General features: G+C 35.4%; 14 protein-coding genes across 15 annotated transcripts; 9 read left to right on the top strand and 5 right to left on the bottom strand.

Moving 5' to 3' along the window:
* Positions 1-13,573: 13,573 nt before the first annotated feature.
* LOC132557947 (uncharacterized) lies at positions 13,574-15,447 on the top strand. The gene is made up of 3 exons (XM_060222474.1): positions 13,574-13,731; positions 13,896-13,959; positions 14,839-15,447. The coding sequence occupies exons 1-3, from the start codon at positions 13,574-13,576 to the stop codon at positions 15,445-15,447; spliced, it is 831 nt and encodes a 276-aa protein (XP_060078457.1).
* Positions 15,448-53,682: 38,235 nt separating this feature from the next.
* On the top strand, positions 53,683-65,958 carry LOC132557945 (uncharacterized). The gene is made up of 6 exons (XM_060222473.1): positions 53,683-53,809; positions 55,575-55,793; positions 57,931-58,158; positions 59,537-59,858; positions 63,085-63,148; positions 65,120-65,958. Exons 1-6 carry the CDS (start codon positions 53,683-53,685, stop codon positions 65,948-65,950), a joined length of 1,791 nt encoding a protein of 596 aa, XP_060078456.1. The 3' UTR covers positions 65,951-65,958.
* Positions 65,959-70,868: 4,910 nt separating this feature from the next.
* Positions 70,869-75,083, bottom strand: LOC132557944 (transmembrane protein 272-like). The gene is made up of 5 exons (XM_060222472.1): positions 75,035-75,083; positions 74,402-74,512; positions 73,049-73,108; positions 71,865-72,071; positions 70,869-71,059 (listed from the first exon to the last, which is right to left on the bottom strand). Exons 1-5 carry the CDS (start codon positions 75,081-75,083, stop codon positions 70,869-70,871), a joined length of 618 nt encoding a protein of 205 aa, XP_060078455.1.
* A 16,786-nt stretch (positions 75,084-91,869) lies between these two features.
* Positions 91,870-96,418, bottom strand: LOC132557943 (transmembrane protein 272-like). The gene is made up of 5 exons (XM_060222471.1): positions 96,316-96,418; positions 95,438-95,548; positions 93,582-93,641; positions 92,880-93,098; positions 91,870-92,066 (listed from the first exon to the last, which is right to left on the bottom strand). Exons 1-5 carry the CDS (start codon positions 96,416-96,418, stop codon positions 91,870-91,872), a joined length of 690 nt encoding a protein of 229 aa, XP_060078454.1.
* A 21,361-nt stretch (positions 96,419-117,779) lies between these two features.
* Positions 117,780-148,386, top strand: LOC132557931 (uncharacterized). Of its 2 annotated transcripts, none has more exons than XM_060222461.1 (6): positions 117,780-118,166; positions 141,753-141,942; positions 142,698-142,927; positions 145,018-145,168; positions 145,383-145,592; positions 145,852-148,386. In XM_060222461.1, exons 2-6 carry the CDS (start codon positions 141,876-141,878, stop codon positions 145,947-145,949), a joined length of 756 nt encoding a protein of 251 aa, XP_060078444.1. In that variant the 5' UTR covers positions 117,780-118,166; positions 141,753-141,875; the 3' UTR covers positions 145,950-148,386. The 2 variants fall into 2 exon arrangements, with proteins under 2 accessions (XP_060078444.1, XP_060078443.1); XM_060222460.1 differs by lacking the exon at positions 117,780-118,166 and adding an exon at positions 131,865-132,198.
* A 3,530-nt stretch (positions 148,387-151,916) lies between these two features.
* On the bottom strand, positions 151,917-163,882 carry LOC132557963 (protein shisa-5-like). The gene is made up of 3 exons (XM_060222492.1): positions 163,712-163,882; positions 158,380-158,781; positions 151,917-157,285 (listed from the first exon to the last, which is right to left on the bottom strand). The coding sequence occupies exons 1-3, from the start codon at positions 163,791-163,793 to the stop codon at positions 157,137-157,139; spliced, it is 633 nt and encodes a 210-aa protein (XP_060078475.1). The 5' UTR covers positions 163,794-163,882; the 3' UTR covers positions 151,917-157,136.
* Positions 163,883-166,431: 2,549 nt separating this feature from the next.
* Positions 166,432-176,348, top strand: LOC132557978 (MTRF1L release factor glutamine methyltransferase-like). Its single transcript, XM_060222508.1, has 10 exons — positions 166,432-166,554; positions 167,408-167,642; positions 168,502-168,584; positions 169,990-170,083; positions 170,492-170,617; positions 171,971-172,088; positions 172,578-172,683; positions 173,753-173,848; positions 174,122-174,235; positions 175,285-176,348. The coding sequence occupies exons 2-10, from the start codon at positions 167,412-167,414 to the stop codon at positions 175,310-175,312; spliced, it is 996 nt and encodes a 331-aa protein (XP_060078491.1). The 5' UTR covers positions 166,432-166,554; positions 167,408-167,411; the 3' UTR covers positions 175,313-176,348.
* Positions 176,349-178,304: 1,956 nt separating this feature from the next.
* Positions 178,305-184,381, bottom strand: LOC132557964 (proteasome subunit alpha type-5). The gene is made up of 9 exons (XM_060222493.1): positions 184,345-184,381; positions 184,016-184,119; positions 182,944-183,070; positions 182,023-182,090; positions 181,137-181,244; positions 180,887-180,945; positions 180,551-180,653; positions 179,980-180,066; positions 178,305-178,843 (listed from the first exon to the last, which is right to left on the bottom strand). Exons 2-9 carry the CDS (start codon positions 184,109-184,111, stop codon positions 178,766-178,768), a joined length of 726 nt encoding a protein of 241 aa, XP_060078476.1. The 5' UTR covers positions 184,112-184,119; positions 184,345-184,381; the 3' UTR covers positions 178,305-178,765.
* Positions 184,382-189,870: 5,489 nt separating this feature from the next.
* On the top strand, positions 189,871-205,018 carry LOC132557961 (uncharacterized). Its single transcript, XM_060222490.1, has 16 exons — positions 189,871-189,943; positions 190,422-190,600; positions 192,407-192,554; positions 192,971-193,063; positions 193,500-193,530; positions 193,904-193,958; positions 194,078-194,977; positions 195,616-195,880; positions 196,531-196,715; positions 197,066-197,188; positions 197,546-197,605; positions 198,920-198,997; positions 199,245-199,344; positions 200,445-202,176; positions 202,441-202,496; positions 202,747-205,018. Exons 2-16 carry the CDS (start codon positions 190,481-190,483, stop codon positions 202,800-202,802), a joined length of 4,002 nt encoding a protein of 1,333 aa, XP_060078473.1. The 5' UTR covers positions 189,871-189,943; positions 190,422-190,480; the 3' UTR covers positions 202,803-205,018.
* Positions 205,019-210,892: 5,874 nt separating this feature from the next.
* LOC132557942 (ankyrin repeat and KH domain-containing protein mask-1-like) lies at positions 210,893-234,332 on the top strand. The gene is made up of 20 exons (XM_060222470.1): positions 210,893-210,964; positions 217,188-217,274; positions 217,628-217,852; positions 218,096-218,224; positions 218,548-218,637; positions 219,262-219,369; positions 220,636-220,755; positions 221,105-221,194; positions 223,211-223,261; positions 224,249-224,512; positions 226,143-226,211; positions 226,723-226,734; positions 227,912-227,926; positions 228,261-228,281; positions 229,780-229,878; positions 230,275-230,388; positions 230,543-230,560; positions 232,310-232,357; positions 233,795-233,893; positions 234,198-234,332. Exons 1-20 carry the CDS (start codon positions 210,893-210,895, stop codon positions 234,330-234,332), a joined length of 1,866 nt encoding a protein of 621 aa, XP_060078453.1.
* A 2,484-nt stretch (positions 234,333-236,816) lies between these two features.
* LOC132557941 (alpha-L-fucosidase-like) lies at positions 236,817-245,966 on the top strand. The gene is made up of 9 exons (XM_060222469.1): positions 236,817-237,169; positions 237,553-237,659; positions 238,003-238,139; positions 238,459-238,592; positions 239,879-239,976; positions 240,244-240,376; positions 240,696-240,866; positions 241,558-241,836; positions 245,777-245,966. Exons 1-9 carry the CDS (start codon positions 236,817-236,819, stop codon positions 245,964-245,966), a joined length of 1,602 nt encoding a protein of 533 aa, XP_060078452.1.
* Positions 245,967-246,541: 575 nt separating this feature from the next.
* On the bottom strand, positions 246,542-264,892 carry LOC132557972 (serine/threonine-protein kinase TBK1-like). The gene is made up of 18 exons (XM_060222502.1): positions 264,728-264,892; positions 262,074-262,202; positions 261,673-261,802; positions 261,030-261,120; positions 260,289-260,379; positions 259,591-259,748; positions 259,075-259,185; positions 258,236-258,421; positions 255,196-255,422; positions 254,370-254,520; positions 254,035-254,200; positions 252,454-252,569; positions 251,822-251,938; positions 251,429-251,527; positions 251,049-251,142; positions 250,818-250,897; positions 249,628-249,699; positions 246,542-248,620 (listed from the first exon to the last, which is right to left on the bottom strand). The coding sequence occupies exons 1-18, from the start codon at positions 264,839-264,841 to the stop codon at positions 248,548-248,550; spliced, it is 2,205 nt and encodes a 734-aa protein (XP_060078485.1). The 5' UTR covers positions 264,842-264,892; the 3' UTR covers positions 246,542-248,547.
* Positions 264,893-268,990: 4,098 nt separating this feature from the next.
* On the top strand, positions 268,991-272,901 carry LOC132557926 (transforming growth factor-beta-induced protein ig-h3-like). The gene is made up of 6 exons (XM_060222454.1): positions 268,991-269,147; positions 269,752-269,981; positions 270,492-270,678; positions 271,930-272,025; positions 272,188-272,298; positions 272,804-272,901. Exons 1-6 carry the CDS (start codon positions 268,991-268,993, stop codon positions 272,899-272,901), a joined length of 879 nt encoding a protein of 292 aa, XP_060078437.1.
* Positions 272,902-279,298: 6,397 nt separating this feature from the next.
* Positions 279,299-287,954, top strand: LOC132557969 (succinate-semialdehyde dehydrogenase, mitochondrial-like). The gene is made up of 12 exons (XM_060222498.1): positions 279,299-279,409; positions 280,457-280,655; positions 281,601-281,722; positions 282,165-282,248; positions 282,613-282,783; positions 282,986-283,102; positions 283,924-284,067; positions 284,232-284,375; positions 284,701-284,859; positions 285,331-285,494; positions 286,118-286,176; positions 286,861-287,954. The coding sequence occupies exons 1-12, from the start codon at positions 279,407-279,409 to the stop codon at positions 287,064-287,066; spliced, it is 1,572 nt and encodes a 523-aa protein (XP_060078481.1). The 5' UTR covers positions 279,299-279,406; the 3' UTR covers positions 287,067-287,954.
* Positions 287,955-288,358: the final 404 nt, after the last annotated feature.

The following is a 288,358-nucleotide window of genomic DNA, read 5'->3' as shown; positions in this document are numbered from 1 at the left end:
TTATAAAATTTGTTAAACATTCTTGTATAACAAACGAAGTCGTGAAAATGGCTTATTTTTCGGCAAAATTTAAGTCTGATACATTTAATGACATACAGAACATATCAGAACCATAGAGAAATTGTACTCTTATGTATATGTAGTTACTTCCGGTACCTTGTAGATACATTTGACACTCAGGTATATAACAGTAAATGTTTACCGTTTCAGATGTAAACGAGTGTGCAACATTGTCTCCATGCGACAGTAATAACGGTGGTTGTAACAATACACAGGGATCCTACACGTGTTACTGCATTAACCAGTACACACTGGGACCAGGAAACACGTGCTCAGGTAAGTAACAATACAAAAGGTTCATACATGCGCTACTGTATCAAGCAGTACACACTGGGACCAGGAAACACGTGCTCAGGTATATAACAATATAAAAGGTTCATACACGCGCTATTTTATCAAGCAGTACACACTGGGACCAGGAAACACGTGCACAGGTATGCTCCTCATGACCTTGAACAAATCAGCACTGATTGCATGAAATGTGTTATGGTTCTTAGAGTAAGAAAATAAGACACCATATTGGCTTTCCTTTGTTTAGATCGAGACGGAAGTTGGGGAGAATGGGGTTCTTGGACAAACTGTTCCGTAGATTGTGGAGCGGGAACACAAACACGCACTCGAAACTGCTCCGCTCCGACACGTGAAGGATTTGGAGCGGACTGCGCAGGTTCTGGAACTGAAACAATGACTTGTGACAATCCCTGCTACCGTGAGTTTATAAAACATGTAGTTCATTTTAGCATTTAACATTTGGTGCAACGCATCTTAAATTGTTCTAGCTTTAACTAACAAGAATCAGCGTTTTCATTCGAGAAAAAAAAATTAACGCCTCATTTCAAAGATCTCTTGATATTTGGATTTGAAAATATTACATGTGTAATGTATTTGCCATTTTTGGTAGCTGCATATATCTTATTTGAAATTCCGTTTTATTAACAGCTAATGATGTTGAACAAGCCAATGGTGTTGTGGTACTATTCAATGGCGTAACTGTGGCACAGGTAGGTTACATTTTATAGCACCAAAAACTTTATAAAGCTCTCGTTCTTCATCAGGCAAACCATTGTCATAAATCAAACTCACATTAACAAAACAAACGGTGGTAATTCATCATCTATCATAAATACACTGTATAACATATGGATCCGTTAACCCAAGATCATTTAGATGTGAGATTTAAAACACTATTACTACTAAGTATTTAATAAAATAATACATCGCCATGTTTTTTGCTTTCAGTTGAATGCCATTACGTCCTCATTCAAGAACACAATAGCGGATGCCCTGAATACATTTTGTAACCATAACGAGACAAATGTGCAGCTCTGCTGTAACACCACCAACAGCTACACGTTAGTATGCATATTATACGTCAGTTATTACTGTTAAACGTAACATTTACCGTTACGTTGACATGGTAACTTGTGCTTTTTATTGCAAAATATTAACCCCGCATTACATTTAGGATTATTAATAATGGTCATTTTCCATTTACTGTCCATTTGTCCATGTCTAAGAATCACTATATGTCTATTTCGTTTGGCAGACCGAATCCAAATAGTCCTTTGGCGTTCACCACGTGGTCCAACATAGCGTTCGGAGCCGGGTATCCTCGCACCAGTTCTTCGGGTTCAGGCGTAGATGTCCTAATTGTTGTCAAGTATCTGAGTAGCAGTGCTTTGTGTTCCGCTGCGTCTCCGACTCCGTCTAGAAGGAGACGGGCTGTGGGCGTGACCCTAACGGGACTAGAACAGGCTCTCACACAGGAACTGCTACAGTCAATCATTAACAACCCTACTCTGTAAGTGCATTGTGCATCACGTGATACGATTTGACCACAGATTGTTTTCGATTACGTTAAAGCATAAATCCTTGTAGAATATTTTCTGATAGGGATTACATGAGATTTTAGCTTCAGAATAAGTTGTCTGTTGAATCTAAATAATCACGTTGTCTACAACTTAATGGATACCTTTGACTTTAAATCCATTGCTATAAATAGATGTTCCTTATATTAACCAAAAACGTCACTTAAAGAACCAAAGATTACATTTACAAATGCCTTTATACTTTCGTTGTATTAATTTCAATCTCGTTATGATTAGGATTTTTTTAATGTTGAATGAAGCTAGCATGATGAAAGGGTTTAGCACCAGCCCCATTTACAGTTTCATAAGCGAACGATTACTTTATAGAGTTAAGATGTTAATTGCGGAATATGTCTTATCTGCATTGTGCAGTTGTGAGTTAAGTCTGAAATTCCACATTTTTTAAACGATATTTGGTAGCATCCTGATATAACTGTGATACATAATGTTGGAACAAGTAAATAGGATAAAAAATATCTGGATATTGTTTACAGACAACAGAATATAGCAACTGCTGTCGAGACGCAGGTAAACGCTGTCCTTGGCCAAGCTGTCAACGTCACAGTGGACAATGTGCAGTTAGTGACAACTACAACAACAACCACTACAACCACAACAGCAAGTGTAAGAGTGCATTTTAGCTATCCTTAAAATCATACTGTAACAGTATTTTTTTTCGATACATTTCCAAAATATTTTGCGTTGCCCCTTGTCTTGTCGCTACACTACTTGTTCTGCCTCTATAGCTCCAACCGTAAATATTTGTCTTCATAATCAAAACAAGTTCCGCTGTTGCGATAATTTTGCCCTTTCAACTTTGGTGATTGTTGTCATATTTTCCTTAAATCACCAATGGGGTTATGTTTAAATATTGCAATTGTGAAATATATGATACGAACGCATTTTTATTCACATCATTTCTTTTCCAATCTTTACTTCATTCTCGATGCAAATGTCCAAATAATGTCATTTAAGATATTAGTAGCATGTACCCAACATATCCTTTTCAAATACACGATTTGATATTTTCTTATTAGACGCCAATCAATAGCGGAAGAGGCACTAAAGCGTGGGTGATCATCGTTGCCACACTCGGAGCCATTCTCGGTGTTATCATAATAGTCATCATCATCGTCGTTCTTCTGAAGTTGTAAGTATATTTTTATATAATGATATCAAAGTTTACCAATGATATTCTGTTGTCCTGTTCGGTCAGCTGTGTGTGTATGCTTTAGTATTCAGATATGAAGCGAGGTGTCACTTGCACATGAGCCGATTTAACCATAGCTGTTAAATAGTACGATTTTGTTTTAATCTGAATTGTCGCTCTTGATCTATTTTCCAAAGATTTTCGATGCTGTGCCGTTAGCTTTCAAGTGTCACCTAAACATGTGTTTCAATTATGTTGCATAACACTACAGATGATAAACCGATGCTTCTTTTTGAAATAAGTGTCTGATGTGGTTTTTAATTTATAAGGGTTTCCGTGTGTTTTAGCAGCAAGAAGAACAAGGTGCAGCCCCATGACCAAGATCGAGTGGAATCCCAGCAAGAGCGACAGAGAAGGCTGTCACAGCAACAGTTGCAGCAGCAACAACAACAGCGAATGTCCCAGCGACAGCTCCATCAACATCAGTAGGAAAGCGTTGATGAGTGATAGATGATGTGATACCTGTACGTGCTATCTGTGATCAAACCTTTTATAAATGTATAGATTTGCATATGTCATATAGATACCGACTATATATTCTAAGGATTCAAAAGTCTTAGTGTTTAATGATTGTTTACCTACAAAGGTGAGGTGTGACAATATTTCTTACCTATTTTAAATCATTTATTATCTGATTATAAATGATAATTTTCACAATTGCTTTTAATGGGGAATAACCAAGGCGAGGTCAAATCGTCATGAATATGTATATTGCAGTCCAATGAGATAAAGAATTGAAATGACACAATTAAGAATATGGCTTTCGGAAAGAATATTTAGAGTGATGATAGACTTACAAATATTTATTGATAAATATTTTTTGATAAAACACCAATTTTATTTACGTAAATTCCTGCAGAATTCTACATTCTATTATGTCCTAACTGCACGTCTAGAAAAATCAAAAATGAATATTTGTCAAAACTGAAACAGAAAGAACCGTTACTGATGTTTTACCATTCTATACACCAGGATTATTCTATTATTTCATGAAACATATATTTTTGCGATATAAAACAGCAGTATAATATAATCGTTGACATTTTAGAGTATTTATTTATAGATGCATATTCCTCATAGTATTTATATTGTATATAACATTGTTAATCGTTCCTATTGTCCAGGATAATTTTCGTCCAAGTTCTATTTCAGAATGTATAATTATTTCGTAGTTGCAATCAGGCAGAAATATCTTCCGTCCATGGTTATTTGTTACTTTGCCTTACAACTGATATGTATTTTTTGCTGTAGGTGTTTGTACAATATCTGGATAAGCACCTATCGAAAACGACACATATGAATAATTCGTATGTCATCTATTCGGAGTGATCTCTGAATGTTCGAAAATAATCAATAATAGTTTGATATATTGGAAAGTTTGTTTTGTTATACGATTGCCTATATAAGGAAGGAGACAGATTTGGTATAGTTAGTTTAACCTTTAGAAATGTAACTTTGTGATAAATATTCATAGAAATTCTGTGTGAAGAATAAGATATGATTAATATAGATTGTAATGCTTAAAACTGTTGTTACATATGCCAGGCATACCCTGAACTACATACATCAATACTACTATTTGGTTACACGTCTTCATGCATTTTATGGCTGTTATTTGATAGCTTATCATGTTTAAGAATAATTCAAAATCAGATTTAGAAATCATTTTTAAAACTCAAAAAAACGGATATAAAAATACTTAATCGGAAATATTTACCAATAAAATTTTCTATGAGAATCACTATTGAATCACGAGAGCAAATAGTTTATATTATATCATAAATGTTGTGTATTGTAAATATCTTGTAAGGACATTATGGAATTATTTATGTGTTAAGTTTATTCAATTTGACAATTTGCATATTCACATGCAAGGAATGGAATTTTATTGTGTTTGCAGCTTATTAGAATGGCACCATAGGTATCGACTTGATTTCACATCACCTGAATACCTGAAACAACCCTCTGATAATATTTTATATTTTATGTGGATCCAAGAAAAAATACTTCTAAAACACATGAAATAGATAACTAATATTTTTATCTATTGATGTGAAATTTAAGTCGAGGATCACAAATTTGCTAGTATTGGTGCAATTGTTTATGTTATTGCTTTCTTCTAAATGCGTTTTATTGATTAGAGATACATAATGCCATATACACACATGCAATGTTATATATCTGATACACACTGAATATTTATAACAAAATACATTATGCTGTACAAAAGAACACATTACCTGTATACAGGGATATTTGTGACCTGTACATAGAAAGATATGACGTGTACGCAGAAACATATGACGTAACACAGAAACATATGACCCGTACATATACATATATGATCCGTTCACACACATATATGATCAGTACACACACATATGACGTGTAGACAGATACATACAACTCGCACACCATTTGATTCACAAAAAAGAAGATATGTTGACAAATGACTTGTAAACAAGAACCACGTGATTCGCTATAGAACAAAAAACGTCGTATACAAGAAAATGAACTATTAACATTACCATTTCGGTAAAATTCGACATACAGGATGATATAATTCTTCGTACACAAAACACATGTCCACTACCGAAGAATAGATACATGCACGCAAGTAACACAGGCAGTACATCTCAAGGTAGATAACTCGTACACTGTTTATAATGAGTTTTATACTTTGTTAGTATAGATATAGATACAAACGACTTTAGGTTTTTTTATACCACTGAAATTAATGTATAATTACCTGTAGCCCATACGTTTTTGGTTGTACAAGCCAAAATAAGTTAACCACTTATCACATTGTTTAAGGATGAAATATAATATTAAACATTTCTAATGTATCTCTATGTCAGAATATTGCCACTTTGTTATCATTGAGTTATTCCAACCACAAACAGTTTGTTTTCAACTTAGAGTACCTAATTCATATATCGAGTGTCTTTTAAAATGTTTAATATCTAATTATGAATATATAACTGTAAATAGTCCCATAAAACATTTATATCATATCTGTAAATACAAATGATATGTCAATGCACTAACTTCTATATCTTTAATGATTCAAAATGGACATTTTAAAAAAGCAAAGGGCGAATTTTGTTTATACAAAACAGCCAAAATATTGTCAAAACAACGTTTTATATTAAATTCAAGACTTAAAATTCAGATTTTCCCCATGATTTTTTTATATTAATTAGGAACAAATGACATTACTGTAGATAGTGTAGCGAGTCATGGGATAAATATTTAACGTGGTAGATATTTTATATAAGTGGTGTTCCTGTTATACCTATGTATTGTTATTTTAAAAATAGTCCCAAAACAGACTGTGATAGCTGATTATCAGAACTGGTTAGTTTGTTATTCATAAATCAACAATGTTTAAACATATATTAGTTATGTGAAGTGCGATATTTCACGCGTGATTGACCACAAGTCAATATTCACGCGTTTTTCTCACCCATTGTAAATTTGTTCTAGAATATTCGCCTTATAGTGCATCATGTTTATACCTGTGATTTTCAAATTTATTAAATTTGTTTCTTGTTAAAATGAAAATCAAAACCAGTTAGTGTAATAAATGCAATTTCCCACGAAAAAAAATCAAAAATCGATGAGAGAAAGTCGTCTTTCTTTTATTAAATACGGTAACTATGTACAAATCAAGAACTTGTTCATATTAGAATTGATAATAACCATACCTATTGACCCAGTGTTAACCTTTTTGTGATGAAATGTATTCCTGTTTATATAGCGTGGTGATTTTATACAAATAAATTCTAACGAATTATTAATCGTGTTTATTATATTCATGTTCATAAAATGTGTATCTTAGCAATATATGTAAATATCTTACCTTGAAATATTGAACATGCCTTTATCTCCTTGTTTTAGCATATATCGTCGAGCGTTGGTCAACTTTTTTCTACCAAAAAAATCACTAGCATTCTGGAATAAAAGTGTTTGTTCAAATGAATGCCATTGGCCTACCTTGAAGGTCACACGGGTCATATGTGTTAAAATGTTCAAAAGACTTCTTAATAAACAAAAGTCCCGAAATACTGACATTGGACTTTTAGCATGAAAACTGGGATGACGAGCTACCAGGTTTATTCAAGTTTACAAGAGCGATTTTTATAACCACTGGGTCATGGCATTTGTGTAGTTGGTTAGGGAAAGGGCTTTGAAGTTAGCAGAAATAGACAGAACAGGCGAGTGATTCATGGCCATTTTGCCTACCTCTTGTTTCATTATATTGGATCTTTATATCATATAGCTCATTGGATCTACATTTTGGGAAACTTAACAGTAAATATGTGTAGGTCAAAACTGAACAGGGGCAATCCTTGTGTTGGGTTATTTTCAATTGATGTGACGTAACGTCATTTTCTAAAGGGATTTCTTACTGACGCAGCCAATGATATATTACCTAAGGACATATGTGCAAAACATTTTACATGGACGAATCCAGTGAATAATGAGCGGATGGCGTAAAATGTAAATTCTTATGATATGCGACTTAAAAATAGATATTTGATGTCGTGGTTTGTGTAAAATTATAAAAATCTAGGAATGAAACGTTGATAAATCTCATCAGTTCGACTTTGTTTGAAAACCACATGCAGATCACAATAACGTTAGCTCTTTAGTTATTTTCTGATGGTGATCTATTTCAGAAAATTTTAGCATTGCAATGAAATAGTATGTATAATACAATTCATATATGTGCATTACTTCCGGATCCAGATTATACACTATATAGATATAATTCTGTATCTGTAGTGGTACGATATAAATACCCAGCATGGTCATGATATAACAAAAAGTACAATGTGATGTAGTATGATTAAAAGGTCAGGGACGCCTTTTGATTTGAAATGATGCATTGAAAATCTAACGCATCCGCCTGTAATCTGGTGGCTGGCTAAGTTAGTCTTACATAAAAATGCAGACAAAATCTCATTTGTTATACTTTAACTTATGATTGATTATATAATTAGGTATATGTAACATGTGGTAAACTTGACCCATCCTCGATACTCATTTTATGGCGAAATTGCAGGTTGCATGAGCGTGGGTAAAACAAAACGTTTGGCCCTTTGATATACATCAAACGAATCTCGAGGTCGCATAACGGTATGTTGTTCTAGCTTCGAAGTTGGGTGTCGCTCCCTTGTAACCTTCAATCTGTGATTGGTCAGGGTTTTTTCTCCTGAACCCACTCAACACACCAAATTACTTCGCTTGTTCCTTCAATTTTGCCATGGAATATTCCAGGGCTACTGAGATGGAAAGTGATCGTAACCCCTGGAGTATTGAGGATTAAGTTGATCATAAAAAGCATTACGTTATAAGATTTTATAAATAAGCCTGGTAAATATATAACAAAAAATTGTGTCTGGATCCTGGTTATAAGCAATCTGAATGCCAACTGCATTATTAGAAAAAAATCCTGAAGTGCCTTACATAATGCCTTTAGTCCAAATACAAAATCAGGTAGATACTTAAACATATACTGTCAAGTATCACACCTATGAAATACGTGTACATGATTACAACAGAACTGAAATAACTCGCCAGAATCACTATAAAGCTTAGTGGTGGTTTGAACATCCTGTAGTATCATTTTATCTGAAACATTGCACATCTTAGCTTATTATTATCATCATTACAAAACTTACAATAAATTCTAGAGAAAACAACTACCGTAAAATGTTCCATTAATAGTTGAAAAGCTTTCATTTGTTCTAATTATGAAAAATCATCATGGTAACTGACAATTACTGTTATTTCGTACATTTTTGCGGATTGAAGTTTACTTTAAGAGAATGCTGAATAATATTGATGACGTCGAGACTGATTATTCATATGTCTAATGTCATTCCGATAACATCTCGAAACATAAATGAAGTAACATTATGATTTGACCTGAATTGATGTATTTACTATAAACCTCACCCACACGAGTCATTCGCACTTTGCATGCACACTCATTTCATTTCATAGGATCATAAAAGTAATTTACCTGGTTTTACATTGTGACATTGCAAGACAAAAGCATGTCCTAACCAGATTTTGTAAATCATATAACTTAACAGAACTAAATCGTACCACAATATTTATAATTCGTATAGGTTTACAGTCATACCTATCTATAACGGCCACTTAAAGCAGAATGTATAAGGGACCTTTATAGAAAGGCATCCGCTATACAGAGGTTCAAGTACCACCAATGATATTACATTGTAACCAGAATAAATGGTGTTCATAGATAGATGGCCTTCACATACAGATAGTCGATATGACAAGTTTTAACGTTATATTAAACTAGACCAAACAAATTGTTACATTATATAACTAGACTATACAAAGAACTACATTATATAACTAAACCATACAAAGAACTACATTATATAACTAAACAAATCAGATTATTATGTAATATTGCTGTATGCCTTCTGTCATAAGACGAATCCCTTATACGTGACTTTTGTTACATTGTGATATCATCTGGACATTTCCACTTCAACCAATTAATATCAGAACACCAGTTAATATAAGAAAACCGGTTAATATCATGCGCTGCTAAAACTTGGTTCTGGAAAAACCGGGATCCTTTTATCTCAACGACGACCTGAAAAGATGGCGTCCGATAGTGTGTCTGTTTGTCCTGCACAGAAAAAGAAAATGCGATTTGTCTCCTTGGAGGAGAAAATGGGGAAGGAGATGAAGGGAAAAGGATTCGGTAAACACAATGCGCGTAACTGATTCGTCGGTAAAGATAGTTATAGAATATTTACGTGATGTATGATGTTGTGTTTAGTTACGAATTCAGATGCGTCATTATTTATCTTTCTTCATAATAAAATAAAACAGTTATGAACTTTTTACTTGGTAAATATGATGTGATATTAACCGGAAGAACATGAATATTGACCTCGGCGAATACTTGTTTTTCTTCTGGTCAATATCACTGCATATTAATTAACCAAGTAAAAAGTCTATAATTGCTTAGTATTACATTATATAACTGGACGGTACAACGTCTATTGTATATCCTGTCAGAGAGGAAAACTATCACTTTACATTTTCATTTCTAAGTTGATTCGTTCTGTAAAATACGGGCTCATGTACAAGGATACATTATCCAATCTTGATGTCCACTGACTGTGATATTTAGATTCTTTATAACAACATTTAGTCACAACGTCTAACGTTAGCTTGAATGGCCGTCACACTGAGATACGTGCGCTGATGGAAGCACGAGGAAGTACTTGCAGATCTCCTAACTATGCCACATAATCTAGATCGATGTATTGAAATCAGTAAAGAATTGTATCGTTATCTCGAAGTGTCGATTTATATGTATGGTGTATGTGAACTTATCCCCCAAACCCACACTTTACAATAATAGCCCTCCCATATCTTATACAACGTAGGACACCTTTATCTACCCGTCTACAGGTAAACACTTGAAGGACTTCTTTCATTTCCTTGTGATGTTGCCTGTCTGTGACCATATTTCATCTGTCGTATCCAATTACATTTACGATCGCCTGGACTCGATATCGGATAGCATTTAACCATCAAATTTTAGTCAGCGAAGGAAACATGGATGGGCACTGTCGGAGGTGAGTCGGCCGGGCAGACATCGACTTAAATAGCCAATTTTGTCTGTCGACGGGTCTTTTTTTCAAACTGGGATCTTCTTTAGTTATTGTTTGATAAAAACTAGGCTTGATAATGTCGAGCAAGGGTAGAGTTCGCGTAATGTATGTGTTTGGTGTCGCATATTTAGATATACACTTGCCTAGTGATAAGCGTTAGACGTCTCTGTGTGGCAAATCAAAATTAAACATTACTCGGAACGAACTTTAAGCATCTAAGTAAGGATTTTATAGCATAAAAAAAAAATAAATCCTACAAATAAGGCAGCTGATAAGACACAACAGAAAATCAAATGTTCTATACAACGAGGTATATTCCAACAAAATATTGAGGTAAAGGAAGGTTTGTGGTGTTACTTTGATACCTTGCCCAAAACTGAACTTTTTTTCTTTTAATTCAATCTACATTGTATATGTATTTAAATGTAAAAAAAAGCTGCAAAGAAGGGTCCATATTCAAATGAGGTTATATAGCTTAACAACACAACTTCACTTTTTGGTGTCCGAAAAGGACTTTTAATGATAAAATTCTGGATTTAACCAATGCAATTTAAGATCAATGTTGTGCTGATAAAACATGTTCAATAGGGATAATGTAACAGAGAGAAAGAGAGAGAGGGTGGATGGGAGAGGGAGAGAGAGAGAGAGAGTAAGGGGGAGAGAGAGAGAGAGAGAGAGGAGGGAGAGAGGAGGGGGGAGGGACAGAAAGAGAGACAGACAGACAAACACACAGAGAGTCAGACCGACCGACAGATAAATAAAACGAAAGCAAAATACGTGATTGAATTCACGAATTCACATCAGTATAAACTGTAATGGAGTAACTCGTTTGCTATAGTTGTGAGGACAGATCGTTTTGTGGTGTATAAGAGCTCTATACATCAAAAGATCAGTCATTTCCGGGAAACATAAAATATAATTCATCAGAAACCATTTCAATGACAATAAAGATTTTAACCTATTATTGGAATTCCCTAGAATCATAAAAACCACAACAGGGAAAGGTGCGGATGGAAATGGATTTTAGAAACTTCCGTAACTAACATGATTTACAATGTTAAATATTAAAAAATAAATAAGTATGCTTACTACATTCTACATAGGGACAAAATAAGGCAACTTGGATTAACAAAATCTACAAGGCTTAACTAATGTTATTGGGATTAAATGATAAATAAGACTATTGATGTTAGATATTAACTATGGAAAGTGATACTTTTTAAGATCAATTATCTTTATATTCCACGTCTCAATCCTGTAAAAGTGATATGGTAACTCTTTATCTCTACATTTGGTGTGTGTGTGGTTTTATCATGGCGAACAGTGGATATACACCTGTGATTTGATACTTTTATCTGGCGTAAAGGTTCTTTCGTATATCTAAACGTCAACACATCAAGATGTCATTATTGGCCACGTCTGGACACGAGACGCTATAATGTCCTACAACCACACTAACAGATTATAGCCCCATTTCACAACATCATTACTTGTATATTTTACCATTAAATGTTTCCCTGGTCAAAAAGAAATGGCCACTTACACAGGTAAGTCCGGGTCACGGCTATAACGGCCCATTAATTCCATTCACGCCGGAAATCGGAAATGTTTATTTGATAAATATCAGACGGGTGAGGTGGACATGTTGTGATAAAGTCATTCTATAGAAAATAGGTGTAGTGGTTGTTTAGTAAGGTACATCTAAAGGTAAAACTGACACAGACTTAGGAACATCTCGTTAGGATAGAAAAGTATCGAAACGCTTTGTGATAGGGTATTGCGGTACATATAGGTACAATTCATTTCACATAAGGTTTTAGTAAAAAAAAAAGTATAAGGCAACAGACAGAGGTGGACAGATTATAGTATCAGATAATCGATATCAAACATTGATATAAATGTTTTATGATTGGAAATCGGTAAACGAAATTGCTAAACCACACGTGATAATGAAATAGACACCTCACCTGTGAAATGTACAACAGGTGATATTAAAAGGCAGTTCGGCTTCATACCTATAAAATAACTATAGAAATTTCTCCATTTTTTCTATAGTTAGAAAGTCGACAAATTCGCTCTTTCCTTTAAAATAAATGTACCTGAACTTTCGTAAAATTGATTAAAGACGTTTCATTTTGATATTTTCCAAGAATTAGAAAATGATGATACCATATCTTGGTTCCCAGTCATCAGTCAGCATAAATTATTATTTGATTCCAATTTTGTGACAACTCTTATCCACCTTGAACTTCCGCCATCTTTAGATTTAAGATAAATATAAAGTCAAGTACAGAATAACTCTGTGGTTGAAATTTTTTATCAGTTTATTTCCGTCTATGATATCTGACATATAATTAACACAAATATCGCTACAATATTACAGCTATAGTATCGAGAATTATTAAATAGTTTTTTTTACAAATGATAAAGTATACATGTTTTATTTGTTTGTGAGGGAAGTTATGTTTTTATCTTATCTCAACTTTACACTGTCGTCTGTTGTTGAGTGGTAATACTGTCGGTGTACATATGGAACGAAGGCAATCAGTGTCTTTTATGGAACTTGATGCTGCAATCGTTTAGGCACTATCTGTCTTGTAGCCTGTGTAATATTCATCTGGATTTATATCTATTTTGGTTAGAACGCTATTTAACACCAAATGTAACGCACACAAATCTACCCAATTGTATTTGTTCTTTTTAGAAAGATGAGGTATCAGGATTAATTTTCGTCATCTTTTATTGAAATTGCGGGAAATATCATGACGTCGACACCTTTACCACAGAGCGCCACCTGTCGTGACGGCCAAAGGGACGGTTTGATTGCGGGTATTGTGGTATGTGTTGTCTTACTAATGATTGTGTGTGGAATCCTGATATTCGTTCTGGCCAAACAGAAGGGATGGATAAGTACGAGAAGGTAACAGTGGTCTTGTATAACTAATCTGACGTAATGGTGATACAATGTGTTATAACCGTGCAATATTTTCTGTTTTTAAATTGCATTTCAAATACTTGAATGAAAAAAATAATTGCGTATATAAAACATTTTTTTTTAAATATTTATTTTTATTCGTTTTTCAGATTTAATTTTAAAATTCCAAAGTTTAGAAGACCTAGACATGCCAATGAAAGAAGAAACTGTGAGGTAAGTAAGACCCGCAATGCTCTTCTCACAATAAGTAAATCGTTTGTATATGTGTGTATGTTTCGAGCCTGCACTTGTTTCCCATCAGATATTTCCCTGAAATGACTCGCTATTGCTAAAGATGCAGGGCTAGTTTCCAACATACTTCTCCTGTCTTTCCTATAGATCAAACCATCGATTAACCGGAATTACTGACTGACGAGTCGTGGTTGACACTTTCCATCTTATTAAATTCGATGTCTATCAGGGTGTGATAATTTGTCTCTCTCCTTCAAACGAGGTATAAACACGAGTGCTTCCGGGATCGTGCGTCTCTGTTAGATTTACCTATAATCGTTATTTCTTTCTATTGCTCCTGTGGTGGTAACTAGGTAAGAGAAATAAAGTTAATTCATGGCCTTAATGATTAGCCAATAGTCTATGCATCTATCCAGGGCGTTAGTCTTATACTACTCTTGCGTTAGTGTGAAAACTACGTTATTATTGCAAAACCTTTTTACTGCAATTTCATCCTCACCATTTTAGCACTTCAATTTTATGGCATCGTCTAAAATTAAAAAAAAACGAAATTAAATTACAATTCGGTAGGATTTTTTAAATTGCGTTTGGAAACAACATTTCTAAAATGGTTGAGGTTTTGTAATAAAATACTATAACACTAAAAATATAGGGATTGATAAATGTGCAGCAAATCCTTTATCGTTGGCCTAATGTGTGGAATTAATGAAAGCAGAAAACTTCAAGCAAGTGCGTCCATGCGTACAAATGGTGACACGTGACAAGCTTTTAGAAGTGATTTCAATGATAGTTATGAACTTAAATAGCAGCTTTTCCTAAGCTTAAATGAATCGTGACTTTAGCATCAATCCTATGTTTCAGTCATCAGCATATCAAGAAAGGTCGCCAACAACAGATCCGAAATCTAATCCAATCGGAAACATGTCATATGAGGTTTGTCCGTCAATAAAGAAAGACAGGGACACCGGAACCGGAAGTGGCAATAATGACAAAGACGATCAGACCGCGGAAAAGCGGATTTCGACAGTTAGTGGAAGGTCTTATCTAGAACTTATTGTCGGACCTGATGGTTCACAAGTATATGAAAATGTGGAAAACACACATGCAATGAGAAATAAAACTGACGATGATAACAAGATTCATGTTTCCAAGGCTCTAGATAATGATGTATATATAAATTTCGGAAGTGATTTCAGTGATGAAAATGGAGAAATCGTACATGAACCGGAAGTTGACGAGAGTGATCAAATTTATGGTAACGTTGAAAATACCAACGGAAATGTTAGTTATCCTAATAGCAATGAGCCAGGCCTTACTGATGATGACGGGCAAAATTATTTCGTACTAGAGCGAACCAATAGCATTGTGACTGAAAATTATTCATCAAACCAAGAAAATGCTCCTGAAATGTCGGATTATTACTTTGTGCTTGAACCACAGAATGAGACTGTGGAAAGCGGAAATTACTGAAAACGGAGATGTAAAGCGGTATAAAGGCAACGTAATTCTGTTGATCGCTCCACCCCAAGGAATATGACGTCACATCCGAGGTTATGCCTTCAGTCGTTACGTTGGAGATTGAAGCGAATAAATAGTCTCAGGAGAGTATAATATAACAAAGAAAGATATATAATTTTTTTTCACAGAGAAAAAAAATTAAAATTCAAACACGATTTATTCATTTATTACTGAATTTGTATTCTGCATTTCAAATGGTTTATTTTAATGTGTTTATACTTTTTTCTTATTAAAAACATGATTTCCATATTTCTAACGTTGAGTGTATTTACTGACTTCCTGATACTGCTATGATAAAGATGTCATGAATCCAGAGAGTTAGTACCAGTTCTGTTCCAATATACAGAGCTCTATAGTTTATAAAAATATATATCCGTTTACATGCCCTGTCGCTTAGCTATTTAGAGTTTAGATTCATGTCTCAATAAATGCAACTTCTTGTAGTATTTTTTCACATATGTTCACGTTATTAATTATACTGTGTTAGGCGGGGTAATGAAACAATTAAAGGGACGGAAAGCCACCCCATTAACGCTGTTGGGAAATTAGAAAATTGCACGTTAATTGTGTGGTACTTCCTACACAACTCGAACTGTATCCGTCTTAATCAAGTATAAAGAAAATGACAAGATTATTAATTTAACAAAATAATATAAAATTAAGTGAACACATACAGGTCAAACGCAGACTGTCTCGTTAAATCGTAAATGTAAGTAACAAGATGAACATACAAACACTTCTACCGTGCACTCGTAATTATGTTTCGTCTTTGCGCGTGGTGTGTGATAATCTTTATTTCTTAATGATGCATTTGACTGTATTTTCGTAACGCTGCAATAAAGTGTTTCAAGGTGGAGAAAATTTACGAGAAAATGTGTATTTCAAAGGGAAACAATAACTCAGGAACTCGTATCTTCGTTTATAACAAGTATATTTGTACAAGGGGGGTAACTCTTACGAACCTAATTGATTGGAAACATTTGGTAGCAATAAAATAGAAATGCCGTGATAACACAGGGTTTACGACGTACATAAAGCCTACACATATTTATAACTTCCGGGTTATATCCGCCACACTTCGGTACATTATGACTATAATTGATCATGAGTCATTGAAACCACTTGGAGCAGTGTTTATCGGCTAATTCGTAAACTTAATCAGACACCTGAAATCAGATGACTTCCCGGTCAAAAATCTCTATTTGTTATATTGTTGTTAGGTAGGCCCTTCTCTGGTTGTCTAACGTATGAGACCAATGAATAAGCATTAAAGAGCCAGTCCTTATAAAAAATAATATATTACGTCTGAGAAATCAAAAAGGCTAGTTTCACCTGACTAGCACAGGGACCTGGGAATTTTGTTAGGGTTTATATTGTGTGTAGATAAACGTGTGTTCAATTGCCTTGCTACTGTTGTTAGACGATTTTTGGGAGGAAAGATCAATACTCAGTAAAAATGACACCCTCCTTGTATGTACAGCGTAAAAGGTTGTCATTTTTACAGCCAGGTGAAGTGAAATATTTTAAGTTTCAGACAACGACCTGACAATTGGACATTCACGTGATCAGTGGAATAGCCTACTGAGAAACCTATACATAGAAATGGCTTTTTAAAAAGTGAGAACATGATGAACACTGACAGACAAGCATTTACGGAACAAAGTGTGTAAATAGACAAGAAAGAGTGGACTGGGTTTAGAATTAAGATTTCTGACCTCAAAAATATGTTTAATTGTATACAATGTGCAGGTAAAGAAATTAATTATAGGGATATCACTTAGTATAAGAGTATTCGTTAGGTAGGGCGGTATTCGAATAGGAAAAATGATATTCAAATACATGTATTCGCTTTCACAATTGTAATATATCGACGTTTGGAAGATCGCTAAAATTAATTTGTTCACTGTCGACGAATTGCCCAATTTTCATTCCGAATAGAATTTTGTCAGCTTAATCAACAAGGTATTAAAATAGGACCAAATGTGTTCCCTAGCTACCATATCAACAGGTAAGTACTTGAAAACTGGTATTTAATGAGATTTATTGTGTAATATTGACACACACTTATCATACATATATTAATTATCACATTATTACCAGTTATCCGAAATACTTCCTTATGAAACAAGATTGTACAGGTACGGTATAATGAATTGACTCGAATCGATCAAACCAATCATTGTTCAGCCGCTGTCCACCCTTCTGTCATTTTGGCCATATTCTAAAAGGCCATCTGTTGATAACGCTTTTATGATATGGAATTTAAATAATCGTGGGCCTTTGATCTAGCCGTTAGGTTATGACGACGCTTTGTGTTCTGTATAACGGTAAACTGTGAAGTATTAGTTTTATCATTCGTACTTATTGTGTCCGGTATATTTACAACATCCCTCCTGATATGTGCGTTTACTACTTTGTATCGAAAGAAACTGACAGCGGTCTGGTCCTTAGATATCTCGACCCGAGTGTAAGAGTTTGGCTACTCCACACGAGGATTACCGAACTCAGCACGAGGATTACCGAACTCAGCACGAGGATTACCGAGTGAGGGCCAGCCAAACTTTTTTCTCGGGGGTTGATACACCCCTGTCTGTCCGTGCACTTGATCCATGTTTGATTCATTTTATCACGTACTAAGTAACAAATTGTAAATTGCCGTGAAACCTTTTCATTGCACCATCATCAACATTCTATGAGATGTTCGTCAAAATGGATGACGTTACAATTTGCGGCATGGTTACGCTACATAAAATGATGACGCTACCCATTTTTGAGTAGCTTTATACCCACAGAAACCCTAATTATATCTGAGAAGTATCGGAAAGCTTTCTTGCTCTTTTCCAAGTATATCATCAAATATTGCTGTAACCATAAATCAAAAGACAGTGATTATCCTCTTGAAACCCCTTTTATTGCACATATCTTTTTTATTTTTAGCTAAGCTGTCGAGATTCGCCAGAGTAAATGTGACTTTGGCTTGCAAAATCTAATATTTTTCTGAATCATGAAAAATGTTCACACATATAGTTGACACAAGCCCATTAAAAATTAAAAAAAAAAACCAGTTAAAGAAAACGTCAAAATTGCAGATATCTATTTTTTAATAAAATATAAATGTATTATGAATCGATCTATGAAAGAGGCATGCTTCCTCATTATGTACCTTGGGGGACTTGTGTACAGTAAATCACGGGTTTTGTATCCATATGTGTGTTTTTCTTCAATCAGATCGAGAGAACGGCCTGTATTGACTAAACTTCGTGTATACAGCTTTATGTTTATGTCAATATTCCAGACAAATTACAGGAAAGTGTTCAATAAAGGCAATTTGGTATTGAAAACAAACATTTCAGACGCGTGTTATCAGCTCTGGGTGACATGGAGTCCACATGTTTGAACTTCCCTGTATTGACTGAAGGATTCACAGAAATCATTTCGATAGTCCTCGGTATTAGAGATGAAAATATTACTTCGTAAACAAAGAAATCAACAAACCCGCATAATGATTTAATTAAGTGACTTTGGTATCCTGATCTCTGTTCGAACAGGTCAGATAAATCGACAGATGTTAATATCGGATAAAAGGTGAGCGCACAGACAAAGACCATATTCGACCACAATAAATAATGTTAAGTCTTCAGGGTTTGCAGTAGGTAGTAAATCACTTCGTCGATTTCCATGATTTTATGTAAAGATAACGGTAAATAAGGACATGTGTTTGTGTTAACGTTCTTTATATTGAAGGAGAAAGTGTAGAACAGCTGACAACGGGTACGAGTAAATCTTTTCTGAAAAAGTTAGACTGATTGATATCCTAGCGTCACACTGGACGGCGCATGCGTTAATGAATTATAATGTCAATGAACATGTTGGTCGATAGCCTTCTATTTTTTTTTAACTGATTGAAACATTTCTATATCTTGTTGGCACTCTTACTAATCATACGTGTTACTGATACAAATAGATCAGCACATGCCATACAGTTTTAAGATATTAACCATTCTTTTTATCTATGGAGCTGAAAACACAGACTTTGATACCTCCAATAAATTTACAAATACCTTGTTAAAAAAGAACGAAAATATGTTATCGCTTAGACTGTATGCAATAGTAAAAAAAATCCCCAAATCCGTGATCATTTTTGGAAAAACAAGGAACATTCGGTGTGAAATCTTTGTTCTGAACAGCTGTATTCCGTTATCGACTCCCCTGTATATTTCTTGTCGGCGTTAAGATAGGCCAGTTTAGTGTTTATTGTTTATTAAAAGATTTGTTTTAAATCCTTTGGTCTCGACTAGCCCGCATTTTATCAAAACACAATGTCGATATTTTATGGGACAAAATGTTACTCTATGTACACAATAGGTAACTTAAAGTGGGTGTAGCAGTATAAACTTTTATAGATAATCTCAAGACTCCCGACCTGTCGAAGGGTTTTATAATTTTATGAGAGTTGCTTGGTTTTGCCTAGTTTTACAACCCCCTAGGTACACAGACAGGTCCTTCAGATCGATGACTTGTTACAAAAATCCCAGTAAGGACACGACCAAAACTTCACTACACTTGTCGATTTAACAATATGGTGGCCTATTGGGGTCAGATAAATAACAGTTGTCCCAATCTCTCTACCCCGATCCAGTTGACAACGTGACAGTTTGAAGAATAGCTGCACGTGCGAGAACACATGACAACACGAGAACATGACTGGGAAGTAAGATTAATCACTCTCTCTATCAAAACACGTATAAATTATCGGAAATGTGTGCATATCATTGTCATTAATACTTGTGTACAAATCCCTCAACTTCTTAACGCGGGAATGTGAGTCTAAAGTGGCGAGAGAGAGTGTGTATTCGACTGGGGGCGTGAAACTGGTATCATTCTGTTGTCATGGTCGTATTCTTAATGTTAACATATGTATAGATTTCAATTTTGTCCCAACTCAACAGGAACATGAGTTATTTTTACCACCTCCCCTCCTACCCACCCCTTACCCCCAAAATATGTACAATGTAAAAGACACCTTTGCGAATTTACCGTCATTTCTAAGACAGGGTTCTATACGGCGGACGGACGGACCACGCTAAAAAGGTGTGTGCCGTGCCGATAGAGTCCCAATATTCTGCACAGACAATATTCTAACCAGCTGTGGACATGGAATGCCAGACAGATACTGACCTACACCGACCAAGCAGTGGTCAGAGAGTGACCCTCTCCAAGGTCAGATTCCGACATACTTTCCAATTGTCCCTTTGATTATAACTGGGCTAAGTGTCAACATCATGCTTTGTTTGGTGGACACGTCGTCTGGTGAATATGTTTCTTTAACATGACAATGCACATGGTTTGTGTGGACTGACGTGACAACCCATGTAACATGGTCTAGTAATCAAATTTGTCTGTGACGTGAGTATACACAGACCTGCTCTATAATGGGTCCGTGCCATTTTCTTATAGACATTTAATCATATATCGCAGCAATGATAAAAACTGGCAGACGATCATGGTTGGTGCATGAATAAATCTATTGGTTTGCTTTCGATTCTATTTTCAATTACGTGCATGTTAGCGATAAAAGTCTTTGATAAACGCAATGCAGGGCTCATACAGATATATATATACCTTTATTACTTAAATGTTTTATGACTTTCGGTTATTAGATATCTGGTATACAACTATAGGTTTTGAATATTGTCTTCTGTTCAGAAAAAAAAAGAAATTTAATACAAGTTCGATTTTTTCGGTACGATAATTGGTAAAAGTCGGGACATTGAATAATTATGATGAAATTGATGGCATATTAAAAAGCTGCCACCAAGGTATATATGTAAAAATGATCTCAAAATACACAAACCATTAAAAACATTATTTCTGTGTATTCATGCATAATATTTTTTGTATCTAAGAATGACGTTTCACTTTTTAAATAGGAATGCTTTTTACCTCGACAGATTTATCAATGTCATGTTTGACGAGTAGTAAAACACAAGTTTACTCTTATGTACTAAAAAATATGATGCTTTATTATAGATACAGTTAAATGCCCAATTATTTCCTGTTTTTAAAACGTGGGTGGACTGTACTCACAAGAACTCACAACAAAGATGTACACCTGTCACATCTGATAAAATACACTATATCACCTGGTTCTTTATTTTACAAAATACCATTTAAGAGATCAGCCCAAGTTTATTTCCTGAAAAGAAATCTCGTGTTTCACGACTATTGGGTTGTATCTATCGATTTTACAGTATAATTAGACCTCTATCGTTATTCGACACATCGTGGATGAACACAAAGGTAAACAATTATAGATGGAAAAGCCTCCTTGAGCCTCTCCGTAATGATTAGAAGCAATTTCTATAAATGAAATATTTGGTAAAGCACATGATTTACTTTGATCCGGGAGTCATGTTACACATTAGCTATCCACCTCGAGCAGGCCTAGATAGCCTGGTACTTGTGAGCATATCATCCATGGATTCGAAGAGAGATAGAGAAAATTAAATGAAGTATAGTATAATTAAAGACTAATCTAATTTACTGTTGCTACAAAGAAATGGTGATTGATAAATTATGATGAGGGCCGCTGTTTCAGACAAGTCCAGATAACAACACATATATATGGCTTGGGCCTCTGTTCTACAAGCAACCTCTGTGCCTTTGTCTTGTGTGGAAAACTTGACAGCTTTCTCAAATATTCGAGGTTTAGAAATCAGATATATTTCCAATAAAGAAACGTTACATTTGACCAAACATTTATCAGACTACTAGTGTGTAAACCTAACGTGGATAACTGATGGGGCTTGTAGAATGTCAGACTTTTTTTAACACGTATTGCACTGTAAAGGTCAACCTTACAATTCACTAGGGTTATGTCTTAGTAGTAGACTGAAATAATCTTATTGTTTAGAGCAATTTATACAATTATTTCTTGGAACAAAATGTCAATTCGGAAGAACAAAATACACAATTGCCTTCATTCAATTATACATTTGTGAATAAATTTCCGACCTTTTCGCCTGCATGGAAAAACATGAACCGAATAGGTATAAAAACGTCTTGATTTCAAAATGTCGCCAATTGACGAAAGTTTTATTTCTCTACAGAATCATCGACTCAACACATATTGAGTATATTCTTGACCAAGCGTTGGTGAATCAGCATCATGTTAGAAAAAAATACTTCTGTTGATAAAATTTTAACCTGAATAAAAAGGAAAAACAAATTAGGAATTAGTCAGCACCGCCTGACATAAGTTAATACATTGAGAGTGTTGTTTATACTACGTACAGATGTGTTATGCCAAACTTTTCATCGTATACCACAAAAACCGCCCTAGAAACCCGTAAACATTGTCCGTCCCTAAACCGACTTTTCCTTTCTGGCAACTGATGGCTTATCGCGATAGGTAAACTCGGAGACATCGACACAGCCTCCATCGGCTTCTCCGACACGGTAATTCGTTATCGGTGTGTATAAACTAATAGACATTACATAGGAAACCTAATGCTAACGATAGCCGACAGGCCCTTTGGTGCTATCGGCTTATCTCGGCAGCCTAGACGGGTTATCTGCTCTTGTGCCTTGATATCTCTTGCGAAAACCCATTCCAGATGCGGAGTGATGATATGTAAATTTTTACATCCGGGGTTCTGTTCTTGTTTATCTCTTTATATATAGAGTGACGTCCCCTGTGATGGACATCGTTAACTATGTACCACGTGACGAACGTAGCTAATTATATTGACCTATCATACTTTGTCTAAAGACCCTATAGGAACTTTGGCTGCTTCTACTTTATAACTCAATAGCATCTTCCAAGCACTGACCTTTGGATCTTACATTCGGATCATATTTTTCTTTTCATTTTTTCAAATGGATATTGAAGTTATCTGCCCCTGTCGTAACGTATATATTTCAGGCTTGCACCTATGTTAGTCAGTTTGAAAAGTAGGTCGTAATTTAGTTTCTGTATCACTTCAAATTATGCGACTCATAAACAGTAACTTCTACATATCTTCTCTTGACCTTGCAGTATCCCATTAAACTTTGATTACTATGTGATTTATCTCCCCTTGTCAAGTTTAAAAGTTAGTCTGTGCGATCTTCCAGGTCATGCTGAGTTATCTGCACAGGTCGAAAAATTTATGAGGAAATGTATGATGTTACTCATTTAAAGTCTGAGTTTTCCTGGCCATATTGTAAATGTGCCTTTTTTTCAAAGGTAACATTGGAAAAGTTCAACATACTCCGTCATCAGTTCTCGTCAGCCGTGACACGCACTCCTCGATATAGCCAAAGTCAATCTCCTATAATATGAATATTCCTGCAAAAAACTACAAAGACTGGCTGTTAAAGCCGTCCTAAAGATACCGTGATACTGTATCCAATGTTTAGTATGGTTCTTCTCAACCCAGTCGGTTAGTGTCAAGGAGTCTTATATTTTACAGGAATTAAATAAAACCGTCTTTGTCGATTGCAGAAATAAAGCACATTTACCGTTGATATTAACGCAAGCTTATTTAGATTTCATCATATACACGGACGTATGAATAATCTGTTGTCATGATTGTATTATCCCCACGTAACAAAAATATCCATCAAATTGATCCAAAAACTTTAAAGCTTAAAATTTAATTTTTAGAAAAAAAAATTAAATGAAAATATTATCTTTTATCAGCGGGATGAATGTTTTGCATTGAAACATTTGAAAATTCAACTTTATTCGAAATCTTGCCGAAGGTTTACCGATATGAAACAATACGGACGTCGTCCCCTGAGTAATATCACGTGACCGCCTGAGATGGTAATCCTTGATTTTTTTTTCAAGTTGGAGAATATATAATTATTTATTTTTGTCTGATAAATGTTGTTCGTTTCTCTCGTCCTGTTGTATTTTGGATCCATTGAAAATTGATATGAAAACACAAGTAACCTCTTAATATATTCTTCTAACGTGCTACAATGAAGTAGAAACCCGATAAGCATGTCCTACAACGTGTTAAAACGATTGGATATTATAGATATGTAAAAATATAAAACACACGATAATGTTGTAACTGAAGTGCAACAGAACTCTTGACGTCGTTATAGTTCTCAATAAAGATGAACTCGCCTTTCAAGGATGTATATGATCCCGATTGTATTACACTAATAACATTGTTGCTTCGTCGGAGTATGTTTACATAAACGTCTTATGACAAAAATCTCCGACAGAATAATTTCGGTATGTCATAAATCCAATTGTCGATTGAGAGACATGCGAAGCACTTTCCTGCTAAGACGGAATGAGAATTTTAACAATATTTAGATTTACTTCACTTCTGCACACATGTAAACGATAATAGGAAAATGGCCCGTTCTTATCTACAACATACTTGGCAACCAGGCCTGTTACTTAACTTCTTGGCTAATCTACAAATGGAAACACTCTCCGGGGAAACGCAATTTTCTCGAATAAAAAGGAATTTACAAAGTACTGCCGTCTTTTATTGTCCTTTATTATATCAACACGAAAGCCGTTAAGAGTGCAAATAAAATTACGAAAATTATTTCAAAAGTTTTCAGAATTTTAATCGATTATACAGTAAATACGGAGACCTTTACATGCTTGCATTAGTTCAGTGTGATGGATGGTATATAGTTTTGATGCATGCACTAACTTCCAGGAAAAAAAACCAGGGACGAAGATCGTCAAAATTCCTACATACTTGTCAGCTGTCTGTATAGATATTTGCTGACCTCAGCGTTTTTTCAGAGAGAAGCTTTAATAATTTTGCGGCAATTTGTCTGGTATATACATATATATATATATATATATATATATATATATATATATATATACCATAGCTACACTTGTCGCTGTAACAGGAATTGTATGTCAACGATTTTAAGGAGTCGGCTTCCGTATATTACAGGCTTTCGTCTGAAGCTTTACTCTATCATGCAGGACTGGAAACTAAGACTATGATATAATTTGATATTTAAGTCTTTGTAGGGTCGCACCGGGACTAAACCAAGGTTGGGGTCTATAAATAAAACATTAAAAAGGTATTTATTGGATAAATTCTGCCTCCCTAGGTATGGTTGTATACGGATCAAGCGCTTGAGAAGATTACACCACCAACAAAACGTCAAACGCACTGCGGTCATGAAAAGAAAACATTGTTGGATTTACAAGCAACAAACTTCAGCTTCATACTTTTCTTATCCAGCATGCCACAATCCACATATCATAACCCAAGGTCTCTTTAAAAGTGTATGGCATTTCCTGGAATGACATCAATGACCTTCAAAATCTGTATATCGTCCATTTGAAGAAACTTGATAGCTCTAAATAACAGTATTACTATGGAAGAAATCGAGGATGGAAATGTGATTGCAGATTTTATCACATTTTGCCACGGTGAATGTGAAAGTAGGTCAAGGTTATTCATTTTTATAGTCTTGACTGGCCTTTATACCAGAATACTTCAGACCTTATGGTTTTCCAGAAGAAACCGATTGAACCATGAAGGTTAGTAAAGGTAGATTAACTGATAAAACTCCGTCCCAGATTATCAATGCAACTGATTTAATATCTTGACTTTGTGAAGCTTGTTTATTGAACAAAAATCGTTTAAATGAAGAAGTCGACACCAGACGGATGACCGGCCGGACCAACGATAGACGCTAGTCTATAACATAAACCCATTTGTCCTTTGAGCAGGTGGCCTGAATACTCCAACATAAAAAGAGGTTCATACAACTGTTTCGTCATTGCACGTAGATGGAAGTTGTGTTACCCGTATTTCGCTCAATACCTTGAAATTTGTACCTCTTGACCATGTCACTCAATGAACAGGCATACTGAACAAGCAAGGTCTCCATCCGAATATGATCTGACCTTTACAAACATGGAACAAAGACGCTATGATGTCAGAGGCAGTCTGAGTATCCACAGACCCTAACACCCACAAAACAAAGATACTATGATGTCAGAGGCAGTCTGAGTATCCACAGACCCTAACACCCACAAAACAAAGATACTATGATGTCAGAGACAGTCCGAGTATCCACCAACCCTAACACCCACAAAACAAAGATACTATAATGTCAGATGCCATCCGAGTGTCCACCAACCCTAACACACACAAAACAGGGATGCTGTGATGTTAGAGGCAGTCCGAGTATCCACCGATCCCAACACCCACAAAACAGAGATGCTATGATGTCAGATGCCATCCGAGTGTCCACCAACCCTAACACCCACAAAACAGAGATAATGTGACGTCAGAGGCAGTCTGAGTATCCACAGACCCTAACACCAACAAAACAAAGATACTATGATGTCAGAGACAGTCCGAGTATCCACCAACCCTAACACCCACAAAACAAAGATACTATGATGTCAGAGACAGTCCGAGAGTACACTGACCTTAACACCCACAAAGCAGAGATGATGTGACGTCAGAGGCAGTCTGTGTATCAACCTATCCTAACACCCACAAAACAGAGATGCTATAATGTCAGAGGCCATCCGAGTGTCCACCAACCCTAACACACACAAAACAGTGATGCTGTGATGTTAGAGGCAGTCCGAGAGTACACTGACCTTAACACCCACAAAACAGAGATGATGTGACCTCAGAGGCAGTCTGAGTATCCACAGACCCTAACACCCACAAAACAAAGATACTATGATGTCAGATGCCATCCGAGTGTCCACCAACCCTAACACACACAAAACAGGGATGCTGTGATGTCAGAGACAGTCTGAGTATTCACCAACCCTAACACCCACAAAACAAAGATACTATGATGTCAGAGGCAGTCCGAGAGTACACTGACCTTAACACCCACAAAACAGAGATGATGTGATGTCAGGGGCAGTCTGAGTATCCACTGACCATAATACCCACAAAACAGAGATGCTATAATGTCAGAGGCCATCCGAGTGTCCACCAACCCTAACACACACAAAACAGAGATGCTATAATGTCAGAGGCAGTCCGAGTATCCACCGATCCTAACACACACAAAACAGAGATGCTATGATGTCAGATGCCATCCGAGTGTCCACCAACCCTAACACACACAAAACAGTGATGCTGTGATGTTAGAGGCAGTCCGAGTATCCACCTATCCTAACACCCACAAAACAGAGATGCTATGATGTCAGATGCCATCCGAGTGTCCACCAACCCTAACACACACAAAACAGTGATGCTGTGATGTCAGAGACAGTCCGAGTATCCACCAACCCTAACACACACAAAACAAGGATGCTGTGATGTTAGAGGCAGTCCGAGTATCCACCAACCCTAACACCCACAAAACAGAGATGCTATAATGTCAGAGGCAGTCTGAGTATCCACTTATCCTAACACCCACAAAACAGAGATGCTATAATGTCAGAGGCAGTCTGAGTATCCACCAACCCTAACACCCACAAAACAGAGATGCTATAATGTCAGAGGCCATCCGAGTGTCCACCAACCCTAACACACACAAAACAGAGATGCTATAATGTCAGAGGCAGTCTGAGTATCCACTTATCCTAACACCCACAAAACAGAGATGCTATAATGTCAGAGGCCATCCGAGTGTCCACCAACCCTAACACACACAAAACAGAGATGCTATGATGTCAGATGCCATCCGAGTGTCCACCAACCCTAACACACACAAAACAAGGATGCTGTGATGTTAGAGGCAGTCCGAGTATCCACCAACCCTAACACCCACAAAACAGAGATGCTATAATGTCAGAGGCAGTCTGAGTATCCACTTATCCTAACACCCACAAAACAGAGATGCTATAATGTCAGAGGCCATCCGAGTGTCCACCAACCCTAACACACACAAAACAAGGATGCTGTGATGTTAGATGCAGTCTGAGTACCCACTTATCCTAACACCCACAAAACAGAGATGCTATGATGTCAGATGCCATCCGAGTATCCACCAACCCTAACACACACAAAACAGTGATGCTGTGATGTTAGAGGCAGTCCGAGTATCCACAAACCCTTACACCCACAAAACAAAGATACTATGTTGTCAGATGCCATCCGAGTGTCCACCAACCCTAACACACACAAAACAGAGATGCTATGACGTCAGAGGCAGCCTGAGTAGACACTAACCTGAACACCGATGGGACAAACACTGAACTCATATGTAAACTACATGTTGGTATGCACTCATTACGTACTGTATTCTGACCTTTAAAACCTCCATAAGGGAGAAACCTACCCCATCCCTTCAATTTATCATTACGCATGGTTCTGTTTCAAATTGAACAAAATGTTGACAAAATTTTATATGGAGCGAAGGGGAAAGATATACAACACTTTCATAATTGGACGAGTAAATACGTTCACGAATATTTAAGTTGCTAATATTAAATCTCCGCATCTAATCTGATAGGAAAGTGTCATACATGCTAAATTCCGGTATCTTCTGATCCCAGGACACACGCTTGTCATTTTAATACAAAAACTAATTAATGTAAAACAATAAAGATAAAAAATCAATATTAGCGTGCACGAACATTACACGACGAAATACAATAAACATTATCCTGTTACGTTGAATACATAAGAGTTGTCAATCAAACTCATCTGTTTTATTTGGTGAACGACGTAAAACAAAATGTACACAATCAAATCACTTTAACTCATTTACGACCAGTGGCATGTATGGAACTGGAGATATGTTATTTACTGTCCATTTCCGTGTCAATTACGCTGTCGCTCAGCCACTGGCTCTCAGCGGGTTTATTTTCATCTCACTCGTTTTAGCGTACTACAACGCTGACATTTGAAAGCTAAGGGCATTTTAACTGAAAAATGTCTGATATAGTTAGCGATAGCAAGGAAACTCTTAATTTCTATTTGACTCTTCCTTGAGATGAGGTCGCACATCAGCTAGTCTGAACTAGGGAGCAAACCGAAATCTGATACTTAAATAAAAAGCAAAGTTTAGAGAATATTAATCAGTTGATGACTATAAAATGGACACGTTTTGTGTTTCTTGCAATAGAACTCATCTAAAAGGTATGCTAATGTTACAATCAGGCACAGTGTTTAGATAAATAAGAATTTAATGGAAATAAAAAATAGGGTATTTGAAGAAAAAGTTGGGTTAAGTTAACTGATCCGGCTATACTTGATGAGCTGTGCAGACTGTAAATACGAAGGAGAGAGACCAATTACAGCGGAGCCTCGGCACGCACCATCTGTAGTACCGATATCAAATATTAATGTTTATATTTTGCATGCAACAAGCTGTTGTGTTTTACGGACAGAGGGGTGTTAAACGCTACAGAAACTGTTTTAACCGTTTTGTGTTAAGCCATTACTAAGGTGTGAGAATTCTTATCTGTTTTCTCACTTTTTAGCAAAAATACCCTGACACCTCTCTGATCGTATTGACAGATTTGTGTATGGTTAAAAAATAGCCTATGTATATATATATATATATCACATTATTCAGCAAACAAAGGAAGCTTGTTTACACAATAACAGCGGATTATTATTAACGAACGTGTGAAAATCCGTCAATTGTCTATGACTCAAACATTTCATATGTAGGATTAATGTTGGTATCCCGGGTGTAGCGGTGAGCGCGTTAAGGCTGACGGGTCGTTGTGTTCAGTGTTCCCGCTATCTGTAGTAGTGTTCGGCGGGTGTGACCGTGAACAGCATACCGACTTCTCTCAGTGTCGTGTCAGGCAGCGAAAGTACAACACCGGTGTTCAGGGCTCGTGTGTGAAAAAATTACCAACAATATTAACCTGGTATGTTTTGACTGAACTGAGACCTAATCGGCTTCGGTCTATATATATATACTGTGTATGGTTAAACGTCATTTATTCATAAAAGGACAGAGAGGTGATATTTACAACCCGTGTATATATACCTTACATACCCTTGGAGGACCTCGCTGTAGGACTTTAAATTATTTCTTAAAAACCTTCGCAGTGTGGAGTTAATCAGAGGAGTACATTCGCGTGTCAGTTAGCTCTCAGCTCCGGTTCGGGACAGATCGGAGGCTACACACACTGAGAATGTCTTCTATACCGTCCTGCCCTCGGGACACCAATGGTAAGTACCACTTTTCCCAGCCCCGGGCTGTTCTGTCTTCATTTACTCACTACTGTCACAGTATTTTGATACAATAACTACATAGAATTTATATTGTATACCGTTCATGTTTGTAATTTTCTCTGCGAAAACTTGAACTCTGTCTGCCTCAACTAGTATTCAAAGTCTTGTCATGTAAAATGTTATTTTTGTGTACACTGTCCGTCCTTGTTGAAATATATTATATGAGCAGGGAGAAATGTTTTCTTTATCCCCAGGGGTAGGGAAGTCAATGTATAGCCCCCAGGGTACGGACACGTTACGTGTTTTCTGTCCCTCATCCCCGAGCAGTCTGACATGCGTTGTACACACACACTTAACCAGATCAAGTGTCAAAGCTCTTTTCTCACATTCGCTCATTGTTAAATGTTGACTTTTCTTTGTACAATTGTCAGTGACAACCGAGAAATGACACAACCATTTCCCTACCCTTAAAATTGTACACAACACCACACCTGGGCGTGTGTTTACTCTGGTAACATTAGGGACTGTAATGTCTGTTAGAGGGTTACTTAGTCTCAATCATCAGACTTCTTTGTGTAAAGTGATCTCCTGAGAAACTCGATCAATGACTACGATGGGATAATATTTCTCCGCACAGACTCCCGGGAAATGTGATCAAGTACTAAAGAGATCCGTAAATGTGTTTTTTTTTCCTGCTCATGAGAATATATCTCACCTGTAATCGAAGCCGATGATTACAATTTTATGTAAATTAGGAATAACGATGATATACCGTGTAGAAGGTTCTAGCTCGATAAACTACAGTATATGGCCTGACAATCCATTACCTGTTAAATAATTTACCTTTTATTTCTACCTGTAGTGCTGTTTTACTATTCCGTTAACGAGAAAACTAAAAGGGTGTAGCGACAGATTCGCCAGACATCTTCCCATTTACTTCAGCTGTTTATCAAATACACGTACCAAGGTCTGACTCGCCCGTAACAGAGTTGGAGGCGATTTTCTTTATTTACTTTTCTTAATTAAAGTCGATACTACATGTCACACTGACAAACTTATGCAAAAATATACATTCCTACAGGCAAAATACCTTATCCGAAGATTTCTACATTTTTATTGTGTGAATGATTCACATGAATATCGTTTTGTGAGATATCATCATATACAATGTGTATATATGGAAGCTTGCTCCTATTTGCTTTGTCTTTGTTTCTGGTAGACTTCGACATTTGTCTAATTTTTTTTCTCATTAGCAACTTGTGTGCGTTTCAATTTGTCACGAAATCTCGTGGGCTTTCCTCTTCCCACTCTCTGTACAAAAACAACACTCTGTCTTTGATTGGCAACAACGGATTGATATATGTTACAAGACTTCAGGAGACGAAAGTCTTCCTATGTAAATTTTTATATATGTTCTACCGATGTCCATTTCTCTGATTTGAATAATGCCTTATTCCGATTTTTTTTTGTCTTTTGAATATCAGTATGATGAAACATTCTGACAGTATCAGCTTGCTATATTTGTCGCACAGACCTGTACACTACTATCTATACAGACACACTTTCATTTCAAATGCTATAATTGTCCACTTATAAATGGCAGTATGCGAGTAGTTTGAAGGTCATAACCCCTTATGATAAGGCCTTTGACGAGACTTAACACTTGAGAGATGCATTTCGTCATTTCTAACATATGTGGAATGGATTGAGTCTCGTGTAATGGGTTTTATGACCAAGGTTCACATAACGTCTGTAAACTGGGACGAAAATCTTTTAGCCCTGTCGTTGTATTATTGTTTTTAATTACTTACAATACGAATCCTGATGTGGCATAATATTTTAAAGCACATCTATGTAAATTAAACCTAGCTAGGATTTTGGACTCTTCGTTGAGTGCACGTCTGACAGTACGGTCGGGATGGTTAACCTGAGATACTGATGATAAAAATTTTAAATGACTCAGAAAAAAAAATGTTGATATGCAGTGTTTTCGAATTACTATCGTCCTATCAATATAAATGGATTGTCCTTATCGGGGAAAAATATATTCAACAATTTGTTCTAGGGTTTTACAATTTGTAATCCCTGCCCTTAAGGTTTGTGTAAGACAAAACGAAAGCAGACTACTGATATGAGGCAGAGGAGATCTCAAAGGCAATATCAGTACTGTTTGTGGGATATCCGATCCTGGAAACCCTCTCTGGGGACAGGCATGTAGCCAATTTACCACGCTGACTGTCACACGACTTGGTAGGGAGAAACCCTGACCTTATAACGAGGAGAGTGTAACTTGACTGACCCGATATCTCTGTGTTATTGTTACAGGGTACACATTAACCTGCTCTAATAACATGTCCGCTGTTTACTAATTGGATTAGCTTGCCTCCAGACACGTGGAACGTTTAAGGAGGGGGACCTCAGACAGAACAGGGCTTTCACGCGAGGGGCGAAAGGCTTATCCGAAGCTATGTTTACAGAAATCTTTCGCCTCACAAGTTGACACGACTGCTCAGTCGACATGTGTTTTCAGCGTTTTCAGATGTATTAGGGTTTTTGGAGATTTAAGATAAACCTTTGACAGATTTGTATCACAGTTTATACTGGCTTGGGTGCCCCTTAGTTAATACTGATATATGTTATGTTCTCGTTTTGGCATTTTCTTATCAGATCCGCCTTTTCTCAGCCTTTCTGTGTATGTAGCAAGTTGAAACCGGAGTGACAGTTTTTAACAGTACTGTGTGTAGGAACCTGTCCGTAATGGAGCCTAATACTGGCTAATGGTGCACTCTTGATTAACTCTGAATACATTTGTTATTGTCTCGTTATAGAAATACAAAACCGTACATTGTGTGGTTTCTAAACGCTACGATGATTTACAATAGTTTTTAAATATTTCAAACCCATTTTAAGAAACGTTTTTTCCAGTACATGACACATGTTAAAATAAACCCGAAGTTGCGGTAAAAATCGAGATAAAAAAAAAGAAATAGAGAAAACAACTTTTTTATTTTCAAAAAACCACTGAGGTATTGTAAAACTCATGTAAATGCAAAATAAATCAGTTTTGGGGAGTAATGAGACGCAAACTGAAATGGGATAGAACTTGAAGGAAAGGAATAGGTCTGGAGGGTATGGGGAGAGAAAGGGGACATTAAATTTGCTGGGTAACACCGTGGTGTGATGTCGACATGGTTACCACTGAGAGAGGAAATTTTCGAGTTCGGGGAGGAGGTGAAAAAAGGGGGAAAGTGGGGTGTGCTGGTGTGCAGTGAGGCTTGCGCAAGTCGCTAATTGGAATGTTGCTTTCTATAATTGTGATGATGCCAGGAATCTTTGACTGCTGGTTATGCCTTGTGAAAATGTTACGGAGCAAAGAATGCACGCTCGTTGTTTGTGTTAACTTGACGGTAGACTCCACATCCGCTCCTTTAGACATTTGTGTGGCGTGTTACGGTAAGGCTTTAGAAAGTATTTGTATGATAAGAACACAGAACACATAAAGCTAGTGAAACACCCCAGGATTGACACGAGATGGTCCCGGGACTCGCTACATTTATTGGACTGCAAATAAAACGAATTCCTGTCCATCCCACACATACATGTGATGAAGTAAACTCGATTTACTTCTGAAACTCCACTAATGACCAAATGGCGTTATTCTCGTGTGCCGTCGTGGGTCATAAATTATCTTGGAATAATATTTGACTGAGAGAAGACGGAATCTTGCTAATAATTGTTTTTAATCGACCTGCTACTAATATGTTTCCTTATCAATAATTCAAAAATGGTTCTTGTGCCATGTTACCAGCGTCTGGACTCGTGGAGATACGTTAGTTCTTCGATCGCCCATCTATGTATCTAGCGTGAATCACGAGTGATTGATCTGTTTGTACATACACACAGCTAAAACCATGTATCGGCAAATGGTAATATAACTGACATAGGATGCCCGCATTAGTTCTATCACAGCCCCTCCATACTCTATCAGTCCAGCTCTCCGCTGATAGATCACCTAGGACAGCGGATATCGGCAAATATCGTATTGAGGAATTGTGATGCTCATACTGCATCAGATAGGCGGGGTCGAGATTCCATACATATGAATAGCAATTGGTTATGTGACATGATATAAGAAAAAAGAATTAACGGATGAATATTGAAAACAACGACTAATGTCGAAAAATTGATCGTTTAGTTTTAAAAGCTATATGTCATATTTATGATCTAGAAAGCATTTAGAGAGACATTTGGCACGTGCTTTGTTCTTGAGCATTGGTATGCATCGACTGTTTCCAATGCTTGTGCCCACCTAGAGGGTGTAGAGTACCACAGTATGGTAGGATGCTTTTATGGACAAGTGACAGGGCATACTAATCCATCATGGACATTCTAAAGCCAGCGATCATCAAACAATACAGATTAAAGAATGAAAATATGGCAGATGACGACCAGGACTTGTCCTAAACCACTAGCTACACGAAAATGAAATAATAAAATATTGATAAACAAGTCAACATACACCTATATCCATTGACCTAGAACTCATTGTAATCCTCATACGAGGAACAAGAAGGTATCGATCGTTTATATAATTGATTACAAGTAGAGTTTGATTTTTAATTTGTACACTTGGTTATTTTTGCTTAAGAATTTCACGTGATAATGGCTTTCTCGTAAGAATTGATTCTCTGTATTTTTCTAGTAAATGTTACTTCACAAAAATGAGTTTTTCTCGATAAATTAGGAGAAAATACGGAAATACAATTATTTGTTGCTTTAAAACGTTAGATTGTCGCATTTTTAGGTGAAAAAACAAGGTAAGGTTGTACGTGTTTATCGGTATAACTTATAAACGGAAATTACTAAGGATTGGTCCCGTGATTATGACATATGAATAGCCCAGCTTAGTAGTGGCAATGTTTGGTGTATGTTACCAAGGAATCGTTAGATTTCTATACAGTCCATCGATCTTGCTGACTCGACGCTCAAATATATTGAATCCAAGAGCATTAATGCAATAGATAGCTCATCCGCGTCAAACCACATGGTCAGTTCCATGTTTGATATGAGTTTTTTTGTTTGATTGGGAATTGGAATAAAGTTGGATTCCATTCAAACGTGCTCAGAATTGGAGAAGTCGACTACAATCCTGTTTAAAAACCATCAAATAGGCTTCGTTTTACAAGTAAATACGCTGATTAAGAGTCCGGGCGCCAGGCATTAATCCATCGCGATTTTATCAAAATACAAGATACAGAAACCGCTGTAACAATAGTATATTATATTCCAGACAAATGTTCCGCCTTCGTGAACACGTGCATTGCATTTCCTTGCTTTTAATATGTTTAAACCGACATTGTGTATTGTTTATCTAGATTAGTTTACCAATGGAGCTATCTTTTGTGCGACTCCAGTATCGTCGTATGTAAACTATTGTAAAGGGACGGCATCCATTTTATAACTTGCTCTCTAGGGCAGCCATTAGAAAATGGGATGTGTGAGCATTGAAATATTTACTTTTTGAAATCCGTCCATTTACTCCTGGGGATTTCTGACTGATATGTATCTTCATCTCATTAGTGGGAACTGTTTCAGGTGCTTTTAGATAGATCCGTCATTCTAGAGGATCTATCTCGTTAGCAAGCTCTATTTCAAGTCTGAGCTCCTAGCGACAGAAGTTGGAACTGGTAGATTGTATCTCTATGTTTCATGAATTGGCTGCATTGATATACAGAGAGTACGTATACATCCTGATAGTATCACGACGCATTGCTATATATTGCCACGAGCGAACTTTAAACTCGCACGGGGCTAGGAGAATATAATGAGAATAATTCAATTTTATGCTGTAGATTTTCTCTGTAACATATTTATAATTCAGTGTAGCTCTTCGGCTTTTTTTGACTGTATCTCCCGAGGCAGGATATCCTCACGTGATCTCGATTTTTTATTGCATTAAATAAATTTATTCCTCTTGGGGCAGGATAGCAATAAATTGCATTGCAAACAAAGTTAGGTTATACAACAAGTTGAGATTTACTTACTGACAAAACCAGAAGTAAACATTTCGTATGCCCCGACGGTTGGCTCCACATGATGTCGTATTACGTTATATTGCGTCTTCGTGACACCTGGTTGGTGGGATCTGAAACGTGTGCGCGTGCGGATAGCATGTGTATGTTTTGTTGGCTGGTACATAACCCCGTATACACTACTCTGTTTACAGGTGTTTAAGTCTTTGTCAGTATGTAAAACCCCTGATCCGGTATTAAACTGTTCTAAATAGTCTTCAACAAGCCCTAATCTCTTTTGTAACACTATACCTTGAGAAGAAAACAAAATAAGCGTCATTTAAATCACCAATGTCCAGACCTATGTGTTGTTAGTGACCCAAACTTTAGGATAATCCGTATATCTATATTTCAACACGATGACAACGGGGGGTCATTATAATACTCAAACTTCCCGACAAGTGTCCTGCCCAATACAGCTTTTGCTTTGATATCTCTGCTCATTATTTGACACGTACTAGATCTGGCATCTTTATCCTGCCAATTATATATATAAACACACAAACGTTTAAACGATCAAGATTACAAACAGCTGTGGTCAATAGAGAATTAAGGATGTATTTGATCGTAGTGGCCAGGTCACCGACAGACGCAGACCATTTTAATGTCTTCCAATTTAGTTTGCTGCATCTGGAGCCGTAAAAACGCGACTAGAATATCTACGTTGTGCTTTTGGTAGCGTGTCGAAGTGGTGTTTCGTTGAAGCGGGATTGATTTCAAACGATCATTGCGTTAGAACGATGGCATTTCTTAACCCTGTTTGGTATTTTCGTAAATTTCATTTCCGAAATTAATTCATTTCTCGTTTATTTTGAAAGTGAGCGAGTGAAAGAGACAACTGCTTGTCTGGAAGTGGCCAATCAGCCTGACATTTTAGTTTTGAAGACATCACTTACAAATATTACCGTTTTCTTATCAGTCATGCAATTGCCGTTTTACAATGAATGTTTTCCTATTTTTAAATATGAACAATTCTAGCTGATAACTCACGCAATTTACCACTGTATTGCGTGTATTTTCCAACATTTTAATGCTGACATATTTGATGTATCAAATGAAACAAAACAAAAATGACAGTAGTTTAAGCAATGCCTGACTTTACAAAATCACATGTCCTTAAATAAACAGGAGTTCGTATGGTTCCTCAGAAATGATAAAAAGTTTCCTTGTAATGACATTGAATCCCTGTCGTAACGGTTACATGTTACTGGTTGTTTTCCGCCCATTTTCTACCTGGCTAGGTCCTCTAATGTTCACCCTGTCTATTCATCACTACCCGTGTGAAACCAAGCCACGCTACAATAGAGTTGCAATCCACTTTATTTTAGAAGCATTGTTAGCTAAAAGATAAAATAAAGTTGATTTTTGAGGCGAAATGGAAGTTTTATAATGAGGAAGTATGATTTAAATTTTTACATACATTGATATATCAATCTGTATCGGGTAATGATAAAACGCTGCCTTACAGAACATTTACGAATAAGCTTTGTAGATTAGGAAAAATATCATAATTGTAAATGTTTTATTTGATAAGTAAAAATGTATTGATAATAGAAACGGTATAATGATACTCAAGGAATTCTGTCAAGCTTTGTTCTGTAAAACTTCCCAGGTCACACAGACATCTCACCAACATAAGGGGGGAGGTGGTTGTTACTCTAACAAGGGTAGCGTTATCTCTGGGGATCACACCCGAATGTCGTTATCCCTGAGTATACATTATTTTGATATAACGAGTATGTCTAGGGAGGGCATCAATGGCTACCTAGCTGTAAACACGGACCAGATAAACCAGAGCTGTCGTTTGGAGATAGGGGGCGAGATAATTAGTCAACCCAGATTACAGAATCTTAAGAGGCTTTCATACCTGTCTGCACACCTATTGGGACCAGCTCATTTGTCCGCCTAGCCGTGACTAAGTACCTACCTCAATACAATCACTATTATTCAAGGGCCTTCATCTGTTCCTGTTTCTTTCAGGTCGCCTTGATGTTTTTTTCTCTCTCACACAAATCTGTTTTTTAGTCTTTTCTTTGGAGGCCGCCAAGGTACCACGTTAACGCCACTGGGTTTTAAACAGTTTCTATTTTTTTATTAAAGTGAAGCTACGCACGATTTGTTTAGACCGTAAAAACTTTGTCAGAAAAACGAGGTATATTTTATCACAGACGTTTTGTTAGGGCGAATACGTCAGTCTCAGATATCAATACTCAAGCATATGGAAATGTTTGGTGAATACCTGATTTTGAGCATGCAAGACAAATGTGACACGTCTATAGCATGTGAATGGAAGCGTTGCGATCTTCAAGTCCTTATCTGTCAAAATGTATCTAGTGCTCTAACCTGTATCGTACTAATTACGCTCATTAGCAATCATTAACATCAGGTGAACCCTTTATTCTATTGTGTTGGGTATTCAGATAGAGTTATCTGCACTTGAATGCCTTAGATGTGATAACGATGGCCCATTGAAGGAATCACGTGTGAACGATGTCCGCCATTGTTGTCAGTCTGGCGTCATGTGGAGTGATGAAACAAACTCGGGATATTTGACAGTAACCGGACTCGAGCTGACCGACTCATTACAAAACAACATCTGACTGTACCTGGGGACGATGGTCGGATTACATCCCCTAGTGTCGCGACCCCTGGCGGGACCAACTGGCTCGAGTGGTCTGACGACCTCGTCATCTGTTTCGACCCTTTGTGAATTGAATGCTCTCTTCAAAAACTATCGATGCATTTACCAGCTAATACCGGTTATAGACCAAATACTCACGCATAACATGGTCATATTGTCTGTAACAGAGAAAGATTTACGGGCGAGCTGCTTGGAAATCTCTTGAAATTATTTGATAGTACACAAGGGTCCAAATCCACAAATCATTATTATGACTAACAAGATATGACGACCACGAACCATAGCTACCACTTGTAGATTTCCATAATTGACACAATCCTGACAATAATCAGAAATTATTAAGTGTATCAAACCTTTGAATTCAAATTATTGATCTGCGCGTGGCAGTTTTTATTTATAATTCAGACAAGTGGCATCCGGTTGTGTCATATAGGAACCCTGTGTTGATGTCTGAAGAATCCCCACAGCGCACTACTTGTCACATCATATGACGGAATGATGTTTAAATATTGTGGTAGAGGGAGAAATTTCGCAAGGTTTAAAGCCATAAACAGAATCCGGTTATTTCTATTTCATTGTTTTCTTTTCGAATGTGTCAATAGATGGAGCCGAGCCTGAAATTAAATATAATTACGTTATTACGCAACAGAGCACCTGCTGCTTTGATCAAATTGACATTCTCAGCAGAAATTATATTTCTAAGTGAAATAATTTTCCGTTATTTTCAGATGAAAATTAAATTGGCATTGTTCAGTTATTAATGACGTCACATTATTGGCAAGACTACAATATCAAGCAACGCCATTCAGATTTGTTCTCAACACGGAGCAGTCAAGTTCACTTAAATTATATTTATAATTCATCTTAATTGACCATGTCAAAACTTGGCTAGCGGACCCCGGCCCTTATTCTATAGTTGATTTATTGACCGACGTCCATCTTCTTCCGATCTTAAACGATTAAGTACCCTGTCTACTTCTACAGGAAGCTGATAAGGACCACGCATCATGTTTATATTTTCGGTCCATGCAAACTGCCACAGGATCAGATCCAGTTTCAAAACTAGTGTGCCTTACCTTTGTAATAATGCTTGTGGTTATGAATTCGTTCAGCCTTTTGGCTGTAATGGCTAATGTCACATCGCATTTAACCGCCTCGTCATTTCTATTAATAAACACACAGAAAGGAGTCAAATCTACTTAGGATAGCATCTCATTTCGGGTACTGACTTTTAGGGCAAGAACCTCCGACAAAATCGGAAGTATGGCCGACACTTAATTCAACATCATAAAAGAGAGCCGATGTAACATAATACACAGAAGTTAAAATAACACTTTATTTCCAAATTGATCGTCATCCTGTAGCTAAGCGAATGCCAATCTCTTCATTTACTTGTCATGTTTGGTTTCTGTTAACAATTCAATTATTGGTACATGAATGAGACATACGATATATAAAGTAAATAAAAGTATTCTCAGCCACACTATTGTAACCGTGACGGTTTGTTGAACAGAAAGGTTAAGAAAACATCCATTTGAGTATCCGCGGTGAATTTCTTCGCTGACGTCATATTTTACGTATTGTGAACTATCTTTAATTATATTTTAATTCCAGTGTAAAACAATACGAAGCTGTGTTTTAATCAAAGAAGTCGCGTCTGTGATATCGTTTTTATTTTCCGGTATAATTAGGGAGCTGTATATAAGGCAAGCTTGTGTTTGATTTATAATGTAATCAGTGCGACATATCTTCGATTCTACCCAGTTATTGTAAGTCTGCAGCATCTATTGATTACACTGGCTCGTTAAACTCAATGTCTGCGAACAAACAATGTTAAAAAACATAAAAAGTAAATCTTAAATCAAACGAATTGACAGTAATCTGTTGTGGAGAGAGGAGACACTGCAGCAAATTAAGCTTTGTACAACGCTGCGGTCTCTCGTCACACCAAATCAAAGCCCGTTCATATATTTGTCCTGGCGACATCTGCAAGAGAAAGTGAGGGGTGAGAGGGGGGAGGGGAAGTAGATACCTCATCGCAAACCAAATTGTGTCAAGGGAGATAAATTCATGGGAAATCTGAAGTTGTCGTCCCTGATGACGTCACTCTTTGTTACTGATTCAGAACTCACTGTATCAGCTGTGGAATACAAATTAATACCTGGGCTATTATCGAAAAGATAATTCTGTTGAAGAAAATCGTTTCAAAATTGAGCGAATTCTATTGAACTCTTTCACAAAATATAAGCATGTACAGACTATTGAGGACTTGTAAAGAATAAGAAAAAAAAATCAAGCAGAGGTCGACGAATAGAAATGAGCATTGGTGATTTGTAGTTTAAAATTATCTTTGAAATCATAATAATAATAATAAGTCGCAGTCGATGTAAGATTTCAATGGTTTTACGAAGCGGCAGGCTATGAATCACGACGACACGTGTTATGATTCACGGAGACCAATAGTTGGCGAAGATCCAGATACGCATAATAAGTTCTTACATTTATCACGAAAAATCGAAGTGTTATTGCTGTCTTCACATAAATTTGTCTTTTAATTTGAAAGAAAGCAACAGGTGTATTTTAAAATGAAAGTTTAAGTCTTATTGCCTATCAGATAGTTAAGAAGATGATCGGATATATTCGTTTAAATCTTGATGAATTCTCGATAATCTATGTTTTGAGAAGATTTGGAGACTTAAATAAAATGGGTGGATTATCTCAATTAGCACATTTGCTTTTTTTAAAGCGTAAATCTCGAAATCAAATAGGTCCCGTATTAGTTTATATACTTTGATATCAAACTTAAACGGCGACACTTTGGCAAAATGTCCTGATATAAAACATTATAGAATGTAATCTAGAGGCCCCATCAGGTTAGTGGAGTGCGAAATGTGTCTTTACTAAGGATGGTTGGCGGCGATTCGTGAATTCTAATTATGAATATTCATGATTTCTTGGCAGGTGACACCAGCATCCTGCACGACACAAAAAATGCTATCCTGGCGTTGAATGCTTACTAGAGTTTATATTGATAGTACAGAGATAAACTACTTTGTCAGAATTACGACCAAAGTCTTAATGATACATATATCTAGTGATAATTTCTAAGTGGAACACTTATATACAGTACAGCTGGCAATGTTATGTCGTAAAGACTGAATTGTGTTGAACGTGACCATTAAAATCGTATAATTACATCTTCCATACATATATAGATATATAAAAAAAAAACATCGAAAAGAAATAGATTGGGGATTTCCAAAGTCTGGGAAGTATATCGGGTGACACTGATTTACAGATTACGTGTGCACTTAGCGGTCAATTATGCATGGTTCTTGTCACAACTCTCAACTCGTTGTACTTTTTGATTTCTCACGGACGCTTCAAATATCATCTAATGATTGCCGAGATGTGTGAACTCGTCAGCGAATGTGTGTGTAAATAATAATTACACATAGAAGTTTTAAATATGTTATCTGGTAAACTTCTATATTGTCGAGTTGGGGGAAAATTATTGAGATTGAATGTCCGATGTTAGATCTATTTTGTATATTGTCCGCCATGACGCCGTCACTGAGTGCAGTTTGTGTTCTGCTCTCTATTTCTCGTCACGTTTTGGGAGGGAGTAAATTGGGGGTGATATAGTGTAGAGTCTCAAAACTAAACCATAACACATATGTTTTGATTCTGAAAGTGACCGATTCCAGACAGAAACACACCAGATTGATGTTTTCATACATTTTGGCAAATTGAAAATTGTCGCTCACCACGCCTTGAAGCGTTTTGATGATAGTGTTAACAAACGCCCAGGTGAACAAGATCGAGTGATGTTTTATGCATGTGGAGGTTATTAGCTCGAGATTGATGTGATAACGATAAATTAGATTTACTTACAGTTACGTGAACTGCATTTCTAGAGGTAGAAACTGATTTATTTACTGGTGCGAACTCTTCCAGTCTTCCGAGAAAAAAAAAGATGCCTGCAACTTGAGCTCAAACATTTCGCAATTACCATTTTAACGAGCTCGGAAACGTTATCGGATTTTTGCATAGCCATTACGGGGATTCCTAACATGAGATTTTTGAAAGTGTTGCAATGATAACCGAGTAAATGAGAAAACTCTTTGTCATATCCATTTTGCCATCTATAATAAAATTACACTTGATAAAGTTATGAACCATGAAAGTGTATTACGACACGGTAAAAACCCTATAATGGTTATATGGACGTGTATGTTTAACATAACTCTTTCACAAAAATAATATATTTCGTAGCCATTCCGGAAAAATTTATGTCTGAGATGTGAAGAGTTCTTTTTTAAAGAGATGTTATTCAATCATAAATTAGCGATTAAAAAAAATAAAATCAATATGGTAGTCACGCAGTCGTAAATCAGACAACTACGAAGTGAAAGCAGTCAGTTTCAGAGAATAGATTTTATATTAACAAGAAAATTTGATCTGTATCCGTAAGAATATTTACCGTACATAATTACCGGTGGTCTGTGATTTATCCCAGCTCGTGAAGTACGCCCTGCCTTTACAAAACCAAAGTCTATCATAGACTGACAAAGCAAAATATCAATTAAGCATGTTGTATAAAAACTCGCTAGAGCCCGGATTTTTATTCTTTTACGACCGTACCATAATTATAGGGTTTGTAAAAGCTGACGACTGCTCTCCTAATTGCTTCCCTTTTTTTGGCTGATTGATTTTCAGTTTAATTAAGATCCAGCCACAACGATAGTTTTCTCAGAAAACCTTGGCGATAAAGCCTTACTGTGTAGGAACAGATCCATATATTATCTTTATGCGTAAGATATCTACGTAATTTTTTTCATTTTTCAAAAAACATTCTGGATTGAATATCAACAAATTATGATCAGAAAAAAGATAAGGAACTGTTATGCAATACCAGCAAGGTATACATAGTAACACTGTCGGCGAAGTAATGTTTTCAATTTTCATTAACTGTAAATGGTTACAATATAGTGAACCAAAGTCAGGAAAAAATCTTCCTTCGTTTGTTATGTTTTGAAAGCTCCAACTGGGATTTTCCATGAAATATTGAAGATTTTGTTCTAGAAGACTAATTTAAGAAAAAAAACTCTGGTATGACGTCAAAGGCAGACAAAGCCGATTCTCTCTACCATCCCGCATACGACCCTATTATATAAATATTAGATCGCTAGCGACCACTAAACATCTGCGATCTTATGAGGACTGAGAAACTTTAATGATGTGGCAGGCTTAGTTAGTCTGACGAAACCTTCAGAATGAGTATCAGTGACATCGTTACATATATATATCAAGACATATATTGATCGGTTTCCACAACCTTTAATTTCCTGTGTAAGCTCTCAAAATAGCCAAGGCCCTGTATCATGAAATGGCGTTAACACTATTTGGAAGACGACTTTCTTGCAATTAACGGCAACGTGTTGCATTGCTTTAATTGGTAAGCATTGTCCTGCCTAGATCAGCACCTGGTGATGTTACTCACAGAAACCAAGAAGCGAGCTCCTGGGATAATTGCGTCCTGCGTGACTCCAGTTTTCCATGGCAACAAAATGTAACGTCTAAAATGCTTCCCTGGTGCATTGTGTTAGTTATAGCTTCAAGCGATGTTAAGAATCACTAATCTACAGCGAAAAATATGGGGTTTCCTTTTATTACAGGTGAACTTTTCAAGTAATAGCCCACGAGAGAGGAGGATAATCTGAAATATTATTTTATACGTATCTTGTTCATCAGTTTTTTCATATTTTATTTGAAAGTGTTTCTAAAAATATAGCTAGTGTGACGTCGGAAGACGTCAAGAAAAAGCATTTCTTTGGCCATGTTTTATGGTTAATGAAGACAAAATACATATTTGAACGAATGTACTTTTATGGAAATATATTTACGAACACTTGATAATATGTTTTTTAGAATTCAATTTATCACGGTTTGGTGAAATGAATGCCGTTTTTACTTAGCTTTGTCGCAGTTTTGCCAGTTTATCACAGATAATTTATAGTTTCACAAACAAAAAAAATACAGTGCGTAACCATTAACAGTTAAATTGACAGACATGTTAGCTTCATAGTATTTTCATTGTTGAAACCATTAACGGGTGGTAATTGTGATTTAATGGGGATCTGGTTCGGATGTCACTGAACTTGTGCCAGTACCTTAAGGATATATTAATACCACTGTAGTGTGAAAGGTTTATCTTCCACTCGAACAGCTGATAGTATATCTAAACGACGGAACCACAGGTATGTGCTGATAAACTCTCCAAATCAAAGTCAATTTAAAACACAGTCAAGACTTTCCATTCTCTAACCACAATCAATTTCTCTGGAGGAGCTGTCACCGGATGTAATTATTCTATGAGATCTTATGTGAATCGTAAATAAGAGCTGGTCACGAACGGTATGTCGGTGTGGTGGGTACAATATTTTAGCTATTATTCTGCACTAGAGTGCACTCCCAAGGTTTACCGCGTGTCGACCCGTTCCAGTGCTTCGCAATAACTTATACGGAAGTATTTTATTTGTTTTTGGGCGATCGTGTCACTGCATTTACGATAGATGCAAATTTTAAGATTATCATAATGCGTCAAAACATGTTCAGGTTTTCCTTTCATCAAAATTCGTTGCTTTCCAAGTGTTTAAACCGACTCGATAAAATGTAATCTTCAAATTAATAAAACTGTTCTCCGTTTTAACATTAAGTTAAACGTATTGACAAAGTTCAAAGTGGGACTATTCAATTTTACATAATTCAATATTTACCTATCAAATTAACAGAAGAGATTCAAGTGTTTCGGAATGCTTGTACGGCAAGGTCTTCTTGAACTAGAGATGTGATGAGAGAAATCGTCTGTGTAGACTTCTGACCCCCACCTAACACCCTTCACTGTAGATGTGGAAAGATAGCTCAGGAATCAAAAGGATGTTCCCCTCCATTTGTGACGATAATGATGCTTGTTTTAACAGCGATGAACGTCTATTTCATTGCGGCCATGCCTGCCAACTTTCCCGCCTTGCTTTACACAAGTAATCTCCATTCCAATTATCATATACGCCTATAAACTGTTTTACATATTTACCCGAATAAACAAACAATTATGCTGGAAGTCTATTACAACTTTAGATATGTAAATGGAATACTGAATATCGTGAATTGTACTGACTTCCTCAAACAAGTAACTGTCCTGATAACCCGGTCTGAATCAAGTAACCCCGTAAAATAAACACGGGCTGATGACTACATAGCGTTATAGCGATTATTATCAGAACCGTATAAAAAATGAACAGGAAAACCCGTCTTTGTGTCACACGAATTCCACATATAATATCGTCGCTCCTAAGTATGATTGATTGCATATATACTTGTAATGTCACATTTCTTTTATTCGGTAAAGCTCGCGAGAATGATATCATCTTTTAATTTCCCAATAGGTTTCATAAAAAGTCCAATGTACACCGAGAACTCGTGAGGCGTATCCGATTTATCATTAGATTACAACCGTTGACGTATACTCGTTAGGAATTCGCCTACAGATCATCGAGTACCCGGGCCGTGAGAGATGGCCATCGACGCTGATACAAACATACTTGGCGAAAACCCTGCTGAGAAAATTAAAAGCTTTGCAAAGCAATTAGAATAAGCTATTTTATAAGACTTGTATAGATTAACGCTGAAGGTATGCAATTTCCATAAATCCAGGTGGTTGGGAAAAGGGTAGTATTATCCTTGGTAAGGAGAAGGTTGAGGAGGGGTTAGCGATGGGGATAGGGATGGGAATTCGGGTATCCGTTGTATTTATAGCCAACATCGTCAATACTTTGTTTTATGAGGTGACTGAAGTACGTATTAACTCTACATACATCTCAAATCGAGAAGTTCTGGTTGAGCACAAAAAGATATTTACCATAAAAATTATAGTTATTGGCCTGGTAATGTGACTTAAATGCCGGCATAGCAATAAAAACAAATATCTTGCAATATAAATGTTATAAAGTCAATGGACCATAACGGTTGATAGGTCACGCGGGACTCGCGTCACACAGTACTCGCGTTCAAACTTGACACATTGAATTGAGGTGTGACATTTTAGTGTTAATTAACAGGTATCGGAATGGGATGGATTGACACAATGATATGTTGAGGTGGAAGGGGGCCTATTGGCAAATTGTAGTAATACGGGTCACTTTATGATTGATTCGGTCGGGTACCAGAAGGGGGATGCTGATTAATTATTTATAGACGTTACTCGTTTCATTGCGAGATTTTCTGTTTGAACCAATACATGTAAGAATATAATGACAGTAAAAACTTATTAAGTGTACACTGCTCGTCCGAGCTAATTACATAGTACACACAACACAGATATCAATTATTTAGCTCAGTCAAGAAATCGATAACATAGTCAGTAAATCAATCAGTAATATTGGACTGTTCATACCAAGTCGTTTTGATGATAGAAGAGTTTACATGACGTACAGGTGTGACAGAAAATGCCAGACGGACAGACATACATACAGACAGACAGGACATGTGGTAGACTTACGATGTACAGTATGAAACAAAGAGACAATGGACGAAAACCTGACGAATAGATGAGAGAAACCAGGACAAAAAGAAAGTTATATAAGCAGAACGGGAGAAAATATGATAGTTACTAAGAACAAATATCAGCGGTAAACAAATATGAATGAATGTTGAATGAATGAATGAATGACTGTTGGAGTAACGGGACGGGGTTGGGGAAGGGGTATGCTGTTTTATTTCTTGAATATGAGGTACTATTTATAAGTATAGTATTGTGTTTCGACAACAGGAAGAAGTAGAAAAATCGAAATTCCAGTCTTTTCTTGGTTTTAGGGGGTACACGACGGGATATCAATACGCTGATTTAAAATAGAAACGAATAGATCGTGGCGCGGTCATATGAATATGGTAAGACACTGTGATGGGTCACAGAAGGCCAATCAAGTGGCTTTGTAGATTAGATTAGATATTGTACAGAACAGATAGACTCCTAGGGACATATTGCTGAGGATTTCAACCTACAAGCTGTGTACTTTACCCATCATAACTGTCATGTTTATACGGATCAGAAGTACAACGATTCCCACTTTGGAGCCAGGAACTTTATAAGCAAGGCACTTCAGAGCATTTTATTTTCATATAAAATTGGGGTAGTGTTCAAAAGAACAGAAAACAAATTCGAATTCTCCAAACTCGATCATAAAATTGCACACGTTCAAATTCACCTATATTTGACAATATCAGATGGTTTTCGTTTATTAGTTTGACCACCTGGACAGTGGTATTTATGAAATATTGACCGACCTACTGATCATATTTTCATTTCTGGGGTCGGTCCTGATTTATGCCCAATTAAAAAATATAGACGAAACAGTTTGTCTACAAGCAAAAAATATGAGAACACCGAAGTTCGAATGTGCCTCATTTATAGTGTAGAAATCGAACACATACTCGAATGTGCCTTAGTCTGACGACACAGAAGTCGGTATACGGAACACTTTATAAAATGTTAAGTATGTTTTGATCGAGAGTCTGGTGTGTTCTATACGGTATACATCGTCACGAAGGAACCACGTCATCAAGAAACAATGACTAGTTTGATTTAAATATAACCTGCTTTCTGACCCTGTGGTCAGTTTGGTCCCGGTGTTGTGTACCACAAAGTATGCTCACTTCCGAGGTCAAAATTTCCTGTCATACACGCTGATAATAACAAACAAAATATAACAATTTCTCATGTGGGTCTCAAGACATAACTTATTGAAGATGTAGTTTGTTATTTTAGTGTTTTGTAGAAGTAAAATACAACTTTTATAAACTCGTTATTGAAGAAAGAAAGAAAGAAAGAAAGAAAAAGAAAGAAAGAAAGGGACACTCTCTTACTACAAATTGGACGGGCGCGTTAGTTTGTCCACTGGAATTGTTGACAATCATGGTTAGATTTCTTGTAGCAAATATACCCCCAAATCTTTTATATTTAACCACTAATTATTCATTTGTATTCAGAAATAAGGTCTTCAGCCAGATCATTAAAACGACATGGCGACAGTTATTTCAGGTGATATTTGATTAGCCAAGACTGTCGATAGCTCAAGTGTTTTTATTCATTTACGACAAAGGTCACTTGGTACGATTACCACTCTGCCTCGTACAAGTGGGTAGAACATTTCTAAACAACTTTCACCTCGGAAAAGGAAATTAATCACATCATGAAATACAACACATAACAGCAGGTCCCACTATAATGAGGCGGGACCCCATGTATGGGGTGCGGGCGCCTCTCTTTGTCGGGTGTGAAAGCTGAAGCGAGGGTGGGGGTTAAGAGGAAATTATTCCCGGCTTAGTACTATTTGCACCCAATGGAACGATGCCACGACAACCCAATAATAATGGATGAAACAACAGGTTCCTTTTGTCTAAATTTCCAATCAATGTATAGGTGGGTATACTTAACAGAAATTCCGGATTTTTTAATCATACGTTTTCATTGATTAGAGGATTGTATTTGGCTCTACGTGATGGTCTTAATCCGGATTACATGTCCTATGTCCGATTCATATATTATACAATATAGACAATGACAAATATAGTACATAGTGGTCGTTTCTATACCAGAGACATCTTGTGACGGTAATAAACCCGGTAAATTATATGCCTTCGACCCGATCATTGGACATAAATCATGTCTTTACAAGTACAGAATCATTGATTTACATGCATCTTTTCACCTGTTCATAATGACGCTGTGAAAAATGGCTACCAACGAATGGAGTCACTTCCGATTAGTTCTGTATAGATCTGAATTAGTGTACCAACACTGAAGTTTCCATGGTAACAAGATAGGTGCCTGATTTTTTTCCAGCTGGATACCATTTTGTAACTCGTTAATGATGATACACAAGAAAATAAAGAATCTCCAGCGAATAGAAAGACCTTTCACGTATTTTGACAAGTCATTAATAATGTTATGGATATTTCACGTGATACAATTCTATGAAATAGGCCCTGCTTAAAATCAAGCTCAACGAGATCAATAACATGCACATTTAGTTGTCAAAGGAAATATTGTAAAAGGCTGCTTTAGGTGCATGAGCCAAATTGTGACCAGTCGTGTTCTGTTTGTGGTAAAGCCTCCTTGAGAAGAGTAATTCATCGGCTCGACCAGACTCGAAATTACAACTCAAGATATTTATTCTATCAGCACTTAATAAGAACACTTTGTTAATTACAATATGTCGCATAATCTGTACTGAACATAGCAGTGGTCCTTAGTGAAGCCTATAGCTGACGCCAAGAGAGTGTACAGTCATTACTGTTACGTCGATATCAGATAATGAAAGTCTTAACGTTGTCAAATGAGAGATGATATTGATCTACCATTAAGAAGAATACATCTTAACAAAACATCTATTTTTTTATTTCTATATATTATGATGTCGAATGTTTCCACGGGGAGGAGACCCTGTAAGCAGATCCCGGATTATGTATTGTTGTAATGGGTGTTTTAAAGATTACATTTATGTTACAGGAACATACAAGGTAGAAATCAACACCATATAATTACTAAAGGATTCTGATCACATTTAATGTTTACAAAAAAACATTACGGCACTGTATCATTTGTCGATGTGTAGCTTTAAAGTATACGTATACGCTAATAGTACACAATGTGATTACCCCCCTCCCCCTCCCGAAACTTTTAAAATGTACGCCTTACATAAGAGTGCATGTTACGACGTCTCTGTATACCCCTTTTCCACTAAAGTAAGCTAGCACTGTTTATAACAGTACATATGTATGTGATAAAGTCGAGTTATCTGCCCTTTAACATTCTACCTCTGCCCCGCCCCATTTAAATTAATGCCCGTCTACGGAATTGAATCAGACGAAACTATAAATACTGTGAACATGTAGAGTGATGACGCATGTTTGAGACACAAACCTGTTAAAAATGTCTCGGGACACAGTGATACAAGTCGGAGCCGAAGTTCCACAATATGTCAAGGAATACCCAACATACATCGACATTTTAACGACACAATTATCTAGTGTCTACGTCTGTTGCGCTCTGTACAGGTGTGAATAATTACATAAAGATACACATTTCTCAAAGCACAACAAAAATGTCTCGTCATTATAAAGATTTAATAGATACGTACCAAATTGAATAGGTATATGATATATACAGGAATGTATATATAAAGCTATATAGATATCTTGTGCCACGTGATTGTAGCGAGGTTCTTATTTCAGAAAAAAAATGTTGTTGAACACGTGTTTATGTAAAGTCTATATCATATGTTAGTTATAAAATAAAAATATAACAAAACCAAACGACTTTTTGTATACAAAGGTGTTACTTGGTAAACCCACGTGATAAAGTCTATGTTACATTTATTGAAAAAAATTTATTTATTTTTGATAATAAGGATCTGTTTTGCGTTCGATATTGCAGTCCTGATTCAAGCCATATTGTGCATTAGTTGACCTTTGTCTGACCCCGGGATACGCTCGTAACTAAAATGACTATAACGGAGCACGTGACTGATCGGACATCTAACTTTACAAATAGACATAATAAGAAACAAACGGCTTTTAGTACCATTGTAATGTTCTTCAGTTTTCTCGCCATTACAGCTAAATTGTCACCCATTACTTGTCTTTGTGAGTGAACATTTCTCCCTTACGTTAATCACCTGGGGATAATTCTATAGACTAGAACTCTCGGAAACTCCATAAATGTTGTATTTAGTCGATAGACTTTCGACCTCGCAAGGGTCACGGGGCCTATTGGTAAGGTATCTAGTACAGACAGGGACACATTCATGAATGGACATTGTAACGTTCCGTATCGGGCTTCACAATTACCAGTCGGCTTACTGAGCGATAATGAGGCTTAAAAGCTAAAACCATTTTGTTTGAACTAACTTAAACCCATCTTTGGTATTAATTTTCTATTCTTTCTCCCCTTTATCAGAATAACATCTCTGAACCCTCTGGTTTTTAATCTTCTATTATCTTACTCTTTATAGAAATAACATTTCTAAAACCATCAGTAATTAATTGTCTTGTGCGACATCCGCCATTGAAGAACTTAATGGTGATGACGCTGCGTTTTGCTGCTGCAACTGAGAATGGCTTTATAGTCATCACGCGCTTCCTTCCTTTGTATAATCAAACATCAGCTGTATCAATAGGAATGTTTGTTTTTTTTTGTCTCGATGTTTGACTTAGATAACGAGACATGTCATCTTTGACAAAACTAGCGGTAGTACTTGCAGTGTTTTAGAGCTGTATTTTCCTTCCAATATGGCGAATACATGATAAAGCTTTACATCGCGGGACATGCAAAATGACTCTCAGAAAATTTGAAACGTATTGACATCTTTCGTCTTTTTCTTTTCTTTTTCTTTTTTCTTTTTTTTAAGGGCTGGTAATAGCTGTGCTGAGAACTCCCTCGTAGGGACAACTATCAATAGTTGACGTGTTTTCCTATCAACACGATATAAACTATAGTTCCGTGGTCTTACCCGACCCCCGGGTATCTTTTTGCATTACTGACAAGATGGCTCCAATCAGTGTTTTTTTCCCTCTACGTTAAAATCCGTGTTTGGACCATAAATTCTCTTTAAAAGTTAGTTGTGTAAATGCGAGTGGGAGACTTATCGATTCCAGATGGGGTTCTGCCCCAGACCGGTGAAGACATATTTATACACGTTTCAAAACAGTCAGAAAACAGATACTAATGGAATTTAAAACCACGTCTGATTTCACGGAATTATTTCCTTTTAACTCCAAGGCGTTTGTTGACAGGTTTCTGGTTTCTTACGACTCCGTACAGTATTTTGTTTTTCTTTCCAAGCTAAATGCTGACGGGTTAATACAAGGAAATCCGCAAAATACCTTACTGTTTACTTAGTACAAATCTCGCCTGTTTTTTATTTTTCTATTGTCGGCTATGCATTCCGTTTGTGTTCGAGAATCATGACGTGACGTTTGTCGTTTGAAGCCAAACTTTGATTTTTCCACAGAAAAGATTTATGTTCCACAAACAACTTACTTCAAAATGTTTATTTGTAAACATGTGTGATTTGGAACGTCCGCCGTTTCATATCAGCAGTTTTTGTCAGAGACCTGAAACAGCTGTATGATGAAATAAAACCCCACACCAGACGGTATATCTTTTCTGTAGTAATACCAACATTAACATAGCGCTGAACCTTCAATGTCATACCGGAGAACTTGTCTGTGATGTTAGTTTCCATATATCAACTTTAATTGGAAGATTGGCGTGCACGTTCTAGCAAGTCTGTACCTACCCATGGATTAGATTCGCGCAATGCACGTGCGACGGATACGTATAACGCTGATCGATCGAGACGTAGTTCAGATGAAAGACCAAGATGTTGTACGTGGCGTACTTTCCTTTCTTTACAAGATTTCTTTTCTCGTTGGTAAAAAGATCGGTCAGTTTTGCTTTTGTTTTCATTGCAGGGTAGTTTTTCTTATCGGAAAATGTTTTAATCAAATGGTTTTATTTACACAAAAATATTATGTTTCACAGGACCGAATCATAGTTGCACTTGTATGATATACATATCTATAATTTTTATAAAGCAGTTTTGGAACTGTAAAGCTGACTTAACCTCGTCTTCAGTCTCCGTCTTGTAGACATGCGCGCTGTATCATGGTGTCATTAATGGCGGCCTTTCAGAAAAAACACAAGAATTTACATAAAGTCAAAAATATTAAAGACACATCTTATCATATACGAGTGAACAACCTTCAACCATATCCGATGTTGAATAAATACCAATGAAATGTTCATCTTCTGAATCTGAACATCATTACGGAATGTGTATTTATATCCAACACAGGTTCGAACATTTTTATCATATCTATTACAAGTAAAAACGACGAGGTGGTATTTATCTCAGCACGGAATAGCTTGTATGCAGTTAAGCATTAGAGGGTTCACATAATATCTCCTGCTCTATTTCCACGACAGGGATTCTATTTGTAAACTATATTAATGCTGTTATTTGTATCGTTAATCCCCAGCATTTTCTAGACTACGGATGAACCCTATCGGCAGTTGTCATTGACATGTTGAATGTTTCTTTTAGATCTTATGCATAATTTCACAGCTCATTTACCGCCCTGTTTGGAGCGGTTGTAATCGGATCTTATAAAACGGTGATACGATGAAGATCCCTTTTATTTCAAGGCTGTTTCCGATAAAAAAAACTGATGAAGTTTTTAGATAATGTAACATCGATTGAGTCGTTTGACATTGTAATCTAACACAGAGCCTTATCAATACTAATTAGTCTCCACCGGCATCCACTACAATTCATTCACAATGCATGGTATCGGCTCTCGGAAAATACAGCTATATTACTGAACTTCTGTCCGCGGCGTGCATTTAAAAAAAATGGAAAAATAAATTTTTTCTGGGATATAAAAATCCAGAAGACAACAATGAATCAAATTCAAGATTAGATTATTTGTGTTGTTTAAATTTGTCTTGTCATCAAGTTAGTTTTGTCGATTGCATCCAACACCTGGTCCTTTTTGGTAAAAATAAACCCATGGTTTACATTGTAATGTTTTGTTGGTAGCCATGTTCATACCTTTATTGAAGGTTATCGCGGGTTGTACCATTAGAACCAAGGCGATGTCGCAACACGTAGTATTTTTAGACTGATATTAGAGTTGGCCAGGAAGATCCGTGCTGGCTGCAGAAACAGGTTTCTACAGCAATGCTGTCACTCGATGTATTTAAAACTGAACAATCTACTGACTGCTTCCTGATTCACTTTACTTGGTCGGTTCAATCACGCGATTGCATCTATCGGCGGAAAGATATAAAGACATTACACGAATGGAATCAATAAATTGTGTAGATTCATCCTTGCGTGTTCTTGGAAGTAAGCACTTCTATTTTAATTCAGCGTTGAACAATATGTATGTATATATATGTGTTTGTGATGGACAGACGTTTCGTCCCTGTTGTATACATTACGTGTATAGAAGTTGTACTCAATCACCTAGTAACAGTCGTTATGCTAAATATGCAATAATTTGCAGTTCGCGTGTCCGGGTTTTTCACTCTCGCGTTTTCATCTTATACCACCCCAAAGGCGTATAGAAAACCACCTGGTTTATATTTACATTAAATATCAATTCAGCTGATTTCACGTTTCCCCCCCTTTTTTTTTACTTTTTCAGAACAACTCGTATGTGGCCAACATGCGAGCACGACGTGCACGTCTCTACACTACGGTCTGCATCAAGATTGTAAAATGGCGGACGGCTGGCTGACCTGCCTCGATGTGACGATGACCACTAACAACAAAAAAGTCTGCACGGAGAACTATGGCGTCCATAACAATTCCGTTTGGGTACAAGATGGCTGCAAGGCTAGCTTCGAAGCTTGTTACGTCAAAGGTATATTCTTAGTTTTGTTTGGATTTCCGGGATATCTCACGAAGACGGTGCCCACAGATAAGTGGACTACTAAGGACTATTTTAATATGTTATCTCAATAAAGAAGAACCCAATAAAATATTCTGACAAAATAAGAAAAGAAAAGAAGTTCGAGGTTCTAAGTCTTACAATAATGAACAGCGTCATGTATTGTCATTTTAAAGGGCATACATTTACACATATTATCAGGGGTGCTTTATTCTATACATATGATCAGGCAGTGTGACACCACAGGTCTCTTAATTTTAAACTAGAGGTTGACCCCAGCTCCCATATATAATGTACACTGGTGTGTATTTAAACTAGGTAAGTTAAACACTGCTGGATCATTTGATAATGATCTTGAGAAGAGCATTGCACTTGTATTTGAATCAAATCTTTGAAAAAAAAGTTCATATAATATGCAAGATAGCTTTTACGAGCTGTAAGATTGTACCTAGAATTAAACGCCTTTCAGCAATGAAGTCTGAAACAATTTCTGATAACCAGCGACTATCATAGCGCCATTTTATTCACCGGTTCGATCCCCTGGTAGAAATTATTCTCGTTTCAACTAACATGAAACTCAACATATAAAACGTTATCTTCAAATGGAAGACAAAGATCGCACATTAAATAAGTACCTGAGAGAATAGTAGCCATCTTAGATCTCCCGGATGGAGATGAATTCGTGGGGTGGGGCGGGATGTATAATAAAAATGATTCGTTTTTTTCGGTCGGCTTGATTAATTTAGAAATGTTGATAAATGTAGCCATTGCAGTACGGCAGAAGGCCATTAACTATAAGTCATTAGGCCTTAGAGGAACACAACCACTTGAAATATTAATCAACGTAGCTTTAGATGTAGCAAATTCAAAGTTGGGTTTTTATGTTTGCCTTTGATTGCATTTTTAAAAACATTCTGAAAAAACTAAAGTTAACTACCGGTAATCGAATGTTCTGAATTGAAGTGTATGAAAACGCTGATATATACGAGGCCGCGTGTTCGTAATAGAAGACCTAGTGAAACGCTGGAACACGAATTGCTGTTTTCTGATGATAGTGTTAACAGTGTAAAGTGCACTCACTCAAGTTGTATTGAATTATATTTTTATACATCTTGTGGTAAACAAAAAATCAGAAACTTTTAATGTCCATGGAGGCAGCATAAACATTTGTTTTATCTTTTAGATTCTGCCCGTATTTCAGAGCCATAATACCTGTGCAATGTGTAAAGCAATTCGCACCAGACTTCCTTAATTCTTCATCACAATAAAGAGCCAAGGGGACGAGTTTCACTTGTGGGACTTAACCAGATGTACTATAGCGTTAGTGACTTGTTGGTAGTGTTGTGCCATCATAAAAAACATCAATGTTTTATAGTGTATGAGTTATGTGTTAAATAATCACCATAGTAATTAGGCACTCTCTGTGTTGTGTTGGCAGTATGGAAGTCGGGTTTCCATGTACAGACAGTTCAATGGGAACGCCATGTGGATGAAGTTCACACGTATCAGAAAGTATTGGAGGGGAGGGGTCGTACTCAGACATATCGGTCGTTAGTCATTACTGAATGTTGTATCAGAGGAATAAAATGGATTCTTGATTCCAGAAAAAAACATACCAAACACGTTAGAATTTCCCTTTGCGTTACCCGGTTAGTCAGGAGATTGAATGCTATCCTCACTTTAAGCCTTTTCAGACTGCTATAATGATTAATATATACTTTTGACCTCGTCATCAATACCACAGGTTCAATCCATATAGAAGCAAAAGGAGGGGCGAAGATCCTTCTAAGACCTGTTAAATGCACCACAGTATCTGGCTTATCAGAGTGACAATGGCATTTTCTGATGTAATTATTGTTCATTGCCTTCTTTCTAAACACTACGATTTTACTAAATGACTCGTTTGCGATTCAATTCGTGTTCTCACGATTTAATTCGTGTTCTCACGATTCTATTCTTTTTTTTCACGTTTCTTATGGTTTGCTCATGATTCCATAACACTAAAGTTTGAACGAAATTTCTTAGCGACATTGAGACTTTTGTAGACATGCATCGTAGGTAATAAAGCATTCAAAATGTCTAATCGTTAATACATTCTGTTTTTATTCAGATGTTTCTGGTTCACAACTTCGACAGAGGACACTAGAGTGCCGGAACTTGGATGATACTTATAAAATGTGTGAGGTAGAGGGCGCTAGGCTAGTTAAGGATGTGGAATTGAAATATGAACTTCCTTCCCACGGACCATGTTCCAAAGGAATTAGTTACGGAATATTCAACAATTCAATGTGGATTCATTCAGGATGCAATGGAATATTCGATATTCAATATTACGAAGGTAAGATTGATATATGATACATAAATGAACTCTATATTCGTTGAAACAAGATTGATGTTTTTTGACAACGAGTTGGAAGTAAGGGGTTCTGGGTTCGAGAGCGAAGCCTCTTTAAACGTAAATTTTCATTCACAACCCGACGAATAATTGCGGTGTTTGTTACAGAAATGCCAGCCACGATACGTCAAAGATGCTTTCTTGAACCGGAGTCTAAATTACCCAAGCACTGTTTATGGATGATAAACCGTCTGTAATGAAATATGTAGTTGTATTACGTGTGAGAATACATAGGGAATGATCAACTTACCTAATCACAGCATTAAAGTACATTCTTGGTATCTGCTTTAGAGTCAAGGTCGCACGAGGTCTTTAAGCGATATTTAATGATCAATAATCACTGGTGGTACAGGACTGTTTTGATATTAGATACGGCGTCACGACTGTTCCTTCATTGTCGTAATTCTTCGCCCGTATATTGTGGTAATTATGGTCGTTCAACAGACATTATATACCACACATGCTTAATTGCATACAATTACAGTCCTCGGATGAGGTTCATACGGAATTATATAATCCTAGATTTGATGGTTTGGAGTTATATTTCGGGTCATTATCCTGAAGTTTTACATGGAGCCCGATGTCTGGCTTTTAATATGCACACCGCGATTATTCTGAATATTTCTAATTATAGAAATACTTTAATAAACATAAATGATGATTCACGTTTTAATCATAGCAAACACTTTGTCAAAAGTCATATAAACTTCGTCTAAGTTACAATCTAAATACTTAAAGTTTGTTTTTAATTTCTGTAAACAATGTTTATTTCTAGTGGATTACCAAACGAATTTAAATCTTACATATTATTTTTTTTTAGTTTTGTTTGTTTTTGTTTTGTTCTTTTTGGTGTTTTTTTTTTAATTTAATTAATAGTTGTAAAGTTGATTGATTCACCAATTTCAATAAACAGTTTCTTAGAAATATCTAAAACACAGATAAATATCAAATTACTTGCATTGGACTTCAAAAGTATCATCACATATTAGATCATATTAATCCCTATTGATTTCAGTGACAGCACGCGCAATGCTTACTTTCAATGACGTAACAACACATACATCTAGAATAAGCTGTATTATTTAAGATTTCGTAGATGTATTCAGATTGATTTTATTGATCTAGCTAAGAGTGACGTTTTATTGATTCTGTTGTAGCCCAATGATGTTAAACGTTTGTGGACTTTTTTTTCCATTGAAGTTGCTGCATTTTATGTGATTTCTATGACTTTACCCAGCATGCATCCTAATGTATTTCTTTGTTTTGGTTTGTATATATTGGTCTAGATTAAGTTTTAATACTTTAGCATTTGTCATTGCAGCAAAGTCTTCATCACCGGGTGGAACGTTTGCCCCGCCCCCTACACCCGTCCCGTCTACAACACCTCGTCCTACACCAGCTCCAACGCCGAAACATACCACGCCTTATGTGAAGTATCCGTTTGATCCGGAGACTCCACGACCCCCACATCGACCTACCACCACACCGCAACTTAGTAGCACAACCCAGGCGACAGGTGCCACGCCCTTCCAGGGCCGTGACAATCTGGTCCCCATCACAGTGGCTGTGTTTATGGGTGTTTTTGTTGCCCTATTGCTCGTCCTGTTTGCAGTGTTGTGGATTTGTCGGCGGAATACGGTTGTGTAAGTATATTTATAGATGTATCAGGGTTAAGGAGGTATGCTTAGATCCCTTTTTCATAAGGATCCAAATACTTCGTCATACAAAGTCACAGAGACCCAAACCACATACAGTGTCATGTCATACCACTCACCTCATTCAAAATCCAGTGTCGGACAAAGTCTCAAGTCACACAAGGTCTGGCGTCAAAGTCTCAAGTCATAAAAAGTCTGGCGTCAAACAAAGTCTAAAGTCACACAAAGTATGGGGTCAAACAAAGTCTCAAGTCACATAAAAGTCTGACGTCAAAGTCCAAAGTCACACAAAGTCTGGCGTCAAACAAAGTCCCAAGTCACACAAAGTATGGCGTCAAAGTACCATGTCAAACAAAGTTTCAAGTCACACCGTTTCAAGTCTCAAAGTATCTCTCCACACAAAGCCTCAAATCTTTCATGTCACATAAAGTCCCAAAATCACACCGACTTTCGAATTGCACATGGTCTCTACTCAAAGTTCCAAGTCACACACATTATTAAGCTGCAAACAGACAAATCACCGGGTAGAAATGTAAATTTCAAATAAAAGTTAAGAAATGGAAATTAACACAGTAGGACACCTTAGTCGTTTCATAAAAGAATATCTTCAAAATAATTTGAAATAGAAAACATGTCTGGAGCTGTCAGTCATGAATGAGAAAAATTTCCGCCAAGCTATGATGGTGGTCTTACATAATTGTGTTAGCTACACTGTAGGTCTTGTGGGTAGCACTAAGCTGAATCACTGTACGCTTTAGCCGTCATACGCACTTGAAATAATATATCTACCTGTGCTAGGTAAAAACCTACAAATATTTTACTGTATGATTTGAGGATTTAGACACACACGTACAAATGGATAAATTGTTGAAGTGTATTGCAGTCTACCTTTGTATATATCACAATTTTCTGATATGATAGTACACTTAGATACATGTATATAGGTATAAGTATAAAATATAAGGCTCGTGTTCTTTTTTTTTCTGTGATGGCAAAGTAAATCCATATGTGATATATGACAAGGAGAATAATCTTGAGTCTACATGCTAGAAATGACGAGTGACGTGTCAAATGTAACTTGTAGTCTACTGGAATACAATATACATGCTGGAAACAATGGCGACAAGAAAAAAATATTCCTCACTCGCTGGAGCCGATAAATGCCCTAGCTTGATCCTGCGATGTGGGAACACAATGAGAAATGAAAATGAAATTTGACTGGGGTTTCTAGACTACGCTGTAATTTTCTTCTCTCCTTACGGCATTAGTTTATATTTACGGGGGATTAAGGCTGTAATTCTTTTTATCAATTCAAATAGAAAACTGGAAACAGAAAAAAGTATATCCTTCTTGAATCCATTCGTGTTTTCTTCTGTGACACTTCCCTTGCAAGGTTGATTTATTTGAATGAAATCGTATACGTTCATGATTCATCTGAACGAACTCTGCTATGTACCATCAACTTTACGTAATTAGCATTTATGTATTTGAAGAAAATCAATATCGACTCGGATATTTTTGTTACGATAAAAGGCTTTGAAACATTAAATGTTTTGTATGTGTTGAATTGAGAGAAAGCCGACTTGTCCGATGTCGTTGATTGTTAACGTTGAAACTAACCATGCTTATTGGTGAAGTCTGAACGAAAGTCAGCAGCACATTACAGGTGCACGCCTCTCCCTAAATAGGAGTCGGGTTCTCCGATGATATGAACATAGCACAAACCTATCTAGTTACCAATATTTCATGAATTTACTGTGGTCTGAGGCCAACAGGGGAAATTAATTCAATCGCAAAGATATCCTAAAATGCTGGAGTTGATTTATTATTTTTAAATTGTAATTGAAAAAAGTTCGCTTTATTTGTTTTACTTACAATTTAAAACATTATTAAGTATTGGGAAATAATGCCTCACTGCGAATTTCTGGTCGATGTGTAACAGGAATAGAGTAGTAATTAAATACTTAGATAACAAGTAATACAACATACCGAAATGACGCCATGCAATATACTTTAATTAAAATGAAAATATTTTTAAAGGTTCGATCCATTCTCTGTGCTTCCCAGGATCAGGGGTTGTCCCATGTTGTCTTGGTTGTGTTCAAGAAACTTTAATGAAATTGCTATAGATAGCATGTGAGGGAAAGCCTACAGGCTTTGAAGTGAGGTAATAACGAGATACCAGGAAACCCTACCTCAAAAAATCTGGCTGTTACAAGGACTACAAATCCAGAAAACAAAAACCCCGTCGAATAGACCAAAAGCCAAGCAAAAGGCATGGAGGCTTGTTAGAGAAATTCATTCCAATGAAGTTGCAGAAAAAAATAAAAGAGAAGAGCAATCATCATTGAATGACATGTCATATAAACAGAACAACAACCAAAGGAAATAAAATTAAATCTCATTAACCTAGAACAGCAACCTTTCGGAACTAAAGATCAAATCCATACTAAACCAAGTCGAAATATGACTACAGGGGTTAAATACCACTCAACAGCTCATCAGAATATAATCTTAAATCCTGTTCTTGATAAAGATTCAACCAGTTCGTGTAGAAATGCATCAACTCAATACAGAATTACAACCCATCAAAACAACGTGTCAACATATCAAGTACAACTTCATCTCATTAAATAAACACAATATTTGCATGGAGTCTGACATTTAAAAAGTGGAAAAGGGGCTGAGTAAGCTTCTTCCACTTGTGTTTACAGTTTCACTTTTGCCGAATATTTAAAAAAAAAAAAAAAAACATACCCGAGGGCGAGTGAGGAACGAGGAGGTATCGATATTTTATCTCGTGTTATTTCGCTTTTAAGTTTTCCCTGTAGAATTCTATATAGATCTATAAAATATTTCATACGGTAATAACAATGTCATAACAAAAGTAATCAAACAATAATTGGATTCAGTCGCTGCCAAATTTATCCCCTGATTACAATAAATTTGCTGATTATATAGACTTTACCTTGGCTTGCTTAGTACTTTTATATATGTGTTTTGTGTAATTGGAATTCAACATCGACGTTATCAGGTTCCAAAATGTAATTAACGTTCTCGAGACGAAGTCAATATTGTTATGGGAATACCGGAAGTCAAGAATTCAAATGTTTTAACCTTTCGACTAATATTTCTAAAACAAAATTAAATTGATGGTTCCTTTCTACTCATTAAAACTATGGGTTTCTCTTTCATCAATCTTTTTTAATTACAGCAAGCGCCATCTTGGGGATCCAGGCACCAATGAGAAATCAACAAGGGAAAGTGACGAGCTCTCGGTAAGTGTTCTTTAGCCTCTCTTCATAAGTCAACAGCAGAGGAGCTTTCTGTACATAAAAGGTGGGCTGTGATCTATGGCAACATCTATTACGTTGGGATTTTAAATCGAATCATATCACAACTTCACTTAGTCGATAGGAAATATGATCGAAATATAAGTAAAAATATATTAAAATCAATGCAATTTTCTGATGACACAAGCTATAATAACATTCTGTAATGGGTGACAAAGTTTAAAATGAATCATTTCGGTGTTTTTATCAATAAAGAGTTTGATTATTGCATTTCTTTCGCAAGGAATAAATATTATTTATTTAATATTAAAGATATCGATTAAGCATTTGATAAAGAAAACAAAATACTTGATATAGAAAATAAAACATTTGATAAAGTCAAAATACTTGATAAAGAAAATAAAACATTTGATAAAGACAACAAAATATTCGATAAAGAAAATCAAACATTTGATAAAGACAACAAAATACTCGATAAAGAAAATAAAACATTTGATAAAGACAACAAAATACTCGATAAAGAAAATAAAACATTTGATAAAGACAACAAAATACATTAAAACATTTGATAAAGAAACAAAATACAAAATCAAACATTTGATAAAGACAACAAAATACTCGAAAATAAAACATTTGATAAAGACAACAAAATACATGATAAAGAAAATAAAACATTTGATAAAGATAAAAAGAAAATAAAACAACAAAATACTCGATAAAGAAAATAAAACATTTGATAAAGACAACAAAATACTCGATAAAGAAAATAAAACATTTGATAAAGACAACAAAATACTCGATAAAGAAAATAAAACATTTGATAAAGACAACAAAATACTCGATAAAGAAAATCAAACATTTGATAAAGACAACAAAATACTCGATAAAGAAAATAAAACATTTGATAAAGACAACAAAATACTTGATAAAGAAAAAAAATTGATAAAGAATAGAAAACAGTTGGTAAAGGAAACAAAATATTTTCAGATTCAATCCCTTTTATATTCTACCTTGATGAATGACAACCTCTGAATCAAAGCGGGAAATATGATACAATGTATATAAGGATTGTGTATAAATTTACACGAAAATACCTGCACATCCTAGCACGTGCATTTCATTGTTATCAACACCTTTTATATGTTCTTACCGCGTCTTCTGATTTCTGGTTTTTGCATCATGTTAGGAGTGCTTTTAAGAACATTTCGATTCCAAGCAGTACCGTTTGACCGGGAGTTGTATCGTGAAACCGGAAGTAAACAAAAACGATTTCTCACGAGATCTAAATTGAAACACAAGACTCTTTATTACTACAAATCTTCTTTATCTGTGAACTTCGACAAAGACGTTGTGCATGGATATCGACTTTACAAGACAAATAGTATTTCTTAACGCTTTTCGTTATAAAATAGATATTTTTATTTCATACTCCTTATACACATTATTGTAAATGAAGCAATAGTATATTTAAAGGCTGAATATATTTTCATCGATATTTCTACAAAAATGCGTTCAAGACCTTTATTGTAAACCAGTGGAAGTAAATATGATGTTAACTTTCGTGTCAAACAAGAGTATTTGTGACGTCAGATTCTAGAATTGCTGGAGTAAATAACTTTCCCTACAACATTGTTAGGATTAGTGATATGGTATAAACATGTTTTTTGATTCGATAAAAGTATCGGGTACACTATAGCTTGATAGCATTTTTTCTCAATAACATCATGAAATATGTAAATTTATAAAACATGATATCGTTTGTACTAGTGAAACGATGATTCATCACACTTTGGGTAGACTTGTGGAACAATAAATCATCAACTCACTGCAGGTGGTCTGTGCATGTGAAAATGTAATATTATATCATTTACATAAATTAACATGTAAAATTCAACGGTTAAATGTCCCGTTTTTTTAACTAGTAAATTACGGTCATGACTTATTTTTTTCATACAGAATGCGTACGAGGAGATCGCCCCTGTGCTGGAGTTATCCCGTTACGAGAAGTCAAGAGAAGACGATCCTTTCTTGGCGACTAAACCAAACAATTTAAATATGGAACACAATAACAATCCTCCACTACCACCCAACAACTATTTTATTCTGGAACCCCACACACCAGATCCTCCCACCCCTAGGGGATCAACAATCAGCTCGTCCAGTCATGGCTACTACAAGGTGGATCCGGGTGCTCCGCCCCTTATGGCTCCTTCTCTCACACTTCCGCCTCAGGCCGGAGCTACAACATACTACGGTGCCCCTCCTCTTCCAGACCCTAACGTGCAGCCATATGCACAGACAATGCTCCAGTTGGACCACATGTCCAAACCTTTTGTGAGGAATATACCATCAGCTCCAACTAGACCAGACGATACTAGCTCAATACAATTCTCTCCTGGTGAAACAAAATTTGTGAATTATAACACGAACCCGTCAACTTTCACACCCATTCCGCAATATCCGTCCCTCCATCGCCACAGTTCTAGGACAAGTGGCAGCACAGACAGTGGGTACGAGAAAATAGAGGATCATTGGTGTGATCCCAGACGGTCAAGTGGTGCGGCCACGCCGGATAGGGTTGGTCATTCGTCTACTCCGGACAGACTAAGCCACTCGTCTGCTTCAGACCGACATTGTCACTCTACAACGCCCGATAGACTTAGTCACTCCTCCACTCTGGAGCGCCATTGTCACTCATCAACACCAGATAGGCTTTTGTTAGGTGACTCGCGACACAAGCCAAACTCTGGTCCGTACACTAGTTTTGATAATCACACACACTGTTAAACTTTATTCATCACTGCCTTGTGTTATTTGATATCAAATGTGATCTGACGTGAAAATGTTATTAAATATTTTGATTATGATCTGGTTTATGTTTTTTGTTGCATCAGCGTTGCCTGTGCAGATCGAAATTGCAATATTCATTGTAATTAGACACTGAATGAGCTTATCTCGGTTTCAGTAGAGATATGTGCAAGCTGTCCTGTCTCACCTGGTTTATTGGATCATCCCATAGATTTTCATATCACAAAGTTTTCTGATACAGCACAAATACTGCTGTCATTAGTGTTAATGTGCTTATACAACTCAGTATGTCGGAGCAATATACAATTCTGACGGTACGAATACTGTGGAGAAACTAGTTAAGACACAAAAGTGATTAACACCTTTCACAACATATTTATAGTCTAAATTGCATCATACAGCTGTTTCTGTCTTGTTGAAAGTTAGAAGGCGACTGAGAATAATTCAAAAAGGGTCGCATTGAATGTCAGAAATCAGATGAGGAGGCAGACCAAGCTCAAATTCAATAAATTTCACGATTAAAAAAGCCACTTTCATGTGTATATTCTGAACCGTTTAATTGATGCGTGACTTGCAGGTTACGGCAAACTTCGAGGAGTGAAGTCCACCTGCACTGACTATACAAAAGACATATAAGATGGATGTAAATCCATAGAATAAATTATCTCCCTTTTTTCAGTCTGTACTTAGAGATATTGAGCAGCTAGGCTATCCAGTTTTTCATTTTTATTTGTTTCCATTTTTTCTATTTAAAATATTTCTTTAAAGCTGAAATATGTAATCCAGTCACCCAAACTATTAGAATACTGAAACCAGCGATGGCAAAACGATTTGTTTTTGTAATCAGAACCATCGTGTATTCATGTCCATTTCATGCAAAAATAATGAAATTGAATCCTGTGTAAATTTCAGTTTCACTTCTTCACATACTCATTACATCTTTCCTCTGGAGTTTGCCTTTGGTTTCATGATTAATCTGGTAAGAATTTAGACTAAGCCCCAGAAGATCAAGATTTAAAACGTATGATAATTGAATTGGGTAAGGATTGTAGAAAAAAACCTTGATTTATTTTCTCAAGAATTTCTTCCATTGCATTTCACAATCCGGCAGCCACCACAACAGCAGCACTTGCCGAGTAGTTTTACGAGGGTGACAAAACGACAGCGTTACGTTAAGTTTAGGAGCTCTGTGTTTTAACAGTGTAACGAGGAACAGCGCTAACGAGCAATAATGCTAAGTCCTAGTCACGGAACATTAACATATTTCTTAATTAGTTTTATGGGCTTGAAGAAGAAATTTTTAATCAACGTTTCAAATCCTAATAAGATACGTGGGCATAAATTCAACCTACATGACAGACATTTCGGATCGTTAAAGGCCATAACTGTCTTTATTTAGGTCTTACGGCGCTGGAATACGTTACTCCAAACTGCTCACAGAAACAAAATTAAAGCTAAAGGGCACGAGGTTATGGTAAATAAATGTGGAACCCACTTTGATACCAAATTTTCAGTGCCTTCAGTCACAGATGGTTTTATATCAGAAATAGATCGTTATGTCAACGTCTTTGCTGTTCTGGGGTTAGCTTTTAAAGTGATTCCACACCATCAACACACAGTGCCATAATACACAGTATCGTCGGTAAACAATGGTATTTTGTACCAAGACCTCGTTACAACATCGAAAATGCTTCACACATCGCTTAACATATCTTTCTGACTAAAACAATCTTAAAAGACAATTTATAGCAACGCAAACATGTATTGTTAAATGATAAAGTGCTTTGTCGCCTTGAAAATATACCGCTTATACTTAAAAGGTGAATGTGATAAGTGATTTTTCTGGTTTCTTATTTGAAAGTGGTTAGTTGTATGTTTCCGTGACATATATAGAAACTATCATCCGGTTTAAACTATTAATTTGTAACAAGTTTCATTTGTTAATAAATATTTTGAACGTTAATTGTATTCCCAAAAATGACAGTTTAACAATGATGTAACAAACTTCATCAAAGCAAAACATATTTTATAACGCTTATTAAAAAAAGGCTGACGAACTTAATATCAAGGACACGCCGTAGAGAAGTCGATAACACCGATCGTCACGTAAAACAAACCAACAGACATTAAAATTAAGCGATGATAATTTCTATAAACATCATTTCTGCTCTTCAAAAACCCCTTCTGGATGAAGACAATAAAAATGTTCTGTTTGGTCAAACATGAACTCATTGGGAGATATCCTACTTACTAATCAGAGTTCTTTAATTCGCCTGATATTTGCGAAGGATTTCGATGTAGGTGTTTTCTTTTTTTATATATTTTGTCTTCAATTTTAATTAAGAATAATGATTTTTATGCTCGTTTATATAATTAATTTTTATTTTAGTGATGGAATTTATTATGTTTATTTTATAGAAACGTAAACATGAAAACATTGAATATCGAATCATCTGTAAATACCATAGGTTGGAGAATCAGGGATATTGCTACCAGAAACGGAAAATTCACAGCAAGGAGGATATGTACGATGGACGTGGTCCTTTTATTTAAAGACAAAAAATTGAACGACTTTGTTAGGTCTTTGTGCCCTGTGCCCTGACGTTTTTACCACAGCATGTTTAAAAATTAAACTTCGTTTCAGATTTGCTTCAAATATGTGTTTTGATTGAATGTCCTTTTCCACTTCTTTGGAACAAACTATTGCAACATGAATAGTAGTGTTGGCTTACCTTGCTCTCTTTATTTGATAATAACATGTTGCTTTAAATCCTTCATTAGTGGTTTTTGTGTTAGTGGTGTGTGACCCGTATCCTAGAGTCGTTAACACAGTTTCCGAACATAAAAAAGACTAATTCAAAGTGTTTATATTCACCAGAGAGAAAACTACTGGATGCGGGTAAGTACTAACAAGGAGTTTTCACAATGACATCATTTATGGTATTTTCTGTCACGGTGATCCTGATATTTGGAAAAAAACTCGGCTTAGAATTTCGAAATGTCAACATCGTTGCATGGGGAAGCAAGGATGTTATTTAAAAATGGAAAATTCAAAATAGGGAATTAAAAAACATCACCAGCATCCAGTATTCCAGCAATTGAAAGGTCAAGGTAATGTGCTAATGTAGCAGTGTTAGTTGTCCTTGATTTCCAGTTTTGAAATGAGGGGCTAGGTTTGCTATTTAAAGCCAAGAAATTCACAAGTATATTTCAAAGTGAAAAAGAATAAGGTCTGTCTTGTTTTCCTATTTTGATGTCTTTCTCAATTAGCCCAGATGAAAACAAAATCAACTGGACTAGATGAAAGTCATTCCAGGTTCAATACAGAAACATTTTCTAACGTCAAGATATTTTTTCAGTCAATGAAATATTTTTCATGCAGTCACTTATCGATTGTGTATTAATGGTCTTAAGATATTCTTATCTAGACTCAAAATATGGCGAGTAAAACTAGGTTTAACTTAATCTCAGTAGAAACTTGTAAGCGATCATTCATTACCTCAGGGCTTAGAGATCCACACTGGAAGGTAGATAACTCTTGCGATCAGTATCAACAATCTACCAACGACTACAATGTGATATCAAAGTAATTAAATCAACAGTATTATTTCGGAAGTAGAACCTTGTGTAGATGTCATTGTGTTTAAAAAACTTACTTGGTTTGAAGAAATATTATTGTGTAAAGGTTTATATCTATCAAACAGTTTAGTTTTGAATGTTAAACAGCACGAGTCCTTTTTGGTATGAATGTCTTATTTTTTTTATGAATCATTTGTTTATTCTCTGTTGTATATAATTTTTGATGAGTCGTCAAATGTTCTTATTCAACGTTTAAGTTCCATAATGTAATGTAATTTTTGTTTTTGTAATCTAATTGATTGCTATTTGCAGATAATAATAGTCATGTAATTAGCTTCTAATTGTAGATAGTGTTGCTATCTAGTTGATGCTTCATTACAGATGATTGAGCAATCTGATAAATTAAAAAAGTAGAATTATTTGTCGTGTTATAGATTTCTAATAGCAGTAAGCTTTGTCATCTAATCAATTTCTATCTGTAGAAAAATTCAATATTTTAGTGCCCTTCTTATTTAAGCTTTTTACTTCTTTTCAAGTGAATGTTTTATTTGAATCGATTGAAATATCCGTTATGATCTCCAGTGGAGGTAACTTACAATAGCAGGTATACGTATACGTACTTTAGAGAGCAGTCACTCATTGTATCTGTTTAAATCTGCGTTCTGGTATGATAATTTTTCCAATGATTGATATCCCCCAGCACGGGATGCATATCTTTATATTTCATATGTATATTGCAGACAACACGCACTCAGGAAAAGATCGAAATAAGCAACTGATATTGAAGAGTCTGTCGTATCTTTGATTTCAAATTCTGGTGGGTCCTTCGGTGACAAAAATACCTTTATTGTATTTCAATATAGAAAGTAAGGACATTTGTATTGCTAAATGTGTGATTACATATACCTGAAACGGGGAACTGAACTCGACTTCATGTCTGTTGATTCCTTTCCCCATTATCGTATAACATCCTATGATTTTAACAAAACACATAGGTATCTTACAAAAAAAGACACATAGGTATCTTAAAAAAACATTGTTTAAAATATTTATTGGATTTCAGTTTAAAGGTGTAACGTTGACCGAGAAAAGAAATAGCGTGTTTGACATGAAATAACTCGTAATTAGTTAACAACAGTATTCATATTTTGGACAGGATTGAACGTAGAAGGTATATAATGACTCTTCACCTGATATCCAATTGTACCAGTCAAAATCCCAGTTCCGTTCTCTGGAAGGCATTAGCAGAGATATAGAGGCTAGAAAACAACAGCAGAACGAGGATCTTTACTTTCTACAGCCAATATCATCTGGAATGTTAGTTTTTGTTGGCGACACAGTTGATAACGATTAACCCGATACAGCTGAAGAGACAGACAATCCCGAATGAAATATAGATCAAGGTGATGGACCAGAAGGAGAAGTAGAAGAGTGTCGGATTGCAGTAGTTTCCGGCAGTGGACGGAGAAGACACCCATTCATCCTTCAGTCCGTATACCCAGACATTTCCTAGGAAAACAATAAATTTCACACGTCACAAAATGAAAATAAATTCCTTATTCTAAAACGAGAAGTTGACATATTGAAAAAAATATCAGATGCCTTCCTTTGATACCTGATTACATACAATTTTAACATTGCAAACAATGTCCCTATGTGTAATTTTGTGGAATAAAGGTTGGATTTAGAAAAGTCGGCCACAAGTTTAATGAAAATATTATTTAATTATGAACTGTATGCTAATATTGGATTATTATTAGTTTAGCTCCATAAAATCAACTCTAAAATATCTCTTGGTAAATATAAATATGTCATTCATAGATACAATAGATGAGAAATTTGGAAATTTGTATATTAATACTTGCTTATGTCATGGTATATCGGTTTCAGTTTCATTTCTGAATACATACACTTGTATACCACCTTGATGAAATGAAATATACAAAACCAGCAAGTTTTCTTTCAAACAAATTAAACTAGGAGATCAATAAATAAAGTAACTGGTCACTTAAAGAGGTATATTGTTGAATAGCTATTGGGTCCATTATAACTACAAGTAAACCTAGATTGATTAATAGACCCAGAACAGAATTTCTCGGTTCGAAATCAATGAAAATATTTGTAAATAATGATATTTCATTATAAATGAGTGACTGGGATTCGACACTATTGGCAAAATCAGTTTATGACAAAAATAGACTTGTTTGATAAGATTTTATAAGAGTTAAATATTAACAGAAATATTAAATCTGGTGCAGAAACCCCTATTCGAGAATTGGAAAATAGCACAGATTAGCAAAGGTCGATAACCCACCACAAATAAACCATGCCAGCAAGAACAGATTAAGGATGCCGTCAGCGGGATTAGTTGGATTCTCATCTGCTCTGTTAGATTGATCCTTTCTTGATTCAACATTCTGTCCTATCAGTTCAATTCCTTTCAGGGTGCCGAATACGCCTGCCACTATCAGGTAGATAGGAATGAGACGTTGGGCTGGACAGTCGTAAAAGTAGAGCGAACCTTTCAGGGAAAGTAATTAGAAGAGAGATAAATGAACAAAGTGTGATAAGAAAACCATAAAGTCGAATTTTTTTTAAATTTCAGTGGATTTCACCTGGGGTGGAAATGCGATTCGCCAAAAAAAAAACAAAAACAAAAAAAAGTGATTCAATGGTTTACTAGTCTTATCACACATGGACAGGAAGGAACGTAAACTACTACAGAGATACCTCTCGTTACCAGCTTGCCATTCATATTTAGATACCATCAAACTGCAGAACGAAAATGAATATAATTTCACTCTTAACGGTTGCCAGGTATTAAAATCTTTTTTTCAGAACAACACATTACTTCAGGTTTTAAGTAGTAAGTTTCATTTGGAGATAAGGCAAGTTGATTACTTGTAACGATGAGAAGTGTTTTGTTGTGGCTCATGTCATATAATATATTGGTAGGATGATGTTCTGCAAGAAATATGTATTAATTTTATTTCCGAGGAAAAAACAAAGGAAAATCTAGTGAAGGCTTTAAAATTTTCCCTAGTGCCATTTCCGCATCTCAAACTACAAAAATGTAAGTTGTTAAATTCACCATTCAAATAATTTGGAATAATGACAATGTCTTCTGGTTTTTTTCTTTAAAAGGGAAAATCAAACAAGATTATATGGTAATAGCAACCTAGCATTCTGGTAAGTGTGATCAGAAAAATGTAAAACAAAAATCACTACAAGGATGTTTTGGTAATTAGACATTTGACAGATGATTATTTTCAATTTTCAGAAATCAGGATTAACTTCACAGGGAGTACCAACCGAAGAAAAAACAATGAATGAGTAAAAATCAACGTATTGCTCGCTAAAGGATGAAAAACTATGAGTAGACAGGTGGCCATTTTCGTGTTATAATGATGAGGACCTAGGAAAGTTTACTTACTTCGTGGGAATGTAACCTGGTAAAGAGAATCATCAAAAAAATTCGATAGAAAAAAGGGCCCTCACCTATTGCTATCTTTGCTAGTGGGAAAGCCAACGAAATTACGATGCATATCAGGAATAAAACTGTAACAAGAAATCAGTCATGATACAGGAAGTCATACATGTATATCACTCATGATACAGGAAGTCATACATGTATATCACCCATGATACAGGAGGTCATACATGTATATCACCCATGATACAGGAGGTCATACGTGTATATCATTCATGATACAGGAAGTCATACATGTATATCACCCATGATACAGTAGGTCATACATGTATATCACCCATGGTAAAAGAAGTCATACATGTATATCACTCATGATACAGGAAGTCATACATGTATATCATCCATGGTACAGGAAGTCATACATGTATATCACTCATGATACAGGAAGTCATACATGTATATCATTCATGGTACTGGAAATCATACATGTTTATCATTCATGATACAGGAAGTCATACATGTAAATCACTCATGATACAGGAAGTCATACATGTATATCACCCATGATACAGGAGGTCATACATGTATATCACTCATGATACAGGAAGTCATACATGTATATCATTCATGGTACAGGAAGTCATACATGTTTATCACTCATGGTACAGGAAGTCATACATGTATATCACTCATGATACAGGAAGCCATACATGTATATCACCCATGATACAGGAGGTCATACATGTATATCACTCATGATACAGGGAAGTCATACATGTATATCACCCATGGTACAGGAAGTCATACATGTATATCACTCATGATACAGGAAGTCATGCATGTATATCATTCATGGTACAGGAAGTCATACATTTATATCATTCATGATACAGGAAGTCATACATGTATATCATTCATGGTACAGGAAGCCATACATGTATATCACCCATGGTAAAAGAAGTCATACATGTATATCACTCATGATACAGGAAGTCATACATGTATATCACCCATGATACAGGAGGTCATACATGTATATCATTCATGATACAGGAAGTCATGCATGTATATCACTCATGATACAGGAAGTCATACATGTATATCACCCATGATACAGGAGGTCATACATGTATATCACTCATGGTACAGGAAGTCATACATGTATATCACTCATGACATGTAGGTGTTATATTACGTCGGTTCGGTTAGTGTTAGTGAGCATATCAATATGACAGAATGCAAAGAGAGGTTTTTACAGTGTATTAGATTTCAAATTAATGAATTCATCTTAATTAACGAGGACCTAGTGGTCAATATCGGAGCATCAGTCCAGTCAACATTATCACCGGTTAATGCTTTCTCTGATTATTATCATTGTATCTATCAGAGTATAAACATATTACAAACAAGCGAATACATACGTGAGCCGCATATAATGCCAATAGACGTCTTGGCGAAGTCGACTTTTCCTTTCGAGCCCTCACTTGCAGCTTTTAGCTTTCCATATAAGGAATCATAAGTCGGCGGACTGGCTATAAAGGAGGAATAACATTACACCAATATCAGTACTATGGATGTTAATAAGGATATCCGTTTGGCAGACATTGTTGTTCAGTTTCCTATTGAGGATTTGTACTAAATGAAAGTGCTTTTTGTACGATATAACACATCTAGTACATTGTCTATACTTTAATAGTTCACGTTATGCGATAAGTGGATAGAGCAGAATCAATCAAAATATTGCATTATTGCGCCTTCCTGTATACATAGTCACATTTGTTCGAATTTAGCTTCGATAGTTCTCCTAGATTTCAACATTGCAAGCGCCGTTCAGAAGCTAAATGTTGCAGCTGAATTTATTATTCGGAATAAGATATTTTAATTGCAGTATGGTGCAGTTTTATTCATTGTTTTGCTAAGTATTAATATTAATTATTTTTGTGCATCTCTCTCTCTCTCTCTCTCTCTCTCTCTCTCTCTCTCTCTCTCTCTCTCTCTCTCTCTCTCTCTCTCTCACACACACACACACACACACACACACACACACACCTTACCATTTCTCTCCACATCCCTGCTTGAGATCGATGCGGGCGACTCATTCATCTTGACTTTCCTCTCGTTATTGTACGGCGACCGGAATGCTAGTGAAAAAAACAAAAGCTTACTCTTCCCGAACGCCTGGTCCTATTTTTCATTGTCCTTGTCTCCATATACATCTTCCCTCAGTTCATATTTTGTTTTATTGAATATAAGATTGGATTATGATTCTGTTAGGATGTTGAGGATTTCGTGTTATTTTTAGTATCATGATGGATAAGAAATACAAACCCTGTCAAAAGTGCGGATTAAAGAGTTAACGAAAAATCGCCTAAACCAACCTATCTAATGTATTAAGGTATTGTGTTGTTATAATTTTTATTGGTATCTAATTATGTTTTCCTGTCATCGATCTCATCTATCTTTATTGGGTTTTTTTCTTATGTTAACTTATGTAATTTGATAGTTGTGGTGATCTGGTTTTCTAAGTTTTGATCTTCACTAATGCGAAAACATGTTTCTTCAATTAATCTTTGATTTTCAATTGGGGGTACTTTTTGTTGTATTTTTATTGTTGTATTCTCTAATTTGATTGGCCAGAATATTGTTTCCCTTTTTTATAGTTGCCGTTTTGACTGGTTGGCATGATTTGTTTCCTCTGCCATCTTAATAAAAGGAAGTTGAATGGTCTGTGTAGACTTTATACATTATAAATATATGTTAATTTTATTTATCACACAGGAAATGGCGCAACCCTCCTAACAAACCGTTTTCATTCACAGAAAGAACATAAATATTTGATCACTCTAATGTCGCTGGAGAGTAATCATTCTATAATATCATATGCTATATTACTGTCGATATTGAAAAAGTACCAGAATATCAAAACTTACAAAACTTATCGAAACAGATTAATTTATTTTCGATGAAAGATAAAATCAATATCTTCAACATTCTAGGACAGAATCAATGAGATACTCTGTACTGGTCAATAGGCTATAAGACATTCAACAGTACATGATAATTTGATTAGATATGTTTTAAATGATCAAGTACCGAAACAAGATATGGTAAAATTAGCTCACTACGTTTCTTAATTTATAAAATAACAATTCTTTACTTCGGAGTGTTTAAAGAATCTAGTTTTGAAATTCCTTTTGGGGGAGAAACACTCCTGGCTACAAATTGAGATCTGAGTGAAACCAGCCTTTGTGAACTAAATTATGACCAAGTCAAATAACAATTGTAATTTTGAATGAGCTGCATAGTTCATTATTGGTAAATGAAGAATCAAAGTTTAAGTACAATTTGTAGGGCAAGTGGGATAAGTAATATATATATATATAGAACTTTCACTTTGATGAAGTAATACCACCGATTACTGGTCTTTATATAAAGCTTAATCCATATTCATCATGAAACATGTGGTTTATATGTTGGTACAATGTTAAGTCATCTAGTCGAAAACTATGTTCAGAATGAACACTGATTCATATCTAGATAAAGAAAATAGATTAATAATATCTTACAAAATGTGAATTTACGTCAAACGTAATATTTGATTAGAGTTATGCTGAATTATTCAAAATTCATATTTCGACAGGCTAAATCACAATTAAAATATGTCCAGTCAATTACTGAAAAAATTAATAACACCAGAACAGTAGACTAAAACAATATCAACAATGTATATATTTCTCTTATAAATTAATGCTATATACACAAAAAACTGGCACCAAAACACAGATTTAAGAAGGATAACTTACCGTATAGTCGTGATAAATGTCGCTTTTATACCGACAGTAAAGTTATTACGTTGTCCTATATACCTCACATGCGTTGCGGCATGTGTTAGAGAGAACACTTAAAGTAAAGTGACCACATTCTATATTAGGATACTTGAATTTCAGCTATCCTATTCAGTTGTTGCACTTTCATTTTACGCAACAAATTTTCAATAAATGCATTGTTAACATGAAAAAAGGATATTTTTTTTGCATTTTTAGACGTTTTTTGTACCTGTATGATACCAAAAATAATAATGAATTCTGAAACCTTCAGAATGAACGAAAACTTGAATGGTGATATAATTCTAATGAATAACAATTCTTCTCGATATTTTCATTTCAGAACACTATTACTTTTGAAATTTTATCATGATATGTGTTGATTCTATGTTTTTAATTCAGTTGCCTTGTGGACTGCTTTTCCATTAAAGAACCAGTACTCTTTATCAATATGAAAGAGACAGAATACTTACCCACTGACAAGGAGGGAGTATTAGTCAAGGCAGCTTCTATATGATCTATATGAATTTGGTTCCTTCCCTGGGCTCAAAGGGTGGAGGAGGCTGCAGGGTCAGAACAACTGCGCCGCGTCCCACGGCTTCGCAGAGGGAGAGTTTCAGGTAGAAACCAGTGAGTCTACCTCATCAAAGCATGCTTCATTGCAAATCTGGACTGCAGAACAAAGTGAATATTGAAGAATTTGTTATATATTTTCTTTTAGACCAAGCCCTATTCACTACGGGTTACCACTTACCAAAGATGCAGCTGACAAAATTTGGTCAAATTTTCTACATCCCAACAGAGCAAGGATTTTAAAGCGATTCTCTATTTTCCCTATTGAACCACTCCCCTCTACGCCAAGGAGTCAGACCACACGTACATATACTATTGAGTGGTCTTTACTAAGGATGCGTCGAACAAATCACCATAGAATCCTGTTATTCCTACATGATTTGATTCATAAAACGCTTATTATGCACTCTCATTTCCCGAGGTGCTAGTCCTTGCCCTTTTGATGGTCAGATCCACCGTTCATACGAATATGTATTCCATTTACTAACGGGTTTTAAAGACCAAATCTTTGACAAAATCGTGTCATATCTACAAAAGAAGGAGCACTTTAAAAACTGTGCAATATTTTTCCTTTTAGGTCTCACCACTGATGCCACCTGGGCAGGGGGCTAAGACACGCTTTTAATTCAAAACTGGTTTCTTTCCCAAAGAATGCTTGGAATAAAATTAGGGTGGAAACCACTTTATTGTTTATGACTAGCAGCGATTTCCTGAATGAAATTTCGGACGGATGACAGACGACGGATAGATGATTGACACTGCGTCATGACACCGATGCACTAACAACATATTCGGGAGGGATCTTCCCATCCGCCGATGTATGATTTTTAATGGTTCTGTTTAAGTAGGATCTTTCCCCTCCTTTCTTTTTATTTTCTCTGAATTAATTGATGTTTTGACATATTGATACTTTTTTAAGAAATGATGATATCACCTTTTTAGTTTTTTTTTTTTTTTTTTTGCACAACAAAATGATCACACATCATAATGAAAGTCAAGGGATGGACCCATTTTATAGGACATTGCCATTGCATTGTTTGGTAGTTAGTCAATATGAGATATACGGCGATAACAATTGATGAAAATCGAAAAATTCAAATGTATATCGTTTTACATGAAATAGAAATCTAATACACATTCTAACGTCGAGAGCAGTCGGAGTCCTGTAATTTCCTCTTATATAAAGTATTTCCTGATAAGTAGAAATCTTGCATCATACAAGTTTAAATAGAGCCTTTGTTCGTTAATATTAACTGAAAACACTCAAGACATCTTTATGAACGTTGCTGGAGGGAAGGGACCACTGATAATAACTAATTGAGTGTTCTTACAAGTGGCCTAAATGTTTTTGTTCACTCAGTTTCTAGGAAAACAATCATTAGGTTGTAATCGGTACAAAATTGCTGGATTTTAAACACTGAGGAAATAGTTTTCAATATCTGAAAGGACAAGAATAACTTCAAATTGCTGTAAACGTTTTCCTTTTATGAAAAAACCTGTTGTTCAAGTGTCTTAAAGGATATATGTGTTATTAAGCTGTGTTGTTTTTGTTGTTGTAACATTTGTCATAGAAGTCTTGTTTTTTTTAAATCAGATAACTAAGCTGATTTGTTTTTGTTCATACAAGGGTTGTAGGAAAGTTGGCCATGTTGATTTGGTTGTAGGATATGGAAATAATAAATGTCTAATGTAGAATAGTTTACCGTGTCTTTGATTTCCAATTCTGCGGTGTACATACGATAGACGTGGTCAATAAATTTCTTGTTATAGAAATACAATACGTCATCAATATATCTGAAAGTGTAATTAAACGAATATGCAAGGTCTTTATATACGGCCTGTTTTGATAAGTTTAACATTAAATTCAGCCTCGTATGAAATCAAAAAACAATTCAGATAACAGAGGAGCGCACTTGGTTCCCATTGGTACGCCAATAGTCTGTTGGAGGATCTTACCACCAAACTCGATATTGATGTTGTCAAACAGAAACTCGATCATTTTGATGATTTCGTCCTCCGTATATTTCTTCCATGATTTGGACTGTTTTTCACGACATACGCTTCCATTTGGTCCACAACAAAACCGCCGTTTTACTGCCTTGAGGAAGAAAGCTCTCATAACAAGAGAACGAAGGCGTTACTTAAGGTTAAGAATAGGACATCTTGGTGTACAGAGTGAAAAATAAAATGTTCTTATAACATAAACGTTATGTAGAGGAGGATGTTGAAGATTAGCCAAATGATCGTTGGAGCTCTTCATTATCCACATACTATTAATTCCACTTCATGAGAAATCAGCATCACAATAAGACTGTAACCCGGATTTGGTATTAATTAGAATGGTGGTTAGTAGTTTTGACAAAGACTTGGTTTAAACAGATTCTTCTGGGGTTTGGGGATCCAATATTAATAGAGGAGGTCCGTATCCTTAACAATAACAAGCAATCTAATTTTTTGTAATAACGAAGCATGGTTAGTCATAATTTCGTCTTATGACAGATTGCATAATGTAAAGTTGGGGTTTCCTTCATTATCAAACAAACCCCTGTTCTTTTTGTAAACAGGAAATGTAATAATGTTTGTAGACAATAATCAAGTTATTGGACGTCTTATCTTGAGGCACAATAACATACAGGTCATGTAAGTGCTAATTTAACAGAATAATCGATTAAAGCTGACCTGTGCTTTTTTCACTTTAGATTTCAAGCTGCACATTCTTTTACAAAATATGTAGAGTCGACATAACTTCAAGCTTGACGTGGAATAGTAAATTTTTCGCAATATTTGTTACGTAATTGATTATGTGATACACACTAAATGCTTTTCCTCATTTCATCACAAACTCTTCATTTTACTCAAAAACGGCTAGCTCCTGCCAATATCCGTTTCATATTGCTTCTGTAGTTTACCTATATTTTAACGATTCTAATGAAAGGAGTTCAAACTAAACCCATCCATTCTACTCCCCGAAGACCCAAATTTTTAATCTATAATCCTCAAATCTGGATTGGTATTGCATTTTGCATTCCGCTATAGTAAAGGGTGAGAAACGACAGCGTAACGTTCAGTTTACGAGCTCTGTGTTGGAACAGTGTAATGAGGACCAATGCTAAAGAGCAATAATGCTAGGTCCTGATCACGAAATAATGACGTATTTCGTAATTAGTTTAATGTGCTTGAAGAAGATTTTTTTATCTACGTTTCAATTTCTAATAAAATATTAGGACATAAAGTCAACCTACATGAATGACATTTCGGATTGTTAGAGTCTATAACGGTCTTTATTTGGGTATTAATTAAGTGAAATGCGTTGCCTCAAACTACTCACAGAAACAAAATTAAATTAAAAGAGCACGAGGTTTTGTTAAATAAATAATACAGTTTCTGTGCCTGAAATCACATATGGCTTTTATGTCAGAAACATATTGTTATATCAATGTCTTTGCCCTTCTAGGGTCAGCGCTATAAACAGGTTCACGTTCACAACAATTATATAAAGGTCCCCGTCTCCAATACATAGTTCCATGTTACAGCATCGTAGGCTAACAATGGCAGTTTGTATTACGTTCTGAAGATGAAATGAAATATGCGTCACATATTACAAAATTATTTGGCTTTATATTGTACAACTTCCTGTTAACAGTTGCAGACTGCTATATCTCCATGTAAGCCTCATTGTGATATTGGGGAACTGAAGTTGACTTTCTAGTACCATTCTAAGTATATTCTTTAAGGCACAAAACATAACATCCCACGCTGCCTCATATAACTGATAACGAGCGAATCATTCGTTTCACTACCACAATGCTTAGTATTAAGCGGGGAGTACTACATTTTTTATAGACTCTGAAACGTCTCCACAATGGAACATAAGTATATGTCTTCCTAACAAGGGCGAAGGTGCTGCTATAGACCAAACGTGACACAGTGTCAAAGGAGACATAACAAAGGAACAAAATAAATGTTACGGCAAAAGTGAAATTTTTTTTTACAATCGTGCAAAGGAGAAATAAGTACAAGTTCTTTACCCTGCCTGTTTGGCAGAGTGACAAGAAATTAATTCGCCTTAGTGTCAAACAACACATCAAAATATCAATACAATGATAAGATACATCTCATCGTCAATTCACAACAACAAAATATATGGAATACCTATCGAAACATGGATGTAATTTTGAAAGAGGTCATGTTTTCTTTTTTTTTTATTTCTGAGTAGAACCAACAACAGCTTGCAGCGGAGACAAATCAAACATTGGTAATTATGATACGTATGTTTCAACAGACCACATCCGTCAAAAGCGTCAATTTTCATTTAAATTGTACAACAAACCAACGGGAAACGCATTTCCATCCACTCTACTCTCTGGAAATCAACATTCAAAATGTGCAATCCTCAAATCTGGATTTATATTGCAGTTTCTGCTACAGTAACAGTGTGAGAAACGAAAGCGTTATGTTAAGTTTACGAGCTCTGTGTTGGAACAGTGTAATGAGGACCTGTGCTCAAGAGCAATAATGTTAGATCCTAGTCACGGAATAATAATGTGTTTCTTAATTAGTTTTCTGGGCTTGAAGAAGAAATTTTTGATCAACATTTCAAATTCCAATGAAATATTAGGACATAAATTCAACCTACATGAATGTTATTTGGATCGTTAGAGGCTATAATGGTCTTAGTTAAGTATTTAATAAGTGGAATAAGTGACTCTGAACTGGTCACGATCATGCAAAGGAGAACCAGGTGCAAGTTCCTCACCCTGCCTGTTTGGCAGAGTGTCAAAAAATTAGTTAACCTTTGTGTTAAACAATACATCAAAAATCAATTCAATGATAAGATACATCTCATCGTCAACTCACAAGAACAAACTACATGGAATACCTACCCAAACATCTACGTTTGAGTGCTCGTTTCTGTTTTTGTAATAAATATCACAGATGTAATTTTGAAAGAGCTAATCTACATTATCATTACTGAGCAATGCCAACAACAGATTGTAGTGGTGACAAATCAAACATAGGTAATTCTGATACGAATTCACAATAAATTATAATAAGTAAGATTTTTCCCTTGTCGTGAACTTTCCATTTCTTGATGAAATATCTCAACTTTTCAAGAACACGCAGTTTACATATCGAAGTGCACTCGATATTGTTCCTAACAAAATACACAGATTCCTTATGTTTGGAGAGTTACAGGATGACTATGAATAACTGCGTTGTTCTCAACATTTCATTCGTCTGGTATGGTATACCATGTGGAAAGTATCAGGTCACAGCCAGGTATACATTTCTTAATCTATCTGCTGTTTTTTTCCGTCGTGCTGACATGTGCATATCACTTGATAAGATTAAATATTAACAAATCCTTTTTGACTGATTTGCACTTGCTACAGACACATATTTGATCTACGTATCAGTCTGTAAGTGAGCGTTCTGTTGGTTATATTATATACTGGAGATATAAAGGTATGAAAAAAACACCAAAACGTAAAACGGTATCTTATCTCATTAGTTATGACATCAGCTTACTTACTGGCTTTATGATGTAGATGGACGGGTTTATAGAAAGAGTAATCGAACTTTTCACATATATAAGACCGTATTCGACCCAGTAATTACCTATAACTTCTATGAGCGTCCTCCCCTATTTGTCGGATGTCTACGTTCAGATTTACTCACTTAGTGTCAGCTTATTTAATCGTTTTGAAATGGAAGTGGAGGGTTTTATATAAAGAGTAATCAATCTGTTCACATAAATTGACTACCTGATTCGATCTAATAACCATCTATGTCCCTATAAGCGCCCCTGTCCCTTCCGGAGGCCAAAATTCAGATTTACACACCTTTTTCATTACACTCGATCACGGATCGTTTCTAGCAGGTCGATGAGAGTATGTAGACCAGAAAAACATTGTCTGAAATGGTTTTACCTGTCCGAATTGTCGTTTTAAAGGTGAAGGGAATCGACACAAAGTGATACCTGCAGCAGAGAACTGTATGCGGTACTATGGAATGAAAAAAATCGTCGACATATTAAACGGGATTTCGATAAACAGAAATTGTCGACATATTAAACGGAATTTCGATAAACAGAAATTGTCGACATATTAAACGGAATTTTAGTTCAAACTTAACACGATAAAACAAGCGTTAATAGATTGAAATATACATGTGGAACCTTGATAAAATCCGATTTACCAAACGCTTCCATCCGGCATTCTGTTATATTCGCATTGTTTATATTAATACAATGACAGATATTGTGTTTTTCGCTTGTGTGACTTATCTACTCCGTTACCTGTCTAAAAGGACACTTGAACCTTTGATTTCTCTTGAACATTCTAATTTTTCTTTAAGTAATATATCCTTCCTGGTAATCCTCGCATGTTACAAATGTGTACTGATAATGTTATTTATTAAGTCGGGCACGTTTTCACCCCGGAGATACTGATTATACAGAATATATATGTCTATCGCATGTCACATATATATTTATTAAGCATGCAATATATGATTCTAAAGAAGCGTAAGTTATTTTTAAACTGCGTTTAATGGAAGTATTTTTCTACTATTTTTCACTTATGATGTTTGATATTAGCCTTCTGGTTTTTTCACTTTGAAAATGTATATTTATCTACATGAATTGGGTATGAATCATATCTAGGACTATGTGACATGGTACGGGCCCCGTCGACGTTTTCATTACCGTAATAGACCAATGTCTGGATGTTGTAAGTACCAACAATAAAAATCCTGCCATTACGTCATTTCCTATATCTTTTGTTGTTGATATTTGTCATTTTCTGTCCTCTGGATACATAACCACATTCTATCTCCGACGTATGTTATGTTATATAGGCTTCTGCGAGAGTGAACTCACTTTAAGTGTTTTCGTACTACGATGTACATGTTGCTAAAAATTGGTCACGATTTCAAATTTTGATTTTACTTTTTATAGAGACATATTCAGTCTTGCAGGTGACGTCACGTTCTAAAAATCGCCCATCATATTTATGTTCGTCGAAAGAATCTAGCTTCATAGCATAGAAGGAAATAAAATATTTCAACATGAGATCATATTGGGGACCTGAAAAGGGCCACAGTCTTTATCAACCTGCATCTCTCGAAACCGTGTGCAATAATTAATGTTTATTGGTTAGCTGTCAAAATCGTGATATCGGGCACAAGCATTTGAATACCGAATCAATTTTGACATACATATTTAGAAATAGCACTGGTTGAAATATGGAAACGGAAAATCACTTCCCGAATAATTAAATTTCATTGAAATCTGTTTCTGTTGCTCGAGTTGTGAGTTGTAAGGTCGAGGTGAGAGGCTGATGTGACAGTGTCGGTTGATGCCTTAATATTTGAACACACGACATCATCATTTGTTAAGTTGTGTACTGAAGAACTTGACCAGGTCTTCGTAACTTGTTTTGATTTGATTTTCGTTAAGTCCAGATGGAAACAAATTTATTCCATTCTCAATACAAAAGACAAATGTAATAATCATTTGAAGTCCTGATATCTTTTCATTTTTGCTACCATTAAATGTCTGTAAAACTGGGTGTAACATTGTCCCCGACCATAGTAACTTGTGAGTGATCTTTCCTTACCTCAGGGCTTGGAGCTCCACACTTAAAGGTAGATAACTCTCCCAGTAACAACGGTATGAGAGCTACTATAAATAATATGCTTGGTGGTGCGTTCTTAAAATCAAAATTTCAGAAGATTAACGGTGGCCACTGCTCAGCTAGTGAGATATAAGCAAACATTTTATTTCACCACATTTCCCACATCAGTAGCCATTGCTCTCAGACTGTTTTCGTAACTGTATGACATAACAGAGTGCCCAGCTTGATTAAGAGAATACTTTCCTAAAAGAAGTACTATCTCAAGCTCTATTTAGAACAGTTATGCATCGAAAACGAGGCTATATCAACAAAACGAAGAGTACGCCGTAATACGGGAGAAGCGACATGGTGAGTTTTTATTAAAATTTTATCATAGAATGGATAATGCATTTTCTCGTAGAACTAAAACAATAACTTACAAATCGCCATGTCATTGCAGAAGTTGCAATTGCGTACTACAGCGAATTTACATAGTGTGTTACTCAGCTGATATAAGTTCTTACCAGGATGCCAGGCATTATGGGATTCGGAGACTAAATAAAGCTGCCTAATTTGTATGCTATTTAGTCAGTCTGACAAGTTTGATTTGATAAGGATATCTTTCATTTGTCATGTAATGATGCATATGTTGTTATTAGGTGGAATAAAGTACACAATTAGGGACGTGGATAAACTTTAATTTGTACTTCACTTCTATTAGGAAAATGGCGACCACCTATAAAAGTAACGTTCTCTTGTTGCACAGGTATGCCATTGGAGAGCGTGATATTACTTATCTGGATTGACCAATATTTACGGCGGGTGACGTTGATGATGTAGAAGAAGTCTACTCTTCCGAATCCCATTTGTCCATGAATAACCCAACTGTTTCACCAACCTGGTACATTGTTGCACCGCTACTCCGACCGTATGTGTTAGTCACATCGAAAGTCCTATGAATTAGCTTGCTTCACATCCAATATCCGTTCATTGGACAATAACGAAATAACGAGACAAGAAAACGACTGTAGAACGAGACTCTTTACTTCCAACATTCTATATCACCTACGTTGCTAGATTTTAGTTTTCAGCATCGCAAGCAAAATACCAAAATAATATGATACTGCTGAAGTTAAAGCTGACTTCCTTCAAAATGTAGATCGGGCTGATGGACTGGAAGGAGAAGGAGTAGAATGTCGAATGACAGTAGTTTCCGGCAGTAAACGGAGAAGACATCTTGCTTCACATCCAATCTCAGTTCATTGAAAAATGTTAAAGAAATAAGACAAGAAAACAGAACGACAGCAGAACAAAGCTCTTTATTTCCAATATTCCATATAATCTGAAATCCTAGTCTTCAGTCTTTAGATTTAGCGGCAACACAGCAGTTGACGATGAGTTCAATACCGCCGAGGAGAAAGCTGACCCCGATCAAAATGTAGGTCAAGGTGATGACCCAGAAATCACTAAAATCAAAATTCATTCTGTGCACGAAATTTAGAGTCGTCCACTATATTTTAACTACAAACACATTTCTTTTTAAAGCAAAGCTTGTAGGCAGTCCTCTCTGCAACCTCTGTAACTCTGAGAGGGAAACTATAACACATTAACTGTATTTTTGAACATTTTAAATATCACATTTACATAGGATGAAAAAGATTCCTCTTTCGCAAGACAAACAGGAGTTCGGCCTTTCGAACGAGACATGACGCCTTCAAATAAACTAGAGTACGAATGGAAAAAGTGGGTCAAATACTAATTACATAATAATACATACTAACTTTTTATATAGATTAATTGAATAGTAGCATATATTATCTATAGTTTACCATGATAAAATTGATCATAATTCATACAGTTATAATCTTCATTACAAAAGTTTCAGTCTCGGACATGTCATCGTGCATAAGCTTAACATTTTTTTTCTCATAACAACCTTCTTATTTTACGACCTGTTGTATGTACCACATACATTGTCAGAGAGTCTACAATACGGGTTTTAGGGGGGATTCTTTTATCATTTTTTTTTACCAAGGAAACTTTTTTCAATATTAAAAATGGATCTAAACTTTAAAATAAATTCTTCAAAAAAACTTCGTAATACCAACAGCGAAACTGAGGAATTAGAGGAATTTATAATATTTCTGATAAATTTTTTTTCAATAAAGATCAGAAATCTAATAATAACTAAATATAACAATTTTATAACTGTAAATGATATCCAACTTAACGTATTTGCATTTGATTCGGTAGTCCCAAACTATTATTCGCTGCAATCGTAGCCGCCACTCTAATGTAAAATGACGAGATTCACAAAAATCCGAAACTTTATCTGTATAACTCAGCATTCTATCCTTAAAATAGAAATTATTGATATTTTTAGCGCTGGGTATTTTTATTTGATACAGTAACCTTTAATCAAATTATATTAAGTGTATTACATAAACGAGCATCTGATATACATAAATAATGGATATAGCTATCTACAAATGCGGTCAATGACCAGGAACTGTTTTGTTCACTATAAATGTTTAAATCGAATTTTGAAGCACAAGTCACAAACACTCATTATTTAGATTCTCTCCATTTGCCAACATGAATAGCTATACAGCAGGTTAAATTCACTGACACATGTGGCACGTCATCTGCTAAAATTTCAATATTTTGCACAACTCCCAATATGTTAATATAAGATTCTAATGTGTTTCGAGAATTACTACCGAATCACAAAAGAACTCTCCTAACATGACTCAATATTGCTGCAGTAATGTTCTTCCTGCCTGCTCAATTTTAACATACAAATGTACTCATTTATGAGGTTCCAGGAATATCAGCACTGACATGATGGATGTCATTTACGATTTAAATTGATTAACTACTGTTATATCAAATTTCACTATAACAGACATTTATTTAGGTTTAACGAAAAACTTTCTGATTCGCGAAAGTCATAAATTTTAAATTCATTGATTGCAATCGTGGTCTACAACCTAAAGAGACCACAACTTCTGGAAAAATACCTCGTAGCCAAAAGTGTACCATATGCCACGACTATAATCATATATTTGCATTTGTGAATAAAATAATTTTATGGTCTTTGATATTGGTCCATCAATGCTAATTTTCGTTAATTATTTTTGACGACTTCCGGTGGTTAAAACGCTGCACACTTACAATATCATTATATAATAGAAAATCACTTCTTACATTGTCCAAGTTTACCTCATTTCCCAATACATTCATAATAAAAATATTTCTGTAGTATTGGAATGATGATGTATAGACATTTTTAGGGGAAAAAAACAAAAACAAAATATTTACGTCTATTATCAGGTGTTATGATTTAGGGAATAGACACGCTGTAGTGTGCACGTGTATTTATTCTACTTTGTACTGTGGTGAACTGTTAATTTCTAAAAATAGATATACCAGATAATCACAGATATTATCGGATTACATCCAAAAAGTTCAAAAGTAGTGAGGGTCTGTTATATGGTACATGTAATATAAGTGCTAAATAATCACTGATTATATTGAAATAGTTTTACATTTCAGCGAGTTTCAGTAAACAATGCAACAAGGAAGACATTTAAATATATTTGCAGCGAGTTAGTTTGACGAATAAAAAAAGTATTAAAAACATGTAAAAGCCCTTCGCGGTAAATACCGCACGCTGTAAAACGTTGAAATTTATTTCTTGCACCGCATCAATTGCCGTTGATGGCTATAGTCATGAAGAAATGCAACATTAAAATTTCCAAACACGGTATATCACACCATCTTCAAAATGTAAGATGGGGATTCTTATTAAGTTAGAGAATAATGCACAAATCAAACCCAACCAATCCAAATGGCCGTTACAATAGAGAAAACGGCAAAGCGGTAAAATTTATCCGTCCAAGAATCATGGATCCGGTCCTCGGCCTACTAAATTCCCATGTCTTATCCTGCCAGTAATAAGGGTCAACCTGCAAATAGCACTGTAAAACACGAAGTTTGATGCTATCAGAGCGAATGCGTTCACTTTTCCCACTACCGACTGTTGGTTTATGTTAACAATTAATAAAGGTGAGTGCTCACTTTTGGTTTGTTTTAAATACCATGTATTGTTTTTACATAATTTATATTTAAAATATTTAGATAAGGGAATTTGGGTATTATGCATGTTGGGACGACACCGTGGTTGTTTTAAGTGGATGACACCTCTATATATCTCTAAAGTATTTTAGTAACCTTTGTTCTTTACATGTCTAGTTCTGGTGTTCGACATGTGGCGAGTATTGAGTGGTGATTGATTAAGGTAAGACTTTTTGTCTGTGTCTATGCATATACATTAGGCCATCATTCTTTCTCTGGAATGTTATAATATAATATATAGGCAATGATGAGCATTGTTGCAAGAAGGGGATTGGATTGTGCTGGTATGTTGTAGACAAACTTAACTTAAAGGTACATGTAGGTAATTATAGGACGATATGTATTGTTGGACATACAAGTATATACAAATGACCACAGGATCAAGTAATTCTGCTGCGAGTATACGAGTCTTGTATTACAATTAAAGGAACAGGTGAATTGATAATATAAACTATTCGCAAATTATGATTTATTTGGAACTGGGCAATGCAAATGAGACTGGAATATGCATTTTCTGTTGCTCTATCTCTATTGCTAAAGAGTCTTCTTGTTTTGGAGATATTGGAAGGGGTAGACTTAAAGTTTAAAAATAGTTGCATTAGTTTTTGTCATGTTTTTCATTTTTTTTCCTGTATGTTTGTTCTTTATCCCAGATCACAATGTAAGGTATTCATTCTGTGTAAAACATCAACTTTTATATGCTTATAATAGCAATGAGTTACCGGTGATGGATTGATAATATTTAGTGTAAATAATGGAGGTTTATCCTCTTATCCTCTAAAGAGAAGAGACTTTATCGAAAAATAAAGATGTAAATACCAGTTATAAATGCAATTCCAAGCTGAAAGTTAATTTTATTCCAAAAGAAATAAACCAATCGAGTTTATGAAAAGGTTTCAAGCTATAAAGATATGCTGAAATCAGTTACAGAAATAGATATGAAAAGTCAAGATGCATCACAGGATATTTTACATGTGAATATTCACAATAGATCCTTAGTGGTATATTACAGACGACACACAACCTGAGAACTTTCAAATAAAAAACGCTTTCTCAAAAAACTTTTTACCAATACTACATTGATGCAATATAAAAACGTGGCGAGAGAAAAGAAACATAATTACATTTATTTATTTGTAGAAATGTTGTCATGTACAATCTCCTTGGTTAGCTTTTATGTATTATGAAAATATATATCTTCTAATGCGTATTGAGGTGTTCGTCGTACAAGCTCATCCTCTAGTGTCATAATTCCTGACTTCTTTAACGACATTTTGTAACGGAAACAAAATGAAAATGTATGATAAAGTGTAACATCGACAATAAACCTTTCACCACGTAAAACTGGAAAGCATCTTTCTAGGTCGCTAATGTGGAAGATTTACATTCTCGTGCTATTTGCTTTACATTACTTTATAAATATCGAAATTCCGGAGATTCGATAAAGGCTTGGTACATATGTACGAGAAAATATCAGTAATTAATATACAAAAACGTATTATTTTAGATTTATATGTATAGTTTTAATACTCTGTCCTCCATAGCAATAATAATTGACCAGTTTTAATAACTTTTACTGGTTTCAGAATTAACGCAGAAACAAAATAAACCAAAAAACAACACAAAAAACAACACAAAATTATAAACAAAAAGGACATCATTAAAATTGAAAAATGAAGTTTATTTAAAACTAGATATACAAAAAGATGTATATTCAAGAGAAATATAGAATACAATAAGTTGAGTTCTTATGATATGTTAGGTCTATGATAAAATATGTAAAGTATGTTATTTAGAGCTTTAAATTTGATTATAAATTGATTGGCATTTCGTATTAACTGTCATACAAACAAATAAACTTAAATGTTAGTTATGACATATCAACGTTAAAGACAATCCTACTAGTAAATTCTACAATGGACATCACAGTGTTGAAGAACAGAATATCAATTTCTTTTGTCAGTTTCCCCAGCACATCACTGTTTTTATTTTGTTTCACCTGGGCCATGTCAAGGACTTACGTCATAATTGCTTTTTTGACGTCACTTCAACTCCGTTGTCTCAATAATGTTTAATGCTGATTTCATTACACTCTTATATTTAACTACATTCATCGTTAGTTACATAAACAACCAAATTTAATCTCAATAAAGAAATTTAGGATGGTGTCTAAAGTAAATATGTGATTGTATCGACCTGGAAAGTGAAACTTCTCTTTCTCATTGTATACAGTATAAAAAGCTGATAATTGTCTATGTTTATCTATGTTTTCATAACTCGATATGATCAATGTTGACCAGCTATAGTATTTAATCACAGCAAATTGCGTATGATTGACATGTATATTCAAATAAGATTGTGAATTGCTATTTTCATGATATGATATCAATATTTGTAATCTATAAACAAATATCTTTAATTTGGTAAAAATTAAAGTCAGAAAATAGGAAAATATTCAACTGAAAGTATTTTTGTGATAAAGGGATATTTCTGAAAGTCGAGCGTCCTCATTTGTCCGTAAATGACTCAAATGTTTCATCAATCTGGTACATTAAAGCCAATTCAACTGTTGCTCTAATATCCCACCGTTCAACATATCCGGCTGTGCCAGTTGAATTGAAAGTTACATTAATCATCTTGCTTCACATCCAATCTCCGTTCGTTGGAAAATAGCAGCGAAATAACGAGGCCAGAAAACGAAAATGCTCTTTACTTCCAATATACCATATCATCTGCAATCTATTCTTTAGATTTGGCGGCAAAACAGCAAATGCAGATAAGTCCAATACAGCCGAACAGACAGCCGACACCGATCATAATGTAGGTCAAGGTGATGACCCAGAAGGAGAAGTAGTAGAGTGTCGGATGACAGTAGTTTCCGGCAGTTGACGGAGAAGACACCCATTGATCCTTCAGACCGTATACCCAGACATTTCCTAGGAACGAAAAGCAACAAATGAGACAAATTCAAAATAAATTCCTGTTTTTCAAACGATACTTACGATTGATCCATCGAGAATATCAAATGGTTTTGTTTTTAGATTTAATTCCATAAAATCTAAACATTGAAAGAAAAAAAATATCCCAAATTTTAAAAGTTTTTTTAGTTTAAATTTTGTGTAACGACAAGCTGTATTAGTTTTAATTTTTATAAGGTTCGTGAAAATATAATTAAGTATTTACTAACATTTGATTAATGTTAGACTTGCCCAATAACATAAAATAGTTTATGCGTAATATACATATACGGCAAAATATTTTATTGAAATTTAAAGATTGTATATTGCTTCATGTTTATGACATAGTATATTGAGTTCAATCTTATTGCAGACAGATTACATACAATGTGTTTAAGGCAACCTCAGTACCTGCTATGGAATCGTTAAAATCAGTATTCTTTCTTCACAAGCAAAATAAAAGGCAGTTATTCTAGGTAAATTCGAATATTGAATGGCCGTTTAAAGTGATAATTTTATAAATGATTCATCTAGTTACATATCTAAGGTGTTCCATTTTAACTGAAAGTAAATTAAGTTATTATCGAAAAAACTGAAATTCTCCTTGTTTCGAAATCAAGTGACTGATTTGTGACTATTGTTATAATCCAGAAGTGTGGGCGTTTAGCAAACGTTTTAATGGATATGAAAAACAATCCTTTGATCAGGCATTGGTTCATAAGAATACAATATCAACAGAAATAATTAACCCGCTGTAGTAACTCAGAAATTTAACAAAAGCCGAAAACTCACCGCAAATAAACCACGCGAACAAGAACATATTGACAATGCTATCGAAGGGATTTGTTGTACTCTTCTTCTCTTCGTCTCCAGTTTCGTTACTTTTGTCTTTCCTTGCTTTAACATTCTGTCCTATCAGTCCAATTCCTTTCAGGGTGCCGAATACGCCTGCCACTACCAGGTAGATAGGAATGAGACGTTGGGCTGGACAGTCATGAATGAAAGAGGCTCCTGTCAAGTGAAGAAACCACAACAGATTATCGAGCTGATATAAAACAAGAGAAATCAAGTGTCAAAATTTTGAATTTCAGAAGTTTGTTTTTCTTCTTTTATTTTGTAAAACAGAGGAAAATTAAAGGAGATATTCTCCTGAAACGATATACCATATATACAAATCACTACAAGTTAGTGTTGCCAAATGATCGTTTAACAGATAATTATCTACTAGTCGTAACAGTCAGTAATTAAGTTCACAAACTCTTTGACTTGAAAATAAAAATAAAAGAAAAAAGCAAACAAAAAATATCCTAAACGAGGGTGAACACTATAAAAAGATATGGATTCATCCTTATGAAATAACAATGAAGACTACTAAATCAGCGAAAGAAGCTGATTTCACATTTTGAAGTTATTTACTTTGTTGACATGTAACCACGTAAAGTAATGCCTTGTAAACATTTTAATGAATCCTGATCTATTCATAAAAATACTTACCTATTACTATTTCTGTAATTGGTATAGCCAGCGAAAGTCCGATGCATATGATGAATACCACTGTAACAGAAAATCATACGTGTATGAATCTCAGGATGTGTTTAGGATATCAATACAGGTATTTAACATATGAGATGTGGGCGTTGATACATGAAAACAATCATGTTCAGGAAGTCATACTCATGATATGTGGGTGTTGATACATGAAAATAATCATGTTCAGGAAGTCAAACTCATGATATGTGGGCGTTGATACATGAAAACACTCATGTTCAGGAAGTCATACTCATGATATGTGGGTGTTGATACATGAAAACACTCATGTTCAGGAAGTCATACTCATGATATGTGGGCGTTGATACATGAAAACACTCATGTTCAGGAAGTCATACTCATGATATGTGGGTGTTGATACATGAAAACACTCATGTTCAGGAACTCATACTCATGATATGTGGGTGTTGATACATGAAAACACTCATGTTCAGGAAGTCATACTCATGATATGTGGGCGTTGATACATGAAAACACTCATGTTCAGGAAGTCATACTCATGATATGTGGGTGTTGATACATGAAAACACTCATGTTCAGGAACTCATACTCATGATATGTGGGTGTTGATACATGAAAACACTCATGTTCAGGAAGTCATACTCATGATATGTGGGTGTTGATACATGAAAACAATCATGTTGAGGAAGTCATACTCATGATATGTGGGTGTTGATACATGAAAACACTCATGTTCAGGAAGTCATACTCATGATATGTGGGCGTTGATATATGAAAACAAACATGTTCAGGAAGTCAAACTCATGATATGTGGGTGTTGATACATGAAAACAATCATGTTCAGGAAGTCATACTCATAGGTCTTGATACAGAAAGTCATACATGTATATCACTCATGATATGTGGGTGTTGATATAGGAAGTTATACATGTATATCACTCATGATATGGAGGTGTTGATACAGGAAGTCATACATGTATATCACTCATGATATGTGGGTGTTGATATAGGAAGTCATACATGTATATCACTCATGATATGTGGGTGTTGATATAGGAAGTCATACATGTATATCACTCACGATACAGGAAGTCATACATGTATATCACTCACGATACAGGAAGTCATACATGTATTTCACTCATGATACAGGAAGTCATACATGTATGTCACTCATGATACAGGAAGTCATACATGTATATCATTCATGATACAGGAAGTCATACATGTATATCACTCATGATACAGGAAGTCATACATGTATATCACCCATGATACAGGAAGTCATACATGTATTTCACTCATGATACAGGAAGTCATACATGTATTTCACTCATGATACAGGAAGTCATACATGTATGTCACTCATGATACAGGAAGTCATACATGTATGTCACTCACGATACAGGAAGTCATACATGTATATCACTCATGATACAGGAAGTCATACATGTATTTCACTCATGATACAGGAAGTCATACATGTATTTCACTCATGATACAGGAAGTCATACATGTATGTCACTCACGATACAGAAAGTCAATACATGTTTATCACTCATGATATGTGGTTGTTGATACAGGGAGTCAATACATGTAAGAGGCTGATGTGTTTATATTCTACAACATTAACAACATAATAGTGAGCACATTATCGCTACAGCCATGCTGCAAGAAATTAAAACAATATACTAGGTGTGATATTAATGAATCATTGTTAAATAACGAGGACCATCGGATCATCTCTTTAGTGAACATCCTTTCGATTAATATTCTCTCCAGTTAATACAAGTGTATCTAATAGAGTATTAACAGCATATAACAAACAAGCGAATACATACGTGAGCCGCATATGATGCCCATAGCCGTTTTGGCGAAGTCAGCTTTTCCTGAAGAGTTCTCATTGGCAGCTTTTAGCTTTCCATATAAGGAATCGTAAGTCGGCGGTGGGGCTATAAAGTAAGAATATCATAACATCAATATAAACACTGTAATAGTTCTTGCACTTTTCAATATTGTATAATATGTAATATTTTCTATATTGTAACAAGGGTAAATTTGTTGCATGAGATTTCAAACATACAGCTAGATTCCTTGTCCGATATATACAGCTTTTAATTTCAAAGTGTTCAAGTATGCTATTCACATGTGTCCTTCGTGCAATCACCCATGGCAAACTGATGCCTTATTACATTTTTCACAGATAGTAAAAATTGACAGTTACTATTCACTAGCACAACTGAAAATGTGACAATATCGCATACACAATTAAAATATACAAATGCTGCAGTAACGGAAAGCTGGCGTATATTTACATATGAATTAATTCGTCAGAATAATATTTCATTCAAGACAATAATAACTTACAAAGTAAAATATCTTTTGGTTATTTGAACAATTCATGTTGGGAAAAATGTAGAATTACTTATATATTCATTGCAGTTTGGAACTATATGACCGAGCGGAACAATTCATTGACATAATTCAGCGCAACGCCCGTCAAGCCAACATAGTGATTACAGCAAACTATGGAAGCCCCGAAAACCTGCATGAAGTACATGGTCCGTGTCTATGTAAAAGCAGCCGTATTGCTAAAAGTGAAGAAAGATATCTGTAGTTAGCTTTTGACCATTCTTTTCTGCTTTTTTATTATCGGTCTATATTTTCTATAAGAAATTTCTATCACGAAGTTTAATCTTGTGCATTGTAACACCCTTACCATTCATTTCCACGTCCCTGGTGGTGATCGGTGGGGGCGCCTTTTCTTCCTGGTAGGAGTTCTGGACGCCAGCACCGTTATCGTAGGATGGCAGTTCACTCATCTTGTCTTCCTTTTGTTATTGTTTGGAATCAATAATTCTGGTAACAAAACAAAAACTGTATTCAAAAATAATGAAAGACAATGCAATTTTCATATTAAAGGATTAACGGAAAATCTATTTAAACCTTTTCTAATGTAATAAGAATAAAAATGCATGTTTCTATCGTCGATCTCGGGTTTTCTTGTTGTGTTTTTCCCCTTGTTTCTTGTTAGTAATTTGATATTTTTTATATTAGCTAATGCGAAGGGCTGATTATATAATTGATTTTTATAGTTTTCTTCTTTAATTCGATTTCTTCAGAACACTGTTTTCCTATTTTGGTAATGTTTTGATTGGTTGGCATGATTTGTCGCCAGCATCATCCTTCTATACTTAACTTCAAGAATTCTGTGGTAATTCAAATTCTGAATTACATCATGACCACCTTGATAATAGTCCAGCATGTACCTGTTCTGCTGAACGTGAAACAGTACATCCTTCTTAAGGGAATGTCCTTTATTTAGTAATCAAAGACTCTTACTGTTTACTTCTTATAATAATTATGGTAACCTTTATCATTTTTCTGGTTGTGATGCGACAAAAAACCTGTAAACTTGTGTAGAGTATCCCTTTAATTTGAAATGTTCTTTTGCGTTAAATTTTCATTTCAAATTTGTATAAACTTATGTCATACCAATAAATTATTGATATAATTATTCCACTTTGGCCATTGGATGTCGTAAATTCATATTTGCACCCCTGTCAAAAAATTGATGAAAGGAAACTGAACATTTAGCAACAAAGTTAATTTAGAATCAATAAAAACACTGACTACAAAGTTCACGAGGGGTAAACAAATACTTCCAGTAACAAAGTTCATTTGTAGTAAGGAAAAATATCTACATACCAAGTTCACATAGAGTAAGAAAATTTACTTATGTAAACGTTTGGTATTCATTCATTCATTTATTTTTTCCGGGTGCCATCCGACTCATAGGTTAAGTTAACAAACATAATTACATGATGTGGTACAAATATGAAAGAATGTTATACAAATTAGGTTAAATGGAGAGTAAGCTTACAATGATACTCTAGTGTACATTTAGTTCTATCAATCACTAAATTATATACGTTTCCTTGAGGCACAATATAAATATTCCTTACATTACATAATTCTTGGTGCTCAGTAATATCGTTAACTTAAAAATATTTGGACTTCTGTGATAGAATTGTTTGATATATTTACGTCTCAGATTTTGGTAAAAGGGGCATTTTAGGATAAAGTGAAATACGTCTTCTACATCACCAGAGGTACAACGAGTACATGATCTATTTGGCGAAAAACATTATTCCGTCTACCGACTTCGATATTGTACTTTGTTTCTATAGATTTACATAAATAAAATTGGGGACAAAAATTATCAACAAGGTGCTGATACAAAAAACCCTTAGGTGACCTTGATATATTTACTAACATGTTCTGTCTACAATTGTCAAAAATTCTTTGTTCGATAATTTTAAAAGCAACATTAACAGGTACATTGTTTTCAGACATATATTCCAACCCAAGACTAGATAATTCTTGTTTGATATTAGCAACCCAGGCATAGTTTTGATTAACACACTCATCATAACATGATTTTAATATACAGTTTCCACTCTGTTTCACCTTCAACCAGAAGTTAAAAAATCCTTAATTTTCTATGTATTATCAAAGGAAATCTACCAATAAACCAGATCGTTGAAAGTATTTTTTCGAACTCCTAACAAGTTTTTACAAAAATTAAGGTGTATTTTTTCTACATCGGGTGATTTATAAAATCCCCATATCTCAGAAGCATAACATAAAATGCTTTTTATATTCGAGTCAAAAAGAGATCTAACAAGGTACAAATTTATAATTATTAATCTGACTTTGGTTTTTACCCATTGGAAAAGTAAAACTTAAAACCGTTTTGCTACGAAATCTCGCATTTTACAGCCTCTGGATGATATATAAATACCTGAACACTGAAAATGATAATAATATAATAAATATATACATTTTTTCTTAATATAGAAAAGTAATTTCGATTCGATGATATACATGTAGTATCAATGTACAGAAACATTAGCTTACTAAAGTGAACTTCCTTCCCTACAATACATCAGGAAACAAGGGCTAAATATCATGACCGCATTTTTGTCGATACTTAATATCACTCTGAGCACAAACCGTTCTTTATATTATTAATACTCTATCATATGACATGTAATTTATCTCTAATCTATATATTTTGGTTTTCTTATTTACCCGTCATTGTTGAGATTTGTAAAATATGTTCAGAGACAAAGTTTATCGTTATTATCATATTCGTGTAAATTAAGGAATGGAAGCTACACTTATCTAGATCACGGATATAGCTAAGCACGACATTAGCAAATGTAAATAACTAGTGTAAATAAATAATTATTTCCTTATTATACCCGTAAAATATAACGTAAAATTATGTAGGGTAATACTAACTGATGCTCCAAGATTCACACTTCAACACAAAATTAAAAATGTTTGCCCAATTAATGAAACAAATTAAAACAAATTTTTAAAAAATCAACTAAAACCAAAAGCGATGCTAAATGAAACGCAAAATGCTTCACATACTAAAACAGATTCATACACAAAACTTGCAACAAAAAAAAAAAAAAAAAAAAGTCAGACGAAAGTACTGACGTGACAACCTACCGTACACATGAGTGGACAAGCTACGTGTGTTTTACAGTCAGCTAAGACAGTCGTTTAAAGACAGTCGTATACACCTACACCTTTTGCTACATCATGTGGTGGCGAGTCAAACAACCTGATTGCGAAATAAGTCTTCTAGATATTTTTCATACTCACAGAGATTACATCATACCATATCAGATGACTTGTCTTCAAAATATCCGCTGTTTATCACTCTAAATTTGTTTTATTTATTACCCCATGGCTACAGAGAAATAAGCAAATAAACAAAAGTGTTAAAAGATATGAGTATATCATGGACTTTATCTAGATTAAAGAATGTTTTGTTTACAGATGTGACATTGACAAGATATCAGCCTTATTAAAAAATTACAGTTTTCAACAACATATAGTCAACCTTAGAAAATGATCCGAAATGATTGTAACTTTTCTTTGGTTGTTCAAACTTATACCTGGTACTGTCAGAAACACTTAGATGATAATTATTGAAATGAATATAAATTTCTCTTTTATTATAATACTTTACTTTACTGCCCGTGAAAGTGTATCGTATTTTGATTGTTCTATCCGCTTACATAAATATTTAGTCCATGTTATAAGATAATAAGATCAAATACAAGTTCCAACACTTTACAATTTGTCTGGTACAAAATATTTTTTACAGTTATATACATGTACATGATAACATATGCAAGTATTTTGAAGACCTTTTTGATGTTGTAATATGCATTTCAGAATACAACATTTTGAACAATATAACATGAAATGAATATTCTTGTGTTTGTATAACTGTCAGGAAGGAAAGTCATCGAAGCATAGGCATAATCCACGTATATTTGTCATATACATTACATAAAAATCATACCCATTTACCAGTAAACTAACATCAAAGCAGAAATTGTTTTGAAGTTATTTTCGCCACAACTACTTAATTGCTTCATGCTTTAGACAAACCATTCAGTATCATCGACGTCTACTTATTTTTTATATATATATATATTTAGGTGCTTTGTCATTCATAAAAAGTATTTCATTGTCTTGCATGTTGTTTATTATCATTACAGCCGAAACAGACGTCTTACACACCTGAAATGTCAATATGTATATAAAGAGTAAATGAAAGCGTCGCCTCTTGAGTAGTGTTCTTATTGGTGTTGACCTGATTTGGAGGTGGGGTGGGGTTGGGGGGTTGATGGTTGACAGTGTTAGATAGATCATACGCCTTAAACAAATACATATTTGTTTAAAAAGAAGTATTGATTACAGGGTAATAAGGTAGTGCTTCAAAACATGTTGTTAGCTCGATAAATATTCGCATATACACATTCATTAAGCAATTGGTGCACTTTTCATTAAATACTGATGAAGAACAAATAACTGAAAAATCTCCCCCAAGGAACCTTTTGAACTGACTCGGGTTAGTGACTCAACTTTAATAATCGCTAACGTTCATGGTTTTTTTTATATTTTTTTTATCAAATTTCTTAACAAGTTTTGTACGATTGCCAATAGTTCTAACACGAATATATTACATTAGAAGTGTGTAAGACAATTCATGTATCACTTTGTAAGTTTGAACGATACTCAGTCATTATATCATAATATACATGTCTTATAGAATCTTCCGAATTTTGCTGGAGTTTCATTTGATATGAGAATGTATCCATTTAAATGTAAAAATGGAGGGGGGTGAGAGATAGATAAGGGGAGAGAGAGAGAGAGAGAGAGAGAGAGAGAGAGAGAGAGAGAGAGAGAGAGAGAGAGAGAGAGAGAGAGAGAGAGAGAGAGAGAGAGAGAGAATCGTGACAAGTTCCGAAAATTGTATATCAAATGGAAAGGAATTTTAAAAACCTTATTACATGATACTGACATTAGGTGCTGGTCGACTTTTAGTCCCAAAGGTTTGCCGTAACCTGCATGCCACGTTTTAGTTCGAGAATATACACATTTACTTGACTTTGTTATCTGATATATGAAAATTATGAAATTCATGTGGCTAGAACACCTCCCAATCTCGATTTTGACTTTTTTCGGTCACTAACAGTCGCTTACTAGGTTTCAAACTTCGGCCCTCAGCATCATAGGACAAAACAGCCGTATGGTGCAGATTAATCCATTATTTGGCAACACTGCAATTGATTCTAAATTGTTGAAAGGCGTTATTCACTTGTGTATCTTTTGCACAATCTTTGTAAAGTCATGATATAGATATTTGAAATTTAATCACATTATATTTGGAAAAGTTACTAGATATATGCACGTACACTGGTACAGAAAAATGTTATGTCAATTATGGATTCACGATAATTTCAAATCAAAATTATTGAGATATACATGATATAATCTTTCACTATTGTAATACTAAATATAGTATATATCACTGAGGTAACATCGTATGATATTATGTTGTGTTATAGAGATAAATCGGAACCCTTGTTTGAGAGGACAGCTAGAGACTCGTTAGTATTGAAATCAGTCTTCCCTCATACTTGAAGTTTTTTTATCTGAAACTTACAACATAACCTCCTTTTGTGTTGATATAGAACACATTTTCTAATATAAACCAGATCTGCAACATTTGTCTTTAACAACAGGATTTTGTTCTGAAATTCTTATATCAAGTCTTTCTTTTAAGATCGTAAGCTGTCAGTAACGAAATTTCTTTGTGTCATCTGCAGAAAAGTTTAGTGTGATAAAAAGATGAAAATTGCACTCTTACGCCATTAGAGCAAATATCTCGTTCACTCTAAAATCATGAAAGAGTGAGAAGGAATAGAAAGCAATATATACGGTCAGTTTCAATATTGTTACTGGATTCTGACAAACAAGTGTTCGTTGGCCGAGTAGTATTAAAATAAGTATATGAGCAATGAAGTAACAGCGACAGGGGAATTGTCATGCTACATCACATACATAGAACATGAAACAAAGACACGGTTGCGAAATCTGTGTTTCATGTCTTTGCATAGATATATATACTTTGTATCTGCTTGTACACTGTTGTACTTGGAATTTCTTTAATTTTTTTTTCAAAATGACTTAGATATAATCGGTTATTTGAAGCATGACTGTCTATTTTCTATTTTTCTTTTTAGGTCCATGCAAGTAGGCATTACAAAAGTGACAAATCTCAAGTTATCTTTAACGGTCTCATAAGAGACTGTCTCATAAGACAACGACAGGTAACATACGGGGTAGTTACAGGTAATGTCCACGCCCAGTTAAAATATAGAAAGAGCAATTATGACATAACAGCTATTTGATATATATATAGTCACACACAAAGTACTGGTAGTACAGATCGTATTGGCAACATACTGGCAGCATATATAACGAAGACATGACCGTATATATATAGCACTGACAGTATATATGTACATATATAGTACTGACAGTATATATGACTGAGGTTATAACGTATATATATTATACTAGCAATATTTATGACTGGTACTGGTACTGAGGTAGGACTGTATGGCGGGCTTCCGTTTGGACTCGGCCAAGTATTTTAAACATGCATTAAATAATAAGAAAGAATTGCTTTGCCATATATGTCTTTAATGAATGTGCTTGTTAAGCTTCACCTATGGCCCCCGTTAACGACACAAAGCGAAATTGCCAGAAATCAGCCAATGTATTTTTCTGTTTCGTCCTTAAAAAGAACCCTTTTCAGACATATGGTTATTTCATCCTACCAATTGGATGGAGGTGCAAAAGAATGTTTTCACGCTGAAAAAAAAAATGAATTCTAGGGCTCACGTGACAATTGTTTGGATGTACTATAACTTGAGAAATGAATATACCCTTTGTGTACACTCACGCCCATTTCACTACCCATTAGCTATCTCAGTATCCAATACACAATTTGATTATCTAGGTCATCTATTACACGACGAATATTCATGTGACAAAATAGATGTGAGTTAACTACAAAAATTTTAATGAAAACTAAACAAAAATACTAGAATCTAAATGATCGAAAATGAAAGAGATATAGCTTTGTTATCATGATAAAGACAGCATAAATACCGAACACTTACCTATGTGTTGATCTTTTCTCTAATTGGATAATGGTAACGATCAACACTGGCAAGATATCAACTGGAAAGATTTTGGCATGGGAACAAGAAAAAATTCCTGCAATTTCCTTTTTAGAATTGAGGTATATATGATATAATATAGTATTGTCGCGTCTGGTATGTGAGATATGTTTATACCAAGGTGTACCACGGTATGTAGTTTAAATACACTCAGTCTAATACATGTGGCCATACAACAGTTGAAATAGGTCAATATCGATCGCATTAGCTTAGTAATTGATATTCACGTGTGTCTTGATTAGAACCATGTCATGCATTTTTAGCAATAAAACTGACCTGTTGGTCTTTCTGTCAGATTTGCAAGGAGAAAATTTCAGAATTTTGATGTCAGTTCTATTTAAGAAAGTACTACATACCTATTTTGTTTGGTGGCACGGTAAACGTCCTCTGAAATCTCCTACGGGTTGTAACTAAAACAGAAAACCGGACGGCGCTGGCAGGCAATGGAGCGAATCGGGTATATAAATAGATTATTGACATATGGATTTGGAACGCTTTTCTCCTCGAATGACCGAGGATTCCTTTATAATTGTTCGTAGGTGTGGCCATTCTGCTTGCCGTCATTACACATTGGCTTCAGTGTAATATGAACTTGTAAAATAAAACCGGTTTATATCTAAAGAATGCAAGATGTCATTTCGATCATACTTCTTTTGGGTATAAATTGATTAATAACCATATAAATGGTAATCATTTTTCATCCAAGTTGAATATCTCATTTTTACCTTATGGTGAAAGCATACCATGCTAAAAATGAATATAAACATATGACTTATTATCATATTTGCATTAAAAAAAACCCGAGGTAACAGTGAACGTCTGACGGACATGAGTCGTAAGGTGAAAGGTTTGTAAAACCGTTTTGTATGACACTTGTATATGAGGTCACACGAACCCTTCTCGGTATTGATTGAACTGCTCTACCCACAATGTATGAGGTCACATGATAATAGATTTGTTTCTTCGTTATTGATTGCACTCACCGCCCACCCGTAGATTGCAAACAGTCCGTGGTCAGTAATGACGTGTTCTGTTGTTAACGACAAAGCTAAAAGAGGATTTGGTATTCATCTTTCACGGCACCAAAACGAGGTCAATGAAATAGCAACAAAAACATGAATATGTTAACAATGACAAAATATCACAGTTAATTCACGAACGTTGAAAATCTTTGAGGATAAGGTTTGCTTTCCAAACATAGACCCCTTGAGTGGAAGTCTCATGTCAGCCATTTTTATTTGCGAAAGAAATTTCAAATACATATATTAATACGACTTCAACAATATTTTACAAAAGCAGTGATTCACCATTCAGTTAGGTTCAGTTTGATCGTGTGAATATGGCAGTGTAAACTAAATACTTTAATGGATAACAGAAGAACATTTAATACTCGTAGCCATCTTGGTCGTCAGGTAGTTTCACCAGTGTCTTCTCCTGTCTTGACAAAAGATTTTTTTGAATAATGTCCAATACACACAATAAACTGTAATTCTGTTATTATAATCGTACACATTATAATTGTGAAAATATAAAACTTAAATACTGTTTTGATTATCCAGTTATTCAATGCCGAGCTTAATTGTTTTCCCAACAATTCTAGTACACTACCAGTAACTATATTAATTGATTGATTCATAACCTGAAGTTTTGTTGTTTTAAACCATCGTTTATGGCGACGTCTCTTCTCATTTTTATTAGAATTTGCTGAATGTACACTACAAGCAAATAGCAAACGGAGAAGAGTATCTGTGGCAATGGATCGCCAACAGCTTGCGCTCGTGTGATACGGAAAGCAGTGTTGAAGGTAACATGCATGTAAGTGGCAAATTAAGCATTCAATCAAGATGAAAAGTGCAAAGTCTAAAAAGAGCTGATTTTATACTTACCGAAACAGGGGGAAAAGGCTGAAATAAGGCATAAATAGTAAACTTATTAATTCATTTATGAATAAAGCAAATAATTTTAGTAGTCATGCCGCCTTGTTAAAAATCTAAAGTTGAATATAGTTTTTGATATGTCGATGTGATTATGTTGGCGTATTTGTAATACTACTCATCTGGTTTCAGTATATTTACTAAGTAAAATACTTAGATTGAAGGTGAAATATTCTTTGAATGAATAAGAAAATATAGTATGGTATCAATGAATGAAGTCGTACTAAAACCGGATTACAGACGCTTGTTATATTTTCCAAAAAAAATTCAAGGGCATGTTGAGCGAGACTCTTTTTTGAACCATACATAGTTAAAGGAAACACATATGAAAAGGGAAACAACTCAGTCTAGTCACTGATTGCAGTTCGCAAACTCTAGACTTTGAAGAGCTACGCTCTCATAAAAGATATTTATAAATGTAAAAAATATTCCCACTACTACGTTTGAACATATACTTTTATACGTTGACCATGACGTCCACATTTCATGTGAATCTGTATGGCACAACACTGGAGCTCAAGATCTATTACACTAAATCCGTAGTTTCAAATTAACTGCTGCCTTCTACACGGCTACTTACATTTTTGGCTACACAAAATGCTTGTGCCAATCACTTCAGTTGTGTCATCGCATTGTTAGGAGGGAATCCAGTCAAGAGTTCAGGAAAATATTCCAGAGAATGACTGACAAGTAAACGTTGCGAATGAAACCATTACAGAAGGACGTACAGTTGGAAAACAGACATAGAGAAACCAAATATTCGAGGAAAAAGGATGCGATGCTATTATTGCACTCCGCGTATGACATTTCTAGAAAGTTTATTTCCACAACTGGGTGACAGATTGAATGCACTCATGTTGTAGATCCCTGTATTACGACGACAGTGGCAAGTAAATGAACAGATCGCGAAGCAATTTTCTAAATTCTGTGGAGTTTTTGTCAATAATGTAGCTAATCTAGGTAACGAAACAAAATAAATAGAATCTGAAACTTTCCTGGGGGAGGCCCCCATATCCCCGTTCAGTGGTACCCACTTCTGGTCCTCTCGGCCCCTTTTCCTGCTTCCGCCCCTGCCAGAAATTATTCCGTGATCAATATCGTCGTTACCATGATTTGTGTGTTTCACATAGCCACGAATAAGATATTTTTAATTATTTTAGTTTATAACGTTTTGAAGTAAATATTTGGAGGAAGGGGAGAAGGGGTTGGGGTAATGATGTTGACATAAGGGCTTTATATGGTGGTTCTGGAGATATCGCGTGTACAAAGATAAGTTTTTGAATTACCACAAAAAGGTTTTTAAAACACCTGATATGTGCATAGACGGCAGTAAGACACGCAATTTTTATTTGTAGCGCAAGTTATTGCTTTGAACCAAAATATTGCAGTTTTTTCAACCATTTAATACTGTCTCGTAAAAACATTTCGACATACGTGTACTTGAAGGATATTGTTTTCAGTAAACACACAGATTGACATAAATAACTATTCTGAAGTTTAGTTCAGGATGGTAGTGAACTTATTCAGTTGTCAAAAGGCCACAACTTTTTTCGTCACTTAACATTTGAAAGGGTTAAAATCCGTCCAAGTATAAGACGCCTGAGGTCACCTATAAACAATACCTGAGAAAACAGATGAAATAGGCCCATTTATGTGTTCAGTAATTCAAGTTAAAATACACAAGGAAGAATTATAATCACGGGATTAGGGATTGTTGCCAAACCAGTGAAGCAGGTAGTTCTAATCCTGTTGGAAAATTCTCGGTATATGCGTTATCAGATTTTCTTCATTATGTCAAAAAGATCAATACATCATTATATATATATATCGATTTGGTGGACAATGACTAGATGTTTGAAGAGTGACTGGGTATTTTAATTGTTAATGGTCGGCATCAAGATGATGCTAATGTTTTGTTTTTATAAACTGGTAGCTGTTTATTGATTTTGTTTTATCAAATGACATTAAGATCGATCGTGATAGTTCAGTAAAGACAGATGCTTTTGCTAGGCTTTCTCATCATCCACCTGTGTGATTAACCCAAGGTATCATCAATGAAATGGTTGTAATTAGTCAGGGACAAATATTAAATGGTTAAGGGGAAAGAAGACAAGCATTACAGAATAGATAAAATGTGTTTATGAAACACTTCGCCCCCGGTTGCAATAAAATTCCGGAGCGGGACATTAAAACAGTACTGTGTGGACTGTACGCTTTGTGAAACACTTATGTCTCCATTGTGGTAATAATTTGACAGTTTTCGTCAAACAGTTATGGCCATTATAAAAATTGTACAAATGTAGGTCAAAGGTCAAGGTCACATGATCAAAAATTTTGGTACCACCGGAAAGGTCTTGTCACAAGGAACACTCATGAAAGTCGTACTTCTAACGGTGCAATAATAGCAATGGTCACGGTTAAAGTTGACAACAGACAGCACAAAGACATATTAATACAATATAATTAAATACATATTTATCCAAGATACACTTGATATACAGGTTTCTACTCCCAGTTAGTAAGTACATGTAGATTTGATATTGTCAATAAGCGGACAACTACGCAGACAGGCAAACCATTGTTCACCATTATATTTAAACAGTTACATAGGGCATATAAGAATGTACGGTGTATTTCAATGCTTATAAATCCAGTTATAATAAGAAAGTATCGTGGCTCTAAGTCGCTTACACTTAGAATATAAGTTAAGGAGATAATGTTAACGTCAACAACAATGGATTATCATAATCCACGTGCACTCACGTGCAAAATATTCGGAAAATAGAACATTAAAACTGATTCTAATATATTTAACATTGATAACAAATGTAGTATTTAAACATTGTCTAAAATGCTATAGTTACATAAATACATTAAGGAATGTAATTAAATGGTGGCATGTAGTGTTACTATATGTCATTTCTATGTAAAGGATACAATATTTACTTTACGTCAAATATAACAGAACATACAAACAGCAGTTCAGTCGAGCTATTTCTGCGACAAATATAGGTATATAGGTATAAACATATGCAAACCTTTAAACCAAACAACATGTAGTATACAATAAACTTTGGCTTATACATGAATGAGCAATGCTAAATAATTTCACTAATATTATATAAGATAGGTACATAACTACTCGGGCTAAAGCACTTAAGATTGCTTGATATATAGGCGAGGTGTCTTGGGACAGGTGATTGGAACAACCTCTAGTAACCTAGTCCTATTACATTGAAATGTAAAATAATGATTAGCAGTTAATTTTGATTGGATTTCAAGGGGAGAAAACAAATAAATAAGAATAAGTGACATAAATAGGGGCTGCTTGGTATTACTAAAATAACAATTTAAATGTATGCCCTCTGTTTATTTTAAACAGCGTGGTGTTATAATAGCAAAGTGTATATAATGTGCAAATTGCTGTCAGTTTGATATAAATACTTAATATCCCATTTTATGTCAAAGTCTAAACAAAATACTATGTTATCCTTAAATAATGTGGATTAATGAAACCAATTTGATATACAAAAGTACCTAATGCCCTTTGGTTATATTAAAGTGTATTTGAATGTACTAATTGCGATCAATATGAAAATTGAAAGTACTAAATGCATCCTGTTTATTTTAAAGTCTTAACAAAATATTTTGAAGTAACACTATGGTAACCCAATATAGCGTAATGTTATGCTACCATCTTGATTTATATAAGTAAATCGTATTGTTCTAGTAGTTATCAGTCTGATCTATGAAAGTACTGTGTACTTTGAATAGTCCTAACAAAATACAGTGAAGCGTTACGACTTTCAGTTACCATCCATTTTGTCACGTATCTATTGATATAGTATTGTTTTACCTCATGTTATACATTTTCATGTATCTGAAGATCCAATAAACTTGAAAAAAAAACTATACAAAAACAAAAAAAAACAATAGACTTCCTTTATTTGCATATTGTTGAACAAATGTTCAATTTGGATGCAGAAAAAAACTGTGCACGCTAGACACTAATTCTGTTGGCTATTTTTGGTAATAGACTAGCCTAAACACAAACACGTTTGAATCGGTGATCGTGGAAAGATTCTTTTAAGATACATATGATTACAGTATGAGGACGCAAGTGTTCATAAAATATAATTACATTATGTTTTTTAACTCTTAAAAGGGATTGAATGATATTCCAAAGTCAAATTCAATTTTTCCTGTGAATGTTTATGAAATGCATTCGTTATTCGATCATTGTTTATGTAATATATAAAATGAATATTAATTTAAGGACAGAAAACGTGACCGAGAAATTACACAGAAAGTGAAATTTGATCATTTATTTCTTTAACTGTTGTATACCGGAGTTAAATCAAAACATGGCAAAGGAGAGACAGTTGATATATCCAACTATTTCGGAGACCCACATAACGATACCGAATAATTTAGGTGAACACAATTTACTGATCAAATGTGTTCAATATCTTTTGCTGTTTTAGATATTTACAGTAGGGTGAACATACATAAAGAGACCATATTATGTATATAGTATACTGAATGGAAGGTGGGGAGGGGGGGGGGGCGTAAGAGAGGTATGGATGCATATAAAAAGGTACTTCTTAACTGTGATTTTTTTCCCCATGGGTTGCCTCAGCATCTAACATTGGACATGTGGCATTCTAATTTGAATTCTGTGTACAGGAAAACAATTGCCGCAACTTTCACAAAAGGGACGAAAATGAACAGCAGTGTAGTGGTTTATGTTTTAGACGAAACGTACATTATTTATTTCATGGCGAATGCACCACTGCACAAATACAAAAAAAAAAGTTTGATATGAGGACAAAAATAACTCACAGACAGGACTGGATATCGTATGTCCAGCTTTTCGACATGAATTTGGAATGCGGCATGTCGAGTTTCAGATTATGAATATTTGATGTCAAGTGTTAGATGTCTAGTTAGGTCACCTTCACAGAACATTTATTTTCGATTTTTATCATTGTTAACACGACTTCTATTATCTTTTCCAGCCATTTAGGAATGGTATCCGGTACCTAGCAATGAGGGAGTCCTAGGGAAGTGACTTTACCTTTTACAATGTTAGGAGGGTTTGCTGTTTATTCTGATAAGGGAAGAGTATTTATACTAGGCGATATGAACGTATGGCAGTTTATCGACAATGATAGAAGATTTTTCTCTTGCTAGATAATTTAAGTATGAAGTAAGTAAACATGTTAAAATCCTAGGCACACGTATTCCCTACCATAGGACATAACACCGCCATCGGCTGTAGTATAAATGACAGACAAGTGAATATATTTGATCACGAACATGAACGCTATATTGAGAATAAATGGTTTTGTAGAATGTTGCGTCTTAAATAGGTCAAGTTAAAATGGGAAAATGCATTAACAATGGATCTACTGATCTTTACAGGTACCTATAGCTAATGCTGGCATTTCTGATGTAAATGTATTTTATAATGAAATTTCGTTTTGTTTGCATAAAATCTGCGAAGAAGTCCGTGAAAAGAAGTACTTATATTTGGTCACGTAACTTGTTAATTGAATACAATACAATTCATGTGCTATTAAACATGTCGTTTTGTCTTGTCATTATGTATTTTGTCAAACTTTATTGGAAAAGGGCTTGATATAAGTTGGGAAATTTATACCCATTGAAATTGTTCAATAAAATATGTTTAAATCAATACTATTAAAACTCAACTGAAGCGACGTCTTCGTCGCCTCTAGTATGATATACATGTATATATGAAGAAGAAATTTGCTTAACTAGACAGATCTAGCTAGTAATGTTTGTGATTGCCAATCAAAAATAGTATATGAAAGTAGCACTGAACACGAACCGTGGGGTATACAAGGTGTTTTTGAATTATAGTTAATTGCGTCACGCGACGAATCCTTTGCTCTTGAAACGTTATTTGTTAAGTATGAACAAATACTATAAGGTTGGAAATGAGAATTTTTTTTATACTTTGCCCAAAGGTCATAGGGATCTAAAGATGACCCTAACAGTTTACGATGTAGCTTTAAAACCCACCTTTCTCATTTTAAGTCAATTTTCTTCTTGGATGGGTTATATAAACAGCAATTTGCTAACTTGAAAAAAATCTATCTAGCAAATTACAATAGTTTGTGAGATCCAATTTAGAAAATGGATCGATTACGTCATTCGTAGCTTTTTTTTAACTGTAGCAAAACTTTTTTATATTGTTTGACATTACAAGTAGCTTCATAAACGGTCAAACTTGTGATTTAGGGACAAAATCTTAACCAAATCAACAATATATAGACTGGCTTTGTTAGCCATGGTCATCAGTCATAAACTCTTTTTATGAAACAAGGTCAGTATTTAGTATTAAATTAATATCTGAATATTTGAATTGAAGAAATTGATTTTTATCAACGATTTAAAAATTGATGTAAAATTCATGTCGTGTAAAGGGACACCTGTCACCTGACTCTGTATTTCAACACAGGTTGGCGACAGAAATGTATGGTGGCTGATTCGGGACAGCGTAATATCGCTTCGTTTAATGGGAAGTGAGATTGCGATATTACGATAGCACGATGCGATATCACGATAACACGATGCGATATCACGATAGCACGATTCGATATCACCAGATCGCATCGCACTATTGTGGTCTCGCATCGCGCTATCGTGATATCGCAATATCGCTTCCCATTAAACGAAGCGATATTACGATGTCCCGAATCAGCCACCATAGAAATGCTTTGTTAGTGATTCGGATTTTCGAAAGTTACTTGTCGCTGACTTTTCGCCAAGGTTCGCCAATGCATGCTTTCGGTCAGTAAGGTCGCGATATATTTTTGCACTCAGATTTTTCTAGAAAGATCAACAAAATTCGTTTCGAAAAAATCGGGAAAAAATGGCATGTTATGTGTAGAATTGATTAACATTTTCTTCAACGTTGGTAAAATTTGGTTCATGGCGAGAATAGATTGATGACTAATATGTCTATAAATAGAGATTTTCATTCTCTGTCAACAAAAAAAAACAAAAAACAAAATTGCTGTCTGTATTTTAAATGGGTAGAAAGCAAGCTTTACACAAAGATGTAATATCATACAGTCAAGCATTACTAATTGTTGAAAGCATTACACGTGTTGGTGTTGCATTGAACTTAAATTTGTGTCCACGAAACAGAACTGAAGTCGCATGCTAAAGCAATTGAAATGTGGTACAACAGTTCTTATAAGGTTTGTTGACTCACTTGTAAACTTTTAATCCATTAACAGTTGTTACAATAACTAAGGTATAAGCATCCTTTTTATATGGTTGTGATTTATACCATCAACAAAGAACATAACTGATTAAATAAGAAGAAAGATCTTAGAATTTTAGTGTCAAGTCAATTCAAAGTTTCAGCATTAAAACTAGAATTGACGTGGCTAGTTCCTCGGAAAAACGGCTACTTCTAGATCCGTTAGATTAGATAATTAATATCTAACCTGAAAAGGTTTTTTTAATCGCTATAACCAGTAGCTTGTCGGGATAGCTTGTGAGAACTCTATACATTATTGTTGGTCAAATGTAGAATTTGTGGAAATTATACCAAGCTGTAAATAGAAAATATAGCAACAATACCTAGAAAAATCAAATAATTGTAACTGTTTATACCAATGAAAGCGCAGAGCTATGTGACAAATGCGATATTGTACATCAGGATATTTCAACACACTTTGTAATAGAGTGTAGTCATACTGAAAATTGACGTGATCAGTTGTGGTGTTCTATTTCAAACATTGACAATACTAGTATTTTACTAAATGCGTGTCTACATTCCCTTAAGGATCAATAGATATTGCATATTCTAATCGGTACTTATACGCATATTTCAGTATTCGCCTTATTCGCTTACATGTGTATCACATACATCCATAAATTTAGACCTTTTATCACTGTAATGCTAATTACTACAATTTTAAGTCAAATACCATCTGTTCTTTATTATGCATATATAAATGAGTTGGCATTGTAATTAAAATTGTGCATATGCTATTCTGGTTCTTTTGGGGGAAATGGAGAGACGAATGAACGAAAGAATGATTTACACGGTGAATCATGAAAAATAAGGAGAAGGGGAATAATACGAGGTGTTCCGGAAGAGTAAGCGTCTTCTGCTTCATTGACGACACCCACCTTATAAACCTTTGTCAATCCAAGTAAGTTCTGCCATGTTAACAAACCAGAACAATGTTAATGTTACTGTATGTTTTCTTGCACATTGGTCCAATGCACATTGCACTTGGTCACTTGTGGTCATTATGTGCCGCGGACAGCCCAGGTTTAGCCTACATCCTAGGGACAGCCTACAGTCCATAGACAGCCTATGACAGTCTAGGAACAGCCTAGGGACAGTCTCAACCTAGGGGCAACCAACAGTCCAGGAACGGTCTAGACACAGCCTTCAGCCTAAGGGCAACTGACAGTCCAGGGACGATTTAGTAACAGCTTAGGGGCAACCTAAAGACAGTCCAGTCTGAGGATAGCATACAGTCCAAGGACAGCTTCAGTCCAGGGGCAGTCTAGGGAAAACCTAGAGACGATCTAGTACAGCCTAGGGACAGTCTGTTTAAGTTAAATAGTGTACACTATTGGTATATCCCACTTCCGCGATTCTGGCGAAGGGAAAATTCAATACTAAGCGCATTAACTTTTCAGGTTGAATTTGTCTTTATCCAGTTCGTGTTCGTAATGCCGAGGAATGCCAACTGAAAGGAGCTCACCGCTTGTATTTTATCATCTTAAACATTCATCTTGTAACACAGAGAAACATCCTCAATTAGTATACACTATTTTCTACACTCCTTTGCCGGTTCCTGAACTAGTAATACACTTCTGAATTTAGTCAGATTACACACAGTAAATACACGTAATGTTCAATATACGTTAGACGAATCCTGATGTCTGGTGATGTCACGTTGTACTGGCACTGTGATGTTTTTATTTATTTTTTGAAATAAACATGTATTCATAAACAATAATTGTAACACTACTAACAATGGTTTTTTCATCAGCGGAACTATAGATGTAAAAATTAAATATGGATTTTGGTAGAAGGACAAGTCCTTTTTTCACGATATTGTTTTATTTCTGTTAAACACTTATCATTTCGTGGGAATGACAAAAATGCTGAAACTTAACAGAGTTACCTCCCTTCTAGTAAATGTTACAACACCATGTATTTTAGTATGCAGTATAGCTATTTTGATCCGACATATACAGATACATCACCTGGAAATGAGACGTAAGAATGTTCTATTACATTTTCTATTCAAAGATACAATTGAATTGACTTCTCTGTTTCAAGCTGCTTCGCCTAGAAATGAAACAATTATTATAGCATGCAAGGCAGGTAAGGCAAATAAAAAAATTCAATTCAAAATTTACTAAACTTACTTAACTCATTTCGCAGTGTTGTTAACACTTGACTTTTAGAAAAATAATCCGAAAATCAACGTCTTAGCGTACCAGTATTTTATTTTGTAGTTACCACGTGAGAGATACGTCATATGCGCGTGACCTCTTTCATAAAACATGTCCTTGTACATACAATGAAAAAAACCGACTGTGTTCTAAAACAGAATCGGTTTTAGCAACTGCATATCGCGTAATGGTAGTCAAAACCATGTAAATTAATTATACATATCAGCATGTACATAGATATGGCTCACAATGGCGCTGATTATATCTCGTTCTGATTTCTTTGGTCCTTTCTAGCTCTGTACTGACATTTTCATGTCGCACTCCAGGAATGCGCCTCCAGTGCAATACGGCTGACAAAACGAATTTTTCATTCCAGGCCAACATCAAACCAAACCTTTCAATCAATTAGACCAGTTCAAAACAAGAACTGAGCGACAAAGCTAAAAATGCTAAAATACATTTATACATTAATCACATTTGAGCGCAAATAAAGAGAGGGGTTTATCGCCAAATAAAAACGGTCTGCTATTGAGTTTTGCTGGTGCAGTTTTTTGTATACATACTGAATAGATCCAGTCGTGACTAGAGGACGACCAGCTCACAACTTCCGTTTTAAGTTCAGGCGATTGTAGGCTCCAATCACGATATCACCAGTTTCGATTTTACATTAAAAGTGTGTAGCAAATTTTTGTTTTCGAAGTTGACGGCCGCCAGTTTGAAACTCGGTCGATCTAGCTCTCCCTGGTGTATATATTGGGGAAATCGATGAGAGCAAATGACAAACTCTTCAGACAACAGTTCACGTTTTCATATAGAATTCAATATCTGATATCGTCTTTTACCGACGATAGCACTTAATTTATATACTAGTTTTCTCCGTGAAGCTGATGTAAGGGGAATAACTCTCGTGTCCTTATAAGATTTACGTCATGAATAAAACCAACAGTTTGAACAGGTTATCAAATGACACTCGTTTCTAAGATAGACAGAGAGTTGAAAAGGTATATCCGAACACGCACTGCAAAATACTTTTTTGAAACTAACAACTAATGCTTTGTGAAAATTCGTGTAGATATAAATTGATTGAGTCGTTTTTTATATTCCATATTACATTGAGACTTATCCTCTCCATCGGACGAACAGGGATGTCTGCTCATTATCACAAGTCAGTACCTAAGTTAAACAGAACTTTCCTATTAAAGCGACAGAACACGTAACACAACACCTACCATTCAGTACATGGCAATTTATTCCAAAAAGCTTAAGAGGTACAGAATTTGAACATATCCAGCAGAAAGTTTGGGAAACACGAGTGAAGGAATCGAACGGAATATGAAATATATCTAGATATGTCGAAGTAAATCGTATTATCCAAAGTAAGGTTACACGATGATAAGCGACATCTACCATCGCTTTGTTTTTGTTATTTTTCTTTAAAACGTTTCTGTAATGTTTCATTATTAAGTCTTTTCGACATCGCCAAAATAAATTTCTCATGTAGTAGATCTGACACAAATGACAAGATGACAAGGACACTATCGACAAGTTCATCGATATGTCGAAATTTTTACAATACACGTCTGTTGAGATTAACAACTACTTACGAACTACCTGCAATTTTGCTGAATACCGACGACCACGCCCCATGTGGGCGTGCCCTTCTTAAGTGCTGCATGTCCACTTATATACTACCCACGCAACCACGCCGGCTTTTCATAACTAAAACGTTGTATTTATAACTGAATCCGAAGTTTCATGATTTACCAATTAGAAATATATAAAGATTGTAAGAAATGAACCAAGATGTAATATGTTTAAAATACATTCTGTTTTAACATTTAAAATATCTAAATAACTCTCCATATGTTCTCTGATAGTCGGCACAAGCCTAACAAGACTGTGCCACAGAATATCAGATTGTTTTTTTACGCTAATCCACGAGGTTTTATGACTAAATACTGCATGTTTAGCATAGTTCACTATTTAAACGATTGAAAGCAAATGTTTGGATTCACTACACACAATCGCCCACTCGTCAAGCGGATGAAGGACTCTTATTAGCTCCTCTGAAGGGTCACTGGGTGAGGCCCATGTTGTCTCGTGATAACGTGTCACACACAAACCTTATAATTATGAGTTTATATGTATATACGGGAAGGCCATTTTATTTGTACATTGTGTTTGAGGTTGTCGAATTGTTTGCTCTGTTACGTTCTATCGTTGTTACATTTGTATCCACTCTGTGTGGGACCGGTTTATACCTCACAGGTAAAATATATAAATCAACAGGTGAAAAACACGGATAAACATCTGAAAAAGAGATTTCAACCGATACAACTCTTCTATTAACATAGATAAACAGGCGCATTATTATTCTGACGGTTAAATTACAATTTGATTTGTGAGCCATGCTGTTCCTATATATAGATCACAACCGATAACACCTATGGTACAAGCTAGTAGTGTGACGTGTCCCTCTTTTCATGCTAATAAATTGCACCCCCTCCCCTCGGACTGTTAAAATGACCAGGTATCGATGACATTTTGATGACGTCCCTGTTGATTGTTATCGACAGATCTGGCACAGCCAGTGTTACAAGACGAAGAGATAGCATTGAAATAAACAAAACAGCTGGAACATGCTAACACAGATTTATCTTCGTAAGCTTTTGTAAAACAGAGAAGACATATTGTTATTTTTACACGTGGTTGAAAGAATTTGCCGAGCACTGGATCACACGGAAGATTATAGGTTCATTTTTTTCTATTAGCTTAACATTCCTTAAAAACGAAGAGAAAATTCAGTAATTTTTATGACAAATAGTTGTGATTCTAAAGTTTCTAATTGACGCTGATTGCTTTCAACCACGGAAAGTATATTTTCAGAAAAAGATAAATATGTTTACTAAAAAGTTCGTGCCCGATAAAATTGTTTTCGCATAGAGTTTTAAAGCTAATCGCACAACCGTGAGTGCGTGGTATCGGTGTGAATTATCTGTTCAGCAAGACTGTACCCTGTGAGGCAAGCTCACCGACCAGTCTCGGCACTGTTTCCAACTAACGTAAGCACGAACAATAGACTTTGTCTATATTTCCACAGTATTGACAAGCTTGTATCTTATTCCCTAGACGGTATCACGCGAGGCAGATTTGGCTAGTTAAGGGGGAGTGATGGTCCCTTCAATCCCGACCAACATTAAGGGCATGCAAATTCACTGAGGCGTGAACGCCATAACAAGGAAACCCGGCATTTGAGCCGAAAAGGTTGAAGAAGGTGTCTGACAAAGGACTTAATTTAGACAGGTACACAGGATTTAGACTAACACAGGTATACACACGAGCCTTACATATGTATACCAGTTCATCGAATATGTACAGTACCTGACAGCTAGTGTAGGAAAAGACAGTGTTTAATGTCAACTCGGATGTTCGTAGAACCTGTCTGAGGAAATCAACGTTTGATTCATTCATAACTGGATTACGTCATTTTGAAAAGTACAGGTATAAATGCTGATGACTCAATAGTTTTACTGTGGATTTCTAGTTTCAAGGTAGGTGTGGTTTAAAGTTCTATTGATAGATAACACATTGAATACTCCAAGCATTTAAAAACATCAAAATGTATTATGTCTCCATTGCATACGTACACGTGAACATTTTTATTTTATTTTGAAATGTTAAGAGTAGTGTTTGTTTAGAACGGGTGAAGTTGTTGCACTGATAAATTATATGGAACAAGTCTCACAGAGCTGGTCCGATACAAAAGTACAACAGTCTCTGGTCTGATACAAGAGAAATATTTTCACTGGTCTGATACAGAGTAAGACAGTCACTGGTCTGATACAGAGTAAGACAGTCTCTGGTCTGATACAGAGTAAGACAGTCTCTGGTCTGATACAGAGTAAGACAGTCTATAGTCTGATACAGAGTAAGACAGTCACTGGTCTGATACAGAGTAAGACAGTCTCTGGTCTGATACAGAGTAAGACAGTCACTGGTCTGATACAGAGTAAGACAGTCTCTGGTCTGATACAGAGTAAGACAGTCACTGGTCTGATACAGAGTAAGACAGTCACTGGTCTGATACAGAGTAAGACAGTCTCTGGTCTGATACAGAGTAAGACAGTCACTGGTCTGATACAGAGTAAGACAGTCTCTGGTCTGATACAGAGTAAGACAGTCTCTGGTCTGATACAGAGTAAGACAGTCACTGGTCTGATACAGAGTAAGACAGTCTCTGGTCTGATACAGAGTAAGACAGTCACTGGTCTGATACAGAGTAAGACAGTCTCTGGTCTGATACAGAGTAAGACAGTCTCTGGTCTGATACAGAGTAAGACAGTCTCTGGTCTGATACAGAGTAAGACAGTCTCTGGTCTGATACAGAGTAAGACAGTCTCAGGTCTGATACAGAGTAAGACAGTCTCTGGTCTGATACAGAGTAAGACAGTCTCTGGTCTCATACAGAGTAAGACAGTCTATAGTCTGATACAGAGTAAGGCAGTCTCTGGTCTGGTACAGAGTAAGACAGTCTATGGTCTGATACAGAGTAAGACAGTCACTGGTCTGGTACAGAGTAAGACAGTCTATGGTCTGATACAGAGTAAGGCAGTCTCTGGTCTGATACAGAGTAAGACAGTCTCTGGTCTGATACAGAGTAAGGCAGTCTCTGGTCTCATACAGAGTAAGACAGTCTATGGTCTGATACAGAGTAAGACAGTCACTGGTCTGGTACAGAGTAAGGCAGTCTCTGGTCTGATACAGAGTAAGATAGTCTCTAGTCTGATACAGATTAAGACAGTCTCAGGTCTGATACAGAGTAAGACAGTATATGATCTGATACAAAGTAAGACAGTCTCATGGTCTGATACAGATTAAGACAGTATCTGGTTTGATACAGAGTAAGACAGTCTCAGGTCTGATACAGAGTAAGATAGTCTATGTTCTGATACAGAGTAAGACAGTCTCTAGTCTGATACAGAGTAAGACAGTCTATGGTCTGATACAAGATTACAACACTTATCATTGCCGATGCTCTGATGGCATCATTTCCAGATGGATTCTGATCAAACGTCACACATTGATAAACATCAATAATATATCAGACGAATTCGTTGAATTACAGAGTAGTAAGGTCACGGCAAGGTCAGTTTTTTTATTTTTATTTTTTTTTTTTTTTTTAGAAAAATCACTGTTTTTAGAAAATTCTTGTCAGCGCTCATGCGGCTTCATTTCATGAGGGAATTTCATCAAATTTCACAAACATATATAGATGACCATATGGTCAAGGTCAGTAGCTATCTTTAGCAAATTCTTGTCGGCGCTTTGTCAGCTTTCTTTTACGTGGGGATCAAACCTCGCACAATTTACCATTTTTTAACCGCCAGGGATTGGCATCGTTTGTGACGTCATGTTATTCAGACATTATGGTACGTCCGTATTATTGTGGTAATTACCCGGGTCTTGTCCACACTACACACCAGATTTTTGCCTCTTAGAAACATTTGACTTAACCTAATACGTCTAAAACTGTTTAAGTAGCTGTAGCATAAATTCATCGGACAGGTGGTAATAGCTATGTCTGTTAGAGCAGAACAGTTGCTGTCATTTTCATCCAAATTATTTCTACTTTGCCGTTGGTGGTTCTAATTTTGTAATCCCTGAATGAATTTATGAATGAAATTAATGGAAATTATCCACGTAGCTTTATAGGTGTGCACCTGTGCTAGCTCAAGCTGTAAATTTAAGAAAATTAGTGACGTTCTACATGGGGTTGTTTAGTCCCAAGATCCCAGACAGAATATCTTAAACCTGTGTCAAGGCAATAAAATATTAAAAATTAAAATCGATCTAACAGCTATCTTCGGTCCCATTCCAGGAGACGTAGAAACATGAAAATCAATTCTTTTTATCCATCCTGATGTGTAAATAGTATTTTGAGTTTTTTTTTACAGCTCATAATTAACACTCGCCACGCTAAAACGGAAGATTGCTGCGTTAACATTGAATTATCAATACGTAGCTGATCCCGATTTGTCTGTATGATTGTAATCGTTTCCAAAAACAGATCTTATGTACAATATTAATCACATTCAGCAAAATTTTGTCGTGAGGCGAGATATCGAATTGAAGAGTTATGGCCCCTTTTTCAAAGACTATAGAATGGTTTGGCTTGTCATTGCTTTACGTCCTATTAACAGCCAATGTCATTTAAGGACGTTACAGGTTTGGGTGATGGAGTAAAGCCGGAGAAAAAAAAACAACCAGTACATGGCAACTGACCCATGTAGGTCACGGATACCATTGCTAATGAAATTTCTGAAATTGCAGTACATAATTATGTTTTATTTTATTTTATTGGTCGTTAAAAATTCATAATTTTGCTATAGCCACTAAACTCTAGTACGAGGTGGACTGCGTGATACTCTCAATACCTACACTGTGTAACTTGTTAAAGAAACTGCTAACTGTCTTTGTCCGCTCGGAAAGTTTAAACCTACAGAAACGTCGTCACTCTGAATGCTGTCTATCTAAACTTGTGCTGGAAATGTGTGATAAAGGTGCGGGGTATAGCGATAGCGTGGACAGATAAATATGTTTGCTATGAGTGCTGATCTTAGCATGTGTTCTGTATCGCTGTCGGGTTTCTACAAATGTCAGATTATCAGAAACTATTGACAGACAACAAGTCTGTTACGGTTATCTTAATGGTCGTCTCGACGTGTTTTTATCTGTATAAAACCTATGACGACATTCCTTTGTGTTCAATATCGTCAATTCTTTCATCAGAGATCAATTTCCAGAGTTACAGAGATGCGTTCTGATGTGTTTATCTGTAAGGATCTCCAAGTATTCCAACCAACACTGAATACCAGAGTACCTTTCTCGAAAATTCAAAGAATCTGGTCAGGTCGTTTTGAAATCATTTTTAAGACTATTTTTTATGTTGCATCTGCTTTAGGTCATCTGAGGTCACGTCAACCATTGGAATGTTACGTCATAACTGGTTTAATCTAAGATTGCAGTGGCCCTAGAAATGATAAACATAAATAATCCTTATACTTACATCCAATAATGCAGTTTGTTAATGATAGTTTGACCAATCATTTACAGGACACTACAGAATTTCGAACTGGCTGGATTTAATTATATAAATCATATCTAATTTACATTTCTTTTGTCAGCGTTTCAGAAATATTAACACCAAAATATTTTCACTAATGTAGGGAATTATTTTCTTGTCATAACAGTGTGAAAGTAGGCCCGGATCTATACGTGGTTTAATCGAGATTAACTAGAGTGGTAGTTAAAACATTACTGGTCGTAGATATACAATTCAACACTATATATCTATAACACTCATTCACCAACCCTGTTTGTAATTATTGATAACCTGATGTACACAAAGACTTGAACTAAGTTTTAATTAAAAATAAACAGTAAACACACAAGGTTTTAGCATACAATCACAACACACGGTGTTAAGAGTTCATAGATTCACTTTCTATTATTGTACAACTGTGAATTCCCCGTGTCTTTTTTTAATCTCCGCCCTCCCCGACTCACCTGCTAACCTTTCACACCTGGTGCCAAACTTTCTATGAGAACAAATTACTTACATACATTTTCCAATTACACATACTTATATCATCTATTCCATCAGAGTGAAGAGCATCTCTCGAGTGCACTGGTTTAATAGCACCGAGTTTTGAATCAATATGATTCACGCAATTCCGACTCGCTCTGATCGTTAGTTAACACACGATATTTGGGAATGACGGCCATAAAATTTTTGAAAAATTGAAAAACGTCATCAGAATGTCAGTGTAAAGTGTTTACAGTTGATAGACTGTTGCTTGTACCACAGATAAATTGCCGATGGGAAATGATAAGAGGGGCTCTATTAGGTTCCCCTATCTGACCCCAGCTTGGGAACATGTTGTACAAGCTGAACGGCAATTTGTGTTCATTTACTTTGTTAGCTTGATAAATTAAAACAAATTGTAATTTAGATTTGAGGTTTAACTGGAACAGATAACTGAAATCTTAAAGAAACTTGCATTACAAAATTTCATGATGTTGTCAGTTGATGTGAAATTTAGAATTTTATTTTACTTGTTTTTTATTTTTAAAAATTAGTATTAAATGCAGTTGAATTAAAAAAAAATAGATCAATCAGTTTTAGTAAGCTAACAATTTTGTGTTTCCATTAGGCTGATGAGGAGGGGGACTACAAGTGCCTCTCCAGCGAATTAGCTCCCCCTCTATGGGTTTCCATCAAAGTCTGTCGAAATGGGCCATATGGCTTCGCACCTTGTCCCTAGAGAAGAATCCTGCATCAGTAAAAACCATCAACCATAAACGTCTGCATGTATGCTATAATTGATCTGGATACATGGCAAGCAGTACACTTATCTGATCACCTAATACAAAAAAAAAACATGGTTAGTTCCCTTGCGTAATTTATAATCCTTCTTTCGAGATCTTCCGGAGTGCTTTCCAAAATCCCGTTAAACATATTTAAGATTCTAATCTTTCGGATGATTTATGGCAGTGTTGATAATATTCCACATAATTCACCTCCGGGTCCTTAAAACATCACTTGCATAAGTTGGTAGACTAAATAATAACTACATTTCGGAAAATCTACTCGCAGGTTGGGTGATGGTTTACAAGATAGCATATAGTACAGTAGTTCTCACAATACGTAACAACAATTTGGAGGCAGTGTTAAACAAACGCGGATGTAAATGTATTTTCATTTTTAGCAATTGTGAATTACGTGCACACAAAAGATGACATTAGAATTTAGAATATCAAGGAATGTTTAATAGTTGTCCGGTGTAACGTAATTTGCGTATGACGCAATCTGTCTCCAAACACAAAGAGTCTACAAGTGTGAACACTCTTTGAAATATATTTAGAACTGAGATCGAGATATACTGACCTACATTTTCGTGTGTTAAATTTCCTATGGTCCGAATTTTGTGTCAATGTCGCAGTTTTAAGTGATATCAATTGTCGAGGTATCCTGTAGGGTTTATGTGTAGTTTGCTAGCGCACCTGTTGGTTTACGGTACAATACCCAGTTGTAAATCTGTTGGGTCTGTTTATCGTGGCACGCGTTCTTATAAATTATGTAGACAAGTGAACGACTCTACACTGGATGACCCCCTCCTACCTGTCCACCTGGTGTGCCGTCCACTTCATACTTTACATATTAATCTAGACTACATCGAGTAGAGGGATTTATAAATAACCCCATACGTCTTGGTATTGTTAACTTTGTCACTTCGTCGATCTGTCTCTCTGAAGTTTTCTTTTTTCTTTTTGAGTCAGAACATTAAACTTCTCCAGATGTGGAAATTGCCGCATGTGAATTTTTGGGTATTATTTATCAAAAATATTTGAATTACAAAAATAACTCCATTTCAGTTTTGTTCGCACCCAGCATGGGGAGTAATCATTTGTAATTGATGCAAAAGAGATAAATTCTTATGTTTCAAGTATTTATTTTCCACGTGGCTAACGTCCTCGCATTAGTCAAGATCAATGTAGTGATCCCACGTGACTTTTTAGTTTCGTACAAACCTAAAAACAAAATGTCGTCGTCCGCTTCAGGTGTGTTTTTCATTATAACTATCTTGTACTGCAACGAATCTTATTAAGATATATCAGAGAGTACCCTCAAAAGCGATACCTTTGATAAGAAATTCGTGTTGTCTAATTTAGTGTTGATTTAAGTGATACTCAATCAAATGATTTCGATACACGGAATTCTTCAGAGTATCGCACACATTTTTCGCACAAACACGATGTTATCGTGTATGTTCATGTCGGCATATTTGATAAATGAAATGATTGGCATGTCTCTATTTATAGATTTTAACCTTGGAATCAGATTGTAAATACCTAAATGGTAAAATCAAATCGTATACATTCATTACAAATAAGTATCATACCCATCCAATATTAGACGCGTCACGCATGAAATTTGTAAGCATATTTTCTCGGTACATTATTTTCCAGAACATGTAATCAATGCCTTATAAAGACACTACACCTAGAAAAATGTCACCACACGACAAAAGATTGCTTTTCATCTGCATCATGGATTTTCCAGCAACTATCATGTTTTTATTTCCTCGGAACAGAATGAGAACATGAGCACCAATATATAACAAAATTCCATACAGTATTGGGAAAAAAATCAATCCGTATTCGCACACATACGCACACACAACACATATAGATGCAAGGACAAGATCATGGACAATTTCACACGCACATTCTACAGCAACAATCGTGCAATCAAAACTTGATGAAATGAACTACTTCGCTACTGACACCCGAACAATTAGCCCACTATCACGAATAGTGAGCTATTCAAATTGTCCTTCGTCCATGATCCGGCGTTTGCCATCTTGGTTTTAGACGGTTTTAGAGAAGTGTTGGGTGGATATATCTTCATGTTCTTCATGATAAGTTCATGCGTAGGTTACTTTTGGTCCCTTGTGCCATTGTAGCGGCCATCTTGGATTTGACAGGTAAAAGGTTATTATAATTAATTCTTAAAAGCTTCAAATTCCATATGATTGAGAATGGACACAAAGAAAAGAAGAGAAAAGAAAAGAAGAGAAAGTAGTCAATATTTTAAGAACATAAATCCCTCTGGGATCTTGTTTTGTGTAAACAGAGTATCCCACGGCGGTGAAAAGCACGATCTCATGTCATAATAAAAATGTTACCTAGTTTTATGGAAAGAAATCGATAAAACAGAGTACCCACTATACAAAACAGTGAAACAAGAAATACCAGTTTTATATGTTCAGTGATAAAGCAATACTAAGTTTAAAGACATCGGTTGAAAGTGAGGGAAGAAATATCTGGTCAAAATTAAAATGCTAAAAATTACAAAGGGCTATAACTCTTACAAAAAATGTTTAATCTAAATTTCGTCCGTTCAGGAAAGATCAGTTCAATGCCCTGATAGTAAACCCTAATAAATCTTAATTAAAAACCTTCCAAAAAAAAAATTGGCATGATGAAAAAAGGAAAAATAACTTGTATAAAAATTATCGAATCAAAATTATTATTAGGAAAACAAAATGTTATGGCACGGTTATAAAGCCCACCATGTTTGAAGAAGATTGACACAGACCAGAGAGGATGTATATGGAAATGATCAATATAATGTTGTCCTGTCTTTAAATAACAAGATTTTTTTGGCACTTTGTCTTTTCATGGACACGTCGATTTCCCCCTTAACGGATGACACCTCTGACCTGCATGGAAAGGGTTTCTTTTTTGACAGCAAGTGAGATACAGGAGAGATAAGTTTCCCCTGTCTCCTGCATGTGTATTTTAAGTATTTTAAAAGTGTGCGCAGCTAATTACTTACCAAAAAATGAATTCCAATGTATATATTCATCCTCACACGTGTGAATTTCGGGCATATATTTAATTTATGACTCTTTATTATTAATCTACCATTTTTTCATTTATTGGATGCAATTAGACTAATTAATCATTACAATATTTACATTTTAATCACGGATATTGCCCACTTAAAGTTTCCTGTTTGGGTGATGCTGGTAATGTAAAACGTTCCGTAGTTTGCAGTTTAACACATGAAGAAAACTAGGTTTGTATAAAGATCTCAAAATGATAACTTCCATCAACACCGGAAAGTGGTGTCATATTGGCATGGAACGGTTTGCAAACTGCAATCGAAATTTAATTCCAGTGTCAACATGTCGATATAAATGGCCTGCACGCTGAGAAATCTTGTTAATAGTTGATAAATGTAGTGTGTATTGTTAATAGAATGTGATAGCAAGCATTGATCGTTTATTATATTGCCCAACAGGTCTGGGTTCTACTGATGGAGTCATTCCGGAAACACTGATCTGCAATTCTACATAACATTCAATTAGGTGTAAACACGTCATCTGATTTCTTTTAAAAAGAGAGTAAAAAACGATGTGATCCCAATCATGTCCACACGCATACTGGGATCAATATAACACAGTCAGTGTTCATACTGAGATCTGTATAGTACAGTCTACATACTGGGATCTGTATAGTACAGTCTACATACCGGGATCTGTATAGTACAGTCTACATACTGGGATCTGTATAGTACAGTCTACATACTGGGATCTGTATGGTACAGTCTACATATTGGGATCTGTATAGTACAGTCTACATACTGGGATCTGTATGGTACAGTCTACATACTGGGATCTGTATAGTACACTCAATCTTCATACTGGGATCGCTATAGTAAAGTCAGTCTACATACTGGGATCTGTATAGTACAGTCTACATACTGGAATCTGTATAATACAGTCTACATACTGGGGTCTGTATAGTACAGTCAGTTTCCATACTTGGATCTGTATAGTACAGTCAGTCTTCATACTGGGATCTGTATAGTACAGTCTACATCCTGGGATCTGTATAGAACAGTCTACATCCTGGGATCTGTATAGAACAGTCAATCTTCATACTGGGATCTGTATAGTACAGTCAGTCTACATGCTGGGATCTGTATAGTACAGTCTACATACCAGGATCTGTATAGTACAGTCTACATACTAGGATCTGTATAGTACAGTCTACATACTGGGATCTGTATAGAACAGTCTACATATTGGGATCTGTATAGTACAGTCTACATACTAGGATCTGTATAGTACAGTCTACATACTGGGATCTGTATAGAACGGTCTACATATTGGGATCTGTATAATACAGTCTACATACTGGGATCTGTATAGAACAGTCTACATATTGGGATCTGTATAGTACAGTCTACATACTCGGATCTGTATAGTACAGTCTACATATTGGGATCTGTATGGTACAGTCTATATATTGGGATCTGTATAGTACAGTCTACATACTGGGATCTGTATAGTACAGTGTACATATTGGGATCTGTATGGTACAGTCTACGTATTGGGATCTGTATAGTACAGTCTACATATTGGGATCTGTATAGTACAGTCTACATACTGAGATCTGTATAATACAGTTAGTCTACATACTGGGGTCTGTATAGTACAGTCAGTTTCCATACTGGGATCTGTATAGTACAGACAGTCTTCATACTGGGATCTGTATAGTACAGTCTACATCCTGGGATCTGTATAGAACAGTCAGTCTTCATACTGGGATCTGTATAGTACAGTCTACATACTGGGATCTGTATAGTACAGTCTACATACTGGGATCTGTATAGTACAGTCTACATACTAGGATCTGTATAGTACAGTCTACATACTGGGATCTGTATAGAACAGTCTACATATTGAGATCTGTATAGTACAGTCTACATATTGGGATATGTATAGTACAGTCTACATATTGGGATCTGTATAGTACAGTCTACATATTGGGATCTGTATGGTACAGTATACGTATTGGGATCTGTATAGTACAGTCTACATATTGGGATCTGTATAGTACAGTCTACATATTGAGATATATAGTACAGTTAGTCTACATACTGGGATCTGTATAATACAGTCTACATATTGGGATCTGTATAGTACAGTCAGTCTACATACTGGGGTCTGTTTAGTACAGTCAGTCTTCATACTGGGATATGTATAGTACAGTCTACATACTGGAATCTGTATAGTACAGTCTACATACCGGGATCTGTATAGTACAGCCTACATACTGGGATCTGTATTGTACAGTCTACATACTGGAATCTGTATAATACAGTCTACATACTGGGGTCTGTATAGTACCGTCAGTTTCCATACTGGGATCTGTATAGTACAGTCAGTCTTCATACTGGGGTCTGTATAATACAGTCTACATACTGGAATCTGTATAATGCAGTCTACATACTGGGATCTGTATAGTACAGTCTACATACCGGGATCTGTATAATGCAGTCTACATACTGGGATCTGTATAGTACAGTCAGTCTACATACTGGGGCCTGTATAGCACAGTCAGTTTCCATACTGGGATCTGTATAATACAGTCTACATACTGGGATCTGTATAGTACAGTCAGTCTTCATACTGGGATCTGTATAGTACAGTCTACATCCTAGGATCTGTATAGAACAGTCAATCTTCATACTGGGATCTGTATAATACAGTCTACATACTGGGATCTGTATAGTACAGTCAGTCTACATGCTGGGATCTGTATAGTACAGTCTACATACTGGAGTCTGTATAGTACAGTCAGTTTCCATACTGGGATCTGTATAGTACAGTCAGTCTACATATTGGGATCTGTATAGTACAGTCTACATACTGGGATCTGTATAGAACAGTCTACATATTGGGATCTGTATAGTACAGTCTACATACTCGGATCTGTATAGTACAGTCTACATATTGGGATCTGTATGGTACAGTCTACATACTGGGGTCTGTATAGTACAGTCAGTTTCCATACTGGGATCTGTATAGTACAGTCAGTCTTCATACTGGGGTCTGTATAGTACAGTCTACATACTGGAATCTGTATAATGCAGTCTACATACTGGGATCTGTATAGTACAGTCTACATACCGGGATCTGTATAATGCAGTCTACATACTGGGATCTGTATAGTACAGTCAGTCTACATACTGGGGCCTGTATAGCACAGTCAGTTTCCATACTGGGATCTGTATAATACAGTCTACATACTGGGATCTGTATAGTACAGTCAGTCTTCATACTGGGATCTGTATAGTACAGTCTACATCCTAGGATCTGTATAGAACAGTCAATCTTCATACTGGGATCTGTATAATACAGTCTACATACTGGGATCTGTATAGTACAGTCAGTCTACATGCTGGGATCTGTATAGTACAGTCTACATACTGGAGTCTGTATAGTACAGTCAGTTTCCATACTGGGATCTATATAGTACAGTCAGTCTACATATTGGGATCTGTATAGTATAGTCTACATACTGGGATCTGTATAGAACAGTCTACATATTGGGATCTGTATAGTACAGTCTACATACTCGGATCTGTATAGTACAGTCTACATATTGGGATCTGTATGGTACAGTCTATATATTGGGATCTGTATAGTACAGTCTACATATTGGGATCTGTATAGTACAGTCTACATATTGGGATCTGTATAGTACAGTCTACATATTGGGATCTGTATAGTACAGTCTACATATTGGGATCTGTATAGTACAGTCTACATATTGGGATCTGTATAGTACAGTCTACGTATTGGGATCTGTATAGTACAGTCTACGTATTGGGATCGGTATAGTACAGTCTACATACTGGGGTCTGTATAGTACAGTAGTCAGTTTCCATACTGGGATCTGTATCGTACAGACAGTCTTCATACTGGGATCTGTATAGTACAGTCTACATCCTGGGATCTGTATAGAACAGTCAGTCTTCATACTGGGATCTGTATAGTACAGTCTACATACTGGGATCTGTATAGTACAGTCTACATACTGGGATCTGTATAGTACAGTCTACATACTAGGATCTGTATAGTACAGTCTACATACTGGGATCTGTATAGAACAGTCTACATATTGAGATCTGTATAGTACAGTCTACATATTGGGATATGTATAGTATAGTCTACATATTGGGATCGGTATAGTACAGTCTACATATTGGGATCTGTATAGTACAGTCTACATATTGGGATCGGTATAGTACAGTCTACATATTGGGATCGGTATAGTACAGTCTACATACTAGGATCTGTATAGTATAGTCTACATATTGGGATCGGTATAGTACAGTCTACATATTGGGATCAGTATGATACAGTCTACATATTGGGATCTGTATAGTACAGTCTACATATTGAGATATGTATAGTACAGTTAGTCTACATACTTGGGTCTGTATAGTACAGTCAGTTTCCATACTGGGATCTGTATAGTACAGTCAGTCTTCATACTGGAATCAGTATAGTACAGTCTACATATTGGGATCTGTATGGTACAGTCTACGTATTGTGATCTGTATAGTACAGTCTACATATTGGATCTGTATAGTACAGTCTACATATTGGGATCTGTATAGTACAGTCAGTCTTCATACTGGGATCTGTATAGTACAATCTACATCCTGGGATCTGTATAGAACAGTCAGTCTTCATACTGGGATCTGTATAGTACAGTCTACATACTAGGATCTGTATAGTACAGTCTACATACTGGGATCTGTATAGAACAGTCTACATATTGGGATCTGTATAGTACAGTCTACATACTCGGATCTGTATAGTACAGTCTTCATACTGGAATCCGTATAGTACAGTCTACTTATTGGGATCTGTATAGTACAGTCTACATACTGGGATCTGTTTAGTACAGTCTACATACTGGAATCTGTATAGTACAGTCTACATACTGGGATCTGTATAGTACAGTCTACATACTGGGATCTGTATGGTACAGTCTACATATTGGGATCTGTATAGTACAGTCTACATACTGGGATCTGTATGGTACAGTGTACATACTGGGATCTGTTTAGTACAGTCTACATACTGGGATCTGTTTAGTACAGTCTACATACTGGGATCTGTATAGTACAGTCTACGTATTGGGATCTGTATAGTACAGTCTACATACTGGGATCTGTATGGTACATGTAGCGTCAATCAATGTACTGTGGTCATTATATATATACTAAAATATTCATATCCGATATTATCCACTGATAGTTGTTGCTAACTGACAATGGGCATTAAAAAACATTACAGACAGTAATTTCGCCCTGGTGGAAACATTCTTGATGTTAGACAGAAGCCATTTTTTGCACATTGCCCCACATTAACGACCATTGACATGGTACTTAGCTGGGGCTTGTACATGGATTTACATGCATTTGTATACATAGTATAGATGTGGTAATACCTTATTATCATTATGTTACATAGGGCACTGGGACCGTGCCATTTCAATTATAGTATGTTTACACGTCACGTGCTACAGCGCAGAACGTGCTAGTTTAACTACATATGACTTATATTGTGAAATTTTACTATATCCCAATGAGTGAATCATGTCGAGGAATTGTGCCTTAAACAGATTTTAATAATTCAAGACTGTAAATATTAAACATTCGAGGAACAATTCAGAGAAAGTTTACATTTCACGCCACGCTTGATTGCGCTTTGGTCAGATTTAATTCCCTCCACGTGTATAATATTTTGTAAATATACATTAGAATTTACACAGAACGGCTGTCGACATTTTCTGTGGTTTCACCAACAAAATCGAGTACATGTTGTAGAAAGCTAGTTCTAATTTGGAGAGTTATTCCAATTTGAGCTCTTTCTATGTAAAGAGACGCTGATTAATGATAATAGTATCGGGGCGCTGGTGAACGGCTGTGTTGGTCTACTAGTGTCTGTAGTCGACTCCCAGTCCCGTCCAAGTGTTGCGCTGTGATAGACCGGCAATTCATAAGCTCACATAGGATTATAAATGATCATAAATGAGTCAGATATTTCGATAGTCTGCCGGACTGTGTGGACCACAGCAAAGTAAAAACTCATGGATGTATTTTATGATCGGATGATTGTGAATATTCTGTAGGATTTTACTGGTAAAAAGGTACGTATTGAAGTATACACGCCGTGTATAATGTATACTTGTTTGTAAACTACGATACATGAAAGGATGTTTGTCAAGGACAGCTTTCACAGAGTTTTAAAACATGATTCAGGAAGTCACGAAGGAAACTGTCTTTTAATTTGATATTCATGAATATGTGTAAAGAAAACAATATCTGTTTATGTGTTTTAATATAAATAGGTGCACTCTATTATAAATACGAACAAACTCCCCGTATATTCACGATTTAGCACACGTTATAATTTCAAATCAGTGTTTTTGAGATAGTCGGACAATACGAAATTGTGTTTCGGAAAAACAGATTGTTTACGGCAGGGGTAGAATGAGGGTAGTCCGGTCCTAACATGTGCGCAGCTTCTAAGCAATTTTAATTGCACGTGTTTTACCTCCTCCATCAGCAATCTGAACTAGACAACCCTCTAACTCCATTTCCCCAACCTGCACATCTCCACTGAATACTGAATACTGTTTTTCAGGCATTCTTTCGTTATTTATGTTACGGTGGCAACCCACTTTGCCTAATGTTAAAAATTCCATGGAACTTCTGTGATGCCTTTACCAGCCTTGGGTACTAAATCAACTATATGTATACACTATAGTATGTCTGTCTAGCATATGGAACTTACTTCTCACTCATCGTACACCATATATCACAGACTCTGGCACTTTCAGAAAAAAGGGTTTTATGTGTATAGTTTTGTGTTAGGGGAGCAGTGTAAACGCTCCAGCATTTTTTAACTGATATGCATTTTTATACTCTTTGAGAAGTAGATAAACTTGTACTGTCAAATACTTTGGCCCCCGTCAGGGTACACGTACCTGTATGTATAGAAATCCTACTACAGACGTGCAGAAATCATTTATCTTTCTATATATACATACGTTGTATATATATATACATATATCCCGAAAGTCCGGGTCTAGTTGCATACACAGTGGATAATTTATGGGGCAGTAAATTGGATTTTCTAACTGATATTTTTACATGTTATCGAACTATCTCCTCTCACACTAACACAGAGTATAAGACATTTTAACGTTTTAAAGTGGGATGACACACTCGCCAGAAGGTGTATGTAAATTGAGATAAATACATTCTATGTTATTCAAGAACACCGGAAGTGGCGAGCACAGTCTTTGCCTACAAAAAAACGACTTACACTTGTTCCATTACTCAAACTGTCAGGCATACAACATACATGAATGGATTATTTCACAAAATATTTAAATAAAGGGAATCCTTAGGCTATTACCACGTCTATAAATCATATAAAATGCTCACGTTCGTTATTTTAGAAGTGTGCTTGTAGAGGAATTTCCTTTTCCAAACATTCTATGTACATATTTTTACTCGATAGAAAAAATTTTAATTGACAAAGAGTAAATGAATCAAAATGTAGAAGGTCAGCCTGTATTTCTTGTACATTCGATTTGTTAAGCATGTCCGGTGTAACGAGGGACTATAATACACGTACAGTGTATCGAGGTCCACAATACACGTCTGGACTATCGAGTGTCTAAAGTTCACGTCCGGTGTAACGAGGGACTATAATACACGTACAGTGTATCTAGGTCCACAATAAACGTCTGGACTATCGAGGATCCACAATACATGTCCGGTGTAACGAGGGACTATAATACACGTACAGTGTATCGAGGTCCACAATACACGTCTGGACTATCGAGTGTCTAAAGTTCACGTCCGGTGTAACGAGAGACTATAATACACGTACAGTGTATCTAGGTCCACAATAAACGTCTGGACTATCGAGGATCCACAATACATGTCCGGTGTAACGAGGGACTATAATACACGTACAGTGTATCGAGGTCCACAATACACGTCTGGACTATCGAGTGTCTAAAGTTCACGTCCGGTGTAACGAGGGACTATAATACACGTACAGTGTATCGAGGTCCACAATAAACGTCTGGACTATCGAGGATCCACAATACACGTCCGGTGTAACGAGGGACTGTAATACACGTGCAGTATATCGAGGTCCACAATACACGTCTGGACTATCGAGGAACTAAAGTTCACGTCCGGTGCAACGAGGGACTATAATACACGTGCAGTATATCTAGGTCCACAATACACATCTGGACTATCGAGGGTCAACATCTCACGTCCGGTGTAACGAGGGTCTACAGTACACGTGCAGCATATCGAGGTCCTCAATACACGTCTGGACTATCGAGTGTCTAAAGTTCACGTCCGGTGTAACGAGGGACTATAATACACGTCCAGTGTATCGAGGTCCACGATACACGTCTGGATTAACGAAGAAGGTGATGTACAGAAAACGTCCAAATGTTCAACCTTTCGTGGGAAAAATAGTTAATAGTCAAACACTCAGTTCACACATAGAGTCGGGCGATGAAGAGGGAGATGGGGGTGGGGGTCGGGTTGGGAGTCTGGCGATAAAGAGGGAGATGGGGGCTGGGGGTGGGAGTCGGGCGACAAAGAGGGAGATGTGGGGTGGGGGTGGAAGTCGGGCGATAAAGAGGGAGATGTGGGGTGGGATTTCTATGCAGGCGAGGGTCATTATTACTCCTTTAGATATTACATATTGATAAAATGTTATGGAGAGAGATATTTCAAAACAGTTTCGATGTACTGTAGTCGATCTTTAGTCCTCATTCGTGCAACAATGATTTCACATGAACCAACAATGGGAATAGGACACTGTGCCTTGGAATTATTGTATGTTTTAAAGGGCTGGTAATTGGTGCGGTGTGGGGTTATGTTTGTGTGCCAATTACAACATTCTCTAGACGCTCTTTATATTAACCAAACTTTTAGGTCGCAATTACGGTATACCAGACCCCAATTTTTGTCTGAAAAACTATGAAATGTAAATGGTAAATTGGAACAGTGTGTAGATAACAAGCTGTGCCCTACAACAATGGAAGCAAGCTCTCTAATGTAAACCTTCTGACTGCTACGCTACTCGTATCCTAGTGGGCTTCTTCCGTGGCGTCCGAAACTTAAGTAATAGTTCAAACAATGTGTGTCTGTATAAATGATAAAAAGATCAAACTCGCTGAATAATGCGGTTGCATAAAGAATCGTTAGATCTATGGGCAGTTTGTGCATTGATTTCACTGATGTTGCCGTCAGTCTGTATATATCTATATATATTTGGGCATCAGTGTTTCAAATTGTTGTTGGTTTTCTGCATTTGACTGATGTTGGTGGGTTGTAAGTCTAGATCTATGGGCACTGATCTCTCTGACTGATGTTGGTGTGTTGTATATCTAGATATAAGGGCACTGATCTCTCTGACTGATGTTGGTGTGTTGTATGTCTAGATCTATGGACACTGATCTCTCCGACTGATGTTGGTGTGTTGTATGTCTAGATCTATGGACACTGATCTCTGACGTATGTTGGTCTGAAATGTGTCTAGATCTATGGGCACCGATCTCTGGCTGATGTTTTCGGCTTTTATATCTAGATCTATGGGCACTGATCTCTCTGACTGATGTTGGTGTGTTGTATGTCTAAATATATAGGCACTGGTCTCTCTGGCTGATGTTGGTGTGTTGTATGTCTAGATCTATGGGCACTGATCTCTCTGACTGATGTTGGTGTGTTGTATGTCTAAATATATAGGCACTGGTCTCTCTGACTGATGTTGGTGTGTTGTATGTCTAAATATATAGGCACTGATCTCTCTGACTGATGTTGGTGTGTTGTATATCTAGATCTATGGGCACTGGTCTCTCTGGCTGATGTTGGTGTGTTGTATGTCTAGATCTATGGATACTGATCTCTCCGACTGATGTTGGTGTGTTGTATGTCTAGATCTATGGGAACTGATCTCTCTGACTGATGTTGGTGTGTTGTATGTCTAGATATATGGGCACTGATCTCTCTGACTAATGTTGGTGGGTTGTATATCTAGATGTATCTCCACTCATCTCTAGCTAAAGTTGTGTATTAGATATCTTTGCGTTCTGATATCTATGTCATATGACATGTCTCTGTTATACCTTTGACAGTAATCTCTCCGGGTGGTACCGATTTGTCGCCTGATCTGTTAGCCGTGATCTGTAAACATTAACAACTGTGGTGGTGTGTGAAATTTGTCTTTATATGGGAGTAATAATCTCTCTAGTGTATCTCTAGGTCTTTTAGAACATTGATTTGTTGTCATTTTGGTTGTAGTATTATGTAATAAGCTACATACACGCAGAGTTTTTCGGCACTAACTGTCCAAGTAATATATAGACTAAGTCGTCATTTTCCTGCCAGTTAGACATTATGGTCTTCCTTATTAGTGATATTCTGTCTTTAGCTGGTACAAAATGGACACTGAGCATTGAACCGAGATTGCAAACCATCTCCTTTTGTACTTCTTTATTACATCAACTATTGCTGAACAAACAAAATTGTGTAGGTTTTTTTTTTAATTTTTATTGTCTTTGAACGTGTAGATAATGTACGCTGCAGGCAAACACAAACGTGTTACGTGTCACAGACTTCAAACTATTTACAACGCAATATCCGTTATTTCCGGGCTACACTTTTGACCTTTGACCTTTGATCTGCATGTTTCCTATTAATAACAATAGTGACAATTTTCTTTGACGACTTATGAAACGCAAACTATTTTCATCATGGCAGAAATATTATTGGTTTTAGACCGGGGGACACTGAGTATAAAAGTTATACGTGAAGTTACTATATGAACTTGATATTTCACCTTTAAAACAACCTTATTAAAATAATATCTCTCATTACACTTCATACATGTAATGAGGTACAAAGTGAAATTAGAGATCTAATTCTAATTAAGATGTCTTCAGAACAAAGTTTCATGGGCTCCAGGGAACTCAACTTTATCAGTAGAAACGGAATTATCTTTTTATAGAGTTCAATATAAAATTGCCTTGACTTTTAATTTTTTAATTTTCTTGATCTTCGAAAGCAATCCTCTGCGAGCTCGTTTCTAAAGAAAACATATTTCGCAAAGAAAACATATTTTGCAAAGAATGAGTTTGGTTGGCCTAAGGGAACTTAAGACATTTGTCGGAAACTTGGATTTGAATAACGTCGGTTGATGACGACCGATAATTGTTGCCTTTCCTACGTTGCCATAGCTACGTAGTATACATTTTGGTGTATGGTAAACACGCGTAATTAACTAGATCATAATACATATTTATAAAGCATGTTTACTTCTTAACTTATCGTTCCGAAACAGAACCGTTACAGTGTTGTATTTCTAAAATTTATTTTCCAAACGGAAACATATACACGGAAGGCTTGTTTAATCCTATAACCTCACTCTCCGAACGGAAATATGTCCTAAAACCTCGTTTTCCGAACGGAAATACATGGTCCATGTATGACGTGTGTGGTGCCCTGATACTTCACAGTGAAAACCACCAACATGTCACTGTAGTGCTGGCAGACATTCTAAATTCACAGTGGTTGACATTGACCGTGACATGTTCTGTGGGGAACACACATGGTTCGGCTGTCAATGCCATAACCGTTATAAATAATCAAGCTGGCAGGATATGCGGTCTGTGTGGGTACGGTGCTACACAGCCAGGCGATTTGATAGTGCTCGCTGCACATGATACGATGGCCCATGGTGTATGTTATTTTAGCATTTTCCGTCAATTTTTCGAGAGACGTTTATTCATTTAAATCCTTCATTCAACAATTTGGTGTTTCCATTTATTAGGAAAACATGTTACAAATGCGCTCGTTGTTTTTGTGTTCCACTATACACGCACATGTGAGTTTTTTGATGAGGTTTAAAGTCCTCAAAACAGCTAGTCCTCGAAACAGCACTAGTATGAATTGATACCGAATCATTAAACTGATGTATTAGTAGTTGAAAATGCTTTCAGATGTAGTTTGTTTTTCGTGAACTTCCGGTTGGAATTTTTTTTTAACGGTTCACGCATATGTACATATACAATCAACAAAAATACGACATGGATATATTTACTAAATAACAAGGCAGTTATGTCATAAAACGATATATAAACAATACAATGACATGTAAGACATTAAACAGAACCTTACAATTAAAATTCCAAAAATACAGCACAATAATTAACACAATGAAATGAAATAAATACAATGAAATACAACAAAAAAACAATACATTGAAAAACAATACATTGAAGAACTATACAATTAACAATAAAATGAAAAAAAAAACAATACAAAAAGGGTGTTGGATTATACAGGATACACTTTAATAGCAGGGCGTTAAATTAAAATGAGAAACATCAAGTAACAAGTCAGAATTACGAACGTCTGACCTTTTTATAATCAATCTAAACTTGTGTTCATATTACCTTAATAAAGGTGCATGCGTGTTTGAATGTTGCTATATACGTCGCCTTTCTGAAATGTATAACATTACGTCTGAATACCAACGGTATAGATATGGGGAACAAAAACTGGAGATGAGAAATTGCGATATCACCTTCATAACTGAAGCTTGTAGGCACACATCTACACGCCATACCACAGCCACTGGGCTAAGCGTCTTGTAGGTCTCGCCAGGGTTCATTCAGGATACGCGCAGGTTGAAGAAATATATCGAAAATGTCATGCTGTATAGGGAGTGGGTCTGGGAGGGATTTTATAGGCCAGGAACACACAGTACTGTATTGTTGATTTACTATAAATTATCGTCTCACGAGGTTTAATTCCAAAAAGACAGAACCGATTTACCGATAGAAAATAACGCGGACGAGACGCCCACCTTAATACAAATAAGACATACAATATGATTCAACAGAAAAAAAACCACATTCATAGAACCGGAGTTGATATTACTTGTAAATCGAGGAGAAATTACTCTTTAAATATATGCTTTCATTCATTCGTATGAAATTGATCCGTTAATTCAAACTTAATATCTTTAGAATAATTTGTTTTTATAATCTTTATTTCGATTGACATGATTGGGAAATTACTTCGATTGCGTTGATTTTCACAACAGCTAAACATGAGAAAATTGCTTTATGATGTTATCACAGACCTGCTGGAATTTTGGGCGAGTTTAATGTCGAGAAATTACAGCTAAAACTATAGATGTGCGAAACCGAATACATGATTTATATAAATGCACGGTCGAAATTGTTAATTAGATTGTCGCCATGTTTTGAGACGAAACTGAAAATTTCCACAAGCATGCATCGTATATTCTCTTGACGCACACCTCCTGTGAAATTTAACACCTGGATCACGTTGATCTCTCATAGCTCTCTTGACTTCAAATGACGACATATTGAGAAGCTTAACGCTTCTAAATCGGTCATATTTATTTCTCTGCATGTATAGGGAGAGGGGAGGGGGTTCCTACCCAGACTCTTTAAGTACGACATCACTGGCTTTCAGCAATGGTGTAAAACTTTTCCATATAGCTTCTTATACAAAGAAATTTATACCTAAAGCTGATAGTTTTATTCGTCAGCGCAACTTTTTTTAAGATGGGATGCAGTGTTATGGTTGTTATGGCAACGTGCGCTATTGGCGTCGACTTAGTTCCCAAGTGTTATGAACGGTACCAGATACTTCTAGTTACAAAAAGTTTAGTTAACTTCTAAATGGCGGAGCAAAAACAAACAAGAAAACAAAAAATGTATTTCATATCGGTATGACTCTTTCTCTTGATTATGATATTCAAAATTAGTATATTTAAACTGAAATTTCAACAAAAAAGAAAATTACATTTACGACATCATTCTATATTGTATATATTATTATATATTTGTTGTAATGAACTGGATATATGTTTTTAGCTTCAAATTTTGTATATTTGCTTTGTCGGTATAATATTGATACCGTTTGATACAACTGTGCGTACCGAATGTTTTGAGCAGTGAATTTAACCAATTTCTATCGAGACTGATTAAACTCGGATGACTTTCTGTTTCTTCGGATAAAAAAAAACCATCGTCAAGCTTGCACGACTGTGAATGTCCCGTTAATTTCGTTCGCAATATTTAGGTAATGCACGTCTGTGAATAGAGAGATAGATATCACATTTACAAAACTGCATTAAATTCCTGATGGACGACAGCTGATAATTTACACATTATCATAAAGACACTATTTCAGAGGCGTTAAAATAAGACTCCTCAGAAATAAATAGTTTTAAATCATATAATATTACAGCATTAACGATCGACACATGCTGCAACGAACACATGTTCGGCTGTTTCCGTACACATTCGGCAGAGGTGCGTGGGGTATGGTCTAGCAAATCCTTTATGTAGTGTTCTTGTTGCTTAAATCGTGGAACTTTAGTATAATTAGTTGGTAAATGTTAAAACTTCATGTTTTGATATACGTCATTTTGAGGTCAATTACGCTTGCGCCATTTTCAAATGTTAAGGATTCTATTTGATTTTCTTGCATTGTATAATACAAGTCTTCCGTAGTTATTGCATTTCATTGGATGTGGTTTTGGGTTTTAGTTTTATGGTCGAATACAACCGCTTTTAGCTGCTATTACATCTACCATAATGTTTATGTGTGTTCGTTACAGACTTTGTATAATAGTATTGATCAGCTAGCAAGGACAGATGGTCTAGTGTACAGGACGCGGTGCGTTTGACCAAGCCTCCCTTTAAAATTTGTGTCGATAAAAATATGGCTGCCTTTTAAAGACAGGTGCTCTTTATGGTCGCTGTCACATTACAAAAATTAATGTGCACTTTGGCTGCCATGGCTTGGCGTGACATCACAGCGAGCCTGTCAGGTCCCCGATTTTTTGTTGACGGATAATACAGAATTATGACAACCCTACCCAGTTAAATAAACACTGTTGTCTGTCGTGGTATGGGGAGAATCCGAGTTCTTTTTGTGTGCCCTGTTCACTTAAAGTATCGGGTGTGTAACCCAACACAATATGTACACTCCGGCGTCACCATTGCTCAAGCCTTTTGTTGTGTCATCAGCGGTTAGCAGAGAACCCTCATGTATGAATGTTTATTTTATTTTGAAAAAAATACGATATGTTGAAATTGCTGCGTCAGGGTGTGTAATGCCTATTTGTGCCAATGTATGGTGGCTACTTTTGGAGTTTCGAAACGTGCTATCGGCCTTACAACAGGGGATTCATTCATCGAGAAATTGACCCATTCCGGTGTGTAATTTCCAGGACAGGAGTCGTGACAAATCGATTTCACATAACAATTTGAGCGATTTAATGATTTGGGATACAAACATAAAAAAACGCTGTAATCGATGTGATATCCTCTTTGTATATAGTATTTACATACTCGGCCGTCGGAGAATTGATCGGCATTTAGGTATCGGTGACTGGTGCTGCCAGTGTTGGGCTATATGTGCTCTTTATAGGAGTTATTTCATAAACCCTCTAAGTGTGTTTATGTGCACGAACTTCCTAACTTTGTGGTATATTTGTAACCAGCTTGAACTTTACTCTTTTTGGTTTGTAACTATATTTCATTTAAAAAATATGTCATTTTATTTAAGTGCAACAGTTTTATTAAGAGAAAATACAATAATTTCTTTGTTTTTTCAGTGCGAATACAATGTATCACAGATGAGTTTTAGTATGGTCTTGTACCGGAACTGACGTCATTACCTCGCCCCACCGAAGACTGTGGGCGTGTCCACTGCCTCGACGGATGTTGGAGGGAGGGCCATGTTTTTGCCATGTGTGTTGGTGTTCAGTCTGCTGTTCACTGCCTGTCTAGCGATATCTTCGGAAAGTGAGTCATTTACCTCCCTTAGTTCCAGAATTTTATATACCAACTACAGCTACTGGAATCATATTACGTGTATTAAAATGCGAGTAACGAGGTAATTTACTTCCCTTTTCAAATGAAACACACCGTCATGTGTGAGCATTTTGTGCATTTAACAATCAACAGAATATCACATTGACCGGTTCAACAAAATGCTTGAATACTTTCACATTTCGAAAACTACATGGTGCGAAGCAGCAAACGCTTACCCTCCCAGAACATCTGGTCATATTGCCATTACACATTTTTATATGTTTTTTCGGCGATTTTAGGGAATTGTGGTTTTAATAAAGAGCTGGTATTTCCGTTTTTGTTTTGAAGTAGTGTTTAGCTACTTATCCCATAATGGATGGTCATTGTTCAATATTGATTTGGCAGTCGAACAAGCCCTATTCTAGATTTTTTTTTTAAAAAAAAAGAGAAGAGATTTAAAGCAGTTAGAAACAGGCGCTGGTGCATTGTGGATGAATATACGTATTTGTAAAGGAATGCGAAATCAAATCAAGCAAATTTTCAACCGATGCAGCTATATAAAGTGAGGAGTGATACTGAATACCGTTTATAACCAAAATACATCAGACAGGTTGTTTTCATCATATATCGATGGTCGGTGCGGGTCTTGTATGTAATACAGTGTCTTCAATTTATGTTTACATACCCCCGAACTAAATATTTCCAGAACCTAAATTTTATACAATAATCTTCCTTTTTACCTTCAGTTGTCCTGGATCACACCAACTGTCTTCTGAGACAGACATACAAAGTGGACAAGACGGGTGTTCTGGCCACGTGGCGAGGGGCGCCTCTCGAAAACTGTCTCATCAAATTAACACGTGACACGACTCAGAGCGAGGCTATATGTGTGGACGTGACGACCTTGAACATCAGTGAAGGTCAATGCCCTCCTGATATACAAATGTTTGCCGGATATTCTGGGACACCTTTTCAGGTAAATTGATTGGTTTGTTGGTTTACTTTGACGTTACAGACAAAACATATATTTCCTTCCAATGTGATACCTTGCTTCTTCGACCGTGTCTATGGTGGCAGAAGTAAGGTCCCGGGCACTGTTGAAATGAGTATATGACCTTGACGGTTTTAATGAGTATGTTGAAAGTATATCGTTGATTTTCAGTTATAATAATTTTTTTTCTCTTTATATTATGACAATATGGATGGATATGATAGATAAATATTGGAAAACGCAAAGAATATAGAGTTCAGTCTTGACAGTCAATTCATACAACATCAGTATTGACCATCACCAATGACCATGCTTTTACTACATTTATAAACAACAGATACCTAAAGTTACAAATCATTAAGAATGTAAAATATTTTACACAAAAATTACAGAAAGTTACGAAAACAGTATTGTAATAAATTGTTCATAAAAAATCACCGAAATACAAATTGATATTGTAAGTCATTGAACACAGAAGTTACCGAAAGTTACAAATCAGAATTGTAATTCTTTGTTCACAAAAGTAATCGAAAATTACAAAAGAGTTATTTTCATTCATTTTATACAAAAAAAGTACCGAAAGTTACAAATTTATATTGTAAGTTATTTGACAGAACTTACCCAAAATCACAAATTAGTATTGTAATTCATTTTTCACAAAAAAATAAATAAATAAATAAAAAAAAAAAAATACCGAAAGTTACAAATTGTAATTGTAAGTTATGCGACACAGAAGTTACCCAAAATCACAAATTAGTATGGTAATTCATTTTTCACAAAAAATACCTACCGAAAGTTACAAATTGTAATTGTAATTGAACGCAAAATGTCACAGAAAATTACAATCAGTATTGTTATACACTTCACAAAATTCCCTGCGTCTTATCAATTAGGCAATACATTTTTCATTTACAAGTATTTATATCTGGTATTTCATAGAGATGTGGGTACAATATAGTTCTCTTCTCAAGTGAGGAACACTCATTAGGGGCCATTAGGGGTCAAATTGTGGACGTTTTATACAAAACAGTAGGCGTAAATTCAGATACATGATCCCTGTTTACACGCCGCTATAATCTTTTTAGAAATCTAATACTATTGGTCATTCTTCATTATACTTTCATAGACGTCTATTGTCCAAAGCTTTGTCAGCTTGGAGGTAGAACATGGGATTCGGACAATATTTGTAATTGCGTATCATAATGGAAATATTGATGCGAAAATACACTATTACTGAAAACCAACATCGGCGTCATCAATCAACAATGTGCTTAGTTTATCTTGAAATCGTCAGTCAAAAAGGAAATAAGATATTAAGTCGGAACATCTGGTATCTTACAAGTTTATAAGTGCGATACCTCTGGAGAGAAATAAAGTCGTGACTAGCGAGCGAGACGTACTTTGTATTTAGCTATAGATCAGGGTATAGTGTAACAACCCTATCAATCTCGCCACAAAATGCTTCTGGTCGCGAACAAAGCACACACTCCACTTACAATACATCCGTGTTCATTTTTCCTGGTATGGAGTTCCGTCCCTTAGTTACGGCTCGGCTCTTAATGTCACGGCAGACGGACAGTGCGCTATTTAAAACATGGTAGATTATCAGCGTTAAGCTGACATCGAGTTCGATGATGTAAGAATACTTTTTAAACTGGTCCAGATGATTCATAGAAATAATATGTTAATTCGATAACCATATCGTTTTAGAGTAATGCAACGAGTCTCTAATTTCACGGCTGAAAAACCACAGTATATTGAGCGTCAGTTACTAATTCGAAATTTTCATTTGTAATATATAATGAAATTTTAATGACTTCCCCAGATTTTGCTTTAGCTAGAAAATGTCGCTCACAATAAACACAAATTAACTGAACAATGATAATGATGTACGTTCCGACGTTTGGATGAATTTCTTCAAAGATACCGCAACACACAAAAAGCAACTATACATGATTGATGAAAGAGAAAAAATAAATACGAGTTTACAATGAAAGATAATCACCGTTTTATCAGATACCTATACTATGTGAAGTAACACCTCCATAATACATTTAAAAAAAATTTCTTGACAGGTGTCGAACTGTGATACAAGTCCCGTGAGGAAATGTATGACGTCAGAATTCGCCTCTCTGAAGCTGGAGGCCAACGCGTCATCGTCCGTCCTTGCCGTCCGTATATCCACTAATACATCTTTCAAGTCGGCCCATCCGACCCAGTCCCCAGGTACGTAAATCTTTAACCGGTATTTAAGGCGGAATTCAGTCTATTTAGAATCATTGGAGATTTCACCAAAATACAAATGTTTCCACACGGAAATTAAATAATTTCATTCTGAAAATTGAAACCCATTGTGAGATCCAATATGGCCGAAGTTTTGATTCCAACATATATTATAACAGCATAAAAATTTATAGCATGAATGTTATTTCTCTTACAGCTGATCCAACCGTGACGAGCGGGCTTCCCCTTAGTGCAATCATCGGAATCATGGTTGGAGTGTTCATTCCAGTAATCATCGTTGTCATCGTCGTTGCTGTTATTTGTCTCAGACGCACAAATAAACCTTTAGATGACAACGGCATTGTTTATTATCCGCCTAAAATACAAGAACCTGCCTCCGAACTAACCAACGGCTCCACTGATATCGGTGAGTATCACCCTCTCTCTCTCTGTACTTATCTCTCTGTGGCGGGTGTCGGTATCGATATCCTTTGATATAGAAAATACATGATCAAGAAACAGACTCGCATATTTTGAAGATGCTTCACAATATGCATGTAGGAAAATTTTCTGTTTTTTGCGTCAAATAGCAAATTGCGGAAATGTGAGTAACATGAATCGGATTCTTTGGTCAATCATAGTGCTTTGATATTGTTCAAGGGTGTTTACTTCTTTCTGTTATACAGATCCGTCCCATCTGCTTCACAGTCCGCCAACCATTACTGATGACGATGATATCAGCCAGGAAATCTCACAGTCAATGCGTCTGTCCGCCGTGGTGTGAACTTAACCTTCTTAGTGGTGCATGTGATGACCTTGACCTTTCCTGGAAAGGAAAATTCATGATTTGCTGATTGTCATGTGTATGATAAGAAATGATTCATCTCATAGTTCTTGTATTTATTGTGTAAATTGAAAAACTGCGAGTTTAAGACCTTAAAAAGTATTGCTGCCGTTTAATAAGTGTGAAAATTCCTATTGGAAGAACAGTATCTGAGTGAGCTGTGGATCCAAACATTTCAGCCGGGTTTCCATGATTATTTCACTGAACTGGAAGTTTTGCAAAACAATTACACACGTGCAAGATATAAAATGTGATGGGTCAAAGGAACAGAAGGTTGAATTGTAAAATTCCGAAAGTTATTCAACAATTGATTTACAGCAATTAGCTGGAGGTTGATGAACAATATTACCAGAAATCTGACAGTTCTACTGTACATGGTGAGGGATGTAAAGTGTTTAGTGCATATCGAGTAGATCCACTTGTTTAACAAGAAGATTGCCTATTAATCAGTGCCTTGATGTGGGAAAAGGTCTTTAATTATGTTGACTCCTGTTTGATGTAGTGTATAAAAATATTGATAAGAGAAAAACGCTCATCCATTGATATCATCTGGATACCAGGAACTTGAACTGCATTAGTATGTCAAGAACCATTCATCATGGTAATTTTGTTAGATATCCAACCATCTGCGATTTTGTCCAATGACTCGCGGTTAATAGTAGATCTGATCATTGCTGTCTTGTGGACAAGATTTTCATCATCGAACAACTTAACATAAACTATACCTGAGTCATTAAAACCATTACATAAACCATTAAAATCATTACTTAAACCATTAAAATCATTACTTAAACCATTAAAATCATTGCATAAACCATAAAAATCATTAAACCATTAAAATCATTACTTAAACCATTAAAATAAATACATAAACCATTAAAATAATTACATAAACCATTAAAATCATTACTTAAACCATTAAAACCATTACATAAACCATTAAAATCATTACTTAAACCATTAAAATAATTACTTAAACAATTAAAATCATTACTTCAACCATTAAAATAATTACATAAACCATTAAAATCATTACTTAAACCATTAAAATCATTGCTTACACCAATAAAATCATTACATGAAGCATTTGACCCATTAGAATCACACCTGGACCATCAATTAAACCATTACGTCAACCAGTCAGGAGTATGTATTGTCCAGTACACCAGCATTATCGCGAGTCATTTTGTCTCACCTTAAATAAAGCGTTTGATGGTCCTGATTTGCAGATACAGCTCAAGATATGTGAGATTATCCCACTCTTTAATAGGGCTTGTTTAGATAGTTAATCAGATACCCCACTCTTCACAGGGAGCTGGGAATAGTCATCATAACGTTGGTTAACATAGGCCTGTCTAGGTTCTGTTCAGCATCTCTATGGTGAGTTTACACTACCATAGAGGGGTGTCATTATTACCAAACATTGATTTAACTCATACCTTTACCCTACCCGCCAAACACACACACAATATATAAATATATATCTTTAAGAAAATCTTTTTTAAAAAATCATTTTAACCGACCAGGGTAGGTTCATATTTACCCGACGTTAACAAGTTCTCGGATCCCTGTGATATTGGTGACTGAATAGTAACTGGAGATATGATCATACTGTGTACAAAAGTTCTAGGTATAGAAAATTAAAAATGAAAATATAATACCACTTGTTGTTAAAGACCTCATCACGGGTGAAAGCTGAATAAACTGTCACCTTTTCCAGTTGGCGATGACCTTCCTTCTATTGAATGAGTGATAAAAAACCGTAGAATGAATTTAGTAATCGGACGGGTGATTTTAGCCCTTTTTTGTCAGTAATATATCCTGTTGTTAAATGAGTGATATTTTTTTTTTTTTTTTTTGGAAACCGATATCATAAGATGGGACCAAAAGGTATAATGACGTCTTACTAACTTGATCGGTAAACAGATATTAGACAAAATTATAAAGTTTTCAGTTTTTGATTAAATGTGTTTTCCGTCTCCCCAGAATTCATTTTTAATAACATAAATAGATATGAATTTGCGCTCCATTTTCTTTATTCAGTCAAAAGAAATCCATGCTTATCTAGAGACGTTTCTGTGGGAGTCAATCCACATGGATTTGATAGTCTTGTTTTTTATCAGAACTGGAACAGATCTCAGCTATTAGGTTTTACTGTGCATAGAAATCAATTAATTAGCGAATGGTGATTTTAATACCTTAATTACCCCCAAGGTACCTAATTAACGTGTGGTTATCACCTGTACATAAGATATCAGTAATTATTTCAGTGTAACATGTAAATAATGTTAATGTATTTGTACAGAATGGTACTCAAAATTGACTTATTGTGTTCACATAATTTGTGTAAGAAGAAATAAAACAATTCCAAAAAGACGATGCACCTGTTTATCGTCATTATTGTAATCATTGTGAAGCTTGTTAGTTTGTTTTTAATGGTAAATCTCTATTTCTGGCTGATAACATTTAGAAACAAGGACTCCTCTCACACGTGTACATCGATATGTACACTATACACGACAAGACTGTATCGATCAAGTAGCATTAGATACGATAAAATAATTCAAAATAGACACTCCCAATATCTTCCAAAATATCATTGTTTTTTTTTCAATTCTTCTCTCTGTTTTCCCTCCCCCCACTCCCACCCCCTCTCCTTCCCCTGTTAGGACAAAACATGTCTTGTTTCGGTGAATAATGTAATAAAATGTTCCTTATATTCTACAGGGAAGCACAGAAATGATGATTGATGTTTTTGGACGGCATTCATGTGTAATATGATTATAGGATGACTCAAAGATATTAATTAAGTCGGAAACATAATTTTTTCCTTACACATATTTTTACCAGTGGTGAGTATCGTTTAACACTTTGAATAATTCATACGAATATAAGGGATTGGCACATCAATACGTACATAAGGTATTGACACATCAATACGCACATAAGAGATTGACACATCAATACGTACATAAGAGATTGACACATCAATACGTACATAAGGGATTGACACATCGATACGCACATAAGGGATTGACACATCAATATGCACATAAGGGATTGACACATCAATACGTACATAAGGGATTGACACATCAATACGTACATAAGGGATTGACACATCAATACGCACATAAGGGATTGACACATCAATACGCACATAAGGGATTGACACATCGATACGCACATAAGGGTTTGACACATCAATACGCACATAAGGGATTGACACATCAATACATACATAAGGGATTGACACATCAATACGTACATAAGGGATTGACACATCAATACGCACATAGAATTGAAACATCAATACGTACATAAGGGATTGACACATCAATACGCACATAAGGGATTGACACATCAATACGCACATAAGGGATTGACACATCGATACGCACATAAGGGATTGACACATCAATACGCACATAAGGGATTGACACATCAATACATACATAAGGGATTGACACATCAATACGTACATAAGGGATTGACACATCAATACGCACATAGAATTGACACATCAATACGTACATAAGTGATTGACACATCAATAGGCACACAAGGGATTGACACATCAATACGCAAACAAGGGATTGACACATCAATACATACATAAGTGACTGACACATCAATACGCACATAAGGGATTGATACATCAATACGCACATAGAATTGACACATCAATACATACATGAGTGATTGACACATCAATACATACATAAGTGATTGACACATCAATAGGCACACAAGGGATTGACACATCAATACGTATATAGAGAAATGGATCCTTAAATGCTGACAAATTGACACATCAAATAATTAGAAAAAATCTTGACTTATCAGCACGCCCAGATAGGTTTAAAACATTAATTCTCATAGAGATATGTCGCGTTAATACAATGTTGTACATAGATAAAGATATAACACCTTAATACGTCAACACGGGATTGACACATCAATACGTCAACACGGGATTGACACATCAATACGTCAACACGGGATTGACACATCAAAAGTTCAGGAAGGATTGAGATATTCGCTAACAAGGGACAACGTCAATGTGCCATGGTTTAAACGTGTTTTCAAGCTGTCAATGCATTGCCATTTGGCGCCACTTTTAACATACAGATCTTGATTATATTGGACAGCTTTACTCGAATGGAAGTATGATTCCATATTTGCGTTTCTAAAAACTGTGCAGCTGTTGAATTGATCGAGGATGTTATGTTTTTGCTAGTTCACCAGAACACCGAACCCTAAGGTTTTCAAAATAGTACGGCAGCTGTTAACTGCCATGAGGATATTGAGTGTACGATGCATTCCCACTACACAGCGCTTACAATATCAAAACTACACAATAAAAATGACATTACACGTAAAAATATATCAGAGTTAGAATTATCTCAAACTATGTGTTCATATGAACACATACTTCATAATTCAAAGAAAACATTGCAAATGGAAAACTTTTTTCAAATCGTGTCATACCAAACTTTCTATTTCAATTGTATTTTTTTAACTTTCCCAAACAGTTCATCCCTTACATATTTACAAGTGTTGTAAAACACCGGAAAAGAATGAATGAATGAATGAATGAATGAATGAATGAACGAACGAACGAATGAACGAACGCCCAAGTCTAGATTACAAGACGAAAATCGCATCCTTTCGGACAATATTACTAGTTTATTGATCGTACGATATGTCTGTGACATGGATAACATATTACCAGTTTAACGACATGTTTCTAGCTGAATTGAATATATATATAGTAATACAGTGAATCGACAGAAGAGCAGTGTGCTGTGTCCTCCTTTAAGAAATTAATTCGTAACTGATTTTCATCTGTAATAAACCTTGTCTGACTCCCAATAACAATACTGGGCTTCCGTAGTCGTTTCCCTAAGGCTGCAGTTTAGTCTAGAGGTGCAAAACATCTGTTGCTTAAACATCCAATTTATCAACCTTTTTGTTGGTAATAGATTTTCTAAAAAAAAAAAAAAAAAAGTAAAGACAAAAAAGACATGCTCGGTATCTCCTGTTACGAAATCGGTTCGTCCTGTTGGGAATGTGACGAAGTAATTGACTGTTTTCCGTTTAACACGTAAACACTTAATAAGTTATATTTAAATCATCTTTATATCGTTATCAGTGTCAACACTAACACAAAATCTGTACTAATGAAATTAATTAAAATTAATTAGCGAAGAGTGTTGTGATACCGACATAATTTGAATGTACTTTTTTCTCAATTGATCAACTGATTTGAACTCTTCAAATTGAAATAACTATCTATTAGATAAGTTTTTAAAGTAGGGCATAGTCATATCACCTATCATCATCTTATAGACGTATATAACGAAACAAATTCATTGATATTGATTAAAAATAACACCAAATCGTGATAGAGCAACATCTAGTGTCCCAGCGTGTGAAATAGTCTTATCAATGCGCTTATGTACAAACAGGTCAAAATAACGCGTGTATGTATTATGAAGGGCAGTGTACGGTATACATGTCCTTGACGACACTTAAGAAACTAACACTATTCAAAAAGATAGTACCACCCAATCAACCCGCAATAAGCAATAAGAAGCATGTGCTTAAAGGGAGGTAACTAGTGTACGACCCCCATCCATGAGAGTATGAAGTACAATTCCTTCATATAAGCTATTGTACTCTTAATTTCTACCTGAAAGGTTGTGGGTTCGATTCATGTCCTGAATTGGACTTTTCGTTTTGTCAACATATACGTTTTTCTTTAGCGGAACAAGGATATGGCTCCCACTTCCGTTTTTCTTAAAAGGAACTAGGAACTGGTAACCAACTTCAAGCCCCTACCACCAATTTGTCGGGTACGCAAGGCGTGTTATCCTTATAAACAAAAAGACTGGTAACCAGATGTCATAGTTTTCGTCAAAATATTTTATTGACCTACATGTAATCTATGTACAGGTTTTGCAATACTGAGTATAACATGTGATTAAAAAAAAAGTCTAACAGTCATTTTGATTGAGTTATTCACCCTCTGGAAAACTACATGGATTATGTAACACTTTCTGTGTTGAACAACAACAAACCACACTTCTAAAACGAACCTCCGTAAAATCGGTTCTTTTAACACATCAGAAAACCTTTTCATGCTTTCTTTTCAATTCAAAATATGATCATTATAAAAAAATGGATTGATTATCAAAATAGTCTGCATAAAACTGTAGTGCCCTCACTGTAGTTTTCAACTCGATTATATAAGGATTGAGACAATTCATACACATGTATATGTACATAGGTATAAGTGTACAGGTCTGAAACCAACCACAAGTCAGTTTTGGACAATAATACCCTTGACTTTGTAATCTTACTCTGATACAGGCACTTTCTTGTGACCTCAACCCTCTCCCACTTCCATTCCGGAAGTATAACATATAAAATAACACTACACACATGTAGAGTAGAATAATTAAATAACGTTGTCATCTTTACGAAGAATTCAAAAAGATTACCAAGCTGAAAGCATATTTGTAAGATAAGAACTATTTAGTATATGGTCAGATATGGGAAATTCTTATTTTGTTATTTAAAAGAGAAAAAGAAGAGTGTCATCTGAGTTTTTCCAAATCTAGATATTTATAAGTTTCTAGAGAGGGGAAATAACCAAGTTACAGGGAGATAACTCGTATAAATAAGGACAGACAGCAAGAAAAGTTTAAAGGCAATTAAAAAATGAAAGCTCATAAAAGCAACATGCACAAATACACACTTACTAGTAAAATAATAAAACTTGATTGAAGAAATGGACAGGTAAAATAAACAAGACTTTATAGTAAAGACAATAGTGAAAGTACAATGAAATATAACAGTGTATTCTAATATTGCACATCAAAACATAACATGTGTCTATACCATTATTAACACCTAAACATGTTATTAATTTCATTTACAATGTACTAATTTAAATTTGTAGTAAAAGAAGTAACACAGAGTATTTAAATACGATTATATACCTTGTCAGACAACACAGGTATATCTATACCTTGTCAGATAAAACAGGTATGTTTATACCTTGTCAGACAAAACAGGTATCCGTATACCTTGTCAGACAAAACAGGTATATCATTTTCTCTCAATAAGAACAGATTTCATATCCTGCTCATATCACATTATCATAAATAGATTTTCTAGTTTCTATACATTTATTTGTCTTCATTTTAATAATTTTCCTATCCACAAAATCTAATACAAGTTTGACTCCTAGAAATGTTTATAACCAAAAAGATAAGCAAATAAGTCCATGTGTAATGAAATGGCTAGACACGATTCTAACAAACAAACATTTAATGTTTATTTATTGAAAAATCTAAACAATAAAAATAATACATAAGACACAATCAATTAAGCAAAGATTAGAATATATATACAGTGAGCTATAAAAGGAGAGTAAAAAAAATAAAATATATTAAAAAAAAAAAAAATTAACTGAATCTGTAGTAATGATACAGTCCAAGAAATATTGTTGTGATTTCTGTGACATCAAACTGATTTTCACACCGGTTATATCAATCAAGTAAAATCAACACAAATCTAATAAGAAAATGAGACAAACACTTTTGTCAGTATCAAAACAGTGATAAATTGGTATGTTGACCATCGTTTTAACATGGCAGATCTTCAACAAAAGACACAAAAGAAACTTAAAAGTCTAGCAGTGATATAATACTGTGTTGTAATTTTGTGTATCTGACAAAACAGAAAATAAGACATTATGCTAACAGGTAATGAGCTGATTTTGAGATCTAAAATAAGGGTTAAAATAAATTAATCTTTTAAAGCATACATTGAAAGTAATATCATAAAATTTGTATTGTTGACAATAACATTATCATTTATCAAAATTGGCAACATTTTGTGGCATAAAATAGCAGTGGTCCAGTCACTGTATCACCTTACCCAATACTAACGAGAGCTAAACCCAGAATGTTACTCTACAACAGTGACACAGAATCCCAATTCAGGACGTAAATCAGGTATATACACATCTTTCAAAATAATTCTTAAACTAGATTTCCATGTATGAATGTTGTGATATGAATAACTACCCAAAATTTTTCAATACTTTAAAAATGACTATCAAATTTCCCAAAGAATGGTAATTACTGATAAAATCTATAAAATACTCAACATGTACTCCAAATTAGAAGATTTATATTCCAGCTGTTTCTTCCAAGCATATAAATTTATATGTGTAATATAAGGTATGTATTATATAAAAAATACATTTTAAATGTAAGTGGATATTATAGCAACAATATTACATGTTATATCTATATATGTATATACCTCCAATACAGAATATTTTAAGGTTCCAGGCCCCACTTGTATAAAACATCTCAACTTGAGATTTCCTCAAGCCTAGATTTTCCTCAGCTAATATCTCCTTGAAAATATCTTGTATGAAAATTCCTCAAGGAATTTCAGGACATCCTAGCCGATGCCTTCCTCCTGTTCCTTGAGAAAATTTTATACAAGCCATTTTGAAGAGATATCAGCTGAGGAAAATCTCGACTTGAGGAAATCTCAAGTTGATATGTTTTATACCAGTGGGGCCAGATCACTCACATAACCTCTCTACCTGGATGCACAACCTCGTTGTAGGCTTAGACACATTGCGTTCTCATTCTACCCTCCATTTGTATGAGGATTCTGTGACTCAGGCTTATAAAAGTAAACACATAGAGGCAAGTTACTTTTCTTTGTTAGGTATACTTTAACATAAATGTGTAACTCCTTGATTGTACAGTAGATAAAGTGTTAGATGCCCATAATAGTAAAACATGTTATCCTTAGAATATGTAAGCTTCTTAGCATGCTATCTAATGGTTAGAGTAAAACTTGATTACAATGAACTCAGTTCGTACAAATTTTTGTACGTAAGGAACTTCAGACAATTCCCTGTCTGCAACACTATATATCATTAGTAGTATAACCACTTGTACATTTTTTTTAACAATTTTTTGTTCATAACGACTCATATTGACACCCCTCCCCCTTCTACTTAATTTCTTTGTTTTTCAATACTCACATAACAAATCATTAATTAACCCTAAAAATGTTACCTGTGTGTTGTATTTTTGTAGGGCTAAAAATTTCGTGGTTTTTTCCAAAAATAAATACTTTTTGTGGGCTCATGATTTCACGGATTAATGTTCATTACAGAATTTACTAAAGCTAAATCCATTTCAATTTTTATCTGTTTATCATTTGATGGACATATATATTTGTGGATTAAGAAAACCCTTAAATTCCACGAAAATTAATCACCCACGAAAATTAATGTTTTTACAGTAATGATTGTTTAATCCTCCTTCAATACATCATAAGGGCTATTCCAGTAAAACATCTACCACGACTCATTACTTTAAAACAAATTATAGTTATCAATTAAAGTCTGTGGATAGTACCCCGGAACAAAACTGCAGTTCCAATATAGGATATATGTTTTAATGGAATAGCCCTAAGCACAAATTAACGAATACTTCAGTTATAGAATGTGAATTATCATAAAAAGACTGTATCTGTATGAACATATATATGTTTCACACAACATTCTTACTGTAACATGTCAAACTAAGTTATATGTTTTGGCATATTTGTAACAATAACAACTATCCTTCGAAAAAAAATAACTTTCTAAAATATATTAATGTAGTTATATAATTACAGATCAATATTTATTTTTCTTTGTAAAAAATTTCAAACAACCGTCAAATTTACTTTACTTTGTAAATCTAAAAACAAAGTTCAGCGTAACATCCCTTAGACATGCCTTTTGCATGTATAATTTTAATAAATTTTTTTAAAAATACAAATGAAGAATCACTCAATTGAAAATATACTAGAATCTGTAGGACCTCTACAGAAAGCTACACAACAGGGCTGTAACAACTTTCATGATAATTCAGGTTTGTCTTCTTCAAGTCATTCTGTACATGTATATATATCATATATCATAAACAATTGCTAAACTTCAAACTGCCTCAGGATTTAGCAGAACAGAACCCTCAATACTCTAGTCAGATTTACAAATGTGTTATCTAAATCCTTCAGTGTTATCATGACAATATATCAACACCTTTCTTAGTACATGATATACATTGCTTACAAAGCAAATCAGTGTAATAACTGCCCGAAAAAAGTACAATTTGTATTTCATAAAAAACGTGAACAAGATATGTGAAAATTATTTTTTCTAAATGATTTCTACTCAGTAGTAGTGAAACAAATGGAAAAATGGTTTGTATTTACATCAAATATAAATTATTTAAATTAGAATTCAAGTTCGTCAGATATATATCTAACATAGACAGCCATTTTAAACACTGATTTTCATAACAGTTGCTAATAACAAAGAATTCACTAAGTGTATGATACTGCTAGATTTAAATTTTGATAAAACCACCAAGGATATAATAAAACACAGCTAAGAAATATTGATCATGATTCCATCAAGAATCCATCAACAGTAATGTCCTATTCATATTATATGCTAAAAGTTATGTACATAATTGTAAAGGTTCGATGTTGGTCGTGATTTTAATCATTAATAGGATTAATACAATTTACTAGACTAAATTGATGACTATAAGTTTACACAATGCATTATGAACAATTAATAACATACATGATGAAATATCATCTGGTATCATGTTAGGATAATCTCTCTCTTTAATTGCATTCAGTTCATTACACAGAAAAATCACAGATACATTTTAAGACCCTGACTTCTATGAAAATATCAAACTTGTATCATTTGAGATTATTTAAAATCATGGCTTGGAAAGCGTTTCATAGGTCAAAACCTTGGATGTTTATTAATAAACCTACTATCAATATTTAAAATACAATATGGAAAGGCAAGATTAAACTATCTTGCAATTATTTATTTTTTTTAATTTTTGAATAGATAAGCATTTTCAACAATGATATTCCTCCCAAATTAAAGTGAAATGATACTCAAAAATAACTTTGAAGTTAAATTTTTTCTCAAAAATCAGGGTATCTTATCTACAGCTCGTTCCTCATTCCCTTAGTGGTTAAAACCCTGTTGGAAGTTCTCCAGATCAAGAATCACTTCTCGGAGTATGGGGGCGGTTGTACCATTCCTCCATATGGCTGAGGGGGGTAAGGCTGGCCTGGGGGTGGAGGGTACGCCTGGTCCTGTGGTGGGGGGTAGTATGGCATATCTTGCATGAAAGGGGCAGAAGGAGCAGGTGGAGCTGAAATATAAAAGAACCAGCATATAAGACATTTTTTTAAGGGCAAAGGGCCCAAATATCAATCTTTACTATGATGTAACAATCATGTGAACCAAGGTTATTCCATTTCTTACAATAACAAACAAGCAATATCTGATAACTCAAATATTACTCCTTTTAAAGTCCCAAGGTACATAATAATCACTCAGATATCGAGAAAAAAATAATTTATACACCTGGTTTATCAATATAGTGAAAATTCACTCAATGTGTTTACATCAATACATAAGCAACTGAAATCCCCTCCTCATCAATATGCATCAAATTACATTTGTAACCTAACCAGAGTAAGAAAATCCTTTAGTTATCTCTGTGAGAGGTCGCTGTTTACTATAAACAAGTATATGACTCCACACTACCCAGTGAGCCCTTAAATAACTATACTCTTACAGTCTACATGTTATATGACATCATGATAAGAGTGCAGTACATGTGACATCATACTTCAGTTGTAAACATACCTACTACACCTGTACATTGCAGTATGCAGTCTTTACATCTTTTTTTCGCAGCAGCCTTCTGAACATCATATAACACAATTTTTGTATTTTTCAGTGATACCCACTTTTCTTAATTTCAAAAAATATTTTGATATCTCAAAAAAAAAATGCTTCTTGATATGTTCCACTCATTCTAAGTATGTGCAAATACCACTGAATATCACAGATACCACAGCAAAGAACAATATATGAAACACAACTGTGTATGAATAAGAAATACTATGTTGCAGATGAACCAGTATTAATGATTTTTTAAAACGCCTGGTTTGTTTTTAAAAACATATATTAGTATTCAAATTAAACACTTAACCATGAACAAACTTCAAACTTATGAATGTTTAGATTAGAAAACATCTATGAAACATAACTGCCCTTGAACCGTTGCAAACGAGAATCTGATCAGGTGTATTACATGAATGCTACTATGGGGTAAATATGAACCAGTTGTGTTCAGAGTTTCTGAGCATACAGCATAGACTCAAAATGAGATGAACTGACATTGACGGTAAATGGCAAAGGGATAAAAATATACTGAAATATCCCCTAAGTACCTACCAGATGGTTCTGGCAAAGGACCCTGGTTCTGAGGAGGGCATGTCATGTTCTGTGGGGGATACCCTGGTGATGTCCCTTGATGAGGAGGCGCCATCTGTGCTGCAGGGGGAGGTGGGGAGGTGGCCTGGTATCCTGGGTAACCAGTCTGAGCTTGAACTGGGTATTGAGGAGGTCGATGTTGATTAACAACAGTTGTCGTGGTAGTAACTGTAGTAGTTGGTCGGTACACATGACCTTGGGTTCTTCGACCTTTACAGCAGCAGCAACAAATGATTAACGTAATGACAATGATACCACCGATTATTAGAGCAATAATGATTCCAACTGTGACAGCAAGAGACGTAGCCGTTTCCTGAATCGATTCTGAATTTTCAACAAAGTAATCATCATCATCATCATCATCTGCAAACAAAAAAAGAAAAACGATCAACATCTACCGTCATTATTTGAATTTATGCTTGAATTCACACAACTTATAGCAAAAAGAAAACCAGCAATATTTCTAGGAGTAAAATGTAATCAAATTTAAAATAAACTTAAAATGATAAAAACAAGACAATCATACTGGTAGCAATTTTAATGATACAAAATATTTACAAAAATCAAAAGAAACAAACAACATCAATTTAACAAAACTTTTACACAATACTGGCAGCCACTTAATGTTACAAAGTAATAACAAAAACCAATAATGATAACAACACCCAGTAGATCATTTGGGTACGATTGCGATCATAGTTCCCTGATATAATTCATGTATGGTAAGTTGTGCAGTTCACATAGAATACCTATTGGTCAGATTTTCCACCAATAGAAATCTTATAATCTTAGGGAGATACATATATATGAGTTACTTTTTGTGACCCATCAACAATAATATGTTGTCAGGGCCATAAACAGATATATCATAATGTATTTACATTTCCATGTAAAAAAGCATCTTTAATAAAATAAGACAAACGCCACAATTAGACTCAAAATTAAAGCTTTGACGATTGTGTAGAAAATCATACTCTAAAAAAATCTTAAGTTGATTGCTACAATCATATAATTTATCTACAATCTACAAGCTTTAAATGGCACACCTTATAGTAAATGTGACTTAAAAAGATAGCTCACTCTTTTACCCTGGACAGATGGTTCCTTACCCTTCCATCCCCTTGGAGGTGAGATGGGGAAAGGGAAACGGGCGGGAGATTATCAAGTTGGCTAACACAAGACTTACCATGTGTATACAAAGACAACTCGACAAATTGCAGTTCCCCATCAACACACTACCTCAACAAAGTGGACCCATACCCTAAGCAGGTAGTAACTAGTAGTACAGAAGATAGAGTCCAGAAAACTTCATTCTTTAACGTAGTGCAAAATTGTAGGTCTGTGTGACCTACTTCTAATGCATGACCAATTGCCTCACCAAAGTAAACCCCTACCCCTAGTATGAAGTTCCAATGACTAGTAGTGTAGGAAAAAGCGCCCAGACAAACTGTTCTTTAATGTAGGTCAAAGGCCTTAACATAGGTCCACGTGACCCTGTGGGGGACTAATAATCCTTCCCCGAGGATTGATATCCCCTAATTTCAACAACAAGGGGGTGAATGATTATTTTTGTTTTACCCAGCTGGGCTTCTAAGGTACATATACGTAGCTTTTATTGTCCCAACAGAGAATTCCTTGTCTCAGCCTAGGGTTGATGTTGGAGGATTCCTCTTTAAAAACAATGGCGTAAATAATACTAAGCATGGAGACAATGCACGAAGGCCAGTAGAAATAAATAGTCCTTCATCCCCTAGTAGGCGAGGTGCTTGTTGGGTGATCTCAACCCTTGGAGAAAGATAAGGTATTCAACTGCAAACACTTGGCAAGCCTTGTGTTTATCAGCTTAATGATCTTTTTTCTTGGGTTAAGACCTCCCTATCTTCCCCTCAAAGGGATGAAAGATTTTATCAGTTAACAAAAAGATATTGGCTATTTACTGATAAAGTAAATTTAAAGTAAAATCCTTTCACTTGATAATGACAAAACTTCTAAGAAACAGAAAGGCACAGCAAATCTGAATTTGTAAATTATACACATTTCAAAATAAAAGAAACATATCTTTGCATGATAAAATCTAAACAAAACATGTTATCCATACCTCAAACATCAGTTAAACAAGGATGTTCCATTAAGATTAATGATTTTTTTTTCAAGAAAACAATGACTTTTGTTGAAATAACAATGATGACGTACATGCACAAATGAAATAAATGAGCATTTTAACATACAAAATAACAATAAAGTTAGACTTGAAACTGAAAGGATGTACACCTATATAGCTACTCTATCACATAGAGCACCTTTCATCAAGTTCTCATTTCCTGTCATGATTTATGGAACTACTTGAAAGAGTTTTTCATTTAAGCAATTCTGTGGTAAGCTATAACAGGGGTGAAAAAAACACAATAAGATAATTTTTCAGCAGTTCTATATGGATTGGAAACAAAAATTGTATGGACATTTCTAAGATCCATGTATACTGATGTATATTGAAAAAAAAAACTTTTTAACTAGGTGAACTGGTTACAAAGGTGCAATTACAGGGTAATACTAAAAAAGACAAGCTAATTCAAATAAATAGGTACAATAACAGGTTAACATGCTCGGTTTATCATGCATCAGAATGCATCCGCATATGAATTAAATATGTTCCTACGGTAAAAATCTGGGTACAATGGTACAACTTGATTAAACTCTTTTCCATTCTCATCAGCAAGGTAGAATTTCATGGTGACATGATTCTTGTAATTTGAATATAATGATGGTTTGAAGATCACAATGAGTCTGAAGTTAGAGCACCACCGTTGAGTCCTCGTCTGACAGTCCAAATACTTAAAACAAACCAAAAGATATTTCATTAGGACCAATGGGAGTACATTGTAAATTACATACAGATTATGGATAATGATTGTCTTCAGTTTACTAAATGCATTGATCCTAGCTTACAAAAGTCCCATGGGGCCAACACATAATATTTATTTGATAATAAGCCCAAGTCTGCTACAGAAACCTCAAATAAGCCCCCTTGTATAAAAATATAGTATTACAGTTTTGGTAGGGTGTATTTCTGAACAACTTTTAGGCTTTTTATCTTAAAAACTGATGATCTGGAAAAAATGAAGGAGGGGCTTATTTGTGGGCTAGGACTTACATACACCGTAATAAGCCCATCCATGACTTGGAAAACACTTTTCAATATTTGCTTTAAATTTTATTCTTATAACATGAGCAAAAATTATCTGCAATCCTTAACTTCAAACTTTCTTTGTACATATTTCTATTTCAAATTTTGTCAGGAAGTACTTACATGTTTGACGCTCTCCAAGTGAGTAGTTTGAATTATCGACAATGGAGCATAACTGCAGGATAGTTTAGCATCAATATCCACACAGATCTGATTATGCTCCGAATCTCTGAAATCGAGTCTACAACCTGCATCTAATTTCATTCCTTTCCATGTGAAAGTCAGAGTTTCTCTTAATGACCGACCTCTATTGTACAGCTTGCAGACTCTGGACCCAGTGATGGGCACTGTGATTAAAAACAGTCAACTCAGGACACTGTACCTAACAGTCTACATCTGTAATAGTATCGTGATTGTCACCAGGGGTGTGCTGTGCGGGCAAAACTTATAGTACAGGTTTACAACTGAACATATTGAAGAGTGTACATTTATAGACTGATTTTCAACAGGGACGTGCTGTGATCACTGACAAAACTGATAATACAGGTTTACAACTCAACACATTGTACATTTATAGACTGGTTGTCATCAGTGGGGTGCTATGATCACAAGCAAAATTTATAGTACAGGTTTTCAACTCAACACATAGAACAGTGTACATATAGAGACTGATTGACATCAGGAATGGGCTCTGTGATCACAGGTAGAATTTACAGTACAGATTTCTCACTCATGTTCATAACCAACACTTTAAAGAATATGAGGTTTTCACCAGTAAACCGGTAGTTAATTCTTGTTGTAAGTTATAAAACAAGATGGAAGTGGAAAAGTGCTGACTATATATACCCAGCATGTCTTTATACTCCTTTTCCAACTGTGTCCATCCTTAACACTGAATCCTTTCATGGCAATTAAAGAAATACTTCAATATGATATAATAGAAATTTATCAGAACATGTGATAAAATTGCTAACATATGAAAACAAAGATCAATACTGTGAAAGAGACATTGTGATCACATATGTTATCCAACTGATTTATATATAAACATCAAATCTAAATGTTACCGCAGTGAAATACTAGCAACAATACACTGCTCGGCTCTGGTGAGCTTCTCTTTAGCTCAATCAGTTGAGCATCAGACTAGTAAGCCAGAGATCCCGTGTTCAAATCCTAGCTGAGACACTGAAATAATGAACTCTGTTACAAAAATAGCCACAGATAATAATCCACTTTGAGACAGCAGCTGTGGTAAAACATCAATATCACTGTTATATTAATGGTTATATTAATGATTATATTACCACCGCCATACAATTTTTAACAGCAATATCAAATTCAGCAATGACAAATCACCCTAAGTCACCACGTTATTCTTCTTATATTAGTGATAATGCTTTAAATGACATCATATGTAACATTTACTTATATATATATATATATATATAAATGATTTATCTTTATAAATTTGGATCTTTTCCCTTCTTTCCCTCTCTGTTTTGCTCTGAATTATATAAAATTTTAATTTGTGTGTAGGAATAGCCATTATTATCTTGAAACACCAAATCTAGGATGTTTAATTACTGGCCATTTTGTTTTTCTGGTTAGTCCCTAAATCAAAAGGCACAATTAGGGAAAAAGGAGAAGTTTTGTATAAAATTTGAAAAAGCTCCATCTTGTACTCATCAGGTAAGAGTGATACTGTGCAACTTCTCAATGACAAAATTCAAGATGACCACCTGACAGTCATTTTGTTTTTCTGATTATGATTACTAAAGCTCAAAGAGTTATATTTATTTTTCATGTTTAATTGTCACATATTATTCACATTCACAAGCATCTTTGATATAAAAAAAAACTTACTGGAGGTACACACTATCATCAACTTCTTTGATGGTATATGTACATATGATAGTATCCATTTCAATATTTTCTCAAACAATGAAGAGCTAAAATCATATAATTTTTCATGTAGAAATATTTGTATTTTTCAATTTATCGTTTCATTTCCTTACTTTTTGATTGATGCTTACCTGTAGTAACATTTAATAATACTATAAGTTTGACAATTAAAACACTGCTAGCATTATCTTTAGTTTGGTTCTATACCTGTATCGTAGGAGTGAACTACAACAGCATTGAAGAAGACAGCAAATGTTAAAAGAACTGTTGTGCCCCACATGAAAACCATACTGAGTGATCAACAGTGATGTGAGACCACTGTTCAAAATGGTGTAGATGGTCTAAATTTCAGTCTTGTACTCTTTGGACCTCTTTCTCTGTCAAAATCTGGAAAAAAGTAAAACAAAATTACATCACACAGTTTTTAGATGCTCATTCATGTCCTGTAGTTTCGTTATCAGACCCTTTGGTTGTCATGTAAGGGTGTGACTTCACTGACGTGTATTGACCCAGATTTAAAGTGATTGATGTAAATGAAGCATAAATTGCTTACCCTTTTAGAACTTGTGGTCTTATTCTCCATGTACTTTTTCAGGAGTCTCTTGTAAATCTTTTTTATTTTTTGTTCATATTTCACCCCAGATTCTTCAAATTTGAATTTGAACATGTTAGTATTTTCTTGTTGCTAATGACAAGATACCAATTAGATCTAGATAATTTTAACATGACTTTCACTATATATTTCTATAATCAGAGACTTGAATATGTTTCTGTCCCTTTTATTACATTTAATAGTCAATTAGTACTACTTTTAAAAGTTTGAATTATTTGTACTACTATATATAGAATAGTTATACATGTTTCATATATCTAAAACTTTCATAACACACAATTGTATTTCTTAACAGATCAGACTAATAAATTAAATGTATGGCTTGTCTCGAACAAATACCTGGACTGCAAAATTAAGCATACATGCACAATATCCATATTTGAAGATTAATGCAGTAAAAGTCCAGAAATGTGTAATGCGTCAGGACTTAAAAACACAACCTCATTCTAGTATATATACATGTAAAATAACACATAGGAGGGACCCTATAACCACTTTATTGACAAAGGTATAATAATTTGTTTCTCTTTCAAATTAGCCAAGTTTGTTGTTTTGTAATGTTATTTTAAATGGTATACTTGTCATCAATAATGACAAACATAATACAAGTGTAATCAATTAAATAAATAACTATCAGGAAGCTAATACCATGATTACTGGTGGGATGGTCCTTTACACAGGAAACTGCTGTGTGATAAACACTTAAGAACTTCCTAGTATACTGTAGACTCAAGAACAAGATATTTCATTGTCAATTAAACAATCACATGTAAAATTTACTTTAATTTTCTACCATATACAAAAAATAATGTTATTTAACTGCATGGCCTTATTAAGATACAGAAGATAACAGCAGGTGTGGGGTGCAGCAACTATATACCACATGACTGACAATCATAAAAATTCTGACCCTTTTCAGCTATATATTTTAACTAGTATAAGAGGAGACAGAGGCACAAAACTGATATTGGTGATGAAGTCTATACCAGTCTAGATAATTCTCTTTGTAACCCTGGTAAAATGCTAGCCGCAATATACCACTCGCCTAGAGAGAACTTCTCTTTAGCTCGATTGGTTGAGCGTCAGACTAGTAAGCCAGGGACCCCGGGTTCAGTTCCTAGCGGAGGCATTGAGATGGAAAAATGACCTCTGTTACATTGGCGCCCATGCAGGGACCCGGGAATAGTACTTAGCCATGCCCCACCAGCATCGCTGTAACCCCTGGAAACTCGAGGACGAGTTATTTCCTGGAGGGGGAGTATGTAACCCTGGTAAAATGCTAGCCGCAATATACCACTAGTCTAGAGAGAACTTCTCTTTAGCTTGATTGGTTGAGCATCAGACTAGTAAGCCAGGTGTCCCGGCTTCGATTCCTAGCGGAGGCATTGAGATGGAAAAATGACTCCTGTTACATAATCCAAATAAAAGTCAATTAATAATTACCAGACAAATTTTAATTTGCTGAACAAGACCTAGCTAAAAGTATTGACTTTTAATTCCTGAACTGATTGAGTATCCAATGTCCTGAGGTTCTCACGGGCCTCTGAATTCTATATTCTTGTATAGCAAATAAATAACTCTGACAATTAAACAACGCTATATCTGGCTCTATTGGCTAGATAAAACAGGCCCTTAACTGCCAGTAATGTTTGTAGATTGTTTTCTGGTGAGTCCAGAGACTATTTCCACGATTACAATGAGTCCGGTTACATACAGATACAGTAAATTCTCAAAATTTCAAAAAGATTCCTACAGGAAAAGCATGAGTCAATAGTTCAAATATTTGATCCCAAAAATCCGTAACTACCATACACCAAAGGAAATTATAGAAAAATATTTTATGTCTGATCAGATTGGATTATGAAAAAATAGATTTAAGGACTACAGTTAAAAACACACGCACACACAAATTAAAAGTTACCATAAATTCACAGTGGTAGGTGGCCAGCTGTTTTAAGACAAATGACTCATTCTTTGTTTATGTATTTTCGTTTCCATCAACATCGTACATAATAGGTAGTTCAACAACATGAGTTAAAATTACTACTATTGTGGTCATCAGTTTGACTGGTCATCAGTTTGTGTACTTGCCTTTCTTGGTTATATTATCTTAACGCTGTTTTGTTTACCTCTTCCCCTTTCTGCAGAAAAGTACGAAACTGAGTCCGAAAAAAATTCACAGTCGCGTCTATAAGACGTTTGAAACATCTTACTAAGAGAAAGAGACAGAAGAAAGCGCACGTGTGATCAAAATATTAAGGCGCATTCGAACACGTGTGGCAAGTAAACAAATTGTGTATGGAATTAATACCATAGTTAACGTTAACGTTGGATGGCCGGAATATGTAATCAAGTATGCCATGCACCTGCCTTTAGTCCTGGAGACAAGGGTTAATTGATTCCCAGACCGAACGTGAAAAGGCCAATTGCCCAATAGGTACATACATGCGCGGATAGAAGACTAGACCGAAAAGTTCTGTCTCTAAAACAATAAGAATGTAAATATTGACATTTAATTATTATTGTAGAGACAGAAATATTCGGTCTAATGTAAGACCTGTCGTGCACTGCAATATGATAGTGGTGATTAATATAAGCTTATGGTATATATTGGTTTTTCGTTGTAAAATAAAGTTTATTATTCATTGGACGTCATATTCAAGTTGTTCAAAAATATATCAAATTCAAGAGTAAGGCAGAGATTAGCTAAAATACCCCGATTTAACAGTCATTAATAAAAGGAAAATAATTTGTTTTAAAAGTGAAGGCGAATTGAGCTCAAATACCTGGCTATTGATACATAAGAAATAGTATTAATGTGTATAATGATTTATTAGATGAACATTTGTGTAACCGCCATACATAATAAATTATAGTGTTTTCGTATGCATGACTGACAACAAGAAGAGGGGTAAGATAGAATGAAAAGGAGATACACATATCTATCAGTCCTAAATTTAATGAGGTATTGCTCAAATAAAGGACCATTTCGGAAAACATGATATATATATATATATAGATTGAACGGACTGGGGTTTGATTCCCGGAACGGACATGAAAAGGTAAGGGGCACCTACCAGACCTCTTGGGTGTCCTCCCACAATAAGAACCCTCGCGCCCTTACATCCGTGCCACCAAGAGTGATCATTATAAGTTGACATAACTTGTTTCGCAATTGTTGTACAATAAATAAAGTTTATATTTATATTGAACCAAAGGTTCTTACCATCTATGAAAATAAATATATATTTCAATGCTATTCTTTATATGCATTCTATTGGTATTTGCAGTCTGATGTTTGTCGTAAGAAGCTTGAATTATCATTGCTCACGGCTCTCATTGAGATGGTGTTGCTCTACATCCCCTTGGCTACGGTCTCTCAATAACCAGTCCTGTGATGCAGTGCACCCACAATCAGTTAGTGCTTTGGTGGACAAGTGGACAAACTGGCTAAAAGATGGAAATGTACCAGAACCAAGGGAGTCTGTACAGCTCATCATAGCTAATGTCCTGGGGCACAAAATGGTAGGTACAGTTCATCAAAATGTGTGTAATACATAATAACCTTATTTCTGTATAATTAATTATTCCTATTGCTAATTATTCAGTAATCTTTTTCCATGTAACACTTGATAAGTTGCTCACCTTTGCTTTACTATTGGAAACCCCTTAGCTATCTAAATAGTTACTTCCCTTGCTTTAAGATAACCTTTTCATACAACTTTTCTGTGTTGTTTTTATTAGTTTCTATGGTGCTATGGGTTAGCTTTTGTGCAGTACTACTAGCTGATCCTTTTTGTGTATTATTTGTCACTTTCCTCGCTGTACTGTTAGTAAACCCCTTTACCATTTGAGTTATGTCCCTTGCCATACTTTTAGTAAACCCATTTGTTATTTGATGAATTATGAGTTACAGCCCTTGCTGTTATATTGGTAAACCCTTTTGCTATATAATGAGTTATTTCCCCTTGCTGTGCTATTAGTATTAGTTAGCACCTATTTAATTTTTGATGACTTTTCTTTTGGCTTTGCTGTATAATGAGTTACTCCCCTTGTTGCACATTAAGTAATCCTTTATCTATATAATATTTTTAGGCTGCTCACTCTTTCTGTATCATTACCTTTGCTATATAAAGAGTTACCTCCCTTGCTGTACTATGGATTAACTTGCCTGTTGTTTTTGTACTACAGTCAGTGTATTAGGTAATCAATTTAGTGTCAAGTGAGTTACTTCCCCTTAATGTACTATAAGTAAACTCCTTTACTTTATAACAAGTATGTAACTTTCCTTGTGAAATTCTGACTGAGTACTCTTCACTGGTATATTTACAACCCATATTGTTTTGTGAACTAATTCTGTCAATTTTGTCGGTCTAATTTCTAGATACATGATGTGTCAGAAGATCTTGTCCTTCATGAGAATCAGATAACCAGGATTGCTGACATGTGTAGTAAGCGTTACAAAAGGTAAATTGATATGTGCCACATCACTTCATGTGGTCATATAATATGTAACAGAGGTCATTATTTATTCAAATGCCTCTGGTTGAGGTAAAACCTGGTAACTCTGACTTACTCAGTTTACGCTCAACTAATTGATCTTAGAGAAATGTGATGAAGTCTGGTGGTACATTGCCAGCTAATGGTACAAGGGTTACATACACCCTCCAGGGAAGAACTAAAGTTTCATGGGGTAAAAATGATGCTTGAGACAGTTAACTTAAATTATTATTTCCAAGTCCTTACATGGGTGTCAATGTAAGAGAGGTCATTATTTATTTAAATGCCTCAACTGGGGATGGAACCTTTGATTTCTGACTCTCACAGATAGCTCTAAAGGTTCTCTGTCTCTGTGGTTGAGTAGTATATTGTGAGTAGAATTTACCAGGGTTACAAATATGTAAGCGACAGTTTGCATATTGCACTTCGAAATATTTATTTAGTTTAATATGTTGTAAAACAGGAATAAAAGTACTACTGGTTCATTCTGGAATTAGTTATTTTACTTCACTCATCAAAATGAAGAAGACATTGCAGTATACATTAAATAGTTGATTTCAGAGACAAATACTACATAAATGAAGTTAGGTTATATTTTTTAAAAATTTTTAATTCAATTCATTGTCATTTTGTTTTGTCTTTGTTCATTGTGCATGCATTGCATCATTTCAGTCATGGGGAGCAAGACATATGCACATTTTTCAAAATATCTGATCTGCTTGGTTGGTAAAACAGTATAGCATGGTAAATATAGGTATATGTGATCACTCCCCTTCTCACCCGCAGTAACCAGTAACTAAGACCTTTATTGCTATAAACCTTTTACCTCAGAACTTCTGTAGCCCTGACCACAGTACCTCTGATCTCAGTACTTCTGATCTTACTGTACCTCTGATCTTAGTACCTCTGATCTCTATACCTCAAACATCTGTTGCTCTGTAGCTCTGACCTCAGTTCAACTGATCACTGTAACTCTGATCTCTTAACCTCTGATATCTTAACCCCTGATCTTAATGTATCTCTGCCTTTAGTACCTCTGACCTCTGTACCTCTGTACATCTGACATCAATTCCTTTGGTCTATGTACCTCTGACCCCAGTACTCCTGATCTCCATTCTCTGTACCTGCTACCTCTGTACCTCTGATCTTTGGTCTATGTACCTCTGACCTCTCTACTCTGATCTATGGCTTATGTACTTCTGACCTCTGTACCTTTGATCTTTGATCTATGTACTGTGACCTTTGGTCTATGTACCTGTGACCTTTGGTCTGTGTAGCTTTGACCCCAGTATCCCTGATTGCCTATCTCTATACCTCTGATTTCTATTATCAGTATTCTGACTGCTCTAACAATAGATATATTTGGATTCAGAATGCCAGTGCAGTACATCATTGAGGAATGGGACTTCCATGATCTTACTCTTAAGATGAGACCTCCAGTGTTCATCCCCAGACCAGAAACAGAGGTAAGACGTCAGCTTAGAGCTCAAGAAAGTGGTGAAACATTTATCTTATAATCAGAAACTGAGGTAAGACATCAGCTGAGAGCTCAAGAAAGTGGTGAGATATTTATCTTATAACCAGAAACTGAGGTAAGACATCAGCTGAGAGCTCAAGAAAGTGGTGAGATATTTATCGTATAACTATATTGAGGTAAGACAAATATCGTATAGCTATATTGAGGTAAGACATTTATCTTATAACCTGACACTGGTTTAAGATCTTTATTTCCACTGTTGACAATGATCTTATTGATAAAAGAAAAAAAGTTTATGTAAACTTTCAAACTCTTCAAGTGTGATTATAATTAAATTAAGAATTGAAATTGTTCTGTCATGAATACAAAATTGAAATATTTCTGACTTTTTTCTCAGGAACTTGCCCAGCTTGCTTATAATGATATTAAAGAAAACCAGACCATTTCCAAATCTACAAGGATACTTGAGTTAGGCAGTGGCAGTGGGGCGATTTCTGTTTATCTTCTTAATAAACTACCTCAGGTATGATTATATTGGACATATATTTTGGACTAATATATCACAGCTGTAGATTTACTTCTAATAATTCTCTGGTGTACCAATAACAGTAATATCATTAAAAGTGGGATTTTAGATATTGTTATACATGCATGCTGCAGACAGAAGCAATGTGATGTGGCTGTGTTGTAGACAGAAATAGTTGCTGCAGACAGAAGCAATGTGATGAGGCTGTGTTGTAGACAGAAATAGCTGCTGTAGACAGAAGTCATGAGGTGAAGTTACTGTAGACAGAAACAGTGAGGTGTACATGTTTGTGTCATAGACAGGTGTATTTGCTGTAGACAGAAGAATTGAGGTGTGAATGTTTTTGTTGTAGACAGTTGCAGTTAATGTCTACAGAAGTAGTGAGTCATGTCTGTGTTGTAGGCCGAAGTAGTTACTGTAGACAGAAACAATAAGATGTGAAGATTTTTGATGTAGACAGAAGCAGTGATGTGTGTCTGTTTGTGTTGTAGACAGAAGTAGTTGCTGTAGACAGAAGCAGTGATGTGTGTCTGTTTGTGTTGTAGACAGAAGTAGATGCTGTCTATAGAAGCAGTGAGATGTGTCTGTGTTGTAGGCCGAAGTAGTTACTGTAGACAGAAACAATAAGATGTGAAGATTTTTGATGTAAACAGAAGCAGTGATGTGTGTCTGTTTGTGTTGTAGACAGAAGTAGTTGCTGTAGACAGAAGCAGTGATGTGTGTCTGTTTGTGTTGTAGACAGTTGTAGTTGCTGTCTACAGAAGCAGTGAGACATGTCTGTGTTGTAGGCCGAAGTAGTTACTGTAGACAGAAACATTAAGATGTGAAGATTTTTGATGTAGACAGAAGCAGTGATGTGTGTCAGTTTGTGTTGTAGACAGAAGTAGTTGCTGTCTACAGAAGCAGTGATGTGTGTCTGTGTTGTAGGCCGAAGTAGTTAGTGTAGACAGAAACATTAAGATGTGAAGATTTTTGATGTAGACAGAAGCAGTGATGTGTGTCAGTTTGTGTTGTAGACAGAAGTAGTTGATATAGACAGAAGCAATGATGTGTGTCAGTTTGTGTTGTAGACAGAAGTAGATGATGTGTGTCTGTGTTGTAGACAGAAGTAGTCGCTGTAGACAGAAGTAGTGATGTGTGTCTGTTTGTGTTGTAGACAGAAGTAGTCGCTGTAGACAGAAGCAGTGATGTGTGTCTGTGTTGTGTTGTAGACAGAAGTAGTGTAGACAGAAGTGTTAAGATGTGAAGATTTTTGATGTAGACAGAAGCAGTGATGTGTGTCAGTTTGTGTTGTAGACAGAAGTAGATGATGTAGACAGAAGCAGTGATGTGTGTCTGTTTGTGTTGTAGACAGAAGTAGTCGCTGTAGACAGAAGCAGTGAGGCATGTAGCTTGACTAAGGAGAATGCTAAGTTTACAGGTGTACAGTCAAGACTGACCACTTTACTGATGGACTACTCTCGACCAGGTGAGTGATCAGACACTTGATGTAAGTAATCAGGAACTGTCATTGTTGCCACCTCCTCCATCTCATTAGCAGACTGCTATCATTGATGATCCGTTCGACAACACTTCACAGGTGCTTTCCCAAGTTTGCAATTTATCTTTTCCTATAGAGAAATTATATATACGTTTACACCACCCCTCACAGTAGGATTGCATCATCACTTCTTATAGCAGAACCATGTCACTTTTTGATGTTGTCATCAACCTTGTCACACTTTTGAATTCCATAGGACATTGCTAGTAGAATGTACAAAATTTACCACAACAACTTGCAATATTTTCTTTGGGAAAGTGTATAAAAAAAATAATCACTTACCACTGTATGAAGTTGATTAATAGAATATTTGACCCCTATCGTTTAAATCCTACCGTAGTCAGTGTTTTACGTTTATAAGCATTCTGTATATGAAATACATAGTTGATGTTGATGAGGATTGATTATATTGTGTAGAATCTGGGCCGACTTTGAGGTCACATGGACTGTTTGACCTTGTTATTGCCAATCCTCCATACATCTGCACTGATGAGGTCAAAGAAATGGAAACTGAATTGACCCGGTAAGTCTGTCTAGATGATACAATTGAACAATTGTTTCTCAATCAAACAAAACAGAGTTTGATTTATTTTACATTTTTCCACAAAGGTAACGATTTTTACATGGATGAGTTCTGTTTATAGTAGTTGCTCCCCAAATTTTTTGGGAGAGCATAAAGTTGTGTTTTGTCCATCTGTCCTTCTGTGTCTGGAGCATAATTTGTCCACAGTAAAGCAAGGATCATAAAATTTGATGTATATATTTAGCGTACTAAGACAATGAACTGTGTATCAAAATCAGGGCCATAACCCATTAATTATAGAGTTATTACCCTTTATCAAAATCTTATGTTCATTGCATAACCTTAATTGTGTGTAATCTATGATAATGATATTTTGTTTCTTCATTTGTCATGCTAAGACAATGTGCTGTGTACCAAAGCCAGGGCCTGCAACTCCTTAATTACAGAATTATTGCCCTTTGTTAAAATGTTGGTTCCAATAAAGTTGTTTCCACTGAATATATTCATAATTTTCACTGATTCTTTTATTTAGTTTATGCAATTGTACAGGTGACTGGCTTATTTAGCTGTTAAATGATTAATGACAATAAGGTCAAAGTTCAACAAGGAGTCAGGTTTGAAACCACTAATTCTGGTGTTATAAATGTATTACACTGCTGTAAGTGGCATCATGACTAGAAGAGCTGTTGACAGAGGGGATGTTTATGTTTTGTGATCCAGAAATGTTTTTAACTGAGGTTATAATGCTTGTTATTCATTAGAAATAAGACAACAACTTCTGAAACTCCTTGCTACTATATACAGGGAAACTTTTGCAGCTGTTTAACGTAGCACCTGTTCCACTTTTTTGCCAATTGTTCCAATAAAAAGAGATGGGCCAAAGCTTGATGATAAAACTGAAATGTACAAAATGTGTTTTTTTTTTGTTTTTTGAAAGCTCTGGACCATATTAGATTAATTTTCTGTCAAATGCACCTTTTTGATTTATACAAATTGTATCAAAATGAGTTCAATGCTTCCCTCCCACATTTCAGTGAATAGTTATACTGATGTACACCTTATCTTTTAGATATGAGGACCCATATGCTTTTGATGGTGGCAAGGATGGCCTGGATTATGTGAGAATCATAATGTCTATGTCCACACAACTACTGAAACCTAACAGGTAAACTTTAAATATCATATAAACCTGACAGGTAAACTTTGTATATCATATAAACTTGACAGGTTAACTTCGTATAACATATTTTTTATATTGTATAAAACCTGACAGGTAAACTTTGTATATCATATAAACCTGACAGGTAAACTTCGTATAACATATTTTTTTAATATTGTATAAAACCTGATAGGTAAAACTTTGTATATCATGTAAGTATAAAACATTGACAAGTAAAATTTGTTTATTCATGTTAAATTAGATATTTTATTAATATAGTTCTCTGTGGCTTGAGGTCGGACTAGGACACTGTGATGCTATCAGGTCAGAGGTCAGCAAACAGCCAATACATGGACTCCGATTCTGTTCAGCATATGCAGACTTCACAAACAGGTACTGATTGGCTAGTGTCAAGGTACTGGTGCACTTTGCTAGTATTACAAGATTTTGTTTGTCCTTCTGAAACTAACTGGTCTGTCAACTATTAACTTAAAGTCTAATAAAATTACATCTTTAAACAGTCTATAGATCCAGTGATTTTGATAAAGGACAATCTGATTTCTTGAAATATGATTTTTCTGTAATATTCTTTCACTGCGGTAAAATATGTTGGAAACATTTTAGACCTTTTAGATACACAGTCATTATTTCTTGTCTTTAAGTTTCTCGGAGAAATCCATCAGGTCTTACAACAATGTCGGTCTATGGTCACTTTTCAAGGTTTAAGGGTATAAACAGGTTAAAAGACTGATAGCACTAATGGCCATTGTTTCGCTCTGATGCAGCTTTCTACTTTAGAGAGTTAATTAAAATGAATGACCTTGTCCAAGGTCATGTGCCATGAGATACGATAATAATACAATCCAAGTGATCAACTTGTCTAGATCATCAGAGATTTTATTACTCTGTTGTTGGCTGGAGTGAAGAGCTGTTCTGTTAAGACATATTACATTGATCCACATTTGATTATCATCAAAACTTCAAACAGCCTCTCTAAACCAAGTGATGGTTTCATGGACAAATAATTGTTGTTGACAGAACCTAATATTGCTGTACCGGTACATCATTTGTAAATCTTGCAGAGGAGGATAGTTATCAACTTAATTAAAAAAGATGACCTTGACCACATGGATAATTCAATGTCTTAACTACAATGACAGAGCTTGCAGCTTTGTTGGATTTATGCTGTATATTTTGACCAGTGTGATATCTATTGTTGATGTACATGAAATAATTGTGTCCTATATATTGTTCAACTTCTAATCAACTATAATGATTGATTTATAGATTCAAGGATATTCATGTTATAGTGGCGTTATTTCTTGTTTTTTTTTTCCTATACTATGTTTTAAACTTAAAACAATTTTCTTAAATTTTTTTTATCCATTTGTGATGAAAAGAATTATTCTTATGATAAGACTGACTATTATTCTTACTTTCAGAGATCGATTTTGTGTGCTGAGAACATGACAACAACTACAACAAAAATTTAATCTTACAACATTAATAAGGAATCAACTATTGAAGTGTCTGCATGAACTGACCACAAAGGTGTCCACCATGTGTCCTTGTATTAAATATGTACTTGCTGTAGGGTCAGGAATTCCTGCCAAGTCCCTGTGGTATTAAACATATAACATTGATATGTATCTGTGATAAATTTTCCATTTGAGAAGGTATTACCTGGGTATCTTTTCATTATATATCTACTTTCACTTTGAATGAAAATTCTAGTTGAAGCTTCAGGTCAATCTATCAAGGTAATTCTACATCACAAATAGGGAACAGTATTACATAAAACAACTGGTGCCTTAAATCTGTAGTAACAGACAGGGTGGTCTAGTGATAAGACACTGGGTTGCAGGTGAAAGGTCACTATGACTCCGGGCACAGCCACTAATTTGAACCTTTGGACAAGACATTGACCTCTGCTTGTTCCAGGTATCTCTGCTGTAAATGGGTACATGTATGTGTTTATGAAATACAGAAAATGTTGTGTACACTCTGTTCAAGTGGAATGGCAATTCTTCATGTGTGTTTCCCAGGGAGCTGAAGAGGATTATATCTTTTACCAAAATACCAGATAACCACTGATAATAATTTGTGAACCACTACTGTGGCTTTGTTGGTGTTGGAAAGCTGTATAAAAGAACCTCAAATTATCATTATCAGTACAATGCAGTCATATATGTCCTGTAACCTTGGAAGGACCTGAATCATTCAGGTACTGTAAAATCCTATGTTTTCATGAGGCTGCATTTTTGTGGATTCTTAAAAAATTACTATTTGTGGACTCTTTGATTTCATGGGTAATTACAGCTCATTAAATCTGCTGAAATAACTTAAACGATTTATTGATGAATGAAGTTGTGGAATGAGAGTACTTGCAAAATAAAAAAAAAGTGAGTCACCCACAAAAATTAATGATTTTATAGGAAATACCTTGTGGCTTTATGATTCTCAAGGAGTTGATATTGATAAGAAGACATTAAAAAGTTCTGTGTAAGTTTGTGTTACTTTTATATTTAACTGTAATAAGTGTTGACTAGCTTGTCCAAATTACAGCATCCATGTCATTGATCCAGTAACAGCAAAGCTTGTCCTTTACCAAAATTGATGCTAAATGTCCATCAAAAATGTGTGTTTACCAACTCCAAGTACATTAATATATCAGTTTAAATACAATTTACCATTAAACAACTGTATGTTGACAACTGAAATCCTCCTCACACTTTCAGTCAAACTTCTTCAGAGAAAATTTTTATGATAAACTGAAGTTTTTGGTTCTGTGTAGTACTAGCCATTTGGCATAGAGATCAGGAGAGAACACATCACATGATTGTCTTGTTATGTGGCGAATATCCCCATGTCATATTTTTGTGTAGTACACATATGTAATACAACCTTTGAGACTTTGAGTTAAGATAATGAAACGTCATTACACACTCACATGTGGCATTGTGACATCGCAATGGAGATCAAAGATATACAGATATGCAAATGTCCATTTTCTACAATATTTGCCTGAATAATCAATTACGTGGTAAAAAGGATCGTAACTGTTTTCATTTGATATGCATTTTATGACAAACATTTTAGTTTTTTGAAACTTGTTTCATGAATCACCTTAAATATAAATTCATGTAAGATCTTATATACATTTAGACTATGTACACTATGTCATATTGTTCTCTCTAAAATAAGTTGAATATCTATTGTTCAGGAGGAAAGATTGACCAATATATATCTCATACTAATATCAACAAGTTTTTAATTATAGTTTAATGAACAACTAGTTGCCATGTATGATTTGCATTTTGTTATTTTGAACAAAAGCCAGTGATGCACACAAGAAATCCAAGAGGTATCTTGGCACCTGCCATCATTTGATTTTGTTCTTTAAAAGTTGTATCTTTTCCCTTCTTTCATCTTAATTATGTAAAGTTTGAAAATACAAAGATGATCACCTGCTGGCCATTCAGTTTTTCTGATTGCTACCAAAATAAAACTGGCACAGCTATGGGAGAAGGGAAACCTACAAATGAAATTAGAGAAAGATCTATCCATCAACACCCAAGAAATAGCAATAACAAACTTTCATTGTCAAAATCCAAGATGGCCATCTGTCAGCCATTTTTTTTCTGATCAGCACCAAAATTAAATTGGCACAACTAGGAACTAACTGCCACAAACACATGAAAGAAGATCTATCTAGAACTTCTGAAGGAACAGCCATAACAAGAATTGTTTACAGATGGGCATACAACAGACAGATATAAAGTGATTTGAATAGCCCACCATTTGGAGATGCTGCACCAAGAAATACTCTCTTGCAACAAAGTCATATTTTGAAATCTGGAAATGATGGTGGTGAAAGTGAGACATCCTATAAATTAGAAACATATTTCTCATCATGTTTATGTAGAACTGTTTGATGATGTACCCAAAAATATTGTTTACATGCATAGTACTCATTCATGATGCAAAATTATCAAGGAAACAGGGCTTTTCCATTTAACCATCAAACATTATCCAGTCCCCAGGACTCAAGCTTGCATAGGGGTTAGTACTTTCTATATTTCTTAATTAGAAAAGGACCATAGATAGAGGTGATTTATTGTGGAGCACTAGGGTCCAGATGACTTTTAATTGACTAGAATATTAAAATGATGATAAGACTGACCATATCTACTTATTCTGGGTTATTTTCCAGGAATTATATTTTCAAGGATTGCATAAAATTGAGATGTTCAAAATAAAATTGATAGTGAAAATTATAGTCCATTACATGACTTTCACAAACAAACATTTTTATTTTGTTTCAGGGTTAAAGTAAAACCTCCACATTTGAACCAAAGAAAAACCTCTTTGTTATATTAATTCCCTGCCTGTACTAATGCATGTGTGCTGTACATGTACTGCACTGGAAGAGGATGATTAGAATTAAAAAGACCACTTTCCGTTTCATTATAAATCAATATTTTATTTTCTTTTGAACAACACAAAAGAAAGATGATGAATTCACATTTATGAATTTTCCTGTATGGATGTTTTAGTTTGTACTTTAGTGCTCGTGTTATATTCTGGTAGAGGAAACCAGATCTTGTGCCTTCAACTGTAAATTACTCTGTCTTTGTGTTGTCCATGTGATTTGAGTTTTTCACTAAGAGAAAGTTAATGGTAAACAAGTTTTTTTTTTCTGTGGCACTTCATAATGAAAATGTGATCCTCTCTAGGTATTATATCTGTTGTAGAAACTATTGATAAAACACAAGTTCCCGTCTGGAAACTTTGTGTTACAAACATCACCAATCCTGAAAATTTGTCAGTGACAGAAAGGAGACTCCCCAACAGAGAACTTGCAAAAGTGTCGATGAAAAGATGAGAACAAGCACTGTATGATGATATAGGACGGGACAGCGATCAAATCTCCTTAATGACATCTTCTAGCTCATCCTTAGTAAACATATGGAATTTCTTCTGTGGTGTCACAGTCCCCATCTGTAAAGTGGAAAATGACATTGAGGTTATTCATGTTATTGATGAAATACATTTTTTATTTTGTACTCTGTCAAACTTTCAGAAAAAATAATATTATAATAATAAAACATGCCATACCTTTTTGTCATAAGTATATCAAAGCTCAATTTTTACCAGTAATGAAAAAAGAATTAAAACTGCTAGTGTAACAACAGTGACATTGACCTTTGGCTAGAGAATCTCTAGATGAAGCAAACTTTTCCCCAGATAATTAAATCAATAAACTTATAAATTTGACAATCAACATCTGTCTGGAATACTACCACCGACAAAATGACAAGACTAAGGGTACTTCTTATGGTAACAATTACATTCATCCTTGACCCACAATGCTGATAAGGTTTCTTATAAAATGTATATTGAAATGGATATGGATTGGTAGTGATTGACAGAAAGAATATTACTAGCTCCTCCTTCTTGTAAGAGTACAACTACAGGATATAATTACTTCATTTGTACCCAGGTACAGAACATACTTCCACATTTGTACCCCAGTACATTACTAACCTTCACATTTATACCTGGTTACATTATTATACTCCACATTTGTACCCTGGTACAGCACTTATCTCCACATTTGTACCCTGGTTACATTACTAACCTCCACATTTGTACCCTGGTTACATTACTAACCTCCACATTTGTACCCTGGTACAGCACTTATCTCCAATTTTGCACCTGGTTACATTACTAACCCCCATATTTGTGCCTGGTTACATTACTAACCTCCACATTTGTACCCTGGTACAGCACTTATCTCCAATTTTGCACTGGTTACATTACTAACCTCCACATTTGTACCTGGTTACATTACTAATCTCCACATTTGTACCTGGTTACATTACTAACCTCCACATTTGTACCCTGGTACAGTACTAACCTCTACATTTGTACCCTGGTACAGCAGTTATCTCCAATTTTGTACCTGCTAACATTACTAACCTCCACATTTGTACCCTGGTACAGTACTAACCTCTACATTTGTACCCTGGTACAGCAGTTATCTCCAATTTTGTACCTGGTTACATTACTAACCTGCACATTTGTACCCTGGTACATTACTAACCTCCACATTTGTACCCTGGTACATTACTAACCTCCACATTTGTTGAGTTGAGTTTCTCCTCCATGACCTGTTTAAGGATGGTCAGTGCATTTTTACAGGCCTCCTTTAGGGTCATTGACTGGAAAAACAACACATATATCATGTTGATCTGAGAAGTATTGTTTTAATAATTTTAAATTTGCATCTACCATATTTGATGGTAGCATTATAACTTTCAAGTGACACTACAGAATTATTGTGGGTTAAGATCTGAAGAGCAGAACTGAAAAGAAGTGCTTCATTTGAACTTGTCCTATGGTGTTAAGTATAATATGTAAAATGTGTTTTTTAATAGCGATATATTGTGTTATATTTCACTTTGTGGTGTACATTCTGCTGGGCCTGATAATACAGTTTGTAAAATGTGCTTTACTAGTGATATATCGTGTGAGATAGTTCTTCGAAAGGTATACATTCTGCAGGGCCTGATGTTACAGTATCAACAATGTGTTTTACTAGTTATACATTGTGTTACATTTTACCTTGTGGTATACATCCTGCAGGGCATGATAATATAGTATATATGATGTGTTTAAATAGTGATATATTGTGTTATAGTTCACCTTGTGGTATACATCTTGCAGGGCCTGTTGTGCACCCTCCGACCCAGATCCGATAGCCTTGGCATCATACTGTATAAAGGTGCCAGAGGGATCCATGTGGAATCTAGTGAAATATACAATGTATATAATTATCTTCCTGTCTTATCTAAATAAACCAATCAGATCAAACATTACTCTCAGCTCAGAGAAATATAACATCCTGTTCATTATTCATATACATGTATCTTTGCTATTACAAATAATTACTCCATTTAACATTTAAATCTTTTCTCAATTCAGAGAGAAAAAATTGCTGTAAATTCCTGTCAGGAAAGTGTAAATCAACCATAGACTTACAACTGTGGTCCCTTGTGGTCAATCCCGGCAAACATCAAAGCCACCCCAAAGGGTCGACTCTGAAAAAAAGCAACGTTACATCTTACAGTAATATACTCTTCAATGTGATGCATAAAGAATTTTGATTAATGCATAGTCCAGGTCATTTTGAAACACTGTTTTAATGACTTTTATCTTTGATTCTAATATCCTCCTAATCGAGTTGATCCATAAAAAAAATATTTAGAGAACAGTAGAATCAGTCACTCACCATGGCTCCCGGGTCAGCATCATCATCCCCAAACTGTAGAGCAAGGTTACTGACAGCTTGAGTCACACTTTCTACAGACATCTTCTCATTGTAGGTAAACCAATGGTTCTGAAGTATCAAGATATAAATGATAGCCACTGGTTCTAACAGACCAGACTGGTACATAGTATATAACACACCGTAATTATAACTGCTGTCTACAATCTGAGCAATTTCTATCTACTACTCTGTAATCTTTATCTAACCCCACCATTTCATGGCCAGGAGTATATAGTGATACCCTTGTCTGTCATTGTACTTTAATTTCTGAACAGGCAGAAGTTCAATTTTATGTCATAAGTCATAAATAATATTTCAACAAAGCCAATAAGACTAAAAATTTCCTAACATCTCATTGTCAGTTGGAGTATTTATGTTGCTCAGCCACATCTTGCATTTTCATCTCTTTTTTTTATATTTCTGTTTTCATATAAGTAAATAAGGCATTTTATAATATCCAATTGCGTTAAAAATCACTTGAGTACTTAGATTTAGCTTTTTCTTGTTAGTTTGCTGTGTTTATCACTCTGTTAACGGTTTGAGACAGGGTCTCCTTGTAGTACAGAGCTGGTGACTTCCTCAATGAACAGAACAGCAGCCTTGCCACATACCATCTCTAATACCATCCAAAGCTATTAGGTTAAAAGTCTTTCCCAAAGAACACTTTTGAAATCACTACACCACAGAAACCCATTTCTCAGCTTACAGTGAAACATCAACTGCTCTAAGTAGAAATTTTTGATAACCACACACTTTAGATCTTCAACTGAGGTTGCAGAATCCAACAGTGTAGTGACTGAGCTACTGCCCATCCTCCTGGTGAGGGGATAAAACAGTTTAAACTTACCTGAGCCTCCACTCTCGCTTTGTCAATCAATGTCCGGGAGTCAGCAATTAAACCACTCATCGCACAACCTTCAACACAAGAACAAACCTACCTTTTATATAAACATCTAATCAACCTACCATTTCATATATAAATGAAATTACTAAGGAAAACAGATAGTATCTGGTGATATAAATGAAATTACTAAGGAAAACAGATAGTATCTGGTGATATGTTAAACTAAAATTCCCAAAGCATGATATTGTGATTTATCTGAAATGCACACTGTGCCATATGGCTGGATATCGTCTACGTAATGATATTGTCAGAATTTTTATCTGCAATCTGACATTGCATAGCATGGATGTTCACGATTTCGCTTATTCCTTCCATTACTGCTGATACCAGTCCTTGAACTTGTGATGTCACAGCAAACAAAGTTCAATTCAGTGCAAGCTACGCTTATACTGATTAGTAGAAGGACAGGTGAAAATCTTCACTATCTCATTATTGGGCTGACTGATTTTGATCCAGTATTCAACATTTTTTTTATTTTAGATCATATAAATAATACAATATTGATTTTAATTTTCACTTAAGGTACACTTTAAATCAGGGTACAATCCCTATTGTACTATATCAGCTCCCATACCATCCAATAACAAAATATGACTGGCTTTATATTGCCTGATACTTTAAACAAAATACATGAAGTATTGAACCTTAAAATAGTATATCTAATTCTAGTCTGCCATCGCAGTAGCATAGATGTTTTTCGTATCAATCAGAAAATTGGAATGTAATTAACATTGTACATGCATTATCAAAAGTGGGAACATCAGCATAACATTAATGTAACACACATGTACACCTACAAAAACATCTCAATGATGACTCAACTCCTTATTTCAACAAAAAACACCTGTACTACAAAAAACGTACCTATATGATCGTCTACCTCCATCACTTTTTCTATACTGGAAGTTTCAATTAAAGGGGAGGTAACTCTTTTCTCTACGGCCAATACAACACCTTCACTTGTTTGAATGCCAATAGCAGTTGATCCCAACTGTAAACAGAAATTTAAAATCATAACACATCAAAATTAGTAACTAATCTGGTGGGGTTCAGCATTGTCATTGCTAAAATACAGCATATTAAACAATTTGAAATAAATGTGATAAAACTTACAGTTGTATTAAATCAAGAATGTAGTAGAGTGGTCTTTGTTAGGACATTTATCTATTATTTCTTATTAACATAATTAGATAATGAAAATATAGATGTATTATAGAAATTCCATTCTATTGCAATTGTAATCAAGGTCATTATTTATTTCAATGCCTTTGCTAGACTTTGAACACACTACCCCTGATTTACCAGTCTGACACTCAACCGTCAGGCTAAAGAGAAGTTCTCTCTAGCCAAGCAGTAGATTGTGGCTTGCATTTATGAGGATTATATACTCCCCTCCAGGAAATAACTTGTCCTCAAGTTTAAAGGAGTAAAAGCAATATCTGTGGGACAATGTTAAGTTTTATTCTCCAGTTCGTACATGGACGCCAATATAGCAGATGTCATTATTTATTTCAATGCCTTCACTAGGATTCAAACTTGTGACCCTTGGTCAATCGATCTAAAGAGGTGTCTCTAGCCAAGTGATATATTTACCAGGGTTACATAATCATTGTTAACTTCAGAACCCCAGAAACTTGCATATCAAACAGGTATTTAATGACGTGCTGCTTATTTGATAACGGCCACTATTACAAATATGCATTTCACATTTTTTATATTTATGCATCTCCATATTCATATGCAATGTTACACAATCATGCACATTTACAGGTTTTTACCAGGTGCTATATGTAACTATATAATTCACCCCATTACAATAATATATCTGCTTTATATTAAAGAAACCACAGCATCAAAATATGACAATGAAAATGTCTATAGCTGATTGTGTACTGTAAACTGTTAAAAAATATGAAAGATTTTCATATAAATATACCTTTATGGCTTCTATAGCATATTCCACCTGGAAGAGTCGCCCTTCTGGGGAAAATGTGTTAACTCCCCTGTCATATTCGGAACGTGTCAAGAACATACTGAATTCTGAAAAATAAATTTCCATGCCAATATTCATATTATTATTGATGAAAGAACTGATTCCTCTATCCATTCAACAATGTGTTTACAATCAATTTTTTCGCTGTTTTACAAAATCACAAACATATACTTTTGACCATGATTAAATATTCCTTCCAATAATGTTTTCATTTATAAGGATTTTCGTAGTGAAAAAGATTTACAAAGCCATAAATCGTGTTAAAATCTTACCTAAAATTTGGAAAAAGTCACAAACATGCCAGTCACCGGCTACTCTGTGTTGACAAAACGCTTCAAGTGATCGTTATTGCACGTACTGATATCAAGCGTCTACATTTCATCGTGTTGGACAATGTAATATTAAAAACAAAAGTGTCCGGAAATTATGTTATCCATAAACCATGCAGACAAAAGCTGTTGGTTACGTTGGGACGAATCATGTATTGATACATGAACCAAATGGATTCGATGCTCAGCAAGATTCAACAAGACTTCTTAATACTTAGCATTTATTTTCATTATCATCCGTTATTCGTTGTTTCAAACGCAACATATCTTGGTCTAGATAACCGTGACAACACATGCATACTGTGTCCACACATTTCATTATTTCCCATCTCTATAAGTTTTCTATCTATTCTATATTTCGTTCATTAAAATCCTTGTGAATATTCTCCTTATATTTCTATCCATTATCGTCATGTTCGTACTTCAGAGATCCTTTTCTCTATCAAAATATTAAAATGAAAATATAACGAGAGCACTGGTACAAGTATATGAGCATTACTAAAATCCTATGTTTAAAACATTGTTTATAATAACCGTTCAAATACTTCTTTTGCATTCCAGAAACTTAGTTGGAGCTGGAGTTGGAGGAGGGCAACATTTTCAATATCATAGTTGTATTTTTCTAAACTGTTATAAGACAACTACGATACTGAGTAAAATATGCTCGGAATTTCATGCCTGGAACAACAGAGTTTATTCTTTGTCAGTAGACATCACATGATTGCATTTCCCCGTTATTTATGATTTTTATTTTTTTTATCAAAATCACAAGATTTCTCCGATAACGATGGAAACCTCTCTGCATTATTATTAAATCTTTGTGCTATAGCCTTGCTTCGTCATTACAATCGTTCAGATTGCCAATAAGTGATCAAAACAGGACTTCCTTCGTTTCCATTGGATTCCTCTGAAACTTCACACAAATCATATAAACATTATTGTTGGCACTATCAAATCAGTGTACTCGAGAAGTAGAGGAAATAGTACTCTCTTCTTGAACATTTTCTGCTAAAATAAATAAATATCTGTTTTTTTCTGAAGGAACAACTCCGTTTTTTTTGTTAGACTTTTCTGTTATAAAAAGAGGGCGAATGGCGTTACAAGCATGATTGTTAAAGTCCAAATCAAAGCGGAAATTGTATAGCTGTTGCAACAATGCTTAAAAGTATTGTATTGCCGTTGTTTATTTTTCTTATCCTGATTAGAATATATTTGTCCATTTCTTGATTTGTTTCTCACAATCTGAAACACTATTGATAAGGCATACACTGTACATGCTAAATAAGTATATACCGTCTGTCAAATGACGGATACGCCTTTACAAGATTTCAGGGATATGACTTGAAAACCGACCAATAGAACAAAACGTATACATATCACTGTGGTAACCCTAGCTGGCCTTACTATTTCTTTTGTCGAATTTTTATTTTGACATTTTTCATGGAAACAAATCTTCAGAAACGCAACATTTGCTGTTTGTCATCTCTTCCGGGTCACACATCGAAAACCGCTGTATCACTCTCTGCAGAACGTTAAAACGTATTAGATCAGCTTTGCTGTTGAATAATAAAAATTGGTTGGTTAGCTGGCAAGTTTTTCGTCTCCATGACACCTCCCGTGTCCGAGTATCGTCTCACCGACAGACGTCAGTGTTCTGGCAAAGTGACAATAAAAATCGTGTACCCCATTTTTATCCATGTTATCGTGGAAACAGCTTGTTTGGTATGTGCACAGCAACAGGTCGTTGCAGGAGATAATGACGCTCTTTGTGGCTCCTTATTCGCATTTGATCTAGTATGCTTTGAACTTTCAACATGCTATAAACTAAATACTTACTTTTATCGTTGTTATCATGGAAACCATGATGTAAGTTTGCATATTTTTATCAGAAATGTCAGATTACGTGTAAATTGTGTTTCTGTTGATATGAATCAAAATAATGCACAATTGAATAACTGCCCTTTTAGCTCCAGCTTTTAAGGAGCGAAACCCAAAAACATGAAAATTAAACCACACATATCTTATTCTCATGTTCCGATCAAAGTACAATCTGACATATCCATCCGCTACAAAATAAGTCAATGACATTTGACTTACAGTAAAGGTAAAGACACGGAACAATGATACCGCAATATTGAGAATATTTATTGTGCCAAGTGCAAACAGATGTAAGCCGATTCACGTAGAAAAATAAAATATATATTCTAAAGCATTTAACGGAACACGGAACGAAACGGACCTCAAGAGGGAACGGTGCTAAAATGGAAGCACATGTGTTAAGCGGAACAGTACTCAAATGGAGGACTTTTTATAGATTTTAATGTGACATGATTGAATGGTACTACACTAAATCGAAACAATTTGTCCGATTTTCTATACAGTTTTAATATGAAAACAGTTACATATTTGTCACTGTTTACTAAATTAAACACGAAATAATTGATATATTTAGAGAGAGAGAGGGTGAGAGAAATGGGTGATCAGATTGGGTAGCGTCGCGTTTACATTAGATTACAATAATGTAACGGAATTATGACACAAGATTAAGGTACTTAATAAGTTCTTTGGTTACTTTTGGAAGCTTCTCTATTCCGGAAGGCAGACGGTCATTGTCGTGAAGACGTTTTCTGATGACAAACCTGGCCAGGTGTTTGAGCAAAGACGGATCCTTATAGCAATTGTCTGGCATATATGCACACGCCTCCCTCTTTAAATAGTAGATATCTTTGTCCTTTCTCCGTTGATCTGCCACAGTCTCGCCATCAAAACTGACGTTCAGTCGTGGTATCGCTCTCAGACAGTAGAGCAAACACTCCTGTATGATGTTGATGGGCGCTGAGATTTTAAGCGGACCACCTAGTGCACCAACCACCAACTGGTGACTTCCGAGAATCTCTAGCAGCTTGTCTAGTGGAGGACCTGTTGGAGAAGCGCCATGCTGGAGCAGAACTAAAACGACTTTCGGTTTGAGGTTATCACATGCCTGGTACATACAAGTTTGTCCGACAAAGTTCTCCGGAGGTGGGTTGGCCGACATTGACATGGTAGGGTGTCCAGTAGGCAGGTCGAAGTAATGCACTACGTTTTTCTGTAGAAGTTCCTTGTAAACGACCCGCGATGGCCCCATGAAGATTTTGTCGCCTAGATTTTCCCTTGTCAGTGTCACCTTGAACCCCGCACATTGACCTACAACGTACATTGACTTGGCAACTGCATCATTAGTTATAGTAGGATCCTCGTAATGCAACAGATCTCTCATAAAGAGACCTAAATCTATACCGTGACTAAACTTCAACATCTCCGTTAAGATGTTGCGGATCATAACCTTATCATCAGACTGGTATTGGTAACACAGTCCAAGAGCGAGATGCAGACCCAGCCATGACAGTTGAATTTGATCGGGCTTACTATTGTTCTTGCGAGAATAAGCAATGATATCCCGAACAGCTTTCTTCAATGATACATCAGTTTTGTCAATCCTGTCACAATATTTGTATCCAATCAGTTCACACCTTCCTTCTTGAGTGCTAAATCCTCCCACAGTTACTTCCAGTAACTCTTCAAATGAGTTCTTTTCGGGCTTTAAACATGGACAAAACGACATCGTTGAGAATTCATGGGCTAGCACAACATTCACTGTTAAGAAATTCTCACATTGATACTTCCCAGCCTGTAGCGAAAAAGCGGAAGTTGACGGGGTTGCTTGACAACGGTATATTTGACGTCATAAATAAATGACGTCGAAACAATTATAAAACGAAATCGTTTCGCCAATTAGATGATGTCTAACATGACGCTAACTGTGGTACGGGTGTCACTTTTAGAGCATTCCGGACTGACCTAGTTTAGGACACTTTTAAAGGAAAATATTGGATTATCGTACTTTGTTGATGTAAAATAAAATACTTTGTTGGTATGACACAATGGACAGGTTTTTTTTTTAGATATCAGAGGCATCAAATACAGGAAGTGAAAAAGGTCCAATACAGAAATATTTCCTCATCATCTGAAATTATAAAATCAGGAGTTCCACAAGGATATCGGGAAAGGAAAAAGTAGCAGCTTTAATCACTAAAATTAAAAAAAAACTTCGGATTTCATTATATTTTTGAATAAGTCAACACTTACACTTACTCCAAGCAAAAACCTTGAAGAGTTCCATGTGAAGTATGTAAACTATTTTTTTCTGGAATGGTGACATCATATTGTAAATGAAACATTACAACCATAACATCTAAATAGACTGTATATCGTCAGGTAATCAGAAGGGCCTGGCGTTGTTACTCTGAGCTTGAATCACATGCTCTGACGTTCACATCATAGTCTCACTGTGATTGACTAGCATATAATTGATATATATCTTAATGCATGTGTTGTGATACTATGTTCTTAGAAGCTTAATTCTGGAGGAAATACAGAGTACGTATATACAGGTCATGAAAAGCGTATAATAATTCCGCATTGGCTTACATGAAAATGTTGATATGAAAGAATAACTTTTTTTGTAAAAATAATGAATGCGCGTTGTCCATTACTTGTTTGCATGTACATTGTGCAAATTTATTGGATATTTTCTGATGTAGATATCCGTTTTTTGTTTACATCATTGAATGACACAGATCCACATTCCAGTCTAAGGTAAACGGATATTCCAACAGAAACGCCGCAAGGTGGCGTGTTGTTATTAACTCCTCCAATCGTTATCAAGTGGGCGAAGCTAGATTTCTTTTTTCATCGAGAAATACAAGATATGGTAATAGAAGTATTTGAAAGGAAAGTCATATTATGAAATTAGTTACTCGCACTGCTGACTAACACCGGTTGGTCTACTGACAGCAGACCAACCGGTACCGTATAATTCATACCCTAACTGTTAAGCATATTGACCATCGCAACGATTTCAATGTAATTGTTTGTAAGGATATTGCCCGAAAAATTGGGACACTAATTTACTTTTACTATTTGAATTCAAAGTATTCACAATTTGATCATTATAGAACCTCTATACCTTGTACCAATTTCTTTACATAATTGCCAAGTTAATTATTAGCCAACAGAAAACTGTAATATGGATTTTTTTTACAAAAAAAGAAGTGGCTTTCCTAACACGCCTTATGTTTAGATTTGATTCAGCAGCGTTTTAACAGTATAAATATACCAATGTCAACAGTACTAGTTAGACCTCAACGGGAAGGGTCAGCATTCTACCACCATTATTCAGTGAATAGTATTTTAGTTAATTTTGTCATGGTATAAGCCGGAATTTCTTGTGATTGTTGATATCAAAAGAATATTGGACGAAACAATATTGAGAGGGGGAAATAAAAAAGAATTCCCGTCGCTGCTGAACGTCGAAACATACGTCGTTCACGCAAGATGACCCTTGAACTATTCTAAAACGAGGCTCAGAGTTGGAAACGTGTTGGAAATTCCCCTAACTTACCGTGTGTTCAAAATAGTATTTTGTTTACATATCTATGTGTATACATTACATTCATATAATTATTTTTTTTGTGAAGAAAAGAAAGACAGCAAGCGTATTGTAAGTATATTTGGTACTACCACATATTATTAATGATCAAATTACATTTGACAGATATCTGGGCGCATGGCGACGAGAAGACGCTATATTCACACGGAATAACAATTAATATAGGGGTTACATGTATCACTTAACGATAAAGAATCACTTTTTATCATATCACACATTCAAAGAATATTTACTATTGGTAGCTTCAATAAGATGTGAGTGTGATTGAACTGTTAACAGCGCTATCACCCGCCCTTGCCATCTTCCTCCATGCACACCCTCCCACTTCCCACGTACATAACTGGGTAAGACAATAGGACAGCTATTTAAGTCTTATGGGATAAAAAAATTGTTTGTCTTGGGTACTTATCAATAAGTTTATTATATAATGCCATATGTGTCCTTCATATGGATTCTAAACAGTTTAATTCTCAGCGTTACTATAATTATACATTATTTACATTTGATACTGTGTTATTTTATGTTTCAGGGTTCTGTCTCGCCTGTTTTGTTATCCCTTTGATTCAGACCTAGTTGTCGAAGTTGAAGATGAGGAAGATACGACTGTCGGATACCGACATCGAATTCTTCGATTTGGAGGTCTCCCCAGCAGAGTTTATGTTCTTTCAGAAGCATAAGGATGCTTTTAGATGCATGTGGAAGGAACAGGTATGTTCGATACATACATCAATGATATAAGCCTAGGCTGTTAAAAATCATGCTCCACTTGAGAGAAACCTCCTTATAAACAGATTACACATGTGTGCGGATAAACTATGTATACATGTATATATGCAAGAAATACTGAAAGAGTGGAAATAACCAATTAACCATACTAGGGATATAGTTATCATACAGGGTATGACACATTGTAAGCAGAGATGTGTTATATTTGATATGTAATATAGTGAGTTGGTGTAGCTTGTACACATACAGATAGTGTTAAATGTGGTCTAGTTTTGTTGCTCAGGTTTGGTTCCTTGTTGAGACTCTCAACAGGAATATTTATTTTCCTACACTGCTGGTCACTGAAACTTCATATTTCCTGATACTTTGAGTATGGGTTCACGTTAGCGAGGTGGTGTATAACGTCGTACAATTTAACCTTGATCCAATATCAAAGAAAAAGTTTGTCTTGACTCAACTTGTCACTGGAACTTTGTACCGGACGTTTGGCTTTACCTTGATGAGGCAGTGTGTCCTACTATCAAAAGTAGAAACTCTGACCTATTTTTTTTACCTTTGAACCCCATCAACTAAAAAGAATGGTCCAGACTCTATCTCCTACATACAAACTATTAGTCATTGAAATTTCCTACAGGAAGTATGGGTTCACCTTGGTTAGGCAGTGTAACAGAAGGGGACTGTAATTGTGTAAATTGTTTTTTTTGAATTACTACAATTACATATAATAATGAAATGAATACTTCATTGATGAAAAAGAGAATTCATATATTAATAAAACCATCATTATGTAACTATTTGTAAACAAATTTTATATATTGCTGCATGCATGAAACTTAAAAGGAGCAGATGCAAAGGAAGAATGAAATTGTGTTGTTATGAAACAAATGAAAGATTTAAAAGTTTTTAGGTCAAGGTGACCTATCTCTTTGGTGCATCGTCCATTGTTGTGTGCCATCCGCCATTCGCTGTCCATAAACTTTTGCTTTAAAGCGCTGCTTCTGCTTAATGCCTGGATGGATTTCAACCAAATTTGGTCTGAAACATCCTTGGGGAAGGAGAAATCATTTTTGAAGTTCAGAAATTTGATTGGAGTCCTAGGGACCTGGGATTGGCCATCAAAAGGGTAGTTAGACAATACTTACCTTCAAAACGCTACTCTTCCTTAATGCTTAAATGGATTTCAAGCAAATTTGGTCTAAAACATAATTGAAAGTGAGGAATAATTTCTTAAATTCAGAAATTTGATTCTACCCCTAGGGGCATTGGGGCAGGGCCCCAAGAGGGGAAATTAGACAATGTTTTGCTTCAAAATGCTACTCTTCCATAATGTTTGAATGGATTTCATTCAAATTTTGTCAGTAACATCAGTAGGGGTTGGCAAATAATTCCTTGATTAAACAAATTGATTCAACCCCTAGGGACTTGTCAGAAATTGGAAAGTTTTTCAACGATTTTGCTTCAAAACGGTACTCCTCCTTAATGCTTGAATGGATTTATATCAAGTGTGGTCTGAAATGTCATCTTGGGAATTCATCAGATTTGTCAAACCACCATTTTTAAATTCTATGGTTTGTCCATCCATGCATCGGTTGTCAGATGACCATTAAGGGCCATGGCCCTCTTGTTCTTATCATTATTTGTTAAAAAATGTATTAAAAACTATGGTCATAAATCTGGTGATAATTGCAGTTTTAATTCTGTAAAGTCATCACCAAAAAGCTCTCTTTTGAATTTTAGATTTGTTCTTAATAAATGTATTATATCACATTCCTGTGTATGGTTTTACAGGGAAAACCATTCTGGACAAAGTTTACAATAACCTTCCGCAGTTTTACAGTCAAACATGGAGTCATCAAACAGATGTCGTGTGACACACCAAAGTTTGAAAACTTTTTGGACCAAGCTTTTATTCACATACATGAACAGTTTGTAGATGGTATGTTGTTGAAAATAAGTCAGAATTGCTTTGGTAAATTTCTTTATAACCTGTTTTACCATTCATCCTGGATGACTGTAGTACTTTAATTGTCAATATTAGATTTTGATATGTATTTATTAAAGTAGCAAAGACCAATGTGTCACATGCAGGATAATTCTCTGCAAGTCTATGAATCTCCTGTCTAGATAGTACCTTAACTCAATTCAGAGGTAGTAAATTCATTTCCAAAGGATAATTTGCTTAAATTCTGTCTAAAATTACTTAATGTAATTATGAATTGAGAAATTGCTTAATGTGAGTATAAATTGAGAATCTTACTGATTTTTTTAGATGAATTACGTTATTCTTTATAGAAAAATATGTTAATTGTAAATTCTGATTAAAGTTAACCAACAAAATATTTTATTTTACAGGAAAAGAAGCAATGGCTCGGGGATTTATAGATGAATGTGCAAGACTTGCTCAAAATCATGATAAATTTCCCCATCTTGACTCCAAATCATTCAGTAAGTTTGTAAAATCAATATCAATTATAATAAGATAATTTGTTGTTTAGTAAAAAGGACATTAAGATGAAAACTGAATCTGATTTCAAAAATTGAGTGAACATGTTACAAGTGACTGTTTTTGTTCAGCACTTCTTCACGTGGAAGACAGTTGCTTAATACAAACAATATTCTTCAGTACAGGCACAGTCATTTCCTGCTGTTAAAGTTACAATGTGGATGATGAAACCGATTAAATTGTTGTCAACTTTAAGTACTGAGTGTTTTATTTAATTTCTCATTGAATTTTGTCCACACTTTCCCTGTGATATGCAGAATTTAGAGAGAAAAAGAAGAGAAAAAATCTCAATTTCACTGCAATCATGTCACTTCAAAATTGATCGCTATGATTTGAATGTTCCACTTTCTGTATTTTTCACATTTCCTCATTTTACAGCCAAAGACCCATTCTATTCGAGAGATACAAGGTATGTTGAGGATGTTCTGTTTTTTTTTTCTTTTTCTTTTTTTCTTTCTTATAGTTTGAAAAAAATATTTGAAAAATAAAGTACAAAATTTTTGAAGAAAGACTGTCATTTAATTTTTTGCCAGATTTTGCTTAGTGCATGATATTACTGGTAATTAAAGAATATAGTGTGTTTGTTGCTTATGTGCTTAATCCAAGTCCAGCTATTTATTAAGCTGACAGAATTAACAGACTGACATAAGCTAAATGTGCAATGTTGTAATTACAGTTCCCATAAATCATTGCAATTAGCACTACTACAATTACAAATAGCAGCAATAATTTCTATGGTATTATATTAACTTATTGTTGCATGCTCCTTCTCATTTCCACAGAGACCTATTCAGACGTTTTTTTGGTAACCCTGACCAGAAGAATTCATATGTCAAGGTAAGATAATGTTGTTGTTTTTTTTTACACTGGTTTTGTTCTGAATAAACAGAAACTCTCATTTTTGAATATCTGGTAAGAAATATGACGAAATCAAATAAAAATTTTGTATGTTACAGGTATATGTTCTCAGCCCTATATATCTACGATTTGGAGGGTCGGTTTGTCGCTGTTTAAAAAAATGGATGAATGCTCCATCACAGGATTGTGAGGATGAATCTTATTGGATTCCACCCTCTACTCAACGTCAAATAGCGGATGAATGTACAACAAAAGCACCAGTTCTCATGTGTACAAACTGTCTGGATGACTGTGGCACACGCTACTTTAAGGAGCGTATATGTGGCCAGAAAGATGGACCTAAATTTCTTGATTACTGGAAGTTGGGTGACCCTCGTTTCAATGATCCTGATAATCCCTTATACAATAAGAAAGCCGATCGTGATAGTGATTGGCGGGATCGGCTTTCTCCCGAGGACTTTAGGGACTTTGTTCATTTTGCAAAATTTAAATATGGGACTGATGAAGAAAGGTGCAGAGACTGTTCGTCTCTGGTAGATAAAGATGATGGATATGTAACGAATGTCAACCAAAAACGAGATAATGACAAAAAGAAGAAAAAGAAAAGGAAGAAAAAAGATAAACAAGAGATAGCAAAAGAAAAGCGTAAGGACGAAGTGGAAGTGGAGGTCCAGAGGATTATTGATCACATAACAGGAAAAAATCCCCAACAGGACATGCCACCAGTCCTGAGAGTGCGAACAGACACTACTATAGTTCAAGCAGACTCCGACAATAAATCAGATACTAATTCTGGAAGTCCAGGAGCTACCTTCCACAACATTGCAGAGAAAAAGGACAAACTGTTTGGTTTCGATGCCAAATGCTCTGATGACGTCAAACCTGGGATCCTTGGAAATGACAACTTTTCTGAAGGAAATCAGGAAGGTGGATTTAGGGTGTTCAAACTTGAGGATGAAAGGTCTGGTGCCAAGGAAATTACAATCTCAGTTAATGCAGTAAGTACTTTTATCTGCTGTCAGTGTAAGCATAATGTTCTTATCTTGTGTACATTTTTTAATATTAGGGACTTTTTCTTATATGTGTTGAAGAATTATCACCCACTTTGTATATTCAAGACTTATCTTTTAGCCTGTGGAACACTTCATCGTTTAATGTAAAGAGGCCAAACCCCCTTGGATTGTGTTAAAATTTGTCCAAAGAAGTTTTCAACTTTGGACCAGTTTTGTTAGTGGCATTCTTTCAGATATTATTTGAGGGTTTTTTTTTTTTATCAAATTAAAGACAATCAAGATTATGGGTAATAAAGAGGGACTTGATAAAAAGAATGAAATTAACAAACAGGTTAGTTTTTATTCACCCAAAGTATTTGAGTTAAAACCTGAATTTTGTAGCATACATGTGTCAATGATAGGCTTTGAAGTTCAAATCTGTATCAATATATTTAAATTTTATGGAAGTGGTTATGTTTTTTTTTTTTTTTTTTTTCCAAGCTGGTGGCGGTGCATTTCAACCTCATTTCCGATAGCAGAATAAATGTAATTGTAACAGTGTATAAGTAGTCATGGAAACATGTTCATATATGTATTATATTCCAAAGTTTTTTTAAAGGTTAACTCTGTATTTGTTTGATTAGGGTGATTATGGTTATAAGAAGGATGCAAATAAAGCTGAAGGACAGGAAAATCAGAGCGCCACCAATAGGCTTTCTGTGGAACTGATTAAAAGCAGGATAGAAAACCTACCAGACAAGATGGAATGGTGGGAAGGGGTTGGCTGGTGTGCTTGTGTCATCAACTATGAGATTGAAGAGAAAGATGTCAGTCCCAACAATTACACCAACTTCACCATCAAGGTTAATGGCAAGAATGAAATGGCCATGCAACGAGTCATGTTTAAATGTAGGTGTTTTATTATGTGCCTTTGCCATTTAACAGCATTTGTATATTGTCTTGTAGTATATGTATACTTTTGCTATACCCTTGTCCAGTCCTGACCCCAGGTCATCATTTCAACTACTTAATTCTTTCGGAATTTCTATTAGATTTTATAGGGTCAAGGAAGGCTGTACCACATGTAAATGTTTCAGAGTTCCAAGGTCATCTTTACTGGATAATCATCTGCCCATTCAGTGACTTAACTTCATTTCTTAGGGATATGAGTCAATTTTTTATGCAAACGAGAATACCATGGATTAGTTTCCTTTTCAGGGCCACAGATTTGTCAAATAAAGTATTAGTTTGCTTAAGAGCATAAATGTTCTTGTCTAAAAGATGTTTCCTAGTTTCTCATTTTGCTGTTGTTTACTGTACATATCACCTTTGTTGTTTTTATTTTGATGTGGACAACCATAAGTTTTGTAAACATGGAAACAAAGTTTGAAGCAAACCTTGGTCTTATGTTTGAAATTGTTTTACTAGAGTTTAATATGAATATGCAAAATTTTGTTTCAAAGTTTGGACACCTTTATCTTGTACCCTATTGTTTTGGGAATAAACTCTCCCTACATTTGTATTAGTTTTGTGATCATCTTTTTAACTTAATTTTACAGTGCTTACCTATGTTAGTAAAAGGAAAAAGCGACCTAGTCCTGGCTGGACCATGGATGACAATGACGTGGTAGCTAGCATAAATCCTGAAGAGATCCCAAGGGAGGATGGCATTATCATTACCCTGCAGCACGGCTTCAGATTTGAGGAAAGACTCACCAAAGAGGAACGCAAAACTATGAGTAGGGTATGTTAAGATAAGGAAATATATCCGGGGAGGACAAAGAATTATGAGTGGGGTATATTAGTATAGGGAATGGTGAATACAGAACTATGAGTAGAGATTGTTAAAGTAAGGAGGAACACCAAATAAGAGATTTTCGTTGAAATGAGGAAAGGTTGTCTAGAGATTGTTAAAGTAAGGAGGAACACCAAATAAGAGATTTTCGTTGAAATGAGGAAAGGTTGTCTGAGGAGAAAAGTGAATGGACTGATTATATCCAGGGGAATTTCTTATACTTGTGCTAGGCTTTGTTTTACAATGATATGATTTGATATGTTCTCAACTATAAAGAATGGCAATTTGATGCATTTCAGGGGCGATCAAGTGTTTTCCGGAATGACAAAAAAGCAGAAGGACCAATGTGTGTCTATGTACAGCCACAGGGCATGAAGGATAAGGAACAGGTTTTAATGGCTCTTGATGTTGCTGTTGCTAAGGTAAATGTTGTCTTGTCATTAATTTCTTTATTTAGGACTTATATCATTTTTTTTTCTGTGTATTATGAAAGTAGGTTATTTTTTATAGTCACTTTCACAATTACTGGTAATAGTACTTTTGATTATGTTATGAAGGTTTCGAAAACTTTTCTTATTTAAAATTGTAATATATTTTGAAAAAATGTGGTAATTTTATACAGTACAAGCCAGTAGCATGCAACACAAAATATCATAATTCCTGTGTTGTTTTTCAGAAAAAGAAATACTATTTTTATTTGTAGAGAATTTATTTTTTCATTCTGTTATTTATTTAAGTCAATGATATTTACATTCTTTTTTAAACATTACTGTTGTCAGGGTGATCAAGGGCAGATGAATTTCAAAAAGTTGCTGACAAGAATTAGTGGACATTGCATTGTAAGTACATTATGAGATTAAGGAACAAAACACTTGTAGGTGTGACAAATAATGGAAGACCGAGGAGTACCATTCCAACAGTCCTTTATCCAGGATTTATGACTGACAGAAATATTTTCATCTTTTTCAATTTTAATTGACCCTGATCATTGGTTAAGCATGAAGATTTTTTATGAAAGTTAAGCTGCAGGCTACTGCTCCAAAAATAGCATTTTTCACCCCTGCTAATATCACTCTCCGTGTGAATAACACCTATAAATGCAAATTAAGTGAGCAGATAAGATAATTTTAGGATCAGTCATCAGTGAAGTTCAGTTTTTTATGTATAGACAAGAGTAAATCACTTCGTGGTTTATAAATATGCAAAATAATGTATTCTTTTAGGTCATCTGACCCAGAGTGGCAGGATGACCTAAAGCCATCTTGTTTTGTTCGCCATTGTGCGCCATCCGCCATTCGTAAACTTTCCATTCAAAAGACATTTTTTCAATAACCTGAAGACTCAGGCTGCTGACATTAGGCCTGTAGTATGATGGCATGAAGGGCTGGAACCACTTTCAAGGTTGCAGGGATCAAATATGTTTAAATCTTAAATCAAGATTAAATCAAGAACCTAAATGCCCAGGTGCTGATATTGGGACTGTAGCATGAATGGACAAAAGGCTGCCAAGTTTGTTAATATAAATTACCTTGACCTACTTTCATGGTCAAAGGTGTCAAATATGTTAAAATCTTTAAATGACATCTTCTCAATAACCACAAGGTCCATGGTACTGATATTAGACCTGTAGCATGTTTTAGGTCATCTCATCGAAGGGTCTGACGACCTATTGCAATCGCCTTTTGTCCGGAGTCGTCCGTTGTGACATGATCCTGACCAAAATTTGTTAATTTCCGGTTGGTCCAAAATCCAACATGGCCACCAGGGCTGCCATCTTGAAAACACATTTTCGACTTCTTCTCAAGTTCAAAATTTGAAATCATGTATTTTATGTCAGATGACTGTTAAGGCCCATGGGCCTCTTGTTTTAACATGCAATATGTCCAGAGTAATGGTATTTGTGAAATACAGGTATTAAGAATATGTTTTGAGTTTGCAGAACCAACCAATGTCCTCTGTATAAGCTGTATTGTAGTTGAGCAATTTATTTTAGGCCTATTTTACCTCTTTCATATATATGTCTTTATACTCCGGTGGCCCTTAAGGCCTGTAGTCCTCTTGTTAAGAAATGAGTCTCAATATTTTTGACCTATTTTCTTCCTGATGATATCTTCCTTTGTGTATAAGAAGATAAAAACATATTTTCATTTCAGGATGATAAAGTTGGATATGGTACCCCTAATTATCCCCAGACAACCAAGTCTAAAGATCCATCTTTTTGTGATTTACCTGTAAGTAATAGCAGTAAAGACAGCTCTGTTTTAATACCTAGACAAACAGTAAAATGGCTGAAGTTATAATTCCTTTTTAAGTCCAAAACACTAATTTGTGGTGTCATCATTCCTTCACAAGTCCAAAATCACTTATTTGTGACATCATTATTCATTTTAAAGTCTGATGTATTTGTGATGTCAACATTTCTGTATGATTCAATACATATATGTATATGTGTGTAATGTTATTTCCTTTGTGTTGCAGGACCCGTATGATTTGGAGATCAATAAGACACCAATGTGGGATCAGATACTTCTGAGCCCCAGGACTTTCGAACTTTTGTTTATGGTTAACAAGGACAGAGGTGAGAACATCTCAATTATCAGAATATAAGGTGTTATTCAATCTATTAGTGTCTTAATATCCTTCTGGAGAAGGTATCCTTGAAGAGAGAAAGAAGTTATACAAAATTGAAACAGCTATGTGTTCTGAGTGTCAAAAGGCTCAAGCATCATCAAAATTCGAATTCCATTCTAAATGTTGTTTTAACTGTTGACTTCAAAATTCTGATTGGCCTATTAATTACCCAGACCTTGAGACAGAGATAATGTGTTGACTTCTAGACATTGATTCAGAGATAATGTGTTGACCTCTTGACCTTGAGTCAGAGATAATGTGTTGACTTCCTGACCTTGAGTCAGAGATAATGTGTAGACTTCCTGACCTTGAGTCAGAGATAATGTGTTAACTTTCTGACCTTGAGTCAGAGATAATGTGTTGACCTCCTGACCTTGAGTCAGAAACAATGTGTTGCCTTCCTGACCTTTAGTCAGAGACAATGTGTTGCCTTCCTGACCTTGAGTCAGAGATAATGTGTTGACTTCCTGACCTTGAGTCAGAGATAATGTGTAGACTTCCTGACCTTGAGTAAGAGACAATGTGTCGACTTCCTGACCTTGAGTCAGAGATAATGTGTAGACTTCCTGACCTTGAGTCAGAGATAATGTGTTGACCTCTTGACCTTGAGTCAGAGACAATGTGTTGCCTTCTTGACCTTGAGTCAGAGACAGTGTGTTGCCTTCCTGACCTTGAGTCAGAGATAATGTGTTTACTTCCTGACCTTGAGTCAGAGACAATGTGTTAACTTTCTGACCTTGAGTCAGAGATAATGTGTAGACTTCCTGACCTTGAGTCAGAGATAATGTGTTGACCTCTTGACCTTGAGTCAGAGACAATGTGTTGCCTTCCTGACTTTGAGTCAGAGACAGTGTGTTGCCTTCCTGACCTTGAGTCAGAGAAAATGTGTTTACTTCCTGACCTTGAGTCAGAGATAATGTGTTTACTTCCTGACCTTGAGTCAGAGACAATGTGTTTACTTCCTGACCTTGAGACAGAGATAATATGTTGACTCGTTTGTATTATTGTTGCACATATGTATTGACCTTCAAACTGTTGTCTTTCCAGAACATGAACTGAAAGAACTTGGGTTGAGAAGGGTTGACCCCGAGAATGTCCCTGGCAAGGGTAGAGACAAGCAGCCTCCATTACAGTCATTCAGTAGAACACGTAGGAAAGATGTATTTGATTGTATATGTATAGATAAGGTCAGATTCAGCAAACCCATCTCATGTAACTGCACCATGTGTAGGAAAATGTCCAGTGAAAGCAAACACAAGACATCACCAAAGCCTACTCCCTCCCAGGACAAATCCAGTGTGACAAAGACCACACCCACTCCCTTCAAGGACACACCCTCTGAGACAAAGACCACACCCGCTCCCTGCAAGGACACACCAACTGAGACAAGGTCAACACCTACTCCCTACAAGGACACACCCATTGAGGTAACAACAGCAGCAACTCCCTCCAAGGACATACCCTCTGAGACAAAGTCCACACCCACTCCCTCCAAGGACACACCCACTATGGAGAAGAAAACACAAACTCCACCAAAGGATACACCCACTGAAACAATGTCCACACCCACTTCCTCTACAGACACAATCTCTTCAATAAAGACCACAAATACACTCTCTAAGGACACACCTATTGGGACAAAGACCTCAACATCTCCCTCCAAGGACACACCCACTATGACAAAGGCCACACCTGCTAAAGAAACAACTGCTTCTGCCAAGAAATCCCAGACATCTAAAGTGATCAGTGACATTGAAATCACTGAGATTGTGCATGACAAGGATGTTCGTCCTGACCCAGTCACCACAGAAGAACTGGAGTATGGCTTTGAGCTTATGGAACAACAACTTAAGGAAGCCAGAAAGGAAAAGATGAATGAGGAAGCAAAGAAAAAGGAAAGGGCAAGGAAGAGGGAAGAAGAAATAAAAAAAGAACCAAAGAAATCTTCTCTTGGTAAGAGGCTTTCTGATTCTGCTGTTCCTCCGAAGCCTGCAACACCTAAAATGCCCCCTTTCTCACCTATGCCTACAAGTTTAGAATATCCACTGGAGCAAATATTGAAAGGTAGAATGGAGGGAGTGTTCAAGTTCACAGCAGTACAGAATCAGAGCAATGGGACTGCAACAAGTTCACCTCTTAAGTTCACTGTAGAGAATGTCACACCCCAGAATTCAGGTGACCCACTCAATGATAATGAAAATGGTAAAAAAAAGGAAGGCACTCCAACTATGTCAGAGGAAGAAAAGATAAAAGAAAAGATTGCAGAAGTGCAAAGATTGGAGAGAGTTGAAGAGAAAAATGCAGAAGAGAAAAGAAGGGAGAGAGCTGAAGAGAAAATTGCAGAAGTGAGAAGAAGGGAGAGAGCTGAAGAAAGTAAAAAACCACAGAAAGTGGCTGAGATAAAACGTCAAGAGAAGCTTGCAGAAATCAGAAAACACGAGAGAAGGCATGCTGAGTTCTTAAGGATAGGTAAGCATGACAGGCAGGAGATTAATGATGCTTTATGTAACTTCAAGTTTAAACCAAAGGAAGAATTTCCAGGAGATGTCAATGGGACAACTTCAACAGACACACTCATAAGGGAAGCATTGATTGATGTCGTTAATGCAGGACTCCGAGGTGATGAGGAGGAATCTTCAACAAAATTGAAGAAGGTGTTCCATGACTGTATACAAAGTCAGGTGGCTGCTGAGCATGCCAAGCTCACGAAGAAGCTCAGAAAGTGCACCAACTGTCAGAAGGTGGAGCCTAGTCCCAAAACCTACAAAAAATGTCTCAAGTACGTCTACTTTAAATTAACACTATTTTGTCTCAAGTATGTTGAATATAGATTAACACCACATTTTGTCTCAACAGTAGTTTGCATTGTATCTCAGCATGCTTTCCTTAAATGAACAGCATTTGTTTTTTGTTTTTTTGTTTTGTATAATTTAATCACAATATTTCTCAACAGCATTGCACATTGCATTTCAATATATTTTCTTAAGATGTTGATATATTGTGTAGCAGCAAGTGGCATTACACGCTTATTTTCTGTTTAAAGGTGTAAAGAAATGAAAGTGAAGAATGCCAGATACTACTGTGGCAAGGAGTGCCAAGGTGGGTTTATTATTATACCTCTGTCAATAAGTCCTGTATCATATGGTGTGAACATAAATGATATGGAATGAATGCTTCAGTGCTTTTGGTCTAGATCTACATAAAGATTGGGGGTCTGCACAAACAGAAAAGATGTACAACAACAAACACATGCAAATTTATGCAGATTTGAATATACCGAAAATTGATAGTATTTATGAAGAAAATTATGCAATGCATGTTAAAGTTGACTTCTTTTTTCCCACTACAGCCAATGACTGGACTCAGAAGCACAAGAAGGAACACAAAGAGAACCGGCTTGATTGAGTAGGGGTACATCCTGTGAGGGACTCGAAGTTGGAGCACTAGGGAAATTGGCTTGATGGAGCAACGGTACTGCCTAACAATGACCAATAGAATTCCTAAGAAAGTGTTTAAAAGACAAAGCTGTCCATAGCATGTAATGGGATACGTCCTGTATTGTGGAGTCACAGTGGTCAGTGTTGTATTTGTTAGCTGTGTATATGGTATTGTTGAATTTAGTGAATGAACACATTGATGTTGTCCCTGTACTAAAATATATCATTCTGTACAAAGGTTTATATAGGTAAGAATGTGGTAAGCTGTGAGCAAAGACCATTATGTCCAGTTTCATTTTTTGGGGAATGCATAATCCATGGTCAGTTTCATCTCAGTAAGTAGAATCCAGTATGATGCGTTTCATTTCTTATGCTTTGGCCATTTTCATCTCTGAAGGCAGGCACAGATCACTTTAGCCAGTTTTATCTTTCTGGGAAGGCAGAGTTCACCATGGCCAGTTTTATCCCATTCAAAGCTTTTTTATCTTAATTTATTAAACAGCAGAGAAGCTAGTTAAGATAATGATATGAATTATTCATATGTGGTATTAAACTATACTTTATCAATGGCTGTTTCTCAAGGCAGAGTCACTGAATTGTCCCTTTAGTTTATTTTTTTAGATCAATAGAGAAAAAATTTTGCTTATGAATTGAACTGTGCATTACTGACTATTTTGTTAATGTCCGTTGAAAACATATGTTCTCGACCACTATGTATGCAATGATGATTTCTAGGAGTAAAATCTACAGTTTTATCAGTGTTATCTGTGTGGGTCATGTTTCTTTGGTCAGCTGACCTTTCTTGGTCCTGTGCTTTTAACACTAATTGCTGTGAAACTTTTGCAATGGGTCTCTCATACACTGTTTAGTGAGATAGTCAACAGATAATGTCAAGAAGATTCTGCACAAAATGACCCAGGCAGTTCACACTGTGTTGACCAAGGATACAAGTAATGTTATAAGTAAACTACTAAGAAATCAACATGGATAGGTTCTTAGAAAATAAATCTTTGCTAGTGAATGGATATTGGAATTGCCTTACCTGATAGATATCGTCATATCAGCACAGTCATTTCAATAAAAGACAGAGATTAGAATTTGAGAAAACTAATTAACATAAGAAATTGTGAAAACATTGTACATGTGTATTTTGTAAATACTGATCAAGCTATGAAGTAGTAAACCCTAGATATACCCCACACCATCCCTGACTGTAAATCATTCAGTAAATTGTCTCCCCCTGACTGATACAGGTATACTTGGGAAATATTACTGTATTGCTGTACACTTGTTACACTGTAGATGGTTCTTCATATGCTTTGAAGGTAAATTCCTTTTTTTTTTTTTTTTTACATATTTTTGTTGTTATTGGGAATGTTAGATATACTTTGAGTGTTTAATTTTTGTTTAAACATGTTTTATTGTTTAAAGTTTACAAATAATATACTGAAGAAGGCATTCTATAGAGTAGTTACCTGTTGTCATTTGGTGTACCATAGTTGTCCTCAAATTAGCCCCTACCTGCAGTTGACAAGGTTTCGCATGTTTTTCTGTATAACTTGATAATAGGTATCAGTGTTTGGAAGAGGAATATTAGAACAAGAAGATGTATTTGATTTGTCAATACTCTATGGATTTTGTTGATTACCCCAGCAACGGAGAGGTCAGTACGCACTGGTAACTTTGACATTTTTAGATGTTTTAGGGATATCGTATTCCTGCATGTAACATTTTGTATTATGTTTTTGGTACTGATATAAACAACTATTTTTATATACCTACAAATTGTTGATACATGTGTGTATACAACAAAAGAAAAACTCGTGTACAGTATTACACATATGGCAATGTTCAGTTTACAATATGATATTCACAATTTTATGTTTCAGTAATTTTGAGGTATGTTTTTTCAATTATGTGATTGAATTTGATACAATGCAAATCCCTACGCTCTATAATTAAAAATGGAGTGTTTTGCCTGAGAGATTTAGAATTTAACAGATGTTAAAATACAAACTTTTGAACATTCACTGATTGGCCTAAATATCAAGAATTTAATAGATGTTTGTTGATGTTGAAATAAATAAACAATGCAGATTGTTTTCAGTTTTGATCATGCTTTTGATTAATGAAATATTGCTTATAATACAAAATCACAGAAAAAAAAGAAAATTTTAAAAAACATTGTCCAAATAAAAAATCATGTGATAATGCAAATTACTTATGATCTTTTTATGTTTCATAAATTTTTTTTCAATAAGCAGTTTTTGTTTTTGAGATATTTTAGATTTTCTCATTTAATAAATAAAATAGTAAAAAAAAATATTGAAGTTCTAAGAAGTCTTTGCACTAATTCATATTATCTTTTATAGGATTTTGATACATATTCTGTTTTCCTACACTCTTGACAACCCTTCAGTTATCATATGGGACATATTTTGTCAGTATTTGTGTTTTAGCAGAAATCTAATGTACACTGAGCACTTTTGAGGTTGTATATTAACTACTTATTGTTTAACTTTTTAGATTTCCTCAAAACGGAAATTCTTGATTGACTTGAGAAATTTTGTTGATATTTTTCAGACCAGTTCAATGAACACCTTGATTTAAATGAAACTGTAATCAACCTGTATGATAATTTATAGTACATTGTTATTGTTTTTGATCCATATACAGGTGAAGTCATAACTGTATCATTTTGTGTTCATATATTAATTAGTTAATGTTTTGATGGCATTTTCTGTATATAGGAAAATATGGTACAGAATAACTTTCTGAAATTGTACATGTAATGAATAGTTCCTGGTATGTATTGTTGGTTTGTTTTATGCTTGTATGTAAACGACCTTTGGAAGTTGACCTCTATATATATTATACATTGATTCTGTAGATCTTGGAATATATTATTTGTTTATGGTAAAAACCAGCTTCTGTAATAGTGCATTTGGTCTCTACATATATTATACATTGATTCTGTAGATCTTGGAATATATTATTTGTTTATGGTAAAAACCAGCTTCTGTAATAGTACATTTGGCCTCTACATGTATTGTATATAGATTCTGTAGATCTTGGAATATATTATTTGTTTATGGTAAAAACCAGCTTCTGTAATAGTACATTTGGCCTCTACATGTATTGTATATAGATTCTGTAGATCTTGGAATATATTATTTGTTTATGGTAAAAACCAGCTTCTGTAATAGTACATTTGGTCTCTACATATATTATACATTGATTCTGTAGATCTTGGAATATATTATTTGTTTATGGTAAAAACCAGCTTCTGTAATAGTACATTTGGCCTCTACATGTATTGTATATAGATTCTGTAGATCTTGGAATATATTATTTGTTTATGGTAAAAACCAGCTTCTGTAATAGTACATTTGGCCTCTACATGTATTGTATATAGATTCTGTAGATCTTGGAATATATTATTTGTTTATGGTAAAAACCAGCTTCTGTAATAGTACATTTGGTCTCTACATGTATTGTATATAGATTCTGTAGATCTTGGAATATATTATTTGTTTATGGTAAAAACCAGCTTCTGTAATAGTACATTTGGCCTCTACATGTATTGTATATAGATTCTGTAGATCCTGGGATATATTATTTGTTTATGGTAAAAACCAGCTTCTGTAATAGTACATTTGGCCTCTACATGTATTGTATATAGATTCTGTAGATCCTGGGATATATTATTTGTTTATGGTAAAAACCAGCTTCTGTAATAGTACATTTGGCCTCTACATGTATTGTATATAGATTCTGTAGATCCTGGGATATATTATTTGTTTATGGTAAAAACCAGCTTCTGTAATAGTGCATTTGGCCTCTACATGTATTGTATATAGATTCTGTAGATCCTGGGATATATTATTTGTTTATGGTAAAAACCAGCTTCTGTAATAGTGCATTTGGTCTCTACATGTATTGTATATAGATTCTGTAGATCCTGGGATATATTATTTGTTTATGGTAAAAACCAGCTTCTGTAATAGTACATTTGGTCTCTACATGTATTGTATATAGATTCTGTAGATCTTGGAATATATTATTTGTTTATGGTAAAAACCAGCTTCTGTAATAGTGCATTTGGTCTCTACATGTATTGTATATAGATTCTGTAGATCCTGGGATATATTATTTGTTTATGGTAAAAACCAGCTTCTGTAATAGTACATTTGGTCTCTACATGTATTGTATATAGATTCTGTAGATCCTGGGATATATTATTTGTTTATGGTAAAAACCAGCTTCTGTAATAGTACATTTGGCCTCTACATGTATTGTATATAGATTCTGTAGATCTTGGAATATATTATTTGTTTATGGTAAAAACCAGCTTCTGTAATAGTGCATTTGGTCTCTACATGTATTGTATATAGATTCTGTAGATCCTGGGATATATTATTTGTTTATGGTAAAAACCAGCTTCTATAATAGTACATTTGGCCTCTACATGTATTGTATATAGATTCTGTAGATCCTGGGATATATTATTTGTTTATGGTAAAAACCAGCTTCTGTAATAGTACATTTGGCCTCTACATGTATTGTATATAGATTCTGTAGATCCTGGGATATATTATTTGTTTATGGTAAAAACCAGCTTCTGTAATAGTGCATTTGGTCTCTACATGTATTGTATATAGATTCTGTAGATCCTGGGATGTATCACTTATTTGTTGTATGATTGTATGATTAATAAAAAATAGAAGTGACTCCTGGGGAGTGACTGGTGTCACTAGAATCACAAACAGCCTTTGACACAAATCCTTATAGTGTCACAAAGCATAGGTTTGTCTCTGCATTCAGAATAATATATGAAGTCACTTTTTATTGTGTTAAGTCATATTGTAATGCATTATTGAAAAATATAACATTACCAGGTATTTGGAATTTTGTTGATGGTTCTCCACAGAGATATGAAAATGTACTTTTGTTATTGCCAATCATGGAAATAAAATATTAACAAAAGTACATGGCTCTTTCTTGGTTCAGTTTACCTGTATGCTGTTTCCGAATTGATAAAATGATGAACTGGATGTATCTTTGTCGAATTTCATATGTAGGTTTCTCTTGGCTCCTTGTTGTGTCCATTCGAGTTTGGCACTAATCATAAAAACAAAATGGCTGACAGACGACCATCTTGGATTCGGCAGTTAAATATTGTCGCTTTTTCTTTAAAGGAATGTTCAAATCTTATATCATTAAGAGTAAAAAGAGGGCAGAAAAGAAGGGAAAAGATCCAACTTTTAAAAAACAAAGAAACCAAACAATGGTTGGTGCCACGATCCCTTTGGAATCTCTTCTTTATGATAAGATTTTTTTTCCGATTTTGATGTCACCTCCCATAGCTTTCAACCGGTCTTTTATCAAACATGTTAGGCTAAATCACAATATGAAGTTCTGTTTAACTTAAAGAAAGTTTGATTCCACTGTTTTTGGAAGAGTTACTGACCCTTATTATTTTTCATATTAACCTTGCCCAAATCTCTTGATCACCATGACATAAAATCGTATTTTGGTATTTTTGACTAAATTTGCTAGTTGCACGCTGCCCCCACTCTCTGTACTTTGCTTGCAATCGAAAATTGTTCAATTTTTGAAAGAATAAAAAGTATTTGCAGCTTGACAGACGCTGCTCATGTGTCTGTGGGGCAGGGTTCGAATGAGTCATTGCTGGACTCCGATACTCTTAGATGAAATGGCCTTCCTGTGTATCAAACAGATAAACATCATCAATAAATTAACACTAGCAGAGGAGATTGTGTTGGAAAGCTGCCAGAAATGACAGAATATTAATATAGATATGCCATTACAGTTGGTTATAACGAATTATTTGAAAATTCTTAGATTCACAGATACAATTAGGTCTACAATTCATCTTTTTCATAGGATATATGTCTTTGTGCAATATGAAGCTTGATGTATTTGATGCTCGTTAGTTTGCCTGTTGGTTCCGTTGTTTATGACGTTACTTACTGGAATTGACCAAGGTTTACATGGCGGGTGTCGTCGATGAAGTAGAATACACTTACTCTTCCGGAACACCATGTCTCAGTTGTTCAAAGACAGCTTAAAGATAACCATTGTTTTGTGAAATTGTTCAAACGTGAGTGAAACAAAATTAGGAACACTTTTGATAATTTCATGGATGTAGATTTGTTGAAACAGGTCAGATTGATATATCTTGAATGTTACTTTTGTCTTCTATGCTCTTGTTTGTTCAGTGGCAGCAATTTAAACTTGTCATTAACCACTGCTTAATTCTAACTAACCTTTGAACAAACGGGGCCTGGCCTTATTCTCCTTGTACTTTTCAGAAATCTCCGTGTAAATCTTTCTTTTGTTCATATTTTGCTCTTGGTTTATTGAATTTGAGTTTGGATTATGATTATGTCGACATGTTGGTATTTTCTTGATGTTTTTAATTCTTAACAAAATAACATCGATCTGCTAGAAGGTGGCGCACTTGGGGTGCCTTTCCCCGATCTCCAATTGGCCAAGTGACCATTTTTTCAAGAATGATAAGGTGAAATTTCATCATCACACACGTTTATAGGTCTATGGAACTTAAATAACATGCGAACTGGGAACATGATTTGTTGTTATTGAAAAAAATATATGTATATGTATATATATATATCAGGGTTAACCTCTCATCAGACTTTGAAAATTTGATAATAATCAACATCAGACATGGTTGATTTCATTGACAATTCTTTACGTTCGTACTTTGACTACCTTGAGAATTATCATCTGGAATCGACATCAATGTTCTATATTTTCACTTATTCATATTCAGCACGGTCCCTTCAAGTCATTTTTGAATGATGCATAAATGGGAGACAACTTAAGAAAAAGGATTGAGTCCGGCCCTATTTTAGAGTAAGATATCGATGTCAACATCTATTTCCTGTCTGTTGGGGTATCTGGCTCGATACGACCCTAGCTAATTGCATTATTTTGTGTATATAACACTCACACTTATATAACACTTATATGACTACTCTCAAGATATTTTCGACTACTTCATTAACTGTTTGTGACTTCTCTTACGTTTTTTTAAAAAAAAATTAATTTATGTGACTACAATTATTTAACTACTACTTTTTTTTTCGGTGTGACACTTTAATATATCTTCAATAGTTAAAAATGAACTGTATAAAAAAACGTATTACCTGTATATTAACCGTGTAATTAATGAATTACGTATAAGCAGTGTAATAAATCGGTATACACGGACGTCTATTTGTAACCATTAATATTGAATACATGTTAAAACTCAGTGAATACCTGAATAACTCGATTTTACCACTCATTCAATACCTGTACAACTCAATCTGCCCATTTAACGAATACCTGTACACCCCAATCTTCCCACTTATAGAATTACCTGACAGGCGCCCAGTCATATCATTGTCCGCTTGTTAAGAGTTACCGAACAAATATTTAAAGTTACCTATGTACCTACCTGTCAATCCTGACCTTTGACCTCTGTCGTATACGTATATGACATACCTTTAAAGTCTAATACATAAGAAAAATGTTTTATTTAGGGAGTTGATATTTCCTCTACATTAGGAAATGGACTTTTAAAACGGATACTGTTTGTTTGGGCGTGTGTAGGTAGATACATGCCAATATTATGGTGTAGTCGCGATCGCTACTTGTTAATTACACGGCACAGGTACCTGTATTTACGTGCAATTTCTCGATCGATCGATATCACAGAAACAATGCATTTCTGACCACATGTTGTGGTGTAGAGGACGCTGTGATCCAACCGGATTCATAGGATATTGATAAATTATTTGTTTCGAGAGAATGTTGATGGCAGGCTAAACAAACCTGCTTTCGTATGTTTGTGTTTGAAGAAAGTGTAACCTGTGTGTTTCGCATAGATATAACTGTAGATACCTCAGTGTGTTGTTGAGAGGTATGGGTACTTATGACTGGGAGAGTTGTCCTGGACGTTAATATTCAGAGAGACGTGGATTTTGTATAGGACGGTTAAGTGATGTTCAACCTGGAAGGCACAGCGTAATGTCGCTACTGGAGGATGACGAGGAACGGTTGGAGCCCCTCAGGTTAGAGGAGCACGAGTCCGTGGAACATGTAAGTTTTAAATATATATTTTTATCATTACCTCCTTACATTCCGGGGTTCCGAACTACCTCGGGTTCTTGTGTACCGATACATAGGGTCTGCCACACACCAGTATCTACCTTAACCCCAGAGTCTATCCTAACCATAGGATGTACCCCATCCCAAGGGTCTACCGCCTCCCGAGGTTTAATTCTCCCTGGGGTCCATCCCAACCGCAGGGTCTACCTTCATCATAACATTTACTCCACTCAAGGGTCTAATCCAACCCTTGAGTCTAACTCACTCTCCCACCCCTCCAGAATCTATCACAACCCTCCCTACTTCCAGTGTCCCCCCTAGCCCCTACTTCCAGGACCTACCCCAACCGTCCTGCTTCCAGTACCACCCCCCCCTCCAACCTCCCTCTCCCTACTATCAGGGTCTACCCAAGCCCCTTTCATCCACCAAGGGTCTATCCCAACCCTTCTACTTCCAGGATCTATCTCAACCCTCCCAACCCGAGTATCTACACCCCCACCCCAGTATCTAACCCTCCCCCCGTTTCCAGGATCTATCCCAACCCTCCCACCCCGAGTATCTACACCCCCTCCCTCTACCCACCCCCACCCACCCCACTTTTCTAGAGTCTATCCCAATCCTCTACAACTGTAGTTATCCGACAGAAAATACATTTATTTGAGGGATTTTGGGTACATAGAATGAAAGTTTAACTTGCACTACTACCAAGTACCGTAAATTTCTACTATACCTAGGAGATATATTCATAGCTTTACGTGTGTCAAGGCTAATATTCTGGACATGTATTTTTTATGTAGGCTAATCCTTGTTGTATGAAATAGCATTGCACACCGACCCACCTATATTTAGATGTATGTCAAATTAAGGCCGATAATTAAGCCATTGTACACTCCTCGAGTGACCTGTGTATGTAAATGAGCGGCTATTGTCGTTTACCAACGTATCTACTTATAAAAACTGTACGTGACCTTACGTGTACGGACCCCGGGTTTAACTGTAACAAACTTATCGACAGGAGGGATTTATGAATGTCTCTATACACCAAAGTATAGACCAATCTGTTTGTCGTAGTGGGATCATTCTGACAGATCTGTTGTGTCGTAAAATAGGTAATTTCAAGGAAGGAATCTTATAGTTGGAAATGAGAAAATGGCAGAAATACTTGAGAATTGCATCACTCGTTACTAAGACAAGTCCTTGTGTACCAATATATACCGATATAGGTATAATTGCTACCGAAGCCTTACTGCTACTGACATAGGTTTTGTAATAATTGAAATTATAGACCCATCATGTACCGATGTAATCCCGTCTTGTACCGACGTAGACTGATCACCGATATAGGCTCATTGTGTACCAATAAAGGCCCATTACTCACTCATACAGGTTCATCATACACAGATATAGACCTAACATGTACCAACAAAGGCCCATCACTCACCCTTATAGGTCCATCACACACCGATATAGACCTAACATGTACCAACAAAGGCCCATCACTCACTCTTATAGGTCCATCATACACCGATATAGACATAACATGTACCAACAAAGGCCCATCACTCACTCATATAGGTCCATCATACACCGATATAGACCTAACATGTACCAACAAAGGCCCATCACTCACCCATATAGGTCCATCATAGACCGATACAGGCCTAACATGTACCAACAAAGGCCCATCACTCATCCTTATAGGTCCATCACACACCGATATAGACATAACATGTACCAACAAAGGCCCATCACTCACCCATATAGGTGTCCATCATACACCGATATAGACCTAACATGTACCAACAAAAGCCCATCACTCACTCATATAGGTCCATCATGCACCGATATAGACCTAACATGTACCAACAAAGGCCCATCACTCAATCACTCACCAATATAGGTCCATCATGCACCGGTATAGACCTAACATGTACCAACAAAGGCCCATCACTCACCCATATAGGTCCATCATACACCGATATAGACCTAACATGTACCAACAAAGGCCCATCACTCACCCATATAGGTCCATCATACACCGATATAGACCTAACATGTACCAACAAAGGCCCATCACTCACCCATATAGGTCCATCATAGACCGATACAGGCCTAACATGTACCAACAAAGGCCCATCACTCAATCACTCACCAATATAGGTCCATCATACACCGATATAGACCTAACATGTACCAACAAAAGCCCATCACTCACTCATATAGGTCCATCATGCACCGATATAGACCTAACATGTACCAACAAAGGCCCATCACTCAATCACTCACCAATATAGGTCCATCATGCACCGGTATAGACCTAACATGTACCAACAAAGGCCCATCACTCACCCATATAGGTCCATCATAGACCGATATAGACCTAACATGTACCAACAAAGGCCCATCACTCACCCATATAGGTCCATCATAGACCGATATAGACATAACATGTACCAACAAAGGCCCATCACTCACCCATATAGGTGTCCATCATACACCGATATAGACCTAACATGTACCAACAAAGGCCCATCACTCACTCATATAGGTCCATCATACACCGATATAGACCTAACATGTACCAACAAAGGCCCATCACTCAATCACTCACCAATATAGGTCCATCATACACCGATATAGACCTAACATGTACCAACAAAGGCCCATCACTCACCCATATAGGTCCATCATACACCGATACAGACCTAACATGTACCAACAAAGGCCCATCACTCACCCTTATAGGTCCATCACACACCGATATAGACATAACATGTACCAACAAAGACCCATCACTCACCCATATAGGTGTCTATCATACACCGATATAGACCTAACATGTACCAACAAAGGCCCATCACTCACTCATATAGGTCCATCATACACAGATATAGACCTAACATGTACCAACAAAGGCCCATCACTCAATCACTCACCAATATAGGTCCATCATACACCGGTATAGACCTAACATGTACCAACAAAGGCCCATCACTCACCCATATAGGTCCATCATACACCGATATAGACCTAACATGTACCAACAAAGGCCCATCACTCACCCATATAGGTCCATCATAGACCGATATAGACCTAACATGTACCAACAAAGGCCCATCACTCACCCATATAGGTCCATCATAGACCGATATAGACCTAACATGTACCAACAAAGGCCCATCACTCACCCATATAGGTCCATCATACACCGATATAGACCTAACATGTACCAACAAAGGCCCATCACTCACCCATATAGGTCCATCATACACCGATATAGACCTAACATGTACCAACAAAGGCCCATCACTCACCCATATAGGTCCATCATAGACCGATATAGACCTAACATGTACCAACAAAGGCCCATCACTCACCCATATAGGTCCATCATAGACCGATATAGACCTAACATGTACCAACAAAGGCCCATCACTCACCCATATAGGTCCAATATACACTATATAGGTCCATCATACACCGATATAGACCTTTCATGTACCGATAGGTATGTAAGCCCTTCTGAGAACTACACAAGCCATGTTAATATTGGTCCAACCATAGGCCTTAGTTTGCTTACATACCATCATACACGTGTGTAGATATTGTTTTATCTAGTATCTGAATTCTTTCAGTTAAAAGTCCCAGACCATACACAGGTATACAGGTGAGCCCCTACCGTGTACACCCGTGATCAGACCGACCTTTACCAACAGACATCATGGAAGATTTATTAGACACACGAAACATGTTTAAATATTTCATTGGATTTAAAATTCCAGTTTCGATCGCCCTACCTTAGACTGAAGGACGTGTATGTAGTGTTTCACAAACATTTAAATTTTCACATTTGTAACAGTGGAGAATTTCAGACCATAGGACATTTCAGCAAAACAACTTATAATATTTCATTTTCCCCATCTAGAATTCGCCCTCCCTTGCTAAGAGACACCTTCTATTTGGTGTTTTTATGTTATTCTTTTCACAATATTATCAAACAGTGCACGAAACCTTGTCAAACTGTACATGGTAACACATTATAGCAAATATATGCACTATTCAAGTATTCTTCATGAATAATGCATTGTCTGATTATGTTCAACACGCGCACCCCACTGTCACGGTCTGATAATTGATGTTATTAACAAAAACAAATGTATCTTGTAGCCATAAACACCAACATTTGGTGGACAAGAAGACTTTATAACGCAACATGTACCAAAAATATATGACAGTACATATATTTCTTAGTTGTCATTTCATTTTGAATTAATCAAAGTAAGGAAAATTGTACATTTACTTTGAATCATTTGGAGCACGATTCAATTAATTAATCAAACCCTTATCCCGGAGGTATACGTCTTTAACATCAGAGAAATACCAAGAAAGATCGATAATTTCATATACTCTAAGTTACCAAAGTGACCAGAACTTAAATCTAGGTCATGCCATTAAGTCCACAACTCCCAACCACGAGAACAGTTTGTTAGCCGTGAAAATTTACATTTAATAATTCCCAAACGGGAACTTTAAATTTGTACGGACCTAAATTTACTCTAGTGTTCAGTTTTCATCATTATTATTGTAAATCATTATCACGATTCTCAGAATAATCCCTTATCAATCAATTAAATGGTTCTGTCTTTGCCTTCTTCGAAACCTCTCTAACTTGTAAAACTTAAATCTAGACCGAGTACGTGTCCCTGGGGGTGTTGTTACCACTGTTTTTGCCGTATCCAGTAAACACATTTTCACCACTCCAATATCAAGGATCAAATAACAGAACCTTTTCTCAGGTCCTATTCCTATAAAATCTCTATTGTCAAATCATTCGATAGGCTGTTTGTCTCGTTCTTGAGTGGAAATCTTGTCTATATATAAACACGACATTTAGCTTACGACAGTCGAAGAGCAAGTGTGAGCTAACTACAGATTTTGCTTTGATGTGACACTGTGTTTATACGCAGCGTCACAATTTATTCAATATTTATTAACAAATGACACACCAGATGTATTGCTCAATAGTTTTATCATGCCTGCCCTATTGTCTATGATAAATGACATTAACTAGTATGTCCTTTTGATTTGTAAAATGGCCTGTGTTAGGTGTTAATGGCATGTTTGAATTGTCTCATTAATAATAAGGCGTTTCCTTTTTTTTATTTTAAAACAATATTCCATAGTTTCCTTGATCGAGTGAGTTCTAGGAGATTTTTATTGACATTTTAAATTTTGAATACATTACCCGACATTTTTTGGCATATCATGTCCTTAAAAAGACTCCATGTTTGTTTAAAAATTCCTGGACGAATGTTTCCATTATGGATTTCTCCAGTCAACTGTTAATTAAAGCGACACGTTTAAATATCTAGCTTACGCTTTGGTATGAAATGTCACCTGAATGAGTCAATAGAGTTGGACGAACATTCAATCTTGCTCTTTGCTTTTTGAGGTCTCTGTCTTGATACTTTTAATTGCGTTCCAGTTTCTTTAAATACAAATTCCGATATTTTTTGTTTGTTTGTTTGTTTGTTTTTGCTCTAGCTGGCTATGAAGTAATAACAGATGTCGATATCATATCATGGTAGTGTACACTTGAGTTACAGATGTCTCATACATGTGCTGACGTGGTCGTGTCCTTGGGCAAGAATCTTTACCGCAGTAATTGCTCAAGATTTCATGCATCGGGCCTCTCGTGTGTTGTTCAATGAATTAGCTACTACAGTCTTACCCTGAATATTCACGGGGAAACAACCAAACAAACAAACAAACAAACAAACTGTAGCAGCCGTGTTATACATCATAAGGGCCATCCTAAAATAACCGTAACTGTTTACAGGACGTTATTCAATATGAAAACTAATAAAACTATATTCGTGCTACTTTCTGTAACTCGTCAGTTGTAGTAAAGACCGCATCACGGTATTCAAAATTAAGAACCAATCAAATATGATAACCCCCAAGGTAAAATTTAAGTCGGAGCAGATTTATTTTGTGTTTCTTGTCTATGAGAATATAACATGTTTATAATCCGGACTTTGGGATCAGAATTAGTGGTACGTCCATGTTATATATCGTTTGAAACTGACAGGCTTTTCTTAAGACTGTTCACATCTCTCAAAGTTCCAAGTGTTTGGAAGAGCCTCAGTTTTTACCTGAAATATTGTACATTGTAAGTTTGATCATTGAATGTTGTAACTTTTCTTTATTGTAGAAGAAGTTTTATGACTGCATACTTCAGGGTACGATAGACGAAATAAAAGAATGGAACAAGGACAATATGTACAACGTCTATTTCAGGGTATGCATTAATTTCTTCTCTACATCGCTCACAAAGCTAATTAACGACAATGGTTAAATTAACATCTATTACGGCGATCATAATTTCACATGAATTCTTAACCAAGAGAAGACCAAGCATTTCATATCATAAAAAAATATGTCAAGAACAATTCAAAATTGCCTGAATAGATTTCCCAGTATTTGGATTATTGATGAACAAAATCCTAAATTGCAAAGTTGTATGTTTTAATAACGTTGTTTACAACACCGATCAGTAAGTCTCGTTCTGTGGTCAAATGGTGCCTGTTCACGCCTTGCTAATCTACCGTCGTTCGTGCGATGAACTTTGATTACAATGTTTTTGTTCATCAGAATGGTTACACACCATTACATGTGGCGTCCATGAGTGGTCGCGACGACGAGATGGAAGATATTATCACGATATTACTGAAGGGTGGAGCCGATGTGAACGCCAAGACCAAGGCTGACCATAACAGTATCCTTCACCTCCTTATAAAGAACAACCACATCAGTGTTGCCTTTCCTGGGGTCGTTGCAGCACTGGAGTACTATCCAGATGTCCACTGGCGAAACAGGGTAGATATCTCAAGTCCAGATGTAAAGGGAAAGATGATTGGAAAAATATTGCTGAATCTGAAAAAAACCCTAAAAACGCCCCAGTGAACAATTTTTCTCTTGCTCACACTAAAACATATATGATTTTAAAAAATGTCTGAAATTGTGTTGTTTGATATGACAACTTGTTCATACAAAGAGAAGGTATAACAATTGGCAACTGATTAATTTTTTTAATTCATTAATGTACATTTATTTCTACAGCACTTACGTACGGCATATGATATCGCCGTGGCTAGAGAGTATTTCGATATTGCTTCATGTGTTGACGGCACCATGATGCCTGCGGACGCCCGCGCACTGTATGGGAAGTCTGTTGGAGTCATTTACGGCGTAAGTAGAGACGATGAAAGCAATACTTGCTGACTCCATGGGGAAAGTGACACAATGACGAAAGATACCTTACATTTTATAAATACAAAGCGGCAAGCAAATTCATCGCCATACTGTATTTTTGAGAGAATAAATGATTTATCATCAATTAATTATCTTGATAAACGATAATCTAAACATACGTATTCATCAGTTGAAATATTAATGAAATCATTAAAAATGACTTTTTGCACGGGTAAAATGATGACAAGGAAGATTTTCCGAATTCTAAATCCCAAAATAGATTGTTTCTCTTTGAATTTCAAATGAAACTATATTTTCAGAAACGACTGTTGAAAGCAATTCTGAACAACGACGAAGATGATGCAATACTCAGTGTGAAGAAAGGTGCGAATTGTAATATATTGAATGACGTAAGTAATTTGTATTATTCGAATAGTTTTACATTTCTAGTAACAGTTTTTCAAAATTGCTTTATTCGAAAATTATTCGATTTGGAATATTCGATCGCAAATATATGCAAATATGGGTTCTTGTAAATTCAAATTATCTTAGCAATTCCTCTGAATGAGGATAAGTTGAATTCCGGAATCTTTTGACAAATTCTGAGCAAAGTAAAACATATGATTTGCAGAAGAAGGCTTACATTCACATAATTAGTCAGAAAGAGTCATGTCTTCGCCAAATTAAAAGAGTTGAAATATATACGTGACTTACCTATGGAAGGATGAGAAATGAGAGGACTCTTATGAACAATCATATGAATGACTTTCACGAAAGAGGAGAGGTTAAGAAAGTCCAATTTGATTTGAATTCTCAAAACACCGCGAATTTGTATAAAATAACATTGTGTCCCTTGTTGGCATAGGTACGAGGAGTAAAGGGAAAAAAGAGATAAATAGTAAAGATTTTGATCACTAATTGTGGATATTTGTGATTTTTTTTACACTGGGCCAATGATTTCTTGGTTCATTCACGGACCGAACAAGAAGAATCAGGTACTGATGGTTGTTTTCACTTTCACATTTATCCTCCAGCATGGTTGTGCCGCTATCCACTATGTGTTCACCGTGTATGAACCCCCGCCCATGCCCCTGATAACTGCCATGCACCAGATGAACGCTGACCTCAACATCACGGATAATGTGAGTAAGAACATGCTGGTCCATGCTCTATGTCGCCAACGTGCATTTAGGGCAAAATGACAATATTCTTGTAAAGATAGCAAGCCTAATCATAATTTTATACCTCTTACGTTGTCACCTGGTAATGTCATTTAAAATGGAACTACTTACCGATAGAAAATGAAAAAAAGGCTCTATATGTTTCTTGTGACGTTTTAATTGTTTGTCTCTTAATGGTATGGTGGGTTGTTCTGATGATGGTGGGCTGTTCAAATCGCCCTACGTCCGTGGTCCGTGTTCGTCCGTCCGTCTATAAAACAACATTTGTTTTCGCCATTTTTTGAAAAGTACTAGACGGATCTCTCTCAAATTTCCTATGCAGGTTTCCTTGGTCCCTAGTTGTTTCCATACGATTTTGAGTCTGATCAGAAAAAGAATATGGCTTACAGGTGTCCATCTTGAATTTTGACTTTGAAAGTTTGTTATCGTTATTTCTTGAGAAGTGCTTGATGAATCATTTCATACATAGGTTTCCCTTGGTTCTTAGTTGTTCCCATTTGTTTTTCAGAGAAAAGAAAAAAGGGCCTACATGTCATCTTTGATTTTGACTTCGAAAGTTTGTTATCGCTATTTCTTGAGAACTGCTGCATTGACCGTTCTAAAATTTTATGTATAGGTTCCTCTTGGTCCCTAGTTGTGCTTGTTTGAGTTTAGGACTGATCAGAAAAACAAAATGGCCGACAGGCAGTCATCTTGGATTTCGCCTAGTTATCCCTATTTCATAATAAGAACAGAATGGATCTCTCTAAAATTTCATATGTATGTTCCCTTTGGTCTCTACTTGTGCCCATTCGATTTTTGAACTGATCAGAAAAAAACAAATGGCTTTCAGGCGACCATCTTGGATTTGGCAGGTAAAGATTATTATTGCTTTTCTGCAAAATGGATGTTCAGATTTCTTATAATTAAGAGCAAAAACAGAGAAGCTAAGATGAAAGAAGGGAAAAGATCCAACTTTAAAAGAGCAAATAAAGATAAAAATAATGGTGGGCACAAAATCCCTCTGGGACCTCTTGTTTTTTTTAAAAGAGAGACTGCAAAATTAAACATAACAAGGTCAATTGGATGATTTTCATAACTGACCCAGAGGGTATGAACTTGACTTCCAGTATTTACATGTATGATGTGAACATTCACATAGCATTTAATGATTTCATAACATTACAGTTATCTTACGATGTTCAAACAAAAATATAGCATTGTTAACAAGAATTTTGCTTTGTTCAGGAGGGTGATACAGCCTTAAATTTGTGTATAAAAAGTCGGCCAATGAGGCTGAGTGGTCAAATGAACAACATGGTGGCTGCTCTCGTCAGATGGGGTGCCCTCTCCACATACAAAGACCTGGTTAGTACCAAATCAATCATTAGATTAATCCTATAGTGCAAATGATTATCTAATACTGAAAAAGTTGACATTTTTTAATGGTTCACATTTTGGCAAATTATCCAAAATACCGAATAAGTGATAAATCATTCGTGGAAATTTTATAGTTCTCCAGTAAATACCTTATTTTACGATTTCCCTATCCTTGAAATAGCGAAAACCAGAACCCCTTACAACATTTACTGTGTTGAAAACATTAAACATAAATTTAAGAAAATTTATATGTACAGTGTTATAATTTACCAGTAATTAAAATGATATATATGTTTCCCGCTTTTTTTGTCTGACACATGCTATTACTTCACTTTAGGACGGAAAGGATGCCCTCGCTTTAGCTACAGACCGGAATTATAATGATATCGTTAGACTTCTTAAAAAAGACAGGGCGCAACATATATTGGTAGGTACACAACTCGCCCCCATTTCCTTCCCAATAAGTATTCACGTGTTAGTAGAGGCAACGTACAAGGTATTGCTATTTGACCTCCTCCATGACTTGATTGTGTATACGTTTGTGACCAACAGTAAACAAACCTGTATTCTGGTCAATACTCTTTTTACCAATGTTTAATTACAATGATTACCATAATCACAACTGTGAAAGTCTTGGTGGCGTACATGAAACCCGTAAAATATTCTATAGACGGGCTTCACACGCAACCACTTTGCGAAAGGCATTCAATAACATTACGAAAAGCATTTGGATGAATAGCATCAAGTGTAAATAGAATATAGCACTATACAGTCTTTTTGTCATTCGGAAACTCATCATTGATGTTACGGACAATTTATATTTAAAAATCAACAAGCAAAGACTGTACTTAAGATACAAAAGTGAATAGCACAATTCACAACAAATTTAGAGAAGATACAGTAGGGAAAAAAACTTCAATGTGAAAGACTTCCACAATTTAGATAATTCAAGGTCCATTGAATCAATGATACCATAAGCTTTCTGAAGATTATTAGATAAAGATAATCAAATAAAAGACTCAGGAAAGAATGGTTTTGAAATGCAATTTTCTATCTAAAAAGTCACCGATAGGATTCTTCCACGTGTGTAAGGCTTACTAAAGGTTATCAGATCTGGGAGATATAGCATACTCTGTCCTACATGTGAACGTTTTCGCTGAAGGACATGGAAGAGATGGAGGAGAAAGAGTTACTACAGGCAGGTTTGAAGGACCATAATGATGATGAGGATGGGGATAAGGCTTCCAGTGTTAGTCTTGGGTTCGAGGTGAGGCGAGGAACTTGAGATATTTGCCGTGACTTTGTAACAATTCAACGATATGTTATGTATTAACCATGCGTGTTCACGTTTGTCGCAGGGTTGTCGATATCTAACCTAAATTGTTAATGAACCGTGATGTACTTATTTTACCTGATATGTATTAATACCGATACAGGTGTGTTATTAGAATACATTGGTAAGGTGTGTGAATTAACCAAATTAATATGATTTGTTTGATGTTGCAACTGAAAACACTTGCACGCACAGTTTCATACATATCCCGTATTCACAAAGAACAACTGGTTGGTTTCGCATACAAATGAGACGAGCAAATGTCCTCAAACGTTGGGCAATCGCATTTGTTATCGTCGTCACCTTTGTCCGGTCAGCAAATGACTTACGCTGCTTTCTACCATCTGGCAATGGTTCTTCGACCAGATACGGGTTTTCTTCTCTGTTAATGGTGAATGGAACAGGTGGGACAGACGCCTTGATATTGTCACCAATTTTATTACAGACCTCATCTACACCAACAAATGAGCCGACTCTTGATCCTTCTTTTAATGATGTGTATATATTCTTGATTTAACTATGAAAAGCTAATATGTATATTTTTTGGTTTGCTATAATTATCATTATCACATAATTGTCTTTCATTGCAGTGGGTACGGATTTACCAGTTCGGGTGATATTTCCTGTGTTTTAATGCTAGTTATGAATGCATATGTTACATGTTTTTTTATGTGTAAGCCAGTGTGTTGATAAAATGGAAACAATACTGCAAAGTACGCTGATTAGACAAGTAAAGTTTATATTACTGCTATTAGTTGTATTGAAATTTTGAAAAAGGAGTGGGGTGAAGTTGAGGGAGTGAAGACGGGTAACAAATGGTAGTCGGTCACAAAAACAAGAAACTAGAATATAGAACCTTCAGGGTCCATGCGACAGGTTTTTAGATGTAGGTGGAACAGAGACACACGTGATATACATGTCTGTCATTTCCAAGTGAAATCATGTCCATCTGTGCGTTTCACCATGTTAAAATTACTTTCACCAATTAGTTACATGTAAATGATTCATTTGCGCAAAACACCCTAAACACAATGCTGTTTGCATTATCAATTCCTGTTTATTATCATTTTGATTGCTATATATGCTATAAAAACTGGCGTATTTTAGGAGGAGAAAGAGGACGGAAACGAGGATGACTTTGACAATAACAATATTTTATTGGTAAGATGTATCACTGTGATTGGACGATTGGTGACTGTACTATTTACCACTGCCTCAATGGCTTTATATCTCTTGTACCTTAATTATTTTTGATTGGCTGTTGGACTATATACCTCCCTCAATGCAAATATCTTTAGTTTTTGCACCTTCATTTTATCACACTTGAATATGGACTGCATGGAAATCTACACATTTTAGACTATTTTTTCATGGTAAAATGTTTCTAGATATCTTTACTTTAGTGTGCATGTTTTATTTCATTTTGACAATACATGTATTTATTTTCTTCTGCGATGTTTTTAAATTTGAAACCGAGCAGGCATTACAACACACACATTAATTAATATCAATTAATATATTAATATTGACGACGCCATTAATATCTCTGATATTTTCAAAAATATGTGCGAGAGTTGTTGCTTATAGACTACGACAACCGAGTCATACATTATAAGTTTTTGAAATGAAATATGCTCTGGTTTTTGTGCATTTTATATATATTTGTTAAAGTAAGCACACTGAAAACAAAATAGAGTCGACGGCTTTGACCCAGTCTTCACGGTATAATTACATAATTTGGACAATATGACGTTTGTATATCTTAGGTCATTACACTATTCTTTTCTACAGCAAACGATTGTGTATGATTCGGCTCGTTTGAGGCGATCACCATATATAGGTTTTTCTTTGACGTTATGTTAGTATGTAGATGTCCTTACTGTTGACATGGCGACGTGTTGTTAAATACGCGCATAAGCCTTGTGATTGGGCAAATTCAGATCGACAAAGCCATTTACATTAAACTATGGAATAGGGGGATATATTAGTAAATTCGTCACAGCGAGCTCAGTATTCTAGTCGTCAAAATGTTGTTGTTGGTTCTGTTATCCATATTGTAGTGCTACCTGCACCTTTTGTTGCTGTTGTAAGGAGAAGGTCTTTTTGTTTTTAGGACTGAATTAATTCATTTTAATGATGTACAAACAGAAAGAAGTTTCAAAAACACCAATAGAGTGTGCGGCGTCAAAGAAAGACACCTGGGAGACAGAAACAGAAGAAACTTTGAGTGTAGAAGTTCAGACTTCAGAATCACAGAGTACAAATAAAGGGTTGATATCCGATCGGAATGGGTCAGAGAAAGAAAGCAAAAGGCAAGAAACAAAAGAATCACCAGAAGTTATGGAATTACGACCAAAGGTTGACAACAAGGAACCAGAAGTCATCAACGATTCCGTGAAAGCTGTAGAGCAAGTACATGTAGAGGTAGCCATCGTCTGCAGTTCGCATGCCACACTTTTTTTTTTAATTTGGTGACGGCCTTCCAGTCCATTTGGAGCCACTGTTATTACTTCGGAAGCTTCAATTATTGCAGCTTATAACAGCATGTTACACTTCAAATATTTCTGTGATTCCGGACGCATGATCACTATGTTCCTATCTTCTTGTTTCTCCGGTAGAACAAATTCCTCACATACCATACCACTTTAAACATTTTGGTGACGGTCTTCCAGTCCATGCGGTGCTCCTGTTATTCCTCTGATTTTCTGCCTTGTTGTTGAAGGAATTCCTGGATGATGTTAACATTCCATAAACAGACTACTAGTGTCTTGCATGGATTATTTTGTGTGGATACTTTTCTTTGTAGGCAGTCTTAACCTAATTCCCCTTGTAATATATATGTCCATCATTTACAAATTGAAATTCATTTGAAACTTACTCTCATTTATGCGACCGTTTCACTTTTTTCCACTCATATCTTTCCCCAATGATACTAACAAATCTGGTTTCACGGTTACCATTCTTCTCAAATTCTTATGTTATAAGTTGTCTTTTTACTATTCATTATTCGATGAACTTCATTCTGATTGATATGGAATAAATAATTTAGGAACAACATACATCGCCTGTCGATAACAACTTGAGGAGGTCACCAAATTCATCTCCGGCACCAAAATCAACAACACCAACTGAAGTTGAGGTACTAGTTTCTTTATCGACCAATGCATGCTGGACAATATACTGATTGGTGAAGGTTGAACATTCACTGGCATTGTTGTGTGGTTTTCACCATCCCGAGTGTTTGTATATATCACATTGCATTAAAAATGTATATCATCGCCTATATAGCTGTTTCACATCTACCATGTTTTTAACATGCCCTCAAATATTTAAACATTAACCCAATGTTCACTCCAGCTATACAGCATGACGAGTGTTACAAAATCACAGTACAATATTACCTTTTATTGTTTACCCTGTTTTCTACAGACCCTGTTATTAACATGTCCACTCACTTACTATTTCATATCTGGTCTTCATCCTTTACCTTTTGCCTCATATTTATTCTACCTTTGTGATATATAAATAATGATAATGCTGTGGTATTGATTTTTCACTGCCCTGCTGAATACCCCCCTAAGTTGCAAATACACCATCAGAGGTCCTCCTTACTTCCGATTCTGTGTGTCTCATTATTACCTTACTTAAACATTAATTTCTCTTTTAATGTTTTCCTGAAACATGCCAAATGACCTGTGCGAGGTAATCTGCCATTCTTTATTGACGAAGAGTGCATTGTCCATATGTTGTTTTTTGTTGTTGTTGTCTTAGGGTAAAATATATAATCGTTGGCATGATTGGACTTTTTTTCAGGCCGGAATGAGGTTTCTTTCAGAGCATACATCATGAAAATGCACTTGGTTTTTCTTCATTGTAAACATTCATAGTAAACGTTCTTGCACTCTACTGTTACACCCATTAACGTACACGGTATACGGACATTTATTTACAAACTGCAGGATGAGAATAAATCTATGATAAATGTTATCATTTGTGTAAACATTTAATTGTGATAAACGAGGACTCAATATGATCACAATAGGAACCGGAACCGGAACCAGAACCGGAACCGGAACCAGAACCAGAACCTGAAAAGGAACCACCAAAGGAGGTATAGCTATCACGCCATACGCATGCGCGAATCTGCATCATATCTTGACACCGTGGTGAAGGAATTACTAAAACGCCTATAAGATATTTCCTATTCCAATTACTTTGTCTCACAGCACAGATCACATCTATGTACTGAACACTCTACTAACACTTGAACAGATCTGTAACTTTTGCCGTGTAATGCTTGATCAATGTCTTTGTTTTATCTGTGTAAATGTGTATAAGCTGATACTTATTATTAACGAAATACTATCTTATATCTTTGAGAAACCCCAGTAGCATGTTTTATATTCTACTTCTTTGTGCCTGTTTTATATTTCGTTGCATGTTTTTCTCTTTATACAAGATATTGCAGCAGCACGTGCTCTATCATATACTGTAACCACTGCACGTGCTAATTAATACAACTGCATGATCTACTGAGTAAACAGTTTGCATTATGTTACATGCGTTAAAACACTTTTTCGTATGTGTAAAAAAATATCAACCATGATATGCTTATTTTTCAGGACGATATTGAGGTAAAATCGGGTGTAGGGGGTGTGTGGTTTCACTGTTTATTGACAAGTTGTGCACAAGTGATACTTTTCGTACCATGTTCAAAATTCAGATTATTTTGGACAGTAATATCTATGTTTTGGCATAGATTAAGCTTATTTTTTCTCCAGGTTAAAGTTCAAAGGTAACATTCATAATTAAATTGATTTCAAATCATTCTGAAACTACCATCATAGAATGTAGACATATATATTCGATTTTCAAATTTTGAATGGAAATAGCACAATGTGTATAAAATCAGTATATTTTGTTTGTCTTTAACTTTGAATACATATTTTAGCTATTGTAATAAATGAGCTTTGCTATGGTGATGGGAATATACTTGTACTAACAATATAATGGTCCGAGCTATTTCTGTTCTCATTCTCTTAGGACACATGAAAGGTTTTACTTGGATATTTTTTATCATGAATTTGACAGTACTCCGGTCACATGTTTTGCTGAAATAATCTTTCAAGCAGAATAAAATGATGTTTTCAACTGAAACAGTATAACAGTAACACAGCAACAAAAAGGTCAGATGTTCGGAGAAAGAATACCAGCAAAAGGTTGTTAGTATCTGGTATCTTGAAAAATATTAAAAAGAAAAAAAAGGCATATTAATAAAATAAAAAATAAAAATGATTCCAAATTTAACCGAGCCTTTGACGAATTTAATAAAATCTTTGATACGAGTTTCATAAATCACTTGTCAGCTAGAAACGAATGTCTTTCCTGTTACAAGGCCGATTATTCAGATAAACATTGTAGAAAACAATTATTTCCACGTCAAACTTAATGTCATATCGGTTTTATATCTATGATCTACGTAGTTTTGTCGCGATGCAACCTGAGTATATGACATCATTTTGTTATCTAAATCTGACGCCACGATAAATATCTTACACATGTGTAAGGCGAAAAATGATATGGGTATATTCACTGGAAAACAAGGTAATTTTGTGATATGAACAGCGTTGAAATGACACAACGGTCTTACTAATTGATAGTATCAAAGTGAAAAAGAATTCGATGAACAGACAGACTAGTTGTAAGTATGATTGTGACAATTTGAGAAAGTCCTAATGATGCTATAAAATAAACATTAAAATCAGAGTCAGCCTTTCTGGGTAACTGTTATGTTGATATATTTTATTACAGATGGATGATATTGAAGTAAGATACACGAAAATGTGTTACTTTGTCAACAGAAATAATCGCATGCACAGTGTTCCCTTTTGTTTGGTGTACATATGGAAATTACCTGATATCTCATCAGTTTTGTATTTAGGTACCTTATGTAGAGTGCAAAAGTTTGGTGTAGGAACGCTCGTTATTATTTCGAGTACATAAATCTACTGTAGTATGTGTACGTTGTATTTTATAATAGCTATGTCCCTATTCATTACTAATGACAGGATTTAGAAGTATGTAATCGTTTCCTGTCAGATGGTAGGTAATTTATTTAAATATCAAACTCAATGTTGATAAAAGTTGGATTTTTATTCAGGAGAATTACGAGGATATTGAGGTAATTTGGTAAAGGAGAGCCCGTATTGTATGAATTGCCAATATGTTGGCTTGGCGATGGGGTATTAGTTAGGTGCGGGATATTGGTTGAACAAGATTTTGAAAGGTGGCTGGGTTGGTGACAAGCGGCTAACAAATCTGATTTATAACTGATACTTATAACTGATATTTCATCAGCATAAAAATCTTTTATATCACGCTGTTCAGATGTCTACGTATGTTAAACAGGTTTTCTAAATAATTAGTACACATCATGATGAGCTATAACTTGAAATTTAATCAAAATCTAATTTCTTTAATCAAGCCAACAGCAAGAGTTTAAAAGATATATTATAATATATTACTTACCCTAATTGGCATTCATATACATAAAGTTATATTATTGTAAGTACGTGTATGTCTACCTGGGTTTAATTCAAGAACCACGTGCCGTTTGCGAATCATTTTGTTGCACCAAAATCTGGTAGGTTGAGAAAGATAGGAGGTTGGGTATTTTTTAAGCCAAAACACCATATCCTAAGATTATTTTTGAATAGTTCTCAAGAGAAATTTATCTTGCAGTGAGGATGTGATTGATGTGTTGATGTGGAACGTTTTATAGAGCACAATGTTGGTCACTGCACACATGAAAGCGTGTCGTGTTTTTTAGGATTGGAGATTCTAAACATTGTTGATATTTGTTTTCTGTTCCTGTTTTGTGTCAGGTACGAGTGATTTTGAAATAACACGACAATAAAAAATTCTTTGTTTTCCGTTTGAAGTAAACACTATTGACAGTATTTAGAAACATTTACAATATATAGAAAGTCATAATTTTAGGACGTTGCTATCATCAAGGAATACAAAATTCTAACTTTAAAGTCAGCCTCAATAAACAACTTCATACGCGCATGCAATCAATACTGAAATTTTCCCGTCACTTTCCATTCTTACTTAGATTTTTAAGATACTGTTAAATTAAATTGCCTCAGATTTAGAAATTCAATAAATTTTATTCATACAAATATGGTTTAAACAGCGTGATTAAATTCTTTATACGACATATTTGTTACCGAACATCGCTTACAAATTAGTCAATTAAGCATCACAACTTAGAGCCTATGCATGTCCTGTTATTCATTTCTCACAACGAAGAATCTTTTTAACTGGATGCTTGCCACTAACACAAAATGTACTAATGGAATATTTCCTTGATAAGTGTAACTCAGTTATATAAGGATTTTAATGCTAATGTAAACGTTAATATTGTCATATCATCTTATATATCTACGATGCTTTGCCCGAGGTAAGTAACAAGTTTCGATGTGAGAAATATTGCAAAATTTTTATATTCTTAATTTTTTATTATTTTTTTCCCGGAAGTGTTAAATACAGGCGATCCTATGTAAGGTAAAGTTAGTAATATCGAAATTAAAACACCTTACTTAGTATAATTTGTTTAGAGTTTTTGATAATTATACTAAAGAACTTTATGTATAACAATAGTTTGACATTTGTAGTCATTGAACGAGAGCGCTCTGGAAGAGCTAGCAGAGGGAGATGACGATTTCATGGCCGTCCTTAATGACCCGGACGCCGATGTTAACAAACCAAATGAGGTATCAACATCATTATAACTGATTTTAATAATTTCGCTCATCAACAAAATGTATTTAAATTTATTATTTTGGTTTTGTTTTTCATGCGACAGTATTGGATAAAATTGTATTTTCGCTTGAATATCATATCTAAAAACGCATCGTACCCATCAGCTGCGTCACTTTGACATATAAATCCCTAACTCGCCTAAGACTTCGCGACATCATTTTTTGTCATCTCAATGTAAGCATGGATGTGCTATGATGTTATAATAGTTAGGATTACTTCTTGTTGTAGCGTGTGTGTTTTTCCTGTATCATTGTGAAGTAAATATTTCAATCAATACTAAAATAGATAGCAGGGAGATAACAACACATGAAATCAGTTAGCCATCAACATCATCTCTGTATTTACAGATAGGATTGTACCCTATACACCTGGCTGTAATGAATACCGACGCAAATAAGAGGAAGACTATTATCAAACTTCTGATGGACAAGGGAGCCGATATCAATGTTCAAGCCATAGAGGTTTGTTAATGCTTACTGGATTCGTTATTTCTTTATTCAAAAGCATTCAGTTTTACTGAAAACAAAATTGACGTCAAAGTCACTTGTACTTTTATAATTGTAATTTATATTATTCATGTTTAACTTGGTTTTTTTTTTATATTACACTTTGAAGGATGATGAACATGACCAGGTAATGACACACGATTTTACAAACTAATAACTCTATCTTTTCCTACAAAAACTTTAACGGTGTTGTCTCCTCTTCTAATTTCACTGATTATAGATTGTATGCTCACCCAAATATTTTTCTAGGCTCATTTTGCCTTCTTTTAATAAATACTTCTTTGTTGTATGTTTTTTTATTCTAATGGTGCATGATAAATCTTCAATCATTAGATAAAAAATGATAACATCTACATAGCATCCATACAAACGCAACTAGACAACTATCTGTAGCGGTTAAACCCTATTCCTGATGCATACAGTTTTACCTTTGAAACAATAGGTGTAAATTCTGTCATTTTGCATAGAGTAGTGTCCCTTTGTATTTTATACTAGTGATTTGTGGTAGAGTGTTTGTGAAAAAAGTAATTAATATACCAAATATGTCAAGTGATTTCTGATACCTACGATCTCTTAGAGCGAAGTATTTAAGGTATTACATATTTAAGACCTTTTGCATACTATACACATTTCCCTGATAATAAAGTGTTCTTTTTCCATAAAGAAAAGTCAAATTGTATTAGTAATCAAATTTTCTGCAATATCCCCCTCCTGTATATCTGATTCCTAGTCGATTTTCTTTATCTCCATTACAATAGAGTATACATCAACTCTACTGAGGTTAAAAGCAACAGCAAATTTGGATATCATCATTTTATCACTCATTTTTGTGGTAATTGCAAACGCCGATTATTTTTACACAAAATGTGTTATTTCTAGTCTTTATCTATATCACTGTTGTCTTCCAATGTCAGCACACAACATTCTCTCAACGTTTGAGGACCCAAAACGCATAACTAACAGAAATTCCGGCAAAAATAGCTTAATCAGTAAGTTAGTAATTCTGTCTCTTCGAATTCAGTTCAGTCAGAAATTTCATTGTCCTACGAATATTAGTCATTATATTGAGGGTATAACATACATCTGTGTGATAATTATAGCTATTGTTGATGATGAAGCATTCCCAGTAAAAATTAGCTTGCATTTAAATAAAAACCGACACAATCCTGAAAAGATGATAATTAACTTCCACTAACTTTTGAGTCTGTGATGCACTATCGTTTGGTTGATTACACCCTATTAACTTTTAATTATATGCATGTTGCTTTGCGAACGGCTTTTTTTTTTATTTCTCTTGAATTAAAATTGGTAAAGGAAATATCCTGAAATACACGAATATCGCTGTGAATGATATACATATAATTTGTATTGTGAATATCTATGTATACTAAATAACTTTTGGAAGTTCATATCATCTGATTCCAAGATATTAATGAATAAAATTTCCTTTTCTCCTACTCAACAGTTATCTATATATGCATGCATATGACACGGATTTTGTGAGGTTTGCTCTGTATTTACTTGCGCATTCTATTTAATAACCTAATGTAGCGAAATTAAGTTCCCAGTGAATATCAGCAACTTTATTGTTTGATTTCATTCTTTATATCATTTTTATATCAAATGGGTCTTTAGATACACGGTATGATGTGTACAAGTTATAAATGTACATCTTTCAAAATTTAAATGTTTAATTCTAATATCAATATTTCACAAACTATATCAAACTTTTAATTTTCAGTTAAAATTATTTTGTTTTTACATAACATATTGTTTTTACATACATAATTATCTAAAATTATTTATTTATTATTAATTGTGTGTACACGAGAGTTTTGGTATTTTTTAATGAATTAATTGAATATGATGTTGCCAGGACACGATTGTCTCTGAGTCGCATTCAATATTCCATCGGCCTTTCTGGGTAAGCACGGGACGCATGTATCCCATGTTCTCCGCACCAGTATCTGTTTAATGCAATGGTCGAGCAGTTGTTAATAGTTTGAATACCGACAGCACATTCAGACTAAATTTAAATGTTTTGAATGTTCACCGATGTGGCATCTAGTGTGTAAATTTATGTGATTGTCCCATCACAACATTCACACACATGCACGGAAAAGTAGCAAAACGTGGAAATGATAATATTCATACAAATGAACAAACTTCATGGATTGGAACCTTGTAACTATGACTGACACAAACTGGGGGTGAACATGGTGACACAAACTGTACGAGGTTGAACAAAGTAGAATAAACTGATCAACGTTGGTCATTGTTACATACACTATACGAGGTTCAACATTTTAAAATAACTGTATGAGGACGAACATTGTGATGTAAACTGTAGGAGGTTGAACATTATGACAATAACTTCAGGAGGTTGAACATTATGACATTAACTGTACTTGGTTGAACATGATGACATCGACTGTTCCAGGTTGAAAATTATATGCAAAGTACATAATACATATATAAACTAACAAGAATAGTCACGGTAAGATTATTATAACTGACTTTGATACATGGTAATAATATAACATTAATTACAAACTTATGGACTGTGCAGAAAATATAGGTGATGTAGATTGAACGGCTTCGAACATAGAAGACATGTATGATGTAGGACTGGTATTAATAAGGTGGATAGACCATGTAATTTGAACAAGGTGATTATTTCGAGACAAATATCAAACAATGATAAGTACATGTGTTACAACCGACCTACACATTCCACAACTTAATTGTTTGGATGCGTGTTATTTCCCCTTCCATGTATAGTTGCAAATACCATTTAACCATGGTCAAACTCCATACTAACCTATTCAGATGCGTAGACGTGTTTCTGTTGTTTGGAAATCACATTGGTGTTTATCTAATTAATTACGTGAACATTACACTTTTCTACTGATATATGCAAAATAAGCAAGCTATGCGGTACGTAAATGTGACATTATACGAGTGATGATTTATTTATTTATTTTTTTAGTTGGGTCCATGCAATTTAGTTAATACATGTTGATCATCGACATATACATCGTTGAACCCTTCTTTCGGAAACGCCTATCTCAGCAAACATAGAATGCAAATTAGCAAAAATAATGTTTCCAATTGTGTTATTTTATTAACCCTTATTAAGAAACGTTGATTCAAGAACAAGTTGAAATAATTTTCTACAATATCAAACAGATACATCAATTATGAAATCATGAATAGTGTAAACAACACACGCAGAGACCAATTTGTGTTCCGATAATTACATTTCTGAATCAGTTACATATCAAGTACGTAAAGGATGATTAAATATTATGATGTTTGAACACTGCCTATTTGTCTTTATGACTATTACTATCTTTAACAGGGAGGAAACACAGCCTTACACATAGCCGCATGGAGGAACCACCTTGTATCGGTCAAACAAATCCTATCGTATAAACCCGAGTACGATAAGGTCGATGACGTAAGTCGAAATCTTTTAATCAATATTTCAACAGGGTTTTTAGAGTAAACTATTCAACCAAAAATTTAATATCAGTCACTCATGTTATCTTATCACCATGTTATCGTGTTTTAATACATACTTTTCAACAAAAGTAATTCTAACTTCTATTTGTAATCGTTAATTAGGAAATAATCAAGGTACAGCAAAAATCAATCACATGGGTTGAAATTGTCAAGCTTTTCGATAAAATTACTGAGTTTGTGCCAATCATTTTAAGAGTCTATATACTATCATTATTTGCCACTCTCTCTCTTTCTTTCAGGATGGCAAGACGGCGAGAGATATTGCCGAGGAAAACGGCTTTACAAAAATTGTTGATTTGATAGATAAATATGCGAAAATAGCTGAAAAATGGAAAGAGCCAGAGAAAAAATCAAAGAGTTGCATAATTTTATAATAGGAAAATGATAATCTAAACCAAATGAAACTTCTGATGTTGACATACAATATTTTTCAATGGCGGAATGCATTTCAATGAGAAATGACCAGGTGGATGGGATTCCATAGTGATTAATAGGAGTTTGAAGAAGTTAGTAATCTGGATAGGAAGGCTACCAATACTTGGTGGATATATTATACCCAGTGCTCAAAGAGAGCGGTTCTATGTCCAGGACATGCTGAAGACACGGAATTAAGCGCCCTTGTGAAGACCTATTAATTGGCCCAACATACAAAAATTAATTTTGCACTTCCAGTTAAACAGAGTACAATGCCAATGAGACAAAGACAATTTTCGAACAAAAATACGCAAACACTATCGTGTAAGGAGTGAAAGTGACGAGACAAATTCGTCTACTCATCCATATGAAATGAAAGGGATATCATTACGCATCGTATATTGCATGCACGTTTACGCAGTTTCCTTCTATATGTATGTTCTTATCTCTCCCTTGTATTTAAGTCTGTGAGTTATACATTTGTCATGTGTGTTTATTCTCCTTTCTAGTCATGTCTTACTGTACAAAATATCTATTTGTTATGTCCAACCATTTTACATATCTTAATGTACATAATATTTATTTATTATTTTTACATTTCTCCATGGTGGTATTCCGTCCTTTATCAGTTGTTTCGTTATTTAAGACATATCATGTTTTTGAAAACGAACGAGACACTGTTTATTGTATTTTCACTCACTAGTTCATCGTCTGCTCAGTCTAAAAACGAATCTCGTATTTTTCGCGCTTATGGTGGCCCATAATTAGATAAATACTGAGCTCATTGTCCCGTCCTGTTCCATGTTTGGACTTCGCAAAAAGTATTTCATAGTTATTTATATTCTTTAAGTATGAACTAGTATGTATGTCTAAAACATGAGGATATAGTATCTGAAATGTCACAAGGTTATCCTAGAATTTGTTTTGTGTGTCTACATACTCTTTGATATTTTTTTGTTTGTTATAATATATAGGACGTCCTCTGTTGATAGCGATGCCATGGTACATAAATTCAGCAATGCTATAGTAAACATTGTTATAACGTCTACATTGAAGCTTAACGCTGTGATATTTGTTCATCCTATTCATTGTTTAAATATAAATATCATTTCTTTTACGTTTCACGTCTAGCATTGACATGCGAGCATTGTCTTCAATCGGTAAGGGAATGCTATTTAGCGTTTCCTTTAAAATTTAAACAGTATCACCCGATTCTTCGATTTATAAAATGTCCATTCAAATTATATCGGAAACGATAATGAGTATGAATACCGATACATGATATGTCAACATTTTCTTCTCATGTCGCTTTTCTAAAACATATTTCATAACTTAATGTAAAGTCAGATACTTTTGTGGGGCTAAAATTTCGCGGTTTTTCAAGAAACACGTTTTCATTGGCATTTGATCTCATGGATAAATCTTCCTCACAAAATCCACTAGTACTATATTTCAACTTCATTCTACTTATTATTTCATGTACATATGTGGATTTTAAGGTCCAACGAATTAAACGAAAATAACTCCCCAATGAAAATTAAAGATTGCATAGTATCCTGACTACGAAACCAAAGCGTGGTTGTTATTTTATTTGAAGGATATGAGTTAATGTGATGTATATGACTCGCATATAAACCTTTAGTTATAACTCATGTATGCACGAGTTTAAATTTCCTTTAGGCTATTGTGAATAGTATATTCATACAAGGCTGACCACATCGTTATAGTTGTTGGTAGTCTAGTCTGTGTGGTGGAACGAATGTATAGTATGTCTAAATATTGTCAAACCATTTTGGAATGTTGAAAATTTAAGATTCGTATTAATCCATCGTTGCAACATATTAAATTCATTGAAATATATTTTGCCCTATTTGTGTTATGTCGTTTCTTCACCTGTGATTGGTATTCATCATTAAATGGCGAATACAGATCCACTTTCTCTTGCAAAGGCAAAATTTGATGTCTTATATCTAGAACATTTTCAAGATTTATAAAATTTGCAGGGCTTACCTTTCAACAAACAATAAAATTAGTCTGTACAAGTTAACATATAGCGTTAGTATATACCAACAGCATTCAAAGATTACAGAACGAACAGAAATGAACATAAAAACAAAAACAAAATAGCCAAAAAACGAAATAGCGCATAAAAAAATTAAAAATTAACAGATGAAATCTTTGGATGGGAGAATATGCATGTTATCAACTTAAAAATTTGTTCCCCTCTTTCTGCGTGAGTCACAAGTCCTCAAATCTTTGAAAAAAATATTTGTCACTACACTTCTAGTCACTTTGCTAACAAATTGTTGGTACTCTGTCTATAAGCTTATCTTGAAAGGCAACGCTCTTGAACTTTCACAAGCTTTACGGTATGTCCTTTATCTTCACTTTAGATTGTTGGTAGTGTTTAGTGTCTTCATTGATATGACTTTCAAATCTCCGCCATGGTGAATGGTTGTAAGCGTTTTCTGGTAGTGTTGCTGGGCCTATTGGTTGGGTGTATATGCGGAATACGCTACACTCCGGATTGGGATTCCCTAGAAACAAGACCCCTCCCAGAGTGGTACGACCGTCTAAAGATAGGAGTGTTCATTCACTGGGGAGTTTTCTCTGTACCGGCGTTCAGGTCAGAATGGTTTTGGTGGGACTGGCAGGGTGCTAAGTATAACGACTGTATTCAGTTTATGAAGGCGAATTATCCCCCCGGCTTCACCTATCCTGATTTTGGTCCCAAGTTCACTGCGTCACAATTTGACGCAAACGAATGGATGGATGTACTGGGAAACTCAGGAGCAGGGTAAGCGTGGGAACCCATCACATTATGTTGTAAAATTGGGCACAGGTGGGCATTCAGTGTTTTACTATTGAACAAAATGTAGATACAATACTTTAATACTTTAATACTTAGATACATTAATTCCAAATCAGGAATTGAAATCCAATGAAATTACATGTATAATCACATGATAAAGTTGTTGAAGGTCCAGCATCGCTTCTACTTCAATTCAGGATCAAATTACTATATTTCACAAAAATGTACTATTTATTGAGCAAAGATTAAACTGCGTTTTACTAGCTAATTAGAACATTTGCACGTGAAGGCATTCTATCGTAAAAGTTTTTTTTTTTTTTTAATTTGGTTTAAAATTTGTACATATCACTGCATAACGTCATACCTAGGTACGTGGTACTGACGAGTAAGCATCACGAGGGTTATACCATGTGGCCCTCCAAGCATTCTTGGAACTGGAACTCCATGGACGTCGGACCACACCGTGATATTGTCGGTAGGTTTATAAATACGCATTTGAAGGACTGAGTATAACGTCGGTAACAATGGCATGTGAATACTTTTTATCATGCAATTTTTATAATAGTATGCAGCTGGTTCATACACAAAAGCTGCTAGGAAACATGGACCTATACTTGTCATCTACAAATTAGCAGAGATAAAAATATCAAAATTTTACATATTGTTATTACGACCATTATATCACCAATGCTTATTTTTGTTATAACTTACCTTATAAGATACATAACAATTATTCTGCTTCTTCATAATCGCTATCATAATCAAGAATCATTATGTGATAACATGTTTACATATTTTTTTCTTTTTGTATTTTCCAGGTGAATTTACAAATGCCATTCGAAACAAGACGTATATGTTCATGAATTTTGGTCTGTATCATTCTCTTTATGAATGGTTTCATCCATTGTACCTGGCTGACAAGGCGAGCAATTTCAAAACCCAGGATTTTGTTAGGGTACGTTTTATTTCATGGCATTGACATCAGAACTGTCTATAAGTAGTCATATCACAAATCAAACCGATACTGATAACAAAAATTCTCAGGACCGGAAATTCAACGATGAGCGAAATCTTCGCAATATAAAATAATGTGCGATACGTGATCGTAGTACTATTCTAGTATTTACCTAAATTTCTATTTCAAATTTTAATATCCTATACTAGTAATAAAACTAGAAGTCTTTACTGGGATAAATATCCGGACTATTTTTCTACGTCGTGCAGCGATCTATAAGTTGCCGAATAATAGCAGTTGAAATTTATATCAACTTCAGGAGAAAACCCTCCCCGAACTTTACGAGATTGTGAACAGATACAAACCGGACATTATATGGTCAGATGGGGATTGGGAGGCTCCCGACACCTACTGGAACTCAACAGACTTCTTGGCCTGGCTCTACAATGACAGGTTCGATGACTGTTCCAACTTATTCCAAAGTTACCTAAAGTTACATTTTTACGGAGGATAGATTTTTCTGAAAGGACCCTGTTAACATGCTATTGTTATAACGCACCAATAGTTATCTTTAACATACGTAAAATCATACAAATTACACACAAATAAATAGTACGTTTCCATACAAATTCAGATTTAGATAGAGCAGAGAGAACAATTAATTAAACTATATCATACAGCTGTTTCGTCCTGTTAGGACACGTCAGTGATGCTACATCATACAGCTGTTTTGTCCTGTTAGGACACGTCAGTGATGCTACATCATACAGTAGTTTCGTCCTGTTAGGACACGTCAGTGATGCTACGTCATACAGCTGTTTCGTCCTGTTAAGACACGTCAGTGATGCTACATCATACAGCTGTTTCGTCCTGTTAGGACACGTCAGTGATGCTACATCATACAGCTGTTTCGTCCTGTTAGGACTCGTCAGTGATGCTACATCATACAGTAGTTTTGTCATGCTACATCATACAGCTGTTTAGTCCTGCTCGGACTCGTCAGTGATGCTACATCATACAGCTGTTTAGTCCTGCTATGAATCGTCACTGATGCTACATCATACAGCTGTTTCGTTCTGCTATGACTCGTCAGTGATGATACATCACTAATCATACAGCTGTTTCGTCCTGCTATGATTCGTCAGTGATACTACATCACTACATCATACAGCTGTTTTGTCCTCCTATGACTCGTCAGTGATACCAACAAACAACATTGAATAAAACAGCAAATAACAACCGTATAACGTTACTTGTGTTGCTCCTTTCTGAACGACGATGTTACATATGCACACCTTTCTACAGAAACTCCGAATATACCGCAAATGATCTCCTAACAACACCTATATATACTTCATAAACAGTATTACTGAGAATTATCATTGTCACCATTGTATAGCATATCCTCCCGATACATATCTTGTGCTATGAAAATTCATTCCAATTTCATGGTATCAAGTCACCATTAATTCATCGTATATTTTATTTCTGATATTGTATTGATATAGATTAAATAACAAGCTCTAATTTTCAAAACATGATATTACTAATATTTTATCTGAATAGATATAACGGATTTACTGACATAACTAGCACAACTTGTGTAGTTTTTCATTCATTTGTACAGAGATCGCCATTTCAGTTTAGTAAGCTTTCGTTAACGTGTTTGAATTTAAGTTTTTACGATACAGTTACATTTCATAATCCCTTCTTAATATTGATCATTATTGCTGTTTTAGCCCTGTGAGGGAAACTGTTGTGACCAATGATCGATGGGGAAGGGGAGACATGTGCCATCACGGGGGCTACTTCACCTGTTCTGACAGATACAACCCAGGTAAGTGCTTCAGGTGAATGTGTTACCTGAAAGCAGTGTTTGATAATTTTTACCTGCAAAGTCAGAGATGAGCTTGTAATTTGTTGGTAATTACACCGAAAAGCAAAAATAGTTAGTTGCTGTAATACCAAAATCTACGTTCATGGATAAACACTCTTGGTGATAAACACACTGAACTTAAAATAGGAATGAAAATGAGAGGGTAATCCATTTAATATCAATACGTGTTAAGTATTGCTCTCGTGTGTTTCTGTTCCATCTACTCAGGTGTCCTGCAGAAATTTAAGTGGGAGAATGCCATGACACTTGACCGGAAGTCGTGGGGATACAGACGAGACATGAAAGCATCAGATGTTGTCTCTATTGAAGAATTAATATCTACACTTGCCGAGACAGTAAGGTAAGTTATATAACACAAAAAGTGTCTTAGAGAAATGTTTTGTCTTACTGTCTAAGGATTACATTGTTTGACATTACAGCTGACTTCGACGAAAAACTTCAATAACTTCTTGTGTTGTTTTCATCATTCTTGATCTTTGTTACATACATGATAATGAAAGTAAATTTAAAATTTAAATTACCAATATAATCACCACCTGAGTATATTTCTGTTAATCATTTATCTTAACGTCTGCATCTGCAGTTTTTCTTTTTTCTTACTTAACCGTTCTATTTAATAGCTAGTACAAATTTTGTGTGAAAATACACATTTATCACAGTTGCGGTGGCAACCTGTTGGTGAACATAGGTCCCACACTAGACGGAAATATTCCGCCAATATTTGAAGAGCGCCTGCGCCAGATGGGGGCATGGATGAAAGTAAACTCCGAAGGCATATACGGATCAAAGCCATGGCGCCATCAGAATGACTCAGTCACTCCAGGAGTGTGGTAGGTGAAATATCAGGTTTCTGCGTTAATGCTATGGTTTCAAAATGAATGTCCCTTACCAAGAAAGTAAGTAAACAAATATGTGAACAACATCGACTTATCACAACAATTATTATTTAATTCAATATTTGTTTTTTATTTATTTTATAAATAAAATAAACCTGAAGTTAAACATGAAATCGGAATATCTGGGTATCTGATAGTCATTTAAAGCAATGAAGGTATTCTACGTCACCCAATGCAGTAACATATAGTGCATAAAAATTGCAATCCCAAAAACTTTAACAATAAAGGGCTAATGTTACTGACAATTGAGGTGTGATGAATGATCACAGTATCACATGAACTGCACGGCTAACGATGCTTCTTGGCATAATGATACTAAATGTTGCATGTACTACTCATAATGGTTCATTATTGACTTGTTTATCGAGTTAGAATTTTACATTACTTGTACTGACCAAGATTTACATGATGGGTGATGGGTGTCGGCGATGAGAAATCAAACGCTTATTTTTCAGGAACACCATGGTAGCTATATTTCCCCTTATACATTTTTCAGAGTATTCTTAACATTCTTACTGTTATTCTTACTTTGGCATACCCTTACTAATTTGGACATAGAGTGTTTTTTACACATTAGTGTTCGGTAATTTTTTAAACTGTGGCCATAACCTATTTTAATGGACAGGTACACAACACTCACTATCAGTACCACCACTGCTGTATATGCCATCGTCCCTATGTCTGTGATTAAGAACAATTCCACTCTGTACCTTGGCTCGCCGGTAATAAAAGACACTAGTCAAGCGTTTGTGTTTCTACTGGGTTATGAACAGCAAGTGCCGTACAGTGCGCCTACACCTGATGGAGGTATCTACATCAATGTATCTTCCCTCCCTACCAGTTACCTGACTGACACTCCCTTCAACTGGGCCTGGGTTATCCGTATGCTTGGTCTGGATAATGTGTAAATTCGAATTGTATATCGAAAAATATACCAAAGTAAATGATATTAAACATCGTCTGCAGTCTTGCCTTGATGTCGTTAAGAAAATAAATAATTGATGAAATTATTCAATGTTTTATTTAATGTTGTCTGAAACTATATGAAATGCACATCAACATTGCATGCGATAAAAACGATCCAGATACATAGTTAAACTCTGGACAACAACAAGAGTCTGGAGGAGGACTATGACATGACAATATATACTTAAACAAGTCATACAACGATATTTTACTTAATGACTAGTTAAATCAATAAGATTTCTTATTTAGAAGGGAATTATAGAAACTATATTATGTCATACAATGTATTCATTACTACAACGTACGCGCTATTCACTTATATGTCTATTGTACTAAAGAGCGTACTAAGGCACACTCTGAAATAAATCAACAATAACACAATAAATAACAAACTTATTTGCGGAATGTTAATTTTTCAGCGATCCTAGGAAAATATTTATTATTGTATTTCGTTTAGGAATATATCTGGGCAGAATAATAAAACCAGGTTTAATAATTAATGATGTTAATGTATCAATTGTCTATCGTATTTGGTTATATGACATGATAGATCGCATGTAAAACATAGTACTGTTATTTCTACAGTACAAGGATTTAAGAGAATTTACTATATATCACCTATTCAACCGAACTCATCCAGCTTCTGGGGGTCTAGGCCGACTGTTTATTGAACATTGATTCTCTCTCATCCAGAGATGCTCCAGAATGAATGGGACAGAATCCTGACATTCCTATAAAAATTTAAAGGAAATATATCCCATATATTGAGCATCCCCCCTTCAAAGGTGTATTGTCTCTAAGGGCAATGTTCAGATGTAGGACGCAACACATAACAACATCTTCAGGAATGTGTCATAGAGACGGATAAGCCTGAATGTGTAAAAATGAAGCGACTACTGGTACTTATTTTATAGTTTAAGGACTTTTCTAGACAGGTATATGTTTCGAATATATCTATCGGTATCCATATCCGACCTCTCATATTGATTTTCTAAATTCTATTGTACAACTGTTAAAATTTACAATACGTCGTAATAAAAAAGGCAATTTAATGCCAAACAGTAACAAGTATACATAAAGAGGAATGTTATTATATGTTCTGACTAATGATCATGCTAATGTTTATGGATATCTTACGGGTTTTCCAATATACACCGGCATAGTTTCAATACAACGAACTGAACATTAACGTTTAATAGTTTCGTTTGTCTGTAACTTCTATTCAAATGCTTGTTACGTTGAAGTCAATTACCGCTGCCAGATCGTTCTGAATGTCCATCAAAAGATCCGCCATACTGAGACGTCAATGGAAGAAGGGTTAATTAAAACAGACAACAGTGCATGTGTACGGACAAAGACATTTAAATGATGTAGTTTACTTTATGGTTTGACTCTATGATTAAGCTCAATTGCATCTACTTTAAATTAAAGTAAAATGTCCTATTGACTTGGGTTTCTTGTGTACAATCTTCGAAATTGTAAGTGGTAGATACAGTTGGTGGACTTTTAGTATCCAAAGTTTACCGTCAACAGCTTGCCACATTTTAATTCATTCAGATATACACATGTACTTGACATTCATCTGAAATTGTCAGATATACATAAAAAAAAACGATATTTATCTAATTATGGGTATAGTGCACCTGCCTATCTAGAGTTTGACCATTGTTTTTATTCTCATTTTATTTTCTTAGTGGCCCCTACCCCCTAGATTCAAAACTATTATCATTAACATTACTGACGAGTTCAGGAAGGAAGAATCAGCTGTATGGTCAATTTACTTCATTACATGGCTCTATTGGTCTAATTTTAAATTGTATTAAAATGTGCTATTTCCTTGCGCGTGTGTTTTGTTAGCTGTTTCAAATGTAGACCGCTCATAACTATTAGACATAAAGAATGTTTTTATATTTTCCTGACATGGAAACACATACTTAATCTCCTTACTTTGAGTTACCTGATATTTTTTAGACCTCACGTTTAATCCCGATGGAACAAACTCAAAACTAATTATATATTGGTATTATTGCTCCTTTTGAAATGTCTTTAAAGCATCAACTACCCAGTAAATACAGGGTTATATATGATACATATGTAGTTAACATCAGATCATAATACAATAATCACAAATGTGTTCAGCACGAAATGTCAACACAATTAGTAATTACTTTGTCTGTTGTCATATTTATACGTTGCAATTGCTAGACACTTATTGTAAAATGAATTTAACAGAAATATTTACATGTGCTTCAATCGTCAAGATATAGCTTCGAGGTCAATTTTGACCTTAACCGTAGAGGAATACTTGACAGGAACTTGAAGTCACGTAAGTAATCTAGAAAGGACATAAAATTCATGACCGGCATTTCATTTAATTGATGGAATCAAAGAATGGTTTCTTCAGTTGTGGATGTGTATTAAAAGATGATTTTACTAAGACGTCACTAGAGATATCTTGTAGACCTTTTACAATGTTTATAAACGACATCTACAAGGTAGAGTAAATAAGTAAAGGATTTCAATATTTCTTTCAACAATAAACTTTATTTGTATTGCCTTGAACAATTTGCATTAATGGCATTTTTGCGATTAAAAATGCTGTAAGCTACGTTTGTTATTTACACAATATAATTTTTTCAAAGTCTAGATTTTCTATTATTGTTGAGCACTAGTTTCCCAGTCTAGATTTCCTACCCATATAAAACATTAGTTTCCAAGTCTAGATTTCCTACCCATATAAAACACTAGTTTTCCAGAATAGATTTCCTACCCATATAAAACACTTGTTTTCCAGTCTAGATTCCATACCATTACCGAACACTAGTTTCCCAGTCTAGATTTTCTACCGCTACTTATGTCATACACTGAGGCGCCACAATTGAATAGTTTCAATTGATGTTAGAGGTCATTGCTGAATGATAAATGCTTAACTCCAGCAACTATTCCCAGCTGCCTTACCCCGGATCGTATATCGTTTCACTTTGACCTCACTTGCATAACCGAGATATCTGCATAGGAAGATATTATGATATTAAGAAGGGATCCAGTTGAGCGCTCCATTTCAGTCTGAATCAAACGCCATCTTGGAATCTACAAAGATTTTGCTGTTTTGTTCAAACTTTGAAATGAATGTTTCCGGAACGGTATTGTGATACCTCCTAGACAGCGTTGAAATTCTTGACATCTTAGCTTTATTCCAACACAGACCGAATCACTGAAACCTTTAGTAAAGTCTTATTTATTACCATTTCATATCCTAATACCATATACACAAATGCAACGCAAAATGTCAATATACCATAATGAAATAATGTTCACGTCAGATTAAGGTTCTTTCATCAAAAACAATAAATTACGGTGCTCTTGTTTCTAAACACCGCATTTCACGTTACATCGCTTCAGTTAGCGGGTCAGGAATCCTTCTTGCATTCCCCATTCATTTCATGTTGACGATCATTTTCATTGAAATTCCAGTCGACCGGAATGAACATTTGTTGTGTCCGCTTGTACAACCAATAAGGCGTCAAGAGGAATGTAAAGAGAGCTACCTCAGCGAGTAAAATGGCAAATGTTAAAGTTGACGTACTGGACAAGATTTTGTCATATTTTAGATAAATTTGAAAGCATAAATAGCATTCTACCATAGATCGTATATGAAAAGTGTGTACCAAGAGGAACTGGTTCGCTTTCCATAGCAGTGTGTGTCCTCTACCGACCTTGATGAGTATCCAACAGAAAGCAGAGTACGGTGCGCTCATCTCTAAAAGAAGCAATATTGTACCAAAAAAATGTCCCATGTCTAAGTAAGCCATTACACAAAATCCAAATAATGCGGACCAGTGATGAACACATAACAGAGTACTGATGTTTTTGTGTAGGTCGAATACTATTAAAGACCCACACTCAAAAAAGAAGAATCCAGTGCCAGTCAATATTGCAAAACAGCTTGTAGAATTGGTAGCAAGCGCTGGGTCTTCTAAAAGTTCATCGTCAAAGAATATCACCCATGCTCCAATGACAGTGCAATACAACCCGAAGATCCCACGAACTATTGACAGATTCCAGTAAACTTTTTTCTTTTGTTTTAGGCCTCGATAACTCGCAGACACAGACCAGAATAACACAGCAGAGAGGATGTACAGGATATTGAGGAACAATACGGATATCGCAACACACACGAATTTGTTAAAGGCGTCCTGATAATCCACGTTTGCCAAGAAAGGATGAAATTTTTCCAACAAACCCATTTCTATAGCACCTCTCCGATAGTGCTCTTAACAGCAATTTAATAGTATCAACTGAATTCTTTACTTTATAGCAATGTTTGAGGTCTTGGAACTGTAGGGTATTTAAATACATTAGGTATGCTGAGGCGATATCCAAAAGAAAGGGCTTTTTCTCAGGTATATTATACCAGTAATGGAATTACCAGAGGTACAATTATACACATACCGAAGCTGAAAAACGAGTTTCCATAGGCAAACGGAGCAGAGAACAGCCACCCAGGAAAGGTCTTTACATAGCTAATTTATTACAAATTTGCATGTATTCTTTCATACTCAATAAACTGCAGTATATCAGTTGGACAGGATATGTGTTGGCATATGTATGGTGGGGGCAAAAAACAAGTGAGCCGAAAAACCTATGATTGAAGTAATTTATTACTTACGTAAAATTAACAGTAGAAAAAGCACACTTAAGATGCAGTGGTCCCAATTACAATAGCAGGAATGTTTTAACTAGAATAACAAGGGGTACATTAAAAACGAAATCTGACACGGAAGACTGAGAAAATGATATCAAACCCATCATATCCCCCTTCTTACAACATAATATTATTAAATTTGTAATTATGTATTATCAGCAACTCAGCATCATTCATTAAAATTGTCCATTATTTATTTAAATCAAGCAAACGACAACAACACTGTCACTTCGTTTGTGAGCTACATATTTCAGAGGTATACTGATATTAACCAACATTGCTTGTCACACAAACAGCATGAGAGAAACAATAAATTTAGAATAACATCTGTCATTTTCCCCTCAATTTTCCGATCCTGAAGTAAAACAACATGTATAACAGGTGCATCTGTAGTTACCGACTTATTCGTTTATGTAGTTCTTCTCTTCATCGTTCAATTCGACGCGTTAGTTTATCAATGAATCACATGTTAGTTATTGAAATGTATACACTATCAAAATTGCATGATACAGTCATTTTGATATAACCTTATACACTAAAGACATGATGGATTTCCCCAAAATGTGTGTAACTAAGCGGCCTCAAAATGGCATTTAGTCCCCATACATTCAGCTATCCCAATCTCAATCCTTCTATCACATATATGAACTGTACGTTGTACATCGGTCGAGTATGAACTCGATTTACTCTACATACACATTGAAAGGGGAATTTTTCCCCCTTACGCCTACCAACACAAATATCAGAAACACCCGTCTCCAAATTCTGAAATAAGAGAAATGTTCATTGTCTCTCGTCAACGTTCCAATACAGAACGTAGTACATAATATCTACTTAAAAGTTTAACTGAACTCCTCATTCGTCCAGGGATAAGCCTCCTGAATATGTGGGAATGAATTTCAGCTGGTATGTATTTTATCGTTAAAGAGTTTTTCTAGAAAAAAAAAACATATTTCGTATATATTTCTGTAAATATTTTCATAACGTCATACTATAAAAACTTATAACAAAAACAAATATGATAAAAAATAAGGAACGTTGCTATCAAAAGTATTGGTTAATGATAGGTTATATCTAGTTTCTCTATTAATACGTATACCGGCAAGGTTTCAACAAAACGCCTCTAACTTTAGTTTTACGTGAAGAACGTTTGAATCACATAAGTTTAGTGGCATGATTTCAAATGTTTCGCCATCTCACTCTCTTGGTTACTAACATTAGACCTACCTGTCCCTACTAGATAAAAGTCTACGGATGTCACTCTGTCGTCATTATGTTACTGTCTAGTGATGCCACTTCGTCGTTCTTTAGGTACTGTCTTGTGGTGCCAATATGTCGTCATTACGTTAACATCCTGATGTGCCATTCTAGCAACGGTCGACAGTCTAGTTATTCAACCCTGTCGTCGTAAGTTAACTGTCAGTTGATGTCGTTCTCTTGTCAGGTTACTGGGAAAAATCTAGTGATGCCACCATGACACCATTTTGTAGGTAACATGTCTAGTGATGTCACTCTATCGTCGTCAGGTTATTGTCTAAAGGGTAACAAGTCTATGATGTTACTCTATCGTCGTCAGGTTACTGTCTAAAGGGTAGCAAGTCTACGATGTTACTCTATCGTCGTCAGGTTACTGTCTAAAGGGCAGCAAGTCTAGTGACTTTGCTCTATCGTCGTCAGGTTACTGTCTAAAGGGTAACAAGTCGAGTGGTGATACTTTATAATCGTCAGGTTACTGTCTTAGAGGGTAACAAATCTCATGATGCTACTCTATCGTCGTCAGGTTACTGTCCAAAGGGTAACAATTATCGTGATGTTAATCTATCGTCGTCAGGTTACTGTCTAAAGGGTAACACATCTAGTGATATTACTTAAATCGCCACGGATTATTAGTCTAGTGATGAACCATATCTGCAAATGTTTTTGGTGTGGGTTTTGTTTTGTGGATCACGTGTCTGTCATGTTTGAGTCGATAACTGCAGGTAGATCGCTCTGCATATCTTTCAGAAGATTCGACATACTGAAAGGTCAAGAAAAAAATTGTTTTAAAAACAAACACCAGTACAATTCTACAATATGACACTAGTCAATAGATATTTGAAATTGAGATATTTCATTATCCTTATAACATCCAGAAGAATAAAACACATCTAGTCCCCTGCATTTTTTTGTTTTTTTGTTTTTTTGTTTTTTTTTTTTGTTTTTTTGTTTTGTTTTTTATATTTCTGAAGACTGTCATTCCATCCTCTAGTTTTGCGTATGTTTGTTTCATGTATGGCATAAATTACATGAATTACACTATAACAATTAACTTATTAAGTATTTGTAACTTTTTTCAGTTTTCACAATGACTCTTAACCATCAACAAAATTACAAAGCTATATGACATTCACAGTTCAATCTCGTGGACGTTTTAAATCATATTTTATTCAAACTAACACAAATATAACATTGTTTTATCGTTGGTATTTACAATGACTTTGAAATGTTAACTCGAGTACATACTGAACTGTAATTAATTGCTTACTGTATGTCTATCTATACAACAATCACTACAAACATATACTATATGAAAAGTCTAGACAATCATGTAAAATCACATTCAATTAACCACTTATTGAATGTGCTTATCGACTTTTGCCTGTGGTCAAATTTACACGTTGCAATTTGTTAAACAATTACTTTTCATTAATTTTACATAAAGTATTATGCTTCAACGTAATTTATCATATGATCAAGAGGCACCCCGAGGTCATTTTCGACTTATTACGTTGACGCAAATTAAACAGGACTTTATATCAAGGTCATGACTAACAGTCCATTTTATGTATAGAATCGAAGCAATGTTTCTTCATTTGTGCATGAAGAATATGTCAAGATGATAATATATTTACAGTAATAAAGACACAGAAACAAACCAAGGTAAAAAGTAACTACCCCGATAAAACTATATTCATAGTCATAAAAAAATTACGATGGTAGCTAAATTACCAAGGACCGATAACAAAAAACATTGTTTTTGCTTACCTTTTTAACTGTTCGCGTGTCTCTTCTACCACAGACTGGTTCTCTGTTAATTCCTTCCCAAAGTCATCCACTCTAAAAAAAGTAAACAGTTTTAAAATCCAACCACAAATCACTCTAAACAACAAAACATATATTCTCAAATTCCACGCTAAACTGATCTAAGCTTATTTCAAACTCGATACACAACTCAAACATTAAAAAAAACTAATAAGCAAATAGCATCTAAACAAATTAAACAAATCACAATTTGATTATAAATATATAATTTAAACTAAAAACGAACGATACAATAGACGTTCTAAAATCATTTCAAACATTATATATCTAGTCAATATATGCAACTATTAAATTTAACCAAACAATAGACGTTCTTACAAAGAATTCTCAAAATACTATCTTAAATAGATATCCAGGATAGCCAGTACGCTTTCATTACCTTCCTTTCTTTAGGCAAATGCTTTCAGTTTTTCATTTCAACAGGTACAAGAGGCCTGGGCCCGTATTCATGAAACCGTTCTTATGCTTAAGCATGACTTTTGTGCTCAAGCCTTATGTCTTGTTTACGTTAAATATTAATAAATAAAACTGATTTTGCCAAAGATTTAAAGTCAAAGTTATATTCAATTTATATATTTAATATATTCAATTCAATTTGTATTTATGAAACCGTTCTTATGCTCAAGCATGACTTTTGTGCTCAAGCCTTATGTCTTGTTTACGTTAAATATTAATAAATAAAACTGATTTTGCCAAAGATTTAAAGTCAAAGTTATATTCAATGTTTATAATTGACATTTGAATTATCTTATATAATTTAGGCAAATTATAAAAAAAAGACTGCTTGAGCACAAAATCTATGCTCGAGCATGAGAATGGTTTCATGAATACGGGCCCTGAAGCATGTATTTTATATTTCTATCATATAGAAAATGGTAACAGTTTTGGCATTTGTACTGAAACAAGTATATTTGCTAATTTGCAAAATGGGATAGTCTTATCTTTTTGTTTTTAATTTTTACTGAATTGAATTATTATCAAATATATGAAAAGTTAACAGACATGGATTGATAAACAACATACAACAGGTAAACACGGATAGCAACAGCCCACGCGCGGCCTTATACGTTATATATCACAAGGTCAACTTAATGTTTTGTGAAGGTCATAAATAAACACAGACGCCTACTCACCCAAACTTCATGTTCTGTGCTAATGACTTCCTGATGAGTGATGCGGGTTTCTGTGGAGGGGGTAGTGTTTCAGGTACTCCCTGCAATATAAATCAATATCTGATAACCTACGAACATTACGCAGTTATAACAAAGTTTGACATCCACAATCATTATTTAACATATCTGGCAATGATAATATCCAATATTTGTTTTACAATCTTTCATCCTTCGTTCTTGGTGTCAAATTACCTGTAGAATTTTCACCAGATCTCCGATGGACGACCTCAGATCTTCCAGCTTTCCTCCAAGTTCTTTGATACTCTGTGAAAATCCTGTGTAATGTCTGCAATAATACATCATCAGGCAATTGTTCAATTCTTAAAAAATACTAAAAAAACCTAACTCTGTTACAAAATAATCACATTTCTCTAATTATTTTCACATTAGTAATTAGAACAACTGATAGATTTCTCTATATGAGATTTGTCTTCTTGCGGACAGTGAAAACAAACTGACATGTTGAAAAAGGTGTTTGGATTAACAAAAATAACATTGGCTAATAGACTTCCATATTTATAAAATATCTGATTTAACATAGAATTGCATAGTGTTGCATTACTGAAATATACCTGTGCCACACGATGAACTTGAGATGTGTCTCTGTCAGACTTTTCCGACAATCCTCGAACCCATTGAGAGCTTTCCTGTGGAGCTCTTCCATAGCCTTTCTAGAAAACAGGAACAAAAAAACTGTTACAGCAACTACTTATCCTAATTATCACAAACAATTTAGCCTTCTTGGAAAATAAAGCCAATTACTTTTAAAATAGTGTTACAGTTATTACATTACAAGTTTTCCTTTGGTTATGGTGCTGTACGAATCTTAAAACATCAATGACCCTGTACAATATTATGATACGTTCTCCCTATTTGGAAATGGTGTTGTGAAAATCATCAAACCTCTCACCTGTATTGTGATATTGTTCAAAGATTACATTAACATCAACAAACAGAAGTCTTACCTGTCAAAAGCAAACAGTTTCTGTTCATGGTACGTCAGGCGATGCTTACATCTGTATTCTCTAAACTTCTGCAGTCGTGCCTTGCTCAGATCTACAATTCGGTCTGCCTTCCCCTCCCTGCCAGAGAAAAAATAACCTAGTGATAACCAAAGTTAGATGGACAACGTAATAACAAAATACGAGTATAGCTTTAGTAAAACATGTCTTTTTTTACTGTCTTCAGCCTAATTTAAACATATACATAAAAAACTACAGCATTTATATTGCATTTTTACAAATGTAAATTGCAATATAATTTTGTTTTGTACATATTTCAATTATATATAATTTAAGATTGTACAAAAGTCATGCGTTAGTAGCACGTTTTAAGTACAAATTTGGAATTAGATAGTTGAACCAAATAATGAATTAGATAAAATCATACAGCTGTTATGTCCCTCTAAGACTCGTCTACGATGCTAAGGACCTAGATTTTGGAATGCTGGAGGCGGCAAGAGGAAATTCAAAATTGATCAAAACAAATTTATGTAAGAAGGAGTTCCTGCCGCTACGGATTGGAAGGGTTAGTAGGTTATTAAAAGGCTATGAAACGGTATTGACACTGAATTAGATGATATATTTTATAAACCCACCAGCGTTGGTTCTGTAGGACGGTACTGTCGGAGATGCTCCATGCCTCTTTTGCAGCCTCGTACTCATCGCTGACATTTTTTAGCCTCCTACCACAGATCTGGAGCTTTTCTCGGATCTGAAGGAGAGATATGAGGGTAAGAACTTACCTTGATATGTTGTACGGGTACAATGTATGCATTATTGATATCAATTTTTCATCAAAACACTGAGCCGAGTAGTACATATTTCTGATGTGATGTATACTTACATTATATACCGTAAATAAAGTAGTTTATCCAACACATTAATATATAATGTATTCCCATAAACATATACAGGCTGCTAGTAAGAATGTAAAACACACAAATAAATAGCATATTTTACTACAAATTTAGAGTTAGATACACCTTAACAATTAATTAAACTGCATCATACAGCTGTTTTGTCCTTTTAAGACTCGCCAGTGATGTTAAGGCTTAAAGTTTGAAGCTTAGGAGTCGACTGGGGAAAATCTAAAAAGATCGTAAGACAAGTCAAAATCTAGATGGGGAGTTGCAGTAGCCTTTTATTTCAATAAATTTCGAAATTTTCACATATCAAATAATTTTCGAACGATGTCAAATAATGCACGGTAAATAAAAGGACACTTTCCAACTAAAGAAACATTCGCCCTCTGATTCAAATATAGTGATAACATATTCGAAATTCGGTCAGAATATCTGTCACGTGTGTTCTATACTTCAGCACAAGTTTGAAAAATGGAAACAAATCTTGCCCCTGGCCTATATAGCTTCCGATCACATTGACCCTATGCTTTTCTTCCTGTATCCCTCCTCCTCCAGAACTATACGCAATGTCATATCATTGTGTAATCTATCTTCTTGTGTTTTCGACTTTTCGCCATGTCTTCCTGCTCTAATTACAAAACTGATGAATAAAAAAAATTTTTGCATGTTTTTTTCTCCTTTGCGTAAATCACAATAAATGGTCTGTTGTCGTCTTGCCCCTTTGTCTTCCTCCGTGACAACCACAATTGCTTATTATACATCTTTTTACATTAGTTTCTCTTCCCTAATACTGTTCGTACTGATCTGTATTTTCATGGTTCCAATGATTCAACTGGTGTGTCGATAAGTGCAAGACAAGAAAACAAATCACATTCTGTTGATCGGATTGTAACCAAAGTTTACTATATAATAATAAGAAAACTTTCCATATGTGTTTTAGGTGTCAATGTACATTTCTGCACAAGCACGATTGTGCGTATATTGTGTAGGTTCTCTTCATTCACAATTGTACCGTGTCTACTTTATGTGTTTCCTTCAGGCACCAAAAAGTGGATTTACAGGTCAAAGGCATCTGCCATTATGTTCTGTATTTGATAGGTTTGACTTCACTTCATCATTATGATTTTATGACGCCTAATAACATCGCAACTGTAAGTTTTTCCTTGGGTAAGAGAACAACTTTTTATTTTGTTTCATTCTCATCTGAAACATAGTTTATTCTAAAAAGAGGCAAGTTTACTAAGACTTAGTAATGTTACCTAATATTTCAGAAAGAAACCCAATAACAAGCTTTTCAATGAAGATTTTACTTACACTGTCAAAGTTATCATCAATAACTTCGCCATCTTTTGAGACACATGCAAATCCTTGTGCATGCTTTTTCATCTCTTCCGTGGTGAAACATGACACATCGTCAAATCTCTCCCAGATAAAGTCAAAATCTCGCCGGTGCTGACGAATCTTTTGGTCAAACATTAAACTGAAAATACATCGCATAACATCAGCAATATATGCAATATAAAGGCATCACACGACACCTATAGATCTCATTGATTATGGCATCATAGATTTATCAGGATGGTACTGTTATGTTGTATGATGTTGGGACACATTATCATTGCACTGAATGCAGTACGCTATATACTCACCCATGCCTGGCAATGGTTCTGGTGAAAAGTTTCTGTGAGAGAACAGCAGAGTGTACCATCTTTCTGGACAAATGAATGATTTCACACATACTCTTGGCTCGCCTGTAATCTTGATCAGTGTTAACAATGGTAGGGAACGCATCACAGGGATCTACAACGTAACAAAGTATGAGGAATTGATATAACCAATCTTAAGAAAATCCTCCAAAATATGAGGAATATTTCTTTTACTGACCATTATTCAAACATCTAACAGACAAGAACTAAGGAATATTGGGGCGCCTATGTCGTTATCAAAGAAAGCATTTTGCATCACCTTCAACATTCACTCGGTAAGTATTGTAAACGTATATATATTTAGCGATAATTATATTTTGGTGTTTTTCCGCGGTGAAAAGTTTGCACTTAAATATTATTGCTGTTTCTGTATTTTGTCTATATAACAATAATTGTGGGTTTGCTACTTCATCGCTGCAATAATTTGCCAAAACATATTGCAATAAAAAATTTGATTATGCAATATTATGTATGTGTATCGTAAATTTTATTACAGCTGAGAATTAATCAAACCTTGAAAACTCCTGATAGTACATGTGACTCTGAATATTGATCTTGAGATACTGAATTGATTTTTACCTGATCTTAACATATGTAGTTTTATTCAGGCCTGGTACTTTCAGGACAAAACCAGACATGAAAGAAACTAATTAAGTTTGTGATCATGGAGTCGGACTGCTTAACAAAACTAACGGTGTGACCTGTGGACATATGGGAACGTCAAGCAATTTATGCTTCCAGGCACGTTGGAGCAATAATGTAGACTTACTGTCAATGACTTGTTCAAAGCCATCAAGTTTGAACACATGTGAACCGTTTTCTCCCGCTTTTGATGGCATAAGAACGAGTGGGTCGGCTCTGGACGTGTGTGGGTAGCGAGAGATAGGAGTGTCTTGCATCATTGTTCCCACAATGTCACCATTCTCACACAACATCACCTGGTCATCTGTAGGAAGTCTCATTATCTGTTTCACCTCTTCCGACAGTTCTTTGTACCTGGAGCACATTTTCATACGATCCATAAAGTTGGGATTCTGTTATAAGTTTTTTCTTACATTCTAGTGATGTGTTTTGGTAATGCTTAACACAAATACTGGTACACTGTTAGACTTTCATTGGCTTAATAGTCTAGAATTCCAACGGTATGAGTGCTGATTAATACGATGCGCGACTTGTACTGAAGAAGTTAAGCAGTGATGTCCTTTTTCAACTCTACTATTCCCTTACTATTCAAGGCTGTGTACCCGAAGATTCGTGTCATTTGATCAATTTATATCGAAGAGATAGCACTCTAAAGAAGCAAGGCAAGTGAATTTTGCAAAATGGACAAAATTGCTGAAAGAGAAGTGATTCAATATTTGCATACGAAAGGTCTAGCACCTAAGGATATCCAAACTGATATGGTCAATAAAGTCCATGAAGTTGGTATGGCTGACAGGCAAGTTACAAAGAGATACATAGCCAGTACAGTTGGGATTTCGTAGGAAATAGTAAGTTTCGTTCTTACAGAAGATCATTAAATGAGAAAGTTCTCAGCCCGTTGGATACCAAGACTTCTGACAGTTGTTCAGAAGCATACCAGGCAGACTTAGTCGCGTGCTAATCTGAACCTTTTAGAGGCAGATCCTGCTAACTTTCTACAGACGTTAGTGACTATGGATGAAATTTGTGTTCGTTATTTCACCCTAAAGGCAAACAACAGTCTAAACAATGGAAGCACAGTTCACCCCCACTAAAGAAGCCCAAGACTGCTCCATCAGCTGGGAACGTTTTCTGTGGTGCTGATGTAATATGATGGTTGGTTAACTGCTAAAGGGTCAACCAATCAATGGCACATATCATGCATCACTCCGTATTTAACTCGAGCGCCGCAGAAAACTCAGCACAGGTGCGTTGTTCCACCAGATCAATGACCCTGTTCACAAGTCTGTCATTACTATAGCTGTCAATAAAGATTGTGGTTTTGAATTGATTGAGAATCCCACTTTTTTGCCTGATCTCTGTCCATCAGACTTTCATCGATTTCCAAAATTGAAAAAGGCCATTTCTGGTACCCGCTTTCAATGATAATGTCATACATGCAGTGGGGAACTTTCTGATCGGTCAAGAAAAGGTCTTCGTTAAAAGCGGCAATGAGGTCCTTAAACATCGCTGGCAAAGTGTTTAGATACTGAAGGGGATTATGTGAAAAATAATGCAATAGGTCTGCCAAAAAATAAACCTTTAAATATTAGGTTCACAACTTATCAATCAGCCTTTGTGGCTGTGTTTTTTCAAACTTCTTAATTCTTGAAAGGTATCCTAAACATGAGGCCCAAGTGCCTTAACGGTCACCTGAGTCACAATGCTTCTTGTAACATGTCATAGAAACATCTTTGAAATTTCAGTCAATTTGACCCATTTTTGGCCCAGCCCAATACATTGTAAGCCCCTAGGAGTCAGCAAAGATCAATGTGTGCATCTAATTAACCTTTCATCTTAAACAAATAATTATAACTAGGCTTGAACTATTTCCAATAGAAAACAAACAATGTTCAAATATATGATTTTCCTATATAAACTATAGTAAATTTACCCTCTCCCCTGAGGGAGATGCGAGACCCTAGAATAATGACATTTACCAGTTTGGTACAGCATCTAATGAAGAGTACTTTATTCTACCATACTTGTGAATTGAGAAGAACATTTAACGTTTCAATCAATTTAACCCTTTTTGGGCCTGTCCCTCAGGCCTCTGGGGCCACATATCCACACCAATAACTGAAGTAGGCATCACACAATATGAGATATAAATGTCAGAAATCTATATACAGACAGTCAATGCCAGGTTAACAGGTAACTAAGAATTAGCTATGAAAAAAAATCATTTCAATTTTTTTGTTTTGTTTCAGTAGTAATAGCTGTATAGCTTCACTAACACAGATTTTTCTCTATCTAACTACATATGTACATCATAACAGCTATACTTGTATCATTCTGTATATCATCTCACTCATGTTTTTGTTCTTACAATTTGATTTAGATAATTACATATTCTAGATTCGAGAATGTTTTGATGCTGATATAGCCATTCCATAATCATGTAGAAATGAATGGGTATACTGTAGGGATGATAACAGCAATTTAGATATGTACATTTTAATACATTATTTAAATACGATTCTAGAATACTTAAAATATTGTGTCTCTAGAACATTGTTAACATCTCTAAGGATATATTGAACAAAGAATTAGATCTTAGAAAAAGTCTCTTGCCTTATTATCCTTATAATGAATCAGCTTAAGAGCTACATGGTAAAAGAATACAGTTGAACATTTGAACATTACAATGGGAAAACCATTGAAATCAAAACAAGTGGTATACACTCCAACAATACTGGTAAATCCCTGATATCTTCATAAAAGGTATGTTACAGCTTTAATAGACAACTGTTACAATCTACAATGTGGCATATACAAAACTAGACCAAATTATTCTATTGGTCTTTTTTTCATTTTCATGTTGGTTTAAAGTTTATCGGCTCCAGTTAAATATAAATTAGAACTGTCTCTGAGGAACAAATAAGCAAACATAACGAACAAATAAATATGAGTAGGAGGTAACTACTAATAGAATAACATCTATTTATCACTAATAAACAAAAGTTAATACTGATCAGATAACATCAGACAGATCTTAGAAAAACTTCTATATTTCTTCAAATAAAAACATATACTATTGATGTAGATAAGTAAGAAAGTGTTGACCAGGATGAAAGGCATCTTCCTCTAGATCAAACCAAACTCTTCTAGAACAATGTTGTTATTACCTTGAGTCTCTGTCAAGAAAGAATCGGTAGTGCTGACCATTGAGAGAGGAAAAAACATGAAGCTGCTGGACACTTGGGTCAATTATAGTATCAGCGGCATCAAAGAACTGGTCAAATCCCCAGGAAGGGTCCTTGGCACTGTCAAACATTCTGACAAGAATGTCTCGCACCCAGTCTCTGAGGGGCCTTCATGAACAAACACATAACCATTTCATTAGATCAATCTTTCATCAATATAAAACATTAAGGTACTCATTTATAGATAGAAAAATGAGAGTGTAACTTCATGTTTTGTGTGGCCAATAAGTGTCTACCAGGCAAAAAAAATATATACTTAAATGTTATTACAACTCAGGTGATATTACAGCTGTTTGGGAAATCCCTGTCCCAATCGAACAGTACCTATTTAATGAGTTTACAGGTGTTTGGAAACTCCCTGCTCCACACTGTTTTTACCTACCTGGAGAGTCTACAGGTGTTTGGTAAGCTGCTGTCCCAATCTAACATTACCTACCTGGTGAGCTTACTGGTGTTCGGTAAGTCCCTGATTCAATCTAACAGTAACTCCCTGCTCCACACTGTCTGTACCTACCTGTAGAGTCTACACGCGTTTGGTAAGTCCCTGTCCCAAGCTAACATTACCTAACTGGTGAGCTTATAGGTGTTCGGTAAGTCCCTGATTCAGTCTAACAGTAACTCCCTGCTCCACACTGTCTGTACCTAGTGGGTACCTTGTGATTTCACAAATATTTGCTAACTCCCTGCTCCATTCTATCAATACCAATCAGGTTAGATTACAGGTGCTTGGTAACTCCCTGATCTACCATAACAGCACATACCTGGTAAATTTACAGGTACTTGGTAACTCACTGCTCCACTCTATTGGGCCACCACTGACACGTTGCTGACCAGATATGACACCTTTAGCTTTGTTTGACAGAATCTCGTACCTAAAATTCAATAAAATCATTATCCAAAATTAGACACACTTACTCACAGAAAATGTAAAAGTCCCTGATAAAACATTACTTTGATAGATGTGTTTCCTCAAAATATACGGTTATTTATAAGAATATGTTTGACTAGCTGGTAGCTAAGTTGAATGTCCATGCTGTTGTAACAGATCTTATCCTCTTCACTATTGTCCTGTACATCTCCCACTAAACCATATGACACCTGGGGAGTGACACCTGTGTTAAGACACCAGTGAAAATCAACTGGAATAGAGAATTGCCTTCTGTAAGGACGAAGGAGTGACTGTCTACAATAATTTTTTCCTGTTTTTCTGTGTATCTATTTGTGTTTTTATCCAACTTTACACACACAAAAAAATCAGAGTGATAAGCTCAACTCACGTTTTTGTTTTGTCAAAGCGACCACTGTATGCATGGAATGGTACTTCACCGGTGGCAGTATGGAATAAAGTCACTCCCAGGCTCCACATGTCTACTGAAATGTCAAATCCTTGACAGTTTCGGCCATCAATGAATGCTGCCTTATATATGTCTGGATGCTGTAATAATTTTACAAAAATAGATATAAAAATATATTTGTTTCAGTATAAAGTCAACACCAAATAGTAACAAGTCAGTTAAGGGCAGACTCTGGAAGTTTTGGAGGAATTGGCAGATATTTCTTTTTTTATTAATTAATCTACTCTCAGCAGTGACTATAAAACAAGATGCAACCCATGCCTTTGCATCAACACCTGTTCATTATGGTGTAGAGGTGATAGAATTTTTCTAACACAATGATACATGGTATATATATGAATCCATGAAAATAGTCTATCATTGTTAATAATCAATATGAAGGGAAGTAACTCTTCTACACAGCCAAACAGTAGTTGGAGAAGAAATGTTTGCAGAGACACCTGTCTGTTTGTTTATTTATCTATTTATTTATTTATTTATTTTGTTTTGAGATTTTGTAGATTTGTCTTTAACCTTCTATAAATATCTATATATAATAAGGAATTAAATATTCTTTGAGTTATTTTCTAATCCTCTATGTCATACAGAAATCAGAAACACTGGAAATGTGGTAAACCTACCAGATATTCCTCTGTTCCAACGAGGGACATGAAACTGTCTTGGTCTCCCAGTGGTTTGGCTGTACCAAAGTCTGACAGCTTGTAAACATTGCTATAGAAAAATCAGACTTTTGTAACAGGATGGAAAACAAGAAAAAGTGGGTCTGACTTTAAGACATACTGGAATTCTTCAATCTTAAAAAGACAGTACATTTATTTAACATTATATGACTGGTTGATACAGTTCAGATGTGCTTTTATATGTACAACTCCATTTATCACACCAAATGCATTCACTAAACAACATTGTACCAATGCAAGTCATTAGTATCATTGCAACAATATCATTAACAAAATAAGATCTAATTTTGAAAATTACAGTTAAACAACCTTATCTGAAAAATATTGATACGTAAATTGATTGATGAAAAAAAGAATAAGACGTTAGTAAAAGTCTTGAGATTTATTATGCTCATTATGAATCAACTTAAGATATGCAGGGTAAAAGAATATAATCCTTTGAATATGACATTGGCAAAACCATTGAAATCAAAACAAGTGGTATGCACTCCTACAAGACAGGTAAATCCCCGATATCTTAATCTACAGCTTTTATAGACAACTGTTATAATCTGCAAGGTACCATATACAAAGCTATACCAAATGTACAGAGTTCATCAACTCTAGACTAATATAAAAAAGTTGATACAGTGTCATAGTAATGTGGACCAATGTACTAATGCTAAGCCTAGAGCTACCCACCTGCCATCGTCATCTGTGAAGATTAAGACGTTACCAGGTTTGATGTCCCGGTGGGAAAATCCTTGATTTCTCAAATGTTTTGTACCATTTACTGAAACACAAATATGTTTTATTGAAAATAAAACTTTGTATATTTCTAACCTTTTCTCACAGTTACTTTTAGAAAGTGTATGATAGGCAAAAAAGTCTGCTTCTTGACATCATTTAATTTCAAAATCAAGGGATTTCGCTATAAAGAGCAAATTACCATATTTATCCTGCAACATTCCCACAGGATTTACTTTTTATCTAAGCTTCCTTCTCAAATAGGGTTACCAGAGACCAATGAAATAGCAACAGATTGTAACCTTGCTGAACAGCAATATATACAGGTGGGCTTATTACCAGAAACAGTGTTTATTGTAGAATAAATGCAGTTATTGGATTTGATATTCTGAACCGAGAAGTAAAAACAATTTGACAAGGCAAAATCATACACATCTTATGAATAAAAGTTTGAAAACCACGAGAAAGACTTCTTTCAAACCAAAGCCATTCTGAAGTCTAAAAACCATACCATTATGTACATACCTAATGAAGGATCTGATAAAATCCTCCGTACCAAAGTAGCTAAGTCATTCTCAGGTCCAAAAATCGTACATACCCAAATGCTTGAAGACTCTGAGAAACTCCTCCTCGTCCACACCAAAGCCATTCTGAGGTTCCTTGAGGAGATCCAATAAACTGCCCTTCTCACACAGTTCCATCACTAACACATTCCTCTTTGTCATATACTGGAGTAGAGTAAGAGTGTGAGAACAAAAGACTAAGTTATCTGCTGATCATTTTCACTGTGCAAAATTAGACTGTCTATGAAAATGATAATTTAAACTTCATCCCAGTATTAGAACTGTAAACTGGCCAAGTGTTCATATAAAAACTGAATATTTATCCAAAAAAGAAAAAACTGGACTAGTAAGATAACGAATACACTTCTCACAGTGAGAACTCATCTGCTCACACTTCCACAGTGTGACTGGAGAATCAAAGTCGGACAAAACTTACATCTTTCTCACAACGCATGAATCGGACAATATTTGGGTGCTGGAGTTTCACCAGAGCCTCCACCTCTCTCTGGACATGGGAAGAAAACTTGGTCTCAAACATCTTTAGTGCAACAACCTCTCCCGTATTCTAAAGAAAAATATGAATAAAAAAATATTTTTTAAACATGATACACTGTAATGCGATATTTCATTTTGTAACGTCTTAAATACACACTACTTATGCAGGACTTTGTCCACTGAAGTCAACTATGGATGTCTATCAACACTTCACAATTGATATATATTTGTACACAGGCAGTTGCAGTATTGCCTCAAAATTTTCATATTTAAAAACTCACTGACAGGAATGAAATCAAACATGATAAACCCAGTACTTCCCCATCCTATAACTTGGCTGGCAATCCTCCAAATTTCATCAGTCTAGCCCTCCAATCTGACTAGGTATACTTGTGACAAACTGTAGTAAGTCTGAGTATCCCCTGACCCTACTGTCTGTCCAGAGATATTTAACAGTAATAAGTCTGAGTATCCCCTGACCCTACTGTCTGACCAGAGATATTTAACAATATTAAGTCTGAGTATCCCCTGACCCTACTGTCTGACCAGAGATATTTAACAGTAATAAGTCTGAGCATCCCCTGACCCTACTGTCTGACCAGAGATATTTAACAGAATAAGTCCCTACTGTCTGACCAGAGATATTTAACAGTAATAAGTCTGAGTATCCCCTGACCCTACTGTCTGACCAGAGATATTTAACAGTAATAAGTCTGAGTATCCCCTGACCCTACTGTCTGACCAGAGATATTTAACAGTAATAAGATATATTTAACAGTAATAAGTCTGAGTATCCCCTGACCCTACTGTCTGACCAGAGATATTTAACAGTAATAAGTCTGAGTATCCCCTGACCCTACTGTCTGACCAGAGATATTTAACAGTAATAAGTCTGAGTATCCCCTGACCCTACTGTCTGACCAGAGATATTTAACAGTAATAAGTCTGAGTATCCCCTGACCCTACTGTCTGACCAGAGATATTTAATAGTATTAGTCTGAGTATCTCCTGACCCTAGTGTCTGACCAGAGATATTTAACAGTAATAAGTCTGAGTATCCCCTGACCCTACTGTCTGACCAGAGATATTTAACAGTAATAAGTCTGAGTATCCCCTGACCCTACTGTCTGACCAGAGATATTTAACAGTAATAAGTCTGAGTATCCCCTGACCCTACTGTCTGACCAGAGATATTTAACAGTAATAAGTCTGAGTATCCCCTGACCCTACTGTCTGACCAGAGATATTTAACAGTAATAAGTCTGAGTATCCCCTGACCCTACTGTCTGACCAGAGATATTTAACAGTAATAAGTCTGAGTATCCCCTGACCCTACTGTCTGACCAGAGATATTTAACAGTAATAAGTCTGAGTATCCCCTGACCCTACTGTCTGACCAGAGATATTTAACAGTAATAAGTCTGAGTATCCCCTGACCCTACTGTCTGACCAGAGATATTTAACAGTAATAAGTCTGAGTATCCCCTGACCCTACTGTCTGACCAGAGATATTTAACAGTAATAAGTCTGAGTATCCCCTGACCCTACTGTCTGACCAGAGATATTTAACAGTAATAAGTCTGAGTATCCCCTGACCCTACTGTCTGACCAGAGATATTTAACAGTAATAAGTCTGAGTATCCCCTGACCCTACTGTCTGACCAGAGATATTTAACAGTAATAAGTCTGAGTATCCCCTGACCCTACTGTCTGACCAGAGATATTTAACAGTAATAAGTCTGAGTATCCCCTGACCCTACTGTCTGACCAGAGATATTTAACAGTAATAAGTCTGAGTATCCCCTGACTGTCTGACCAGAGATATTTAACAGTAATAAGTCTGAGTATCCCCTGACCCTACTGTCTGACCAGAGATATTTAACAGTAATAAGTCTGAGTATCCCCTGACCCTACTGTCTGACCAGAGATATTTAACAGTAATAAGTCTGAGTATCCCCTGACCCTACTTTCAGACCAGAGATATTTAACAGTAATAAGTCTGAGCGTCCCCTAGAGATAGGACGATGATTGCATATAATAGATTATCTAATTGTTCAACCTCATCTAATGCGATAATCAATTGTAATTTTTGATAATTGATTATCGCCACCTTTATAATTTTCTTTTTTCCAAAGTTCATGTTATACATGATAAAGACCCCGATTGTCAATAATAATCATTCTTATGCAAATTCTAGGTAAGTGGGATATTTTAGCTTAAAGTTACAAAAAAAAAAAAAAAAAAAAAATGTTACTTTAATGAAGAAAGCATTAAATCTCCAAGAATATTGAACACACATTCAGCTGGTAATGTACTCCTTTAACTACATCGGAAAGCCTATCTCATTATAACCGATAACAGATTTTTTATTTAACCGAATTTCCCATTACTATTACCCCTTGACCCTACTGTCAAACCAGAAATATTTAACACTTGGAAGTCTACGAGACTGAATATTGATAAATAATCATTGATTTTAATGTCTTATCCTTGTTAATTTGACAAATGAAAATACGTTAAAGGGTAACAACAGAACTATGACAGTTTGATTACATATGGAAATATCAAAATGAAAGTAGAATCAATAGTATTTACTTTGTTGATTCCCTTGTATACATCACCCGTGGCCCCCTTCCCGAGCAGGTCCTGTGTACAGTACACGTGACTGTCCGTCTCCTTCATCCCCTCCATTCCGTAAGCTCGGTCCATCCTCTTTATTAAGTTTAGTTATCGTCTGTCTGTCAGTTGTCTGAACTCCATTGACATCTCCATGTTCTATAATCGTATAACTACGCGTCAACGGCAAAGGGGAAGTAACTCTGAAAATGGAAAAACCCTTGGGGTACTCGGCGGGATGTTTGCAATTTGCTATAATATATTAAATGCAGATAATTCTTTATGTATAAGGATGACAAATATCTAAATTAATAATTTTACTTAAAAGTGCCATTGATCTTACTCTACGAAAGTTTTTTTTATATAGATTGATGGCGTTACATGATGAAATATCAGATACCGTTTACCTACCTACAACTATAACTGGGTCACCAATGTATTAAGGGAGACAACGTCATATCCTGATTATTTATACTGAAAGTAAATATTTGTAAATACCCACAAAACAGGTAATTTTTCATGTATCGTATTTCAGATACAATTAGATATGAATAACATAATATCCAGATAGTCTCTTAAAGAACTGAACCCAAATCAGTATAAACATTACTAGTTTTGTGTAAATCTGGTCTTCATTTATAAGTAAGTGTTTTTTTCCTCAGATATGAAATCATCACATGACCTCTAGTCATTCCATATTTTGCCCTTTCACACAAGCTCATGTAGGAAAAGATGGAGATAAGATCGTGGTCAATAAATTTCTTGTTTTTTTTTTAGACAAGACGTCATCAATATAAGTGAAAGTGAAATTAAATTACTTTGCAAGGTCTTTGTGAGCTGTTTTCATAAGCTCTTCTAAGAAATCAGTCTTGTTAGAAAACGAAAACAAGACAGCCAACAGAAGTTCCCATAGGTATGCCAATAGTCTGTTGGAAGATCTTACCACCAAACTCGACGAAGACGATTTCGTCATCCGTATATTTCTTCTTTGATTTGGACCTATTTTAAAAAGAAATACGCTTTAGTATAGCTCACAGCCATATATTTAAGATGTTCCTTCAGTTTAGAATGGGGTATATTGGTGTATAGGGTGGAAATGTCATATGTTCTTATAAAAGAAAAGATTTTTCGAAGAGGGTGTTGAAGATTGGTCAAAAGTATTTTTTTTTTCTTTCTTCAAAATCCCCATACTATTAATTCCACTTCTTGATTAAACAGTAACACAATAAGACTGTAACTCAGTTGTGATAGTACTTAAAATGGTGGCTAGTAATGACTTGGTTAGATTTGGTTAAACAGCTAGACGAGCTAACAATAACAGTTTAGGGGATTCAGTATAAACGGAGGAGGTCCGTACCTTATAAGTAATAGGCAATCTAAATGATTGTAATATCGGATCATGATTAGCCAGGTTTTCGTCTTTTGAAAGATTGCATAATGTATAGATGGGATTTCCTTCGTTATCAAGCAAGCCCAGTTCTTAAGTATACAGGAATTGTAAGTTATTGGGCGCTTTATCTGTAGGTACAATAACACACCTGTCATGTAAATCTTAAAGTGTGGATTTAACACCAGGATCGACGAAAGCTGACCTGTGCTTTGTTTTCATTTTCGTTTTCTAGCTGCAAATTGTTTTAATAATGATGGACCGGATGACCTGAAATCGCTCATAAGTTTGATTCCAACTTAGCGCGTTCTTGTTTCGCCCATTCTCTTGCATGGCTTTCAACAGATCCATAAGTATCTTCAAATTTATATTCAACTCAACGGACTGGTTTTCACGATATTTAAGACCCTTCATGAAAAACTCTCGTAGCATAACATTTTGAATAATGTTTAAATCACCAGTTCTTATGTACCTAGTTGGACCGTAGTTACAAGTAGAGATAGAACAAGAACAAGCTGACAGAGGACTAGTGTTAAAGTATTCTAAATTCAGTTGTTGAAACGTTTATTTGTAGTTGAAAAGTTTGGAGGCAATGGACTTGGAGTACCTGTAGGAAAGTATGGTGGAATGTAAGCTTGAACAGATTCTAGTGTAAAATATTGCTAATGTTTATATATTATATATGGTTGCATATTTCTTGATCAGATATCTTTTATGAATTTGTGATATGTTATTTTAAGTTTATGAAATGCATGATATTGACCTATATAATATATAACATGGCAATTTCTAGAACTAATCGTTACGAGATATTATCTCTGTTTATCCGTACATATACGAGAGTCTCCATCTGTTTATCCATACAGATACGAGAGTCTCCATCTGTTTATCCGTACAGATACGAGGGTCTCTATCTGTTTATCCGTACAGATACGAGGGTCTCCATCTATTTATCCGTACAGATACGAGGGTCTCCATCTGTTTATCCGAACAGATACGAGGGTCTCCATCTGTTTATCCGTACAGATACGAGGGTCTCCATCTGTTTATCCGTACAGATACGAGGGTCTCCATCTGTTTATCCGTACATATACGAGAGTCTCCATCTGTTTATCCGTACATATACGAGGGTCTCCATCTGTTTATCCGTACAGATACGAGGGTCTCCATCTGTTTATCCGAACAGATACGAGGGTCTCCATCTGTTTATCCGTACAGATCCGAGGGTCTCCATCAGTTTATCCGTACAGATACGAGGGTCTCCATCAGTTTATCCGTACAAATCTGAGGGTCTCCATCAGTTTATCCGTACAGATACGAGGGTCTCCATCTGTTTATCCGTACAGATACGAGGGTCTCCATCATTTTATCCGTACAGATACGAGGGTCTTCATCAGTTTATCCGTACAGATACGAGGGTCTCCATCAGTTTAACCGTACAGATACGAGGATCTCCATCAGTTTATCATTACAGATCCGAGGGTCTCCATCTGTTTATCCGAACAGATACGAGGGTCTCCATCTGTTTATCCGTACATATACGAGGGTCTCCATCAGTTTATCCGTACAGATACGAGGGTCTCCGTCAGTTTATCCGTACAGATACGAGGGTCTCCATCTGTTTAACCGTACAGATACGAGGATCTCCATCAGTTTATCAGTACAGATACGAGGGTCTCCATCTGTTTATCCGAACAGATACGAGGGTCTCCATCTGTTTATCCGTACATATACGAGGGTCTCCATCTGTTTATCCGTACAGATACGAGGGTCTCCATCTGTTTATCCGAACAGATACGAGGGTCTCCATCTGTTTATCCGTACAGATACGAGGGTCTCCATCTGTTTATACGTACATATACGAGAGTCTCCATCAGTTTGTCCGAACAGATACGAGGATCTCCATCAGTTTATCCGTACATATACGAGAGTCTCCATCAGTTTGTCCGAACAGATACGAGGGTCTCCATCTGTTTATCCGTACATATACGAGAGTCTCCATCAGTTTGTCCGAACAGATACGAGGGTCTCCATCTGTTTATCCATACATATACGAGAGTCTCCATCAGTTTGTCCGAACAGATACGAGGGTCTCCATCAGTTTCACCAAGAATGAAAGTGATAAATCAATAAGAAACTATCTTTAAAGTCAGGAAGCTGAAAGTAATCAGTTTTGTATAATCAGGAATAAAAACGGATCAGGAATCGAGACACTGTTCCTGGTTATTTACGAGTAATATTATGTTACAATCTGCCATCCCGTTATCAAATTATTACAAAATTTTATTTTTGTATATGTATTGTATATGATAAAACTTGGAAAGGAAAGTTTCGTTTTTTTGGGTTTTGTTTTGTTTCTTTTGGTTTTCCCCCCTTTTTTATTGACTGGTATGACAAGGTTTCGGTCCAAATGGTCCGTATGTGTCAAGTCCTTGTGGCCGAGATGGATATCTTATCTTTCAATACCAAGCGTCAAATCGAAAGTACGAAAAGTCAATAACACATAAAGTGATGGGAAACTCCATACACAAGGAAATACATAACAAACCAATTGTGTGTTTTTCCGTTTATAGATTTTACGCTTTTTTGGGAGTCGGACTTTGCACTTCACGGCATTTACATTTTTTCATCATTTCGTTCTGTTACTTGCCGTCTTTTTTTTCCAGCAACACAGCGTCCTGCCATTTTTCAGATACAAGATATTATTGATTGTGTGACCGTATAGCTACACCATAGCGTTTTCCGTTATCTTCTAGCTGCCGCGTGTCTTATCTTTTCTTGACCTCGGTTACCCTTTGAACTCTGTTCTGACTTGTCTTAGGTCCTTGTATTATCCTGTCCATTGCCTCCGGACAATGTTATTTTTTGTGACCATTCTCCTAATTCTGGGGCCAAGTGTCCAGGGAGAGGAATGGGATATTTATGACCTTGTCGACTCTCTGGGTTGTAAGGATTTTGTTGCAACCCTTCAGAACGCAGGACCAATGTACGTTCTCTCAGGCAATAACTCAGGTAAGATATACCTACCACAATATGTCATTTTCGACACAACAAACGGAAGTAGATTTCCGTCTTTAAGGAAATACAACATACGTGGATATTTTGTTTGTTCTTTTGCACAAAAATAGATCACGTGATGTACGTCTCGTTTCCAATCTGTACGTAATTGATACCACAAGACAACATATTCTTTATGCTTACTCTTTGTATTTGTAATAACAGTAGTTTAAGGTGAGTATGTAGAAATATTGGGATATTCATTTACAAGCCTCCGACGGTTCAGTCTCGCCAAGTTACGTTTTACTTACTTCATTACAATTTTTAAGTTCATTGGCATATTCTTTTTAATATATGCCTTATGACGACAGAATGAATGTTAAAGATTTACAATAATAGCTGTTGAATGAATCTTTCAAAGCCACAGAAAAACTTATTAGTTACTGACTTGTAACCGCAAGAAAAAAATCTTCTAAACACTAGTGTGTGTACGGGTTTATTTCACCAAGTGAACGTTCATGAAAGAGCCTGCTTTGTTCTAAATTCCAATTTTTCCTTGTTTGTTTTGTTTTTGTAATTCTTTTTCTTTAAAAATAAAACGATACTCGTATGTGCCTAGGACCATTCACAGTATTCGCTCCGACTGATGCCGCCTTTAACAACCTACCTGCCAATATCGCCGCCATCTTTAACTTCGGTAACTGGGAATTTATGCACGAGATAATCACGTTCCACATCACGTATGGCAACATGACATTGGCTGATTTCCATAATGAGGCTAAGCTCCGCACATGGCAGGGACAGGATCTAAGAGTCAACATCTACCCTAACTCATCAGGAGGTGCTCCGGTTTGTTAATTAACCATGTTTTATATCAAGTCATGATCTTTCAAATGATGTATAGTCGACAAACTGCCAAATAAAGTTATTTGAAAGCAACATATTTCGAGATATAAATCTAATCAAATTTTCGGCATACAACATTTTCATCACAGAAAGGATTTTGAAATTCAAATTCATGTAGTTGGCAGCTTACCATATTTGTTCGCCATTTCAAACATTGTCAAGAAAATGGAAAGGGCCCTTTACAACATTGGAATACCGCTTATGACATCCCATATGTCTTTCTTTGTTTAAATGTCCATTTCTCTGTAAACGATTGCAGGGAAATAGCAAATTATCGAATTTTATTACTTCAAGTAAGAACAAATTCATTTGAAGCAAATGTTTTCCTCGGGGTTTCAAGTATAAAAAATAGCACAAACTTGCGCATGACCAAACCGTCGCATAGTATTTATGTAATTTAATGTACGGTGAAGTTAAAGAAAAAATATAGATTAAATGTAAAGTTGGTTACAGCTTGTGACGGCTGAGGGCGCTAGGATAGTGAAATCAGCTGTAGCCACAAATGGAATCGTGCATGTGGTGGATCACGTGCTGTATAACTACCCCCAGGTTTCGGCTGACCGATACGTCCATGAGCAGTTAAACATGACCACCATGGACATGTTGATACAGATAACTGACCTACAGGACACACTCAGAGGTAGGGTACAAGCATATTTATAAATTTAGTAACAGAGAGAGCCGAATCCCTAGTAAGTTTATAATTCTTGGTACATGTGAATGTGGTTAAAATTCAAAATAACAGTTAACTTCTCCCATCCTTGAACTTTCACGGGTTAAGACCACCAACGATTTTTTTCATTTCTGGATAAAAAGCAAATTATTTATTTGAAACATTTGACTCGTGAAGATATTCCTCTCCATGGTTACATAAGTTTTTTTAAAAATATGTCAATGCAATCGTCACAAAGACATGGAATTTGTCTCACTGACAACTTTTTTTTTCAAGAATGCTGTTTGTGTTCACTTTGTTAAATATCGTAGACAAGCTATAAATATATCAGAAACATCTTGATATGTATGTTTGTTAGCACTTTTCCCACACAACTATCACCGCTTCGGTTAAATTTCTGTGATGTTTACCGTCCCAAGCATCTCTGTTCGTTGTTCAATGACATGAACTAAGCTTTCTTATTTTCCAAGGTGTTCATGTATGTCCAATTCACTTCCCTATTTCACCTGATTCCTGTCTCTCGTCAACGTTAGATCATTATTTGTAGATCGGTACAATATTTGTTCTCCCCTGATGTTTTCCAGAAGTGTTTTTAAATCTCAATAAAACCACATTAATATTGCCATTTCATATATGTGGTCGGCAAGGCCCTTTCTCTGTTATCTTTCTCTTGTTTTGTTTGTTCTGTTTTGCCGGGTTTATTTTCCATTGAACAGCCGGTATCAGGTATCAATTTCAGGCGGGTAGCTGGTGTAGCTGGTGGGTACCTCATTGAACATCATACATGGGGTCCGTTGCTATAGATACAACCACGACAGAACAGAACGGCCCGTTTCTCAGCATCCATCCTCACATATATAGATTTATTGTGTTCGTTGTAAAGGAACCTGTCTATGCTTCAGACGGGTCGTGTGTGTTATTATCTATGAAAGACTAAAACTGATTCAGCTATCCTTAGACTCCATCCATTTTGGAGCGAGCTGTACATAGACAACTCTCATCGAGGGGTTTACTATATAATCCTATCCTATATGGCGTTGCCATTGTTTCTTACAAAGTCTGGCAGTGTCACAGATGAAACGTTATGACTATCTGTCTAGACGTTGGTGATTGACAATCATAATAATTGCGCCTGTGAAGTCCTTTCTCCTATAGCTGTGTTGTTGTTTGATATCTTGTGTTGCTGATCTGTCTGAGTATATATTTTCCTATATTCAGGCGACAACATAACACTCTTTGTTCCCGACGATTCAGTATTCGAAAAGATGGAGGGATTTATGAACCAGACACTATCTAATACTACCCGAATCTCGAGTAAGGTTTGTTTGATAAAGAATCGCATATTTATACGTTCTGTATGTGAAGCTTCCATTTGGTTCGGAGATAACTTCAATTATATCTATTATGGATGTATAATTATTTCAAAACATACTAAAGGTAACATTTCTAAATACCTAGGACATCATCATGTTTCAGATTTGGTACAGAATCATATTGTAAACTCCACCTTTTATTCAACGGGTCTGCCTAACGGATCAGTGCTAACTAATTCGCGCGGTCAACACATCACCGTCAAGAATGATGGAGGTATGTATCCACTATGTATGACGCTATGATAAATTACACGTTTATTAATCAAAACGGATAGTGTGATAGTCATAGAATGGATTAAAAACTATATGATCTAGGCTGTTCAAAATATATTTTCCGTCGCTTTGGAGTTGCCTCACCGACGACCAGCAGTGTTTGGGCGCGTACCATTTTAAAGATTGTACATGAGACATAGAAGTGAAAAGCACCTTCCAATACAAATTTAGAATTAGATTCAGTTTAACCAAATAACGAAAAATCATTAAATACAGCAAAAGTCTAACTGTGGTATTTGGAAATAAAATATGTTTAGTACACGTCCCATGTGGCCACAGTAATTCTAATGCTAGGCTTTAGAAAGCACATTTATACAAACCCAAAATATAATGCGCGTAAAAACATGAAGGAATTAAGTGTATGGCGTGTGCTGTCAACAATATTCTTAACTTTGAATTCACATCACGAAACACTTATCTTTCTCTTTTTTGTTTTTAACTTTTAGCCTCCATGACCTTGAACGGAGCTCCAGTAATACGCAGCGACATCAGCGTTACCAATGGTGTCGTGTACACCATAGGGAGTCTGCTTTTCCCAGCCTGAACAACAGTTACACAATGATAATATATTCTGAGCATTGTCGTATGAACATTTCCAACATAAGTATCAGATATTAAACTTTCAAGTATTGTACATTTTTTGTGTGTGAGGGTTCTTTTTGAGTTGGAATATTCTTTCCATACAGACCAATGTAGTTTGAATGGGCTGTAAACATGTAAGTGATAGCACAGTTTATTTCCCATCGATGCGGAAAGAAAATTAAGGATAACAAAACCTTGATTAATTATGACTCCCAATTGATATAGTAAAAACGTATCAAGAGAAAAGATAGTGTGTTCCGGAATAGTAAGCGTCTTCTGCTTCTAAGAAATGATAATCAAAAATGGAATTTTGCAGTCGAAAAGTTGTTGAAAAGAACAATTATTGTTTGATATTTCGCTGTTTTCTGGTATTTTCGATATTTGTAAGGGAGGGTGTAATTTTAGAGAAAAAACAAAATCACTCATTTTCTTGTTTTTCGATACTTTTTGAAAATGTCGATACCCACCAGAACTGAAATCAAGGACAGTACAATAGATTCCTTTTCCAATACACCATATACAATAGGGCTAACTGTTTTTGCCCTAGTTCCGTTTAACTAAAAAACAACGTTTGTGAACGAACAGAAACCACGCGCAAGCAAATAGAATCTTAAACTATGATTTAGTCACAGCTCCATTTCACAATATAAAGGAAGTTATCAGTTATCAATATTGAATAAAGAATGAATGTTTATCATACAATTGACGTTTATCAGTCATTTTACTGTAATATATACAATAATGATTAAGCATAATGTCGCTATTACGTCGTGAATTTTCTGTTTAAACTTTGAGATATGACTGCTTCATTAAATCCTAACAAATGAAGTATAACTCACTTTACTTCTATAGTTTTATCGTTTCCAAAACTTGCAGCTGTCTACTTTGTTTGTCAAGATATCAGTACCGTTTTCTATGTAAAACAACCGGAAATAAATCGTTCACACTTTGACAAACTGGACAGTTGTTTTCGATCAGGGGTTGTCGAGTGCATTTATCTCGTGTAACCAAAGAGATAATTTAATGCATACGTAAATTAGATGATATCTGATTTAGGTTATCTTCATCGTCAACAGGAGATATTTGGAAACATTGTTGTATGGTCTCCATCTTGGTATGATGATGTCACAACTTTGTATCTACCGGTTATCTTTGTTGATAATTATGCTTAAACACGTGCTCTGTATGGGGCTTAGCGTTACAGTGATGTTGAACCGTCTCATTATGCATACATACCAATTTGATACGATTCAATGTTTTATCAAAATTCGGTTTGAAATTACAGGTTTCTCCCATAGTCTGACTTTTGTTTAATATAACAGAGATATGTCAATCTGGAATTAATTTTACTCGTATGTCTCGGGAAAGAATCTAAGTGGCGAATGAATGCAGTTTAAATAACATCCATCATACTACTCTTGTTCGAGTTTTTACCCTCACCTTAAACAAACTAATGTGTGTACACATGTGTGAGTAGTTGTGTGTGTAAAGGATAGTTGGTCTTATCTTCCCATGAACCAAACAATCTGTCGACATCTGCTGAGGTCATCATTACTCGTACTACAGGACAGTCAGGTAAGTTATGACTCTGGAGATCGCATTGCACGTAATTGTTATTAACAGTTGGTACAACTGAATTATGACACAGGAACTTTCCACACGATGTGTGTATGAATCTGTATAGACACAGTATTGATATATTATCTAGATAACACAATACCTGCAGTCTCATATACCACTGGACTCGCATGCAACATCACACGTTATCATATTAGGTCATTTACGTCTACGGACGGATAAATGTTCACCTGACCTGTAATTGTACTATTTGTTAAACTCTGTCTTACATAATAAAACAGCAGGTTCTTTATATAACATAAGGGAAGAAGCGTTGTCGTTCTATGAGTGAATGAACATTCCATCAATAGAGAAAAATCAAAGAAATTTCATTATATAATAAGCATTTTTATTTGCTATTTTCTTGATAAATTGAACTTGGAATACTGACTTCAAATCTGCTTGATCTTTTTACACCTATTAGCTAGTGTACATGTAAATGTATTCTAAACTTCGAAACTATTCTAATTGTTTTTATTTCTATAATAGCTCATATTGTCGAGGCAAAGTTATGTTAAAAAGCACTGATATGGAAACTGAAAAGAAAACCCATTAAATCGCCTTTCGGTTTGGATACGAGACCGCTGGCCTCTACCACTATCGCAAATCACTAAGGTATTGATAAAAGGTTTTGGTACTTGGGAAATAGGATAAAAAAATGAAAGAAAATACCTTTTATCAAATAGGGGATCTTACATAAATGTCGATGTAATAGCGGTTATAGAACCAATTAACGAGTTCAGTAGTTTGACATGTCACGAGACTATTTCGATTCGGACAGCAGGTTTTTCACTATTCCGTTTTCTCTAAATGCAGAATTATCTGCTCTTGCCAATAGGTCACGATGAATGATTATCATTAATTTGTGTTTACTCACACTTATAACGTTATTTTCCACGAACAACGACATTACGATAGATATCTAATAATCGTTTAAGTCATAAATACATGGTATTTTTATAACATGGTCGTATGACATGACAAGACAAGCTATTTATGTGACAATACCATTTTGCTAGTCCTTCCGGAAACCGGATGTTTCTCATCAAGCTTCTTCATCATGGCGCCCACCCGACCCCACTAGTTTTGGACATACTGCGTTACGCATCAGTCTCATGTCTGGTGTGTATGACGGATAGCTACCGTAAAAGGAATGGTACAGAAGGAGGGGGAAATCGAGAACTTACATTGCCAGGTACGGCGGAAGAGGAACCTAGTGCTTACATTACATGATACGGGCGGGAAGAAATATGGATGGTACTCGTCTTGCCAGATATAGAGGGAAAGATATCTGAAACTTACCTTGCAGGATACGGAAGGAGGGAAAATCTGGTACTTGTCTTACAGGATACGATGAGAGAAAGTCTGGTATTTGTCTTGCAGTAGACGGAAGGAGGGGAAATATGGTACTTGTCTTACAGGATACGATGAGAGAAAGTCTGCCATTTGTCTTGCAGTAGACGGAAGGAGGGGAAATATGGTACTTGATTACAGGATACGGAAGGAGGGGAAATCTGGTACTTGTCTTACAGGAAACGGAAGGAGAGAAAGTCTGGTATTTGTCTTACAGGATACGATGAGAGAAAGTCTGGCATTTGTCTTGCAGTAGACGGAAGGAGGGGAAATATGGTACTTGTCTTACAAGATACGGAAGGAGGGGAAATATGGTTCTTGATTACAGGATACGGAAGGAGGGGAAATCTGGTATTTGTCTTACAGGAAACGGAAAGAAGGAAACTCTGGCATTTGTCTTACAGGATACGAAAGGAGAGAAAGTCTGGTACTTGTCTTACAGTATACGGAAGGAGAGAAAATCTGGTATTTGTCTTACAGGAAACGGAAGGAGGGCAAATCTGGTACTTGTCTTACAGGATACGGGAGGAGGGAAAATCTGGTTTTTGTCTTAAGATGTTCGTCCCTTTGGAGATCATATCTTTGCTAGGCATTTACCCTCCCTGTGCTCACTATACTATAGTCCTGCTGGTCCCAATCCAATGCAGTATATTTCCACGCCTTGTAAGTAGGGTGTAAGACGTGTGTTATCACTATATGATGAAAATAGATGACATACTGTAGGTTTTAAATAAATAGATAAATGAATAAAGCTTTTCCTTTCCCTACTGAATAAAATATCTTTTTTTATCACTGTGTTGAGATTGTGGAATCTGTCCCCGCACCAAGACAAACCTAAATCCACTCATTTACGCATGAAAAGTTCATAAAGAAAAATAGTCATCTGATCAATTATATCGTTATCACATTTGTATGTATTTAAGTGAGGTTCTATGTTGTATTTGAACATTCTTTCGACTTTATTAGATCCGTATTTTTAAATTTTCAAACATTAACCAAATGATAAGAAAGATTACGTGATTTTAGCATGTTTCATAATTTGAGCAGGTCTGATCTGACAAAACCGTTAAACATAGACACTTACATAGTTGATTTCTTCATTTTTGCTAGATTGACTGAGTTTAAATGTTTGACTTTTTCTAAGACAAAACGTCCTACCGACGACTTTAATAGTATCCTGACATTTAGTCAGCTGCTTATGTTTGTATTTAGATATTTTTCCTATTAAAGTATTGCAGATGAACTATGTTCCTAGTTTGAAATCTAACTGAACCGAACGTTCCTCTAATAGTAAGATGCTTTCGCATACAGGCTGTAATTTATGACATGATAGTATGTTATATTCCTTTTAAATTACACCAGAAACGGTTGGAGTAATTCCACAGACAGTAATATTTGGTACGATTTTCGGGTCCCTTTTTAACACGTCCTCTGAGAATTTGGTTTTGGGTTCTGTTCGACATCTGAAGTCGGTGTGAGACATCGTTTGTCGTTCGATCGGATGCGGAATAGCTGTCAGTATAAACTTGTTGTCTTGCCTACTGCTGTCGATGATGGTTTCTGTACTATTGAGTCCTGTATTTCGGAGACTTGATTGAGACCTTTTGGGATGCTGCTGCTGATCTGCAATAGACTCCTCCTCTTTTCTAAGATTTTCATTACTGCCTCTGGTGGCTTCCAAACTTCATACAATAACCTGCTGGCTAAGCCATTTTTTTCCACTCAGGTCCCCATCCGAAATACTAATCTATGTTTGTTCTCTGTTATATTACAAAATTCTATTTTGAATTTTCTCCGTAGGTCTACACATTTGCGTCTTTCTGAATGTTCTCCGTAAGTCTGAACACTTGCGTCTTTCTGAATGTTCTCCGTAAGTCTAAACACTTGCGTCTTTCTGAATGTTCTCCGTAAGTCTAAACACTTGCGTCTTTTTAAAATGTTCTCCGTAAGTCTAAACACTTGCGTCATTTTGTTTCATTAGTTTAGCTGTTATGCTCTGCGATTATGCCATTTTGTTTTAATGTTGGTAACTATCATGTAATTCGTAATCTGATATCCCTAGTATACTGTAGAAGCCCTCATTCAGATTTGGTGTTGTAGTATATAATACTACATGTAGTAGATCTTGCATTTTATCTTCGCATGTTGGCTGGGCCGTGTATTTGTGTCATATGTGCACCAGTCATTATCTTGATAAGTACATTTTTTTCGTTTCCGTCCTTGTTAACATGAATACTATTTCAAAAGACCCATGGATGAAGTCATATGATATTTTTATGTCCTTGTAGTTTGTTTTCTCAACCATTCCAAACGTAGACAGATTTATATATTGCAAAACTTGTTTCTGAATTCAATTCAAATGTGGTTCATAATGCTATGTTATATGTATATGTATGTAATTATGAATGAAATAAAGTTTATATCAACCGTTCCATAGTTCCACTGATGTTATTTGTTCTTAAATAAATACACCTTCTAGAGCTTCTTTGTCGTTTTTCACACCCATCATATCGCAATGAAATTTAATTCGCTAGATTTCATTATTGGATTGGACCCTGATGTGATTGTTCCATTACTTTCCCATAAACAATGTCACGGACGAGAGTTTCGAATCTTACACTAGAAATCAAGTACAAACAAGCGAGCTCTTATCTTGAATGATAAAAAAGCTTTTGGTTACGTATGTTTCAAACCATTAACATGTGAAAGCACATGGAAAACACACGTTCCTGTCGAATGCCTCGATCAAGAATCGACCCTGGGTCTCCTGCGTGATAATCGACCGGTTCTAACACCTGAACCAAAGAAGCATGCTCCGTTATCAGAGTTACATATACTGTATTTTAACACTATGTACTAGTCTTGTTTTACAAACGTTTATGTTTGTAAAATGTATCTGTACTCTTCAAGATTTTAAATATGATTTTATTTCCACATGAAAGACTAAAAAGATATTTTTCGATCAAAATCATTTTTGTAATCCAATAAGGGGTCGACAGTTCTCATTGTGTTGCGGTAAGTGTATTGTGGATAGTGAAGTTCCAATCACACTTCAATCTAAATTTGATCGCAAGGGCAGTTGAAGCTTATATAGACATATATACGTTTGTAATATTATGTACTTTTTCTGGTTTTGAATAACCACACACTTGCACGGAACAAGTGATAGTAGGAAGTTCAAATTTTAGATATTTAGGCTGAGAAAAAAATAAATAATAATAAAAACAAACAAAACGAAATTTTAAAAAATGTGTTGTGTCCCTTCTGAGCGTGGAATCAATGGATAGATCAAACCCAGTAGAATGGGCTCATTTCCGGTTTCAAGGGAAACTACTCTAACATTTAAGTTTTTTAATATCCTGTCACATGTATGCCGACAAGCGGCTTTAATATTAGATTTTGTCAATATGTAATGAGATGACATGTCAAGCGTGACTATCGCAAGGGAAATTTCAGAAGTGTGACATCGAGGTCTCGTAGACACCAGTTTTCACAACATGGTTTGTATCGACCTTTTAGAAGATAGTCAGTGATCTGTACGTAATGAAAATGAAAGTAGAAAATAGTCTTCTATGATATTGAGTTAGTAAATGAGGCGAACTGCGGAATTATCATGTATAGTCTTAGCGAAATAAGCATAATTTATCAAAAGGCTATTGATCAAGACATTTTAGATTACAGATTTCTTCAGTATGTAGCCTGTAGGCTAACGTTATCTGTAATGGATCGGCTATTAAAGTGTTGAGCATAAAGCATGGTCAGTTTGTCTCACAAGGATACATGTACAATGTACTTTCACGTACATTCCGTCGTAAATATTACAAGTAGATTGACATGTATACAATTCAAAAGCTCAATATTTAAAAAACGAATGATAGGGAAAAGAATTGCTATTACATGTACTTAGAACTGCTTGGGATTTGGCAATAAATCGGTATCGATTGAAAGTTTGATAGATTCAAATATATAACAAATTTGAATGTACAACAGAATGAGGCATACTCTTACATTTCGGGCAATGTTTACCAACATACAAAACTGAAGGAAGAATATGGATGTTGGAGATGGGGTATTGGTTAAAATCAATAATCAATAATCTGTTGAAGTTGGATAGATTTTTTGATGTAGTTAATCGATCACATAATTATTCACCTGACTGTGTGTTAATTTTCATAGAAAGTGAATGCATTCTACATGGAAGTAATATCTCATTTCTTGCAACTTTAACACGAAATATCTCGCTTACCAAGAATTCACATCAGAATAAATATCATTGGCAATTGACATCTTTTTTATGCTAAATATCAATTTTGTTTTTGCTAAAACACAAGGAAATATTCAGGTACTGCTGACAAATCATGAAAAATTATACTTGATCTTTATATCACATGAGGTTAAACTATCATTAATGGACATGTTTCTTATATCTGTCAAACTTGGTAGAAATAGTATAAGGTTCTTCAATCGTATTTGTTTTGTCTTCATTTAATTTATTTGATAGTTTATTTACTGTATTTGATGTAAATGTTTTCTCTTCTCTTTTTCAGTCTTTTATGTTTAGGAAATTTCATTCTGTAATCGGTCAACATCACAAGAGAATCACAGTCTTTACACTCCACCAACTAAGGATGGACAGAGTACCAGCTGCAACAGCTGGGGTTACCAGGAATGCCAGTTCATTCAAGCATGAAAATGCATTCATTGATGGGAAATGGGTTCCTGCTGCCAGTGGGAAAACTTTTCAAGGTATGCAGCCCGTTTATAATTCAACATGACACATTAGTCAGTGCAACAATATAAATTAATACACATCAAAAATGTAAAGTGATATATACCAAGTGGGATAATCGACATGACTCGCATGAATGACAACATTTAATAAGATTGTTAACTGCTGTATTAAGAGAAATTTACCCTGAACTTTCATTGCATCCCAGAGCAAAGATTATGAATCTTGTTCCTAAGCAGGATAAATTTTACCTATAGTTATGAAAATTTTATATGCTTTTTCTTGATATAGATAGACTGAGTTTATCAAAATTGTTGAAAAAAAATTTGTTATAAATATTTGAAATGTTCTAAATAGGTACTGTCTTGGGTACATAGCATATTTCGTTCATGCAGTATCATGCAAGTAAGTTTGTGGTAGATTGCATTGTAAGTAGTCTTTGACAAACAAACTTGAAATATTCCAAAAAGCTCATAATTACAACATTCTCCATTTAACCAACCTTTATTGAAGAAAATGGCCATTAAGATTTGAGAAATAAGAATACATTTTCAATTTTTTGAGGAGTGACACCTTATGGATAAGACAAGAAGACTAGTTTAATTCTTTAATCAAGGTTGCATAATGATATGGTGTGCTGACTTTGAAGTTGTGTGTTGGTCTTTTGAAATCTTCAAAGGAGCATATTAGTCTGTGATTGGTCAATTTTTTTCTCCTAAAACTTGTGATAGACCTATGAAATTAATTCTCCTGCACTTTAGTTTTGCCAGGAAATGCTCAAGGAGTACAGAGAATGGAATTGATTGTAACCTCAATGTACCAAGAATGCTGAGAAACCAGTCAGACATCTTTGTTTTTCATTTATTTGCAAAATCGATTGATCTTCCTATCATTATCAAGATATACATAACAAAGATTTAAATCATGTTTTAAATAATTTTTTTTAATATCTTTGTTTGTAGTGATCAATCCGTCAACAGGTGGAGTGATAGGAAGTGTCCCTGACATGGATGCCCAGGACACAGAGGAAGCAATAAAGGTGGCTTACAAAGCGTTTCAGACGTGGAAGGAAACCACAGCCAGGGTTAGTATCATGATATTGTGATATGTATGTAAATAGTCATATATTGTATCATTTTAGTAAGAAGATTTTCTGGCAAGTGGAGATGATTATTCAATAAGAAATGATATATATATATATATATTGTTAAAAGAGTTCAATGTAGTGAGAATTTGTTTGCTGGTTTTATTACCTCACCAATAGCCAGTGTCATTTTAAGGCAGGGCCTCCTTGGTGTGGTTGGAGGTTATGTTACTGAACAACTTACGAAAGGCTAGTCAAAGAGTGAATGAGATACAATCTCTTGCTCAAAAACACTACCTCACCGGTATACACCGATCTGTTTCTTAGCATTCTGAGATATACAAACTGCCATGGGAAGATGGAACCATTGAACCATACACTTTGGAAGGTCACCTGAGGTTACATAGGTGAACGCTCAACACATGTATTATTCTGTTTCTAGGAAAGAAGTGGTGTTCTCAGAAAATGGGCAGAGCTTTGTACACAACATAAAGATGAACTAGCAAAGCTTCTCACAGCTGAAATGGTAAGAAAATAATGTTAGTATAGATAATCAGAATAGGTCAAAATGATAAAATTTGCAGTTGTAGTGTTCTGACACAGCTGAAATGGTGACACAGATAAGCTATAGGAGGTTAGTGACCTTGGCATTGTATTTAAGTAATCTAGACCGGACCATGACCTTGACACTTTAGAATCTAGGGTAAGCCTCTGACTCTTACATTGAGCTTTATGTCTTCATGAGATATTTCTGTAAATTTTTTTTGAAATTTTGGGATTGTTTCTTTTTTCATTTTATGCTATCTTGGGGAATCCCTTGGTATTTTTACATTGTACTTGTGTAATTTATTGAAGTCCCTGACCTTGACCTTGTTTTTTGTATAATCTAGGGCAAGCCTCTTGCAGAGGCAGCGGGAGAAGTGGCTTATGGCACAGCATTCATAGAATGGTTTGCTGAGGAAGCCCGGAGAGTGTATGGAGACATTATCCCAACTACAACCAATACACGTCGCATGCTTGTCCTCAAACAACCATTGGGTGTTGCTGGCATGATCACTCCGGTAAAATGCATTTGTTGCTATGAATATGATTTTCCAATAACTTTATAAAACAAGATTTATTATATCATTACAGTAGTATCTCATCGAATCAGTTGTTGATAAAAATATTAAATAAGTTCATATCAATATTTAACTTTCCAGTAAACAGTTTGATGCTGATTTTATAGAGAAATTGCTTGTAAAATTTGTTTTTGTCTTTTAGTGGAATTTCCCCAATGCTATGATAACTCGAAAGGCCTGTGCAGCCATTGCAGCAGGCTGTACTGTAGTACTGAAGCCTGCTGAGGACACCCCTTACTCAGCCCTTGCCCTGTGTGAGGTACGTCAAGGATGTTATTTTTGGGGATTTTGATTTCGCTATTTCAAAGATGGGATAATATTGTGAAAAGAGACACTTGAACTTTGTAGCTCACCAGGCCAGAAGGGCCAATAGGGGAATTAGAGCAAAGTCTTTGAAATCCTATTCCTCCTGCAGAAATGTCCTGATTTTGCCCAGGTTTGATCTGAAGCATTATTGGGGGAAGGGAAATCAATTTTGCATGAACAGTTTGTTTCTGCTCCATTGGATGGGAAGAGCTGCACCAAATTAGGAAAATAGGGCAAAATCTTGATATTGTTCTTCTTGATTTTGTCTGAGGCATGATTGCACGAAGGTATAAACAGTGGGTTTTAACCCCCTGGGGCTGCAGTAGGGGCGGGGCCCAATAGTGGAGACAAAGCAAATTCTTTAAATTCCTCCCTCTGTTGAAATGATTCAATGATATCCAAATTTGATCCAAATTTGCATTTAACCCCCTGGAGGCAGAGGGGTGGTGTCTGAAAGGGGAAATAGATGTACCAGGTAATTTAAATACATCTTTTGAAGTTTAATTTTAATCATTTTCAGCAAACTAAACCAGGTGAGTTATACCTGCCCTATGGACCTCTTGTTCACTCATTTTTAGGATTGGATATAACTGTAAATAAAGACACTTTGAAACTAGATTTACCATTAGGAAACAATAATCCATTTCATGTCTTCTGGGCAATAGGTAAGACCATGAAAATTTCAGAGTATTGTAAATGTGTCAAAACTTTGTGATCATTGCACACCTGTGTGATGTGTGGTGCAGAAAAGATTTTATTTCTACGTTTCTCTAGTTAGCGTCTATGGCTGGAATGCCCCCAGGTGTTCTGAATGTAGTAACTTCATCCCGAGACCATGCTGCTGAGGTGGGAAAAATGCTGTGTAAACATCCGCTGGTTATGAAGATCTCATTCACAGGTTCCACCCAAGTTGGCAAGGTAAGTCTATATCATTAATTAGATAGTCATTTGAAAATATTTTGTCAAATTCAGCAAATAATGAACGTTATTTTTGAGAACTTCTTTAAATCATATTTCACAAATTACAATTTGATTTTGCATGGGTACAAACTTTCTCGTAAATTACTGAGATTTTTATTCAGATTTTGTTGGAGCAATCAGCGTCCACTGTGAAGAAAGTTTCCCTTGAGCTGGGAGGAAACGCCCCCTTTATTGTGTTTGACAGTGCTGATGTTGATGCAGCTGTCAAGGGACTGATGGGCTGTAAGTTTAGGGTTTCTGGTCAGGTAAGTTTCAAGTCAAATTACAGGTATGGAAGTTAGATTTATGTTATGAAATTTATGAAGGAGGATCAAATAATATTCAGATATGTTGGGTTATGTTGTATTATGTATTGAAATGGTGTTCATAAATATTATGCTAGTTCATCTTTCTGAGGTAATAGATTGGTCAGTTATTTACACTGTGTGCTGCAATGGCTTTCATTTGGACAATACTCGACAATTGTAATTGAACTAAATATACTGTTCTTTGTAAAAATGTTACAACTGATAAAAAAAATAATGATTCTACTGTGTATTAATTAAGACATTTATGATGTACTTGGTGCAGACCTGCGTGTGTGCCAATCGGATTCTGGTTCAGGAGGGGATCTATGATAAGTTTGTACAGAAAGTAGCGGAAACCATGGACCGGGAACTCAAAGTGGGAGACGGGTTTGAGGATGGTACCACACAAGGCCCATTGATCAACAGTAAAGCAGTAGACAAGGTATTGCTTTGAATATTACTGGAAGTAAACCACAATTAGTGAGTTGGGTAGTAGTTTTATTTAGACTTTTCCAAAGGGTATGTAGTCTATTGCAAGGGTGATCAACTCTATTTGGTCCTTACTTATGTCTTGTTCCTTTGCACAATTTCTCATCCCATAATCCATTTATATGTATAAAAGTGATTATGATACATATATCTGGACTATGTGCTGGGAATTTGTGCTGTCCCTGTGGTCATTTTTGAGCATTTGTTTTACAACTTATTATTGAAAGGTTGGAAACTACAATACCACTCTGTCTGTTGTTTACAGATATTTTTGGTAAATAGTAGTAATTCAAAAGTACTGTACCTTTTAATATGTTCTCACAAAAAAGTCATCATATTTAATGTTTTGAGTAACTGATTAACCTTCATGGTATAATAGTTCCTTATGATATATTGCTATTCTTTGCTTTCTATATGGTCTCAGGTCCAGGGCCATGTGGATGATGCTGTGATTAAAGGGGCTACTGTTGTCAGGGGAGGTAAGAGGCTGGACGGAAACTTCTTCCTTCCCACCCTTCTATCACATGTAACACAGGAAATGAGGTGCTCATCTGAGGAGACATTTGGACCTGTTGCTCCTATTTTGAAGTAAGTACACATATAACAGAATCTTAACATATACCTAAATCTCGCACATGCCATAAATCATTACACAACTCTGTTATACCTTGTAAATTAGCTTTTGAACTTCAAAAGCTTTTTGTGATACCAGGTATCTTCCACAGATATGTCTTGGTATTCAAATTGTAGATTGTGTTATAGTGTAAAATCATATAGTTTTGTGATTTTTTAGAAAAAAAAATTTTGGACACTTGATTTCATGGACAAATATAGCTCAATAAATCTACCTGTACTAATTTATTAGCTTGTGGTAAATTCTTGGATATAAGGATCCACAAATTAAATTAATAAAAATCCCCATTGAATTTTACAATTCTACAATATTTCTCTTGATCATATAATAAAGATTGAATGGAAATGTAAGATTGTACAAAAGACACAAGTAAAGAACACAATACAAATGTAGCCTTAGATAAAGTAGAGTCAAATGATGAATTAAAACAGCATCATACAGCTGTTTTTGTCCTTCTAAAACTCATCACTGATGCTTAAATGACCAAAATATGGAAAATATAGCAACATAATAAAAAAAGAGATAGGTAGTAGACCAGGAATGAAGATAAGTTTGATTGAAAATTTTTTTTTTACAGATTTAAAACGGAGGAGGAAGCAGTTGCGATAGCAAATGTTACATCATCAGGTTTGGCAGGTTTGTGATAATTTTATTACAACATACTTTTTTCATGATTTAGCCTTTTTTACTCCATCTATTTAATATCCTGCCCTATGTAATGCCCATTAATGCAGAAACCCTCATCAATTTAAATCATCAGGCAGGTTAATTAAAGGCGTATCATCAATCTAAAATGATGCAATGATATTTTTTGCATATTGAAACGAAGTCAGATGAAACCAACAAAAAATATTTTTGTTTGATAAAAAATTGTCAAAAAAGGTCAAGTTGTAGCAAAAACCAGTCCTTTATCTGAATGCTAATGTTAATATTTCTTGAACCATTCAACTTTTGTTAATTTGTTTTGAGAAAAGAGCTATGAAGTAACTTAACCAAGCTGATCTGTGAAAGATATTTAAAACAAAATGAAAATAATCTCATTATTGAATGTAAATGTTCATAACAATTCAACAAATAGGAGAAATTCATTACCAGTGTTCAGTTTAACCATGCCAATATTCACAGGATTCCTTACCCAACACAGCACAGATCAAAGTGTGGTGTGAAAATTTAAACAAACTTAACATTCTGTAAAGTGACATGCCTAATTTTCAATTTTGACTTTAGAAAGTGGATTAAAATTTATGAACTTATAAAGTGTACAGTTGTCTAAATGATAGCCTAATGTTCCACTAACACTAACTTCTTTCCACTTTCCAGGGTACTTCTTCTCCCAAAACCTCAGTCAGATCTGGCGTGTGGCTGAGCAGCTGGAAACGGGCATTGTAGGAGTCAACGAGGGATTAGTGTCTGTCCCAGAATCTCCATTTGGAGGCTGGAAGGAATCCGGTCTCGGGAGTGAGGGCAGTAAATATGGCATTGATGAATACCTCCACCTCAAATATGTGTGTATGGGTGGAATATAGACTGAATCATAAATATGTACTTAGATATATATTTTCAGATTAACTAAAACATTTTAGCGAAAACAGTACTAAATCAATCAAATAGTTGTGTATGTGAGTAGATGCAAGAGTTGTTATACAATGTACCTAATGAAGAAGTATTCATTAATCAAAATGAAACCATTTCCATATTTTTAGTAAAGTTGGTGTTTATAGAAGTCAAGTGCTTGTTGCGAGTTGCTGAATGTGAACTTTTATTTCAAAATGGCAATTGCTGTTGCACGCCAAATTTTTCATGCAAAGATGGTGCTTATGTAAAAAATTCTTATATTGGGAAAGGGTAGTTGATTATATCTTAATTGCTGAATGTAATTTGTGAATGAGGTCTATGTGAAATATGCTATATATAAATTCCTATATGTAAAATATCAGGAAAAGAATTAGTAATCTGATTTGTGCCTCATCTTTTTATAGAAGTGTCAAGAGCCAGTTAGATTGAAATTGGACATTAGTTATGTAGCATAAGCAGTCTAAAAAACAAATACAGAATTGTCATCTTAAATACATACATACAATGTAGAACCATGCTTTTTAATATAAGTAATGAGAGGTTACGAAAGTCATATAGAATTTGTATCCATTTTATAAACCATGTGTAAACAGATGTAGTTTATTAGCCAGATATTATTTCTAGTCTCAAAATGACTTTGCAATTGATGGTTGTATGGTAATCCACTATCATTATATCAAGCACCATATATAGATGAAGATTTAGATTTGTAAGTATTACATTAGATATGGAGACCAATGACATATCTTAGCTGAAGCCAATAAAATAAACATGTGGTGAATGTATACTATTATGTCTTCATCTATTACAGAAATATTTATATTTCTGATCCAACAATAAAAAGCGACAATATCAGAAATCTGCTTTATGTTGTGTTTTGTCCAACTCTCCTAATCACAAACAAGATGTAGTCAGTATCTTGTTTTTGTTGAAGTGAAAACAACACAATTTGATAATGGAAACGAAATTAAAGAAAGTTCAAAAATATTTTGCAAATAAATCTTAAATCTGAAATGCTGAATGTATACCAGTAAGTAGTACCATTTTACTGTCAAATTTCATCCGAGGTGACATTTTTTCCAAAATATTTTTTTGTATTCATGGATTCAGTAATATCCCCTTTTGATCGACAGGCAAGTACGCAGCTCATGACATACCCTCTAGGATGGGCTCGGTCTGGTTTTAAGGGAAACTACTCTAACTTTTTCAGTTTTTTAATTTTTTAATATCCTGTTACACGTAT

Source organism: Ylistrum balloti, unplaced genomic scaffold (assembly GCF_031769215.1).
Source record: "Ylistrum balloti isolate Yb309-2 unplaced genomic scaffold, AGI_CSIRO_Ybal_v1 Utg370742, whole genome shotgun sequence".
Lineage (NCBI taxonomy): Eukaryota > Metazoa > Mollusca > Bivalvia > Pectinida > Pectinidae > Ylistrum > Ylistrum balloti.
This window is presented reverse-complemented; position numbering and strand designations above follow the sequence as displayed.

What these genes read in the sequence shown, in the direction of transcription:
- LOC132557947 (XM_060222474.1), top strand. Translation starts at nt 13,574, where the DNA reads ATGACGTCGACACCTTTACCACAGAGCGCCACCTGTCGTGACGGCCAA. An exon ending in GGATGGATAAGTACGAGAAG is followed by an intron (nt 13,732 to 13,895) that starts GTAACAGTGGTC and finishes TTCGTTTTTCAG; the next exon opens with ATTTAATTTTAAAATTCCAA. An exon ending in ATGAAAGAAGAAACTGTGAG is followed by an intron (nt 13,960 to 14,838) that starts GTAAGTAAGACC and finishes CCTATGTTTCAG; the next exon opens with TCATCAGCATATCAAGAAAG.
- LOC132557945 (XM_060222473.1), top strand. Translation starts at nt 53,683, where the DNA reads ATGCACGTGCGACGGATACGTATAACGCTGATCGATCGAGACGTAGTT. An exon ending in CGATATTCAATATTACGAAG is followed by an intron (nt 58,159 to 59,536) that starts GTAAGATTGATA and finishes TTGTCATTGCAG; the next exon opens with CAAAGTCTTCATCACCGGGT. An exon ending in GGGAAAGTGACGAGCTCTCG is followed by an intron (nt 63,149 to 65,119) that starts GTAAGTGTTCTT and finishes TTTTTCATACAG; the next exon opens with AATGCGTACGAGGAGATCGC.
- LOC132557944 (XM_060222472.1), bottom strand. Translation starts at nt 75,083, where the DNA reads ATGAATGAGTCGCCCGCATCGATCTCAAGCAGGGATGTGGAGAGAAAT. An exon ending in CAGGGATGTGGAGAGAAATG is followed by an intron (nt 74,513 to 75,034) that starts GTAAGGTGTGTG and finishes CCTCCTTTATAG; the next exon opens with CCAGTCCGCCGACTTATGAT. An exon ending in ACTAGCAAAGATAGCAATAG is followed by an intron (nt 72,072 to 73,048) that starts GTGAGGGCCCTT and finishes TTTCCCTGAAAG; the next exon opens with GTTCGCTCTACTTTTACGAC.
- LOC132557943 (XM_060222471.1), bottom strand. Translation starts at nt 96,418, where the DNA reads ATGAGTGAACTGCCATCCTACGATAACGGTGCTGGCGTCCAGAACTCC. An exon ending in GGGCATCATATGCGGCTCAC is followed by an intron (nt 93,642 to 95,437) that starts GTATGTATTCGC and finishes TTTCTGTTACAG; the next exon opens with TGGTATTCATCATATGCATC. An exon ending in GTTCGCGTGGTTTATTTGCG is followed by an intron (nt 92,067 to 92,879) that starts GTGAGTTTTCGG and finishes TTTCGTTCCTAG; the next exon opens with GAAATGTCTGGGTATACGGT.
- LOC132557931 (XM_060222461.1), top strand. Translation starts at nt 141,876, where the DNA reads ATGTTTTTGCCATGTGTGTTGGTGTTCAGTCTGCTGTTCACTGCCTGT. An exon ending in ATTCTGGGACACCTTTTCAG is followed by an intron (nt 142,928 to 145,017) that starts GTAAATTGATTG and finishes ATTTCTTGACAG; the next exon opens with GTGTCGAACTGTGATACAAG. An exon ending in CCATCCGACCCAGTCCCCAG is followed by an intron (nt 145,169 to 145,382) that starts GTACGTAAATCT and finishes TTTCTCTTACAG; the next exon opens with CTGATCCAACCGTGACGAGC.
- LOC132557963 (XM_060222492.1), bottom strand. Translation starts at nt 163,793, where the DNA reads ATGGTTTTCATGTGGGGCACAACAGTTCTTTTAACATTTGCTGTCTTC. An exon ending in AGTTCACTCCTACGATACAG is followed by an intron (nt 158,782 to 163,711) that starts GTATAGAACCAA and finishes TTTTGTTTGCAG; the next exon opens with ATGATGATGATGATGATGAT. An exon ending in TCCTTTGCCAGAACCATCTG is followed by an intron (nt 157,286 to 158,379) that starts GTAGGTACTTAG and finishes TTTATATTTCAG; the next exon opens with CTCCACCTGCTCCTTCTGCC.
- LOC132557978 (XM_060222508.1), top strand. Translation starts at nt 167,412, where the DNA reads ATGTTTGTCGTAAGAAGCTTGAATTATCATTGCTCACGGCTCTCATTG. An exon ending in TGTAGTAAGCGTTACAAAAG is followed by an intron (nt 168,585 to 169,989) that starts GTAAATTGATAT and finishes ATTTGGATTCAG; the next exon opens with AATGCCAGTGCAGTACATCA. An exon ending in ATGGAAACTGAATTGACCCG is followed by an intron (nt 172,684 to 173,752) that starts GTAAGTCTGTCT and finishes CTTATCTTTTAG; the next exon opens with ATATGAGGACCCATATGCTT.
- LOC132557964 (XM_060222493.1), bottom strand. Translation starts at nt 184,111, where the DNA reads ATGTTCTTGACACGTTCCGAATATGACAGGGGAGTTAACACATTTTCC. An exon ending in AAGCGAGAGTGGAGGCTCAG is followed by an intron (nt 181,245 to 182,022) that starts GTAAGTTTAAAC and finishes TTGATACTTCAG; the next exon opens with AACCATTGGTTTACCTACAA. An exon ending in TCAACTCAACAAATGTGGAG is followed by an intron (nt 178,844 to 179,979) that starts GTTAGTAATGTA and finishes TCCACTTTACAG; the next exon opens with ATGGGGACTGTGACACCACA.
- LOC132557961 (XM_060222490.1), top strand. Translation starts at nt 190,481, where the DNA reads ATGAGGAAGATACGACTGTCGGATACCGACATCGAATTCTTCGATTTG. An exon ending in TTCTATTCGAGAGATACAAG is followed by an intron (nt 193,531 to 193,903) that starts GTATGTTGAGGA and finishes TCATTTCCACAG; the next exon opens with AGACCTATTCAGACGTTTTT. An exon ending in AGAAGAATTCATATGTCAAG is followed by an intron (nt 193,959 to 194,077) that starts GTAAGATAATGT and finishes TGTATGTTACAG; the next exon opens with GTATATGTTCTCAGCCCTAT.
- LOC132557942 (XM_060222470.1), top strand. Translation starts at nt 210,893, where the DNA reads ATGTCGCTACTGGAGGATGACGAGGAACGGTTGGAGCCCCTCAGGTTA. An exon ending in TGTACAACGTCTATTTCAGG is followed by an intron (nt 217,275 to 217,627) that starts GTATGCATTAAT and finishes TTTGTTCATCAG; the next exon opens with AATGGTTACACACCATTACA. An exon ending in TATTCCATCGGCCTTTCTGG is followed by an intron (nt 232,358 to 233,794) that starts GTAAGCACGGGA and finishes TATCTTTAACAG; the next exon opens with GGAGGAAACACAGCCTTACA.
- LOC132557941 (XM_060222469.1), top strand. Translation starts at nt 236,817, where the DNA reads ATGGTGAATGGTTGTAAGCGTTTTCTGGTAGTGTTGCTGGGCCTATTG. An exon ending in ACCACACCGTGATATTGTCG is followed by an intron (nt 237,660 to 238,002) that starts GTAGGTTTATAA and finishes TGTATTTTCCAG; the next exon opens with GTGAATTTACAAATGCCATT. An exon ending in GCCTGGCTCTACAATGACAG is followed by an intron (nt 238,593 to 239,878) that starts GTTCGATGACTG and finishes TTGCTGTTTTAG; the next exon opens with CCCTGTGAGGGAAACTGTTG.
- LOC132557972 (XM_060222502.1), bottom strand. Translation starts at nt 264,841, where the DNA reads ATGGACCGAGCTTACGGAATGGAGGGGATGAAGGAGACGGACAGTCAC. An exon ending in ATCTGGTGAAAATTCTACAG is followed by an intron (nt 250,898 to 251,048) that starts GTAATTTGACAC and finishes TTTATATTGCAG; the next exon opens with GGAGTACCTGAAACACTACC. An exon ending in ACACGCGAACAGTTAAAAAG is followed by an intron (nt 248,621 to 249,627) that starts GTAAGCAAAAAC and finishes TTGACCTTTCAG; the next exon opens with TATGTCGAATCTTCTGAAAG.
- LOC132557926 (XM_060222454.1), top strand. Translation starts at nt 268,991, where the DNA reads ATGTTATTTTTTGTGACCATTCTCCTAATTCTGGGGCCAAGTGTCCAG. An exon ending in CCTACAGGACACACTCAGAG is followed by an intron (nt 270,679 to 271,929) that starts GTAGGGTACAAG and finishes TCCTATATTCAG; the next exon opens with GCGACAACATAACACTCTTT. An exon ending in TAATACTACCCGAATCTCGA is followed by an intron (nt 272,026 to 272,187) that starts GTAAGGTTTGTT and finishes ATCATGTTTCAG; the next exon opens with ATTTGGTACAGAATCATATT.
- LOC132557969 (XM_060222498.1), top strand. An exon ending in GTTCCACCCAAGTTGGCAAG is followed by an intron (nt 284,068 to 284,231) that starts GTAAGTCTATAT and finishes ATTTTTATTCAG; the next exon opens with ATTTTGTTGGAGCAATCAGC. An exon ending in CCTGTTGCTCCTATTTTGAA is followed by an intron (nt 285,495 to 286,117) that starts GTAAGTACACAT and finishes TTTTTTTTACAG; the next exon opens with ATTTAAAACGGAGGAGGAAG.